The 204,734-nt window shown below is 37.7% G+C and overlaps 1 protein-coding gene across 3 annotated transcripts; it reads left to right on the top strand.

Moving 5' to 3' along the window:
• Window positions 1–42,158: 42,158 nt before the first annotated feature.
• Window positions 42,159–199,319, top strand: st8sia5 (ST8 alpha-N-acetyl-neuraminide alpha-2,8-sialyltransferase 5). 3 transcript variants are annotated; one of them, XM_039750624.1, is made up of 9 exons: window positions 42,159–42,850; window positions 96,339–96,446; window positions 135,236–135,328; window positions 142,185–142,271; window positions 145,415–145,559; window positions 146,631–146,743; window positions 147,533–147,625; window positions 159,056–159,514; window positions 172,286–183,586. In XM_039750624.1, the coding sequence occupies exons 1-9, from the start codon at window positions 42,708–42,710 to the stop codon at window positions 172,494–172,496; spliced, it is 1,452 nt and encodes a 483-aa protein (XP_039606558.1). In that variant the 5' UTR covers window positions 42,159–42,707; the 3' UTR covers window positions 172,497–183,586. The 3 variants fall into 3 exon arrangements, with proteins under 3 accessions (XP_039606558.1, XP_039606560.1, XP_039606559.1); XM_039750626.1 differs by lacking the exon at window positions 172,286–183,586 and adding an exon at window positions 199,283–199,319 and having other exon boundaries at window positions 42,160–42,850; XM_039750625.1 differs by lacking the exon at window positions 96,339–96,446 and having other exon boundaries at window positions 42,160–42,850.
• Window positions 199,320–204,734: the final 5,415 nt, after the last annotated feature.

The raw sequence follows: 204,734 nt of genomic DNA, 5'->3' as shown, positions 1-204,734 counted from the left end.
TAGAAATTTTTGCTTAGTTGTAGTTCTAGCCATAATTATGCATCCAAATTAAACGCTACGTCACCCGCATAGGTCACGTGTTCATAGTTCTACATGAGATAAAAAAGTAAGCGCGCGGTCTTGTGTTTGAGTTTATGACTACGGTGAGCTGAGACGCAGGAAAGCCCCTCGAGTCTAATATTCCAAGAGACATGATGTCAGGAGAGACTTTGTGCGAATAAAGTAAGAAAATGCTAGCTTTGGAGCAACGTTCAGAGGTACAATTTCTGTCAAAAGAAAGTAAAAAGCCAAAGGATATCCATGAATGCATGACTGCAGTTTGTGGTGAGTCTATCCCATCATCGCAAAAAGTAAAAATTTGGAGCAAGCAGTTTAAGTGTGGTAGAGAGTCCATTGAAGTTGACCCTCACACTGGACAGGCTGCAGAAACAGCTAACAACAGAAATGTGCAGGAAAGTCGAGGATGATTTATTTTGTCAGGCAGACGGATTGAAGAAACAGCAGATACAGTTTGGAAATTAATTAATTTAAGAAAAATTAGGAATGTCAGAGGTCAGTGAAATATGGGTTTCAAGAATGCTGACAACATGTCAGAAGGCCACAAGGTTCCAGTGCTGTTAGGAGAATTTGGAGATGCTCCATGAAGACCAAGTGAATTTTATTTTCATTGTTTGGTGACTGAAGATGAGACTTGGGTCTATCACACAGATTTTGAGTACAAAATGGAGTCAATGCAGTGGAGTCACAAGTCAACCCCCACTCCAAAAAAGTTGAGAAGTGTCCAGTTGCAGTCAGGACAGTTTTAGGCCTCTGACAGATCCAAGCACTTCAGACACTATACAGCCTGGAACCTGTTTGTATTAATCTGAGAAACATGACAATGTTTATTTTTACCTCTTGTATAAGTGTACAGTGAAATAATTTACTAATTGGATTCAATAGATACTTTTAATGCGATTGTGTTGCTTTACCTAGAAAATTGATTGATTTTATTTTTTCACACAAAAAAAAGTTACTTTGACTTCTGAAAACACACACACACAAATATCTCTCTATTATAAAAAAAAATCTTGGGGAGACAGACTAGGGAGACGAAACGTGATCTTCTCAGAAGACAATTTGAAGTCCCACAAGAGACATTTTAACCAGCTCCCAGCTCTTAAAACAATGACAGGCGACAAGCAAAACACACAGCTCGCAGCAGATGATCCGACCACTTCTTCTTGTGTGCGTTCAGCCAACCAACCTCCCCTTTTCACAATGCGCGCAGCAGAGACACAAAGTGGCAAAAAGGACAGCGGCTGTACAGGCTCTAAAATGATCGACAGGCAGTGCGACAGTAGCTGCCCCCCCTTTCACAATGCGAGCAGCATTATATGTCCTGCGAGAAAGAGATTTAACCACACCCGGGGCCGGAAATAAAGGACAAGTATTGTTTTTACAATGTCATGCGAAACAAGGCAGTGAGCCATCATTTAAAACAAGTCCACGGACATCTAACCTAGCAGTTGTTGGATTGCTTTTGGCGGCCACACATCATGTGTTCCCAGCTCTTAAAACAATGACATGCGACAAGCAGAACAGGCAGCTCACCACCAGCAGAAAGACAGCAGATGATCTGATGGCATCTCCTTAGTGTGCGTTCAGCCACCCCCTTCACAACGCGAGCAGCGTTATACTCCTGCGAGAAGGAAATGTGACCACGCCTGGGGCCGGAAATAAAGGACAAGTATTGTTTTTACAAAAATTTTTAAAGTAAAGGTGAAAATAATGCATATGTAACAATTCCCATGAAAATAACAATCTCTTTAAATTGTATATCCGGTAAACTAAACACGGGGGTGGGCGAGCAAAGCAAGCATGGGCGGAGCCCCTTAGTGTGTGTATATATATATATATATATATATATATATATAATGTATGTGTGTGTATATGTATATATATATGTGTGTGCATGTGTGTATATATATATATATATATATATATATATATATATATATATATAAAATGTATGCATATAAAAATCAATAACAAAAGAGTCATCAATTCTGTGGTTTTGCTTCAGGATGTAGAACTGGAAGACCTCACTAGTTTAGAAGTTAAATAAATGATGAATACAAAGGCCTCAAAACTAACGAGTCCATGTAGTGAATGTAATGTAGGCAAAATGGGAGTGGCTCCTGAAAAGTGGGTGGAGTCAAAAGAGATGCCACTGACAGGGGCGTCATCTTATGGGACTCAGAATGTCTCAGGTCACTGAATCTATCCGAGGCTTCACACTGTCTCACCTGCAGCTGGACTCTATTGAAAAAGTTCAAGACAGAAAAATCTGCAGGAAAAGTTATATCAGCTGTTTTCTGGGATATTGAAGGACTTTTGCTTCTGGAGTTCATGCCACACAAGACAACCATAACTGGAGAGAGTTATGTTAACACAATGCTTTGCAGGAGTCAATCAAGGAGAAAAGACAAGGAAAACTCACAACAAATCTTCACGATGTGCCAATCACAGGTTGCCATCCAAAAATTTGGGTTCCAGTAGCTGAACCATCCAGCCTACAGTCCTGACCTGGCTCTCTCAGATTATTTCCAGTTCTGAGTTTTGAAGAAATCTTTCTGTGGACAGCGGTTTTCAAGTGATTTTCAAGGCAGCTGTGATGTCCTGGTTTGAATGTGAAACAGAAGATTTTTTTCAAAGGGGTTAAAGTTATTGCAGAAAAAGTGGATGAAGTGTATGGAGCTATCAGGAGACTATATTGAAAAATAATTTTTTTTTTAAAAGTCTTTTCTTTCCTACTGAGGTAGATAGATTGTTGAACGCCCCTCGTACTTCTGTTCATGGCTTCATAATGCATATGGAGACTTCTGCGAGGCCAATTGTTCTGTTAGGCAATAGGCGAAACACTTTATAAAGACGTGAACACTGACATGACCAATCAATCCCCAGTAAACTCCTGTTAACAGACTCTCTGAGAGCAACACCTCAATATTGAAATATTTAGCTTGATTTGAAAACAGCCATTTGTAAAACAACTTGAAATGGTTTGACAGTAGGTTTTTTACCTAGATATTACACAACCAATGTGAAAAACAAAATAATTAAAATTTTTATTACTTTCAATATGTTTTATTATAAAGCGGTGTTTCACTAGGAAGAAAGGAATCTCTGGAAAGTTTGTGTGGTCTTCATCGTGACTATCCGCCCTTATTTATCGAAGGCCAGTTCTTGTGTAATTGGTAACCTGTCAACAGCTAAGATGATTTCCAGTTTCTTCAAGCCTGCTTCCTGATAAACATTTATTAAAGCATCCACATCTGCTCCAACAATTTTGATGTATGTTTGATTCTCTGCTGGAGCTTTTTTTAATTTTAATTTCTCGGACCACTAAACCAGGCAATGAAGCTGAAAGTGATGACAGACTGGATCACCCTGTGATGAAAGGACACCATGAGATCCCTTATTCACTTTAGTCTTTGAGTTTATGGAGGAGAAATATGCACTGACTGCAGAATAGCTATTTATTCATGAACTGTTTCTACCTTCTCCCCCAGAACAACAAGGGGTGAACTCAGTATTGTTTATTCTTTGTTTATTTAACCTTGTTCTGATATTATTTTTTACATAAATTCTGTTTTTGTTTTTGTTCTGTCTGTAGTGCATTTGTGGGATATTAAGTTGTTTACTAATTACTTTGCTGTCTTAAATTATGTTATAAATGTTGTATATTTATTTTGTATTGTCTTGTTTATGTAGAGCCTAAGGGGAAGGGCTACCCAATGATGCAGCTGGAGGTCTGTCCCAACAGTATAAATGGAGAAGCTGCAGTGACATTTGGCTCGTATATTTTGGTTTGTGATTCCTTCTGATTGAATTCCTGGTTTTGACCCCTACAGTTATTTAGGGTGCTGTTTTTGGTTTGCAATTTGGATTTGTTTGCTGTGCTCCCGCCTATGTATTCTTGTCAGTCAGTCAGTCATTATCCAACCCGCTATATCCTAACACAGGGTCAAGGGGCGCAAGGCAGGAACAAACTCCGGGCAGGGCACACAAACACATATACAACCACACACCAAGCACAATTTAGGATCGCCAATGCACCTAACCTGCATGTCTTTGGACTGTGGGAGGAAACCAGAGCACCCGTAGGAAAATCACATTGACACAGGGAGAACATGCAAACTCCACGCAGGGAGGACCCAGGAAGCGAACCCAGGTCTCCTTATTGCGAGGCAGCAGCGCTACCACTACGCCACCCTCCTTTTGAATCGTTGTTCAATAAATAATTAAATACTAAAATAAGTTTGTTTTGTATTTGGACAAGAACTTTTCATTCTTTTCCTCTTCTCCTTTTGGGAGAAATTTTTGAAATTTTTAAATTTAAAAGCCTTTAAGTCATCTTTGAGCCAGCAGAGTTTAAAACTAGGTTTCCAGAGGTTAGGCCTATTCAGTGTATTCAGAGAGCAGTTCAGACTTTTTCTGTTTTCTATTGTTTTTCAAGCCTGCATCCCCTTTTTGGAAATTTTGAAGTGGTAGGATCACAATATTAGTGAACATTGCGTAGTGTAGTGTAGTGTAGTATAAGTTGTTATGATGTAGTGCTCGTTAAGCAGTGGTGACCCATCTGCTTTTACCTCAAGGATTCCAAGGCTTTCTGTTAGTGCATCTTAAATTGTAGTCCAGAAAGATTTAAACAAAAGGCATAATCAGATTGTGAAAGAGAGAGATGGGAGTCAAAGTGAACTAAATTAAACTGGTTACCACAGATTTAAAAACAATGTACACCTTATAACAAGGACATGGGATTTATCACTTTCCGCAATCCGTCAGTCTACAGAAGCAATTAAGAAGGCTAATAGGATGTTTGATTACACAGCATCTTGTGTCAAGTACAAGTCAAGGGAGGATATGCTTAATCTGTACAACACACGTTTGTGGCTTTGTCTGAAATATGGTGTGTGTGACATATTGGCACAAGACTAACCTATGAAGATAGACAGAAGGAGCTGAAACTTTTCTGTGAAGATAAAGTAGTTACATTATAGAAGTGTTTTAAACTGTGAAGGGAATTACTTTCATAGATGCCAGTTGTTAATTTAAAATAAGTTGTACAAGATCATAGAAACACAGATGGAGGCTGGCTAAGGGAAGTTTGAAATAAGTTACTATGAAGTGTAAGTGTAAGAGTAGTATTCAATTTTATATCTCAGTTTTCTTTTAAGAGGTAGAAGGTTAGTTTCACTAAGTCTTTGTAATATATTTCATTTTTCAAATGCATTTAAAATAACTCAAATGAAAATTTTGACTAGTATAGATGTGCATAAAAAAACCCCAGTATTTTCTATGCAAAATACAATTATGGATATCTCTAATTAAAGTTTTGGCAAGCCAAAATATAACTGTAGGAGAATAGGAATTGACACAAATGAAATAGAAATTTGTGCAAGATTTTATTCATTTGAAGAACTGGGTTTAGGTTTTATTAAAGGATGCTTTGCACCTTAGCATTATATGTTGTGAATTTTATGGTGCAAGCCTTGACCTACTCACTGTCTGCCAGAAAATTGAATGTTATCCCTGCGAATACTTGGATTCTCTCCATGTACTCCTGTTTTCCTTCCACATCCTAATGATATGAAGGCTAGACTGGTGACTATAAATTGACTGAATATGTGTATTGGTGTATGCTTGTAAGCATTGATAGACTGGTGCCCTGTTCAGAGTTTGATCATGTGTTATGTCTAGTACTGTTGCAATTGATGCAATGTGATCCTGAATTGAATTAAATGGTTTCTGGAAAATGATGGATCAACCCTTTTTAAGTGTAGAGAACAGATAATGTAAGTGACTTGCCCCATTTAGTAAAATGAGTCCTGAATTGAATAAATAGGCCTATTAAATCCGCCTATCACTGCCTTGTTGGGACTTTGACATGTGACATATAAAAATCCAAATTCTTTATTTTATTCTTTTATTTTATAACTATTTCTTGGGTTCTGCCTGATTTTTTCTGATAATTAAAGTGTTCATTATTATATGGCCTATATCTAATCTTGTTGTTTCATTATATCAGTAGCTGATCAATCTTGGCACTAGGAGGCAGATAGCAGACATCATAATTTTAAGCCTCTGAAATATCTTCACTAAGATCTGGCTCATGTCTCTTCTAAAGTAGCCTCATTTTTAAATGTTCTCAGGCTGTGGAATTTGAAACTCTGTCAGCTGCCATATACTTTGTGGATACAGATTTGGCTTTCATACTGTTCAGCTCTGAAAAATCCTACAAAAAAAATCTCACTTCATACATCAGCTAATGACAAAATGTTTGCTGACTCTTCTGAAAAAACAGCATGCTCTATTAAAATGCCACTTTTGCATACAAAGGTGGCATCTAGCGACCTCTGTTTAAATAACAGTAAACTACTGAAGGGCAAATTAAAGAAATCTCATAAATCAGCTAAATACACGCACGCACACACACACACACACACACCTATATACAGTGCCTATAAAAAAAAATTCTCCCTTGTGAGTTTTCACATTTTATTGTTATAAAACATTGAATTAGTGAATTTAATTTGGTTGCTTTGACACTGATCGACAGAAAAAGACTTTTTAATATCAAAGTCAGGTTTCTGTCAGCTTTAGACATCTGGACACTGTAGCTTTCTCCAGTTCTTCTTTGCCAAGTTGTCCAGTGAGGACAACTGAATCTGCCCATTCCGGTGTTTGGACTGTAAGAGCAGGGCAGTCCTGGAAGGAGGCGTCTAACTTGCGTACAAGCATCCCCTCAAATGGAGCGTGGCTTGGGAGTCATCCCAAAAAATGAGTCTCAGTACTTTAGCAAAACCAACTTTATTCAACTTGAAACAGGAATAGCAGGGTTAGTTATTGCAGCGGGAGCTACCACTCTGCTATACACAGACACAGCAAACAGACATAGTCGAGGCCAGGTCAGTGAACATGTTATATGGGTCCCTGCCTTTATAACATACCTTGCATCACCCATTGGCGACAGGCACATATAGCGCGATTTCAATCGGCTCATAGTTGTTTACGCGGCACTCTTCTGCTGAGCTACGAAGCTTGTGGTTGCCTCAGCAACAGACCAGCAGGCTTCCACATTGTAGGCAGGCTTCAGTGTGCCATCCCGTTTGAGTTGTCCTAAAAGAGTTCAGAAACCTCACAATATACTGTTGCCTGTACAACACACACAGGGAGACTGCTGTGTATCAGGGGTTCTCAGCCGGGGGCTCACTAACTCGGGGGGTAAATTTGCTCAAAAAATCTGAAGCAGAGAAAAAAATTTGAAGCAGGCCTATTTTGTGAAATAGCATTAATAAGTGCTTTTTTTGTTATTGTTATTTGAACATAAATAAAAATTTCAAAAACAGTATCTTATACTCTCCCCTTTGTCAAGTACTTTATTATTGTAGAAGTATAAACTTAACTTGCTGAACAAAACAGGATGGAGGTTAATTTATTTTCAATAAGTTGCCACTGGGTAAATGGAGTAAAAATGTTTGGGAACCCCTTATGTAGATAATGCCAGTCCATCTGAAGAAATGCATATGCCCAGATCCACATTCAGTTATAGTTAGACAATTTAGAGTTTCTGGTTAGAAAAGGTACCTGGATGGGGGGAGTTATTAGGACAGCAACTGGCCCCTGTCCTAGGTGTGCCTGTCTTGCGCCCAATAGTGCCAGTGTATGCTATGACCAACCTTGGCCATTAATGAAGGTTATTTAGCAATACCTTTACCCAACATGACTTCCAACTGTAAAGAGATTGATCAGGCATCTTTCACCTCACCATGTGTAGAACTCCTAATCCTGTAGCCCAGGGCTGCTTCCAGATGTTCTATGACAGTTATTGTGGCCACAAAGTGGTGAATTCTAAGTTATCAAGGGTCTGCCAGAAGAGGTGCTTAATATTATAAAACAGTCATCAAGGTTTATGGTAATAAAACAAAACAACTAAAGAAATTCCCAAAATGGAACAATAATAGCATCATTAAAAAGTTTATGTTTATAAAAAAGTTTTAAAAAAAAAAGGCAAATAATTGTGATTTAGAGGAATACCAGACACTACAGTAAGAGATCAAAAAAGCATTCAAACAGGTCAAAACAGAAACTGAAAAAAAGTTCTTGTGAAGTGAGAACAAACAGCAATTTTTGAGTTACAGGAAAAATACAGTAAAAAAGAATTTAAAAAATCTCAGAAATGCACAAGGAGAAAAAGTTGAAAACGAGAAGGAATTAGCAAATGAGCTAAATACATATCTCACTCAAGTATTTGTAAAAGTAGAAACAAATTGAATGATTTAGAAGTAAAAACAAGCTCCTGGTTAACAAAGTTTAAAATAGGAGAGTTTGATGTGCTTCAAGCCCTTAGGAAAATGCATACTTTATAAACCTTTGATAGGCATATTTGAGCAATCACTTCAGAGAGGAAAATTGCAAATGTAACTCCATTATACAAGAAGGCTGACAAAATTTTGATCCAAGTAATTAAAGACCAGTGCATCTCACTTCTATATTATGCAGATGTATTGAAAAAATAATAAGTAATAAGCTAGAAAAGAACATGTATAAAAATATCATACTAAATAAAAGACAGCATGGATTCTGAGAGGAAGATCCACTCCATAACACTTTGCTGATATAAATATGTTAAAGAGTATAGTTTACCATATGTGGTGTGTTGAGCGACTAGGGGTTGTACCCAGCTGGGACGCCTGGAAGGACCGGGAGAGGGACTACGCCTCCTCCAGACCATGAGAGGGCAGCCGCCCTGGTTGGTATGGGGACCATGGGAACGGAGCATGGAAGCTCAACTCTATAGGGGCCCGTGGTCACCCCCAGGGGGCGCCCAAACGCCTTAGAAGCCTTTGACGTCAGCACTTCCGCCACACCTGGAGGTGCTGGCAGAAGGATTACCAGGGACACCCGGAGTGCTTCCGGGTGCTCATGCAGCACTTCCGCCACACCAGGAAGTGTCGCAGGAAACTTGTCAGGAGGTACCTGGAGCACATCCGGGTGAACATAAAAGGGGCCACCTCCCTCCATTCAGTAGCTGGAGTCGGGTGGAAGAGGACAAAGCTTGGAGGAGAGGAGTGGAAGCGGTGAAGTGAGGACTAGTGAGAGACCCAGACTTGATGGTGTGTGGTGCAGGGGCACCGGGTTGTGTGCATTCATGTATAAATTGTAAATAAACGTGTGGTGGTGTTTTAAACCATTGGTGTCTGCCTGTCTGTATCTAAGGCTGGCTTCCACAGTGGCAAGTTTCCTGGCAAGGGATTGCCTGGTGCACAACAATCCATCCATCCATCCATTTTCCAACCCGCTGAATCCAAACACAGGGTCACGGGGGTCTGCTGGAGCCAATCCCAGCCAACACAGGGCACAAGGCAGGAACCAATCCCGGGCAGGGTGCCAACCCATCGCAGGACACACACAAACACACCCACACACCAAGCACACACTAGGGCCAATTTAGAATCGGCAATCCACCTAACCTGCATGTCTTTGGATTGTGGGAGGAAACCGGAGCGCCCGGAGGAAACCCACGCAGACACGGGGAGAACATGCAAACTCCACGCAGGGAGGACCCGGGAAGCGAACCCAGGTCTCCTAACTGCGAGGCAGCAGCGCTACCACTGCGCCACCGTGCCGCCCGGTGCACAACAAAGCATGTTCAATTACAAACACACACTCATATTGGATCAGTTAATACATAATTGTGATGTGGGAGGAAAGCCAACACTAACACAGGGAGATTGTGCAGTCTCAACAAGGTCAATGATATTGTACAGAATTTGAACAGAGGATTTTGAGTCTATGAATCAACAGCACTATTCACAGCATCACCATACAATAAGTATAAGGTAATTAAGATGGTAGGAAAACAAAACAGAGAAGCCTTGTGCCCTCTGTTTTGAGAGGATTACCTTTATGGATACTGTAAGCCTGTACTCATCTGTTGCTTTTCAGTGAATGGTAAGGTATGCGGGGAATAGAATGGATTTGATGGGTTTTAGAATTTTATGTTATTTTCAATTAAACTCATTTAGTAACCTTCATCCCTTTTTTTGAACAGTGTGACACAAACAGCATAGTTGTTGACATTACTCTCACATCTGCTAAGTCCAAGGTTTGAATTTTACTCTAAGCACTATTTGTGCATTCTCTGTACATCGGTTTGGATTTTTCCACATCCTACAGACATGTGCATTGCATTAAATGGCCATATATAAGTGATTGTGAAGTTATCTTGTTCTGGACTGACTTTTTAGATGTAGTGGTTCTGCATGTTTATGTTCTGGATTCAATTTTTAAGTTCTTCTTTGTCTGCAAAATCAATGGTTTAGATTTTTTTGAGCAAACTACTAGAATAGTTGACAAAAGCAAAGCATTCAACATAATTTACCTAGACTTAAAAATCCCTTTATTCAGTCCTAAACTGAAGATTAATTTTGAGGCTAGAAACTGTAGGCATCAGAGGTAACTTGAAAAACTGGAAATTAAGTTGGTTAATTGGCAGAAGACAAAGAGTACAGATAAGAGGAGAATTTAGGGTTTTGCTGTTTACTTTGATATAACATTTAATTGCAGAAGCAATTAAAAATGCAAATAAAATGTCTGGGTGTATCATAAAAACTGTTCTGTATAAATCGAGGAGCATAAATTATAATGCACTGTTGAGACCATACCCAGGTCATTGTTTTGAAAACTTTGAGTGCATTCAAGTGTGAAAATATGTAAAGTATGTCAAAACAAAATCAGATTGGTAAAACCTGGCATATGTACATTTCTCTGCAATTTACTGTTTATAAATTATAATCACCTTGTAAATATAAGTACAGGAATGCACATTGAATGCTTCTCTGAAACATCCATCTATGGAGCATGCTAACCTAGCTCATATATATTCAGTCATAGTGCTGCAGAACATCATTAACCGGTACAGCAGCCTCCCACATCATTCATCGAGACACCAGCACCTGCATTAAAGAATATCTGAGTGTGCTCTGTAATTGAGAGTGCAAGATAATACATGACATTATAGCGCCTGTCCTCTGCACTCTTGGAGTCTGAGAAAGACATAAGGTGCCATCATCTGAGATGGTAGCCAATGAATAGTAAAGGCCATGTGAAAAACTGAATCTTCAGCCAGTAACCTTACCAACAAACCATTTACCATGTACAGTAACGTCACATCTGCCAAAACTATTTTGCCTCAAAATAAATGAATCAGGGGTTGACACAGGCCACTGAAACACGATGTTTGCCAGTGACATCATGGCATCACAGATGACTTGGTATTAATAGAATGTAACTACTTGTACTTACAGTTAACAAAAGCTGTTTTGTTCTCAGTAAGTGCCCTTATTGCAATATGAATGCAATTATGTTAGGATAACCGTGCACTGCTGCAAATTGCTTTTTTATGTTGACAAAAACATGTTATGTTTTATGTATGTGCACCTTTTAAAGGCGGTGATCAGCATGAGCTCAAGCGCGTGCAGAAGGAACTCCGTGTCCAGCTCAGGGTGGTGAAGGAGCAGTACAGGAGAAAGCTGGAGCAGAAGTTGCAAAATAACAGCATGAAGGAAGTGTGGGATGGGATGCAGATCATCACTGGCTCCAGCTTGAAGCGGGGTGCCACCATTGAGAGAGATGTGGAGAGCAGGAAGCACTTCTTTACTCAAAGAGTTTTGGTAATCTGAAACAAAGTACCAAGCCATGTATGGTAGTTGACAACCTTTAATGAAAATCTGGATGAGATATTGGAACAGCTTAGTTATTAGTTAATCAAACAAGCTTTGGTGGGCTTAATGGTCTCCTCTCGTTTGTCAGATTTCTCATATTCTTATGTAAGGTAGTAATGCTCACTGATCATGGTGTTGGGGAATGGCAATGATCTATATGTTAATTAACAGTAAGAATGTCACTGTACTCTAAAACATAAGTCATTTCACAAATAAGAATATACTATTTGATCCATCAAGTAAGTTCGTACTACTTAAAAATTCAGGGTTTTTGCAACAACTTCATGACTTGATAGTTAGCTTTCAGATATTTATCACCCTCTGTGGGAAGAAGTGCCTCCTATCTTTAGTCTTAAAAACACTTTCCTTAATTTCTACCATTGTTATTAAGTGTATTTGATTTTTGTTTTGATATTCTTTGACTATACTAAGACTACAGTTTGCCATTGAACATATAGGCAAAAACAAGGACTTCTGGAACGATGTGTGCTGGACAGATGAACCTAAGATATAGCTGATTGGCCATAGTAACAGTAGACATGTTTGGTGCAATCCAAAGACAGCATTTTAGGAGAAGAACTTCATACCAACTGAGAATTTTGCATCATATGAAAATGTGCTTAAGTAGAATGTAAGGCTATTTGTCTGAAAGTCAAAGTTGAATCGGAAATGGAACTTTGAACCTGACAATGATTTAAATCACAGTAGTAAATCCACAGAGGAATTCCAGAGAAAGAAGAAATGGGGGATTATCGACTGGCCTAGTCAAAGTGGGAGAATTTGAAACAGGCAATACATGCAAGAAAATCCACAAACTTATCGAGTGAAGAAATGTTGCATGGAAGAGTTGTCAAAAATTTTACCAAGTCAATGTCAGAGACTGGTGGGCAGTTATACGAAATAACTACAAGAAGTAATTTCTGCTAAAGGAAGCAATACCACCTTCTGAGGCCAAGGGTGTACTTACTTTCTTCCTAGCAGACCGATAAATCTATTGGTATTTTATGGAATACATGATTGAAAGTGCAAATGTTTTTATTCAAGTACATCATCTTTATGTATAGGCACTGTATGAATGAAGATATATTGTTTGTCTGTTCAAATATGTTAAAAAAGTCAATAACTTCCATGAGTGTAACATTTTATATGCCTTTCTGATTGCTTCTGCACACTGCTTGAATAATAAAAATGTATCAATTTAAAGCCTGTAAAGCATGGGCCACATATAAAGAAAATTCATGTTAATGATCAAACCTTCTAAATGCCTTTGTTAGTAGGCTGGGACTTAAATCTTTTGTTACACTCATCCCAGGTGTGGATACTGTGAGTTTAACAGGCATACCACTTGCCCTTCAGAATAGGTCATCCACCTGAAGCTAATCATGTTCAGGCCCAGCATTTAGTTGGATGGGACACCATCTAGGAAAAGCTTAGTTTGCTGCTGAGTGCTTACCCTGTGGTCCTAATGTAGATCCCAATGCCCCAGTGTAGGTATGAGGACACTGTGATGTAAAATTGCCATTGTCCTTTGGATGAGACATAAAATTACTGAAGTCCTGTACTCTGTGGTCAGAAAAGATCCCTGGACTTCCTTCGTAAAGAGCATTGTGTATTCCAATGTCCAGGCTAAATTGCCCTCTGTGGCCTAGTTATCCTAGACTCCTAACCATCCACTATCTCTAATTGGATATCTCTCTTACCACTTCACCACCTAATAGCTAATGTGTAGTGAGCATATTGGTGCAAAAATGGATGCCATTGCATCATCCATGTGGATATTACACATTAGTGGTGGTTGAAGTGGCTCCATGCTCACTACATGTAAAGTGTTTTTAGTAGTAAGAAAAGCGCTATAAAAATGGAAAGAGTTCTTCTTCTTTTTAGCGTTATAAATAATAAAATGAGAGGAAAACCAATGACATCTAACACAAAACTGGAGGAGTCACTCCAAACCAGTAGAGATGGGACAACTGAGATTGTACTGCTCAGTGCAGAGGGTAGATTTCAGCTGTATTGTGTTAAAGGTCAACTTGACCTGTCAGTTCTGGAAATGTATAGTGGTAACTGTTATCCCTGAAGCATTTCCATAGACAGCTCAAAAGTAAGTGTAGTGTGGTATTTAAAAAAACAAGTCAAAACATTTGAACTCATGAGGCAGGAAGAAGCAAAGGCTGGAATGGCAGAAGGACCAACTGTTTTGGTGAGAGGGCTAGAAAGCAGAAAGTGAAAAGTTAGATTTTATTACAGTGTTCACTTGTACTGCATTTCCTTTAGATACAGGAATTAGGTCAATATGTTGTATTGGCTGTACCATCTGTTGTACAGATTTTGTTAACATATGCACAGGGCTTAATGTGTCATTTCCCACTGTTCTGGCTAATCAAATGTAGGCTACCCTACTAGGCTACTACATTTAGATTAATCTCTTCCTACACCTGCCTTGTTGTGGAAGCCAAGGTTGCTCAAATGTTTTGTGTCAGTGTATCCCAAAAGTATTAAACACAAAGCACAATTACATTGGATAATTTTCTCATCTATTGCTTTTATAATTAGAAAATTACCCAGAAAATTGATAATGTTATCCATCTGTTTCCATCCATTGATTTCTTGAAACTGTTTAATACAATATATGCTCATGGGGAACAACAGCCAGTCCAAAATGGGTGCCAGCCTATCATAGGCATACTAAAACACTCTAAACCAACTCAAATTATGTAACATAAACTGCATGTCTTTGAGATATGGAAGGAAAGCTGGAGTATTTAGAGTTGTCCCCAAGGGAAATTTGGCAAATCCCATAGGAATGAAAAATCAAAAAAGAGATCTCCTTAATATATTTTTGGTTTCTCCTTAACAACAATATAGATCAGAAAGAAATAAACTGGAGACATTTTCTTTTGTCTCATACTTCCCAGGTTTTTCTAAAGAGAAAAAAAAAATACCACTGGCATTCTCATCTTCTGTTACAGCAGAGATCTCAGCAAAGTCACACAATGGGTGCAGAGTTTCCAAGTAGTGTCTTGAGATTTTTTTTTTGTAATTTGAAAGTATGTGCATTGTGTGCTCAGTAATATATATGGTGAAATGGGGCAGTTGTTTGTGGTAATAAAACACATTACTATGATTACAAAGCTGTAGTCCTTGCTTCTGAATAATATTATCAGTTGCTCTAATTTATATTGTTGTGATTCAATTACTGTAGTTCTTACTTATTCTGGAAGAAATTGCAGGCAATGTGGTTGAAATCCCACTACTGACACTATGTCACCATGAGCAAGTCACTTCATCTGCCTGTGCTTCAATTGGGAAAACAAACAAATGTAATTGATTAAAGGTATCAGTTGGTATCTGTTGGATAAAAGTATCTGAACAATAAGAAGTAAAATATATGAAAGTCACAAAATACAGCATGTTTTCAAAACCAAATTCTCAATTTTGACACCTTTTACCTCAGTTGTAGTTTTTTACCTAAAACTATACTTCTCCTAAAGAATTTAAGAGAAACACCTTTAGCAAAGTTGATTCTTAAATTAACATAAATGAGAATCTATTTTTCAGTCACATAAACCATCATAAATTAATGTTTGAGCTGTAAAATTTTCTTATGGGATACCACACTGATAGTTACCAGGAATGGGATTGAAATCGAAGCTCTTCAGGAATGAGGCTGCAGACCTAACCTTTGTGCACAATGCTACCTAACCATATATACAGTGAAAAAAATAAGCCAAAACCTACAGTTTATTTCATTTTAAATGGTAATACAATATAAAAAAGTCTCTTCTCTGCCTTATTAATCAAAAGCCATACTATATGTTGTGGACTTGTCTTGAATCATGAAGCACATTGTCCATTGCCACTCACTCATTAGAACAGAAGGTCACAGGCAGTGCTTGAAGTAAGCCAGCACTCACCGGTACGTAATAACGGCATCACTTTCAACTTCAACATAGAATATCGGCACCTTTCCTTAGCATACCAGTGAGCATTCGCTTCAATTGAATGTTGAACCCTAAACCCCCTCTCAACTCTCACTGTATCATGTTGACAAAAGTTTCACAGTGACAGCATCTTTTCCTCCTCTCTTTGACCAAATGTTGACATATCCTGACGTTTCAAGCATTTGGTTCTCCTTCAAGTACTAGTCACATGTAAAAAAAAAAAAACAATCTTTCTTCAAAGACCTTAAATAGAGGAAACAAGACTCTACATACTTTTCAGTTTTTTTAATGGATACTGAACAATTATACTTTGACACTTGGGAAGGAATCTGGTTGCACTGCACCCATATTTTCTTATCTGTTTGGAGATCCTGTACTACTACTTTTTTATAAGCTCTACTCTCTGTGCCATCAACTCAATATTGCTGTAAACACAATGAAAAGTCAATGATTTGACATTCAGTGACAATCGGGTGGCTGCGCAGGTAAATTTGATGGCAGAGATGTTAACATCAATTGTAACTTTACAAACTAAATATATTTCCCTGCTTCCTGGAGCTGTGAGAAAACTGAAATATTACATGCTCTTGTCCCAGTGTCAATACTTGATTAACCCACTATGGTCTGAGTAACAGAATTGGAAATCCCAAAATAAGTTGGGGTGCCAATTGGCTCAAATTATTTTTAAGTGTTTTTTCTTCATGGTTGAGACTTTGATTTCTGTTAATGTTATTTTTGTTTATTATTTACTTTATTCCTTATTCTTGTGTCGTATGCCTTGTGTTTTGTTTGTGATTCCCTAAGAAGTGGTGCCACCTGTCTATCACTGCAAGGGACTGCCCCTATAAAGCCCTATAAAGCTGTGGCCAACTACAGTCCCCTGTGGTTCATTTTAATGCACTTGGGAGTTGGTGAGTGTTAATTGTGGTTTTAACTGTGCTCTAAAGATTTGTAGTTTATTGGATTTTTTTATTCTTTTGCTGTGTTCTTGCCCACTTTTTGCATTTCGTATTGGGGCTTTGTTCATCTTTTATTGCCCTTGTCGTTTCAGGCAATTCATTTTTGCCTTTTGTACTCTGTGGAGCTTCTGGTTATTACAAAGCATTTTTGTTAAAAACAAATCTTTTTTATTATAAAGATTTTGTGTTTGCTCTTGTTACTTGCCAGGCTTAACGGTTTCTCTCTCTAGTGGGCATCTTTGGAGTTTTTTTTGTGACTTTGTGCTTGTGAAGTCTTAAGATTTATAAAACATGCAAATTACACACACACATGACTTGAACAAACTAGCATTTATTTATATAGCACATTTTCATTCATGAAAGTATCTCATAGTGCTTTACAATACTACAGGCTAAACATAGTTAGAAAAAGTAAGTAAAAACTGCAGAACAGTTATTCTCAAGATGCTGGGGCTGTCTTGTAGCAGCACTGAGCATTATGATTTTCTACAGACCTCTTCCTTTAGCACCAGAACTCTGCACTTCTTTTAAGTAAGGGCATGATACAGCTTGTAATTTTCTTACAAAGGGAAAAGAGCACACGATTTGTTGTCAGGCAGTTCTTTTCTGCTCCATGCAAAATGTCTACTGCTTGATGCATTAGTGGCACTGATCTTTCTTTTTTAATTATAGTGACTGTACCCTTAATGGGACAAATGGTATTGGACTTTTTGAGTTTCCTCACTGACTTGTGCCACATAGAAATCACTGGGAAAAGGCTAAGAAGTGTAAATTCATGATTAACATAAAAATGATGGTGTTCATTTTAATGCTGAAAACAAGGGGCTGGGGCTGAAGCCTTCAAACCCAAATGGACAGATTAGGATGCACATGTACACACACCTAAGGGGAATACTGCGGGGACAATAGTAGCCCTGTGAGCTGGAAACAAGTCTGCATCACTGAGCACCAAGACAACTTCAAATACTGCAAAAATAGTATTTTTCTTTACTTAACCCTATACTTAACACAATCTATTAGATGGTACATTACACAGATTTAAAAGATGCAGATTTTGCAGTTTGAAAGATAAATAAGTTATTATTGAAAGCAGAACTTCACCTACCAAAACCCCAAAGTTGCAATGTACTGTTGGTCTCAGCATTTAAATTCAGACTAGAAACCCTTTTTTTCAGCATCAACTGTAAATAAAAGTACACCCCATGAAATGTTTTTTTTTTTACTATACAGACATATTAAGATTTGATCTTTATTTAAACACTACCTTTATAAAACATTGATGTAATTGAAAATAAACAATGAACATTTCATTTTGCTATAATGTATTCAATGAAAAATGAATAGATATGCCACTCCTGTCTTTGGAAAAATTAAGTACACCCTTGGCTCTAATAGCTGGTATTTCATAAGAAGGCATTTTCTGTAACTCTCTACCAGTCTCTGACATTGACTGGGAGAAAGTTTTTCTATCTCCTCAATGTTTGAGGGGTGTCTTGAGTATACAGCCAATTTCAAATCATCCCAAAGCATCTTGAAGGGATTCAGATCTGAGCTTTGACCAGAACGCTCCATTTTCTTATATTTACCCATGCCTTGAAGGAAATACTGTATGTTTAGGATTAATACCATGTTGTAAAATTTACTTTCAGTTGAATTTCAATATATTGACAAATGGCCTCACACGATCCTCAAGCACCTTCTGGTACAATGACAAATTAAATGTGGATTCTATGATGTTGAGCTGCCCAAGCCCTGAAGCAGCAAAGCAGCCCCAAACCATAAATTTCCACCACCAAGCTTGACAATTGTTATCAGGTTCTTCTAGTCAAATGCTGTTTTTGATTTTCCCCAAACATCTTCTGGTACAGTAGCCAAAAAACTCTTTACCTTTTCTGTCCAGAGTACATTGTTCCCGAAGTCCTTGTCTTTGCTTAGGTGTTCTTGCTCAAACTTTAGTCTTGTTCTCATGTTCTTTTCTGGATACCAAAGTTTCCTCCTGGTACCCATGACATGTAGATCTAATTTTTGCAGCCACTTTCTAATGGTGGACTCATACTCTTTGACATCAACAGAAGCAAGAGTTATCTATAAGTCTTCAGATGAAAATATGAGATTCTTAAGAGTCTTCTTTCAGCATCCTTTGTTCTGCTGTCAGGATGAACTTGTTTGCTTGAACTGACTTGGATAAGTTGACAGTTGTTTGAAATCTTCTCAAGTTGAAGATGCTCTTCTATACAGTGGAATGGTTGATTTCCAGTTATTTGGAGATCTATTTAAATCCCATCCGAGACTTGTAGACATCTATATCCTTTTTTTCTCAATGTCTGAGAGAGCTTATTTGATCTTGGCATGACAATAACATGCACTTCAACAACAAAGAGCAAACCAAACTAAACGACTGAGGATTAAATAAGGCAAAATCCTCCAAGATCCTGTCTAATGATATTCTAATCATTTACCGGATCTGGTGCATCTGAGGGTAGAGATAAATGGAATGATATACTTAAGTTCTCCACATGTGAAATTTGTATTTATGTATATTTAAATTATACAGTGGACTATGGAAGGTCACTTTTTCAAGTGACTGTATACTAATATAATTATGCAATTTTACAATATATACTATTGAATTTAATACTATTATATATACAGCATTACTAGGGGGTTCACCCCCTTCTTGCTTCACTTGCCAAACACCTGTGCTACACACCAGCCAAAATGAGGTCAAAATGAAACCTCAGAAAAAAGACAAAGTCACTTAGCTGCTCAGTACATAAGTGAGCCAAGCATGTTGGCAAAACAAAACTGCCGATTTCAATAGTTTCTAGGACCCCGGGCTTTTTACAGCATGGGTTTACACAGCTAGTATTGTAAGAAGAGGAGACCAGAGACGTAGAAAGGTTTGGGGCAGCCACCCGTTTAATGCGGTTTCCCGGCTGCAAAAGTCTTTGAGGCATAATTAAACAGTTGTTACACAACAGAGTCCAAAACAGAACTGCCTGCCTAAGCAAAGGCAGTGAGCTTTATAGCACAGAGGGCGGAAATGATGTCGTCCTCTGGACCGGAACTGGAAGTGACATCATCCTTGGGGCCGGAACCGGAAGTGACCTCATTCTTGGGGGCCGGAACCGGAAGTGATGTGTCCTTCCTGGAAATGGCGGCTCCTGGTGGGATTTCCCGGGTAAGACCTGCAGAGAACTCAGAAAGAGCGTCAGTGCACCCGCCCCCCCCTGGGCAGATGTATAAACAGTATTTCCTAAGCCCTTCAGCTGCTTCCCATGCACACGTGTGTGACAAGACTCCCCCCTCAGCCCAGACCCGTCGGGTCGGGCGACCTGCACCGAGAGGTCGTGGGCCCGGGAGAGGGCATCGGCGTTGGCATGAAGAGACCCCTGTCGATGAACGAGCGTATACTTGTACTGCTGCAGGTCAAGAAACCACCTGCGTGACCCGTGGATTCGACTCCTGTGAAGGGCCATCCACTTCAGAGGTGCATGATCCGTCACCAGAGTGAACACGCGACCCAAGAGGTAGTACCGCAGCTGAGTTACCGCCCATTTGATCGCCAGAGCCTCTTTCTCCACCGCCGCGTACCTGGTCTCCCTGTCCAACAGTTTCCGGCTCAGGTACATAACGGGTGTTCAACACCGTCGGCGCTTTGGCTCAACACGGCACCCAAGCCTGTGTCCGAAGCGTCCGTCTGGAGGATAAAAGGGAGAGAGAAGTTAGGGGAGATCAAGATAGGTGCTGAAGTCAGAGCCCTTTTTAAGTCACTGAATGCAGCCCCCGCTTTATCAGACCATACCACCGTATTAGGAGCTCTTTTCTTTGTCAAATCGGTCAAGGCGCGCTCTCGGAGAAGCGAGGCACAAACCGGCGGTAGTACCCGCCAAACCGAGAAAGGATTGGACTTGCCGCTTGGTTTTGGACGGGCCAGGCCATTATGGCTTGCAACTTGGAACACTGTGGCCTCACAGTACCCCGCCCACTAGGTAGCCCAAATATTTGGCTTCCTCAATCCAAAGAAACATTTCTTGGGGTTGATTCGAGCCCGCCTCTCCCAGTGTCCGTAATACTGCTGTGACCTGCTGTATGTGTTCCTTCCAGGTGCTGGAATAATGACACGTCATCCAGATAGGCAGCACAGAACGAGTTATGGGGCGGAGCACTTTGTCCACCAGGCGCTGAAAAGTCGCAGGCCCGTGTAACCGAATGGAAGGACACGATACTGCCAGTGTCCGCTAGGAGTGCTAAACGCGGTTTTTTCCTTCGCGGACTCCGTTAAAGGAACCTGCCAGTACCCCTTTGTCATGTCAAGTGTAGTCAAGAATTTGGCTGGTCCCAGTCTCGAGGAGGTCATCCACGCGAGGCATGGGATAAGCATCGAATTGGAAACTTGGTTAAGCCGACGGAAGTCATTGCAAAACCTCCAACTGCCGTCAGGCTTAGCAATCAAGACGATGGGACTGGACCAGGGACTACTACTTTCCTCGATTACTCCTAGTGCCAGCATTCGCTTGATTTCCAGTTCCACTTCTACTTTCTTTGCCTCCGGGAGTCTGTAGGGTCGCTCACGGACGATCACCCCCGGGTCAGTCAATATGTCATGCGCAATCAGAGAGGTCCGACCGGGTTTTTCACTTACCACCTCTGGGACAGAGCGGATAGCTGCTTGAGCTCTTGTTTCTGCCTGGGGATAGCTGCTCGCCGAAATTAAGGGAACTTACTTCAGCGAGAGAGAGCAGGGCTGTCGGAGGAGGGATCGGGATCCCTCTCCTTCCACGGTTTCAGCAGGTTTACATGATATATTCGCTCAGCTGGTCGGCGATTGGGCTGTTTCACCAAATAGTCAACCAATCCCTTCCTTTCCTTAATTTCGTAGGGGCCTAGCCAATGGGCGAGCAGTTTAGAGTGAGAAGTTGGTACCAATACCATGACCGATCCCCGGTTGGAACTCCCGGAGAGTCGTGCCACGGTCATAAAGGCGGGCCTGTGCTGATTGCGCCTCCTCTATATGACTTTTTAGAATCGGTCTTATTGCATCAAATCTACGCGCAATTGGGCGATATATTCCAAAATATTAGTGGAGGGCTGTGCCTCCCTTCCCAGCCCTCTTTTAAAATATCCAATAAACCCCGGGTTGTCTTCCGTACAGTAATTCAAATGGAGAGAACCCGTAGAGGCTTGAGGAACTTCCGATATGCAAAGAGGACAAGGGGGAGGAGTTGGTCCCAATCCCTCCCATCCTTGCTGACTACCTTACGTAGCATTTGCTTGAGAGTTTGATTAAATCTCTCCACTAGGCCATCGGTTTGAGGATGATACACGAGGTCTTTAAATGCTTTATTTTCAGTAACTTGGCAGTCTCCTTGAGCGTTTCCGAGGTAAAAGGCGTTCCTTGGTCCGTCAGGACTTCTCTAGGAATGCCTACTGAAAAGACTCCTACTAGTTCCGTGCAATATTTTTGTGGTAGCCGAGCAACGGAACGGCTTCAGGGAATCGGGTAGCATAATCCACGAGGACAGTATATATTTATATCCTCGGCTGAGGGTTCTAGGGTCCTACTATGTCAACCCCAATCCTATCAAAGGAACGTCAATAAGGGGAAGGGGAACCAGAGGAGCACGGTCCTCCTAGGAATTTGCCGCAGTTGACATTCCGGACAGGAAAGCAAAAGCGCTAACCTCCTCATTAATCCCGGCCAGAAAAACGGAGCTTAATTCGCTCTAATGTTTTATCGGAGCGAGATGGCCTCCAAGAAGGTGGGAGTGTGCTAACTTCGCAAACCTGCCGCCGGTAGGTCCGCGGGATTAGCAACAACTTCGGACCTTCCCTCATGTTCAGCGACCCGATACAACAAATCATTATCAACGACAAAGTGAGGTCCCTGTGGCATGGGCAAATGCGCGTTGGCGTTAACGAGAACCACTGCATTCTTTATGTGTTTCAGAGAGTCGTCATTCCACTGTTCTCTCTTGAAAGAAGCGGTCGCTCTAAACTGAAAGTGCAACTCAGAGAGCGGGTCGGTCTGACCTCAAGGGGCGGAGATTCCTCCCTCGCTGCGGGCGCTAGTGGATGGCGTAGTAGCCCGCGACGGTCCGGGAGTGTCTTCGTCACTCTCTTGGCCTACCGCCCCACTCCCTGTCGGCTGATTACACGGTGTGGAAGCAACTTGAGATGAATCGTTGTCATCTATAACGAGGCCATAAGTTTTCGGGAATGCTTTCTAAACTACGCCGTTACTATCAGACCAGTCTCGCCCGAGGATTACGGAAGCGGAGGATCCGGATGCACCGCCACGGTAAGCTGTCGAAGGGTTCCTCCGAGACATACGTAACACCGGGCGGTATTGTATGTGCGGATATCTCCGTGTATACATTTTAGACTGGTCTTCTTTTTAATCCACTGTTGCGGTAGAATAAAACGGCGAGCAACGACAGACACGTTACTGCGGAATCGAACAGCGCTGTTATTTATGTCCATTAATAAGAAGCTCCCCGTATGTTTATCCGCCAGGGATTGCTAAGGGCACACAAACAACCCGCCATTGTCCCCTACGGTCCGCCTTGTTCCCGACAGGTCGCAAGCCAGGCGGCCCGCGACTTCGAACAGGCTCTGGATTGCGTGGAAGGGACTGCTTTAGTAGGACATAGCTCCGGGTAGTCCACAGAGCGGCTGTTCTGCCTCCCAGGTTTCACAGCCGGCCTCTGGGTTTGCAAGGTGTAGCAGCTCGTCCATAGAATGGAATTCGCCCCAGGCGGGCTGGGCAAAATCCTGGGGTAGCTTTTTTAGCAGCAAAAAACAGGCCACTTGCTGCACTATCTGTAGGGGTCAACTCAATGGCGTAGCCACTCACCCACCTGTTGCCAGAGAGCCATAGCCTGCTCTGACAGCCCTTTGTTTGGGTTAAACTCCCAGTTTATTATTTCCTTCACCTGCCAGCCTGGGGACAACCCATCGTTAACAGGGACCTTGGTCCCGATGGGCAGCTCGGCTTTCCTGCCAAGGAGAGCATACTGAGCCACTCGAGTGTGTTCCCCAGAAGCCAGCCCACGCCTGTGGGTCCCCTCTACCTTCTCCACGAGATGGGTGGTCAACCCCGGGTTATGCTCATGGAGCAGAGCCTGCACCGCGTCCTTCCTGACCCTCCGCGCACTCCCTGCCCTGAAACTCGGCCCGGTACTCACCCACCTGGTTCCATGAAGTTCGTGTCCCGGGTTCATCGGGACACCATCCTGCCGACTACGCCACTGTAAGAAGAGGAGACCAGAGACGTAGAAAGGATTGGGGCAGCCACCCGTTTAATGCGGTTTCCGGCTGCAAAAGTCTTTGAGGCATAATTAAACAGTTGTTACACAACAGAGTCCAAAACAGAACTGCCTGCCTAAGCAAAGGCAGTGAGCTTTATAGCACAGAGGGCGGAAATGATGTCGTCCTCTGGACCGGAACTGGAAGTGACATCATCCTTGGGGCCGGAACCGGAAGTGACCTCATTCTTGGGGCCGGAACCGGAAGTGATGTGTCCTTCCTGGAAATGGCGGATCCTGGGGGGATTTCCGGGTAAGACCTGCAGAGAACTCAGAAAGAGCGTCAGTGCACCCCGCCCCCCCCTGGGCAGATGTATAAACAGTATTTCCTAAGCCCTTCAGCTGCTTCCCATGCACACGTGTGTGACAGTATGTATATATCCTTCTGAAATGGTTGTGTTAGTAATAAACAGTATTATCTTGTCTTTTAAAATAAGTTAGTGGAAGTCGTAGAGTACAACCATGGTCTTAGAATTGGATGCCAAGCTCATTGCAAGAGAGGAAAAGTTAAGGGAAAATAATGCAGAGAACTTTTTCAGAGAAATGTTAAAGACTTTACTATAACTTTTAAAAACACAACTTCAATTCCAAAAAAGTTGGAACAGTATAGAAAATGCTGATAAAACCAAAAAGGAGTGATCTGTAAATTGAATTTACACAGCACCAAAAGCACCACAACAACACATTATTTGATGTTTTACCTAGTACATTTTTTAATATATACTCATATTGAATATGATGACTGCAATATGCTTAAAAAAAGTTGGGACAGTCAAGTGTTTCCCACTGTGAAACTTAACTATTTCTGATAACACAGTGTTTGGGTACTGAAGAAACAAGTTCCCTGATTTAACCATTATGCAGGTCCTCAGCTGCACAGTTGTAAGGGGCCTTAGTTACCTTATTTTGCACTTCATAATGTGCCACACATTCTCAATCATTTTTAGGATGTCAGGCAGCCAATCAAGTATCTGCACTCTCTCCCTGGAAAAGACGTTGTCTGGGTAGTAACATATGCTGCTCCAAAATGTGTACATTTCTTGCTGCAGTAATGGCGCCCCAACAGTTGTGCAAGTTACCCATGCCATGTGCACTGACAAACTCCCATACCATTAAAGACGCTGGCTTTTGGATGTGATGCTGATAATATCTTTAATGGCCTCTTTTCTTTATGGCTGTGCTTTCTGAAAAATATTTTAAATGTTGACTCATTGGACCACAAAACACAATTCTACTGTGCTACGTTCCATTTCAGATGAAACCAGGATTGAAGAAGTCAGCCATAGGAAAGCCTTCAGCTTGCATCTGTAAATGTGGCCCAAATGGTATTGACTGACAAATGTTTACTGAAGTATACTTGAGTACATGACATGGCATATGTTGACAGTCTGAGGAATTGGAAATCATGCACATTCAGAAGTGCTTTTTGGCATTGCCCTTTATGCACCAAGATTTGGAAAGATTCTTTGAATCATTTAATTATATTTTGCACTGTAAATTTCCAAAATCCTACCAATTTGTCTTTGGAGAACGTTGTTCTCAACGTGCTGAACTATTTTCTGAAGCATCCATTGGCAGAATGGGGACATCAATCCATCCTAGACCTTGAAGGACTTGGCCTTTTTTGGAGGCTTCTTATATACTAGACCACAATTGCATCACTTGTTTCATATCACATGTCATATTGTTATTAGCCCATCGCTATCCTGTCGCAACTTTTTAGAATATTTTACAGGCATCAATTTCAGAATTAACATATATCTTTAAACAAGAATATAGTTGATTAGGCAAAACATTAAATATTTAGTTCTTATACAATTTTTGTTTCAATATAAATCAAATTAAGTTTAGAAATCACTCCTTTTTGTTTTTATTAGCATTTTCTATTCTGTATCAAGTATTGGGGTTTTATGAAGAGCAAGGACAAAAAGATCAATAAAATAATAATACTATTATGTAAAGTGGTTTGTAGGCAGACATTAAAATAATAAAGAGAATAAAATAAACCATAGTTTGTCAATAAATTCAGTGTATTTCTTATTTAGTTCAAGAAGGGAGTACAGCTAGAGATAAATAAATGATGAACAACTGACACTTCCAGTTTTACCTTTTATTCATTTTTTTAATTGCAATTTTTTAATGTATGTAAAGTGTTTCAAAATGTGGTATATAAATGAATGTACTGTTGTAGGATGGAGAGAGCAGTGAAGCTGGACATGGTGTATTAGCAGAATACACTTGGGGATAAACATAACATGAAAATGAGAACAAGTGTAAAATGAAGAAAGACAGAATAGACCAAGCAGTCAGTTGAGAGGAGAGAGCATGGAGAGAGCAGAGGAGAGGAGAGAGCATGGAGAGAGCAGAGGGGTTAGAGAGCCAGGAGCAAGTGGAGAAGATTGAGAAAGCGAAGAAAGACAGGCAGGAGAGCAGAGCTTGCTGAATTTAATGAAATTGCCTCAAAATGCAGCACTGTTAAAAATTAAAACCTTCGGATCGGAGAAATATCACTGTGTAGTGCATCATTTTTTAAGAAAAACACAGTAACTGTGATTTAAGAGCCAGTAGTTTCAACTCGCCATTTTTCATTATCTTTTTTCCCTCCCATTTTGAATATCTATATGAAGTATGAATTTCCACGAAATAAACAGTGATTGCTTAGTTGGTCAAAATATTGGCATGGCAGCATTCCTAAATTAAAAAAAAAACTTCTAAGCCTTTTGTGTCATTTCATGTGCAATTCCTAATTGTAAGTGAACAAAAATTAAAAACTTTACTAATAGAAACCTAAAGTTTGTGAAATCATTTGATTAAAACCTCTTCAGTTAGCACATAACTCCCCTCTGTTAAATGTGATGCTTACATCACTTTTGCATTATTTTTTATCAAATGTATGTTAAAAGATATAGATAAAAAGCCACCATCTTAAACAAGTAGTAATGTTTACATGTGCTAAAATATCAACCCTATGCTCATTGCCCACATCAAAATAACCCCAAACCTGCCCTGCAGAGTACAAGGTTCCAAATGACAACCAAAGAAAAGCATGTGTGGAACGACACGTTAGGAGAGGCACTGTGCCAGCCTTGTCAAGGAGATAAAAAGCTAATGATCAAGACTGAGGGACACCCAAGCACAGACTAATTGTAGCATACCTGAATATTTATTGAAGTAGGGACCAGCTGCTGTTGATTCTAACCTCCCAGATTTCCAAAAGGTTCAACATAAAAAGTAAGATTTCCATATGGCGAGAGAGAGAGAGAGAGAAAGAGTATTGGTAGATTTCCAGACACAATAGCAACTTTTGCAGCGATTGTCCCTTTGTTCTAGCTCTTTTAAAACCACAGGTGAATAAAAGAAAGATGGAGTGACGAAACCTAGAAATAGAAACATGTGAGAAAGAAGCATAATCTTAATTGAGAAGCTGAATGCAAGAAAATTAGGCACGGCAGACCAAAAACTAAACACTGAATTAAACCCCCAAATGTGCATAAAGGTACCTGGTATGTTCAAAGAACAGGCCTGTAATGGTTGGGAGATTCGCTCTTTGACATATCACTTAAGTGGAGTGGAATATAAATGAAAAACAAACTTGAATTGGGTGTGTTGATAATTTGGATTTTTGACTCCAACTTCAAATCTTTAAAAACTAAACTCAATGATGGGATAAAGGGGTGTACTACTGCCATACTGACTTCATTAATAACAAGAAATTAATCTTCTTACACTTAATTGAAAATGAGTAATGACATTTTTTATATAGCATTATGCATAAAGTCAACACTAGTTTCCGGCTAGGTGAATATTTATAAAGGGGATGGGAAGTGACTGCAGATTAGACTGGCACCCCATTTGCTTTCAAAACAGATTGAAGTTGTGGATAAAAGAAAAAAGAGGTAGACGTTACGGAGAATTACCATTATAGTGACTGAAGTGTTATATTGGTACAAGTGTTTTATTTGAATGAGTTGAAGAGTGTAGGATGTCGGTGCAAGTAATCCAGCCATATGTATTAGAGTATTCTGAAGATGCATCCCATTGGCAAGAGGTAATCAGGTGCAAGTTTACTGTTAGTTTCATACAGTACAGGGTGAAGCAACATACATTGTCTCACTGGTAACTTGTCAAGACTGTGTTGGAACACGGGGTTAGTTAGTAGGGGCTAAAACACTGTCAGGCATGGCACTCAAGAAATGCAAAAAGAGAGCAGTGGCCTTAATGGAAATATATGTTACCAAGTATTGTGGTAGACAGTGCTTAGTGGAAGGCCAATGTTATGAAGTATAAAACCTGTACATTTTGGTTTCCATTATATCTTGCTCGAGACAAAACAACAGATGAATTACATTTAAGACAAATCAAAGCAGGTAAGGGAAGACCCTTACACCTCACTTCTAAAACAGCTGTTTCAACATTGAAAAGAAGACATGCTAGTGGCTCAATTACTTTATAACCTGGGAAAGGAAGTCTGAGCCATGCCTCAGGCTATTGATTGCTTTATGGATGGACACCTGTGACAACAATTTGGTTTACAGCATGGGAAAGGAGGACATGAGGTAATATCAAAGAACTTTATTATCTGGGAAGAGTTTGAGCAAAATTCATCTATCACATTAACAGCCAGCCAATCAGGTGCATTGTGACGATGCAGGCTTGGCTCCGCGCTCCCATCACTGTTTGGAAGCACTTGAACCCAACACCGTCAATAGATATAACCAAGGTGAGCTAGTCAGTGAGACAACATTTGAGCAAGGGGATGGTATAAATGTGCCATGTGCTTTTATTAAAAACAGTCAACAAAAACAGTGTTCAAATAAAGTGGAGTGCTTTCAAATTGTTCGTTAAATAAGATTCATTAAATAAATAATCCCATAAAAGAAAAACGTGGAGGTTAAAAATACACAAAAACAATCCTTTAAAACCAGAGGTTAAAATGTTCAACAGGAAGCAATCTTTAAAAACAACAACAACAAGCCCGGTGCTTCTTCTATGCTAGCGTCTCACCTGCTTCTCCCAGTTGGGCTTTGCAGCAGGCAAGACTGGAGACCTCCCGATCCCTGGCTTCAGTCTGGCACTCATCCCAGTCCCGAGACTTGGTTCCCACCAACGGCCAGGTCGCTCACGTTGGGGACCTCACCAACAAGCCTCCCGACTCCCGATGCCTTTCCGGCCTTCCGCGGCCAGTCGCCTTTCCTTGGTCACTCCCGCTACCTGTTCAATCAGCGGGAGTGACGTCAACTACGACTCCTGGGCGTCGGCCTAACACCCAGCTTCCTCGCAGCTGCCCACGAGAGCTCTTTCGCTCGCCCACACGTTCCTTGTCTCTCTCACCGACTTGCTTCCTCGCTCCCTGTAACCTCCGTTGTCTTTTTTTCATTCTCTCCTTCTTTATTGATCTTCTCCCAACCGACTCACGCTTCTTTTATACAGCGAGGGGCCATAGCAGCTGCAGCACATTAGCCACGGGAACAATCACGGATGTGGGCAGTCCCTCACCTGTGCACTCTGTGAGAAACGCCCACACCGCAGATCGCCCTGCGGCTTGCTACAACCACTACACCCCCTCACTAAGCCGCGAGCACGGTGATTATTTATTTAAAAACCGGCCTTTGCTCAGCGAGCTGTGGACCCATAACACCACATGCATGTGTTGTGAAACCAAGGCATGACATTTCATAATAAACATGCCTTGGTTTGAAAGAAGCAGAAGAAGGAGAAAGTAGGGAAGGAGAAGATGAAGAAGAAGAGAAACGGACGAAGATGGCACTGGTCGTCAGAAAAGCGTCATGAACATCGATTGCTAAATCAAATGTCACCCTGGGACATTCATCCTTGTCATCTCTACCTTTTTTCGTAAACTTTTTCTAAAGACTATATATATTCAGGCTTTCCTATCAGTACCTATTTTCGTTGTTCCAGTGGTATTATTATTATTCTTGTAATAAATACCATGCTGCTTTTAATTTCTATGCTTTGTCTTAATGTCTAGAGCGATTGAAGTAATAAGTTAGATTTCTTTTAGCACCTGCTGACAGCCGGATTTTTGCCATTATATCTGTGCTGCGAAGTTTATAAGGCTGAGAGTGAGGAGTGCCACTCAATAGTTTGAACAGTACGAAAAGAAGGTATTCTTGGCTGATAAATGGCCTATAGTCAAGAGTGCTGAGTCTTTGTATGTTTAAATGTATTTTTGTAGACCAATAGTAATATTTAGGTCTGAGATATCACTAAAACATTGTATGTTGTTCGTGCCGATAATAAGTATATCTCTTGAAGTGCTGAGTGACAGGCTATGTTATTTCTAAAGCACTTGCGTGGTTTAAAGTGCTAGAGGTTAATCAGTGTGTGCGTGTCATTCATGGGGCACTGTTGTGGTTAGGGTCTGTGTGTATGCGTATAGCTATGTATGTGTGTGTTCATCTTAAAGTGCAACAGTAGACCAATCCGATAATAAATTTGACGAGAACACTTACCCTTGAAAAGGGCAAGTAGAGGGAAATACAACGATAATACAGCCAAAAATAAGCTTGATGTTTTTTTGGAAAAATTACGTGAATAGGGTTGACAAGCTTTGTTAGGGTGAAAGGCCTGTTCTCGTAAAAAATGTTTCAATGGTATAATGTTCTGACCTGCCAATCATTAAACCATAAAAAAACTACCAGGAGCATTTAGTTTGTCTCAACACAGTCAACATTTATAATTTTTACCATCATTAACATTAAATTGAACTGTTACGTTCTGCTTTTAAATTACATTTTACAATTAAACAAATCATATCAAATCAAACAACTCAAGCTAAATAGTTCAGTTATATAATTTTTAACTTATAACGTGCCAACAAAACTTGTACAAAACAACAGCACTTTGACGCACGGTGTGCTACAGTTTCACCAGTATATTGAAAATAACTGCATAAGTCAGCTTCCATAACCACAAAAAACATTCAGAACACACTGATAAACAATTTTGCTAGCTGTCATTATTTTTTTGTTTCTCAGAGTGCAAAAATATGAGGGTTAACAGGAAGAATGTACAGCTTTGTAACAAAGGGGACGTTGCCTTATGCATATATTCTACCTTTATGCAAATACAGAATCTGTATCATTGTGAGTTTACATCAATGAAACAATTACTCATAAAATAGTCTTCCGTTCCTGGGAGTCTTCTGTTCCTGGTGGTTATTGAATATGTTTGGGAGTTATTGAATATATCTAAGCGTCATTGAATCATTGGATTTCTGGATTCTTGAAACTTGTTGCTCTTTTTCGACAGTGTTTCTGGATATTTGGATTTCGATTAGTTTGCTTTAGATTGCCTTAGTGCTTTTGGGCAAATCCTTGGCTTATTGTGATCCGTGGAGCATCTTTGTTATTGAAGAGCATTTTGAGAAAACATTTTTCTTTTATAAAGATTTGGTACTTTCCCTTATTACAAACTGGGGTGTGAGGGTAATACTCTCCTCTTGTGGCTATTTTTGGAATTGTTTTTTGGAACTTAGGGTTTTGTACCGTGTTAGCCATTATGGATGTGGTGAGAGGTTAAGCAAAATGACAAAGACATTTCTAAGCTTGTATAGGCATAAATATTATCAGCCAGAGAACATATAATCAACCTATAGACCATAGAAAGTAAGAAACTTAAGGTAAAACAGCATATTACCTGATCAAATCTACTCCTTCTTTTTGTGAGGCTGGAAGAAATCCTTTGTTTTATAACAGCAATATATACAGTTATAATAATAATAATTTATTACATTTATATAGCGCTTTTCAAGGCACTCAAAGCGCTTTACATACAAGGGGGGGATCTCCTCAACCACCACCAGTGTGCAGCATCCACCTGGATGATGCGACGGCAGCCATAGTGCACCAGAACGCCCACCACACACCAGCTTACTGGTGGAGAGGAGACAGAGTGATGAAGCCAATCAGTGTATGGGGATGATTAGGAGGCCATGACGGTCAGAGGCCAATGGGCAAATCTGACCAGGATGCCGGGGTAACACCCCTACTCTTTCCGAAAGACATCCTGGGATTTTTAATGACCACAGAGAGTCAGGACCTCGGTTTAACATCTCATCCGAAGGCGGTGCTTTTTACAGTATAGCGTCCCCATCACTATACTGGGGCATTAGGACCCACACAGACCACAGGGTGAGCACCCCCTGCTGGCCTCACTAACACCTCTTCCAGCAGCAACCTAGTTTTTCCCAGAAGGTCTCCCATTCAGGTACTGACCAGGCTCAACCCTGCTTAGCTTCCGTGGGCAACCAGTCTAGGGCTACAGGGTGATATGGCTGCTGGCCTTCAGTTGTGCTTGAAAGTTTGGGAACCCTAGAATTTTCTATATTTCTGCACAAATATGACCTAAAACAGCATCAGATTTTCACTCAAGTCCTAAAAGTAGATAAAGAGAAACCAACAAATGAGACAAAAATATTATTCAGGAAAATGATCGAATATTACATATTTGTGAGTGGCAAAAGTATGTGAACCTCTAGGATTAGCAGTTAGTTTAAAGGTGAAATTAGAGTCAGGTTTTTTCAATCAATGGGATAACAATCAGGTATGAGTGGGCACTCTGTGTTATTTAAACAGGGATCTATCAAAGTGTGCTCTTCACAACACATTTGTGGAAGTGTATCATGGCACGAACAAAGGAGATTTCTGAGGACCTCAGAAAAAGAGTTGTTGATGCTCATCAGGCTGGAAAAGGTTACAAAACAATCTCTAAAGAGTTTGGACTCCACCAATCCACAGTCAGACAGATTGTGTACAAATGGAGGAAATTCAAGGCCATTGTTACCCTACCCAGGAATGGTCGACCAACAAAGATCACTCCAAGAGCAAGGCGTGTAATAGTCGGTGAGGTCACAAAGGACCCCAGGGTAACTTCTAAGCAACTGAAGGCCTCTCTCACATTGGCTAATGTTCATGTTCATGAGTCCACCATCAGGAGAACACTGAAAAACAATGGTGTGCATGGCAGGGTTGCAAGGAGAACGCCACTGCTCTCCAAAAACAACATTGCTGCTCATCTGCAGTTTGCTAAAGATCACGTGGACATCCCAGAAGGCTATTGGAAGAATGTTTTGTGGACAGATGAGACCAAAATAGAACCTTTTGGTTTAAATGAAAAGCATTATGTTTTGAGAAAGGAAAACACTGCATTCCAGCATAAGAATCTTATCCCATCTGTGAAACATCGTGGTGGTAGTATCATGGTTTGGGCCTGTTTTGCTGCATCTGGGTCAGGACGGCTTGTCTTCATTGATGGAACAATGAATTCTGAATTATATCAGGGAATTCTAAAGGAATATGTCAGGACATCTGTCCATGAACTGAATCCCAAGAGAAGGTGGGTCATGCAGCAATACAACGACCCTAAGAACACAAGTCGTTCAACCAAAGAATGGTTAAAGAAGAATAAAGTTAATGTTATGGAATGGCCAAGTCAAAGTACTGACCTTAATCCAATCGAAATGTTGTGGAAGGACCTGAAACGAGCAGTTCATGTGAGGAAACCCACCAACATCCCAGAGTTGAAGCTGTTCTGTACGGAGGAATGGGCTAAAATTCCTCCAAGCCGGTGTGCAGGAATGATCAAAAGTTACTGGAAACGTTTAATTGCAGTTATTGCAGCAAAGAGGGGTCACACCAGATACTGAAAGCAAAGGTTCACATACTTTTGGCACTCACAAATATGTAATATTTGATCATTTTCCTTAATAAATAGATGGTCAAGTATAATATTTTTGTCTCATTTGTTTAACTGGTTTCTCTTTATCTACTTTTAGGACATGAGTGAAAATCTGATGATGTTTTAGGTCATATTTATGCAGAAATATAGAAAATTCTAAAGGGTTCACAAACTTTCAAACACAACTGTATGAGTATAGAGTACATACTGTATATATAAAACTGGTTTTATATTGTAAGACAAACACAAATAGGAAATTGCTACAAGGCTACAGTAGAGGTGATACCACTCGTGAGCGGGAGGCGGTGCTGTTGGTAACCATTTCTGCTCTGTTACCTCCAGGATTGATCCAGCCCGGGACTAGCAATGTCACTTCCTCTGCCTTCCTGCAGGAAGTCCTGCACCTTCTGCTTCTTCAAAGTTTGTTTGCTGAGTTGCAACCTGAACTTGGAGTTGGCAAAGCTGTTCTCCCAAACTCTGTGTCAAGGCTGCAAGGTATGTTGGTTCAGTCATGTCTCTAGCAAAAAATCCTGATGACTAATCTGCTGCATGCTAGATTTATTGCTCTTTACTTGTGGTGATCCACTTTTGTAACCTGCCCTGCTACACTTGATCAAAATAGTCCCTAGATATATTATTCAGTTATGTTGACCTCCTTTGTAAGTCGTTTTGGATAAAAGTATCTTCTAAGCAAATAACTTTAAATATAAATGTAAGGAAAAGGCAGAATTCAGATAAAGGGTTGAGGTACCATGAGGGTTAACCCCATATATATGTGAAAAAACAGCTGGTTAAACAATTCAAATGATAAGACGTTGGCCACATAGGCCAATGCAAAGAAATAAGTGCTTTGTCACTCGCATGCAGATTTCACAAATAAATAAACGCAGACTTCTGGAGAGAGTGTGTCTTATAACCTGTATGAAGCAGAAGGGGCAAGTCTTCCTACAGGAGGGCAGAGGAAGTAAAATACCATGGCTGAATCTGTCCTGGAGGTGAAAGAGGAGAAAAGGTTACCAAAAGTGCCCTAAAAGTAATTTCCTTAACCACAAGGGCAAGTATAAAGTCAAATGAATTTCTGGCCACCTGGTTGCAGGTATTTGGGAACTAAGGAAATGCAGGGATTATGGGATTTTAGCTGGAGGCCAAAGTTTTCCAGGCCACTAGAGGATAATGTGGTTCTTTGAATGGCTGTAAGGTTGCCTTGGAGGTGTTATGATAGCTATTTTTGTTTACTGCAATACTATATTTCTCTTAATGTGGTTCTCTACTGTGGTAGAGTGATATTTTGTATATAACTTGATTCTAATAAAGTCTACAAAATAAAGAGTACAAGGGGAATGTAGAGTCACAGAGGACACTACCAAGCTAAAACAGTTACTATTTTGTGTTATTCATCTCTTCTGTATCCATGGGAACATCTCATCATTCAGTGGGAGACACAGTGCTGATGATGTCTGAATTGGTGATAGGTTTAAAGGTTGTACAAAATGATGCTGTGGTATCTGACTTTAGGATCCCAAAACTCCTTCTGTGCCTATTTTCTTTGAACTACACTCGCCTATTCACTCATTTTCCTCTTTCCAGTTTCCCAGTTCCTCAGAAATCTCAGATCTCATTTGCAAATCTAAGCCATCTACTTGTCAGCTGGACCCCCTCCCTACAGTTTTGGTTCAAGCCTGCCTCCCCTCTTTGGACCCTCTCGTTTCTGCTATAATTCACTATTCTCTCACTACTGGCACTCTTCCTTCACTCTAACTGCCGCAATAACCTAAATACTGAAAAAACCTGGTGCCGACCCTACTAACTTCAATAATTTTCACCCTATTTCTAATTTGCCCTTTATCTTGAAAAAATAGTAGCTATCCAACTTCACTCCCACTTATCTTATAATAATCTATATGTAAAGTTCCGGTCTGGTTTTCGCCCCCTTCACAGTACAGAAATGGCACTTGATAAAATTACCAACAACCTTCTTATGGCTGCTGACTCTGGTTTAATTACTATTCTTATTTTCCTTGATCTGAGTGTGGCCTTTGATACTATTTGTCATACCACTCTCCTTAATAGATTATCTATGATTGGAATTACCCACACTCCACTTGATTGGTTCAGATCCTACCTCTCAGGCCACACTCAGAACATTCAGCTTAAAACTTTCACATCCCAACCCACCGCTGTTACTTCAGGTGTACCCCAGGGCTCTGTCCTTCTGCCTCTTCTTTTTATTATTTACCTTCTTCCCCTTGGCAATATCTTTCATAAATATAACATTAATTTTCACTGTTATGCTGATGACACCCAGCTCCACCTTGTTAATAAACCCACCTCTTCTTTTCCACCATCTTTGTTTATTGACTGCATTTCTGAAATTAAATCCTGGTTTTCTGCAAATTTTCTTAAATTAAACAGTGACAAAACTGAGGTTCTCCTCTTTGGCTCAAAATCATCATTATCCAAAGCCGATAATCTTTCACTTGTCATTGATAACTCTGTTGTTTTCCCATCACCTCAGGTCAAGAGTCTGAGTGTCATCCTTAACAGTAATCTATCTTTCCAATCTCATATTAATAACATCACCTGCTTACTTCCACCTATGTAATATTATTCGCATCTGCCCCTCCGTCACTCCCCATACCACTGCTATTCTTGTTCATAGTCTTGTTAGTTCTCGTCTGGACTATTGCAATTCACTCCTCTTTGGTTTCTCTAATAAATCTCTCCATTAGCTTCAGCTAGTCCAGAATTCTGCAGCTCGCATCATTACTCGAACTCCATCTATTCACCATATTACTTCGGTCTTGCAGCAGCTTTATTGGCTCCCGATTAAGTTTCTAATTGATTTTAAAATTCTGCTGTTAACATTTAAGGCCATTCATAACCTCGCCCCTCCATATCTGTCTGATCTTCTTCATGTTGTCATTCCCTCCCATAACTTTAGACCCTCTTCCTCCATCCATCTGACTGTCCCTCTCGCCCTAACCACCATGGGGAGCAAAGCACTCAGCCGTTCTGCTCCCAAGCTCTGGAACTCACTACCTACTGAGCTTAGAAATATCAAATCATTTTCAACCTTCAAATGTAAACTTAAAACCCATCTTTTTAAAATGGGTTTTTCTCTAGGATTACAGAGGCTTTTTTGGTTTTAATTTTTATATTTTCTGATGTTTTGAGTTGTTTATAATGTGCTTTTTATTTAATTATAGTGTGCTCAGTGTCCTTGAGTTCTTAGAAAGGCACCTTGTATAAATACAATTTATTATTATTATTATTATTATTATTATTATTATTATTATTATTATTTTTGACCTCCCAATATCTGACTTTATGTTTTTGTTTTATGGTTTCCGATTCCCACCTTGCGCTCTGTATTTTATCTGTTTGGTTGACTTGATCTTATGATTTTGACCTCTGACTTTTTTTGACGGCAAGTTTCTCCTGGTCACTTTCTTTCTCTGTACCCTTGATGAATGGACAAGATGTCCAACCCTGTAAGAGCTATATAGGGATCAGGTGTGCAGGAGCCGAAAAAGGACTTTCTCTGATACTAAAAGTGATTCTAGAATTTGGGTGTTTTTTAAAGCTACTACATTCAAGAGACATAACTAAGTCTGGACGTCAGGGGAGAGTCTGGAGCAGAGGCCAGGGTTGAAAGACAGACACAAGAGATAAGAAGAGAGTGCTTTTGATAGTATTTTAGAAGTGAACAATTGAATAAGTCTCCAAATATAGAGGCAGGGAATTAGGTTTGTACAGCTAGGTCCAAAGAACTGGTAAGGCTGAATTTCCTTTTATTTTCTGCTGCATTTTTGTGCTCTCTCATTGAGTGACCCTTCCTTTTGTGTTTAAAGAATAAATAAAGAATTATAACATACTTCTGTGTTAGTTAGTGTTATGTCGGATGTTGTGAGAGACCATCTGTTCTTTTATAAAATTTGAGAATCTTGTAATGTTAAAGTGTCTTCATGTCAGCCACTGTCTTAATGGTCACCATCTTTACTGTATATTTAAACCACTGAAGGATGTGTGTCTCCTTTTTCTTTACACTACTGATGCAAGAGAATAACTGTATATCTCACATACACCTCAACAGATATAAAATTCTTCTTATATAGGGGGAAAGCGGAGTGGCTATTAGCACTAAGAGCTACAAGGACGAAAGTTCTGTTCTCAGCTATGTCACTATTTGTGTGGTACTCAGAGGGTTCTCAATGTATACAGAATGTTTTTTCTCAGGTTCTCTTCACCACAAAGAGGGAGTTTTAAGGCAAGTGGCAACTCTAAAATATTTTTTGTGGGGGTAAGAAGAACTGCTCCTGTGATAAACTGCTGAATTGGTTCAAGCCTCGTGCCCAATGATGTTAAGATACTGTAGATTCCAGTTCCCTGGTTACTTTTAATTAAAAAAGGAGGCTCTGGACATAGAAAGATTACATTTATAAGATTATAGTCGACCTTAGAATAACCAAATAGAACCAAATTAGTAATAGTTATTACAACTTTATTACAAATGTAGACCGTGCATTTCTTTTTTCTGGCGTGTCTTTTTTAAATATATTAGCACTGCATTTTGCATGCCTTGTCACCAATAGTCTCAGATGACTAAATGGATATACATTTTCTGAATGTACTGTCTCCATTACAGAGTAACTGGCTAAACAGATAATCCAGCTTACTTTAAGCACTAGCATTTATGGATAATGCCCATAAGATGGCAGCAGTTCACATGAAGTCAAGCCCAAATTGTGCATTGTTAAACTTATAAGGTATACTGTGTCTATTTTTGTGGCTGGGCAATAATTGCAGCACTAAGGATCAATAATAAGTAAAAAAAAAAAGTAGTTACTCCAAAACTAGTTCAGGTGGGCTATGACTAAAGTACAGTAAGTGGGGTGTAAAAATGGAAAATCTATAAAATACTTATAATGCTGTAAATAAAAGTTTGTTTTATATAATATCATTAACAGAATCAACCAAACAAGAATCTGAAAATAAACAATGCAACCATTTTCAATAACATGTTACATCCATAAATTAAAGTTCTGCAAGTTTTACATTTTTATTCTAATAGTTATGAGAATAACCAATATTTACTAGCAGGTTCTGCATCACTGCTGCAGTATTTATATGAGGGAAGTTATTTCAGGTTCAGAACATCTTCCCTATTGGTATTTTAAAGTGATGCTTACTAAATAAAATAACATTTTCTATGCCTTCATGGAGCTTTCATGCAGTTGTTATTGTCGTATTGAATTTACCACTGTCTCTGTTTCCTTTTTTTGTGTTTTTCCCTTTCTCTTTTGCACATTTTCTGGTCCTGACTAACGCCATTTTATCCCACTGTATTTTAGATATGGCTGGAATGACAAATAAATTTGAACTTGAACTGATGTGCAGCTCTGACAAAATCTGAATTTGCATTATTAACTCTGGATTGGCTCAGTGTGACTATACCTGACTGGCCTCTCATCCAGGATTGATTCATTTTCCCAAGACAGTGCTCCTTCCATAGTTATCAAACACAGCTCTAACATCATCATTGAATTTGCTAATGACACCATCATAGCACTGATCACCAGCAATGATAACACAGCTTACAGAGAAAAGGGTTTACCTACTGACAAAGTGGTGCCTGGACGACAATCTCATTCTTAATAGGTGCTTTCCCATTGGAGGATTTTTTTCAGGAGCCAGGGACATTTTACAAACTCAGGGACTTTTGCAGCATTCCCACTGCATGACTTCAGGCCATTTGTAGTTCCAGGTACTTTTTTTACCTCCTACTCCAAAGTATGTACTTTTTGTTTAACCCGGAACTATTATGGGTGAGACTCGGTTGATGAATAGTGCTGATTGGTTGACCACAAGCACTAGATCCATTTTACAAATCTGCTAGTAGTTTGGATTTTGGAGAGTTATTGATGAAGACGGAGCACTGCACTTTGCATTACATCAGCCATCTCCCTTATGCCTTGCCTTATGCCTTATGCTATGCCATGCACCACATCGAATCACTAATCGTAACTATTAAGTAACAACTAGGTGGAGGTGTCCACAGTGATCACTCTTCATTTCTGCCTTCCTGGTGCAGCACACCTTGTACAGCATAGTGGAAATAAATGTGGCGATAATGGACCTGGGGTCCCTGTGAACTCCCAAACGTGCTTCACTTCGCACAACATCACTCTTCTTTGTATATTTTACATAAAGGTTACAGTTCCTGTTGGCATTTGGAATGCAACATATGAAACAAGCCAGGGGCCACAAGAAAACCAGGGCCTACATCGTACAGGTACTTATTGGTTTGTGAAAACAAAGTTCTTGAGGTGGCAAGATGCCTAATGTTAGCAAACCAAAGGAACTGATCACAGACCATAGCAAGCACAAAGCTGACCACCACACTCCCATCTGTATTGGAGGGGACACTGTTGAGATAGTGAGCAGATTTAATTCTTTTGGAGTGACAATCTCAAATAAACTGAAATAGGCACAACACCTTTTGGTTATTGTCAAGAAAGCTCAGCCACTCTTTTAATTCCTCAAATGTCTGAGGAAAGCTTGGATTTCTCCATCTTTTCTCACCAACTTCCACAGGTGCACAGTGGGTTCCATCCACATTGGCTCTCCAAAATCCTGGTATGGCACCTGCTCTGCTCAGTATTGTAAAGTGGGTGGTGAAGGCAACTTAGAGCAGTAATGGCAGCCATACCTATGTTATATAACACTTGCCGTCTTAGAAGTTCTCAGATAACTCCTCCATCATATATTGTATTAATAAATGAGAGAAGTCGGAATATAGGTGGTTGTTGGAGGACTTTATCTTGTGGTACAGGGAGAACCACCTGCAGATCAACATCAACAAGACAAAAGAGCTGGAGGTGGACCTACAACTTGTTATGGAACTCCTAAGACCAGTCATCATTCAGATGGAGGTAGTGTAGAGATACAAGTACTTGGGAGTCCCCTATAAGCAGCAAACTGGCCTGGTCTGACAAATCAATGGCACTGGACAAGATGGGCCAGAGCAGACTGCATTTCCTGAGGTGACTCATGTCTTTTGATGAGTGCAATCTGCTGCTGGAAATGTTTTTACCAATCCTTTGTAGCCAGTTGGCTTTTCTACCTGATGGGCTGTGGAAGCAACCTTATGCTCAGCTGATGCAAAATGCCTGAACAAACCTATCAGTAACATCAGCTCCATTACAAGACTGACTGTGGACACTCTGCAGGCTGTTGTGGAAAAGAGAATGGTGGCAAAATTGAATGTCATCATGAACAATTCTGTCATCCCTTCCAGGGTGCACTTTCTTTCGGTACTTTTAGCCACAGGCTCTTGTCTGTATGGTGTAATAAGGAATGTTTCTGGAGATCTTTTCTGCCTGCTGGCATTTGGCACATCATTAGACACATCAATGCTTTCTTCCTTCAAACTACAGAGTACAAACTTCAATTTACTAGTTATTTTGTTAGCATAATAGTGATTATATTATGTTTTTATTCTATTGTCTTATATTGCACTTTGAGTCGGTATCTGTGGTATTTTATATTTTTGCTTTGTTTCAGTATGCAGTTGAATTTCTTCTTGGGGATTAATAAAGCATATCTAATCTAATCTAACCTAATCAAATCTAGAAAGGCAAACAGTAAATAAGACCTGAGCCATCCTTCACTGCCACGTTTCTCAATCCTCCGTTCTGAAAATTCTTAAGAGGTGTATTCACTTCCCACCATTACATTTGGAGACTATCCACACAGTACTTTTGTCCACAGATCATATAGTTACTGAACAGCCTGTCACTAATAACAAATACTTCACGTGTGCTTCAGTGAATATACTGTATGCATGTTTTCATGTGTGTGTTTGAATGGTTATTTTGTCGAGCCCAACCCATGAGGTTCACGTGCTGCAAACCTATAATACCCTCAGTTGCCACACAGAGTCAAGCTATTTTATTGAATCATGGCAGTACTGCGCTAGATGAAATTTAATGTATTACATATAGAACCACTCTGTCAAATAAGATAATGTTTATTGAGCATATCTGCTAGACCTTACGGGGTGCCGTTCCCTCGACTACGCAGAGACCGTCCGATTTCTAGTGTCCATGTGCAGTCCGAGATGAATCTGTCATGACTGTAAAGAGACGCACTTGCCTTGAGCCCGTCGCTACATACATATGTTACGGGCACCTACCCGATAATGAGCAGGTATTAGAAATGGACTGGCACGTTACTCCTAGTTCAGTAACATCTTGAATATATTTGGTAAATCATGTCATTGGATTTTCACGATGTCACACAGCTGATTCATTCGCAGCTGTCAAGTTTTTTTTCAGCATCACATCGTAGTCAAATGACTGAAGGTGCAAGCTAGTTGTCCTTCGCAGGTGGCTGGTTAGCGTCACCGCCCAAAATGAAAGACACCGTCGGCGGTGGTCTCCTTTGTGGTGTGCGGGTGGCTAAGTGGTTGCGAGCGCGTCACGCCCGTTTCTCCACATATCGAGTCGACAGGAGGAGCCACCGCAGCCGTCCTTGAAGGGATGCGGCGGTGACCTTGTGCAGACAGATGGCCAGAGGGAGAAGCAGACCGGGAGGGGGACTGAGTGCGAGAGAAGCTGCCGGTTCCCTCGTGAGCCCATTACTGTCCACAAGCTCCACTGCAAACCTGTGAGAAGACTGGCAGAGAGGACAAATATACAGTGAGGGTGTCAATCAAGAGCGGGTGCGGACCCCCCGAGTGATAAAGACTGAAGAAGACGTAGGGTCGTGAGCAGCAAACGTCTCTGCCGCATTTCCTTTCCGTCGCTCAGACGCGCGCTTCGCGCGTGTGCACGTGTTTGAGAGCGCGCGGGCGCGAACGTTTTTGAGTGAGTGAGGGTCTGTCCTTAGACGCCGAAGAGCAGCAGCTGTCGGAAGCTCGCAGTAATGTTGGCCGAGCATAGAGGGGAAGCGACGAGACGCCCCCCAAAGACTGGAATGAGTGGCAGCTACTACACGTTCACCGCGGCGTGAGCCCCTGGACCCTCATGGTGAATGACAGCACGCAAGATGGGCTACTCCGACCCGTCGGGCAGAGATCTGCTGGGAAACAGGTCGCTTTGCTTCATTTTTATTTGCGCCTTTGGACTCGTAACCTTATTGCAGCAGATCCTCTACGGGAAAAACTACATCAAGAGGTCAGTGGACAAGCGGCGTTGCGCAACTTACTTTGTATCCGTGCTGTCCGGGGCTCTTCGGCGGCAGCTGGAGGGCTGGCTGGTTGCCTTAATAGACAAGAGCGCATTTCTGTATCGATTCACGGGCTTGGGAATTAATTCGGCAGATCGCTTCTCAGCAAAACCGTTTACTTTACTGCTAGACAGAAATTAAAAGCCTCCGAAGAGTCTACATTTACCAGTTAGCACATTTTAAATCGCACCAGGCTTATTAGGAAGAATACCTTTGCCCGATGCATTTACGCGCTGTTTTCCACGCAACCTCCAATGCAATATTTTAACAAAATGAAAGAATCTCGACAGAGGTCGGATCTTTATGAAGAGAAAAAGTGAACAGAAAAGGACACCTTAGGAATGCAACGCTTTTACACACTTTTTTCAATTCCTGCTCATGTAAATCTTACAGTCACCTTCACACATTTTATAGATATGTGTATATATGTTTATGTATAGGGACCTTACACGTGATAGTGCTGCTTGTAAGAATGTGTTTCATTCACCGTTTTAACTTGTTAGGTATCTACAATGTTTTACATTGCATACACATTATGAAATGAAAATTAAATAATGAACTATACACTTACAAATATAAGTTCAGTTGCAACATATGTCATATTATAATATTGTAATAGATTTTAATAAGTATTATCTTAATTTTTTTTCAGCCTCCAAAAAGTGACATAATAAAAAAATACACGTAGACACGATGTGAAGTCATGTAGAAGTTCTTATAATTTCTAGACCCAAATAAGTTGCCTAAGAAGGAACAGCTAGAGTTGAATGAAAATAATATCTTTTGAATATTAGTGAAAAAATATATATATAGTACAGTATATATAAAAATAAAACTGCCCTGTAATGGACTTGCTAATCCATTCACTTATTGACACTGGCTCGCTTAAATGGATGAGTGTTAGAAAATGAATGGTTCTCTGAAGTGAAAAAAGGGATGCATGAATGTGTTTATATATATATATATATATATATATATATATATATATATATATATATATATATATATATATATGTATATATATGTATATATATATATATGTATATATATATGTTTATATATATGTTTATATATATATATATATAAAAACACAAACACCGGCCACTTTATTAGGTACACCTGTTCAACTGTTTTTTAATGCAATATCTAATCAGCCAATCACATGGCAGCAACTCAATGCATTTAGGCATATAGACATTGTCAAGACGACCTGCTGAAGTTCAAACCAAGCATCAGAGAGGGCAAGAAAGGTGATTGAAATGGCTTTGAACATTGCATGGTTGTTGTGCCAGACGGGCTGGTTTGAGTATTTCAGTAACTGCTGATCTACTGGGATTTTCACTCCACTCACAGCCATCTCTAGGATTTACAGAGAATGGTCCAAGAAATGGAAAATATCCAGTTAATGGCAGTCCTCCAGGCGAAAATGCATTGATGATGCCAGAGGTCGGAGGAGAATGGCCAGATTAGTTTAAGCTGAAAGAAAGGCGACAGTAACTCAAATAACGACTTGTTACAACTGAGGTATGTAGACGAGCATCTCTGAATGCACAACACGTCAAAGTTTGAAGCAGATGGATCACAGCAGCAGGAGATCACACCGGGTGCCACTCGTGTCCACTAAGAACAGGCAACTGAGGTTACAGTTTGAACAGACTCACCAAAATTGGACAATAGAAAACTGGAAAAACATTGCCTGGTCTGATAAGTCTCGATTTCTATTGCGGCATTCAGATGGTAGGATCAGAATTTGGCGTCAAAAACATGTAAGCATGGAGCCATCCTGCCTTTTATCAACTTTTCATGCTGCTCTTGGTGGAATGGTGTGGGGGATATTTTCTTGATATACTTTGGGTCCCTTAGTACCAAGTGAGCATCGTTTAAATGCCACAGCCTACCTGAGTATTGTTGCTGACCATGTCCATCCCTTTATGACTGCAGTGTACCCATCTTCTGATGGCTACTTTCAGCAGGATAACACGCCATGTCGCAAAGCTCTAATCATCTGAAACTGGTTTCTTGAACATGACAATGAGTTCAATGTACTCAAATGGCTTCCACAATCACCTGGGGCCTCATGCATAACGCAGTGCATAGAATTCACACTCTAACATGGCATACAGACAAAAGCGGAAATGTGTTTATGCACAAAAAAGTCCAGATGCATAAATCTGTGCGTTCGCCAACTTCCACGTTCATCCGCTACATAAATCCCGGTCAGTGTGAAAAGTAATGCATGTGCATGCGCCTACTGTTCCACCCTGTCTCCTCCCAGAATTATGCCTCTTTGAATATTCAAATCAATATAAAAGCCTTTAAGCTCTGTGTTCTGTGAAAAGTCAATTGCAAAAGCACGGGGTGAAATAGAAGAATTTCAACGAATACCAAGTGGAGCCAAGGAAAAAACATACTATTTGTTGGTTTAAACAGTGGTATAAACAACAAAAGGAAGTTGATCAAATGACAGAGTGTCGGAGAAACTCGAAAGCTCAAGTTCACAAAGTCTCACAATGCCCGAAATAATAAAAGAAGTTGTCAGATATCAAAGTCGTAGCCCATCGTCTGAGTGTCATATGAAAGTTTATTAGGGTACAGAGAAGAAAAAAGGCACACAGTGGGAAAAAAAGCACGAAATGTCAACTTTAATCTCTAAATTTCCACTTTAATCACTTAGTTTATTTTGTCATTAATGTAGAACGTCATAAACTTCATCTTAAAATCGTTTAATTTACTAGTTTCTCAAATCTCATCGTAACAAAAGTAGCACGTTAAATGCTTTGTTTTGTATTTAATCTTCTGTATGCTCTATGTGTGTGAATCACTACGTGCTTCTTAAACAGGCTTTCTCTTCCTCCGACAGGACACAGAATCCATTACATTCGTTATATTACAGCTCTCTGAATAATTAAAATACTGAGTTGTATACTTGATATCATTTTCATGATGATAGAAGTTAAATCAAGTTATTAAACATGGGAACACGGTGGCGCAGTGATTGTTTATGCCTCACGCAAGATGTTTGCTGCGCCACATGCTACCTTCGATAAAATAATTTATTGCAGCAGTACTGTCTCTTTCAAACATACTAAACCCCAATTCCTGTCCTTTCTTTTCTTTCTCCAAATACCCAATCGCCACACAATCAGCTCTGTAATAGATGTTAAGCCATCTGTAAGCTTACAACGATGATTCTTCAAGATTTTTAAGGAACATTGAAATATTTTCGTAGTACATGTTAAATTATTCTATCCATCCAGTGTCACGCCAGTCCCAGCAAGAATACAGCGCAAGGCAGGAACAATCGTTGAAGGGATCGCCAGCTCCTTGCTAGCGCTGCAACACTGTGTCCTCACATGTTTATTTATTAACAATGTAGATTATTTAAATTAAGTTAAAGTTTTATTTTGCTGCATTTCATCTTAAAAATTATATCGTCATCATTTGTAAATATGCTCTTTATAAAGTGGCTCAGGTTGTGCAATATTATAACTATCGCAAGTTTACAGTGAGGTAATTGTACTTACGAAGTACAAACAGTTCTACAGGGAGCACTTGATGGATTGATTGAGTGCTTTTATAGTTCTTAGGATGAAACTGTTTCTGAACTACGAGGAAAGGTTCTGAAGCGTTTGCCGTATGAGAGCAGTTCAATAGACAGAATGGCTGAGGCAGCGTGTGCTTGATGCTGTATACCGATAATTATCTTTCTGATCAGATGCTGTAGATCTGTGATTCCGCACTTACATACAGTGATATAAATACTCCGAGTGGTTTAGTGAGAGTAATATGGAAAAAGATGATCTGCTGTGGCAACCCCTAATGGGAGCAGCTGAAAGAAGAAGATGCAGTGATAATAACAACGCTAAAGCAGCTATTGTATTTAGAATAGTTTGACCATTCTGTGGACCATTATATTGTTACAGGTTATTTACAATCAGATGCATTAAACTAATAAACAATATGTAGTTAATTTCAGTGTATTTATAAAGCTTTGTCAGGGATGTGGATCTAAAAAAGAAAGGAAAACCACAATGGAACAGTAGCACTGCTTTGACGCTGGGTGCCGCCAGTCTGCAAAACCGAGCGCAGAACTTGCGTATGCCAGGGTATGAGCTACCATGGAAATGTGTGTGGCTTTACGCCAAGTTTAGGTTTATACATTGCGATTTGAGCGTGGCAACGTTCATATATAACATTTTTGTGCGTACGCACCATTTATACATGAGGCCCCAGATCTTAATCCGGTAGAGCACCTTTGAGATGTGGTAGAATAGGAGATTCATATCATCAGTGTTTAGTTGACAGATGTGCTGCAAATGCATGATGCTATCATGTCAATATGGACCAAAATCACTGAGGAACATAAATATATATATATATATATATATATATATATATATATATATATATATATATATGGGTCTGTATCGAACGAGTGACACTTCATAGTAGTGACATAACAAAGGAGTGACATGAATGCCGTATTAAAGGAGTGACATTTTATTGGAGCGACATAACAAGTCAGCTACCACACACAACTGAAAGAACGCTCGCCAAAAAAATTGTTGTTGCCTCACCTACCACACTCAACTGAAAGAGCGCTTGCCAAAAAAATCGTTGTCGCCTCACCTACTACTTGGATGGTTGGTTGGATAGTTGTCACTCCTTTGAAATTTATATCTAGGTTTTCACTCCTTTGTTATGCCACTCCTATGACACGTCACTCCTTTGAATAGGGCCGATATATATATATATATATATATATATATATATATATATATATATATAAAGTATATATATATATATATATATATATATATATATATATATATAAAGTATATATATATATATATATATATATATATATATATAAAGTATATATATATATATATATATATATATATATATAAAGTATATATACTTTATATGTATATACACACAAGGCATAATACCAAAGGTCAGGTATCAAAAGCAGTGCTGTAATGCATTATGTTGATTAGTGTTGGGTGTGCTTTTAAAATAACATTAGCATATGCATTTAATTCTTAACACAAAACAAATGATTTACACCAAAGTATGCACATGTTGAACAATAATACAGAAGTTTTTGTAATTTCCTAAGACAAACAGGTTACTTGAGGCGGAATTGTCAAATTAGCATGAAAATTAACACTGTAGAGTTACTTCACACTTTCCATGCCATGTTAAAACTAAAGTACACTAAACATGTATATTCTGAACCAGCAGTCCTTTTTTTAACCCATTTATCCACTTGGGGGGAGTTGGTGCCTTCACATGAGGCATGAAACAACTGGGTGCAAGAATCATTGCAAGGCACAGTCATGCTCACAAAGTTAGATAAGAGTTGCCAATCAGCCTAACTTGAGTGTCTGTTTGTTGTGGGAATAAACTCTGCACCACCATGCCACATGCTATCTTGATTGCAATTTATATAAAGTACTGAAACGTTAAAGTCAAGATTCAGTTCTAGTGTGCTAATACATTTTGCTACTTGGTAATAGGTATGATTTTGAAACAACGTATTTCTTTTGGGCATATACATTTTAGAGGGAACCCGCTCCTTAAAGTCAGAGGGCACAGGGCATGATTTTGCTAAAACCCTGATTAGCAAAATCGTGACACGAGTAATTGTGAAAAATATGAAATATGCCATAAAAGTAAGACAGTTTTCGGCAAAGTGATAATGGATTGTGCCATATGCTTTCCTTTATATTCTTAATTTTGCAGTCAGTTGGTTTATAGAGAAATTTAACTTCCAAATGCACTACTATATATGCACAGAACTGAAGTAACAGCACGCATCACAACTGTATTAACTGCGCCTTACTTCATGCCATAGACAAAATTCTTAGGTGTACTTTTCAACAATGTTTTGCATATTTTTCTTGAGTACTTAGCTCAAACAAAGTAATGTCTTTAAACACTGCAAATGAAAATCAAATTCATAACTGTAAGTATCCAACACTGCATTAAGTGATGCATAAAAGTAAAATAAGATTTCATATATTTGTATAGAATTTAAAGGGGTACTGTGTTTCTTACCTTAAATAAACAAATTGGCTCATATTATTTCATGAATGTTAGTTGTGCTATAAAGCGTTATGTTTACCTTTCCTCACTCTTTGAAGCTAAATGCAAGTACAGTATATGATTTCAGAGAAAGTACAGTGTAATTTTTAAAGTATCAAGATGGTGGAAGTCTGTTTATTGCTCTTTACTTACAACTTTATGCTTTAATTAATTTTTTTATGATCACATTAGTCAAACTATTCATTTTGTAGACTGTTGTTTCCTGTTCAGGGCCACAAGGAGCCAGAGACTATTCTATTTTGTTGATAATCAGATAATTGTTAAAGCTGTGCATTCTTTGTATGCTGTGTTGAAAATACCAGTGGTCTTTACATTGAAAATAATATTATATTTAAAATAGATAAAGTGGTTGTGGCAGATCTGATTCTACATGTGTAATGTTACCTTGAGGAGTGCAGTAAGAGAACTTTCTCTGTTTACTTGATTCTGTGTCTAATATTAATGCACTGTAAACATGTCTGTTGACACTGTGTGGAAAGGACCGAGAGTATAGAAAATACACCATATGAATACATTTACCTAGAGAGATTTGAACAAAGGGATTATGTACAGAGTTTACTGTGTTGTGTTCCAGTTTTAAATGGAAAAAACGGTAATAAAGACAAATACATTAGTTTTTGGTAATGGCATGTTTTTTCTAGCAACATGATAGTATTTTATGGATAAATGCAGAACAGGTTTATTTGGGGAAACAACAATTTATTCTCTTTTGCTCAGTGTACAAATATAGTAAAACAAAAATAAATATAATTTTTGCTGACTTTAAACAGTTTTAATCAATTTCCTAAACAATTTTAAAAGCAGATGAGGCTGTTGGACTGGTCACTGTTTTGTGTCCAGTTGTCAGTGTGTGATGAAAAAAAAGAAATTTTATATTAGCAGCTTGTTGTCGTCTGTTATTCAGAAGTGTGAAGAGTGTATATTTATTTTAAATAAATATAATTATTTGAAAACATTCCTACAGTCCTATAATGTTAGAATGAAGAACAGAGAAACAAAATGCTGACATTTCAGCAGAATGTGCGGCAGGTTAGATTGTTACAGAACATGGCTTCTTTAACTGAACTGGCTCTTGTTTACTGAGGCATTTTATTTCAGAATTAGATCACTGCTTGATGTGTGATGTACTGTATATCAGGAAAGTATACTTGCTGGAATGTAATAAAAAATGTTAGCTAATTTCTTTGAGCTTTCCTGCCTAAATAGCATCTAGAAAATATACTTTACAACAGCTGGAAATTTTAAGAATTAGAGGGAATGATAAAATAATGCATTATGTGTATTGCAAGTCCTTATAAAGGATGTTTTAAACATCATCAAAACCCCAGCTTTTCACTTAAGCCTAATGTATTCATTTATACAGCCATTCATTACTTGTACCTTAACTCATTTCAGTTTCACCGGCCCCTTTCAGCAATTTTTTTCCAAATTCAATTTTTATTTATTGCAGTCCTTTATATATAATCTGATATCTTTCCCTGCTGCAATGAAAGTTTTTTCGGCCAGTATAAAAATTCAGACATGCCTTCCATATTCTATCTATATTCAACTAGCAAAATACCCGCGCTTCGCAGCAATGTCGTGTGTTAAAGAAGTTATGAAAAAGAAAAGGAAACATTTTAAAAATAACGTAACATGATTGTCAAAGTAATTGTTTTGTGTATTTGGCGGCAGCGTCACAAAGTTGTTTTCGTCTAGCTGCATCAGAAAATGTACCACAACGTCTGACACGCCTCCTTTTTACTGTTTTCTCACAGCTTGGATTGCTGCTGTCATAATGGGTTTGAGTCTACATATATATATATATATATATATATATATATATATATATATATACATACATACATATATACATATACAGTGGTGTGAAAAACTATTTGCCCCCTTCCTGATTTCTTATTCTTCTGCATGTTTGTCACACAAAATGTTTCTGATCATCAAACACATTTAACCATTAGTCAAATATAACACAAGTAAACACAAAATGCAGTTTTTAAATGATGGTTTTTATTATTTAGGGAGAAAAAATCCAAACGTACATGGCCCTGTGTGAAAAAGTAATTGCCCCTTGTTAAAAATAACCTAACTGTGGTGTATCACACCTGAGTTCAATTTCTGTAGCCACCCCAGGCCTGATTACTGCCACACCTGTTTCAATCAAGAAATCACTTAAATAGGAGCTGCCTGACACAGAGAAGTAGACCAAAAGCACCTCAAAAGCTAGACATCATGCCACGATCCAAAGAAATTCAGGAACAAATGAGAACAGAAGTAATTGAGATCTATCAGTCTGGTAAAGGTTATAAAGCCATTTCTAAAGCTTTGGGACTCCAGCGAACCACAGTGAGAGCCATTATCCACAAATGGCAAAAACATGGAACAGTGGTGACCAAAATTACCCCAAGAGCGCAGAGACGACTCATCCGAGAGGTCACAAAAGACCCCAGGACAACGTCTAAGAACTGCAGGCCTCACTTGCCTCAATTAAGGTCAGTGTTCACGACTCCACCATAAGAAAGAGACTGGGCAAAAACGGCCTGCATGGCAGATTTCCAAGACGCAAACCACTGTTAAGCAAAAAGAACATTAGGGCTCGTCTCAATTTTGCTAAGAAACATCTCAATGATTGCCAAGACTTTTGGGAAAGTACCTTGTGGACTGATGAGACAAAAGTTGAACTTTTTGGAAGGCAAATGTCCCGTTACATCTGGCGTAAAAGGAACACAGCATTTCAGAAAAGAACATCATACCAACAGTAAAATATGGTGATGGTAGTGTGATGGTCTGGGGTTGTTTTGCTGCTTCAGGACCTGGAAGGCTTGCTGTGATAGATGGAACCATGAATTCTACTGTCTACCAAAAAATCCTGAAGGAGAATGTCCGTCCATCTGTTCGTCAACTCACGCTGAAGCGATCTTGGGTGCTGCAACAGGACAATGACCCAAAACACACCAGCAAATCCACCTCTGAATGGCTGAAGAAAAACAAAATGAAGACTTTGGAGTGGCCTAGTCAAAGTCCTGATCTGAATCCAATTGAGATGCTATGGCATGACCTTAAAAAGGTGGTTCATGCTAGAAAACCCTCAAATAAAGCTGAATTACAACAATTCTGCAAAGATGAGTGGGCCAAAATTCCTCCAGACGCTGTAAAAGACTCATTGCAAGTTTTCGCAAACGCTTGATTGCAGTTATTGCTGCTAGTTTTTCACACCACTGTATATACACATACATATCTTCATATCTATATACATATATACATATCTATATACATATCTACATATACACATATATATATATATACATACATATCTACATCATATATACACACACATACATACATACATACACACACACACAAATTATATATATGTATGTATGTATGTATGTATTTATGTATGTGTGTGTGTGTGTGTGTGTGTGTGTGTATATATATATATACAACGTAGATAGGTGTGTGTGTGTGTATATATATATATATACATGCATACATACATACAAACATGCACACAGGTATATGTAAGTGTATATATATGTATGTGTCTATATGTGTGTATATAGCTTTGGTCACTGAGTGCAAGGGAAAAATAATAAAATGTAGTCTATAAGTTATTAAACAGTAAAACATTAACGTTTTAAGAAGTACAGGTACATTGAGCACTACTGGAGTGGTTGCGGGTAAACTACATTTTAAAGACGGTATAACAGAACAGGTAAGTAGTACTAACAGCAGCTAAAATGTATATGGATCATGTCTCGGTAGTTGATCCCTTTTGAAAGACGCTACACGACAGCTGTGGTATAGAAATTACATTTTCTATGTGAACGTCCAAATTTCTGCCTCTGGTAATGTGCCTTACCGGCATTACCAGCAGTTAAAGAAAATTAGTTTTGTGTCCTCTGCAGGAAAGGCTTTGGTTTGGGATAAAAGTAAAAAAGGTGTAAAGAAAGGAAACTTGCCTTTTTCTTTTATATAGTATAGAGAGATGTGTTCGCTGACGATATGAGCGCCTTTTAGGGACAGTCGCGGTGGGTCTTGTGTAGACTGGTGAGACGTCCCCGCCATTAATCGGCTGTGATGGCACTGTCAGTCCTCCACTCCTGTGCGTGTCTTCATAATCCGAGCTGACGACCTCATAATCGTATACGTGCAAAAGAAAGTGTGAATCGCCTTAATATTATTTTGCCGTGGTGTAGAAAAGGGGTCCGTGTTTGCACTTGTCTGGGCTATAGCCAGGGGAGGATGAAAAAAATTAAAAGTGCTCACTTTGACTTAAGGCAGAAGCGCAGTCAGCGTCTGAAAGGCCAGCACAGCTATGCACGCGCGCCGGCTGCTCGACTTTCGCTGGGCAGGAGACCCCAAGTTTTGCAGACACGTTCACGTGATCAAAAGTCTCAGTGCTCTTTGGAGGTCATTCATATATATATATATATATATATATATATCAAAATACCCGCCTCATAGCGGAGAAGTGTGTGTTAAAGAAGTAATGAAAAAGAAAAGGAAACATTTTAATAATAACATAACATGATTGACATTGTCATGAGTGTTGCTGTCATATAATATGCCTGCCTGAATAAGTCACCCTCGCTTCGCTCTTACTTTTTTACCGTTCATTTAATCATGGCTAGTGGCGGAAAAATTATAAAATGGAAGGAGGATTACACTGAGTATGGCTTTACCAAAACAATTATTGATGGCGAATTGATTATTCATAAAGCTTGAATTGGTGATCTGTTTTTCTGTGTTAACCTCATATTTTTTCATACTTCTTCTCAAACCAAGGGGGTGCGAGGGTAAAATGAATCGAGAAGCGCTGATCAATGTAATCGGTGTACCAGGAAATCATGCATTGACAAAAGTTCCACTTTGCTTGTAATGCAAAGTGTGATTAAATGCATTATTTTTTAACTTGTTATGGAGCACATGCATCGAAGCTTCTCAGCTGTGCTTGTGCTAAGAAAAGGAAACATTTTAAAAATAACGTAACACGATTGTCAATGTAACCTTTTGTAAGTAGTGCCTGGAGGATTCAGTGTAGAGAAACTCTAGAGACAGCGAGTATATTAACTTGTGGTTTTTTCTGTGAGTATTTGGTGGCAGTGTGACGAAGTTGCTTCGGAAGACGGCGTTGGCCGCGGAGCTCAGCTCAGAGTGAAATGAAGTGAATGTTCTATCTTGGTCTCATCAGACCAGAGAATCTTATTTCTCACCATCTCAGTGTCCTTCAGGTGTCTTTTAGCAAACTCCATGCGGGCTGTCATGTGTCTTGCCTCTCCTCAGTGTGTGGAGACAACCAGGCACTGCTCATCACTTGTCCAATACAGTCCCTACAGTGAAGCATGGCGGTGGCAGCATCATGCTGTGGGGGGTGTTTTTCAGCTGCAGGGACAGGACGACTGTTTGCAGTCGAGGGAAAGATGAATGCGGCCAAGTACAGGGATATCCTGGACAAAAACCTTCTCCAGAGTGCTAAGGACCTCAAACTGGGCCGAAGGTTTACCTTCCAACAAGACAATGACCCTAAGCACACAGCTAAAGTAACGGAGTGGCTTCACAACAGCTCTGTGACTGTTCTTGAATGGCCCAGCCAGAGCCCTGACTTAAACCCAATTGAGCATTTCTGGAGAGACCTAAAAATGGCTGTCCACCAATGTTTACCATCCAACCTGACAGAACTGGAGAGGATCTGCAAGGAGGAATGGCAGAGGAGATCCCCAGATCCAGGTGTGAAAAACTTGTTGCATCTTTCCCAAGAAGACTCATGGCTGTATTAGCTCAAAAAGGTGCTTTTACTAAATACTGACCAAAGGGTCTGAATACTTAAATCTGCAACAATTTCAAAAATTCTTTTTTTTGTCTGTCAATATGGGGTGCTGTGTGTACATTAATGATGAAAAAAATTAATTAAAATGATTTTAGCAAATGGCTGCAATATAACAAAGAGTGAAAAATTGAAGGGGGTATGAATACTTTCGGTACCCACCGTACATGACAAAAATTGCATGAACATATAAAAATAACAATTCAAAAATAAAGCAGCACTAAACCAGAAAATAAACATAAGCCCAGGCTGACATACAAGAAAGCCCCCTCTTAAGTGGTGACTTTATGGCCATTGTGATGTGCCTGTTGATGAGGATTCATATTAAAAATTACTTTTCAAAATATTTTTTTTGGTAGGAAAGCAATAGGCTGCATTGACTAGAATGTTAGTCAGAAAATATGATTGAAAAAATGAAGCCCAAGCTATAAAAACCTAAATCAGCAGCTGACATTACTCCTATTTGGGAACACTGTGGTTTCTTTGTTAATAACAATGACAGCAAAGGTCAATAAAAAATATATTGTATCATGAACCCAACAGCAAAACATATATTGCAGGATTTGTATATTCTTTCCCTGGCTTTTCTTTACAAGTGAACATTTCAGAAGAATACTAATTAAGAACATTTGCTATTTCCCTTTCTGTATATTTCAGTTCTCCTTATTGTTCTTAAAGTACTTCTTCTTCACTTTCACCTTAAACTTACTATTAAGGCATTAAAAGAACCTATTAGGGTTGACTGTACTGTTTTCAAGAGTGTTTATTCCTAACTGCAATTTCTAATATCCATTACAGTAATGAGAAGACTAGTATGTATACACTGTACTCCTAAATGTGATGACATGGTTCTGTTAAATATCTTTCTAGCATAACTTTTGACAGTTTAATTCAGTAATGATTTGAGTTATGACCTTGTTGATTGTATATTCTTACAAATGCAATAGACTTCTTTAAAGATAATGGCTCTACTCAGAATGTTTCATGAGTATTTCTGTGGCAGTCTTTCAGGGCATGCCTGAGAAACCTGGTAATTCTATACTTTCTGCATAAGGAGAAGTTCTGCCCTCTTAATAGATCATTATCTGTTTATTATAACATATAATTTACCACTGTTTCAGCAACCCGGGATTGTATCATCTGTTGGTGTAATAAAGAACTTTAACAGACTTGAATGCATTTACCTATTTGCCACACCATATAAGGCTGGGTTTGGCACAAACATTTTTACTTTAAGTCATTTTACAAGCAAAGGCTATGCTCTTTCACATCTTTTTGCTGTTGCTACTTAAACAGTCTCTGCTTGATTTCTAGTTAAATCAGCCCAATTAAAGGGATAATTAGAGCCAGTTGATTGAACAGAATGACAAGAAGACAAGCCATCTTGGCAAATTTTGTTCAGAATTTGCTTATAAAAGCCAGAGGATTGTTGAATAGGCAATCCTGTTTTAAAGACATGATAAGAATGTAATCTCTGCAATAGTGCCATATAATGTTAGACATATTTTCTTGATCACTTATACTTTAACTATATTATAGACACTTTTTATTAGACAGGAAAAAGGTATTTTTTTCTGTTGTCTGTTTTTTTCTGATTTGTTTTTTGCTTGAACGTGCAAACTGTTAACATTAATTTTTGCCTAGAATCCACCACCAAATATTAAAACCAAAAGTCTGGAACTGGGAGTTGAACTTTAAGGGCCATAAGGTCACCATTGCTCCCAGGTGTTAATGGAAAAAACTGGCAATAATGCATAATGCTTTATTACTTAACATTTCAAACCAATTCATAAAACTGCAGTAAGCCAATATTACTAAACTTTATATCATAAAACATACATAATTTAAACAAATTTTAGTTAAGCAAAACCTTAAGTGCATACAGTATGTCAAGCTTAAGCTTAAGCATCCTGCAGTTTTTTATAATGACACAGTATCTCATACAGTTGTATAAGACATAATGATGCCAAGAAAATCCACCACTGCCTGACGATTGTGAGACACATGTTGTCTGCTGAGGAATTGCTCATAATGCCATGTCCACCTCTCTGAGGTGCTGTGAATTACACAGACAGCTGCTGATCCATTTGCTAAACTATGATGGAACTTATTGTGTGGCTGCAACTTCCACCAGTTAAATTTGGTGACATGTGTATACGAAAACACAAAATGATCAAGAATGGTGACATAGTACACTGTACTATACCGTGCTTTAATGTTATTGATGACTGATAACTATTCATCCATTTAAAAAACTAGTTTGCCTAAGTAAAACACAGAAGTTGCTAGATGAAAATGAATTAGAATTCACTTGAAAGAAAAATTTAGTTGGTTATTATACTCATTTGTACATGCAGAATTGCTGTAAGTCAAGTCCACTGTAACCCAAGACCTGTTTGTATCCAGTTATCTATCTGTGAGGTAAAGCTAAATTGCAGGAAGATAATGATCCAAAATAGAAAAAAACAGGTCTACTTTAGAGTGGCTAAAAAGCAAAATTAAATTATTTGACTGACTTTGTCAAAGTCTAAGCCTAAACCTAAAAGAATTGTTGGGGCAGGACCTGAATTGAGCAATTCATGCTCAGAAATCTTGTTTCTGAATTAAATCAGTTGTGCAAGGGAGAATGGGCTAAAATTCCTCCACAGCAGTATGAAAGACTGCATTGAATTATAGGAAGTATATAATTACAGCTTAAGGTGGTACAATCAATTATTAAATGTAAGTGAAAATTTGCCTTTTTACAGAGGGCCATTTAGTGTTGAAATTTTTTCTTCATAAAATAAATGATATAATATAACGTGTTACTTGTCCACTCAGGTGCCCTTTATCTAATACTAGATTTGGGTTAAAGACCTTAAAACATTCAGTGGCAAATCCTTCTATATAAAAGCGGTCGGGATTGTCCTTCCGTCCCGTGAGTGCTACGCAGGCGCGGAGTTTCACACACGCCCGTCCATTTTGCAATGCGATGGGATTTGTAGTTTCGTTTTTCCAGGTAAAAGATGATTTTCTACTCCAGACTGTGCGATATCTTCTTCTTCTTTCTTACTATATAAAAGCGGTCGGGATTGTCCTTCCGTCCCGTGAGTGGAAAGCGTAGCGGTATTCCGCTTATCACAGATTTACTACTTGCAGCTTGCGGTACGAAGCGACATGATGTGAGCAGAGTTCTGGTGCTCCCATCGTTCCCTTGCTTTTGTGTGCGATGCGCTGGAAAAATAGACAAAATTATGTCTCTGGAAATAATTAATGTTGATGGAGTACAAATGCCTCACCGCGTAGTAAATATCAGGGGTTCAAAAGGGCGACCTCAATATAGAAAAAAAGTTTAAATTTCATCACAAAAATAACAAACTATGAGTATTAAAGTAATATCGCTCAAATGCAATATAACCAAATTAATGAGTTTGTATGAAATATCAAATTGATCTACATATTGAATTGCCTTAAGAAGTGGTCAACTTAGAAGTTGGTCACCTTAAAAGGCGGGTCAGCCTAGTGTTTACAATAATGCAGAAAATCAGGAAGGGGACAAATACTTCCTTACAGCAGAGTACCTTTTCTGGTGGGAAAAAAGAAACCAAAATGCTTTTCAATACCAAATCTCACACAACTCTACTGTAGGTGTGAACAACTTGCTTTGTTTTTCGCTGCCGTATAACAATTATGGTAGTTTTCTTTACTCATGCAACATTTTTGATCTAATGCATAATGTTGCTGGTTTCCTGTTTTTCTGTGCAGTCAATAAAATTAGTGGAACTTGTTTCTGTAGTCAGCAGTTAATGTGGAATACAGCAGGCATTTGGTTGACTTTAAAATCTAATGGATGTATCAACCTTTATTATGACCAGATTTTTTGTAAGCTGCACACTGTCTGAAGTCAAACGTTTATAAAAAAAACAATTAGCATTAGCAATGAAGAAAATGACTAGCTATTATGTCAATACTTCAAGGTTTTTGTCCCTTTTTTAATATTTATAATTATAGTTTTATACCGTAAAAATAAACTGAAATAAAAAAAGACAATATTAAATTAATGCATTGTCAAGACATTGTTACGTAACTTTTAAAGCAATGAATCCATTGTACTTGTAGTGGCGTGATTTTTTGAGTGAGCAATGGATAAATGTGTACATTGTTTGTATCTGTTTTTACTTTTATAATTTATATTTTAGTCAGGGAAAGCTTTTATAAAATTTTAAGTAATCATTGAGGATGATACACCTATGGGTAACCATTAAATATTACCTTCTCCCACTATACCATATTGTACTCTCTGTGCATATTTGCTATTTAGTAATATATGTTTGTGATGCCAGGCAGTGGTGTGAGGTCATTGTTCATCCATTATTTTTTCAGAAACAATATGTCCGTTACAGGGTTGTGGGAAGATGCATAACCCATTACAGAGTATAATTGCAATCACATATTCACAGTCATCACACTGAACCAAGAGAATAATGACTATTTTCCAAGGTTTACAGCAGATGAAACAGTGCTAAAATCTGGGTCATTGTGCCCTTCTAAGTCCATTATTGGGTATTTTTAAATTAACTGGATTCAGGCATCATGCTGAAAATTTCATCTTGGGAGTTGTCCATTTTTTACGTTATGTCAGTGGCTGTATTGGCAGCAGGCATTTGTTCCTGCAGATAATTGAAAATAGTCTTTTCTGGACTAATATTAGTACATTGAGTTCCTTTTTTCTGTTACTGTTGTTTCTGTAACTCTTAAATAGCTGCATTTTTAGTGTTTAATTTCTTCTTTTTCACTTATCCACCTGTCAGTTAACAGTGGGATGTGAATAACAAGTGATAAAAAATCTAACCAACTAATTTGATGGGGCAGCATGGTGGCGCAGTGATAGCGTTGCTGCCTTGCAGTTAGGAGACCTGGGTTTGCTTCCCGGGTCCTCCCTGCGTGGAGTTTGCATGTTCTCCCCGTGTCTGCGTGGGTTTCCTCCCACAGTCCAAAGACATGCAGGTTAGATGGATTGGCGATTATAAATTGGCCCTAGTGTGTGCTTGGTGTGTAGGTGTGTTTGTGTGTGACCTGAGGTGGGTTGGCACCCTGCCCGGGATTGGTTCCTGCCCTGTGTTCAGATTCAGCGGGTTGGAAGATGGATGGATGGATGAATAATTTGATTCTGCTGTTCTAAGCATTCCACTGTATTAAGTATTTATTTAGAAATAAGACATAAAAAATTGTAGGATGTAATGTACTTACACAGTATTTGTAAAAAAATGAAAAGACTAAATATACAGTTCTTACCAACTTATGTAAATAAATGATTTTTATGATATTTTCAGAAAAGGAAAATCTACAATATTATTTTTTTTGTCAGGAAGTGCAAGTGTGTTAGCAGTCCATGTAATTAATATGCATCATTAACAACAGAAATAGGGTTCTTATTTAGAAAATGTACCAAAACCATCTGTCCTTTGCCACACTTCATGAGCTCAGCTGATCAACACTGTTCTGTTTCTTTGATCCTATCATCCAACCATCTATGCAGGCTATGCAGGTACAGCTAGGTCCATAAATATTTGGACAGAGACAACTTTTTTCTAATTTTGGTTCTGTACATTACCACTATGAATTTTAAATGAAGCAACTCAGATGCAGTTGGGGTGTAGACTTTCAGCTTTAATTCAGTGGGTTAAACAAAAAGATTGCATAAAAATGTGAGGCAACTAAAGCATTTTTTTTAACACAAGGGGTGCAAAAGTAATTGTATAATTGACTCAAAGGCTATTTCATGGGCAGGTGTGCGCAAGTCCGTTATGTCATTATCAATTAAGCAGATAAAAGGCCAGAAGTTGATCTGAGGTGTGGTGCTTGCATGTGGAAGATTTTGCTGTGAACAGACAACATGCGGTCAAAGGAGCTCTCTATGCAGGTGAAAGAAGCCATCCTTAAGCTGCGAAAACAGAAAAAACCCATCCGAGAAATTGCTACAATATTATGAGTGGCACAATCTACAGTTTGGTACATCCTGAGTATGAAAGCAAGCACTGGTGAACTCAGCAACGCAAAAAGACCTGGACGTCCATGGAAGACAACAGTGGTGGATGATCGCAGAATCATTTCCATGGTGAAGAGAGACGCCTTCACAACAGCCAACCAAGTGAACAACATTCTCCAGGGGGTAGGTGTAGCGATATCCAAGTCTACCATAAAGAGAAGACTGCATGAAAGTAAATACAGAGGGTGCACTGCAAGGTGCAAGCCACTCATAAGCCTCAAGAATAGAAAGGCTAGATTGGACTTTGCTAAAGAACATCTAAAAAAGCCAGCACAGTTCTGGAAAAACATTATTTGGACAGATGAAACCAAGATCAACCTCTACCAGAATGATGGCAAGAAAAAAGTATGGCGAAGGTGAGGAACAGCTCATTAGCCAAAGCATACCGCATCATCTGTAAAACACGGTGTAGGCAGTGTGATGCCTTGGGCGTGCATGGCTGCCAGTGGCACTGGGCCACTAGTGTTAATTGATGATGTGACACAGGATAGAAGCAGCCGAATGAATTTTGAGGTGTTCAGAGGCATACTGTCTGCTCAAATCCAGTTAAATGCAGTCAAATTGATTGGGGGCGTTTCATGATACAGATGGACAATGACCCAAAACATACAGCCAAAGCAACCCAGGAGTTTATTAAAGCAAAGAAGTGGAAAATTCTTGAACGGCCAAGTCAGTCACCTGATCTTAACCCAATTGAGCATGCATTTAACTTGTTGAAGACAAAACTTCGGACAGAAAGGCCCACAGACAAACAGCAACTGAAAGCCGCTGCAGTAAAGGCCTGGCAGAGCATTAAAAAGGAGGAAACCCAGCATCTTGTGATGTCCATGAGTTCAAGACTTAAGGCTGTCATTGCCAGCAAAGGGTTTTCAACCAAATATTAGAAATGAACATTTTATTTCTAGTTATTTAATTTGTCCAATTACTTTTGAGCCCCTGAAATAAAGGGATTGTGTTAAAAAAATGTTTTAGTTTCCTCACATTTTTATGCAATCTTTTTGTTCAGCCCACTGAATTAAAGCTGAAAGTCTATACTTCAACTGCATCAAAGTTGTTTTATTTAAAATTCATTGTGGTAATGTACAGAACCAAAATTAGAAAAAAGTTGTCTCTGTCCAAATATTTATGGACCTAATTGTATGGATAGAGCTTGTTATATTGATAGAGCTGATTGAGAAACTAATTTTATAGTTTTTTTGTTTAACTAGACTTTGTGCTCTAGTTTCTAGGTTGAGATTGACGGCAGTGAATTAGCTCATTATTGTTTTTTGTGAATAAAATTTAATGAGCTTAGAATTTTTTGAGGTATAGTGAATCCTCAAAACCAAACTGTTTTCTGATTTTGATTATGTTCTCTGTCTAAAAAATAAGTGTGGTGTAGTCTTGATCTAAATAAGAACTAGAAAGTGCTAAGAATACTGTATGTTGTAATGCTCTTGTTTTGTTACATTTTTCTTACTTTTTCTCTGTGTTTTATTTTCATTATTTTGTGCATTTTGTAAGGTTTAAGATATTTACAGAACTAATTCACTGTTAGTGACTTTTATGTGATATTGGTGCAATATTTTTAATGTCTTTCTTGTAATTTCAAATTGTAGGTGTTGCTGTAGTGATACTGCGATAGATTAGCTGGAGGTGCATTGTGGTTGATATCAGTTGTATGCTGGTTGGTGCCACATATTTCCTCATCACCTGAGACTACAGATTTCAAAGCAAACACTGTTTTGTGCTATTTGTTTTTTTTTTTTTTTTAAGTATTCTGGTATGTTCTTTTTCTTTGTTTATTGACTTTAATTTTGGATATTGTTTTGGTTTCAGATGCAAGTAGTACTGCCTTCCCAGTGTTGAACTTTTGCTTGATTACATATTACATCTATGCCAAGCATTAAACTGCTCTTCTTCCTTTTGATGGCATTATGCATGCTACATTTCTGTGTTACACAGGCACCATTATTCACTTTTATCAATTGATTTTTATTAGTATTATTTAGTACTTGAAGAATTAACTGTGACATTACAAAGAAACACAATTCAGATTAAGTGGTGTATATTGCTGCTTTTACAGCTGGTAAGAGGATACTAGCAGAAAGGTCACCACCAATATAATGCATGGCAAGATAAAATCCTCAAGTAAACCTCCAAATAATAGAGAGAGAGAGACACCCATTCTAACAATAAGTGTACACTTCTTGGGAAGACAGGGGCCAATACATGCTGGCACATCGAGAGCTCCAGAAAAGAAACCTTAAAGGTTACCAGAAGAAGGCACTAAGGGAAGGAAGCTTGCAAAACGTCCCATTAATGCTATAGGGCAGACAACCTCAAAGTGCCTTTGGTAATGAGATGGCTTAAACCTCCTGTTGGGGTCAAAGCTTTGGACCTTACGTCTAACAGCTTCTAGTCCACCTTTAAGCCTTCAGTTACTCTTGAAAGGCAAGGTCCCACAATCATCCTCTTAGCTGCACATTCCCTCAAATCAATATTTTCCAATGGGTGGATGTAGCTAGGAGGCGGCACAGTGGCGCAGTGGTAGCGCTGCTGCTTCGCAGTTAGGAGACCTGGGTTTGCTTCCCGGGTCCCCCCTGCGTGGAGTTTGCATGTTCTCCCCGTGTCTGTGTGGGCTTCCTCCGGGTGCTCCGGTTGCCTCCTACAGTCCAAACACATGCAGGTTAGGTGGATTGGCAATTCTAAATTGGCCCTAGTGTGTGCTTGCTGTGTCGTTGTGTTTGTGTGTGTCCTGCGGTGGGTTGGCACCCTGCCCAGGATTGGTTCCTGTCTTGTGCCCTGTGTTGGCTGGGATTGGCTCCAGCAGACCCCTGTGACAATGGATGGATGGATGTAGCTAGTAATTGGATTCCTAATTTAATGTTATTTTCTTGTTTGTAAATATAATGCACCAATATACAAATTCTTCATTATTTTATTGTAATGATTATTTCTTCAGGCTGTATTCTTATTCTGTTCACAATGTGAATTGTAAAACAACTGCCCGATTAGCACACAGGTATCCATAGATGTTATCTATCTATGTCTCACATATTGAAGTCTTTACTGCTTATCTGGGGACATTTAGAACACATTCATGGCTTGCTGCCCCCTTGTGTACATTGCATTTATACCCAGCCATTTAACACTAGAATTACCAGAGCCTACGAAAAACCTCGTAAATCCGTCCCACCTTAAATCGCTTCTTAAAATCGTTCACAGCTCTCCACCAGCATCTTTTGTCATCTAAATGTGCTGATAAAGTCAGGCTTCAAGCAGCCGGCTATTCCATCCCTCCACCGACTTAGAACGTGCACAGACTTCTCCCAGCTCATGCCTTGATTGATTTTCTGGGAGTGAAGTGGAGTTTTAGAGTGGAAATAATAGATCCTTATTTGGAACACACGCATTTCATGTTCCTTTTCTACAGTAATCTGTGTAAACACATTTTTAAAACAGAAACGTTTTTCATATTCTAGTAGTAAATGACAAAATGTAGACATAAACTGTATAATGTATGAAGCCTGAAGTGCAAATATCAAAGAAACACTTTCACAAAAGGTACAAATATAACAGAACAAATGCACTATTTTTTCTAAAGTGTAACTGCAGAAAAAAAAGCCACCTTAGCAAGCCATACTGACGCATACTGCTGCTGGCTGTGAATCGAAAGGTCATGAGTTCGATCCCTCACGACTCCATTTTGAGAAGTCAACTGATCTTATTCTTAATCTTTTAGCCTGAAGTCCAAACATTAAATAAATACTTTCACAAAAGGTACAAATCTAACACAACAATTGCACTTTTATTCAAAAATATAACTGCAGAAACAAAAAGCCGCCTTAACATGTGACATTAGCCAAGTTTCCATCCAGTTTTTTGCGATGTTTTGTTATCGACAAGCAGAATATACGTAAAAAAAATGTGCGAAATTTGCTGTCTCCAGCCTGTTTCCATCCAACTGGCTTTTTATCGATAAAATGGTGTGCGTGATGACGTCATCCCCTCCAAAACGAACTGTCACATAAGTTTTGTTGTATCGCGAAAAGAAATCTGCCCTTGAGCCTTTTCCATACATAATTTTGTGTATGTCGCAAATTATCTACCTTTTGTTTTCCACGTTACACCCCCTCCACTAAACAAAGAAACAAAGAAATTGAGAGATTATTCAGACAGTTTTTTTTTTTATTTGCCAGCTTACCGTTATTTCAGTTTCACAAATAATTGGAATTGTACATAATATCCGGAGATGACAGCAGAATGAAGCAGTTGCTTGTCTGATAGCCCTAGAGCTCGAAGAAAGTACCCCAGTGCGGGTATGGGAGAGATGACGGAATAAGACCTTCTGGAAGGAGGTGGTGGGGAGACACTTCACAGAAAATCTCTGGCTGCAATATTTTAGAATGACACGGCCGATGTTTGAGATATTGTGTGGATTCATCAGTCCTGTCACGACCACGGTTCCAACCCAAAGCGGATTGCCATCGCCCTTTACAAGCTGGCAACCTGCGCCGAGTATAGAGTAGTTGGAGAAACTTTTGGGGTTAGTAAAACTACCGTCCATCGATGTGTATATGCTGTGTGCACCGCTATTAAATAAAAATTAATGCGGCGTTATATCAGACTTCCGACTGTAGCGGAGGCCAATGAAATTGCATATCTCAATTCCTTGGTGCATCTTGTGCCACAGATTTACGGTGCGCTGGATGGCACGCATGTGCCTATTCTTCCCCCGACAGAAGGCTACCGCGATTACATTAATCGCAAAGGGTGGCCATCTATTGTTCTCCAGGCCCTTGTTGATGACAGGTGCGAAACGAGACATTTGCGTTGGCACTCCTGGAAGTGCCCATGATGCAGCTGTGTTTGCAGCATCGGATCTGTACAGGTGAGCCTACCTTTCAACATCCCTTCTCAGTGCGATAACAACTGAATTAGTACTGTAACCTGCTTCCCTTAAGGTTTTTAATTAAAACTGAAATTTGAATTAATACAAAATAACGACGTTTAATCAAAAAAAACTAAAGTTAATATTAATGAGAGAATTTCTCATATATGCTAAAACATCTGCCATTTAATAATAAGAAAAAAATGTTTAGATAATGAAACACACGGTTTATTAAATATTTTGACTGGCACAGTAAATTACCTTTGCGGTTTTTGTATTATTTAGACATCCTGAGAAACACCCCCAGGCTACAGTTGATGTGGAGGGAGTTCAGGTACCCCTTTTAGTAGAAGGAGACCCAGCCTATCCGCTACTGCATTGTCTCATCACGAGATATAACGAGTCTCTTCATCAGACCATGCGAACCGCTCCGCTATTCTTGTTTTGATTGCACGTGATGAAAATGTATCATGTGACACATTTATTTGCGTTAAAACCCTTTTTTTCCGACAAAAAGTGTTTCCAATGTAGTTTTTGCGACATCTGAAGTATCGATATGGAATTTATGTGCTGAAGTTAAACGGAAAAATATTATGTCGACACGTACAACATTTTATCGATCATTAGCATTTCCATCAGCTAAAATTTGAAGCGCTAAATATTTTTTCGCAAAAACTCCTGGAAACCTGGTTATTGACACCCTGTTTATTAATTATCCTGTACCACTCCATTTTGAGAAGTAAACTGCTCTTGGTCTTACTATTTTAGAATAAAAACATGCATTTGATTTCAGTCTGTAACAGCCGGTGTAATTTATGATACTTGTAAAGATTAGCTTTGGTTTTTTTTATTCACTTTTCATTCTCTCAGTCGCGTTCAGGATCCTTCCCTAAGCCCTTCATTTCGCTACCATTGGTAAGAGAATGTATCGTGATACACTGCAGATCTAGCATCGGAGCAACTTTTGCCATCGCTGTACTTTGTATATGTATATGAGAAGCTCTGCATTTTACATGTGCCTTTACGCTGTAGGAAGTGATTAAATAAATAAAGGTAACTAAAGGTAAATAAAGAAATGAAGCTTGTTGATGCTGCATCATCTTTTCTTTTTCCATCGCCTTTTCCTGTAAGAAGTGTTGTACATACTTCTGTCTATGCTGTGGTTTCTATTACACACCTGAAAGAAAGAGACAATATATGTGAAAACATCATCGCACAAATGCAATATTATTTGAAAACGAACAGCGTCCGATCAGCTGTAAAAGTATGGCATTTCTAAATGTTTGCTTTTTTTCAGTCTGATTCTCTCAGTCAGACTGTATAATTGTCTCTTATTCAGTGCGCGCAAGAACATGCAGGTGGCCAGATGCTATGTGCTACAACATGCTGGCGGTGATCAACGCACATTTTAAAAAAAGAAAGAGATAAATATATGTGACGTTTTGAAGAAATCATTTTATGACACGATTTACCTTTATTTATTTACTTACTTCCTAAAGCCTAAAGTCACAAGTAGTGTGCAGAGGGCATGCGCAAAAATGTGTGTAATGCCACGGAAAATGCCTGCTGACACTTTAGTATACAAGCAATGGTATGTGCATTCTTGCTCCGATGTAGAAGGGAGCTGAGTTTACCTCTGTTATAGCGTGTCTATGTGAAAACAGCAGTGTCAGATGCGGGGGTGGGGTGTGTTTGGGCTCGTGAACGCGGCTGAGATAATAAAACTGACTAAAAAAAAAAAAAAAAAACCAAAACTAACCTTTACAAGTATCATAAATTACACCGGCTGTTACAGACTGAAATCAAATGTATGTTTTTATTCTAAAATAGTAAGACCAAGAGCAGTTTACTTCTCAAAATGGAGTGGTGCAGGATCAAACTCGCGACCTTTTGATTCCCAGTCGGCCGCTGATTCTATTGCGCCACGGGGGCAGTCTTAATAAACAGGGTGTCAATGTCACATGTTAAGGCGGCTTTTTGTTTCTGCAGTTATATTTTTGAATAAAAGTGCAATTGATCTGTTAGATTTGTACCTTTTGTGAAAGTATTTATTTAATGTTTGGACTTCAGGCTTCATACATTATATAGTTTATGCCTACATTTTGTCATCTACTACTAGAATATAAAAAAGTTTCTGTTTTAACAATGTGTTTACACAGATTATTGTAGAAAAGGAACATACATGAAATGTGTGTGTTCCAAACAATGATCTATTATTTCCACTCTAAAACTCCACTTCACTCCCAGAAAATCAATCAAGGCATGAGCTGAGAGAAGTTTGTGCACGTTCTAAGTCGGTGGGAGGATGGAATAGCCGGCTGCTTGCAGCCTGATTTTATCAGCACTTTTAGATGACAAAAGACGCTGGTGGAGAGCTGTGAACGATTTTAAGAAGCAATTTAAGGTGGGACGGATTTTCGTAGGCTCTGGTAATTCTAGTGTTAAAGAACCTTTCCTAGTACCAGTATGAATTTTCTCTTTCCTGTAGGTCTTGTGTGGATCTTCCTCCTCTAATGTGGTAACTCTGCGCGTGATAACCTCTTGTCTTTTAGAGGCCCTTTGGCTATATTAATTAAAGTGATGTATACTGAGCGAACACAATGTCCAGAAAAAGAAATGTTATAGAGTCCAAAAATAAAGAAGACTTCATGGTGCGAATAATTACAAGGAACACAAAAGTAAAGCAAAAAAAAGCAAGGCTCATGGTAGTTTAATGATCTATAGAGTGGTTAGTATTTGGGCAAGAGCTCCATTCTGCGGTGTGCTCTCTTTTGAATGAGACAACCCCTGTCTGGAATGCCTTGGCTTTATAGCGTCTGAACCATTAGGAGCAGAATTAGTTGCCTTAATTGGGTGGTTTCTCAGGGCTGTGGAGCAAAAAAGAGATGATACTATTAGTACCGGCACTCCCAGGTGTCCCGGAGTGGTAGTGCTTATCTATGATGAACCCAAAGGGGTCTCAAGTGTGCTAGCTTGACAATACCCAAACACATACTGTATATAGTGAATATTTTTCAACTCTAGTAATTTCCTAAAAGCAGTTTATTAACACTAACCTAAAAATTCCACAGAGTATATCAAGGTGTGTAAAAAACATAAAATGGTAAATTCAATGAAAGCTTCTTCTGATTGAAAGGCACTAGATCTCTTTTGGTTGACTGTTTCTTCTTTGTCAGATATTGTATCCATAATGCATACAAGCTATAGATTGTACTTGTACTAGATAACATGGAAATTAAGTGGTTTGAAATGTGAGAAAAACATTCATGTATATACTATATACCGTAAGTCATTTATAAACTTCTTTATATAACAGATCTTTTTCATTCAAAAGTATGTATTAAATTATACATGTAGAAACATCTGCTGCTGCTTTTAATTCCAAATAATAATAATAAATGCTGGTCAAAGGATTGGTGCTAGATGTGTACACAGTTAAAATCTGTTTAGACCTTTATTATAATGGACATCTATTTATCTTCTGAACTGTCTTTTCCATAACAGGGTAATGGGGAACCAAACATCTTCTTGGCAGTTTTCTCCGCATATCATAATCTAATCAAGAATGGGATACCAGTTTATCATAGTGCTCACACACAAATGCTCTCATTTATACCGAGCCACATTAGAGTCACATATTGTAAAACTATGCATGTCTTTGTCATGAGGGAGGAAAGCGCATTATGGAAATATAGGCCTTGGAAACAGTTGTAGTGGATGCAAACTGACAGTGCCATTACAGGGAATCAAACCTAGGTCTGTGGAGATGTGAGGAACGAGTAAAACCTGATCTAGTCACTTTAAGTGTATTATTTAAACTTGACTAGTGTCAACATTTCTGCTGGAGTTAAGTTTACAATTTAATTTCAATCAAATGGCTTTTCTGTCCTGAAAAAGGTGTTAGATTGTGTCTACACACTTTATTTATGTGTAATTTTGACTCTGCTAGACAGAAAACAATGTATGTCTTGATTGGCTTTTCTCCAAGGATCTCAGCAGTGTTAAGGGTTATTAATATGATAATTCTTATTATTTTAGTGTGACTATAATGTTTAGTGTGACTGTGTTACTGAAATATTTGTTTGCTATAATGTATATTTTCAAATTTACAGCCAAAAAAAAATTATTATCGATTGATTAGGAATATGGCTGTTTTGTGTTAGTTTTGGGGTTTATCTGACAATTTTAATTGCACTAATATAAAAAAGACCAATGGTATTTCTTTGAAATGTCCTGCGTAAAAGGGTTTATTTGATAATTTGGAGGCCAAAAAATATGCTTTTTTAATAAGGTATAAATAGAATAATATTTACTATTATGACATAGAATATATAGTAAATAAAAACCTCTCCGTAGAAGCTAATGCTCCCTCTGACACACTCTAATATTGCAATCTGTGTTTCTCATATTCCATTCACATCAAAGTAATATTTTTTGCTGTTTGCAAATTAGTAAAAGCTTGTACTTTTTTGATCATAATGTGCAATTTTGTCATGTAAAAGTCAGCATGTTACTAAAAACTGAAATTAGCAAATATTGTGTATCAGTCTGGGTGTTTACTGTGGCTTATATTTATTTGTTTTATGTTTATGCAAGTCATTATTTTTCATATTTTTATGTAATTTCTGTTACATTTCTTTTTGATTTATTAATTATGTAGCATCACTTTAAATGTGCATGCAATCTGTGGGTGAAAGAGATGAGGCTATCCTGATATCGTCTCTCCTGAGATCTCCTTCTGGCTGTTTAAGAGCCAAAGAAAATGATATCAGGCAGTGGTGCCACGGAGTCATAGTGGAGGAATCTTTTCAAAGTATTTTTTTTCTGTTATTTGTGAATTTTTTGTTCTGTCTTGTATTCTGCTCATCTGATTGTGCTTTTTGGATTTGTTTACTTTAGTTTACCTTTCAGTCAAATCCTTTATGCTCTTTTGAGCATTTTTGTGCAGTTTATTATGTTGTTAATATTTTAATTTAATAAAGAATTTTGGTAAGCTTGCCTCTATAATCCAGAGTTTGACAGTTCTCTCCCTTACAAGACGTTCTGATATATCTTTGAAATACTTTTTGTATTGTAACCAGCTTCCCTTTTTGTACTTGTAGACCAGAGACAGCAGGTAGTAGGTAGGGGTTGGGATGTCACAAGACCAGAATTCTTATATTACGACATCCATACCAGTGAAATTTCATGATACTCTATACCTTTTCGACTCCATGGCAAAAATGGAGGTCTCTTTCACTGGCTTTTTAATTAAAAAAAACTCCATTATTCAAGTGGACAATATTGTACCTTGTGACACTAGAGGGCGCTGTCACTCCTCAAACCCCACAGACAAACGTCCAAGACAACAAGTAAAACCACCAGAAATATTTTAACTCCTGGTCCCTCCTGCTGAGTCTTCACCAGTCCTTTAAATAGTCCTTGACCCGGAAGTGCTCCTGTCCTTCTGTCCATGTGATTCAATAGCACTTCCAGGTCAGATGAAGATTTGTATTTTTCTTTATCCCTGAAGTACTTCTGTTCTACCGTCCCCGTGACTTGGGAGTACTTCTGGGCTATAGGGAAAATAAAAATCCCTGCGTCTCCCTGCAGCGTCACACATTGGCACCCACGGTACCCAGCAGGGTTGTGAAATCAAACTCCATCTCCCATGATGCCCTGTGGGAATCCGGGGCACCTCTATGCTGCCGGGAAGACACGATTTAGCGGCCTGGATGTGTCAGCCGGGATGAGCTGCCGGCCGTCCATCACAACCTTTTTCTGTGACGGAGATCATTGTCTGGGATATGAACGCACAACCCAACTGTACTCTTGTCCTCCTTGTACTTCATAACTGAGAATGCTCTGGTGGTGAGTGGAAGGCACAATGTTCATATTGTCCAAAAGTGCAAAGTGCATATTTATTAAATCAAAAAATGCCAAAGGTACAGTTCCATAAATATTCAGTAAATAAATGTTCATAAAACACAAAGAGCATTAAAAACAGGAAAAATAAATATTATAGTTAAAATCAGTCAAATCCCTTTGTCAATATTTCTAAAAATGTCCCCCTTTACTCTATCCTCCAAAGAATCATACATATGCACTTGATCCATAAACAGTGACCACATCAATTCAATCACCACCTTCTCGATGATAACCACGTGAGGACCCATTTGCCCCATTTACTTTATCCTAGTACTGTACCTTCTATGGCTATGTTGGCTGTAGGTCTTCACCTGGCTACTTCATCCATCTTTGCTGCTTTGTTTCAACAGCTTTCACGCCTTTCGTCCTGAACTTCCTGTGCTTCCATGCTTCTTTACTGCAACCCTTCTTAGGTCTGCAGTGAGCTCACTGTGCCACCTTTGATTGGTACACACAAAGCACAATATGATTTCACTGCCTTGCCTGCTTCCACGATCCCATTATAGGTTGTATCCTTAAACACGCCTAAGGAAACGTCCTGCTCCTTCTGGAACTGTCCTTAGCACTCATCGCCAAATCTAACTCCATTCCTTTTGTTCCCTTGCTCTATTTATCCTTTGCCATGCAGGCATTGACTCAATTAACTACACTCACAGCTAACGAGGAGCAGATATGCTGATCTTTCAATTGCATGTGCCCCTTTTTAAGCCTACTCCCCTATCCCCCCTTGTGTTTCTATCTGCACCACCTCTGTGTGCCAGGAACCACCGTATTTCAAGCTACACATAGACATTTTTTTAAAATCAGTATCAGAATATAAGTAAATACATAGTTATTACAATAGTAGCTTTAAAATAATAGGTATATTAAACAAGTATTTCCCCAACTATCACTTAAATAAACTATCAATGGCATTCATAATTATCAAAATGCAATGCAGGATTTAAATTTAATTTGTGATAGACATTGGGATGTTGTAAACTGGAGGATGTTATAATCTTGTGATAACGTCAGCATAGGTCATATGAAGACTAAGTGATGTATTTTATGTGAACATTTTAATTTTATTCTCTCGACATTTTCTTTCCTCAGACTGAAAAATACTACTTCAAATCAATCCTAAAAATAAAAATTCAAACACTATTATATCTGTACTGTTGAATTAGTACATTCCAAACGGTATTTTCATTTAAATAAATTGTTTAAAGCTGGGTTTTTTTAACAACATACTTCTAAAGTCTGATTTGTAAGAAAAAACCTTTGTTATTTTAAGACTTATATTTGCACCATCAGTTTGTAAAAAACTTACTAATGAGTAGTATTTAACAGATGAGTCAAATTGATTCAAATTTCAAATGTCTCGGTTTACTCCTGGGGCTTTAATTGTCCAAATCTTTCCCCTGTTTATATTTCTCCCACCTTCAAGGCCTCCTGTGTGAAATCAGGCTTGTCAATATTACATTAATCAGTTAATTAAGAACTCTTTCTAAAAACAGCCTTTGTGGTTCTCATTTTAAAGTATCTTGCAGGTGTGATCAGACTTTGTTATTGTCTAGAAATTGTACAAATGCAATATTAGAAAATTAATGTACTGATGTTACTTGTTGTCAATTAATTGAAACTGAGAGATTACATTACATTTACCAATGTACTGTTCAAAAACCAAATGACTGACACAAATTTGACACTTTTTCCTATTCCGTATGCTGTTTTGCCTGTATTACTGTAACTTCATGTTTCAGTGATACATTTCGTGATCTCCATATTCCTGCACTGACTGTTAGCTCTCATTTCTTTTCTGAGCTTGTACCCATATTTCTTTTATCCTATATTACTAACCTAAAATGCATTGCTGCAACCCCTCTGTAAATGTTGGATGTCGCTGTTGAATCATGGTTGCTTATTAGAAAATATAGGGATTGCTTTCATAGCTACACAGCCTTCTAGTCATTTTTGATGAGTATGGCTGTGACAGATGCATACTTATACATATCTGCTGAAGAATCTGCAAACGTGTCTCAATTTACTGAATCAGAACAATCCTGCAGTTTCTACTTTCACTCTTTAGTCCGGTACTGGGCCACTTTTTGTGCTACTGTGGCTCCCCATGCTTTAGTTTCTGCTTGTAACCTGTATACAGGAGTACTGAGAACTGAGAAGTGACATGACTGTTCAAGGTGAAGATGGATTAGTATCTTTAAATAGTGTGGAACAATGATCAAGAGTGTTTAGTACCCCCGAGGGTACTAAATGTTGATGATTTTTAGGGTAAACATTTAAATTTGATTTGTTGAATTTCCCAGAAACAATAAGTTTTCCTTTAGGATGTAAACTTTTGAATTCCGTAATGATGTTGTATATTGTATAGATTGCTTGTTTCAGTGGTGTTCTTGACTTGAGAGGGGTGAATAAAATAGTCAGAAAACTCTTTTGTAAGGTAAAATAGATTGAAATTGTTTAATACTCATGATTAAGTGAAGAGTTTTTTGAGACAATATTGACATCCACATGCCATGCATTGCTCACCATGAAAACAACACTAACACCATTGCTTTTACTGATATTGCCCAAATACTCCAGAATGAATTGTGCATTGGGGTCCACAAACCACAGTATTACTATAACATCAGATCACAGAGCTTGTCTATAAAGCAGACATTTTTTTCAACTCATTAGCAAATATAGTTATATATTAGGGGACCCTGGTGGTGAGTGTTGCTGGCAGAAATCACAAAGTTGCCAAAAAGTAGTTCTGTACATGGGAAATTCAAATGCTTGTTTATATCAGAGTGAGTTCCATTTTTGTTCACAAGAGTGTTTTCCAGGGGTGGTTTATTTAAGAATATTTTAGTAAAGATACATTTGTTTGGACATTGTGAGCATACATGACATAACATCATGGATTATTCAGTACAAGTAAGATTTTTCATGAAAGATTTTGATATTTTTTACTGTTGTCCAGCATTGGTCCTCATAGACACCTTTTTATCTGAAATTTTGTTTTCTCAATCTGGAAAGAACACAGGAGATACCACATTTAGTTTGCAGTGATGGCTGAGAAAAAAAATGTAAGTATCATATCTAAAATAGCATTTTTGGGTGGAATATTCTGTTAAAGTCACAATTAAACACTGGAAAGCTTTGTGAGTGGATTTTTATTTTACTGTACATGGAGCATAAATAACATTTTCCATGCTGCTTTGTGTGACATCATAATGTTTGCAACTATTTAAAATGCTGATGCTGAGACACTAGTGTCTGAGTTTTGGATTAAAAATAAACTTATGTGTGTGGTAGTAATTTCAACAAACTATTTATTGGTAGCCAGATTGGATGTTTTTTTTACTCTTAATTTTTGCCTAAGGTTTAAACTTAGACAACTGATATTCTGTTTCTTTCCTGGGTTTGTCCTCGCCCTGTTTTTGACGTCCTTTGGTTTTGTGATTAAAGGCTCCATTTCCTGCTTAAAATCAGAATAATTGTCTGTTTTTTCCCGATATGCTGTCCATGTGTTCACAACAATGAGCTGAGTTTTGAAGTTATGATGTGCTGGAAGTGAAGAGAATATACTGTTTCAGTGGCCATCACATTTTCTATCACCTGTTTCACTTTCTTAAATTTCACATTTGCACCTAAAGTGGTCACACATTTGCTGATTGTTTTTGTAAATTTCAAAGAACCAAATTAACTCCAGTAATTTAATCTTAAAAGCACATGAACAGAAAAAAAAATCATAAATTCCAACATCACTAGTGGAAAGTATGACATTACTGTAAGTGCACAAATTGATTAAGATTCCTCACATAAGGACAATGCTAAGTGTAGTGGTTTTGAAAATACAGTAAATGTTATATTTGAGGATTAACACATTTGTTTATATACAGTACATACTTTTACAATTGGAAGAAACATAGGCCATAGCGTTAAGAGAGTTTGTCAGGGTCACAGAGTGAGTGGTTGAGCTTAATTTTGTGGTCTTGCATTTTACATTCCAATTCCTCATTAATAGTCTGGGATGGGGCGTATTGACCCTGGAGTACTGTAGATTTTAATTGCAGCCACTCAAATAGTTAGCAGCTGGTTTTCGTCTGTAGGGAAACATCTTGACTAATTGTACTCTTTTGTTACCTATTCCTGCACTTAAAAGATCCTGGCAGAATGAACAGCGGAATGTCATCTGAGATTTGTTTTTGAAATCACAAAACTGTGTCTGTCCTCCTCAGTTTAAACCAAATGATTTACATGCTAAAAGGCAGGTTGCTTCTGATGAGCAGATACAGAGGTGAATGCCAGGTACTAATTAATGCTTTGTGTTTCATGCAGGTGTCTTCTCATTTCAGTATGCTGTTTTATAGGCCTGTCTAAAATTGAAGAGACTAAAAATAGAATCCATGGTATACATGTGCTAATCTTGTTCTTATACCATAGTGGGAACACAAATCACAGTAAACCAGTGGTCCAATTAAGCCCCTTTGCAGGAGCTGTTTAGTTTCTGATCATTAGGCCAGCTGGGACAAAAACCTGAACGCAAGACTGAGTTTGCCCATCTCTGTGCTAGACCATCCTGATTGCTGGAGGGTCAATGGTGATCTTTCAGATGTATTGACAATGAAGTTGAAATACCAACATCTGTACATGTATTTACTAATATTGTAAGCCTTCTTATGCTAATATAGGGTAATTGGGTGACAACAAATTAATCTGGCAGAATCAAGTGTAAATCAGGAGGCATCTCTGATCAGGATACCTTCCATCACAGGGCACTCTAATGTGCAATTCCAGGCTTACTGAAATACCTAAACAAATTACTGAAATTGGAACAGCACAAAATGGACACTGAATGGTAGTGTTTTATTGCTTGATGTCTGTTTTTGACTAGATTTGGTTCTTTAAAAGAAAACTCCACCCAAAAATGATATTTTTTAATATGTTACATACCCAATATAGTTTGTAGTGATGGCCAAGAAAAAATGTAATGTCATGATTTTGTGGAGAATGGACATAACTATCTTTCTGATAGAATGCAAGCCAGTTGTGAACAGTGCTAGACAACAGCAAACAGTATCAAAAACGTCCAAGAAAAAAATCTCGCATTACTCATGTCATCCGGTGGTATGCTGACAAAATGCAAAATGCGTATATTTTTTCCTGAAATATTGTTATATAAATAACACAGAAAGTAAAAGTAGCTCACAGCCAGGAAGCCCCTTGACACAGGATCACACTTTTGAATTGACAACCCCTTTGTTCAGAGGCCAAGAGTCAAGAACTCACTGTTATCAAAATTATGTGACAGGTGTCTGGTCACACTTACAGGTAATTTAACTTAGACACCATTAAAATATCCAACTACGCCACCCAGTTTTATTAAGAGACTGGGAACTCTTGAAATTTACTGATAATAGCACACAGGTTTCTTTAAATTGGGCGGTGAGTAAACACACAATGAATGAAACAACAGTAATTTCAGGAAAAGCAACAGTATCTTCTATTACACAAGACAGTATAAAGTACATTAAAAAGATAAATGAACATAAAAAAACTAACAATATCAGGAACAAAATTCCTTTTTTAAAAAGGAAAGCACACAGTCCACACTCTAAAAGTCCATTAAAAACAAGGATTGGAGAATACAACCTTTAGTGGGGTAGAGTCCAGTTTGCGCACTGTGTTACCCCAACAACTAATCGTCCAATTGTCCACGGATGCACTCTGTTCACCGGACATTCGTTTCCCAACAGAAGTTTTGTCAAAATCATGGAATCCCTGTCAGCGTCTCTTCGTCGTTCCTTTTTTTCTACTCTGGGCTCCTTGTGTTGCTGTGATCTAAGTACGCCTCATTTCTCATCTGCCAGCTTTGCTTGGTCCTTTCATGCAGCTTCCCTCTCTTGCTGGACCCACAACCAGTGTCTCCTTGTGAAGATGTCTCTTCCTCACTGGAAGTAAGTGTTGCCGTCCTTGTGCCTCATGTTGTGCCAGCCACGTACCCTCGTCTGCCTGCAAGCCCCTGTGCTCTGTGCTTAGGACTTCTCTATTCAACTTCCAGGTTGCAGTTAAGAAAGCTAAACACGATTTCTTTGCTGATTTAGTATCCCGTCATTTTAAGAATCCTAGGGTCTTATTTAATTCAATTAATGCGGCCATTCACCCTCATTCTGGGATGGGATTAAATAGCACTGTTCTTTCATGTGAGCAGTTTCTTTCATTCTTTGTCAGTAAAATTGATAAAATTTGCTGTGGTATTGTTCTAACTGGCTATGAACTTCCAACTGTTAATCATGGTATTGTCTTGGAATATTTTGATCTTGTCTCACTTTCACAGTTAAAAAGAACTATTGACACCCTTAACACTAGAATTACCAGAGCCTATGAGAAAACTCGGAAATCTGGCCCACTTTAAATCCGTGCGCACCTCTCCATCAGCTTCTTTTGTCAAAATGTGCCGATTAAGACAAGCAGCCTGCTATTCCCCCCCCAACGCAGACTGTTCACAAAGTTCTCCCAGGTCATACCTTGTTTGATTATCCCTCCAGATCAGAGAATGTCCAGTTCCATTGCCTCAAAACACTACTCACATCTCTAGTTATTCCCAGTTTCAAATGAAAACTAACAGCGTCAGATCCCTAGGGCGGAAGTATGTATCGTGACTGAGAGAATAAAAGTGAAAAAAAAGGGTAACTTTTACAAATACAGTACTATAAATGTACAAGGTCTGTTACAGACGCAAACCAAATGTATGTATGCACTGTATAATATTAACAATAATACTCACTACTGAAAATGGCAAATATAGGAGGCAGTCGGGATCGAACCAGGGACTCTTGATTATAAGTCAGCAAATCTTACCACTACACCATGGAAGCTGTTGTAATGTGCTTGAACCTTTTGTGAAAGTGTTTATTTGATCTTTGGACTTCAGGCTTCACACATTCTATAGTTTCTGCCTACATTTTGTAACATTTATTACTAAAATATGAAAAACTTTCTGTTTTAACAATGTGTTTACACAGATTACTGTAGAAACGAAACACACATGAAATGCATGTGTTCCAAATAACAATCTATTATTTCCACTCTAAAACTCCAGCAGTTCACTCCCAGATAATCAAACAAGGCATGCGCTGGGAGAACTTTTTGAACAGTCTGTGACGGTGGGAGGATGGAATAGCATGCTGCTTACTGCTTGTCTTAATCGGCACATTTACAGGACAAAAGATGCTGACGGAGAGGTGCGAACGGATTTAAGGTGGGCCGGATTTACGAGTTTTCTTGTAGGCTCTGGTAATTCTAGTGTTAAACTAGCTCTCAGTCCTCTTGATATTGTACCACCATGCCTTGTATTGGAAGCCTTCGATGTTTTGGGTCCATCTTTACTAGCCATTATCAATGGTTCTATTAGTGAGGGAATTATGCCCTCATTTTTTAAATATGCTGCGGTATGTCCCTGTCTAAAAAAGGCAGAATTAGATCCTGGAGTTTTAGCCAATTTTCGCCCGATTTCCCAATTGCCATTTCTGATTAAAATATTAGAAAGAATTATTTATAATCAATTGGTTGATCACCTTAACTCCAATAATTTATTTGAGATCTACCAATCTGGCTTTAGGCGTTATCATGGTGTTGAGACGGCCCTCCTTAAAGTATTCATTAACATCTGTATTATTACTGACTCAGGTGGCGCTGCAGTCCTTGTCCTCCTGGACCTGTCCGCTGCCTTTGATACTATTGACCATGAGGTATTGCTGTTGCGGCTTGAACATCTTGTTGGGCTTAAAGGGCTGCTCTTAACTGGTTCAGGTGATATCTAACTGGTAGACACTTTTCAGTGACTTTAAATTCCTCTTTTTCTTCTACTGCTCCTCTTAAATATGGTATTCCTTAGGGATACATTTTGGGTCCTATTTTGTTCTCTATATACCTTCACCCTATTGGAGCAATTTTTAGGAAATTTAACATTTCTTTTCACTGCTGTGCTGATGATACACAGGTTTAAATTCCTGTCTGCAACTCTGCAATGAATCAAGTGCACAACTGTCTTTTTGAACTAAGATACTGGATGGCTAATAATTCTATTGATCTGAATCAAAATAAAACGGAGGTGCTTATAGTGGGTCCATCAGCTAAAGCCCAAATTGGTCTTGGACTTCTCGGCTCTTTCTCTGTCTTTTCAAACCTCAAGTCCGCAATCTTGCTGTTATCTTTGACAGTAACCTCTCTTTTGAGAAACAGGTTAATTCTGTAGTCAAGAGTTTCCAGCTTTGTCTATTAGGTAAGATCAAGCCTTTTTTTATCTTATAGAGATCTTGAGAAAGCTACTCGTGCTTTTATCTTTTCTCACCTTGATTACTGCAACTCAATGTTTTCTGGTATTAGCAAATCCCTGATTTGCAGGTTACAGTTAGTCTAGAATGCTGCCGGTTGCTTTCTGGTTGGGGCAAGAAAGTCTGATTCTATTTCTCCAATATTAGCTTCTTTAAACTGGCTGCCTGTCAGTTTTCAAATTGATTTTAAAATCTTGTTGCTAGTTTTTAAATCTTTACATAGGCTTGCTCCTGCCTATTTATCTGAATTGTGTGTTTTACACCAGGCATCTAGAGTGCTTAGATCTTTTGGTCAGTTGTCTCTTGTTGTCCCTCATACCAAGTGTAAAACTAAGGGGGGCAGGGCTTTTGCAGCTGCTGCTCCTCGCCTGTGGAACTCTTTACCTCATCACATAAAGGAGTCATCTACAATTGAACTGTTCAAAACAAGATTAAAGGCTAAGTTCTATTCACTTGCAAGCCATGACCTTCAGTAATACTGATGGTTTCCTCATTGTGATTATTTAACATTACTTCTATTTTTTATTTTATTTATGTTAATTTATTTTATTTCTATTTATGTTATTCATGTTAATTGTATGTTTTTCTTTTATTGTATTACTAGCAGAATACCAGCTTCAGAATGAGAAGTAGTGTGTTAAAGAAAGTACGAAAAAGAAAAGGAAAAATTTAAAAAATAACGTAACATGATTGTTAATGTAATTGTTTTGTCATTGATATGAGTGTTTTTCTCATATCTATATATATATGTTGTTCTCATATCTATCTATCTATCTATATATATATATATATATATCTCTACCTATCTATCTATATATATATATATATCTATCTATATATATATATATATCTCTATCTATCTATCTATCTATCTATCTATATATATATAGCAAAATACCCGCGCTTGGCAGCGGAGCAGTAGTGTGTTAAAGAAAGGAAGAAAAGGAAACATTTTGAAAATAATGTAACATGATTGTCAATGTAATTGTTTTGTCACTGTTATGAGTGTCGCTGTGATATATATAAACTGCTCACAAAAATTAAAGGAACACTTTGAAAACACATCAGATCTCAATGGGAAAAAGAAATCCTCCTGGATATCTATACTGATATAGACTGGGTAATGTGTTAGGAACGAAAGGATGCCACATCGCTTAATGGAAATGAAAATGATCAACCTACAGAGCCCTGAATTCAAAGACGCCCCAAAAATCAGAGTGAAAAATTATGTGGCAGGCTAGCCCATTTTGCCAAAATTTAATTGCAGCAACTCAAAATTGTACGCAGCACTTTGTATGGCCCCTGTGTTCTTGTATACATGCCTGACAACATCGGTGCATGCTTCTAATGAGATGACAGATGGTGTTGTGGGGGATCTCCTCCCAGATCTGGACCAGGGCATCACTGAGCTCCTGGACAGTCTGAGGTGCAACCTGGTGGCATTGGATGGACCAAAACATAATGTCCCAGAGGTGTTCTATTGGATTTAGGTCAGGAAAGTGTGGTGGCCAGTCAATGGTATCAATTCCTTCATCCTCCAGGAACTGCCTGCATACTCTCACCACATGAGGCCAGGAATTGTCGTGCACCAGGAGCCACTGTACCAGCATAGGGTCTGACAATGGGTCCAAGGATTTCATCCTGATACCTAATGGCAGCCAAGGTGCCTTTGTCAAGCCTGTAGAGGTCTGTGTGACCCTCCATGGATATGCCTCCCCAGACAATCATTAACCCACCACCAAACTGCTCATGCTGAATGATGTTACAGGAAGCATAATGTTCTCCATGGCTTCTCCAGACCCTTTCACTTCTGTCACATGCTCAGGGTGAACCTGCTCTCATCTGTAAAAAGCACAGGGCACCAGTGGTGCATCTGCCAATTCTGGTATTCTATGGCTTAATGCCAATCGAGCTGCATGCTGCTGGGCAGTGAGCTCAGGGCCCATTAGAGGACATGGGGCCCTTGGGTCACCCTCATGAAGTCTTTCTGGTTGTTTGGTCAGAGACATTCACACCAGTGGCCTGCTGGAGGTCATTTTGTAGGGCTCTGGCAGTGCTCATCCTGTACCTCCTGCCCAAAGGAGCAGATACTGGTCCTGCTGATGGGTTATGGACCTTCTATGGCCCTCTCCAGCTCTCCTAGAGTAACTGCTTGTCTCCTAGAATCTCCTCCATGCCCTTGAGACTGTGCAGGGAGACACAGCAAACCTTCTGGCAATGACACGTATTGATGTGCCATCCTGGAGAAGTTGGACTACCTGTGCAACCTCTGTAGGGTCCAGGTATCGCCTCATGCTACCAGTAGTGACCCTGACTGTAGCCAAATACAAAACTAGTGAAGAAACAGTCAGAAAAGATGAGGAAGGAAAAATGTCAGTGGCCTCCACCTGTTAAACCATTCCTGTTTTGGGGTCATCTCATTGTTGCCCCTCTAGTGCATCTGTTGTTAATTTCATTAACACCACAGCAGCTGAAACTGATTAACAACCCCCTCTGCTACTTAACTGACCAAATTAATATCCCATAAGTTTCATTGACTTTATGCTATACTCTGATTAAAAAGTGTTCCTTTAATTCTTTTGAGCAGTATATATAGCAAAATACCCGCGCTTCGCAGCGATGTCATGTGTTAAAGAAGTTATGAAAAAGAAAAGGAAACATTTTAAAAATAATGTAACATGATTGTCAAAGTAATTGTTTTGTGTATTTGGCGGCAGCGTCATGAAGTTGTTTTCGGTAGCTGCATCAGAAAATGTACCACGACGCCTGACACGCCTCCTTTTACTGTTTTCTCACAGCTTGGATTGCTTCTGTCATATATACACACACACACACACACACACACACACACACACACACACACACACATACATACATACATACATACATACATACATACATACATACATATATATATATATACACATACATATCTTCATATCTACATATCTATATACATACCTACATATACACATATATATATATATATATATATACATGCCTATCTACATCATATATACACACACATACATACATACACACACACAAATTATATATATGTATGTGTGTGTGTGTATATATGTATATATATATATATATATATATATATATATATATATATATATATATATATATATATATATACACACATACATACACACAATATGTGTATATATATATATGTATGTTTGTATGTGTCTATATGTGTGTGTATAGCTTTGGTCACTGAGTGCAAGGGAAAAATAATAAAATATAGTCTATAAGTTATTAAACAGTAAAACATTAACGCTTTAAGAAGTACAGGTACATTGAGCACTACTGGAGTGGTTTGGGTAAACTACATTTTAAAGACTGTGTAACACAACAGGTAAGTAACTAACAGCAGCTAAAATGTATATGGATCATCTCTCGGTAGTAGATCCCTTTTGAAAGGCGCTACACGACGGCTGTGGTATAGAAATTACATTTTCTATGTGAACGCTCAAATTTGTGCCTCTGGTAATGTGCCTTACCGCAATTAAAGAAAATTAGTTTTGTGTCCTCTGCACTGTTAAGAGAGAAAGGCTTTGGTTTGGGATAAAAGGAGTAAAGAAAGGAAAGTTGCCTTTTCTTTTATATAGTATAGAGAGATGTGTTCGCTGACGCTATGATCGCCTTTTGGGACAGTCGCGTGGGTCTTGTGTAGACTGGTGAGACGTCCCCGCCATTAATCGGCTGTGATGGCACTGTCAGTCCTCCACTCGTGTGTGTCTTCATAATCCGAGCTGAGGACCTCATAATCGTATACGTGCAAAAGAAAGTGTGAATCGCCTTAATATTATTTTGCCGTGGTGTAGAAAAGGGGTCCCGTGTTTGCACTTGTCTGGGCTATAGCGCAGGGGGAGGATGAAAAAAATTAAAAGTGCTCACTTTGACTTAAGGCAGAAGCGCAGTCAGCGCCTCAAAGGCCGGCACAGCTATGCACGCGCTGGCTGCTCGACTTTTGCTGGGCAGGAGACCCCTTTTGTACACACGCTCATGATATCAAAAGTCTCAGCGCTCTTTGGAGGTAATTCATATATTATATATATAGCAAAATACCCGCTACAGAGCGAGAAGTAGTGTGTTAAAGAAGTAATGAAAAGAAAAGGAAACATTTTAATAATAACGTAACATGATTGACATTGTCATGAGTGTTGCTGTCATATATATCCTGCCTAAATAAGTCACCCTCGCTCTTACTTTTTACCGCTCATTTAATCATGGCTAGTGGCGGAAAAATTATAAAATGGAAGGAGGATGGCTTTACCAAAACAATTATTGATGGCTTAATCGATTATTCATAAAGCTTGAATTGGTGATCTGTTTTTCTGTGTTAACCTCATATTTTTCATACTTCTTCTCAAACTAAGGTGGTGCGAGGGTAAAATGAATCGGGATGCGCTTGATCAATGTAATCGTGTACCAGGAAATCATGCATTGACAAAAGCTCCCTTTGCTTGTAATGCAAAGTGTGATTAAATGCATTATTTTTAACGCGTTATGGAGCACATGCATCAAGCTTCTCAGCTGTGCTTGTGCTAAGAAAAGGAAAGATTTTAAAAATAACGTAACACGATTGTCAATGTGACCTTTTGTAAGTAGTGCCTGGAGGATTCAGTGTGGAGAAACTCTAGAGACAGTGTGTGTATTAACTTGTGGATTTTTCTGTGAGTATTTGGTGGCAGTGTGATGAAGTTGCTTCGGAAGACGGCGTTAGCATGAGCTCAGCTCAGAGCGAAATAGGTAAATGGGAGGGAGATGATGACGACTCCCCACCGCCTTTAACTGTCAATCCCCACAAACACAGTCTCGGAATTTGCATAAGCACACCCCTTCACCTACAATTTTAACTTAGTTACAAAGTGATCAAAACTCTCGCTTATATCCCGCGCCCTCTCATTAAACTTGTATCCCGCATTACCTGTGGGCATGTGAAACGCCAGCGTAGCCTGTCTATGAACTTAATTTAAAGTTTAGGTTTACACCTTGCTTTCTTTCCGAAGTAGCAGAACTCATGAATATGGTAGAATATATCACTCGCTCGCTTCTTATTGTTTCGCTGCCTTCTCAATTATATAATGCATGTTTTCTTAAGCGCTTTTTGGAGGTCTTCCTGGTTTTCTACGTAGTGCGTTGACAGTCAGTTCACGTGATTACGTGGGAGGCGTGATGATGTCACACTAAACTCCCCACGCCTTTCCAGCTCAACTCCATTACAGTTAATGGAGAAAAATACCTTCCAGTTATGACCATTAGGCGTAGAATTTCGAAATGAAACCTGCCCAACTTTTGTAAGTAAGCTGTAAGGAATGAGCCTGCAAAATTTCAGCCTTCTACCTACACGGGAAGTTGGAGAATTAGTAGTGAGTGAGTGAATGAGTGAGTGAATGAGTGAGTGAGTGAGTGAGTGAGTGAGTGAGTGAATGAGTGAGTGAGTGAGTGAGTGAGGGCTTTGCCTTTTATTAGTATAGATTGTAAAGCACTTTGGCCACAGCATTCCTATGTTGTTTTAAATGTGTTATATAAATAAAATTGACATTGACATTAACATTAACATTGTCCGAGAGTCTTGGCAGCGTTCTCAGTGGACTGTCCCTCCTCTTGCCTTCTCCTGCCCTGAAATTTAAATCTTCTTCAGTCCCTGCCATTGTCAGTCCTGGACAATCGGTTTAAACAATGGCACATCTAAATTTCCTGGGTTTAACAATTAATGAAAACACAAGTTAACAAAATGTATTGTTACCAATCATAAATGAGTACAGATATGCTGATTAGAAACCAATATTGTCAGACATGTAATTTCCAAGTCAGGTAAATAAAAACATCCTCCAAGGAAGGAGCAGTTCTGTTATCACAATGTTGTGTTGTTTGCAAGACAGCAAATACCTACATCCTGCAGACAGCCATGACAACAATCAGGAAATCAAAAAAATGTCCCCCTCTGACATCCCCCCTTACTTAACCATTGTCAGTCCCGGACAATCGGTTTAATCTCCTTATTCTCTGAAACGGGCTGGGGGTCTCCCCAAATTTTCCCACCTCGATCTGAGCAACACACTGCACTGCACTTCCTCTCTCTGGGACGTCACCATTTTCTCTAGAGGCTGAGTTTCTCATTGTCCAAAACCCATATATGGGAAGTCCAGGTGGAGATAGTTTGGCTGTTGGTGTAGCTGAAGCACTTTGAGGAGACAAACAACAAGGCTTTAAAGCATTACAGTGCACATTTTTCTCTCTACCACCCCCTTCTGGCCTCAATTGTCTGTCTCTAGTAGCACTCAGTATTGCAGAGCACGGGTGAAAGGAAATTATAGCTCAGCGTTTCCATTTTGTATAGTTGCTCACATTTGAAAAATTGGTTGTAATATGCAAAGGCCGTTGATCTCATTGAGTAAGGTAATTTTTAATGAATCAGTTCTTTTATTTTATGAAATACTAGAAAGACAGTGTTCACTGGCAGAATGAATTAATTGATGATATAGTAATGGCTCTCTCTCCAAAGGTGGTAGTAATAATAGCATGTACTAGCTGCTTATTTTAAAATTTTATTGTGTATTATGTAAAGGATTTCAACATGACATGTGAACAAATTAACAACATTACCATATTCAACATGGAACATGACATTTACTTAGTGTACCAGAATCATGGAAAATGTATCATTTGTCAATTACTGATGTAAGAATTGCATCTGAGCCTTGTCTCTTAGGGTGCTGTTTGCATTATTTTTCTTCAGGTAGTCCAAAATTGTCTAACTGAAAAGAAACATTTCCCAGTCCTTCATTAGAATAGATTAGATTACATTAGATTAGATAAACTTTATTAATCCCATGGGGAAATTCATAACCCCATCCTTGAACTCTCAGCCATTTAGCTGCATAGTAGGATCTGAAGTGGTGGGCAGCTGATGATCATGCTCTGTGTTATAATCTGTAGTAGTTTAAAGAATTTTTGGTTTGTTTTGTGCATTTTTTTCTGTTCTGTTTTGTTGTGGTCATATTTGCTTTTTATATTTCTGCATGTTGTACTTAATCTTATTTAAGAATGCTGTGTAGTGGTTTCTTGTGTGAACTTTACAATGAAGCATTACAGACTTGCAAGTGTTCCATACTGCCTCTGCAAGCGACAGCAACACAAGAAGTTTTTGTTGGGAGATTCATGAAATTAATTTCCAGTGGTCATGCAGCTGCACACAAGCCTACGATCACTATGCACAGTACCAAGCGTCAGCTGGAGTCATGTAAAGCTCAATGCAATTAGACTCTGGAGCAGTAGAAATGTGTTCTCTGCAGTGATGTAATGCCTTTGGTGCCACCAGCTTGGGATCACCCATTTCCCATCCTCAGCCAAGGGCCCCATTGCCACAATGCCATTCCCAGGCAGATATCCCAGAAACTTTCCTCTCTTTCTGACTCTAACACTCCATTTCTGCATTGCCTTGCAGCCCCTTTCTTCCATCAACAGGACCAAAACTACCCTTCCTGCTCTCCTGTTAAGTCCTTGCACTTAACTGAAAAACCAGATTGACCAATTCTCCAACTTTTTCAATTCTCACACCTGGTTGATTATTTTTTTCTTTCGATTTCAGTTCACCCCTTCTCTATCCTACTCAATCTCTTTATACTTTGTCGGTGCCCATTGCTTTCACTAACGACCCATGTAGTGTCTATTAGGAAACTGGCCTGGAAACAGTTTGGGTAAGGCCCTTTTCTGTTCTATCATGACTGTGCCCCTATGCACAAAGCCAGGTCCATAAAGACTTTTGGCCTGTGGAGAGCCCTGACTTCAACCCCATTGAACAACTTTGGGATTAATTGGAATGCTGATGATGAGCCAGGTGTTTTTGTATAGCATTGGTACCCGGCCTCACAAATGCTGTTTTTGGAGATTGGGCACACATTACCAGAGACACACTCCAAGTGCTTATGGAAAGTCTTCCCAGAAGAGTGGATGATGTTATATCTGCAAAGAAGAGGCAAACTCATTATTAATTCTAATAGTTTTGGAATTGTCCAACCAGCTCTTATGGGTGTGATGGCCAGGTGTTTACAAACTTTTTGTCTATATGAAGTAGATTTTCAGCAAAGAGGTTGCAAAACTAGTTGCATTATCTTGCTGACATTATTGTTACATGTCCAAAATGTGAGAGATAAAGTTCTGAAATTTGTATCACTGTGTATCTTCATTTAAATCAGTGCGAGAAAAGATAATTAGATATTAATTTTAACAAATTCTGACAAAAAAAATAAATGACACACAATCTCCACTAGTATGGACATACTTGTTTTTTAACTGTTGTCTGTTCTTGGTATTGTGTTCATAGATAATACCTCCTGGGTGTGGCATTTAGTTTCATGGATTTTTTAGGTGCATTTACCATCTATCTTTAAATTCCTTAAATGAAAAATGTTAAAGGCTGTTAAACACAATTTTGAACATGCAAAATGTAGAAACTGAAAAGCTGAAGGTAATACGATCGTGCGTTATTGATCAGTTTTCTTTAACCAAGTACAATTATGTTCAGCTACGTTCAAACAAACCATTTCAGCTATATCAGAAAACTTCTAAATTCAGTTAGCTTATGTATATTTGTTGAGACTGCCTTTTATTTGTATGCTAGATAATGAGTGTTTTTCCTACTGTTTTTGCTAGTAAACATCAGTGTGTGTTACAGTGACCAGTTAAATACCACAAATGGTTCAACTGTTTGATTACATTATAATATTCACATGTGACACCTAGATTTCTATTCAGAAGAGACCTTTCATTTTTACTTAAGTCATTGTATTTCATTTGTCGATGACCAATTTTTATTTGCTGAATTCCGCATTTTTTTTAAAACTGTTTAACACTAAGCACATTTGTTTTTCTAGCTTGTGTAATTAAATTTGTTATTATGACTTGATTACATTACATAACTGGCCAATGAAAGTCCTTTTTGTTATTAGCACTGTCATAGTAGCATAACATGCAAAGCAGGAACCAAATGTGAATGGGAAATTAATTCATCACAAGTTTGACCTGTGCACATACATTTACATATACATGCCAACATCTCATTGGTTTAGAGTCACCAGTCAGCCTCCTATATCTGTATATCTCTTGGACTTCAGAGGAGACAGATAAAAATCGCAAAATTTGTACAGTGACCTTTATAAGAATCCAACTGATGTCTGTGGAACTGTAAGGCAGCAATGTTAACTGCAATAAATGACTATAAAATATTTTGACAGACACGGGAATGTAAAACTGTCAAACTCTTAGTACAAGTATTAATCCAGTTAATGACAAAGTAAATCAATTAGTTTCACAGTTTCTTTAGTACATAGTTTTTAAGATATTTAATAAAACAGAAATGTTGACGTTAGGGTTATTAAGTTAATCTCCTAAATAAGGATGGAAACACGTCACACAGTAATTCAAGTTTATCTCAAAATAAGGGTGTTTGTAGCTTTGCACTTTTATTGAGTCAATACTTTTTTGCGGTTATCATTACATAGGTAGAGAATGTTCCACTTCCAGATTAAACTGACATTTTTATCGACCTAGGAACATGCTTAATAAGGAGCACTTCCACAATGAACATAAAGTATACAGTATTTGTCACATATTTTTGTTAATTGCATTTGTTTTGTCACATGCGTTTTTTAACTCAAATAGTAGCTGCAGTATGTATATCATGTTAAGATGGATTGCTCTGTTCAATATCTACAAGCTTTTTTTATTCTATATTATAATGGATTATTCCATTTGATATTATCTACAGACTTTGTATACTCCATGTTATGATGGACTATACCAGGGGTCCTCAATCCCAGTCCTGGAGAGCCGCAGTGGCTGCAGGTTTTTGTTCTGACCTGGTTGCTTAATTAGAAAGCAATTCTTGCCAATAAAGCACTAACAAGCTATGAAATTAAATTAACTTTGCTATGTCAGGTCATTCTCATATCCAAGATTTTCTTTCCCTTTCTATCATGCAAATGATTTGAAGGCTAAAATGGACGAGTAATTCTCGTCCTTCACTTTTTTCTCTTCATTTTTCTTTCAAGTATTTAATTAAACCCAATAGTGCAGATAAATACACACAGGTGTAAATGTAAATAAGCTAAATGGAGAAATGCTGCTCTCTCTTGTCATTTGCATGTTATTGATAATAAGAAGCAATTAAAATAGCTGTTTAAGACAAAATTAAGCAATAAGGGCTCAAAATCACTAAAGTGAAGCAGAAGTGTTACTTTAGCAATAAGTGCTTTTTATTAAGCAACTGGGTTGGAGCAAAAACCTGCAGCCACTGCGGCTCTCCAGGACCGTGATTGAGGACCCCTGGACTATACTGTTCTGAGGCTGTTGTTTTTTCTAGTTTCTGTAATTATCCAAACCTTACTGTTAAGTGAACCATTTTTTTGTCTTTTGTCATAAATCCTTTATTGTATTACTTACCTATTCCTACTACTGCCATCATTCCATTACAAAGAAACATAATCCGTTTTCACCTTAATGCAGACTGCATTTTAATCACCTTCCCAGTCTAAATGTAAAAACCATTAAAACTTTTTGGATTGCTTGAAATAAATTTGAAAGTTATGGTTTTAAATGAGCAATAAAATATTTAATTTCTACAGATATGTTGAAAATGCAAATTGTGAATGAAGCCATCAAAAGGTTAAAAAGTTTATGTCACTCAGATTTTGCCACATTGGCAGTATAATGAGAAAAAGGAAGGTATAGATACAGTATGTAAAATACTGAAAGAAAAAATAATTGAAATAATTACAGGCAGATATCACTAGGTACGTGATATTCTCCAAATACTCTTATAAATCACACCGATCATTACCTAGGAAAATAATTGTACAAACCATTTATGTACCCCATTTAAAGTCTAAAATACATGGACAATATTATAATCTCAGGTAGTTTTTTTCCTGTTCTTATATCTTGATCTAATGTAATGGCTTATTAAAGCATTACTTTGGTTGTGTCCACTTTATAGAGAAGAGAACTAAAATGAAAGACTCCTTTTTATGTTTTGCAGCTGTAAAGTATCAAATCCTGTAAAATGTTTTATGTAAGCTTTTTGTTTACTTCACAATAAGAAACTCTTAGAAAAAACAGATGAGTATCGGCAAAAAATAGATAATAAAAATCTAAATCCCAAGACCTTCCAATCACATGGTAACCAACAAGAAGAATGAGGACTGTACAGCGAACTTATCAAAAACCCATCAGTCACTCCAACCTACTACTTCAGTGATGATGGAGACTATGAATAATTAAGGAAATAAATGGAAAATAGAAACGATAAAAAGGTTACAGATACATGTTTAGAGAAAAAAGAACATTTATACAAATTTACATTAATATCTGCCATTTATAGTCATATTCTGTAAAGGTTCAGAATGTTGTGCGAGTGAGATTTATGAATGAAATCCTTTACTGTAACCACAGCCTTCACCAGGAGGCTGATGTTATTGCAGGATGCATTAATAATGTGTGCTAAAAACAGCTGCAAGTGTGTTAAACTGAAAAAAAAAATGGTGGGGTTTCACCACATCAGCTGATTTTCACCTGCAAGCTAACAGAGTCTTACAGAGTCTTGGTAGCAGTCATACTTATAAATGATGTTTTTCATTAAATGGAAGTACTGTATATAAGTAGAGTAACTAGCAAAATAAATATTTAGGGGGTATCTTGAAATTGAAAAGATGGCTAACGATTGTTTTTATATTACACAACATCTAGAATCATGACTCAGTGGTCAAATTACAATTAAGCTGGCTCATCTATATCAGATATTTTGGATCATCTAATAAAAAATCTATAAACTTACAAAGCTGTCAGATCGATCGATTTGTATCAGCTATTCATACAACAAAAACTTTTTGACAATGTTTTTGCCAATCCAGAGTTTTGTTACAGAACCTTTGGCGAATGTTCTTTTACATTTCTGCTTTGTAGAACTCTTTACAGATGTCTACTTGAAAGGTTCTATAAATTATAACTTTTATATACCAAGTCTTTCTTTCTGGACCTGTTATGCTAGCATTCACGTCACTGTTCCTTACTGTTTCCTCTTAGCATTGTATTATTTTTTGACTTGTAATATATTTTTTATTTTTATTCAAATCATGCATTGTTCAGTCCAATGCTGTAGTAGTCTCATTTTCTCTGTAGGCCATCTTATGATGGTTCATACTTTTAGTGGTACATTATTATATAAATACTTATTCTTTTTTGTTATTAATCTGATATAGACAACAAAAACTACAGTGTCAAGGTTACATGCATTTATCAGTTGTAAATAAAAAAACAGATGATAATTCATTCACCATCCCAAATCTCTGGGCAATTTTAGTAAGGGCACCTTGCCAGAAACCTATGAGACTGTTATGGATAAGTGTCAGCTGGCTTCATACATCTGAACAAATTTTCATTTTTGGCCATTTTTTCCTGGCAAATTGCACAATTTGACCACATTTAGTGAAAAGGGTTTATTTTGGTCTCATCAGACCATAGTAACAGTTTTCTAGGAGGTCTCAGAGTTTTTTACACGCCTTTTGTAAAATGGTTCTTAAGTTCTGACCGTTTTCACCATTGGTCATTGTTTGTCACTCCTCCATGAAACATATTTGTGAAGAACCTGGGTAGTTGCAGTCTTACACTCAATTGTTCCATGCTTTTAGTTTATTTTCTTAACATTTACTATATAACTCTTGGTGTCCTCTATGACAGGGGTTTTTCTCATTCAGTTGCTTAATTACTAAACTCTTTTATACACAGATTCAAAGCTGTGCCACAAGTTCTCAAATTTTTTGAAAACTTTTGCTTTACCTAATCTTCTTGCTTTGGAAGTTTTCTTATACTCTTTTTCTAAATCACAGAAGAAGGTGTCAGCTCCATACAGATGAATGACTCCTGGGTTTTCAACTCTGTCTCCTTAAGCTGTGGGGCAGCAATGCTAGCTACTGCACCTCACACCACAAAAATGTAATTATGTATATGTGCATGAGTTTACCATGTGAGGGACTGGTGCCCCATATGGGGTTGATTCTTGTGTTGTAATTGATTCGGCATTAGATGGAGCCCCAAATTGGATGATGTAAATAATGAGAATGAATCAGTGGAATGGTTGATTTTTCTCTGAAAGGTGCTTTTCTTTAACAGTATCCTGAAAGTCTTTTAAATGTTCATTTTTACTTGTGATGTACTTTATGCTGGGGGCTATTCTAATCAGTTTTGGAACTTCCAAGAGAGTGATGTATTTATCTAGAACTTAAATGAAACATATACATTGCACACAGATTGACTATTATTAAACCAATGATGAGACTTTCAAAGAGAGCTGGCTTACTAATATGTATTATTCACCACATAGCAAAATAAGTGAATGGAATGAGGGATTTTTTCAATTGTAGTGATTTTTTTTTACGTTATAGTTTTGTGTTAGTTAATGGGAAATAAATCCCAGTTAGGTATATTCAGCTTTCATTTTGTAATGCAATGTAATGTGAAGAAACAAATCAATCTAATATTTGCATAGTCCCACTTTTCATTGTGTATTCAGCACTACTATTAAAATATTTCCCATTACAAATGACAAGAACAATACAGTTGCATTAGGAAAGACATTCATCCTACTGGCACATGCTGATCAGCATCTTTTAATGTGCTGTAGTGTAGATTTTATGATTTAGTCTTTTAATCATTTAATTACAGTTTGGCCACAGAGCAGAGTTTTGTTTGTGGTATCTGTATGAGGTGACACTGGAAGTCGTCTGTTCTCATTCATCCATGAATCACGGGATTGAGAGGCTGACTTTGGCCAATGGTAGCTTGTTAAAAGGGCACCGTATCAATTCAATTCAGTGATTAATTGAAACACGCTAAAAGTCACGCTAAGTTAATTTATTTTTATTGAAATAAGTATGTCTGAAAAAAAATGTTATGGTGTCTGTTCATAAGTGCTGTAGTATAGCCTTACATTTTAATTTGTGAAGAGACTATGTTTTTGCCATTGTTTTGAGCTGTAACTGTGATTTCTTTGTCCTTGACAAAATATACCATGAATAGGAAGACGTGGTACTTAATTGACAGAGCTTTGATATCTTGGTGTGCTATATCCTGAATAGTGCACTCCAAAATGCACTCTGCCAAACTAATAATTTTGTACTTCCTAAAATAGAAGTTATTCAGTATTTCATATCAATTTGCTAGGCTTTATTTTATATACAGTAGATCCTTTGATAATACTACAAGTATGAAGCAGATTTTATTTATAGACTGCAACCAGAGAGAGACCTCCTGGCATCTATTCACATTTGCAGTAATACCCAGGAGTCAAAATATATAATTGTGGGTTTATTTATTTTGTATTTAAACATACAATGGGAGGCTTGCACAAAGGGAAAAGACAAGGAAATTATAAAACAAGTCTTCTTCTTTTTTGTCTTCTTCTCTGTCACTTACTTCAGAATTCTAATTCTGTCTGGAGTGTTTATCCTAGGGATTTGAATACAAAATATTTAAATGGTTAGCTAATTTGAGTTTGAAAACCATTTGGCAAAGTTAAAAAAAATGGGTAGCACCTAGACCCCATCCCATCCTACCCCCTACCCTGAATCACAGTGCACTTTAACAGGGAAAACAAGATTTCAACCTAGCCCCCTTGAAAAACTGCAGGTGGATTCTATAAATCAATTTGGCACACCTAAATTAAATCAAGCATTATAAAAAGCGACCATTGACCGTCCAAGGTAAAATGGGTTTTGGGTTTTTATACTGGTCATCGTCAAACTTTGCACACTCTAATGATGTGCACGATCAGAACTTACAAATGCAAGTCAGAAGCAACAGTGAGGTACAGTTTAAGCAGTAAGTAAACGTAGCATAGAGAAAGTGTACTTTACTGAAGATTGAGATACTGGAGTGTAAGTATGGGCACACTAAGAAAGGAAATGTCAAAACTTTTATGGATTCAAGCTATAATATGTACTATAAGAAATGTTTATTGTCATATATACCATCTGTAGATGTGAGTGAGCACTTTCTGCTTTAACCATCCTGTGTGGAGTTTACCTCTTTTTTTTCTATTGATTTACCCTTAGGATTTACATTACTTTAAGCAGTTACCTTAGTTGCTCTGGCATGTATTCTTCAGTACCCTGGTGATTCATCTGAAACACATCACTGCTTTGTGACTGCTGCTGATGGCTTAAGCTCCGTCTCCATTTAATCCTGAAGTGCTTTGTGCAGATATTGAAAATAACTTGACAAATAAATATATAAAGTACAGTGTGCATATAACAATATATTTAAGTCATCCTACATTTTTTATCTTAAAAATCATGCAGCATTTATGTTAACCCATAAAAAAGTGTCATGCTGATTATCATGTCTTTGGAATCTATTAAGAAACTGAAGTATCAGTAGAAAACAAACATAGGCAAGCTTCACACAGACAATGAATTGGATAGAAATAGAATCCAGGTTGAGAAGTAGCAACGTTTATCACTATGTGAGTAGGCGGCTCCAAAAATAACTGAAAACAATTATTTTTAAATAAATTTCAAACTTTTATTAATATTTGACAATATATACATAATTATATTTTACAATGTATCGACAATATGATATGAGAACTTTTCATTGCATAGTCACAGTGAAATTTAATTTTGTTCATGGTTCTCACAGTGCTTTAATATTATGTTGCAACAAGATTAACACGGAATTCACCTATGTTAGGTCAGTATTATTTTGTACAGTAGTTTTGATGATGCATACAAAATTATATGGAAATGTGTGTGATTTTGTTTTAACAGGTTTATCTGAAACCTCTGCATGGATATGAATAGGTAACTGCTTGAGACTGACAAATAACCTAATGCTTGTTGATTTCTGAATGTCATGTTTTACTGGAGGCACTAACATTTTCTTAAATGACCCTTACATTTAGACATTCTCCTGCCACAAAGATATTGGTTCCAGGTTTCTCTCAGTGAATTGGAAAGCAAAATTTACATATCAAATGATGCATTCAAAGGTAAAATATACACCTTGTGGAGTGATTGATTTGAATAAAACAAAATTGTATAAATGTATAAGGTAATTTATAATTCTGAACCATTTCTACTTTCTACAGTACAGGAATACAGATTTCTCAATACTACAGTGCTAAGCTGATCCACAGTTACACTGTGAACCATAAAATACAGCCACATTTCAGAAAAAAAGCAAGCTTGACTTATCTAAATTCAAATGCAAAACACTGCAAACGAGATGTTTTGTGTTGTATGCATTTTGTGAAGAGTAAAGGTGAATTAATCAAATACCAACTGACTCGTTTTCTCATTAGTGGACTACAGTTTAGCTGGCAGAGTGGAGACGAATCGGAAAATTGGACCGGGACCTTTAATTTCACGGATGGTGGAGCACAGAAGCCTGCCAGTGATGGGAACAGCAGGTACATTTCCAGCCTAAATGGCAGTGCAGGGAAGAGTGAGTTGAGGTGGTTAATTTTAATTTTCAAAACAGTTAAAAATGCTATGCAATATGCAATATTTCTTTTTGCATTCGTTTAGTTGTTTTGATACTGGAATTTGTACTCAGTTTAGCATTCAGTTTACGGTGGTAAAGATTAAAGATAGTGTAATACTACTATACACTTTTTATAACAGAAATAGGACTTTTGGTGTGATACATTAGGTGCAGTATTCATAGGGATTTAATTTTTGTATGTACTGTATATTTTTGTATTGCTAAATGCCAATTGATATTTGTAACAATTTTTACTTTGTTGTTTAAATTGATCTTTTCAAAATTATGTGTTTTTATTGTTATTCATTTAACTTATCATCTTCATAAATTTGTCAAAAACTGTTTCTCAATTAAGGGGTAACTAATACTTCTTTATGTAGTCCAGAATCCCAAAACACCTTAGGGCAGTTTAGAAGAAAGAAATCTTATAATATTCAGTATTCATAGCTACTAAAAAATAGGTCATTGTGGATAATTTTTAGTTGATCTTTTTTCTGAAACTTTATTTTTCTTATAATATCATTTTGCCAATAGACAATTCAGTCCTTAAAGGCAACTGTATAAAAAATAAATAAATAAATAAATGTGTGACCTCCAAATGTAAATTGCTGTGGGAATAATTAAATAAACCATGAACGATGTAGAAAAATACTAAAGTACTATCCTAAGGATATTTTTTAAGCTGTTCTTTGGAAGCAAATAAAAAACACTAGGTATTAAGGAAATTTTATCATCTGACACAAAACAGAAATGATTTTAAGTTGAATCAATTTATTGTACACTGGCATAATGCAGGACAACATTAATATACAAGTTTTCATCATTATACAGTACCGTAGGTTTCCGTTAAATTAGAAATAAAAGCATATATACATGATAATATAAGCCTAATTTGTCATGTGCTGCTCATTCATGCTCTTTGAATGGTAAATCTGTTTTGATAACCAGTCTGTTTGAGGATCTGTAATTTGCCTTGTTAACAGCATATGGTATGAGATTGAGAAAGAGAGAGAGAGAAGTTAGGAGCATTGCTGCACCCACCACATGACAAACCAACTCAGGATCCCAGATTAGGACCCAAGGTGACAGGTGACACCTCAGTACCACACTAGTTCAGATGGAATGGAACCAGTTTGAGGTTTTTATGTTCTGCCACCAACCCCCAGGTTTTTCCCTGCAGGTTGGAGGACCTACATGCAGGGCTGGTTGCAGGTTAACGTCATACCCAGGATGGAGCAATTGCAGGTTAAAGGCCTTGCTCAAGGGCCCAATGAAGTAGAGTCACTTTTAGCGTTTACAGGATTTGAACTGGCAGCCTTCCGATTGACAGTGCAAATCCCTAGCCTCAGAGCCACCACTCAGCCCCCAGGTATGAGATTAAGAGATAAATTTATTTTCTAGTTTGTAGCTCAAAAAATTGGGAGTTTGCTCCCCTTGATTTTCTCGTATACTGAGATAGAGGAAACGGTTATCAGAACCATTTCCAGTTGCGCAATATTTCTCAAATTTCATATCTTTTTTTTCCTCATCATAACTAATTGATAATATCAATATACAATCATTTATCTCTATTTATAATAAATGTTTATATTAAAATTATATTTTCACAATTGGGAGGTCGAAAACGGTGATGGAATTTTTTCATGATTACATATGCATTACCTAGATTGCGTGCAAAGTAAAACGAGTTATAGTCACCTAAAAACATAGAAAAAGTGTTAGTTTTATACAATATTTGTTGCAATAAATTGCTATATGTAAAACTGCATTTGGCTACATTTAATTATAATAATGATGGCGGAGATAAAAAAAAAGAAAAATCATAAAATTAAATGTATTACCAGGAACATGACGGGAACGTAGCAGCTTATTGTTCCAATTACATCTTTATATTTACATGGCATGTTCAATGTTTACATGTTATTGTTAAACTGATTATGTATAAATTAAAACAAAATTAACAATACAGTGATCCCTCGCTATATCGTGCTTCGACTTTCGCAGCTTCACTCCATCGCGGATTTTAAATGTAAGCATATCTAAATATATATAACGGATTGTTCGCTGGTTCGCGAATTTCTGCGGACAGTGGGTCTTTTAATTTATGATACATGCTTTCTCAGTTTGTTTGCCCAGTTGATTTCATACAAGGGATGCTATTGGCAGATGGCGTAGAAGCTACCCAATCAGAGCACGTATTAAATAAAACTCCTCAATGATATACGATATGCTTCCCACGCGGTGCTTGATTGTTTGCTTTTCTCTGTCTCTCTCACCCTCTTTGACATTCTCTGCGCCTGACGGAGGGGGTGTGAGCAGAGGAGCTGTTTGCACAGAGGCTGTTTGCCTAAAGGATACGCATACTTAAAAGCCCAAAAGCAAGTATTGATTTTTTGATTGTTTGCTTTTCTCTCGCGCGCTCTTTCTCTCTCTCTCTGACATTCTCTGCTCCTGACACGCATTCTTTGAAAAGGAAGATATGTTTGCATTCTTTTAATTGTCAGAAAGAACTGTCATCTCTGTCTTGTCATGGAACACAGTTTAAACTTTTGACTAAAGGGTGTTATTTCATGTCTAGACAGCTCTAATAATGTTAACAGTGTGGGAGAGTTTATAAGGGCTTAAAATATATAAAAATAACCATACAAACATATGGTTTCTACTTTGCGGATTTTCATCTATCGCAGGGGGTTCTGGAACGCAACCCCTGCGATCGAGGAGGGATTACTGTAGTTATTGAAAGAATATGCATTGTATTGAATACAGTTTTTAATATCGTTTACATATTTATATTTCCATGATACAAAAAATTCAGATGGTTGTTTTTCTCAAAATTCATATCGGTTTGCTTTTTATCATTGTAAATATCTATACAAAATTTGAATCATCTATCTGTAATTATAACTGTAGTTTAATTAAAAATTCTCGAAGTATTCAGTTAAAGTACCACTTCCGGTTGCCTGAAGTGACACAAAAGCTGATAGGATTCCTTCTTTTTCATATAAAGCAGGTGTACAAAAATCTCCATGACCTAGGCCAAAGCGTTTTTGAGTTATCGTGTTTACACACAGACAGACATACAGTAATTTCAAAAATAGTAATTTTGGATTTAGGAAGGTCGAAAGTGTCAAGATTCATTAAAATCTCGAGGTCGAATTTTTTCATGATTCCTATACTTTCTCAATACATGGTATTTTCAAACTCAGGAAGGTCTAAAATGTCAAGTTTCACCAAAATCTCTAGATCAATTTTTTCCCCCGATTCCTATTCTTTTTCTATAATATGTATACAAGAAGATAAAAAAAAAAAAAATTTTTAAAAATCAAGCATAACATTCCACTTTCATGACTAGGTTTCCGTTTTTATGCACTAGGTGATATAAATATATTAGGTTATCTTGGTTTCCTTCCAACTTACTTGTGATTTAAGGTACAGACTGTTACATGCCTCTGTCCAAAGTCACATAGAATATCTCACTTCTGAGGTGCATATTTATATATGACTGTTCTAGGAATGTTCTTGCTTGAATCCAGACTTTGAGCACATTTCTTCAAATGTCCTTCAGTCAATGTCTCATTCCCTGGCTATGTTGCAGACCTTTTGAAAAAGTGTTGTGACATCAATTTCTCATATTGTACAAGGCATACCTGTAGCGTAAGCAATAGTACTGAAGTAAGCCTACTTAGATCACTTTACAAATACAGCATCATACTGTAGTAAGTTTTAAAAGAAAGGACTTTAGGCATGTACAAGTTATTTTCACTGTGCACACTAGTATGTGCACAGTATGCCTTTTACTCATCAGTATTTCCGGTACCATATATCTGTTATCATTTTTCCCAGTTTGGTATCTGGTGTCTGGTCTGACTCACTGTGTAACATTTGAGCAAGATTCTAAGTGCATTGCTTCTGAGGGATTAATATCTATCTATCTATCTATCTATCTATCTATCTATCTATCTATCTATCTATCTATCTATCTATCTATCTCCATCCATCCATCCATCCATCCATCCATCCATCCATCCATCCATCCATCCATCCATAACCTAACCTAACCTAACCTAACCTAACCTGGTTCTGCTCCCATTAAAAAATATGGATAAGCACAACTGGATGATATCCATTATAGGCAGTTCTTGTATAACTGGCTGCTAGTGTATAAAACCAGAGGTAAACTATATATTTATGTTTATGCTTTGCATGTGCCATAAGTGGCTAGTTACACAATATAAATGTCTTTCCAATGTTGTATATTAATTGGAGCATCATATGATGTCCTGGTACATTTACAGTAAAGCACATACTAACATTCCTTGAACATTTATAAACAAGCTCTTTCCATGTAGGATAAAAAAGTACCAACCATCTGTAACTAAACCGTCTTAATCCATTTAAGGATATACAGTAGAGGCTAGAGCAAATTTAAGCAACATTGGGCACAAGGCAGGAACAACCCTCCATGGGGCATAAATCAATTGCATATAAAATAGTTTGCAAGCAGGCTTATAATAACAAATGATCCAGACACCTCCAGCCCCATGTGAGCACACCAGTACAAAGGATTTGTGTATTTGATACTGCATATTATTTATTTGCATGGATATGTTACATGCTTGCATGATGTCGCACAATTATCAGTAACACAACCATTACTACTTAATGTGTCAGAGTCACTTAAACTAACTAGAAGTCAAACATTTTTGCAGCATATAAAAAACTAATTCCACATTTGATATCATTTTTGGATTTATTTAATCAATTTCTTTAATACAACATTAATTAATTGTATCCCTTTTAAAGTATTGCTAATAATTCTTTGTGTTCGTCTTTAAAATGCAATAGTAAACCAGATGTCATCATGGTAAGTTCCTTTAGCTTTTCTGACTTAGTCGTCTACTGTTCTAATATATATTTTACCGTCAATGTGTGAAATTAGGCAATGTGTAGAGTGCCTAGGAAATCTATAGAATGCCAAAAATGGAATATTAAAGTATGAAACAATTAACATTTCAAACATTTCCTTGGCATTCTATGCAAAGACAAAAGTCAAGTTGTTCTGTACTGTATAATGCCTATGTATTGTATGCAATGCCTGAGGAACGTAATTAGCATATTAAAATAACACAGACATTTCATGCTTTGTCTAAAAATGTCATACATTCTGTAGATTTCATAGGCATTCTGTACAACACCTGCTTTTCACACAGTGCCACTAACATATAAATATATTAGGACAATACCTGGCTGATTATGTATTTAGTACACTTAGATTTATTAGAATTGACTAGTACTAATTATTGACAATAATAATAAATATACACTAAATCACAAAAATAATGTAGAATCAACACAAAGGAATTTAAAAAAAATTAATGGCATAATTTAACCTTAAACATTGACCTGAAACCTGACCTTTTAACAAAATGCTACTTGAGCAAGTACAACTTGAATTTAAATGCGTTCTCAAAAGGCAAGTTAAAAAGAAGGCAATAAGAAAATGATGCCAATGAATTAATTCTCAGATTGGCATAGCATATGAGACACAGATGTGTCAAAGTAAAATTAAAAGATCAAAATGTCTGTAGAGTTTGAATGCACTGCTAAAGACTGACTTAATTGAAATAAGCATCTCTTAAATGAACATATATTAAAACTCATGTTAAAACTCCTCAAATGCCATCCCCAATTGTTCATCATCATCAACAACTTTATAATTATACACTACACAAGTGTTTTTCAACTGGTGCACAATGAGAGTTACACAGGTATACCTTATAGAACCACCAGTATGAGTGGGAATGACGAAGCAGCTGGGCAAATGTGTCCAAAGTGCTAACTAAGTTCTGTGTCTATGAACAGCAACCTCTGGGCTGCTTTTTTTTTGCCAGTGTCTCTGATAGTCCCACCCCTTTGGACTGTTTAGAACATGTATACAGTTAGGTCCATAAATATTTGGACAGAGACTACTTTTTTCTAATTTTGGTTTGTGACATTACCACAATGAATTTTAAATGAAACAACTCAGATGGAATTGAGGTGCAGACTTTCAGCTTTAATTCAGTGGGTTGAACAAAAAGATTGCATAAAAATGTGAGGCAACTAAAGCATTTTTTTAACACAATCCCTTCATTTCAGGGGCTCAAATGGACAATTGACTGAAAAGACTATTTCATGGGCAGGTGTGGGCAAGTCCGTCGTTATGTCATTATCAATTAAGCAGATAAAAGGCCTGGAGTTGATTTGAGGTCTGGTGCTTGCATGTGGAAGATTTTGCTGTGAACAGACAATATGTTGTCGAAAGAGCTCTCCATGCAGGTGACAGCCAACCAAGTGAACAACACTCCAGGGGGTAGGCGTATCGATATCCAAGTCTAAGATAAAGAGAAGACTGCATGAAAGTAAATACAGAGGGTGCACTGCAAGGTGCAAGCCACTCATAAGCCTCAAGAATAGAAAGGCTAGATTGGACTTTGCTAAAGAATATCTAAAAATGCCAGCACAGTTCTGGAAAAACATTATTTGGACAGATGAAACCAAGATCAACCTCTACCAGAATGATGGCAAGAAAAAAGTATGGCAAAGGTGAGGAAGAGCTCATTATCCAAAGCATACCACATCATCTGTAAAACACGGTGGAGGTAGTGTGATGGCTTGGGCGTGCATGGCTGCCAGGGGCACTGGGACACTAGTGGTTATTGATGATGTGACACAGGACAGAAGCAGCCAAATGAATTCTGAGGTGTTCAGAGGCTGCTCAAATCCAGCTAAATGCAGTCAAATTGATTGGGTGGTGTTTCATGATACAGATGGACAATGACCCAAAACATACAGCCAAAGCAACCCAGGAGTTTATTAAAGCAAAGAAGTGGAAAATTCTTGAATGGCCAAGTCAGTCATCTGATCTTAACCCAATTGAGCATGCATTTCACTTGTTGAACGCTAAACTTTGGACAGAAAGGCCCACAAACAAACAGCAACTGAAAGCCGCTGCAGTAAATGCCTGGCAGAGCATTAAAAAGGAGGAAACCCAGCATCTGGTGATGTCCATGAGTTCAAGACTTCAGGCTGTCATTGCCAGCAAAGGGTTTTTAACCAAGTATTAGAAATGAACATTTTATTTCCAGTTATTTAATTTGTCCAATTACTTTTGAAGCCCTGAAATAAAGGGATTGTGTTAAAAAAATGCTTTAGTTGCCTCACATTTTTATGCAATCTTTTTGTTGAACCCACTGAATTAAAGCTGAAAGTCTGCACTTTAACTGCATCTGAGTTGTTTCATTTAAAATCCATTGTGGTAATGTACAGAACCAAAATTAGAAAAAAGTTGTCTCTGTCCAAATATTTATGTAGATTTAATGCTTTTGTGGTTGGTGGAATCGTGGTGTGCCTTTGGATTTTTTGGGTTACAAGTAGTGTGCTACAACTGAAAAACGGTTGGAAAACACTGCTGTACTGTCACCTTTGCTTATGGCACAATAAAAAAGTTCTCCGTAGTAGCTGTCTCACTTAAAAACTGATATTATACATTGCTTGGATGATTATTTTGAGTTTTTTGCATAGATTAACAAAGATACTGCAAACTGGAGTAATGGGTAGGGATAATCATTACACTTCTGTTTCACAGAATTTTGTCATTATATTAGGGCAGTAAGCACCGTGAGCTACCTGGCAGACTGGCAAGTTAAATACAGAGGTACCAGAGCCTTATTTTGGTTTTAGTGCCCCTCAAAGAAAACACATTTTACATGTATTTATTATGACATTGATTCGAGCTTCTAACAGTTACAAGACATGAAAAAAGAAAAGAGAGTGTAACTTTTCTTTAGTATTGCTCCTGGACTACCATAACCCCGCCCCCCCTTCCTTTCACACCCCTGCACTTATGTTGGTATGTATAAATCAAGGAAAAGAATATCAGTACAACATATTGACATGTAGCAAGGCGTTGTGAAACATGTAATTAGAATCTTTTAAATAACATTTTTTAAAGGTAGTATATAAATATGGTATTGAATGTGTATGCAATTCTTTAGGTTCACACTTAACCTTTTTGTATTATTGTTCTGTAATGTAAAACCCAGCCACCAGGGATGCACAAACCAATTTGTTTCTTTGTGCTGGTCCCAAGCCCAGATAAATGGGGAGGGTTATGTCAGGAAGGGCATCCGTTTAAAATTTTTCCAGATGAATATGCGGACAACAGTACATATTTCCATACCGGATTGGTTGAGTCCTGGGTTAACAACGACCACCTCCAGTACTGTTAGCCAACAGGGTGCTGGCAGAAACTGGGCTACTGTTGGCTAAAGAAAGAGAAAAAAAACAGGGAGATGTGTCCAGAGGCAGGAGGAGAGGAGGAAGGTAAAGAGAGTGTAACTGAAGGTTGGAACTTTGAATGTTGGCAGTATGACTGGTAAGGGGAGAGAGTTAGCCAATATGATGGAGAGAAGGAAGGTTGATGTATTGTGAGTGCAAGAGACTAAATGGAAGGGTAGTAAAACAGGTGGATTGGAGGTGGATTCAAATTGTTCTATCATGGTGTAGATGGGAGGAGAAATGGGGTGGGGTTTTTTCTGAAGGAACAGTATGTCAGGAATGTTTTGGAAGTGAAAAGAGTGTCAGACAGAGTAATGATTATGAAGCTGGAAAGTGGAGGTGTGATGATGAATGTTGTCCGTGTAAATGCCCCACAAGTTGGGTGTGAGATGGATGAGAAGGAAGATTTCTGGAGTGAGTTGGATGAAGTGATGGACAGTGTGCCCAAGGGACAGAAAGTTGTGATTGGAGTGGATTTCAATGGACATGTTGGGGAAGGGAACAAAGGAGATGAGGAGGTGATGGGTAAGTATGGTGTTAAGTAGAGGAATGAAGAAGGTCAGATGATAGTGGATTTTGCAAGAAGGATGGGCATGGCTGTGGTGAATACATATTTTAAGAAGAGGGAGGAACATAGGGTATCATACAAGAGTGGAGGAATATGCACACAGTCAGTCTGAAGGAGATTGAAGACTGTGAAGTGGTAGCAGGGGAAAGTGTAGTTAGGCTACATAGGATGGTGGTCTGTAGGATGATGGAGATCAAGAAGAGGAGGAGAGTGAGGGCAGAACCAAGGATCAAATGATGGAAGTTGAAGAAGGAAGACTTCAAGGCTGAGTTTAGGGCGGAGGTAAGACTGGTACTGGCTGGCAATAAAGAGTTACAAGACAGTTGGGCAATTACAGCAGAAGTAGTAAAGTTGACAGCAAGAAGGGTGCTTGGTGTGACATCTGGACAGAGGAAGGAGTAAAAGGAAACCTGGTGGTGAAATAGGGACGTGCAGAAGAGTATACAGTGGAAGAGGATGGTGAAGAGGAAGTGGGATAGTCAGAGAGATGCAGAAAGTAGACAAGAGTACAAGGAGCTAAGGCACAAGATGAAGAGAGGTGGTGAAGCCTAAAGAAAAGGCATATGATGAGTTGTATGAGAGGTTGAACATTAAGGAGGGAGAAAAGGACTTGTACCGATTGGCTAGACTGAGGGACTGAGCTGGGAAAGATGTGCTGCAAGTTTGGTTCATAAAGGATAAAAATGGAGGCACAAGCGAGGAGAGTGTGTTGACAAGATGGGAAGCGTACTTCGATTGTGAATAAGGAATCGCAACAAATTAGCAAGGAAGAAGTAAGGACAGCTATGAAGATGAAGAATGGAAAGGTCCAGATGACATAACTGTGGAAGCATGGAGGTGTTTAGAAGAGATGGCAGTGGAGTTTTTAACCAGATTATTTAACACTAGAATCCCTGAAGCCTACAAAAGAGCTTGTAATCCCGGCCTACCTTAAATTCATTCGCACCTCTCCTTCAGTGTCTTTTGTTTTGTAAATGTGTCGATCAGCACAAGCAGTAAGCAGCCTGCTATCCTAGCCTCCTATGACGAGCTCTGTAAGCCCTGCTGTTTCGAATAGGGCCACGTGTGGGGCAGACTGAATGGGTGTATGACACCCGATCTCTTGCTACATCCAAATGGTGCCGTCTTTTGCCTTTACGCCTGGTGTAGCTGCCTTGTTGTTATGTGGGAGTGGACGTTTCTTGAGTTTCTTTTCTGTTTTTCCGATGTAAAGCGCTCATCCAAATCTGAGTTCACCTCTGTTATAGCACATCATTATTTGTAAACAGCAGTGTCAGATTGGGGGGAGGGTGAACGTGACTGAGAGAATAAAACTGATTATAAAAAAACAACACATGCTAACCCTTACAAGTGCTATAAATTTACACCGGCTGTTACAGACTCAAATCAAATGTAGGTTTTAATTGTATAGTGGTAACAATAAGAGCAGCTCACAACTCAAAACATTAATTTTGGGAAGGGGCCAGCATCAAACCTGCAACCTGTTGATTATGAGTCAGCAGTTCTTACCGCTGCACCATCCAAGCTGTACTCTAACCTAATTTCTTTTTCTTTGGTTATATTCTTCAATAAAAGCGCATTTGTTTTGTTATATGTGTACTTTTTGTGAAAGTGTTTATTTGATATTTGGACTTCAGTCTTCACACATTATACACTTAATGTCAAAATTTTGTCATTAGTAGTATAACTTGAAAAAAGTTTGTGTTCTAGGTATGTGTTCAACTTTTCTTGCATTTCTCACATTTCCTGTCATTCTCCACTTACACAGATTGTTGTAGACACGGAACACACATGAAATGCATGTGTTCCAAATAATGATATATTATTTACCCTGTACAACTCCAGGGAACTCGCACGCATACTTGAGCTGGGAGAACTTTTTCCCTGAGTTGAGCTGCGGCAGATTGGGGGAAGGGACAGCAGGCTGCTTGTGCTGATCAACACAGTTATGAAACAAAAGACGCTGATGGAGAGTTGCAAATGAATTTAAGGTAGGCTGGGATTACAAGTTTTTTTGTAGGCTTCAGGGATTCCAGTGTTAATGGAATCTTGGAAAGTGAGAGGATGCCTGAGGAGTGGAGAAAAAGTATACAGGTACTGATTTTTAAAAATAAGGGGTTGTGCAGAGCTGTAGTAACTACGGGGGTGAAAATTCACAAGCCACAGCTTGAAGTTATGGGAATGAGTAATGAAAGCTCGGTTAAGAAGGAAGGTGATGATTAGTGAGCAGCAGTATGGTTTCATGCCAAGAAAGAGCACAACAGATGCAATGCTCATGGCTTCTGGCCTTGAAGGAGGTTGCAGAGGAAGGCAAAGGTGTTAGTCTGTGGCACACAACCGGTCTCCTTTTAAAATGGCTGAATTTCACAACAATGGTTGGCTTATTGCTTTTTTCCTTTCTTAAATGACATGGATGCACTGTTTTGCAGTATGTATATAATCACAGAAAGAGCACCACAGATGCAATGTTTGCTCTGAAGGTGTTGATGAAGAAGTATAGAGAAATCCAGGAGTTGCATTCTATCTTTGTGGAACTGGAGAAATCCTATGACAGGGTGCCTTGAGAGGTGTTGTGATATTTTATGAGGAAGTCAGGAGTGGCAGAGAAGTATGTAAGATTTGTAGAGGATACTGTATGTATGAGGGAGGTGTGACAATGGTGAAAACTGTGGTAGGAGTGACAGTTGCATGCAACGTGGAGGTGGGATTACATCAGGGATCGGCTCCGAGCCCTTTCTTATTTGCAGTGATGATGGACAGGTTGACAGATGAGATTAGACAGAAATACCTTTGGGCTATGATGTATGAATGTTGCTGATGACATTGTGATCTGTAGCGATAGTAGGGAGCAGGTCAAGGACACCCTGGAGAGGTGGAGATATGCTGTAGAGAGGAGAGGAATGAAGGTCAGTAGGAACAAGACAGAATACATGTGTATAAATGAGAGGGAGGTCAGTGAAATGGTGAGGATGCAAGGAGTAGAGTTGGCAAAGGTGGATGAGTTTGAATACTTCGGATCAACAGTATAGAGTAATGGGGATTGTGGAAGAGAGGTGAAAAACAGAGTGCAGGCAGGGTGGAATGGGTGAAGGAGTGTGTCAGGAGTAATTTGTGACAGACAGTTATCAGCAAGAGTGAAAGGGAAGATCTACAGGACGGTAGTGAGACCAGCTTTGTTATATGGCTTGGAGATGGTGGCACTGAGCAGAAAGCAGGAGACAGAGCTGGAGGTGGCAGAGTTAAAGATGTTAAGATTTGCATTGGGTGTGACAAGGAAGGACAGAATTAGAAATAAGTACATTAGAGGGTCAGCTCAGGTTGGAAGGTTGGGGGACAAAGTCAGAGAGGCAAAATTGTGTTGGTTTGGACATGTGCAGAGAAGAGATACTGGGCATATTGGGAAAAGGATGTTAAAGACAGAGCTGCCAGGCAAGAGGAAAAGAGGAAGGCCTAATAGAAGGCTTATGGATGTGGTGAGAGAGGACATGCAGGTGATAGTTGTGACAGAGCAAGGTGCAGAGGAGAGGAAGATATGGAACAAGATGATCTGCTGTGGCAACCCCTAACGGGAGCAGCCAAAAGAAGAAGATGAAGAATGTAAAAAAAAAATACATGAAAATGCCACCCTGACCAAAGCACTGCCTGACTCGATCGCCTTGTTGCCTGCCTTGTTGTTGACAATACTTTTTAAAGCGTTAAACAGACCACATTAATTGCACAAATTTCCTAGTCTCAATATATATATAAAAAGTACTCTGATGATGCACCATTGAAGAGCATCGCAAAACAATTCAATGCAGGTTCTGACATGTCCATCCTAGAGCCTACTTTGTGACAAGTTTCAACTTTTCTGATACTGTCAGTCGTTTGTGAGGCACTGTTGAGTTCAAGTGTGTTTTTCAAGTTTGTCTTTAATAATGAATATCGATCAATGCATTAACATAAAATTTAGTTTCAAACTGCAAAAAGCTTAGAAAACCCATCAAATGTTAAAACCGGATTATGGTGACACTGCACCAACGTTAAGACTGTTTAGAAGTGGTTTGGTTGATTTCATAATGGATCTGACTCGGTTGAAGACGAGAAAAGATCTGGACTTCTTCATCATCAACAACCGAGGAAAATGTTGAAACGGTTTCATTCTTCATCATGACAATGCTACTTGTCACACATCCCTTCCAGTACGACAATTTCTGTCGATTAAAAACATTATGCTGTTCTTAATTCTACTTTTTGTAAAAATTTATTGATTTGTATGGAATAATTGCAATTGATAACATTAAAAAAAAAAAAAATGCTGTGTCTGCATCCACCTTATTCACCGGATCTGGCACCGTGCAACTGCTGGCTGTTCCCTGAATTGAAAATGACCATGAAAGACAAACAATTTCAATCCATTGAGGACATTCAGGTAGCCATGACAGCCCAACTAAAGACACTCTCAAAATAAAACTTCTAGAACTGCTTCGCAATGTGGCAGGAGCGTTGGGATAAGTGCATTCGAAGTAGAGGAGAATATTTTGAGGGTGACTAGCAGTTGTAAATCTTTTACTGCAATAAACATTTCTTTTTTAAAACATTCACATATTTTTTTTTTTATCCCACCTTATATATATCTAGAACTGGGTAACTCCTCACATCACCATCAACCAACAGTAATAAATTCATAACTCTAACATGTATTAGATTTAGATTTAGTGTTATAAAGAATAAAAAAAATTATTTGATTTCTTATTCAACACCAGTTTCTGAGAATAATGCATCATCATTTTGGTTTTAACTATGAAAACTCCTAGCAAACTAGTTATTCTGAGTAAATTTCCAAATTAAAATATTATAAATGCTGTCAATAGTAAACCTGTAAAATCCTCAGGGATATTTATACTTGTTTTGAAAGCAGAGTTATGCATCATGAGTTATTTTGAAGGTATAAATATAGGTCACAAGTGTTCATTTCATTACTCCCTAGTGCTGTGCTCAGAAAGAGATAGATTTTTTTCTCAGAGTATTTAAGTTAATTTTTTCTAAATTTGACACACCTAATATCACACAGATCAATACATTTTACTATGTACAGTCTTCCATTACTTGTATTCTTATATGATTTATTTATTGTCTACTGTACATCATCCAGTCTGATAAAATACAATACAAGGGAATACATTATTGAAATAAATATGTCAGTTGCATGAAATTTAATTGAGTGATACTTGCACAAATACAACATCAATACAAACCTACAGTATAATCATTCCCTAGCTAATAATAAACTGCATTCTCCCACATCTTTTCTGGTTCCTACAACAGCATAGTACCCTAAAGAGCTAAAGTAATATCTCTCAAGCTCCGGAAGTGGTCTCAGATGTGTTTTAAATTATTTGGCTGCTGATATAATATTATTTTAACATCTTTGGATGCCTTTACAAAAATACTGACTACTCTTGAGTTGTGAGTCAGTGTAATATTACAAATGTCACTGAGAATCAACTCCTGAAATCACTTACAAGTTAATATATGCAAAGATTAAAAAAGGTTATTTTTGTTTTCATAGTTACATCATTTAATTGAAAACACAGTACTTCAGAGTAAGTAGGGTATAAATATACTGTATTTGAAAAGTTATAGCTTCTTACTATAATATTTGCAACTATTGAGTTAAAGACCAAAAATAAACTAGCTGATACACTATGAGATCATCAGTAGTTGACCTTACATAACTGGCAAATACTGTGAATGTGTCTTTTGCATGGTGTGCTATGTTTACAGAGTATGAGCTGGTGTAATTGAACTTGCTGTCATGCTGCCAAACATACTGAATATACATGATCAAGAGCTACAGTACTGAACTATAATGAAGAAGACTTGTGTTCACTGGATATCACAACACCAAAGGCTCAGGAAAATATTAGGCTTATAAAAGTGTTGCCAGGGATCAAAAATATAGAATGTTTACTTGTTAGGCACCACAGTGTTTGGAATAGTCTACCTGAATATTGATTATCAAATAAAATAAATAAGTCTTATTTTTAGACTTGTAAAGTGAAATATGAACTGGAATGGTGACATTCAGATTAAAACACAAGGTAACCACTAAAAGTAATTATGGCACATTATCTGTAGCACATCTGACAAGCATAGATCTACACTGTACATTCTGTTACATTTTCATGATTTTTTCATGTACTCCATATCTCAGCCCATATTTGGACATGATTTTTTTATATCTTTCAGCATTTTGAGGACCAGTCAGAACCCCACCTTAAACAGAACAAGTCTATTGAGGATATACTCATTTACATGTGTGTACACATAATGGGTCAATTGTGTTTACCTTTCAGGTGAGAGAGGACACAGGAGTACCTTGTGTACTATCCCATCATTTTATTTTACTATAGCATTCATGTAACTCAGGAGCTTCGTGTCCTGTGTACTGAATATTGTGACATTGATGTAAAGGACTGGATTACATTATCATGTGTATACAATAGAAGAAATAAGATTGGAACAGTTCCATAATGAAAAATAAACTATGAATTGGAGAAATTAGCCAAGGCCTTTCTAGTCTAGACAAAAAAAGATTTCACACTAGTAGTGACTTGTTATTAAAGGGACCATATTTTTTATATATATATATATATATATATATATATATATATATATATATATATATATATATACATATATATATATACACACACAGTATATATACATATACACTCACCTAAAGGATTATTAGGAACACCATACTAATACGGTGTTTATCCCCCTTTCGCCTTCAGAACTGCCTTAATTCTATGTGACATTGATTCAACAAGGTGCTGAAAGCATTCTTTAGAAATGTTGGCCCATATTGATAGGATAGCATCTTGCAGTTGATGGAGATTTGTAGGATGCACATCCAGGGCACGAAGCTCCCGTTCCACCACATCCCAAAGATGCTCTATTGGGTTGAGATCTGGTGACTGTGGGGGCATTTTAGTACAGTGAACTCATTGTCATGTTCAAGAAACCAATTTGAAATGATTCGAGCTTTGTGACATGGTGCATTATCCTGCTGGAAGTAGCCATCAGAGGATGGGTACATGGTGGTCATGAAGGGATGGACATGGTCAGAAACAATGCTCAGGGAGCCCGTGGCATTTAAACGATGCCCAATTGGCACTAAGGGGCCTTAAGTGTGCCAAGAAAACATCCCCCACACCATTACACCACCACCACCAGCCTGCACAGTGGTAACAAGGCATGATGGATCCATGTTCTCATTCTGTTTACGCCAAATTCTGACTCTACCATTTGAATGTCTCAACAGAAATCGAGACTCATCAGACCAGGCAACATTTTTCCAGTCTTCAACTGTCCAATTTTGGTGAGCTGGTGCAAATTGTAGCGTTTTTTTCCTATTTGTAGTGGAGATGAGTGGTACCCGGTGGGGTCGTCTGCTGTTGTAGCCCATCCGCCTCAAGGTTGTGCGTGTTGTGGCTTCACAAATGCTTTGCTGCATACCTCAGTTGTAACAAGTGGTTATTTCAGTCAAAGTTGCTCTTCTATCAGCTTGAATCAGTCGGCCCATTCTCCTCTGACCTCTAGCATCAACAAGGCATTTTCGCCCACAGGACTGCCGCATACTGGATGTTTTTCCCTTTTCACACCATTCTTTGTAAACCCTAGAAATGGTTGTGCGTGAAAATCCCAGTAACTGAGCAGATTGTGAAATACTCAGACCGGCCCGTCTGGCACCAACAACCATGCCACGCTCAAAATTGCTTAAATCACCTTTCTTTCCCATTCTGACATTCAGTTTGGAGTTCAGGAGATTGTCTTGACCAGGACCACACCCCTAAATGCATTAAATCAACTGCCATGTGAATGGTTGATTAGATAATTGCATTAATGAGAAATTGAACAGGTGTTCCTAATAATCCTTTAGGTGAGTGTATATATATGTATATATATATATATATATATATATATATATATATATATATATATATATATATATATATATATATATATATATATATAATATATACATACAGTCTGAGGTCAAGAGCGCTCTGGAGCAGGTGTTCATCCAGGATGTCTCTGTACATTGCTGCAGTCATCTTTCCCTTTATCCTGACTAGTCTCCCAGTTCCTGCCGCTGAAAAACATCCCACAGCATGATGCTGCCACCACCATGCTTCACTGTAGGGATGGTATTGACCTGGTGATGAGCGGTGCCTGGTTTTCTCCAAACATGACGCCTGGTATTCACGCCAAAGTGTTCAATCTTTGTCTCATCAGACCAGAGAATTTTGTTTCGCATGGTCTGAGAGGGGGCGGCATGGTGGCGCAGTGGTACCGCTGCTGCCTCGCAGTTAGGAGACCCGGCTTCGCTTCCCGGGTCCTCCCTGCGTGGAGTTTGCATGTTCTCCCGTGTCTCGCGTGGGTTTCCTCCGGCGCTCGGTTTCCTCCCACAATCCAAAGACATGCAGGTTAGGTGGATTGGTGATTCTAAATTGGCCCTAGTGTGTGCTTGGTGTGTGGGTGTGTTTGTGTGTGTCCTGCGGTGGGTTGGCACCCTGCCCAGGATTGGTTCCTGCCTTGTGCCCTGTGTTGGCTGGGATTGGCTCCAGCAGACCCCCGTGACCCTGTATTCGGATTCAGCGGGTTGAAAATGGATGGTCTGAGAGTCAGGTGCCTTTTGGCAAACTCCAGGCGGGCTGCCATGTGCCTTTTACTTGGAAGTGGCTTCCGTCTGGCCACTCTACCATACAGGCCTGATTGGTGGATTGCTGCAGAGATGGTTGGCCTTCTGGAAGGTTCTCCTCTCTCCACAGAGGACCTCTGGAGCTCTGACAGAGTGACCATCGGGTTCTTGGTCACCTCCCTGACTTCTCCCCCGATCGCTCAGTTTAGATGACCGGTCAGCTCTAGGAAGAGTCCTGGGGCCTCATGTATAACACCATGCGTAGAACTCGCACTATAACATGCTTACGCACAGAAAAATCCAGATGCAGGAATCTGTGCGTACTCCAACTTCCACGTTCTTCCGCTACATAAATCCCGATCAGCGTGAAAACTAACACTCGTGCACGCGCATTATGTAACGCCCCAAATCCTCCCAGAATTACGCCTATTTGAATATGCAAATCAATATAAATCGCCCTTAAGCGCAGCCTTCTGTGAAAAGACAATGGGAAAAGCACGGGGGGAAACATAAGAATTTCAGCGAATACCAAGTGGAGGCAAAGGAAAAACATACTATTTGTTCAAATAAGCCGTGGTATAATCAACAAAAGGAAGTTGATCGAGTGGCATAGCGTGTTGGAGAAACATGAAAGCTCACATCCACAAAATCGCACAGTGCCGGAAATAAAAAAGAAGTCACATATCAAAGTCGCCGTGGAAAGCCGAGTTGTAAGCCCACTGTCTGAGTGTCATATGAAAGCTTATTAGGGTACAGAGAAAAAAGGCACACGGTGGGGAAAAAGCACGAAATGTCCACTTCAATCTCGACATTTCCACTTTAATCACGTAGTTTATTTTGTCATTAAAGTAGAACATCATAAAATTCATCTTAAAATTGTTTAATTAACCAGTTTCTAAAATCACATCGTAATTAAAGTAGCACGTTAAATGCTTTGTTTTGTATTTGATTTTCTATGTGCTGTATGTGTGTGAATCACTACTTGCTTCTTAAACCGGCTCTCTTTCTCCAACTGGACACAGAGTCCATTACATTCGTGATATTACAGCTCTCTGAATAACTAAAATACTGAGATGTATACGTGATGTCATTTTCATGATGATAGGAGTTAAAGCACGTTATTAAACATGTTTCACTTCGATGAAATAATTTATTGCAGCAGTACTCAGGGGTGGCTCTAAGCTTGTGGTGGCACTGGGCAGAGGAAGAATCGGTGGCTCCTTCGCCCGCCAGTGTCATGCACGGTGGATGGCCACGTATGTTGCAGACACTAGCCGCCTCGTGCTCATGACACAAGCATTTAACTTTTGCCGAAATTTGTCGCTGCGTTTTTAGCTGTGTTGTTATTTTATCTTTCTGTTTTATATTCAATATATATTGGCGTAGCCGTCACTGCAGTCAGTGCTTTTCTTTCCCCAAGTAACCGATCGCCATACAATCAGCTCTGTAATAGAGGCGTTAAGCCATCTGTAAGCTTAGCCGATTCTTCAAAACGTTTAAAGAACATTGAAATATCTTCGTAGTACATGTTTAATTATTCTATCCTTAAAGACACTCCCAGTGAAGAATATAGATTATTTAAATGAAGTTAAAGTTTTATCTGTATAATTTAACAAACATATTTTGCTGCATTTCACCTTAAAAATGATATCGTCATCATATGTAAATACGCGCTTTATAAAGTGGCTCAGGTTGTGCGATATTATAACTATAGTGCAAGTTTACAGTGGGGTGATTGTACTTATAAGTACAAACAGTTCTACAAGGAGCACTTGATTGGCTGCATTTAAAGTTCTTGGGATTAAACTGTTTTGAACCGCGAGGTCCGTACAGGAAAGGCTTTGAAACGTTTTGCCGTGGCAGAGACAGCGTGTGCTTAATGCCATATACCGATAATTCTTTTCCGATCAGCTGCTGCTGTGATTCACACTCAGATACAGTGATATAAATACTCCGAGTGGTGCAGTGAGAGAAATATGGAAAAAGATGATCCGCTGTGGCAACTCCTAACGGGAGGAGCTGAAAGAAGAAGAAGGAGAAGTGAGAGTAACAACGCTAAAACAGTTATGGCATTTGGAATACTATGGCTGTTCCCTGGACCATTATATTGTTACGAATTAATTACAATCAGATGCATTACACTAATAAACAATATGCGGTTAGTTTCTGTGTATTTATAAAGCCGCATCATGAAAATAATGAGTAATCACACAAGAACAGTACCATTGCTTTGACGCTGGGTGCCGCCAGTTTGCAAAACCGAGTGGAGAACTTGTGTACGACAAGGCATGAGGTACCGTGGAAAAGTGCGTGGCTTTACGCCAAGTGTAGGTTTTATACATCGCGATTTGAACGTGGAAAAGTTCTTACGCAACATTTCTGTGCGTACGCACCGTTTATACATGAGGCCCCTGGTGATTTCGAACTTCTTCCACTTACAGATGACGGAGGTCACTGTGTTCATTGGGACCTTCAAAGCAGCAGAATTAGATTAGATTAGATTAGATTTGTGCCTCAAGACAATCCTGTCTCGGAGGTCTACAAACAATTTCTCTGACTTCATGCTTGGTTTGTGCTCTGACATGAACTGTCAACTGTGGGACCTTATATAGACAGGTGTGTGCCTTTCCAAATCATGTCCAATCAACTGAATTTACCACAGGTGGACTCCAATTAAGCTGCAGAAACATCTCGAGGATGATCAGGGGAAACAGGATGCACCTGAGCTCAATTTTGAGCTTCATGGCAAAGGCTGTGAATACTTATGTACATGTGCTCTCTCAATTTTTTTATTTTTAATAAATTTGCAAAAATCTCAATTAAACTTTTTTCATGTTGTCATTGTGGGGTGTTGTGTGTAGAATTCTGAGGAAAAAATGAATTTAATCCATTTTGGAAAAAGACTGTCACATAACAAAATGTGGAAACAGTGATGCGCTGTGAATACTTTCCGGATGCACTGTGTATATATATATATATATATATATATATATATAAATATACACATATACTGAGTATGCTTTATACATAAAATATATGTTGTCGTACCTTGCATAACTGAATAACCTTTATGACACAATAACAATTCAATACATTTATGGTCATTACAGTGTTTGGATTTAATAATCTTCATGTGGGAAAAGGCTGACTCACATAAATAAGTAGATCAGAATAATGCAGTCAAGGAGGTAGCACATTTCCTCATGTTTGGGTGCTTTTCCTCTGTGAGTCCAAGAGCCCCAGACTTCAGCTGAATGTCATCCTGTAGTGTCAAAATCTCATCCTCCACTGTAGAGAAGTTTTAAGTGAAACAGTGTTACAATTTATGATGAGGGTGAATCAACCTCAACATCTTCCTTAAATGGATGGCACTTAAATGTAACGATTGCCTCAAGTAAAGCTGAGTCATGAATCCATCTGTCAAAGTCTGACAGGCAATTTTCAATCTGCTCTGTGTAGCGGAAGCTGTCAAGTTGCGCACACACCTTCCATTGCGTCTCCAGCTCTGACGCAAAGTTTTGGATGTTCCCCAAATCAAGGCGCTGCAGCTTTGAGGACAGATGTTGCTCAAATTTTTCATTTGAAAGCATTAACTGAGCTAATCATATTGACAATTGAGTTCTCTTTTACTTGCAGCTGTAAATTAAGCTCATTCAACATGTTGGTCAGATCGGAAAAAAAAGCCAAGTCTAGCGGCCATTGATCGTTATTAGGTTGCTTGTATTCTGCATGTTTAATGACAAGGAGAAACTCCTTTTTCTCCGGCCAGTGGTCTTGAAATCTTAGCAGGAATTTCTCCCTAGCCATCTGTCTCAACGAAGGCCTCTTTTATCATCTCTCCATCTTGGAAGGACTTCTTATGCATAGTGATCGAGTGACTCACCCGGAACGATGCTTCGGTCTGTCTGCCTTTGCTTTTGAATTCAGCCAATTGAAAAATGACAGCTGTCCGATTAACTGCAATTTTAGTTCCCTCTCCTTTCTCTTTCTCAGATCACTTTTCAGAAAGGAAGTCAGTTTCGTAGTTTTTATGAACAGTTCGAAAGTGCCTTTCCACATTTTCCTTCTTTGGAATAGCAATGATAGATTGACAGATCAGACAAACGCACTTCGATTGTGACATTGTGAGAAAAAAAATCCTCTTTCAATTCCAGATCCAGCCCATACCCTCCCCAAACAATTTTTTTTTTAAATCCCTTCTTTAGTTGATATGAATTGGAAGGCTAACTAGATCACAGCCAGAGTTTTGCAGTAGCTTGCGCAGCACTTCTTGCATTCTGGAATGGGTTTTTTTCATGCCTAACTTTGACCCAGAGGTTCACTGATGATTTCAGTGATAGCCTGCATGTTTAGTGCAGGACTTACGTATAAGCTACACAAGCTATAGCTTAGGGCCCCCGCCTTCTTGGGGGCCCCCAAAACAAATTGTCCGAGTGAGCAATTGTCATACAGTATATACTTAAATATACTACAGCATTATTTGTCCCAATGCCGCACATCCGGGACGTCCAATATTCTTCACCCAATTTTTTTGCGCGTCTTTTCTAAGAACAGAGCGCTATTGTGCCTAGGGTTTGCATTACCGATAACCGGTTAACCAATATTATCGGTAATTATGACTACCGAAATTACTGATAAATTTCGACAGTAAATGCCGGTAATTTCAGTAATTTTTAAAATTATTTCACTATTATTTCTCAATAGAAATGGAACGTTTAGACTCTAAACTTTAGAGTATATAATTTCTTTTACAATAAACACGGGGATTCCCCTGTGTTCCTCTGCTATACTCGAGCATGCGCTGATCTTTTGTAGTTCGAGTGAGCCGGCAGACGATACACTATTCTGACCTTTTTTTGCAGTGTATGTTTCTTTGATAATTTGATTGTTGACATTATTTTGGAAAGTAGTTTTTTGTGTCCTTACTGGAGTTACATTTCAGGTAAGTACATTTTACACAAGTACGCATATAACGTAACTAACGCAAGAATATTTTCTACCGCATTTAATTATTTTTTTTACAATATTTTGATAAATCTTGTTGGATAGTTGTGCATAATTAACATGGTTAGTACAGGTGTTGCATGCAATTATTTTTTCTGCGATCGTATTGAAATTAAAAAAAATACAGAAAATAGAGAACCATGTTTTCTATATTTTAAAGTCAAAATAACAGTAGACTTTGCATGATAACAATTTTTTTTTAAATAAAAATTGGTAAATCATATTGAAATTAATGACATATTTCCTAAATAGGTTTTAGGTGATAAAACATTAGATATGATATTTAAAATTTATAGATAGGTCAATTCTATGCGGACACCTGTAGTTGTAATTATAGCATATATTTTTTTAATCAAATTGTAAGTTTAATATAGAAACTTAATATATAAACTTAAAACTTAAAAATACATATTATTTTGTTTTGATTGTATTAAATTAAGTATTAATGTATATGTTTTTTGTTTTTTCTTCTTTAATTTAATTAATTAAACTTATATTAAAACTTGAGAAGATATTGTAAATTTTCTCTTTGCATGCATTATTTATTATAAAAATATCGCTTGCTGGTAAGTAGTGGTAATATCACAGGAAATTTTCAATTAAAAAAAACGTTGTGCATTATATTACTTTTAAATGTATGTTTATAGTTATATTAAATATTCTGCCCACAGTTTGCAAGATGTCAACCAGAAGTTATAAAAGTGGAGCTCAAAAGAGGAAAAAGAAGCAGAGAGCTGAAGAAGAGCGTAGCAAGTTACCAAAATTAGAAAGTTTCTTAACAAAGATAGATAAGGGGCCTGATGAACCAAAAGCCTCTACCACAGTGAGTCAGTCACAGGATATTCATCCTATTCCTGATACAGAACCTGGTACATCTAGTTGTATAGAATCTACTTCAACGAATGAAGCAACAAATATTAAGATTTATAAACCAGAGAGTAGTACAAGCACAGAAGATTCAGTATCAAAAAACAAACAGAATGATGTTGGGCTATGAGGTGATTTAAGTAAAGATGAGATTTTACACTGGGTAGAAAAAGGTCTGTCAGAATGTCAGCACTCAAATGGCTCATTTACAAAATCAAAGAAGCTTTTCGCAAACCAAGACAGATATTGCTCAAAAGGCTTGTTCTATCCCAAACGGGCTAATGGTGAAAAATATTGCAGAGAATGGTTAATATATTCGGCAGCAACTGGTCGTGTATATTGTTTCATGTGTAAACTCTTTTCCAATTCTTCTACACCATTATCATCCGATAGATTTTGTGATTGGCGTAACACCTATTTTGTTCAAAGTCATGAAAACTCTGTAGACCATAGAACAGCTTCGGTAACATATCTTACAAGAAGACGTGGCTCAACAATTGACTGCTAACTAGCAGAACAGATAAATAATAAACGGCAGTACTGGAAAAATGTTCTTGAACGAGTTGTGGCCGTCATAATTACTATGGCAGAGCGTGGTTTACCTTTCAGAGGACATAAAGAAACATTTGGTTCTCCTCACAATGGCAATTTCCTTGGATTACTCAAACTTATAGCAAAATTTTATCCTTTTCTAGCAACCCATATAAAAAACTTTGGGAATAAAGGATCAGGTGTCACATCTTATCTTTCTAAAACAATATGTGATGAATTTATCCAAATTATGGCACATAAAGTAAGAGACTCAATCTTGGATGATTTAAGAACTGCAGGATATTTCAGTTTATCTGTCGATTACACTCCAGACCGGTCCCATATTAATCAGCTCACTGTTATTGTGAGGTATGTTTCACCAGATGTTGGGCTCCCTATCGAACGTTTTCTAACTTTCCTAGAGATGGGTAGCCACACAAGGGAAAGTATGGCTAAGATGGTGCACAACTACCTTACAAATGAGTGCAAAATAGATTTTAGTAAGTGTCGAGGCCAGTCATATGATAATGCTGCCAATATGTCTGGCAAATACAAGGGTATGCAAGAAATAATATTGAAGATTAACAAGTATGCTATGTATATTCCATGTGCTGGTCATTCCCTGAATCTTGTTGGTAGAGCAGCAGTTGACTGTTGTTTAGATGCAGTAAACTTTTTTGGAATTGTTCAATAAATATATAATTTCTTTTCATCATCTACACATAGATGGGCAGTACTGTTGTCATTCTTCAAAGATGATTCAAAAGTTCCAAAGTCTTTGTCAAAGACTAGATGGGAAGCACATTCAATGGCCACAAGTGCAATACTTGATAGCTATGATGGAATAATTTCTGCATTGCATCAGCTGCATATTGATACTACAGAGAAAGGCGAAACAAGAAATCAAGCCATAAACATTTTGAATAAAATGGAAGAGTTAGATTTTATGGTTATGTTATATTTATGGAGTTATTTGATGGATGAATTTCACAAGACTAGTCAATCACTGCAAGACCCCCAAATTAGTCTAGATGTATGTAGGAAATTGTATGCTTCACTTTTGGATTTTGTTAAAGGTTCTAGGGATATGTCCGATCATTTTGAAGAAAAAGCAAAGGAAAAATTGCCTAATGTTGATTACAAGAAAAGCAGTTATAGAAGAAGGCATATCAATAATGATGAAGATGATGCTTTAGAGAACCTTGGGCCAAGAGACAAGTTCAGATTTAAAACATTTATACCTGTGATGGATGCATTAGAGTCAAGTCTGGCACAGAGGGCCTCAATATACAATGATGCTGCAAAAATTTTTCATTCCTAACAAAATTAGAAGCTACAGAAGAAGAGATTCGTGAAGGAGTTAGTGCTTTATGCCAAACATATCCTGAAGATGTGGACATGAATCTTGTAGGAGAAGTCAATCATTTTCACCAATATGTTAGACATAGTCTAGCCCATGGTTCAGCGGAACATGATAGTCTGACACATCAGGATCTGTATAGGGTAATATTTAACGATCGTGTCCAAACAGCATTCCCTAATGTAGAAGCAATTTTGAGATTGTCTCTATGTATGATGGTTGCAAATTGCTCTGGAGAAAGATCTTTTTCTCAGCTGAAGAGAATAAAAAATGAATTTAGAACAATGACACAAGATAAATTATGTTCCCTCAGTCTCATGTGCATAGAAAGTGACAAACTACGCAGTTTATCATTTGATGATGTCATCAGTCACTTTGCTCTGGCAAAGGCAAGAAAGAAAATATTTTAGTTTAATATAATTCCTTAAACCTTATACCATGTTTCAAGATATTAGATAATAAACCTTTGTACATTGTGCCTTTTAAAAGAACTTTTGTTTCTTTTTACCAGAGTTTGCATTTTTAAGTTTATTATGAATAAAAATTATTTTAAGTTAAGCATTTATTATTTCACTATCTATATACTTCTTAATTGTATTTCAGTTTAAACCTCTAGGTATCGGAAATCATATCGGATCATATTTGGCACTTACATAGAATATCTGGACTTATAAAGGGCCCCATGTCTCAAGTTATCAAGTCTAAATCCGGCCCTGTGCATGTTTGAAAGAACCCATGCTGTTTATATCCCCATAATGCTTAATGCTGTTAGTAAGGACACAGTTTTTATACTTTCAGGCATCATTGGTATAAACAAGGGTGTGAAGTGTCTCTGTGAGAGTCATTCACTCAGTCATGTTCCAACCCGCTATATCCTAACACAGGGTCCGCTGGAGCCAATCCCAGCCAGCACAGGGCACAAGGCAGGAACAAATCCCCGGCAGGGCACCAGCCCACCTCAGGACATACACTAGGGACAATTTAGGATCGCAAGTGCACCTAACCTGCATGTCTTTGGACTGTGGGAGGAAACCCACGCAGACACGGGAAGAACATGCTAACTCCTCACAGGGAGAACCTGGAAAGCGAACCCAGGTCTCCTTACTGCGAGGCAGCAGCGCTACCACTGTGCCACCATGCTGCCCCACTATGAGAGTGCCACTCAAATATGCCAAACTGTGATTCTGGGCCAAACCTGAGTTCACACAGTGTGGCAAATAATCTCCTTTACTCATATCAAATGCATTTTCTGCATCCAGAGGTAATAAAAAACGTATGTGGATCATCACAAATGAAGTATACAGTATATTAAAACAAAAATACTGCATTAAAAATGAGTTTTCTCTCTTAATGAATCTGGTCCTGTCATATGAAATATTAGAAATCAATACTTTTTCTAAATAGGTGACATGTGCATTTACAAAAACCTTGAATCAATGTTTTTGCAGCAACATTTATCTGAGATACACAGTTTTTATTAGAGGCCAGCAACAATGTTTAGCAATATATAATTTGTCAAGACTCCTCAAATGTCAGTAGCTTTAATGCTGATAATTTTGATGTTGTTTTTGTTTACAAAATGAGCTGGGTATTGGTTACAGCCCAGTGATTTTTCCAGCCTGCATTTATTTTAAAAGCTTCATCCCTTTCTTATGTTAACGATTGATACAATGTCATTTAGATATAAAAATTGACTTTCTTTACTTTTTTAAACATGATACAACATTCTCAAACCAGCTTAAAACAATTCAGGAAAGGTTAGAGCCATTTAGAATTATTAGTCAGCCTAATACGCGTTCTTGGCGATGGGGGAGGAAAATCAGACAAATACTCAAGGAATGTTTGTTCCTCACGTAGAAGGTGACTTAGTTTGTTTCAGACTCGGGAAACCTGTTGAGTGGAACAATGGCACTAACCACTGTGCCACTGATTTTCACTTCTTAAAAGCAGTAAGTTCCTTGAAATGAATTGTTCTTATAATGAATGTGTACTTTTATGTCATGCCTTTTTCTAACCTGCTCAATCAAGACCAGAGTTGTGGGGGAGGGCTGGTGCCTATCCCAGCTAGCCTAGGGTACAAGTCAGGAGGAAGCCCTAGACAACATGCCAACCCATCACAGTGAACTTTTATGTATTTTTATTAAGTCCCTTTATTTTGATTTTAGTGCCCCATTAATGACCAATAAATGAAAACAGCCATAAATGGGTGCTGATTATTAAGAAATTGCTGACTTCTTAATCAGATGGGGAAGGGTATAGTTAGAATTCATTACCTAAAAATATAGAAAAGAATCATCTTTGATTGTCACAGGTCATTAAATTAAAGCATCCTTATATTCTGCAGTCTGAAATTCAGGACATTGCCTTTGACTGTGTATTATTTCTATGAATAACCAGTTAGTTCTGCCTTTTTAAAAAAACGGGAATCTGTAATTCTTTGCCATGCTTTAAACTGATGTGCTTTAATTGCTGCCTTAATGTGTTTGACAAAGCTATGGAAACAGAGTAATATGTGACAAAAATGAGTGCATTGATTCACTTTTTTCCCTTCTTGTATAGATAGCCCTTTAGTGATGTTAAGGTGGTTTGTCTTTGTATATTTCCTAATATTTCCTTAAACAAAATTCTTATTTTTTCGTTGAATGAAGTAATCTGAAGTTTCCTCTGACATATAGAAAATTGTTATATCTTAGTTCTGCATTGGGAGACTTTCAAGTGCATATTTTCCTAGCCACAGTGAAGTATACTGTATGTTTATTCATACTGACATGGTCCAGTTTTTGAAAATAGCACTGAATTGAGAGTCTTGAACATTCAGCGAGGAACTGTCAATGTGGTGATTAAATGCAGTGTAAACCACTAAAAACTTTGTCACATTAGTCTGATGTGTCATAGTTGATGCAACTTGTCTTCTGCCTAGACATACTTTGTTGCAGAGACTCATTTTCAAAAACAACATTCAAAATGAAATTCATCTGTCTCACATACACCTACACTGACATTCACACAAAGCTGTGGATGTGGAAGAAATAGCAGAGTACTCAAAAGACAATTCACACAGGCATAAGCAAGCTGTGCAGATCTACACAGACAATGGCTGGGAATGAGATCGGAACCTAGATGCCGAATCCTTGAGGCAGTAGTGAAAACATGAAATAGTTTTGTGATACAGAAATTACAGTTGAATTTTTTATGTTTTTATGTTTCTGCCAGAACTAAGTAATAAATCACTGACATAGTGATATTCTGGTTTTAAAATAAGTTCCTTGATATCTAGTTTACTGGTCTCCAATATTTTGCCAGAAATTCCCAGCAGAGACATAATTGTACAGTAACACTGCCAGCAGAGTTTCAGCCCAGCAGGTGATGTTGTTGCTTCACAGCACTTAAGACTTACAGTTCACTTTCTGGAGTGCCTGCTGTGTGGAATTTGCATATTCACAGAGGTTTCCACTGAGGACTTTCCATTCCTTGGTTCGGGTTGATAGGCAATGCTACATGTGCAACTGTATGCCTTGTGATGTATACTAGCATTTCACCTAAGGCTGATTTCCATTGCTTCTTGGTAACCTTTAGCTACCTGTTAACATTTTGTTCAGAACAAAACAGCTGCTATACTGGTACCTTGAATGCTTTATTACGTGGCATACACATTAAAAATGCTAGAAAAACTTTGATGAATGCAGTCCTATCTAGCTCTATATAAAGTGGATGCAGAAAGTATTCAGACCCCTTCATTTTCTGCAGAATTTATTGTGTTGTAACTTTAATATTAAATGGATAAAATTGCCATTTTTGCCCATCAATCTGTAATGACAAAGTGAATACATGTTTTCAGAAAAGGTTGCAAATGTATTCAAATTCAGAAGCTGAAATAAATCATTCATATAAGTATTCAGACCCTTAATTTGGTACTTTGTAGAGAGCAATTACAGCTTCGAGTCTTATTGGCTAAGTGTCTACAAACTTTGTGCACCTGAATTTAGGCAGTTTATCCCATTTTTCCTGGCAGATCCTCTCACACTATGATAGACTGGATAAGAAATGTCTGTAGGCGAACTTGTGAAGGTCGTCAGATGTTAAGAGCAAACGTTGCTAGTAATGCAAAAACAATATAAATTGATATAATAGGATTGATGGTCAGTTGTGCTGAGTCCAAATGTTTGTAAGTTAGGGTCTTTGTTCAAAAAAATGACGCTCCCCTGGTTTTGCCTCCCTAGGTGACTGTCTGGTTTATGTAAATGGCAGAGCCAGCCCTGTTTCTGCTTTTGAGACATAAGCCATATTGTGTAGCGGTGTTGAGTTACTGGTATCAGAGAGAATGAAATGATTCTTACTGTCTGTTAAGTTTATTTTTAGCATTTGTAGATCAGAAAGATATTGTGCTAAACATTATTGGCAGGCCTGGGAGTCCTTAGACTAAACAACTCTTTATCTGTGATAGGAAAATAAAGTAGCAAGCAAAGACTTTATAATCCATTTGTTTTTGTTACTGAAGCATCAATTACAGCTACTAGTATGATCTGTACATAAATGTTTATTAAATTTATTATAATTGGTGGTTTCACAATGAGTATCTAAGTTTAGGTGAATAATGCAGGCACTTGCATAAATGTATGTATCTTAATTTCAATTATTGCAGAAGAAGCAGGAAGGCAGCCGTTATTGATGTGACATTTTGATTTTCAGATTATTTAGCCTTTGACCATTTTGCATTGTGTTTTACCCCACACACCTGGCTGGCCCACAAAACCTATAAATAAATCAGTTTCATACGTAATTCTGTGGGTAACCATGATTTTCTTTAAATGGGTTACTTTCTTCCCACATCAAAAACATGGTCATGTTCATATTTGAGATAAAAAGACATGCATATTAAATGTGTACATCCCTAGAAAATTAGAATCTGTACTTTTACTGAAGTTGCATTAAAAACATTATTCGTTTTAGTGTTTTAAATCTAAATATTTCATTAGGTTTCTAAAACAACAAGCCTTGCAGATGAGTCAAATCACATATCATGAGTGTGTGCTGGGAAGTGGGGCCCAGTCCTCTAAAATGTCTCTGTGTCCAGTTCAGTTGAGAATGTTGTTTAATTGTTAGGGCACATTATCATAGACATGAGAAACGAGGCAAATTATTAAAATGACATCTTACCCATTCAGATGGTTTATTTTGAAATACTATTATTTTTTGAAAATACAGAACAAATAGAAGAATACAAACTTCTATTATATTGTACTTCTTTTCTTATACATAATTTGTATATTCTATATTTCTTAGCTCATGTAAAAACTCATGTGCTCTTAAATTGCAGAACCACTTGTCAGCTGTGCATGTTTACCGTTTTGTATTAAAATTGTCATACTGCACTGTCTTGGTCAGAGTGCATTTTAGTGTTAGCAATTATTTGTTAGTGTTAGAGATTAAGTGTATATGAACATACAACAGGTGCACGTAGTACTACTAACTTCCATTATACATGATTACCTTTGGTAAATAGGTAAGATATGCACCACCTTCAAGTATCCCCTGGTGTTCCTCACTGTTGCCATTTGTCACTTTATTAACCAGGTGTGAAGGGAAAATACTAAAAGTGCAGGAGGTGGTTATAGGCCGGCTGCTGAATATGTCATTGGTATGAAAATATGTTTCTTACTGTTTTTCAGGCTGGAGCAAATTGGGTTGTAGAAAAAGCTTAGTATGCACTTCAAGGAGGGTAATACTTCCTGAAAAATTGTTACATTTTCAGAAATCCCTATTAGTTCAGTTAATTTGTTTTAATTTTTTGTGCCATTTGGTACAGTTAATTTCTAAACTTTATGGGTTTATGGTTAGCCAAGTGTAAGAAGATATCACTGTCCAAGTGTTAGCCAATAAAAGGTGTCATTTCACCCTACTTTCTCCTGGGTTTATGGTTTTTTTAGTTGTATTCTTTTGCATTGTTGCTGTGTTTATAAACCGTTATTCTTGAAAATAGTAAAGCTGTAAGTGCTTTCATAGTGTGTGACAGATTTGATTTGTTAAATTAATGGTTCAAATACATTTAGTTTTTTTTCCCCCAAAGGGCAGCATATTTGTTTTGGCCTGAAAATAATTTATGACTATAAGTTTTCATCTTAAGAAATGCAGGAAATGCAGTGAGGTTATGATACCTAGAGCTAGTAGTGCTGGGAAACATGTGTCTCGAGTACAGAGCTCTTTACTAGCATTTTGAGTTAAAACTTTACATTACCTTTGAACACTTTAAAGGGTTTGACAGGGTTGAAGAATTATGAGGATGGTAGAGGACTGATAAAAGGAAAACCAGAGAGATATTTCTCTGTGTACCACAATCAAGGAGAATTTGAGAGCAACGGAGAGGAAGCCAACAGCAGGCAGTAAATGAAGTTTGCCTTCTGCTTAGAAACAAAGTTAGGTAGACTAGAAGTCTATTAAGATATATGGTGATTTAAATCTCGTTAAGAGCCCAGGGGTGCAGCGGTTTCAGGGTGCAACCATAGGGCCATTTAGTCTGGTGGTGGTTCCCCAAAGCCCAGGTCACATTAGGCAACTTTTTCACAGATGTTCTGTCATAGCCTTCATTTGTATAATCTTAGTTAGTCAGAGGCAATCAACAGCACAGTCCTGTGAAGATGATGACCTAAAGTGACATGCCTAACTACATAGACCAATGAGTCTATGACTGGCTAGTATAAAATCAAACCATGTCAGAGGACGGGGCTGTATATGTAGAAGTGCAGACAACCAATGAATGCTTATCCAGAAGTACAATGCATAGAATTAAGTGACAAGAAATAAATATTGTGGGTGGTTTGGAACTTGAAAACAAAATAAAAGCTCCTCTGTGATGTTTTGTTTTTTATGTGCTAAAAAAGAATGGAGAGAAGAAAAATGGGCCGAGATATGACATCAGCTCAATGCATTGTAGCCACATCCGTGATCCTGCGGTTAACAAATTGAGTCCAGCCCTGAAAGATGCATTATGATGAAAGCTCAATTTTTAGGGAGGAATTGTGACAATATATTTCCTTAGAAGGCTGGCGTCCTTCAACATCTGCAATAAGATGCTGCAGATGTTCTACCAGACAGTTGTGGCGAGTGCCCTCTTCTACGCGGTGGTGTGCTGGGGAGGCAGCATAAAGAAGGACGCCTCACATTTGGACAAACTTGTGAGGAAGGCAGGCTCTATTGTAGGAATGAAGCTGGACAGTTTAACATCCGTGGCAGAGCAACGGGCGCTGAGCAGGCTTCTGTCAATCATGAAGAATCCACTGCATCAACTGAACAGTGTCATCTCCAGGCAGAGGAGCAGCTTCAGCGACAGACTGCTGTCAAAGTCCTGCTCCACTGACAGACTGAGGAGATCGTTCCTCCCCCACACTATGCGACTGTTCAGTTCCACCTGGGGGGGTAAACGTTAACATTATTCAAAGTTATCGTCTGTTTTAACCTGTATTTTTATTACTCTTTAGTTTAATATTGTTTTTTTTTTTGTATCAGTATGCTGCTGCTGGATTATGTGAATTTCCCCTTGAGATTAATAAAGTATCTATCTATCTATCTAGAAAGTGAGGGAGAAACAGGGAAAGAATAAAGAAAATAGAAGATGGAGCATGTTGCTTGTGTTTTGGGGATGGGCTAGAGGAGAAGCTTTCTTACAGTATAATTTAGGGACTTGCAAATGGTATAGCAAACACCATTATAGCAGGCAGATTTTTTTGTGTTTTATTTTTAATTGTTGTTTTCTATTTATTTATCTCTGTTTTATTTTCTTATGAAATAAATTATAATTGTATTTTAATTTTGTAATTCATTAAATTAAATTTTGTAATTTAATTTTCCTGCTTTTTTATTAGCAGAACCACAGGACATACTGCTATTATATACTGTATTAGTAAATATTATTTGATAAAAGTGACCTTAATTAGCATATTTAGAAAATGGTCAAAATTGTACTGATCTATTAACATTCATCCTTCCACATTTTCTAAAAACTTTATTTCATTTTCCTCTGCTACATTTCTACCTGAGGAACAAGAGCATCATCAGTTTACGTTGTACCTATTATACTTTTAGCATAGTACCAACAAGCCTTATTATATTTGAAAATTCTTTTCAGCTAAGCTCCTGTACAAATTGAAAAACATTTATTTTAATATTGAGCAGCATGTAGCTACAGCAGACGTGTGGTGTAAATTAGCAGCTTGAAACGTCACATGTTTCCTGAGAAGTACTCTTTCTTGGCAGATGAACTAAAAATGTTTCACAGCATTTCACATTACTGATTCAAATTTATAATCCTTGTGTGCAGTAGCATCTATTGGATCATTTTTCATCTTGCAGTGCAGCTTCCTTTTTTCTTCATTTTTAGCTAGGTGTATTTTTGTGCTGTTTTTACAAGAATCAATTAAAATAAACATTGTTTAGTTACACCAAATATAGAATATATTGTAGTCCATATCAATGTGTATAACATGACATTCTTAGACCTACCAAATCCATTTAAGGGTCACAGAGGTCCAAGGCTTATGCAGGCAGTACTGAACACGACAGGGCACTAGTCAAAAAAAATGCTGGTTTAGAATGACCACATAGCCTAACCTGCACATCTTTGAGAACCAAGGAGGAAAGCCACAATCCCTGGAGAAAAACCTACACAGATATAGGGAGAATGTGGAGATTCTACAAGGACACTAACTGGGGCATTGGTTTCTAACGCAGATGCTGGAAAACTGAGGCAACAGTGCTAATCACTGTGACCTTTTTCAGTCCTAAAAAAGTTATACTAATTTATTCAAATTAAATGTTGTATATAATGAATTCCAGAAATTGGCCATCAATTATTTGATGTTTGTAAACCTCACTTTTTATTAATGACATTATTTCTCATTCATTCCATTGTTCTTTAAATATTAAAGTGTAATTCATACATCATTCACTGAACTATGTTTCAGTTTGACTTTTTTATTCTTCTTCTGTCTTTGAACTAGACTCCATGAAAATGCAATGGCATTTGTTTCCAAAAATGGGTAGACATTTGCAGTTTTGTGTATGCTATTAATTTCTTTCTTATCAGGCAGTGTTCTCCTTGTGTGTTGGCAATGAAGTATGGTATAATTTTACCATTGTGCGTAATATTGCTGTCATGCCATTTGTATTTAGTAAAAGCATTCATTTTAGTGATCAATATGCTATATTCCCTTAAAAATATACCAAATAAGCTTTTGGGTCAGTTTTTTTTATTCCTATCCAGGATATCTAAAAAAAAAAACAGTTTGATGTTGCGTTTATTGCCTTTGTTTGTCTTACCTTTGCATGTCATCCACTGCATGGAAGAATTGTGGTTTCAGAATTTTTTATGTTTTGAATTTGAGACCATGGAAGTCTAAATGTTTCTTGACTGCATGAAATGTGGTGATAATCATATATCTTTAAGCATGGTTTCTATGTTGTTTATTTATCAGTTGGAAATTCAAAGTTTGTTTATATTGTGATTGCAACAAGAAATGTAGACATAAATACATGGAAAGTTAACAGTATTTACTCATTCAAACATTGAATTAAAATATTATTTTATTGTTTGTTTTAGCATAGTTTAAAACCAGACATTTAAATTACTTCTTGTTATGACATACACTGGGGAATAGAGTCCAGCTGACTACACTGCGCAAATACGTCATTTACAACTGAGACTGGCTGAGTAAGGCAGAGGTTATATTGATGATAGTCTTGTGTTAATACATCTTGTTGACCTTATTTTTTCACATTTACCTTTGGTGTCTTCAAATGAAGATTTAAGGCAATGTTTGGACAGACAAGTTTTAAAAATCCTTCACTCTCACTGGGCTATTTGGGGTTTTTAATTGACCTAGAAGCACAGTTTTAGATTGAGTGCACTTTTGAATTGCCAGAGAAAATCCACACTAACCACAGATTTAGCCTAAATGGTAAATGTTATGTGCAGCAGTCTTTTTATTAGCAGAAGTCTTAAAATAGTTTAAAGAGGGAACATTGGTACAGTAGTTTGCACTGTCACTCCAAGCCCTAGACATTAGTTTCATTTCTGACTTAGTGATTGTGTTTAAAGTTTGCACATTCCCTCAGTGGTGGCATTAGTTGTGACTTAATACTTCTTACTTGCTTTCCTCTATCAACCCATTGAGGTGTGTTAAGTTATTTGCCAACTGTTAACCGCCACAGTTGGTGGATGTGCATGTGAATGTGTTTTGCAGTAGTTTACAGTCTGTTCATAATTTTTATGGACAGAATTTATAGGCACAGATAAGTGGAGGATGTCTCAGGATCTCATCTCTGCTTTATGGATGATATGGTCCTGTTGGCTTCATCAGACTGTGATCTTAGACCTAAGACATGCACTGGGGTGGATTGAAGACCAAGGTCATCGTCCTCAGCTGGAAAATGTTGGACTGCTTACTCCAGGTTGATGATGGGGTGCCTCCTCAAGTGGAAGAGTTTAAGTATTTCAGGATCTTGTTCATAGGTGAGGGGATGAAGGGAGTGGGATATCAACAGGGTGATTGGAGCAGCATCCTCATTTATGCGAACGTTGTACTGGTCTGTCGTATTGAAGAGAGAACTGAGCTGAAAGGCAGAGTTCTTAATTTACCAGTCAATCTACGTTCCTACCCTCACCTGTGTTCACAAGCTTTGGGGAATGACAGAAAAAACTAGAATGCGGATACAAGCAGTAGAAATTAGTTATCTTTATAGAGTGTCTGGACTCAGCCTTAGAGATTCGGGAGTAGCTCAAAACAGAACCACTGCCCCTCCACATTGAAAAGAGTCAGTTGAAGTGGTTTCGGCATCTGATTAGGATGCTGCCTGGACGTCTGTGTTTCGGCCATGTCCAACTAGGAAGAGACCTGGGGCAGACTGAAAACACTGTTGAAAGATTATAACTCTACTCAACTCAACTCTAACTCAGCTTGCTGGCCTGGTATCCTTCAGAATGGGATGGGGGGAAAGGGATCTCTGAGCATCATTGCATAGACTGCTACACCTGCAACCTGGACCTGGATAAGTGACAGAAAATGTATCATTGATGGAAGGAGTAGCCTGCAGTCCTGTCAATGGTTGCTCCTTGCCTTGAACCTTAAGCTACTAGGTTACAGTACCTCCAATCCTGTAATGAGCAAAGAGGTTTAGAAAATGGATATGCGTTAACCGTTATGCTGTATTTTCAAGCTGTACACTTGTTTTAATCCATGATGTCAGGCCAATCATTGAGCTTGGTACAGTTAGTAAATTCATTATTTATTATTTTTTGTTTTGGTTGCTTTACTGTAGTATTATTAAACATGAAGAAAAGAATGTACTGAACCAGTAATTAGCTGATAATTTTATTAAGAGTTTTATAGAGCCATATTTTAAGGACTTGTCCTGATGTGGTCAATGTACCTGTTATAGTTTAGCCTGGGGTCCTTCCCTGACTTGTGTTCAGATGTTTATTTTATATCTTATTTGTTCATGTTTGATTCTTTTGCTTATGTTAATATTGTGAATTATATTAGAATGTTGATATTATTTATGTAATTTATTAGTTTAGGGTATTGTTTGATTTATTTGTGTATAAGCTGCATTGTTATGTGACTTGTGTTTTGTAGGTGGACTGCACTAGGGACTGATGAGTTGACTTGTGTGTTTTGGCGAGTTTATGCTAGTTACGATTTTCTGGATTTGTGACCTTCTGCTCTGTTTTTTGACCTAAGATTAATATATTGTGACATTGTCCACCTTGAATTATGCATGTTGGCAACTCCTTTTTGCCTTTTGTGCTGTTTGGAGCATTATACTGTAACAGCATTTTGTGAAAATAAACTTTTTTATTTTATAAAGATCCTGCTTTTGGCCTATATCTAGCCAGGGTTAGCAGTGGACATTTTTGGAAGTGTTTTTGGAACTATTTAGAGCTTTGAACTCAAGTTCATAACGGTATCATTCATGATAAGTGACTGTTTGAATTAAGCCCACTCTTATCTCAACTTCAGCTTTTCCTTTTTTCAATATGTAATTGTTGTGGTAGCAGTATTGTCACTTGTATAAAATACAGTGAAATTCTTACTTGCATGTTCAACCAACATGCAGTAAACAGCTATCCTTCAGGTTAAGAAAAATAAGACAAGAACTTCATTTTAATTAATGAAAAATACAAAAGAAGTTTACTTTCTATCTTTCTGTTACCTGTGTTTTGATTCTTACCACAACAAAATTCAAAATGGAGCTCAGACCTCAAAATTAACAAAAAACAGAACTACTTCTTTACAAATCTGGATGCACTGAAAAGGTCTCACTCTAGGCAGCCATATAAAAACCTTTGATCCCTGAACAACAAAAACAAAGTTAATTAATGTTTAAAAAATTCATTAACAAATTCCAAGAAAGGATCACAAAAGGTAGGGCAAGAAATCTAAACTAAACTAAAACAAGCAAATCCTGGAAAACATTAACCAGAAAACAGTACGGCTTAAATCTACACAAAAGAGAATCAGCAACTGAAATCAAGGGAAGCACTAGCTCAGACAGTCCTGACGCAGCATAAGAACTACCATTTCACTGTAAATACAAGCTGGAGCCATTACAACTGCATTATTGGGTGATCCTGCCTCTGTAGGCTCCAGATAAAGGAGGCAGGGCAAATCGCATTTATAATTTCTGCATGCTTTATATTACAAAATAATTAGTACATAAATATATCAGTGAGAATTAAAAGCAGAATTCATAACATAACATGAAAATTTGTATTTTAAAAACGACAGGAACTTATTTGAGCCTGGATAGAGACTCTGACTAAAACATAACAATTTAAAACTTACTGGAAAAAACCCTGCCAAGAAGTCATATACAGTATATCCTAAAGAAATAACTTCTCTTAAAACATACTTTTTATGGATGACATGTCTCCTAGGTGTAGAGGCTTCATCTTGTCACAGTTACTTTATTGTGGGGTTTACATTTTCAAACTGTCTGCTTTTTATTTTGTATCAGTGGGTCTTCTTCTTTTCTCTCATTAAAATAATATGCATGTTAAGTTTACTAGTAACTCTAAATTTGCCAAATATATTTAAGTAAGTGGTATTTATGCATGAGTGGGTCCTGCAGTGGACTGTTCCTTTTTTCTCACCAAGCTGGCAAGATAGGTTTTTGTGTTCCATGGTCCTGTATTGGATTAAATGAGTCTGAGGATGAATTATTGGGTGTTTTTATTATTTGAAGTGATACTACACTGTTTTATTACCTTCTAAATTAATTTGTGGACTGAATATTATACTTGTAAGTAGTATATAGATTTTGGGATTGGGGTTATTCTTTTATGCTAAAAGACTGCTCTCACTCTGGGTTTTTGCTGTTTTTTAGGTACTTTGAGTTCTATGAAGGTCCCTATAACTTCAACTCAACAATATGCAAAGACCTAAGACAGGAGATTATGGATGTGAAGGTCCTTTCCATGTAAGTACTGATTACAGTATATACGGTAACTGTTTAATTAAAAGGTAAAATTACTTTATATTCATCAAAATGTCACAGTCAGAAAAATGTCATTACTTCCTGCGTACATTCTCAAACTTACCTGATCAAATGGAGATGATGCATGAGGCAGGACCTTGTTGCTCCACCACTTGGCAGAGCCTGTGGGTAGGGTCCCAGTCCTCTATATAGGACACACCAGGACTAATTTAGAGTTCTCAATCGGCCAAAATTGCATGTGGAAGTTTGGAAGAAAATGAGGGTGAAAATCCCTTATAGACATGAGCAGAATATGTACACTCCACACAGACGGTGACTAGGCAAAAGATTTGAACCAAGAACACTCATTTATTGTGTAACATTTCTCGATTAGTTGATAGATTCCTTATACAGAAGCTCATTGCTAAAAAAGTGAAGTACTGTAAATCGTGAAATTGTCAATACATACCGGTATATAAGAGAAACAAAAAAAAACTGCATGAATTTGAAATCATGAATTCAAAACTGTAAAAAATTATTATTTTGCAGATTTCAATGATGAGTTAAAAGTAGACATGTGAATCTGTTTCATAAAGCAGTGTTGATCTTCAACATTCAAAAAGCAAACATGTTTATGAGGAAGCTGTTCTGCCCCATGTCAAAAGAAAGTAGATTCACAAGGAAAATAGCAACAGGGTTTATTTAGTGCTTGTCTACAACCCTCTTTTTCATAACCTTACAATAGGTGTATTACCTAATGATGTTCTTAGAAATAGGTATTAAAAAATCACCTACTGTAGCATTGTGCTTGTTTACTTAAGAATGACTTAATAGATTTACAGGTGTTATTAAGCAGTTGATTTTTGGAACCTTCTTTTTGGATTTAAGGATGGGGTAGCAGAGCTGGAGCCAACCACTGCAGTGTCAGGAACAAGGAAGGAGCTAAATGTGGATAGAATGTCAGTCCTTCACAGGGCACACTTACTCATAAGGAACTAATGCCAGTGTATGAGTTAATGTAGCATACATATTCTTGAGATTATTTTAGGAGATTAGAATACAGTACTTGCAGAAAAACATAAATACTATAAGTACTACACTAATCATACAATAACAAAAACATTTTTTTCACCATGCTACACTAGCACTGAAGCAACATGAATCCTATAGTTTGGCATAAGCAATATATTAAAACTAATATACCTCATATATACTCTCACATAATCGGAAATAAAAATAATATGCCTATTGTTTTTGCACATTCCTTAACAAGTAACTTTTTTGTACATGTTACATGTTTGAAGCTTTGCTTCAAAGTTTACAAAGAGAAGTTGTTCTCTGAAAATGTGTGGAGCTATTGATGCAATATGACATCCTTTTATTGGAATTTTCACATTTGGGAGAAAGGAGAAAAGTTCAGGAAGGCCAGGCTGGAAAGTTTGTGACAAAATCTGAATACAGAAGATTGCTTGTCTGCTGGGAGCCTCCTAGAATAGTGTTGACTCATTAATATGATGGAAATATCTTCTTCTTATCCACTTCTTATTTTGTATCACAAAAACTGTCAAACATCATGACAATGTGAACTTTTTATGTAAGTTTTTGAAGTAAAAATTATATATTTTGTTTTTAGATTTCAAAAATACTCATAAATGTTTAATTGTTCAACAAAATAAAGATCATGTCGAGCTTACACAGTATGTGGGTCATATTTCATGGCTAGACTTGTTACCATCTCTACAAAGTACAATTAATACTGCATTTTGAATCCCAATTAACTGCATTAATTTGCAAATCAAACTGGGACTGGCCCTTCTGCTTCTTGTCTTCAAAAAGCTGATAGCGAATGCATCCAAAGGTAATTTTAAGGCCTGTGTAATTACCCTGAATGTCATCAATTGGCATTTAAAAAAGAAATGTTTCAAAAATAGTTTTAATATTACCACCTGTTTTAATTAAGTGAAAAAATAGGTCTGAGTAGAAATTAAAGAGATGAATAAACTGCTTATTATCAGCACAAATTAGACCAAGAAAAAATTGGCACACATTTATGAAAGCTCCCAGCCACACGTGGATGTGTGTTTGAATGTATCCCTCAGTGAAGTGACATTTCATCTAGTAATGGATCTTGTATAAAAGTGTTCATTTGGGGTTAACATTTCTGTTAATTTAATGCTTAGATGCCCCTGTGAGCTTCTGTGGCACTTTTCAGTCCGTTTCTGTGCTGTAATAGTACAGTAGGCCTACTTGAAAACACTTGCAAAATAATAGCAAATTGTGTAGTCCCTGTAGTAATGGCAGTGCAGCCATTATTTAGGAGTAGTGTACCACTGCTTAGGTGTTTTATGTTATCCCTGCTCCTAGAAAATCTACTACACAAAAATGCTACAAATTGAATTACAGTGGTTTAGAATCTAGTGGTTATCAAAACACATTTACCTACGGTCAGCAAAACCAGGTCATGTACTTACACCATACTGATTGTTATTATTTTAATCATACATTAGGTCTCCAACAGTTGCCTCTACAATAGCAAGAACCTTTAGAAGGTTAAATTAAGGTAAATGTCAGACTTTAATATGCCCATTAACAAGATTTAAATACTATTTTGTGTTATTTTCTTTGTGTATGCATGTTGAACAGTGTATATATATATATATATATTGACCATTGTACGGCTTTGTTTACATTTTGCACAAATGTGATAACACACACTGTTGATGTTAATGGGAACTTATGTAACATCCTAAGAAAGTTTGCATTTTGTTAGGCTGTTTATGCTGTTGCCTTACTCTTGCTTTGCATGTTTGTGACTGACATGACAGCAGCCATTTTGTATGAAGGTAGAGATGCTAGGTGAATCTTTTGTCTACATTTTCTTTATACAACTGAAAAGTGAAAAACTACAAATTTAGTAAGTGAAAAATCTTTTTGGTAAGAAACAGTATTGTTATGGACATTGACTTTGGTATTTCCTTTTGATTTCAGGATTTTGATTATTTACTGTTCCTGGAAGGCATCCTCTGCTTGCTTGCAGAGTTGTGATTAGATATACTGATTCAAATATGTATTTCTACCTCAAAAAAAATGACAAGGGTTTAATGATTATTTTTTATGAATCTGTCTGTTAGACCATGGCATCTGCATGCATACACATTGTATAAGAAGCTCTCAAAACATTCATCATTACTCTGATCAAGACCAAGACATTTAGGAGATAAAAAGATTAATTTTGACAGAGTTCAATCACTTACTAAACAATTCAATTTTCCTTTTTTTATTAATTCTATATTTACACTTATTTATTTATTTATTTATCTATCTTATTTGTTACATTAGTGTTTGGCATGGTGGTGCAGTGGTTAGTGTGTATACCTTGCAACCCCAGAGTCCTGGGTTAAAATTTGAGTCCAAATACTATCTGTGTGCAGTCTGCACATTCCCCCTGGATTGATGCACATTCTTTCCACATCCATGAATGCCACATTTGCTGACAAGTCTAAACTGCCTAGGGTCAGAGTGGTTCTTAATGTGTGGAAACGCGCTATGATGTGTGACATCCAGGACTGGTTCTGCATTGGGTCCAGGGATTCCAGGATAAGCTCCCAATTTTTACAGCCCTGTATTGGAAAAAGCAACATTTTGAAAATGTGAATAGGTGAATATATTAACAGTGTGCATGAAGTTCAAATCACTTTTTAAATGAAGGTGTTATTTTGGATAGTATTCTAGCTTGAATGGCATTCATCTGCACTTTGTTCACTTAATCACATATCCTTTTTACAAAATTTTAATTATGTTACATGTCTGTGTTATTGTAGTCTTTCTAGTTGCACTGGCCAATTTATTTCTTTCAGCTTTGTTTTATTTCCTGTGTCATACAGTAATGCATTATAACATGTTATAAACCTATGCTTCTTTATGCCATGCACTGTTTCTGTCAGTAAAGTCTCTACATCTTCTTTTAATGTTGACAGGAAATTTTCTTTACACAGGTAATGTTTAGACACAGCATTGTCCTCTGCTAGCGCCTTTTTCAGAAAGGCTTTGTCTGTAAGCCAGTAGGTTGCAGTAGTTTTTCAGAGTGGTTTCTGAATAAATCTGTACATGATTGATACTGTAAATATGGCTATTGGTCCTGATGTAAAGAGTAGAGAGTGTGTCATTTTTAAAAAAAGTAAATGTCATGTTTAAAGAGATTGTTCATCATGGTGTATATATATATATATATATATATATATATATATATATATATATATATATATATATATATATATATATATATATATATACCCAAAACATCATTTAATCTAATATATAAAGCAGAGTCTATGTGTGTATGTATGTTTGTTTGTCCGCCATACAAATCTGCACCGGGCGTCTGCTCGGCACCAAACTGGGGATGGGGCTCCTTTGTGACCAGGAGAAGGTCGTGGGGTATGTTTGGTTGGGAAAAATGTTCGTGTTGAACCGCAAGGCACCTTTTCAATGACACAACGTTCAGCACACGTCCCCGTACTTATCATCGACAAGATGGCCACACGTTGAAACAGACGTTCAGCGCGGCGCCATCTAGCGGCAGCTTTGGTCTCTGTGCGTCGCTCTTTACCCGTGTTTCTTTAAATTGCCAAGAGATGGCGGAAGTGTCCAAGTATGAGAAGGCCAACTGCTTTGATCGGGTGAAGGAGAACTGCCATTTGGATGTAAAATGTGAATGACCCAGTGCGCGTGACCGACTGACACACCCGCGTTTCCGCACATCACACTCCCACACGCACTGATAGTGCTGTATTTCATTCGCCAACGTCTGTTATATGCAAGCACATTTGAACAGAGACTCGCCTTAAAAAGACAGCATCCTTCCCCCACCATTTTCCCCAAATGCAGCAATGGTTGTATGCCACTTCTCTCTGTAGTTACCATCGCTAACATCCGTTAGATGGCATCACGGTTCAACACAGACGCTCCTTAGAAACACAGCACTCCTCCCAGCTATTTTTCCCAGTACGGTTTCAGTGCTACTCTTTCTCACTGGCTTTCCGTATTTGTGGTGCTATTTGCTCGCTTTCCGACTCACAGTATGATTTCACTGTTGCTCTTTCTGACTAACTGGTGCTATTTGTTTGCTTTCCGATGTATTGTAAATAACGTAAATTCATCTCACTGTGGTGCTTAATCTGTACGTAATACCATGTAACACATTATAATTGTCCTGCTTTTCGCTAATATACCCATGCCACCAAAAAAAAGACGTAGAATTGGAATGTCCACTTCAGATGCCACAAGAAAGTCTATTTCAAAGGTGTCTGAAACGTCACAGCAGACAGAATCCAGAGTGGAGGAACTTACAATAAAATGTGAATCAGAAAACGGTTTATTTCATTTCTGTGTTTTGTTTCTTTCATTTGGGAAATTCACCGGTTATAGATTCCCGGGCAACACTGAGTACTCCTGCTAGTCTATTTTATATTTGTCAGTATCGTGCAAGAGTCTAACCATGCTAGGAGTACAGACTTTGCTGAACCCCATGTCATATTTTTTGCTAGTCAGTCACACTGTACACTGCTTTGCCCATCAGGTCAATTTAAGTATGTGTTTGAACAGTGGGTTTTAAGCAGTGAAAACTGAAGCATTCAAGTTAAGAATATATGTATTTCACATTTTCCTTTTGACTTGTATCTCTTAAAACATGGAACACTTCACAACGCATTACTTGCTGACCTTATTTATCAAAACATTGATTAGCAACAAGTCATATTTACAGTATAGTATTATGCCTTTTGAGTCAATCAGTTTTGCATGATGTATATCATGGTTTTCATAAAATGCATATATAGGAAAAAAAGTAGCCTTTTTTAGAAATATCAGTAACAATAATATAGTATCTTCCTAAAATAAGTTATTCCATGAAATGATGACATTTTAATAAGGATTAAAGAAATACTCATTACATAGAATGTTACATCACTGCAGTTATTTATAATAAAGGAGAGGTGAGTAAGTAAAACAGTAAGTTTGTGATACAGTCACTTCAGTTAAATGTATGGAACACTATCTGGCTGATTACATTTTAATAGCTGCATCATAACTCACATAGATATCATTTGTTAATAAATATGTTTTAATGACATTGTATTTGTATAATTAGATTAAATGTATTGTACTTAAGGGGCATGCAGCAATTGATTCATTGTTGATGATTAAACCTGTATGATTATAATTATTTGTCCAATACTTTAGCCATTAGGCTATACTAGCCAGTACTATTAACAGAAGAGCAGTACTGTTTCTGTTTTCCTAGTGATGGCATCTTTGTAGCAACTTGTAATATGGAGGCACAAGACAATACTGACACTAAATTGGAAAAAAAAATATTTTCTGTTTCTCATCTTGTCTCTGGTCTTTATGTACAATGTTTTTATGTCTCTCATCTCTAGATGAAACAGTAAAAGTAATACTGGGCATTAAAATGGGGCAGTGGCTAGTGCTGCAGCCTCGCAGCTCCAAAGTGCAGAGTTTGAATTCTGGCCAGGGCACATTTTTCCCATGTCATGTCATTTGTTTTTTTTATCCTGGCATTTTGGCCTGAGTAGATGCGTACATGAGTTTACCCTTTGATGGGATGGTGCCCTGTTCACGATTAGAAGTCAAAATAAATTAAGCAGGTTAGAGAATGTTATATTACACTAAGATACAGGCCCATTTGTGCCAACCCTATGAAGGACTTGCTTCTTTTTCACAGCTGGCCCTGATTTTTTTTTATATATTACTGTATGCTAAAGGTCCTTCTTTATCAAAAAAGTATACATTTTCCTATATTTTTATTTTAATAACCAATGTTTTGTTCATTGTTGATCAGGGTGAAACAATCAGAGCTTTTCGACAGATGGAAGAGTCTACAAGTCTGCAAATGGGAAATGAACAAAGTGGAAGCAAATGCTTTCAAGTAAGGATAGCGGGTCATTTGGTAGTTTAAACAAAATTAAGTGTAAATTAAATATGGTGGTTTCTGTTTAGTATTGCTCAACATAGCTCATAAAACATGTAAAAGGATAACAGGGAAATAAACATTCAACTATTCAGTGCATTTAAAGTTTGGATGTTATATGCAACAGCATTTTCAATAACGTAAGTCACAAAAGTCCTGCTTACTTCTTCCAGTATATTACTGTATATTTATTAATAGAGGGCTGTTAAGTTTTTATTTTTTGTGTATTTTATTTATATTTGTTTACTTAGCTGACATGTTCTCTCAAAATTCTTAAAAAATCAAAAGAAAACAGTATGAATCTGTCTATATTTCTACAATTGGAAACCTGACAATATAAAGGACTTAGTAAAGATAACACAGTTGGAAATTGGAAAAGAAACTGAGGAGCAGACGAAATGTTTTTCCTGCATAGTGCTGGTGGGTCTCATTCTGCCTGACAGGGCGAGGAAGTCAGTGTGATACAGGAAGACCTTGGAGTAGAACCACAGCTTCTGCATTTCAACAGGAGGTGTTTTGGGCATGTAGTTAGAATGCCTCTCACTTGTATTGTACAAAATAAAGCCTACTAGGGAAAGACCCAGAACATTTTGGAGGCATTATATCTCTGATCTGGGGATGTCTAGTAATTCCCCAAGAGGACGTGGAAAAAAATGCTAGGAATCAGGTGGCCTTCTCTATCTATTTTGGAATGTTGCCACCACAAATCTTATTTTTTTCTACTTTTATGTGACTGAAAATTAGTAAGTTCTGATAAAATCAATACAGCCATACAGACCATGATATGGTTCCACTAAATGCTGTACAAAGAAGACACAGCCTATATTATGAAATCTGAATTTTTTCAGCAGCATATGTTTCTTACATATATGTACACATGTGAGGGAGAGAAAAAGATGGACAGCTTAAAAGTGCTGAAGCTTTATGGCCATGTTTTGTCTCTTGTATATAAAACAGTCTACGTAACTATTTTACTGTGTTCTCCCTACTTATCCCAGTTCCACAAAGGCCATGTGCTGACAGGTAAATACAAGTAGTGATTGGCCAAGTTTTGTTTCCTGCATTATGAGCAAATGTTTAATCATATGAAGCATATGTACCTTTGGTCTGAGGTAGTCTTTTTAAAGGCTAGGGGGCTCTGCCCCCTGCTCGCTTCGCTCACCCACCCTCAGGTTTGGTTTACTGGATATACAATTTAAAGAAATTGTTATTTTCATGGGAATTGTTACGTATGCATTATTTTCACTTTTACTTTAAAGCTTTTGTAAAAACAATACTTGTCCTTTATTTCCGGCCCCAGGCGTGGTTAAATCTTTCTTGCAGGACGTATAACTCTGCTAATGTTGTGAAGGGGGGGCGGCTGAACACACACTAAGGAGATGCTGTCAGATCATCTGCTGGCTTTCTGCTGCTATTCTTTTTGTCGCGCTGAACGTCGATCATTTAAAAGCTTGTACAGCAGCTGTCCTTTTGCCACTTCGTGTCTTTGCCGCTCGCATTGTGAAGGGGGGGGCTGAATGCATGCTAAGGAGTTGCAGTCGGATCATCTGCTGGCTTGTGGCTGCTGGCGAGCTGCGTTTACTGCTTGTCGCACTTTGCGTCGATCATTTCAAAGCCTGTACAGCAGCTGGGGAAATTTGGCATTTTACAGAAGCTTTACAAACAAATAAACAAACAAAAAATAAGTAAATGCACACTGTAGTCTGAACACACACCAGAATAGCTAAAAACTTTACAGTGAGGCATTATGCTGGCATATTGCTGTTGGCAAAAGAGCCCCAGCAACATTTTCTGACACGCTTCTGTTGTTTGATTTTCTGTCTGGTCAGCAGTATTCAGAATGATTCGTCATTAAGACATTGGTAAGTTAGCCAGGATGATGTAACTTAAGGCTGATTATAATTCTGATTATAGTTGGCATTGAACCAATGGCATAGGTACGCCGTAGTCCACGTCACCTGCAACATATTTATTGCATAGCCTGATGGCGACTTCTCAAAAATGTGACTGCAAGTCACATCCACATGAACCCAATGCAGACCACTAAGCACTAAACACTGTTTGTCTTCTAATTTAAAAGTCGGTGAATGTATGAAAAAGTGGAAAAATATGAGGGACAAGTATGTTTGCTTATAGAAGAAAATATGTAGCAATAGCTTTTTTTGCATGGCACAAACACCGCCAACTAATGATCAGACATGTGCCTACAGTGTGGTGCGACACATAAGTCCAACTGCTTTCAGTGGTGTAGCCTGCATGCATAGCTATGGTGTAGGTTCGACACAGAGCCATAAATCAGCCTTTACTGTATCCCCCTGGGCAGTAACGTTTTAGTTATATTGTACTCTCTTTTTTGTCACCACTTATTCACATAAATCCCCAGTCCCCCTTGCTTTTCCCACTGTGTTTGATGATACCTGTCCAGCATTAAAATAGCATCTGAAATAAGAGGTTTAAGTCAGATTTCCACAGTACTCAAAATGTCACAATAACTGAACTCGCTGTATCACGCTATGAGTTGTAAAGCTTTTATTTAATGGTAAAAATCAGTTTTCCCCTAACTCATACTTTTCCAGTTAAAGTAATATTCACATTTTTGGTTATGAAATCCTTCTCCCCTTGGGTAGCTTTTAATTATTAATGTTAATAATTTTAAAATTAAAGATAAAATTAAATTGATGATGCAACAATTGTGAATTAAAAATTTCAAATAATAATACCATTACTTGTTTGAGATTTCCAGCTGTTTAACCTGCAGAATGTCTGACGTTATCTCAGCAGTATTGGGTAAAAAGGCATGGACCAGCCTAGCAGTGGTTGCCAGTCCAGTGTGGGGCTATTCATGCATACCCACACACATACAATTACACATGGCCTGTTGAGAATCACTAGTTAAAGTAACAAATACATCTTTAGAAATCTGGGTGGAAAGTCTGCACTGACTCAATTTGTGAGCACTGATAAATTGTGAATGTTGAAAAAATGCCAGTGCACATGTCTTAGATTATTTCTACAGTTATAATTAAATGGATACATTTTTCAAAATGTTAATGTATTGTGTTACATTGTGTACTATTCTGTCTTCTGTTTTTTTCTTTCAGAACTTCTCTCTCACGATGTTGCAATGCCCCTACCTTTCTTTTTACTACCAAGAAAAATACACCTGCAGGAACAAAGCTAAGATATGAAGTGGACAGCAGTGGTATTCTTCACATCAGTGCTGAGATTTTCAAAATGTTCCCAGATGTATGTACACATGTGTTATGGAATGTAGCAAATTGTTATTTCCATATGCATTATTTTTCTTGTTGTTAGCTCTGAGAAGATCTTCTAAGCATGTTATTTAATTGTGAAGTGACTTGTCCACACCCTAAATTATCAGATCCTAAACAAGCTGACTGAAACCTTGACATAGTTTATTTGAAGACAGTCAATATGAAATACTTTCAGTATATTCCTTTAGTTATAAATGGTAATAGTCATTTCCTAAATGTGATGGGCATTCTGTCCTTCTGCACAGATCAGATGTTGCTAATAGGTGGCAAGTAGTGCTGTAGATGTTTCAAGCTGCATACCTGTAGAGAAACTGTATCTGTTGGTTTTGATTAAAACCAAGCTTTATATTAAAATTCTTTTACTGAATCGAATTACACTTAATACTTCTTGTGTGGCTGTTTTGCAGGTTCCTGTTTGGATATTATTAGCTGGTCTGAGTAATTTTATTTTTTCCCAGTTTTTCAAAATATGTTACATCCCCAAGCATTGCAAAACAGAGGGTGGCACAGGGTTATTGTAGCTGAGTAAAACTGACATATTGACACGGTCATTATCAGTGATTTTTGAAGTCTCATGTATGAATTGGTCACTGTGTGTATGGATTTTGTACATTTGTTTATGTTCAGTTTTCTTGTGTCCTTCGCTTTACCTTGCTGTTTGCCAAAGATGTGCATTTTAGGATAATTGTGAGAGATTATGTGTGGAAATGCCAGTGTCCATTGCAGTGGATTGGTGCCTTGTACATTTTGCTTCCTGCCTTGTACCTTGAATTGAATAAGCTCCTAGGGACTCTGAACTGGAAAGTGGTTTTGTAAATTGATAGATGGATACATGGACATTATAATGGTCATTGAGGTTAGACATTTCTTTCAAGATGAATCTAAAAATGGTTGTAGGAGAATGAAGAATATTGGTCTGTTGGACAAAGCCCCAGAATCATTGTACATGGCATCGATGGCATTGAAGTTAATAGGTTAGGTGTTCTTGTTTGAAGCAAGGTGTAGCTGGATGTTAAATGTTTTCTTTTCTGACAATTTTAAGGATATGCCATTTTCCCGATCCCAGTTCAGGAAATGTGCAGTAATTGGAAATGGTGGAATCTTGAAGAACAGCAAATGTGGGAAGGAGATTGATTCAGCTAATTTCGTCTTTAGGTAAGTGCCTTGTTTCTTGCTAATGAATTTAAAACAGGATTAGTAAGTGTCAAACCTTAGCCTTTCATTTAAGTTTTCTTAACTTTTTGCTTAATGAAATGAAAACTAATGTTTGGCCAGGAATTTATTGGGCAATCTCGTTTATTTTCTCCTGTTGACTTTTGCTGTGTCAAAAAGCCTCTATGTCCAGTCACACTTCAGGGAGTGGGTATAGAAATGCTGCACTCTTACAAGTACTTGGAGGTCCATATCAATGACAGGTTGTACTGGTTTTATAACACAGAGGAACTATAGTCTAAAGGGCAGAGCAGGAACTTTGTTCTTAGACTGTGTTTATTTAACGTGGGTAGTAATATTCTTCACATCTTTTACAACTCTCTGATGGCCAGTGCTGGTTGTACAGTAAAACACATGGCATGAGCATCATCTCTAGGGAAATGTACAGCGGAAAATATAATTTATTCTATTTAATTCTGACTGGTGCTTTTGCTGCCCAACAACCTACTACAATAGTGAACACATAAACATCAACACTGAGCAAATATGGAATAAAAAAATGAGTCTACACTAATAGCATGACATCGGCTATGTGCAGAAATTATCCTTACTACTACTTCTTAACAAGGTTCGATTTAAAATCTTTTTTGCTAACCAGATTTGGTTGCAGTGAACTGTTAATTGACTGGATTTTCCATGGTTGAAATTTGATGAAAGTTTTTTGTGCCTTACTTCAAGCACCTCATAGTATTCGTGCCTAACAGTAAATAACTTTCTTTCATTCTCTTACAGGTGCAACTTACCTCCTATCTCTGACAAGTATGCAGTAGATGTTGGATACAAAACTGATATAGTGACAATCAATCCAAGTATAATCACTGAAAGGTACTGTAAGAAGATGTTTTGTACATGTTTTGATGCTGTATCAGACATAATAGTGAGTTACATAGAGTATCTCTTAGTTTGACCTATCTATACATTAGATTAAATCTGGTGTATTTTTACACTTAATTTAATTAAATGCATAGATTTATATATTTTCATACTGGGCAAGCATAGGATCCTGTACATATTTTCAAATTTACACAGGTTACCAATATTATGTATACAAATATTATATAAAGACAGAAAGGGAGAACACATCATGTATTAAGTTACTATAAGTAGAATATTAGCAAGGTTGTAAAAAAGGTGTGTTTATGAAAAATAATCTACACAAGAAGGATTATACAAAAAGGAGAACACTAATTACAAATTAAACAGGAAACAAAACAAAACAAATGTGGGCCTATCTCCACAGGTTTTAAGCCCCACCTTTCTGATGCAGTGGTTTACCTGCTTGCTCACCTCCAAACTACCAGCAAGCACAATTTTGCATTTGCCATTCCAGTCTGTTTCCGTAGTAAGAGATATTACAACTTCTGGAGATACTGAAATAACTGTTGATATTGTTAATAAAATGAACTAAACATCTGTGAAGTGGAAAATTTTATAAAAGTATGGAAAATCATTAAGCCAGAAAATGATGCTGCATTCACATGCTATTGGGCAGATGGTATAAACACATTTCTAAGTCAGAAATTGCATGTGAATGCCTTATGAACTCAAAGCTACAAATCCCAGGTAATTTGGAGAAAATAAAGCTACCCAACTTAATGTCATTAATCTGATTGAATTGCAAGAGAAAAAAAAACAATGTTTTGATTTTTATTTCCATGAAAAATACAGTTTATCAATAACTGCTTTTTTGCAGACCAAATAATAAATCAACACTGACCTCATATTTCTCCAAATAGTCCAACCACAAGCCCACATGAATGTATTGAACTGGGAAGGTGAAACATCACAGCTGGTAGCTCCAAATAGTTGAAGAGCATGTGAACACAGTACTTAATCATTTAATCATAAGATGAAATAAATTTAAATTAATATTAAAAAAATAATACACTAAAAAAGGAAAAATAAAACACTTAACTATTAAATATAACTCCAGGGCTAAAAGTAGTATTTTAAATATGAACTCTAGACACTATAGCTAATATAAATTAGAATCTAACTTCAGATGATATCGTTGATCTTAATGACTTAAAGTTGGTCAAAAACTCAGGAAATTAAAAGCCCTTAGGACAGAACAGAGCAGTAGTCTGTGGACATTAACAGGAGTCAGTAATCATCGGAATAACATGTAAAATAAACAAGCAACAATGCAAAAAATGAACCAGAACACATAAGGAGATCCTAATAGTAAGTGATCTTGGATTTGTTGGCTTTATCCAAAGCTTAGACATGAAAAGTAGCACGCTTCTATCTTCAGTAGTGTCACAAAAGAAGCAAACACAAAATTGTGTCACAATAAATTAAATTAAAATACACAATAATAACAAAAAAAGTTGAAAATATTATAGAATTAATCAAGTAGTCCCAAACATAAGTTATAATTGATACAATACAAAACTTAAGAACCAGAGGAGCTAATCACAAAAGAAAAGGAATAGCAAATTTGTACTGTGCTTGAAAAGAGGACAACTGGCAAGGGGGAAATTTAAAGATCCCTCCACACTAAATGAGTTTTCTGTCAATAACAGACTTTATTTAGATAAAGCTAGCTGTTGGAGTCTGTGTGTGCCTTTAGATAGATAGATAGATAGATAGATAGATAGATAGATAGATAGATAGATAGATAGATAGATAGATAGATAGATAGATAGATAGATAGATAGATAGATAGATAGATAGATAGATAGATAGATAGATACTTTATTAATCCCAAGGGGAAATTCACAAATTTAACAGCTGGTTTTGTAGTTTGGTGTCCCCAGTGACTCAGTCAAATCTGTCTACGGCACACCCTCATTTGATTTAGTCTTAAGTCATAGGGGACGGCTCATAATAGTGGAACAACACACAACAACACAACCAATGTGGTCTTACCCGAAAGTACAATGCATACAACGCAGCCCTAACTAAAAAGAAAACAAGGGTGTTTTACACTTCGTAAACAGAAATAGGGCAATTCTCTGTGGTGCTCATGGTTGTCATGCCATAATAGAATTGAAAAAAAAGAGAAGGGCAGACATTGTGACTGAATTCACCATAGCTGGAAAAACTTCATAATAGCATCATGTTTTTTGCTATCAGAATATGGCAAGATTGCGATACTTTGGTAAAGTGATGAAATGTCTGCATGGAGTTGTGTAATTTGCCATCCCCTGTGATTCAGGGTTGTGTAATCTGGTATCCTCAAGGCAATGTGATCCAGCAACTACAGTTGTTAAGTCTGACACCCCCTTCAATGAGAAAGCATGTAATGCCAGTGCTGGTTCTTTTATTAGGCCTCAGGTGGCTGTCATATTCATTAGAACACCCTGTTAAATGGTCATAGTTAGAAGTTGTGAAGCCTTGGGCTCAATTCTTAGAGTGAAAAAAGTAAAGTAATTCACAATTAAAAGAAATGAAAAACTTACAAAATGAGAAGTTTAGGTCCAGGGTAGAGGTCCTGCTAAACCGTGACAGTCAGTGAAGAGAAATCCAGCAACCAGACAGTCAAAACTACTCTCCTGGAAACACTGCACTAATATTCCATGTTTTGTTCCTCAAGTAATCACAATGCATAATCAATCACCCACTTTTAATAATATTATAGTTATTATTAATAGTATTAATACTGTAACACTCTTAAGTTAATATCCTAGGAATGTGGAGCCTATACCAGAAGTTCCAGACAGGAGCTGAACTAGACATGTTCTTCATGGCTACTTTTATAATTTTGAAATTTCTTCTCATTCAAATTAAAGTATTTGGGAACATTTAGCTCTGTCTCAACGTTTGTGTTTTTTATTTATATATATACTAGCAAAATACCCGCGCTTCGCAGCAGCGCAGTACTTCCTTAAAATTTTTATTAAGAAGAAAATTAAACCTTTTTAAACTGAGGGAAAATATACCAATAATTATTTGTTAAGGATCTCTTTGTATACCACATTGTCAGTTCAACCCTCCGGTTGTAATATGACCAAGCTGTGCGCTGAGCTTACTCTTGAGCATGCAATGTACAGTTGGCCATGTGAAAAGTAATCTTGTCCAAAATCTCACAGCTTGGATTGCTGCTGTCATAATCGGTTTGAGTCTCATGGTTTGTTTCAATTATGGCAGTATTTGCAGGACTTGTGTTGAAGTGACATTCGCATAAGCATACAACCGGTTTCATCGATAACTTCACATCCAGCTTTTGAGAGTTTAAGCATTCATAAACATCAAAGTGTCCACTACTGAAATCGTCACCTGTGAACATAAGATGTTTAAGAGGCATTGGTGGTTGTCGAAAGGTGTAAAATATTTGGCCATTTTGGTACACCTGAAAGCGACAACCGAACAATTCAGCGGCAGCCATTAACTCATATGCAGAACCATAGGTGAAGGGCTTAAGCATTTCACTCTTCTAGTGCTTGTGTGTAGTATAATTATCTCCTGTACCGTCATCAGTCCACACCTTGAACCTGTCCCAGTCATTCAATACATAAGACACAATGTTCCTCCGGATATCAAGATTGAGCCTGATATGTCAGTGCAATATGTAACACAGAGAATGGAAAAGGCACGTGCCATCTCCGGGCATGGAAACCACTCGGTAAGTGACAGTTATTTGATCGATGGTGATCACCTCGATAGCCATGTTAATGGGGGTACGGTTGGAACGATAAAGGAAATGGGTACCTGAACAATGTAAAGTAAGTCTAAAATACCTACACAATAACTATAATCGTCATAAATGAACAATAAAACAGCGGAGAAGCCGTGGATTAAATGAAATGGCTGCAGTTATCAGCAGGGGGACGTGAATCCCGTGGCGAAGCAAGGAAGGGAATGAAGAGACCAGAGCGACGGACGGCCTTATATAGGCAGGCAGCCAACAACATGGGAGGCGCTGGGATGGGGGACTCAACGCTGCCTCACACGGTGACCGAGCTGTAGGCTATGGACGTGTATATTTACGTAAGTAGAATTCAGTTAGCGTTGGGAACCCACGTACCAAATTTCTTGAAGATGGGCCCATAAGTAACAAAGACCATTGGAAAGTTCAATATGGCGACCGACAGTGGCATCACACCACCGAAATAAGTATGTACATTGGTTTTGGTTAGTGCAGGGAAGCCGTCTACCAAATTTCGTGAAGATGAAGCCATAAATAAGAAACTTCAATATGGCGGACGTTGTTGACAGTTATGACCGTTACGTGTAGAATTTCGAAATGAAACCTGCTTAACTTTTGTAAGTAAGCTGTAAGGAATGAGCCTGCCAAATTTCAGCCTTCTACCTACATGGGAAGTTGGAGAATTAGTGATGTTGGAAAGTTCAATATGGCGGCCGAAAGTGGCGTCATACCACCTAAATAAGTAAGTACATTGGTTTCGCGTAGTGCAGGGAAGCCGTCTACCAAATTTCGTGAAGATGGGGTAGGCCTTCTACCTACGAAGTTGGAGAATTAGTGACGTTGGAAAGTTCAATATGGCGGCCGACAGTGGCGTCATACCACCGAAATAAGTATGTACATCGGTTTCGGTTAGTGCAGGGAAGCCGCCTACCAAATTACGTGAAGATGGGGCCATAAATAAGAAAGTTCAATATGGTGGACGTTGTTGACTGTTATGACCGTTACATGTAGAATTTCGAAATGAAACCTGCTTAACTTTTCTAAGTAAGCTGTAAGGAATGAGCCTGCCAAATTTCAGCCTTCTACCTAAACGGGAAGTTGGAGAATTAGTGACGTTGGAAAGTTCAATTTGGCGGCCGACAGTGGCGTCATAACACCGAAATAAGTATGTACATCAGTTTCGGTTAGTGCAGAGAAGCCGCCTACCAAATTATAAGAAGATGGGGTCAGCCTTCTACCTACACGGGAAGTTGGAGAATTAGTGACGTTGTAAAGTTCAATATGGCGGCCGACAGTGGCGTCATACTACCGAAATAAGTACGTACATCGGTTTCGGTTAGTGCAGGGAAGCCGCCTACCAAATTTCGTGAAGATGGGGCCATAAATAAGAAAGTTCAATATGGCGGACGTTGTTGACCGTTATGACCGCTACGTGTAGAATTTCGAAATGACACCTGCTTAACTTTTGTAAGTAAGCTGTAAGGAATAAGCCTGCCAAATTTCAGCCTTCTACCTACACGGGAAGTTGGAGAATTAGTGATGAGTGAGTGAGTGAGGGCTTTCCCATTTATTAGTATACATTTTTGAAACATCATGCATTAGTGTCTATACTCTAATGGAATGTATCTGGAACTAAAAGGGTAAATTATATTTAAAGAAAAACAAATGAGCAGTGAACTGTGTTTGCAAAAACTATAGACTTGTGTGATAAAAAAGGCAAAAAGTACAAGAAGAGCTTATGTTAAGAAATGTGGCAATCCTGTCACTTTTTCTCTTTATCTTAAAGCAAAGACTATAGTTTTTATGACTCCAGTGAAAATACTCTTGTTTAAGAACCATTATACTGTATATTAAGAAGGTGTAAATAAACATAAAATGGACAATATAAAATGATAATAAAACTGAATCATATATGCTGAATGTTCCCTTTTAGACATCGGTATAGTAAAGTACATTTGTAGAACTAATAGGTGCCCATTTTGGACTACTAAAAATAAATAATTTAAAAAGAAAACCAAGCAATACTGATCAAGCAAAATTAGTATGAAAGGGTAAAGAATGTTCAGGACACTCTAAATCAGTAAGTTGTCTAATCAGAGTTTCCCAACTGCCTGTGGGATAGTTGAAGTAGGCTTCTTTGAGCATGCGGTCTCCTGGTAGTAGACAAACCAAAATTGACAGCCTTGTATGCGTCAGTGCATGATGCCAGATGGTCGGTCTGCATGCTTCAGCTGTTACAAGAAAATAGTTTATTTTGCCACAGTATGAGGTTAATGTGATCATCCTTACAGCTCCTACCACTGTGTTGGATGTGCCTGGACAAACCTTTGAGTTCAAAATCACTCTGAATTTTTGGGAGCCCTGAAAGCCAGTTAATGGAAGAATAAAAAGAGTTCAGTCTAATCGCCACACAGGAATTAGGTGGTATTTGAGGATCTTGGTATAGTTGTATCAGGAATACATTGATGCTTCCAGATAATAAAGACAAAATGTAGTGCAAGAGTGTAAAGATAACATAAAAACTGTTATAAATAAAACTGGTAACACCTAAGGTGTCTTACTTCAGGTTTCTTCTCCTCCCACACAAAAGCTTTTTATAGAAACAGTTTCTGAAGCAGTATAACATTTTCAACCCTATTTAATCCATTTAACGGTCATGGCCAGAGCCTGGTCAGGGTGTCAGTCCCTCATATTACCTTCTAACATAAACACACACATAGCTTCACACTCGCACATTGACAATATCAAATCTCTGGTTAACATAAGATGGACATCTTTGGGATATGGGAGTAAAACCACAGTACTGAAAGACATAAAGATAGCAGCAACCCATGGATTTCAAACCTGGGACACTGGATCTGTGAGGTTTTACCTACTACAATACTGTGTTCCCACATTTTTTTTTAAATGTGAAGTGCATAGAGACCAAAAAATGTAGTAGATTCTTTTAAATAACATTATAGAAAGTCAAGTGAACACTAATATAAGCACTCTAACAATGGATTGGTGACACTAAGGATGTACTGTAGCACACTTTGTGGGTGTATAAAAAAAGTAAGATATGATTTGTTAAATTACATATGTAAGTAATTTGCTGTGTTAGCCCTTGTGAATTGTAAGTACTGGTTATTGATTTTAGATGCTTTTACAGTAGAATCTTTTATTGTAGTACTGTTTTCCTTTGTGTCATTCATATAGTTTGCAGAATTAAAATTCACTATTTAAAAAAAAGTTTTGCAACAAATGTCTGATATGTCTAATATGATAAAATATGTAGATATATTTCTTCCATATTCCTTATAGTTTTAAATAAAGTTTATTACAGTGTTTATTGAAATCAAATCAAGTCAAATTTTATTTGTCACATACAATTTTACTTACAGTACAATATGTAGTGAAATGCTTAGTTGCTCAGCTTCAATGACTGTGTTTTTTAAAAAGGATGTAAAAGGACAGCAATAATACAATTGTATGTGACTTTATAATGAATAAATAGAATTATAAATATGAGATAAATAATAAATAATAGCTAAATGAATAACTTAATAACTTAATGTAAAGGAGCTAACAATAGGTCATCATGCATTCCTAGACAGTTTTTTATTCAAGATGTGGTTGGATTGCTGTCAGAAGCTCCTCCTCAGTCTCTCTGAAATGGCCTTAAGGCCACGGTTGCGCTTAGCTGACCACAACACAGAAAAGAGGCCGTTGTTGGAATAGCTGATGTTGCATATAATTTTCTTTGTCCTGGCCTGACATCACTTGGTGTAGATGTCCTTTAAGCTAAAGTGTTCACACCAAGTGATGCATTCAGCTGACTGCATCACTCACTGCAGAGCTTTGTGTCCTGCTGTGTGTTGTTCAAAAACCAGGAAATAGCACTTCATGTAAGGATACTTTCAATGGTGAATTTATAGACGTTCTGTAGTAATTGGGAGGGAAGCTTGAAATCCTTGAGATGTTTATGTGCCTTCTTTACCAAGGTGTCATGTTTGGACCATGTCAGGTCTACTTTGATGTGGATAGCTACTGTAGATATCTGAAAATGTCTGCCCTCACTAACTGGGAGTTATTAGTACTGAGGGGGGTGGCAGTGCCTCTGCTGTTTTCTCCTAAAGTCCACAATCTGCTCCTTTGTCTTCCTGACATTCAGGAGTAGACTGTTGTCCTGACACCAGTGTGACAGACTCGGCACTACATCCAGGTAAGCCTGCTCATTGTTGTTAAATATCAAACCTAGCATAGCTGTGTCATAAATTGATGCTAGAGTCATGTGCAGCTGTGCAGTCATATGTGCAGAAGGAGTAGAGCAGTGGACTTGGTATCCAGCCTTATGGAGCACCAATGTTTAGGGTGAGCAATAATGAAATGTCATCTATCATTCAAACCGCCTAGAGTACCTGTCAGGAAGTTAAAAATCCACCTGCACAATAGAGTGCTTAGACACAGGTCCCTGAGCTTGGTGATTTAGTTTTAGAGGATATTATCAAAAAACATCTTAGCTCAGTTGCTCCCGTAAATCCCATAATCTAAGATTAATTATATAATGTATAATAATATAACTAATTTGTCAGCCTTACCAAAAGTAAAAGTGTAAAATAACTGCATCATGATGATCCATGGAAAGAACTGGTGTGCCTTCAAAGTTACCAGTTGAGGTGTAGGCTCATAATCTAAGAAATCAAAAATTTAGAAATAAGCTTTATTCTGATTTTTTTCTTCTAATGTAACTTACCTACTTGTTTTAAAATCCCAGGGGTTGTACAATTTAGAAGCTGACTGAAAATATGAGTAACTCATAAATGAGTTCCAAGCTAGAGGATCATCGCTGCACGAAGTCTATACCATCTGGTACAAATACATTATCAGCACAGATGCTTCTTTTAGCATGCAGCACATTTAATGAACCAGCAACTCTATGCTAGGCATATTATACCAACACTCTTACCCAGACTCTATATACATCAGGTTATACTATAGTGTAAACACAACTTTTATGATCTGGCATCCAACCATAGTGTAAACTCGCCTTATGTTTTTGGAATTTGTTTTGATGAAGACAAGTATCTACACTGGGACCTTTTGTGAAAGGTGGCTAGAAAAGCTCTAGTTTGCAGTCACATTCAGAAAATGCATATAGTATGTGTTTATTTATATGAAGAATGCAAATTATGTTGTTTAAACATTTATTTATTGCCATTAGAGTTCCCTTTTATAGTTTTCCATTTTTCAGTCATTGTCCTACGCTAGCTAATACCTCTTTGCATATTCATGTATTTCCTTTAGCTATTTGTCTTGCTCAGTCTTTATTTAAAATAAGCAAACATTATATGGTGACAATAGAAAAACTTTATGTCTCTGAATCCATGTGTGTTTAAAACAAAGCACCTGTTACAACTGTTGGAAGTCTGTGTGGCCATGTGAATGTTAAGTATTGTAATATTGAAATTCCTGTATACTGTATGCTTAGGAGTTAAGCCGCTGTCACATTACATGACTTCTACATGGAAAGGATAGCGACTGTAGTTACTGATCTTCTCACCTCAACATATCATATTACACAACTAGAAATCATACTTGCAAGCATAGTTTCACATTTTTAAAGTACCGTGACATGACAGACAATAATGTGCTGACCATGCACAGGCTGTATAGGTGCAAAGAATTCAGCTGCAATCTCTGTTCTTCATTTTTCTTTTTTTTTCTATTCTGTCTTGGTACATAAAACAAGTCTATGATCTGTTTCCATCCATCCATTATCCAACCTACTATATCCTAACTACAGGGTCACGGGGGTCTGCTGGAGCCAATCCCAGCCAACATAGGGCACAAGGCAGGAAACAAACCCCGGGCAGGGCACCAGCCCACCACAGGGCACACACACACTCCAAGCACATACTAAGGACAATTTAGGATCACCAATGTACCTAACCTGTGGACTGTGGGAGGAAACCGAAGCACCCAGAGGAAAACCACGCAGACACGGGGAGAACATGCAACCTCCACGCAGGGAGGACCCAGGAAGCGAACCCGGTTCTCCTAACTGCGAAGCAGCAGCACTAACCACTGCACCACCGTGCCACCCAATGATATGTTTGGCAGATCCAAAATGCATTTCTTATTTCTAATCACTGCATGGGTACTCGTTGGTTGTCAGCACACACACAAACAGCAAGCCCACCCCTGCGACTTAAAGCAAAATCAGACCTGTTTGATTTTTTTCAGGACAAGTAGCAGACTAGATGGCCTGTGTCATTGGAAGTCATGGGAGTGTGCTGAGACTGCTATCAACGCACTACAAATATTTAAATGAAGACTCAGAATTGCTTGAAAAGCCATGCAATGTGACAAGGCCCTTACAGAAAATAGACATTATGACAACCCTCTTGGCTATCTACTAGGTGCTCTGGCTAATGGATGTCTCTGATATCACAATGTATTCTGAATTGATAGGATGCTGGGCATCCTTCCTGATAATGTGTAGCAATTAGTAGTATAAAATGGTTTCATAATCTGAAAATTATTGTGCAAATTAAGCTCTTGTGGATATTATAGGTTTCAAAGACAACCTTCAAAGAAACACAGAAAAAGCTAATCTAATTTTTAAACTTTACCGAAATTGTAAATAATGGACTGAACTTTTAGTCTCTCTATCTTCTCTGTAATGGTTGCCTTTTACACCCACTCCGTTATTCCTTTCATGTTCCATATCTTTGTTCCCCCTTTCATACCCTTCTTCACCAGCTATTCTTTTCTAGACACATACCTGATGAGGACAGCTGCAATGTTGTACCTCTGACTTAATTTGTCAGGGTTGAAAATAACACTTTTCCATCTTTTCCCCTTATCTCTTCAGTACATCCAGTACTTGGTTTCATGCTCTGATTTGATGTTTGGGCACTGCAGGCTCTTCTGAGTGCCTCATTATTCTGTTTGAAGTATCTTGAAATCTACCTTAATGTCTTGGGCTGCTGTAATTTTGCCTTGTTGTTGGCTGTGTATAGCAAGGTACCTTATGTAAAAAACAGATACTGTATATACAGAAATGACTATTGATTTTAAACAATATTTTATTCCAAATTGCAAACTTATTTCTATTATTGCAAACATTATTTTCATTTAAAGAAAAAAAGGATATAAGCACGAATATAAGATGATATGGCTATTGATTTTATTCCCAAATTAAGTGGTGATTTTATTTTGCAGTTGAGATCTCACAGCAGTTTAGTTTGTAGTTTCCATTCTTATATTCCTCAGCACACATAAACAATTAAGGTGCTCAAGGAGTTTTATTTACATGGCAGTGCAGTAATAAATGAAAGCAGGACTTAAATGTTTTGTACTAAATATACTAACATGAGGTGAAATCTCTTTTTATTGTTAATGCAATGTAGTGTTTAGTGAAGCTAATAAAAACGTCACCTCAGATAGTCATATTAATTTTAATTAACTGCCAGTAAATCACGTTTTCTAGTCAGCATCATTAGACATTTTATAGTAAACAATATAAAGATCAGTTAATTAAATTGAGTATAGTAAGCTGTTGTTTCTTTTATGGCTATTTATAGCCTAATATTAAGGTGGCTTCTTTTTTACCGGTTTTCCTTCACTTGTTTTGTGATAATACATGCCTGTAATGTGGTTACTGTTTTTTTTTTCTTCAGGTTCCAAAAGCTAGAAAAATGGAGGAAGCCTTTTTATGAAGTCCTTCAGACATATGAAAATGCGTCTGTGGTTCTTCCTGCCTTCTACAATACACGCAACACAGAGGTTTCATTCAGGGTTAAGTATGTGCTGGATGACTTTGATTCTCCACAGTCTGTATTTTACTTCCATCCACAGTACCTGCTTAACGTGCAGCGTTTCTGGATGATGCAAGGTGTGAGAGCCAAGCGACTAAGCAGTGGACTGATGCTGGTCACTGCAGCTATGGAGCTCTGTGAAGAAGTGCATCTCTATGGCTTCTGGGCTTTCCCTATGAACCCCTCAGGAATCTTCATCACGCACCATTACTATGACAATGTCAAGCCTCGGCCTGGCTTTCATGCTATGCCCAATGAGATTTTTAACTTCCTGCACCTGCACAGCAGGGGGATATTGCAGGTCCATACTGGAGTCTGCAGGTGATGTTAATTTTTTGTCTTTTTTTTAAATCACATTTAAATGTTTTCTTGTGAAGTTTTTTAAGTTAACAATTTCAGAAATACAGTATATTATGTTTCCACAAGCAGTGCTCTGGGGATCTATTTAACTTTGTTTGCAAAAAAAAAAAAAAAATGTATTTAATATATTGAGAATATGTATATATATATATTTTATCTAAAATTATTTTACTAATTAGCTGATGCTTCTCTCTGAAGCAACTTAGACACACAATTTCATAATCTAGTAGTTTCAGTATACCTGCAGTGTGAGACTCAGTATCACACAGAATTGAATCAACAACCTCATATTTTACAATCTAAAGTCATTTATGACAATTTAAACCAATTAGCACTTGTTTTACAAATTCATCGTCTAATGCAGTATGGTTTAGAACAATCCACTCAAAACATGCGCTTGGGGCAAGCTTTGTTTATTATTTTTTTAGTGTGGCTACTAATTTTTTAATCACTGGTCAATTCCTGCTTTCATAAATCCATTCATCCACTTTCTGAGCCTTCAATTTCCACTGCAGGTTTGCAGGAAGATCCATCCATCCATCCATTTTCCAACCCGCTGAATCCGAATACAGGGTCACAGGGGTCCGCTGGAAGGAAGATTATAAATTTTACTTTTTTTACTATGTAAATTATTTTAACACAGCCCAAGGTAACAGATAGATAGAAGCATTTTCTTGTTTCCTAGTTTTAGACCTCTGTAAGGAAATACATTTGTGATTCATATATAAAAATTGAATTGGTGGATTAGTTTTGCTAAGATTACAATATTAGAATCTGTCATCTTCCATATTTTCTTTCACGGTTTGCATTTTTAAATGGACTGCTTGCAGTGCACTTTTGAACAGCGGAAAACTTAAACTGAATGAGCTATTGCTGTTCATATATGATTACTAAAGTTCATCAATTTGTCCATCTTTTTCATCCAATCATTCTTTTTTCTCACAGCAGAAACATTTAGGAGACATCACTTATATATTCTGTTTATTATAGCTTGTTATTTGCAACAGTTATTAATAGTCTATAATTATTGCTGATAGAGAAAACTATATGACAACTATTACATCCATCATTCAACCCGCTGTATCCGAATTACAGGGTCACGGGGGTCTGCTGGAGCCAATCCCAGCCAACAAAGGGCTTAAGGCAGGAAACAAACCCCGGGCAGGGTGCCAGCCCACCGCAGGACGCGCACACAAACACCAAGCACACACTAGGGACAATTTAGAATCACCAATGCACCTAACTTGCATGTCTTTGGACTGTGGGAGGAAACAGGAGCACCCGGAGGAAACCCACGCAGACACGGGTAGAACATGCAAACTGCACGCAGGGAGGACCCGGGAAGTGAACCCAGATCTCCTTACTGCGAGACAGCAGCGCTACCCACTGCGCCATCATGCCGCCCCCAATTACATATTAATTACATTTAAACAGTTGTAGCAAAAGACAAAAATGTTATTTATTAAAATGGACATGAAAAGTGATTAAATTCTTGTGTTCTAATAGATTTATAAGAAGTCACACCTACCTTTTGAAACGAATACTTGAGAACATACATACAATGGGCAAAGACAAGCCCATTTAAAGCAAGGAATTAACCCCTGGTTAGGAAATTTCAAGCTGCTACAGGTAGGCCCCAGAGAGTGTTTGGGAGTCCATATCTTAAACTACTGACGAACATTCTCGGGAAGAAACCTGGACTAAGCAAAAAAATAAATAAATAATTTCAGGTTGTAATTTAAATGATACAAAGTGCATTTGCATTTAGTAAAATGGGAATGTGTAAATACAAAGCTCATTATTGTTTTGCTGTTTATAGGACAATTTTGGCAGTATTACTAGTGATTGTTCATCAGGAACTGCAGAGGAATTAAAAAATATATGTTTCATTAAACTATTCAGAACTGGCAACTTCATACTTATTTTTTTAATATATACTACCTTTGTAAAAAATGAAAAAACATACAAAAATTAACTAATAACCAGCGGTTTTTACATGTAAAGCCAATTATATATTGCTGTTTTATTAATGGACTTTATTTATAACACTTGATCACCTTATTTTAAACTGGGCTTCATCCAAATGACTGGAAGACACTAAGACTATTCTCTAAGACTTTTAGACTTTTCAGAATCTATTAAGCAGCAGCGTTGAAGTAAAAAGGTATAACAGTGACAGACACGAAAACAAATTACTAAGATTTGGTCAAATGACCATCAATATGATTCTTCAAGTCGACCATTTACTCTTCTCTCCCCATTTTCAGTCTACCCTCTTAAAGCATGGCACTTCAAAACATAAAAGGCATTATTAGCAGGCCAAAAATAGGTTGACTATTCAATAATTTGTATATTTTTTGGAGTAAGCTCCATATTAATATAAATATAGCTTACTTTGCCTGGACCTTTATATGAAGTTCTCCACTGTTGCCTTTGTGTGTGTTTAAATATACTCTCGATGTCTAATAGGGAGTTGTCTGATAGAATTTATCGTTTTTTATTTTTCTGCAGTCTGAAGACGTGTTGTTCTATTTATATTTAAATATATATTATATTTTTAATTGTATGAAGGTAAATTCTAGATATTCTATGCTCATTTAAGAACTGTAAAAAACATAGTGGATATTTAAAAAAATAGTCAGTTCTTGAAACATTAAAAAAACATTCTATGCCTCAGCCCAGTTGAAGTAGTCTTACATAATGAGCCTTTTTGGTTATTTTAGTTTAAGCTTTTTATTGACCCCTTGTACCCGTGCAGCTCCCTCATTGAGTCACTTGTTAAGGAGCAAAGCTATATTTAAGGAACTATATAAAACTATTGTAATGAATGCATCTTAAATATTGTATGCAGTATTGGGTTAGAAGGATATAAAAATTGTTAGAAAAAAATCCAAAGAATAGACATTTTACAGTTAAATTAAAAGTGGCAAGTGTCAGAAGCATTAATAACTGTGTAGAAAATAAGTTAAAATGATGTTATCAGCTTATTATTTAAACTTAACTCTGCTTTTCAAAAAGTATTAATCCTACATTCTCACAAAAAATTATGAATGCACAATGTGGAACAAGTGGCTCGAGAGGAGTGCTCTATGTATTAAATCTAAATTATTTTACAAAAGCTATTTTTACTAATTCACTTTAATCAGCCAAAAGACCTATTATATTACACCATTTTTCTTTTATTAATTTTCCTCTTTGTGTATCAGGGTATTCTCAGTGAAAGAATAATGTTCTGCCTAGGGCATAGAGCTTATCTGAGTCATTGTCATACAGCCAAGCTGTTATATCACTGCATCCTGGAGCATTTGCATGGATTTTCTGTAGTAATTTATAGCCATTGTTTCAAGCTTGCTTCAGTATTTGTGGCTTTCAATAATATTTAAATGAAAATGACTAAATAGTGAATCAGGCATCTCCTTGGCATTCTAGGTGGTTGTTATTCAGTTTGTTTATTTATTCCTACGATAACACAAGCAAAGGATAAACGCGGGCCTGTGTATTTTCAAAGATATATTTTTAATCTGCTATAAGGGCATGTTTATCTTGATGTTTTCTCTGGTAGAAGTTGTACCTGGGTGGCAGAGAATATAGCAGTATTTAGACAGGGACCAGAGAGAAGGGCACTTAGACAATCATAAGGCTCACAAAATGCTAGTGTGGGAAAGCAGGTTATGTGAGAAGTAGAAAGCTCTATCTCTACCATTCTTATTCCAGGTGAATTATTTGATTACAAAAGAATGAAACAGAGATGCCTTGAATATGCTAGCCAGGACTGAGAGTAAAGGGCAGACTGGAAGCTAACTTATATAGCCTGTTTTTTTATTATATTTTCATTATATATACAGTGATTTCAAGAAGATATTGTGACCTGGTCATTATGATATTTCATAGACCTACCCTGTACGCTGGAATTATGTAAACCCCTGGTGGAGTTTAAATACCACTTAACTGTGGGAGAATAAGTGAGACTGAATTCAGGAAAAGCCCCATTGTCAGGGAGGAAGTGAGAAAAGAATGAGAAGGCAAGTGAAAATCTAATGTGCTGGTATTTGGTGATAACAAAGTAGGGAAGAAGCACAGGGCAAAAGACATCTATATAACAAAGTAAATTTTACAAATGAGAAGAGACCCTTCAACAGGATTTGCTTATTTTGTCTTTATATTTTATGTTCTTCCCCTTGTTTTCCTTGTGTTTTGGTTTGGAATAATTCAAGTATTTTGATACATTTAAGCTCTTTTTGGCCATAGTCTCTATTTGGAGAGACATCTGAGAGTTGTGCTCCCATCACATTTGATTCTTATACATTAGAATAGTTAGATTTGTTTCTGTCTTTGTTAAATAATGTCAGGTAACATGTATATAATTACATTGTATTTAGTTAATAAACATAATAAACAAATATAGTGGAACCTCGGGTCACGACCATAACTCGTTCCAAAACTCTGGTCATAACCAGTAATTTCCCCCATAGGATTGTATGTAAATACAATTAATCCGTTCCAGACCGTACGAACTGTATATATATATTTTTTCTTTAAAGATTTTTAAGCACAAAAATGGTTAATTATACCATAGAATGCACAGTGTAATAGTAAACTAAATGTAAAAACATTGAATAACACTGAAACAAACACCCAGGCTCCCTGCTCAGCTGCACGCGAGCCTGCACTCTGTCTCTTTTGCTCTCAGCTGCACGCGAGCCTGCGCTCTCTCTCTCACTCTCAGCTGCACTGTGCTCTCTCTCTCGCTGTCTCCCTCTCTCTGAAACAAACACGCAGGCTCCCTGCTCAGCTGCACGTGAGCCTGCCCTCTCTGTCTCTCACTCTCAGCTGCACGCGAGCCTGCACTCTCTCTCTCACTCTAAGCTGCACGCGAGCCTGCGCTCTCTCTCTCTCTTTCTCTCTTTCTCTCTGACACAAACACTCAGGCTCCCTGCTCAGCTGCACGCGAGCCTGCGCTCTCTCTGTCTCGCTACTCAGCTGCACGCGAGCCTGTGCTCTCTCTTTCTCTCGCTACTCAGTTGCATGCGAGCCTGCGCTCTCTCTCTCGCTCTCAGCTGCACTGTGCTCTCTCTCTCGCTGTCTCCCTCTCTCTGAAACAAACACCCAGGCTCCCTGCTCAGCTGCACGTGAGCCTGCACTCTCTCTCTCTCTCTCTCACTCACTCCTCAGCTGCACGCGAGCCTGCGCTCTCTCTCTCACTCTCAGCTGCACGCGAGCCTGCGCTCTCTCTCTGTCTCTCTTTTTCTCTCTGAAACAAACACTCAGGCTCCCTGCTCAGCTGCTTGCTCTCTCTCAGCTGCACGTGAGCATGCGCTCTCTCTCTCGCTCTCAGCTGCATGCGAGCCTGCGCTCTCTCTCTCTCTCGCTCTCAGCTACACGCAAGTCTGCACGCTCTCTCTCTCTCGCTCTCAGCTACACGCAAGTCTGCGCGCTCTCTCTGAAACAAACACGCAGGCTCCCTGCTCAACATCACGCGAGCCTGCGCTCTCTCTCTCTCTCTCTCTCTCTCGCTCGCACTCAGCTACACGCGAGCCTGCGCGCTCTCTCTCTTGCTCTCTCTCTTTCTGAAACAAACACCCAGCCTCCCTGCTCAGCTGCATGCGAGCCTGCACTCTCTCTGTCTCGCTCTCAGTTGCACGCGAGCCTGCACTCTCTCTCTCGCTCTCAGCTGTTCGTCAACCGAGTGTGTGGTCATGAACAGATGCAAAAGTTTGGCAAACTTTTTGGTCGTAACCCGATTTGTACGTGCTCTGAGACTTTTTGTGAACCGAGGTTCCACTGTACATAGAAATTGTAAACTTCTGGTATAACACGTATGATCTTTAAAAACTACATACAATACATATGGTCCCCTATACCTTAGTATATTTAGACAAAAGTATTAAAAGCCATCTTGTTTAAGCTTCCAACACCAAAAATGTGTTTTACTGTTATCATCACTGTAACTACCTAATAAGGTAGAATTGAAATGAAAATGGAATGTTTATTGTAATTTAAATTGGTCTCACTCATATCACACCATATTCAATGTCAGGTTCATTTACTTCATTCTGCATTTTTTTTTATTTTACATGTATAAAAATTCCAGTTTACTACTGTTAACCTGTTATCTGTTAATTATTTTCAATAAAACTTGAGTGCATTAATGAGAAGTTATCAAATCAACAGCAAGTTATGAAAATACATAATAGACATTAAATACTGCTGCCCCTGTGATGCAGGAAAAATGGATGTTAAAATGAAAAAAAAGAAATTCTCGTACCCAATTTCTTTTTGGCTTCATATGCACATATGTTGCTGTTTTATCTATTGAATTTCACACAAAATTCACACTAGAAAAATATCTGAGGAGAAAAAAGTGTAAAAGTGTTGTAGCAGCTTGGCTTATTTCTTATAATTTTGGTTACACCATTGAATTGTAAACTTCTGTAAATGAGACATCAATTTTAACAATTTTAATGATCAATAAATTAATTCATTATATCGAAATAACAAATAATATTTTGCCATTTTTATCTTTAAAATGTAACCCATCACATCAATCAACATAACTGATGCTTACTGTCCTTCCCTCTTTCCATCAAATGCTTCTTGCCAAACTGACTACAGCAGCAGTTGATCACAACAGGTTCCACTCCAGGTCAGTTAGGGACAAACCCAAACTACTGTTGTTGAATGCATGTCCCTTTATGTCCATGGTATACCTATTTTCACATGAATGCTTTCAGCAAGAATAACACACCATGACACAAAGCATGCATCATCTGAAGCTGGTTCTATGAACATTACACTAACTTCATTTTTGTTATGATTTGGTTTATTTTTAATTTTTTCATGACTATGCACCTTTTTGGTGAGGTCGGGGTCTGTTTATGGTTTATAACATTGCAGAACCTAAATTTAACTTTTATATTTGTTAATGGTGTGACTTTACAAGGATGCTGGGAGTGCATGACACCTAACATCATTAATATGACTACATAAAGGTCAGCGCTGTGCAATTCCTGGTTATCTGAGATTGCAGATAGAGCTTGTAAACCTCAGCTGTTTCTCTGATTTCAAACTTTGTTAGGCTTCCGACTAAATTTCATTGTCTGGTTCCTTATTCTGTTCATTCTTTTTCACATGATACAAGGCAGTACAGTTTAACTACAATGGTGTGTACAGTTTTCAGTTTAAATTCAGTAGAGGACCTTTTGGAAACGTGACACTTGAGATTTACAGCATGAAAGTGTGGCTGAAAAAGTTTGGTAATGCATGGACCAAATTCTGTTAGCATTGTTCCCAGCATGTGGCTGTATTCTTGCCCCAGTTAATTAAGGCTGTTCTTGAAACATGAGCACAACCTGTTACTGGAAATGTGTATGCAATAAAATTGCCACTCACTGCATGATGATCACAAGTGCAGACATTGACATAATTAGGCAATTAACCTGTTCTAATGTTTAATATCACATTTAAAAATGCTAGGCAGAAGAAGTTGCTAATTATGGTTGCTACAGTGGTTTAAAGATGAGGTCTTAGTCTCTTTGATAGAGACCTGATTGTTAAGATATTTGATATGGGTTTCAGTGATGAAAGTTGCCTGCTTTATTGATGTTTTGTGATGTTAACATGGAAACATGCTTCATCAGATGATAAAAGTGTTGACTAAAGGGGAAACTCTTGACTTTGGTATCAGTACATTGATTTTTAGAAAAATCTAATTTGGGGAAAGTAAATGTAATCAGTTATTCACTGCCTAGAAGTTCAGATTAGGGGATACTGATAATTGGGGTATGCTGCATAAACCCCCATTTTCAAGTAATTAAACATTTGCTGGTAACATAGTACATGGTAGATAAGCATTGAAATTATGACCTAGGCAATAAAAGCAAATTATAAAGTAAACATATTATAATGCTGAAAAAGATGAAGTTCAAGCCAAGCCACACAAGAGACTTTCTTTGTATAAGAAGTATAGCACAAATACTCAATTTTTAATTTATGCCACTTAGCTTATGTTTAAAATTGACTATTTTAAAACTGAGCTTAGATCTGCAGGTACAGTAGCACTGTCTAAAGACAGCATCAGCAGTTGGGAGATAAAGTAAAAACGTGAAGTGGGTGCATATTTTTTAATGTCCAATTTCTGTGTTGTAAAACTTTGTGCTGGTCGAGTCAATGCAAAAAAATGTACTTAGTTGCCACTTGAACAGACATTTTATATGAAAACTGCCAGTAAAATACAAAAATCAAACTTCCTAAATTCATTCACTAAGTAATTTTGACATGATACTAGATAGCTGTTTTGGGGGGCGTTTTTCAAAAACAAAACAAGAAATAAAAGTAAAAAAAAAAAAAAAAAAGTAATTTTATTAATAATTTAATTCATGGAAATTTCTAAGCTTCTCAAGAAAATGTGTCATTTTTTAAAAACTGATTTTTAGTGCACTGAGTGAGTTTGGAAATGTGTTCATCTGTAACAGATCACATGATTAAGATGTTATGTATTCCAAAGAGATATCCTATAAAAAGCACATGAAGCAGAGCCATGTTCTCGTGATTCCCTAAGCAGAGTTTATGTTGTCACCATGTTCATTATTTTGGATTCATTTAAAAGGTCATTGTTTGCTTATGCATGTACAGTTTGTTGAAAAAGTAATCAGCCCTAAAGATATTTTCACATTTTTCAAGCTGATCTACAAAATGGTGTACATCTTGCCAAATCAAAAGAAACAAATTGAAAATCTTAATTTCCTAAAAAAGAAAAAGCAAACATTAAAAGTACACATGCCAGTTTCTTCATAGACGAAAAGGTTTGATAATGGACCAGGAAATTCAAGGAGAATTGGCCAAATCAAAATCAGAAGTAATGGCAAAGTCTAGGTACAAAAAAAAATTAAAGAGAAACAAACTACTAGTCTTTTTGATTTTACCCATAAACTCAGATAATAAATAGAGTGACACTGGTTTAAATACTGATGCAAAATATCACGACTTTCAGGGATTACCTCCTCATGTCACAGTAAAGGTCAACCAAAATGGTGGCGCCTATTAAACAAATAGGTGTTGCAGAAGAATAATTATATTAAAACAGTCAATGTAATAAAGTCTAATAAAAAGAGGTTTATTAAAAACAATAATACACTGAATGTCCAATGGTTTGTGAATGGCTAGGAGTCCTAAAGCATGTAAGTCTCAAAAACACTTCCAAAAATGCCCATTATAAGGGGATTTGCCATCAAACCCCAGCTAGTAATGAGGGCAAACACAGGATCTTAATAAATACAAAGTGTATTTTCATAAAAAAATGGTCTGTCACACAATGAAGCTCTGAAGTGCACAATCAGCATAACAGTCAAACAAAAGTCCTAATACAAAATTCCAAGAATAGTCAAAATACAGAGCAAGGTCAAAAATCCAATAGATCACTAAGCACACAGAATTTCACAAAAAACACAATAATTCATTTCTCAGCATATTTGAAATGAACATCCAGGAACTATGGAAAAACCTTTGGATTTATAGGGTAGAGAGCAGATCTTAGCAGTGATGAGCAGGTTGCCAGTGCTTCTTGTGGGGACCCACACAAAACACATGGCACATAGCAAAGGCATGGAAAACAAAACAGACAAAAAACAAGAATAACATTAACTTACCTCAATTACTCAAAGTGGAACAAAAAGACATAAAACAAGTCCTTGAATCCCAGCCAGTGGAGGAACCCTGGTTGAAATATAACAGTAATCACCTAAACATCACCCCTATTTGAGCTTGTTGGACACCCAATTCTAAAATGGAAAACATTAATGTGGATTTGCCCCTCCCTGTGCAGATATAACAGCCTCCATTCTTCTGGTAAGGCTTTCTGCAAGATTTTGGTGTGCATTCAGCCAAAATAGGATTTGCAAAATACAGTTGTTGAATGGGAAGACTTGACTCACAATTGGTGTTCCAGTTCAGTTATTGGTGTTCAATGAAGTTGAGATAAGGGTTCAGTGCAGGACATTCGAATTCCTCCTTGTCTTTAAGGGGCACAGTCAACCTAGAACAGAAAAGGGTCTGCCCTAGACTGTTACCATAAAATTGGAAGTGCACAGTTGTGTAAAATTCCTTTGTATGCAATAACATTAGCAGTAGCCTTCCCTGAAAAACAAGGGGCCTAGCCCAAACCCCAAAAAATAGCCCAACACCATTATCCCTCCTCCACCAAACTTTGCATTAGGCACTGTGTAGTCCAGAAAGTAGTGTTCCCCTGGTATCTGCCAAAGTGATCAGACAGTGAAGTGTGATTTATCACTCCTGAGAACATGTCCTCACTGATCCAGAGTCTCATAGTGGTAAGCTTTATATCATAATAGCCGATGCTTGACATCTAGCATAGTGATCTTAGCCATGTGTACAGCTGCTCGGCTATGGAAACTCATTTCATGAAGCTCCCGATGCATAGTTCTTGTGCTGATGCAGTTTCTAGAGACAGTTTGGATTTCCGTTGTGGGTGATAAAACAGAGGATAGGCAATTTTTTTGTGATATGTGCTTCGGTATTTGGATGGCCCATTTTTGAGAGTTTGCGTGGTTTAGCACTTTGTGGCTCAGCTGTTGTTGTTCCAAGATCTTTCCACTTCACAACAGTAGCACTTACAGTTGACTGGGGTGAATCTGGAAGACCAGAAATATCATGTACTGACTCGTGTCAAATTTGGCATTCTATGACTTTGCCATGTTTAAAGTCACTGAGCTCTTCAGTATGGCCTACTCAACTGTCAATGTTTGTCAATGGAGGCTGCATGTCTATGTGCTTTATTTTACGCACCTCTTAACAATGGGTGCGACTGAAACACCTAAACTCAATAATTTGGAGATGTATGCATACTTTTGGATATACTTCGTGTTTCAAAATATAGAATACATCTATGGCACGCATATACAAAAAATGTATTACACTCAGGAAAATTTAATAAGGATACACAATTATAACAATGTCCTTTGTAAATAAAAGGCTAACTTTGTGTAGTGTATTACATTACCAACCTTGGTGGGGATGATAGTAGGTAGATCAGATTTTCTTAATTAATTTTTGAGAATAAGTAAGCCCTCCATCACTACAGTCTAACAATATAGTAGAGATTTTGCTCAAAGCAAACCAAAATGAAGGCAAGCAAAGAGAATTCAAAGTAAGTCAGAGATGTAATTATAGAGATGAACAGATCTGCCGAAGAGTTCAAGACCATCTCAAAGTTAGAAGGATTACTGTGATACTGTTTGTCATTTTTACTTTTACTGTGATTGAAGAAGATGTCAGGACTCAACAGCCTTCAATGGCCTTTATGGAAAACTACCAAAGTTGATGCCCTGGATGAACAAAAAAAATAATAACATGTCCTTGCCTGTTAAGAATTTGCAAAATGTCACTTTGAAAATACAGTAAGAATTTGGTAGAAGTTCTTGAGGTCAAATGAGACTAAAGTAGAACTTTTGGGCTTGAACACTAAGTGCTATTTGTGGTGAAAATATAATGATGAACATCAGCCAGGTAACACTATCCGCACTGTAAAATGTGGCAGTGGCAGCATCATATTATGGAGATATGTTTCAGCAGCTGAAAATGGCAATCTGGACAGGATTGATGGTTTCTGGAAGAGAACCTGCTTCCTTCTGCCAGAAATGTTAATATTGTAGGAAGTTTGTTTTTCAACAGAACAAACACCCAAAGTATACTGGTAGTCCAACAATGGAGTGGCTTAAAATGAAAAAAAATGATGTCCTTGAGTGGCCAGTCAAAGTTATGACCTTAGGCCCATTAAATATCTATGGTGAGGCCTAGAAATTATTGTCATCCGCCACTTCCCAACTGACATGGAACAGCCAACACAATTTTGCAAGGAGGAACAGATGAACCTTGGTCCATCGTATTGTGTAAAATTAAAAGAGACCTATCCGAAAAGACTACTTGCTATAATAGCTGCAGGAAGTTTTTCAACTAAGCACTGAACCTTAGATGGAGATTTAAATAATTACAAAATTGTTGACACTCCAGTTTTTGCAATTATATTTTTCTTGTGATTTATATATTTTTTTTGTCACTACTGTGAAAAATACTGGCCATTCCCAGTCAAATTGATCAAAATTCCACAGTGTGACAATCATTTTTATGAAAAAAGTGTTGGGGGCTGAGTACTTTTCAAGGTGCACTGTAAGGGTTCAGTGGTTTTGTACTTTCCCATTCTGTTTTATATTCAAAGCACATGTAAGCAGCACTCTGAGAACGTCTTCGGTAAAGAGTTACATGTACAAAAAAAAAAAATTGCAGTAAAAGTACAAGATTTTATAATATCCTAATAGAATTGCTAAAAAATGTAAAACATAAGAGTAAGTTGCATTTAATTAGAAGCTCCTGCCTATTCAGACTCAGCCCATATAACACACTTAACTTACTGCATGCTTTTGTTAGTTTCATAGAAGTCGCCAGATATTTAAATGTGTTTATGCAGAATTCAGTTCAACTGAGCTCTCGAGTGTTTCTTTTTTAGCATGTTTTCTAGAAATGAGAGAATGAGTCCATATACTAGATTGCTCAAAAAACAATTGATCATGTTGGAATAACAAAAAAGTACAGTTCTTACTTATTTTCAAAACATTTTTTTTTTGTTTGTTATCACTGGTACCATCTATAAACTTGAATGAGGTAGGATCTCAGTTTGCCCTAAATAAGGAAAATTAATCCTTTTATCTATCCATTTTTTAGCTCTACTTATGGGGGCCAAAGCCTATTCCAGCAGACTCAGGTGGCAAGCAGGAACCAATCCTGGACAGGTTGGCTGATTAGTTTGTTTAATTTCAGCACAATACATTATTGTTATAGCATTAAATCACTGGAATTTACTTTTGTGACTCTTATAATAAAAACTGCACAAATATATGTAACACAAATGTTACACCAGCGCAAATTCACATAAAAGCACAGGGCAACATCTCACAATCATATGCCACAGTCATCCATCCATTTCTCATATCTACTTAGTTCACTGGAGTCAATCCTGGTAGCATCAGGTGCAAGGCAAGACCCAGTCCTGTACATACAGTAAACTTACTGCAGGACTCAAGATAAACATATATATTTTTTAAACATACTGCTAATATAGTACATTAAAAAACAGCAATTTCTTTATCGTAAACTAAAAAGTTCAAATCTTATACAATCTTTTGGTATGTTCTGTGAAGAGGTGAATCTGTTCAGGTTTTTCACCTCAATGACTGAATGGAAGGGGTCAGTTGACACCTTATGAATTTTATTTTGGAGCAGATAATGGCAACAAAAGAAGAGTCACAGCCAAAGACCTCAGATGCTGTCCTCTTGCCTGTTGTTTTCTGCTGAATCTGGAATGCCATATTAAACTTAAGTTTTGTTCTTCTGTAGCTCTTTTCTAAACACTCTGTCACTGTGTGTATTATATAGTTTTCTTTTTAGCGATTCCCCAGAAAATTGTTTGTGTTTTATGAGATTAAATTTATTGCCACAGTTTATTTTTTCTAAATATTTGTATATATTTTTATGCACTCAATGAGGCCTACCATGAACAAGCATGGCTTGAGCTACGCCGTATGTTCTATACTGTAAATACTTCTAGAGATACAAGCCATTACAGGAGAAGCCTTCATCATTTTTCTGAGGTAGAATCAAGTTGCGTTGTGTATATCAGAATTACTGTAGATCTCTATGCAGTAGGTTGCCATTAACTGTGCTTCAAACATTTTGATCTTTCTTTCCCAACAAGGATAGTATTGAGCAAGGCATCCATTTTGCCATATAAATCTGCCTGCCAGGAGGAAACTAGGACTTTAAAAAGCACACTCCCAAATCTTTTTAATAATTGTGAAGCACAGTTGTTTTACCTTTTTCCATTTTAAGCACTCAGATTTAGTTTTAAAATGAATCTTGTATAATTTGATACTAAGAAAATGTTTGTGTACACTTTGTATGTATTCTAGCAACGGTAGCAGATAAGCAAGAACTGTAAATGTCAAAAGCTCATCTCCAACAGAGTGGAATTAGCAACTCCACCTTTGCATTTTATTGCTGTAGCTCTGATCAGGAAGGATTCCAGAGGAATGAGAGAGTCTGCCCCTCACTCAGTATACTTGTAAAATGTCAGAAGAGATTCAGAAGCTACACATTTTATAAACGGATTATACCATATATCATCACTTGACAGAGTATTTTTTTTGCAGTCGCCTGGGTGGCAGTTTATTTAGTCTGGCAGCAGTGAGGGTTAGAAAAGCTTAGGGAAATGTGACTGCAATCTGTAAACTATAAACAATAGCCAGTAAACTTTTTATTCAGTTCTTTAAAGTGTATACACAAATTTGAAGCTAATTTTATGGCTTTAAATTGTACAACTGTGCTTTTGTAGGAATATATTTTTTATTTGGAAAGTGCATATCATCTTGGAATTTGTGGATTGCTGTAGCTGGCTCTTATATAAATGCTAAAGAATATCAGTAAGACTTTAACATCATATAAAGCTATGTCTGGATGAGTCTTAAAATATCTGATTTCAGTTTTCATGGACTGAATTAATCAAAATGTTTTCATTTTTAATAGTCAGTTGTGTGCTTCAAGTATTTTTTCGCTGTAATGTATACAAGTGAGAAAGACAATCTTCAAAATATCAGTATGACTTCAAAATCTGTGCACTCCTCAAAAGAAATTTCACCACCCGTTCAAGAATTCAGCTGACAGACCACTTTCAAGGAACAAGAATGTCTGACTGGAATGGAGAGCCTGTAAGAAAGGTCATTTAAGTGTAAACATCATCCTGTCTGTCATCAGCATTTGTAATTCTAATAAATGACGTGATATTTGAAAGTTATGGAGTTAAAAATGAGATTACCTTTATATGGCAAAAGGTAAAGTATGCTGAGCAGAAACCATCCACACAGCCCACTGATAAAAACAGATATGCATTTGTACATTTTACTGTTAAGAATCTATGGATCAGTTGATCCATAACAGTGTTGTGTAAATAACAAAATAGAGTATGAATGTCTAGCTTTCAATTTTATGATGTTTGCATAAATCACTGCACAGAACACAAAATCCAGAGGAGAAATGTGCAGTTTTATTAGTGAAATAGCTTACTGGGTGGTCACTTCTGTACGTCATCGACAGTGTCGTGATGTAATGGTTGATGTGTTCTTGCTGTATTAAGAACATTCAAAAAAGATGGATTTTCTGTCTTTGTAATCCTGAAATATATGTAAGAGCTTCTGATGTGTTGTCACAATATTGTGTCCCTGTTTCTTCACATGTTGTGTCATGTCACACCATTTTCTTTCAGAACTTATCCTTTTCAAATTTCCTGTCAGGTTTTCCCCAATATCTCACAAAAAATCTGTTGCTGCAAGATATCAGAATCTGCACAGTCGTGTCCCCTCTTCTCCAATGGGGATCTTATGCATTCTGAGGACTAACACGTCAAAAAAGACTGGTGGTTCTGACTTCCTTATATGAAATTGTGGATTGTTTTGATACTGAGGATGTGTTCTAGAGTTTGTTTGATGTGCCAATAGTGTGTTTCATGTCTAATTAATATAACATTGCTGATAATCTTATAAAAAGTCAAGTCTGTGTGGATGGGTAGATTGAGGCTTTTTGTATCAAACTCATGATTTGCTGAGTTTTCATGGGTGTTCTTTTTTCCTTTTCATTTGTTTTACTTTTTACACTGTTTCCTTTATCTGTTATACTGTTTCTACTAATGTTAAAATATTGCTAGCTTTATTTATATATTGTAATGAATTTCTTTTTGAGGATCAATTGTGCTTGTCTATTTAATCATTCTTTTCAATTTGCAAAATATTGCACTGTGCTATTCTATACTAATTTTACATTTTCTTTAACTACTTAAAACATTTTTCTCCATGCAGTGCCAATGACATCACATGCTATTTCAGTACCGCACAAAAACTTTAATATAATATCTTACAGATATATCTGATTACATGTGAAAAGCACTTAGCATATCTGTTCATTAAATCAAGGAAGCCTAAATTAATATTTTGTTTGGGTTGCAAAGAAGGTACATGAGAGAAGGTGATCATCAGTTGGCTTTACACCATAGGAACCACGTTATGTGAACTATTCCATAACATACGTAATTATTTGCTGCTCTGATGCTGATCTGTTAGGTCATAAAATAGGTCATTACGATAGCAATTGACGAGGAGAAGATTATGGTGGGATAGGGTGCAAAGCAAAAAAGGAATTAGCTTTTGATTAAATGAGCCATTCATTCCATACCTGTGTAGGGAATGGAGCTGTGAACTACCAAAGAGTACATACAAATCTGGTATTTAGTGGTGGAAAGAAATTTTGACTTTAAAATAATATAATTCCAGTAGTACTTTACTCAGCTTAATGGTGAATGTTAAAATCTTTCTAAGTTACACTAATGTTTTTTCAGGCATGAATTTAACTCTTTTTCTCATCCAGCTATCTATTTTAAACCCATTTAATCCAGAAATCAAGAAGCCAGGGCCTTTACTGGCAGCATTCAATACAAGTCAAGAACCAAACTTGAATAGACTGCCAATCTATTGTATGGCACACTGACGCATACATCCACTCTACGCATACAGGAATAAAATATGTTTTATGTCGGAAAATAAATTAAAGAATAATAAATGTTCTACTTACATAAATATGCAGACCACTTAGTGAAGGCACCAGTAACTTCAGTGACAGCTTTACTGTAAATATCTTTGGCACATACAGTATCTAGTCTTTGCCCCCTGTTTGAGGTGACTTTGGTCTCTTCTTCTTGGCACCTTTTCTCTAGCTCTCAATTTCTTGTCCTTCACTTTGAATTCCAAGTTGTGCCACAGAATCTTGGCTAGGACTTCGGTCAGAACTTACAAAGGTTTTCTCAAAGAGATTTGCTGTTTTATTTATAGGTATGTATATTTAAAGGTTCAGTTTCTGGGCCACTGTAATTTAGTTTTGATCCTCTGCATCTTTCTTTCTTTCTTTCTTTCTTTCCAAACCAACACAGGTTGCACTAAAGTTCACACACATGCCACGGCCCAATTTCAAATTAACAATTGACAAGATATGGATCTGCTTGTGATGAAATAGAAGAAGATGCTTGAGAGCCCAAAATAATTTCATGCAGACACATGTTATGATAATGTATACTGAATGTGGGTCCCTTGAGCTTTGAAGCAGCAGTGATAAATGGTTCATAACCACATTGATTACTGATGTGTATTTTAGTTTTAATTTACATGTGTATAACATCTTTATCTGGTTAAGTACATTCTGAAGGCACATTAGTGTACAGCTTGGCCATCATTTTCATGATTTCAAAAACAAGCATAATGTAAGCTTGGGATAATTCCCCACCATTTTGTAATGTATCCTTAGCACTTTTGCAAAATCACTATGTTGCCAGTAGTAATTAACATCAAGTTATCATTCTGAAATTTCCTAATGGGGTAGTAGCAGCCACATGAGTCATACTTCAAGCATTACAAATGGCATGCAGACCCCCGAAAACTCTATGCCAACATCCCCTCAACATTTAAGATCAAAGTATCATCCCTGGTTTCAGTTGTACAGTTGTTAGTCCACTGGGACAATAGCAGTTCACAACTTTCAAGATTAGAGTTCTCACTTATGTTTTTGAAGTTTTATCTAACATTTTTTAGAGCCCCATGTCTAACAAGGCTAGGTATATTCAGTGTAAAACATAAAGACGAAAATGCTGTGTATGTGTAAAGTTAGATAAGACAAAGAACTCATTAAATTCTTGCAACATAAATAATACAATCCATCCATCTTCAAAACATGTTTATCATAATCAAATATAATGTTTTGTAGCATCCAGTAAATAAAGAAGTTTTTACCAGGTCTATTTTTAAACTGTAAAACCTATTTTTCTTTACATATGAAATGAATATTATTTAACAATCAAGTGGGAGGCTTACTAAGGCTGCATCCATTTTTCCTGTCAAGACAAGCAGGATATCTTCTTTTTCAGCTACTGAAAAATAGCAGCTGCAATTCCTGGAGAGTTGCTCTGTGCAATTATACTGATAACACAGCAGAGGAGAAAAAAGGCTGATAATGTGGCCTTCTGGCATTCATGGTTTGAATCTCAGCATGCAGGTTTGCCTTAAAGCAGTCCTGCTGTTATGTACCAAGCCAAGAACAAAAAAAGACATTTTTCACTGAAATCACTAAGACTAGCACTCTTTCCTTCTACTAATGTATGGCATGACTCAAAGACTTGCAACTTTAGTTTGAAATCACATGAATCCAAGATGCCTAATACTAAGTGATAATGTATATTTAACATTTTTTGTTATTTGGTTTAAGTATTTCAGTCTGTAAATGAAGTCGCCAGTTATTTCATATAGCTCTGTCTAAAATATTAACCTTTTCAAGGCACTGTAAACAGTAAACATGATCTAAATACATTATAAGTTATAATAGATATTACATATAATAAATATTATATTCTATAATATAATGTATTACAATGTATTATTTTCTCTTTCTTTGTTAAAGTTGTAATTATATCCGAATTGTCAAAAATATGTCAGTCTACTTGTCGTACACTTAATAAGTAAATCCTTTGACTTAGTTCCTCCCACTTAAATCTTTTTTTAATGTTGACATGGATTTCATGTATTTTAGGGTTTATAGGTTATTAGTGTTGTGCCATGATCAGTGAGTATTACTACCTACCTAAAAAGCTGCTGCCTTGTGGGATTTCCACAGCAAAACAGGGAATATTCAGTTGTGGTGTGTAAAACCCACCTGGATACACTGAACAGCTCCAACTGATACTTCACAAGGTGAGTCCTTTTGTTTGTAGTTGGGCTGTGAACCAATTATTGAGATTAGAATTTAAATCTATTAATTGCTTATTTACATATCAGCATTAATAATTCCTGGTGACTACTTTGTTGCCGTAAGTTACAAGTATACCTTTAACATATTATTTTCACAATAAATAATTACATTTTCATACACTATTATGTTCTCAAATATTGCTAAGTTCAGTTTTAATTAACCACTGGAAAATATCCTGTAATGGTTTGTGGCCCCTTAATTTTATATTTTAAAGAGAATTGACTTTTTCTTTCTTTTGTTCATGGAGCTTTCCTGTAGATCAGGTCAGATATACATTTCACATCATATTTTAACTGGTGCCACTTGATGATTGATCATTTTATTGTATAAGTGGCTACATTCCAATGGGGCCCTGTTAAGAGTACTGAGACATATAGCAGATATTGAGAGAGTCTGGCAGATAATTTTTAAGACAAGGACTTGTGTCCCAAAGCATAGCAAAATGGTTAATATCAGTTTGTCCAACAGCAGCTACGATGAATAAGGAACACAGGTGTTTTGGTCCTTGCAAACATCTTTCTGATGTCTCATGCTTTACATACCACAAAAGACTAGAAAAAAGGAATTGCAGCTGAACTCGCCATACCTGTAAAGCCTTCACACAGATACCAGCTCCTTAGACAGCACATTCAGCAAAAGGGCAAAGCTTGCCATACTTTGGAGATGTGAAATTGACTTGGAAAGTCATCTGATTTGACATGCACTGTGACGGGTCAGCAACCGTAGCCATCAAGTTTGACATCCCCTTTAACTATAAATCGTGTAATGTGACATCAGCTTTAATAACAGTTGCAATCAGCTTTATTGTATACAATGCCTTCATATAGTAAAACTTGACTAGTGTTGAACTGCAATATAGTTGTTTCTGCATATGTTTTTGCAACTGACAGATACTGTAGGTATCTTGACGAAGCAAGTCGGAGATAGCAGATGAATTGCCAGCACCCTCAGAATTTATTTGCATATTTTCCTTGAGTACACTCTCACAGATATCAGTTCAAGTCAGTTTGTGATTCAGTGGAATGTGCCTTGCATCTAGTGCTGCCAGCTTGACAAAAGACTGCAATGAACAGGAAAATGCAGCTATGAAAATGGATAGCAAATTCTCAGAGATCCAGTAAACCAATGCCATAGAAACCATTAGACATATATAAGCAAAAGACCTCTGTGTGTGTGTGTGTGTGTGTGTGTGTGTGTGTGTGTGTGGAGCAGTCCGCTTTGCTCACGCTTAACCACAGTTAGTAGATGGCTCATGCATATACTTTAAATACATTTTTTCAGCACATGCATGTAACTCGCTTCTCACTACGAAAGACCTGTGTGCACAAACGCCACTGCGCAACAACGACATTGTGCTAATGACACAGATGAAGAGACACAACATCAAAATGAAGCAATCGCTGCAGCTCAACAACATGCAAGTTAAACACCTCAGCAATAGAGGGCAAGGCTTGAAGTTTTCACTAAAAACATTATCTATCTGAAAGTTATTTTCTCAAGACAAAATTTTACAGGACGCGTATGCCAGTGATACGGCCATGATATGGTATCGCTAGTGTCTTCTTACAAAAGTGGGTCCACGTGCTCTGCACGGGGTAATTCTTAAGAGTTAGCTAACACTTCTCCTAGTTATAGTAAAACTGCTAGAGAGTGTTTGGGTTGTTTTTTGTCCCAAAGATCACACATAGCTAGTCTAGAATATAATGTACAGTATGCTAATATGTTAGAAAACCTTCAAGCATACATTAATGTTTAGAAAACTCTTTTTGCATGTTTTATGAGACCCTTTGGCAAACAGTAAATTAATTATTCAGCCAGCTGCAGTACTCTTCATAATTTGCTGTACAAAAAGTCCTTCCATTAAGCCTGCTTTTAATCCATTTCAGCAGAAGCTGCAAGGTAGGAGCCGGTACTAGACAGAGCTCACATTCATGCACACACCTGCTATCCCTCACACCAGATAAATTTAGAGTTATATTGATATTCTTCATGATAACAGGAGATCATCCAAACAAAGCTTGATAAATCCTATTAACCTGGATTCCAGAAAATGACACTGAGTTGAGATTTGACGGACCCTAAAGTTCTATTGTCCACTACACTACTTGGTGAATTATGCCATGTTTATGTAAGTTGTGGTTTCATACAGTATCCTACCAATAGCCTGTAGTGCTTGTATGAACCTGCAGAATACTAAATGTGATTTTGTGAATATCAGTAAACGTCATTTTAAACGTGGTGTTTATTCAAGCCGGCATTAAAGATACTTTTTGTAAGCTTCTGTTTCAGCGGAGCTCCCAACTGAGCCAATTAGTTATTAACAAGTAATAGACACAGCCCCATGCGGTTTAAGCTCCACGTGGCCTTTTTAAAGTCAGCCTCTGTTTTGTTTTTCTTTTTTTTTGTAACTGACGCTCAATTACTTTCTCACCTGACTGCTACTGCTCGGTGGTAATAATTGGTGAGAATCAGTCGGAGTTTATTTTTAAAAAACATATTGGTACTGCATAAGATGTTTGCCACATTTCATTTTGTGCTATATGCAATGCTATGTGTATTAAGAAGGCACACCTTTACTTTTCAGACCTAAATAAGTCACTGGAATTTTGTTTTTCGTTCCAGCTGCTTTCCATTATTCAGTTGTGCACTTGATCAACAGTGAAAATTAGCATTTAAACAAGATGGATGAAAGATAGATGGCCCCTGAATTTTTTCTTTGGCATTCCCAACTTTTAACATTTTTCCTTTCCAGTCATACTTCTTACAGAGATTCATCCGTTCTTGTTTACATCTGCTTAATCTAGTTATGGGTTACAGGAGACTACAGTAGATGAGAGGCGAGTCTTAAATCATAGGTGACGTTTCAGTGGTGTTTATGATTTATTCTTAAGATAAACATTTTGCTCAATTTTGTTGCTGCAGTAAGAAGACCTAAGTGGATACTTTAGGTTTGCTTGTTATAAGACAGTGACAGTTAAAGAGGGTAGGATTCTGATGAACCTTTGGCATTCAATAAACCATAAACATTTAATAAAAATGCCCCACCCAACATTTGAAGCACCTTCCAACACTAAGCAAGAGAGAAAGAATGGAAGAAAGATAGCAGTAATGGCCATTAGGTGAGCCAAAGATGATAATAAAGATCAGCAGCCAAATACTAAAAGTGTGTTTGAATTGTTCATTGCAATACAAATGTAGTTTTCTCAGTTTCCATTTGTACAGCAGTAGAGTAGGTGAACAAAATAACACAACAAGCAAGTATTGTTTTTTTGAAACTGTGGTGTTTGAAACCCTTTGACATTCACCTATGTCACTGTGACCCCACAAATCAATTTGATCTCATCTCTCATCAGGTCCACTTAAATAGATAAGCTTGGTACTTAGCAACTTCTTCTTCCTGTCACTGAGGAGATACGGCGGGATTCTTTTAAACACAATTCTGGAAGGTTTCTGGTTTCACAGCAGTGGTCATCCGGAGCACTTCTGAGTCATACAGAAACCAGGGCAGTCTTCCTTGACAGCACCCTCTTGTAGCACCCATGGACCCTGGCAGGGCTGTTCTTCTAAACTCCAATTCCCATGCAAACCTGTGGGAGTCCTAACAGGGACCAGCATGGAGGGACACTGCCACCCATTGTTTGGGGTTTATTTGCCCAGTCCATCCACTAGCTTTTTACCCTGACTGGGATAAGGCTTTCTAGCCATCATAGCCAGGTTGCCGCTCCTTCCGTGCTTCCGTACCCAGCTGGGTATGGGATTTCCCTTCATTCCAGTCAGGGTGCCAGTTCATCATTAGGGCAGAGGTTCCCAAACTCAATCCTGGGGATCCACAGTGGCTTCAGATTTTTATTCCACCCAGTTTCGCAATTAGTGGGTAATTTTTACCTCTCATTTAATTACCTGGTTTGTTTGTGTTTTGTTTTTCTCTTCTCTTACTCTGTATTCAGAAAAGCATAGCAGTGTGATTTTTACATTTATAAGACATTCAGAAATATTCATATTTTTGCTGTAGCTTTAAATGCTTAACAGTCTATTGCCGCTTTCCGATCTAATTTGCCCTTTATCTCTGAAGTTTGCTGCGTTAATTATATCCTTAAAATGACAATAACGAAAAAGGAGGACATCTGGGCAAACAGCACTGTTTGCCAACAGACTACAACTACTTCTGCATCAGGTCCTCTACTGCATTCATTGGTTTATTTTGGGTTAAATAATCAGAATGCCTGGTAAAGCAAAATGAAAATCATCATGAGGATCAAAGTATTAAAAACCAACTTTAAAAAAAAAAACAAAACAAAACACTAGATTACGTAACATACATAAATTCTTGGTACACAAATTTTTATGTTCATCCCAAAACATAGAAACTGGGCAATAATTGCTTACGTAATTAGGCTAGGAGTCCAATTAAAATCAGAAATCGGTTGGTACAAAACCTGCAGCCACAGGGGATCCCCATGACTGAGATTGGGAACCACTGCCTTATGGCATTTACAATGTAAGTACTGCCTTTGAGTTATTAGCCATATATTATGCTATATGTTACATTTTTGGCAGATTCACATGAGTTTTCTCCTTATATTTTACTATTAAATATGGATAAGCTTAACTCCACTTAAAAGCGAAGTTTTTCAAATATGTTCTTGATGATGTCCTGTATCCTTCATACTCTACATGTAATCCAAAAGCACATAGGGTCTGGACACATATTACATCGTCAGATTAGCATGGAGACAACATTTAATATGTATATGCGCTCTTTATATTTGTTTAACAGTTGATAACTTTTGCCTCCATGCATTTACAGAACAATACTTATTTAGAATATGAAAACATTTTATCATTGATTTTTCAAAACTTAAAACCAGTGGTGATTATTTTGGTACAAAAAGCCTTGATTATTTCTTCAGATCTACCCAACAGTACATTTACTTTTTATTTTCAGCAGTGTGTACTGTGTGTTCTGTTATTTCAATAAATAATGTGTGTAGAGTGTGTCTGTCTGTAAGTATCTAACATTGTAACATCTTTGTACTGATATTTATGTAGGAGAGGTAATCATGTACTTTCTCTATGTAAATATCACATGGTGTAATATTTAAAGCAATAAATAGAGATCATTGAAGAAATTCAGTGTCAATCTTTTTTATTTGTGTATTTTACACACTACAGTATATGATGAATAAAAGTTTGTGATGTTAAGTATTTAACATTTGTCTATTTCTGGTTAGAACATTAAGGGAAAATATGCACATTGCAAACATAATTGTGTAAAAATAATATTCATTGTTTATACATTCATTTATTTTTTATTTATCATTTTCATTTTCAAATCACTGACAGGTAAAGTGAATATCATTGATTATCTTGTTACAATGGCACCTGTCAAGGGGTGGGATATGTTAGGCATCAAGTTAATAGTCAGTTCTTGAAGGTGATGTTTTGGATGCAGGAAAAAACTTTTGCTGGAAGAATTAACATTATTAAAATGAATATCCTCCCTAAGCTTCTCATTTTATTCCAAAATATCCCAATATACATCAATAAATCATTTTTTAAGAAATTAGATTCAGCCATAACCACATTTATTTGGAATTCAAGACATCCACGTAGCCAAAGAGCGACCCTACAAAGGCCGAAGATGGCATGGCTCTACCTAACTTTCAGTTTTACTACTGGGCAGCAAACATACAACAAATTAAAACCTGGACATTGACACAAATAGATGAATATATACAGGCTTGGTCTTCAATAGAAATAAAATCCTGCAGTACTTCTTTATATTCCCTTCTCTGTGCCCCTATAAATGCAAATTATCACCAATATACTAATAACCCAATAGTGCTTCGCTCACTCAGAATATGGAACCGATGTAGGAAGCATTTTAAGATGGAGAATCTTTTATCAGTGGCACCACTGGACGAGAACCACCTTTTTCAACCCTTGCAAACATATACAGTTTTTAATGTCTGGAAAACATTTGGGATTAAATCACTTAGAGATCTGTACATAGACAACGTCTTTGCATCCTATGAACAATTACATTCTAAATTTAACTTTCCAGCAACACATTTCTTTCACTATCTTGAAATTAGAAACTTTGTTAAACAGAACATGCCCAATTTTCCTCATCTCCCACCTCCCTTTATGCTGGAAAAAATATTGACCAGTTTCAAGGACTTGGACAACATCTATGCAATATATAAAATCATTTTACAGTCCCTCCCTTTCAAAGATCCAAGAGGACAATGGGAAAAGGATCTCTCACTCAACATCTCAGAAAAGGAATGGAAGGTAGCAATGCAGAGAATTCACTCAAGCTATGCAAAGCATACAATTATTCAACTCAAAATTATGTATCAAGCACATCTGTCGCCCTTAAAATTGTCCAAAATGTTTCTAGGGCAAGATCCAACCTGTGAACTGGCCTCACTGGGCCACATGTTTTGGGTCTGCACTAAATCTGAACCAAAATCTTTAAATGCCTTTCAGACAACCTTGGTGTCTCAATCCCATCTAACCCATTAACAGCTGTGTTTGGTGTACTCCCAGATTGGCTTAAAGTGGAGAAGGACAAACAAACTGTGATTGCCTTTACTACACTATTGGCACGCAGACTTATCCTGCTAAACTGGAAGAATCTTAACTGTCCTTTTTTAAGTCAGTGGGTAACTGATCTTATATATTATTTGAAATTGAAAAAAATAAAATTCTCACTTAGAGGATCTGTGCAGAAATGTTTCAAAACCTGGCAGAATCTACTCAATAACATTCTAAAATACGCTGAGGAAGCTGATTCTCTCCCCATTTTTTTTCTTCTCTATTTATCTATATTCACTTATTAATTTATCTACAGTATTTACTTATTTTCACAAGGTTTAAATTTTATTCTGCTGCCCATGTTGTCTTTCTCAGGGGTGGGGGTTGATTTGTTTTCAGTCCTATTCTTGTAAAATTGATCTATTTTTATGGAATGTTGTGTGATTTCAATAAATTAAAAAAGAAAGAAAAAATAGGCAAGTGTAAGGATCTGAGTGACTTTGTCAAGGGCCAGATTGTGATTGCTAGACCACTGGGTCAAGGAAGGACAACTAGTGAACTGGTGACTGGGTCTTGGGCAGCCAGTGCTCATTGATGCATGTGATGAGTGAAGGCTAGCCTGTCTGGTCTGATCCCACAGAACTGCTACTATAGCACAAATTGCTGAAACATTTAATGCTGCCTTTGAAAGAAATGTATCAGAGCACACAGTGAAATGCAGCTTGCTGTGTATGGGGCAGCATAGCTGCAGACCAGTCAGAGTGCACATGCTGACCCCTGTCCACCACTGAAAGTGTTTACAATGGGCATGTGAACATCAGAACTAGACCATAGAGCAATGGTAGAATGTAGCCTGGTCTGATGAATCACGTTTTCTTTTAGATCATATGGATGGGTGGTTGAGTGTGTGTCAGATAGCAGTGGATTGCACTATGGGAAGAAGACAAGCTGGCTGAGGCAGTTTGATGCTCTGGGGAATATTCTGCTGGGAAACCTTGGGTTCTGACATTCATATGGCTGTTATTTTGACACAAACCACATACTTAAAGATTGTTGCAGACCACGTACACCCCTTCATAGCAACGTTATTTCCTGATGGCAGTGGCCTCTTCCAGAAGAATAATACGCACTGCCCCACTTCAAAAATTGTTCAGGAATGTTTTGAGGAACACGGCAATGAGATCAAGATGTTGACCTAGGCGCAAAATTCTCCAGGTCTCAATCCGATCGAACACCTTTAGGATGTGCTAGAAAAACAAGTCTGATCCATGGTAGCCCCACCTCTCAACTTACAGACCTGCTGCTAACATCTTTTTTCCATACACCAAAGGACATCTTCAGAGGTCTTGTGGAGTCCATGTCTCAAAAAGTCTTGGTGGCGCTGGGGGATCCTACACAATATTAGGCAGGTGGTTTTAAGGTTGTGGATGATCAGTCAATACCTCTCTATATAAGTAAATATCCCTGATTGGCTCACTGACTGACAAAAAGTGCTTGGTTGTTTGCAGACAACCAAAGGAAAACTGTTTTCCGTAATTAATCAAACTCATGGAAAAATGAAATCTGAACAAAATTTTAACGAAACTTTGAACAAATGGAGGAAAAATAGTCATGATATTGACTGTAGAACAGAACAGATATTAGCATGTCCAAATGTAAGTTAGCATCATCATAGTTGAAACCCATCTTAATCTCCTATTTTGTATACAAAAATATATGCCAAAGAATACTTATTGTATATTCTATACTCTGTAACTGGTATCAAAAATCAAAAAGGCATTGTTTATTTTATAACTATAAAATAATCTCTTACCATAGGAAAAGTATTGTCCCATGTTGATCTAAAAATGTCAGATATTCACACTTTTCAATCTGTACTGCTCTCTATTTCTTATTTATATTACTTTATTGTCTAGAAGCCCAATAAAATTTTTGATTTCTTTTCAACTTTCCATTGCTGCATTTTGGATTATGTAATTTAAACTAATTACATGATCAATGGCCCTTAAGAAACTAGAACTGTTGCTCTTTCTAGCCTGCATTTTTTATTATTAATTTAAATGTTTCACTTGCTCCTCAGCAATTATTTAGCTGGGTCTTTAAAACAATCACAAATACATCATTGGTATTCTTTACATTTCGCTGCTATACTATCATGATAAATGGGTTATCCAGCCCATGAAATAAAAGAAACACTAATATCTATACATGAATACAGTGTGTATGTATTCATTTATACATATACATATTATTATGGAGCATATAATCATCATATTTCGGACTGCAGGTAATATATTTAAAATCAAGATGCACTCTGCCCTGTCTACTGGGTGTTCAGACGTGCTGCAATGAACTTTATATGAACTTGAACTTTTACTTTACTTTTCATTCTCACAGAATGCTGTACTCATTAAGCACAGTATAGCATCTGTGTAGATTTATGCATGTTAATGTGTCTTAAGAATTCTGTGTCAAACTAACCAGTTTTGTCTATAATTATGGAAGGGAGAGGATTTACCTGAAAGGATAAACAGATTTTGTGACTAATGTAAGAAAAAAGTTATCAATCATTATCACTGAAGAATGTCATGGAGCCCAAAATGCCACATGAGTGGAGACTCAATTCAGATGGACCCAAGAGACACCGTCCATGCATCAGCTTGACTTCTGATTTTCAACAAACCATCTTCAAGCACACTTTATTGTACAGATGCTATGCCTAGTGCAGTTCTTCAGTTTTCATGTCCTTACTAATAGTATCTTCCTTTTTGTTTTCCCAGTGCAAAACGTTTGGATGCTAATAGAGGCTTTATATCCAGATTGTGCTACCCATTTACTATTATGTATTTATATTTCTTTATTGTTAATTGATTTTTACTATTTTTCATACATCTTAGTAAATACTGCTTTGCTTTACAGCTACTATACTTTGTCTGTTCATCTTGAGTAATTGAGGTAATAAAATAAACATTGATGTTGGTAGGTTCTCCTTTTCCACAGGATTAGCGGCTGAAAAGGGACCCCTTCAATAGTAACCAGTACAGGGAGGAGTAACATGTCTTAGTAAGTGGCCACAGGTAAGGTGTGTTAGTCTCCAGTGTTTACGGGACACCTGTCTGTTCTGCTCAAGCCAAAGCTAGTGTGTCCCTGTATGGACCACTGAGGAGCGATAGGTAAGGGCAGCCATCACTCATAATCGGTGATTAAACGGGTGGTAGGAGAATGTGTTAAGAGAGTAGGCTATTTCATGACAAATGTGGTAAGTCTCATTAACTCTGTTATAAAACACACACACACAGATACACATAAATATATATAGTAAAGTATAATATATACATATAGTAAAAACATAGCAAAGAGACAGATAAAGGTTTGGGTTAGCCACCCGGTATACTGGAAGCAAATGCAAATAACAACGAGTCTTGTCTAGACTGCAATACAAATGAGACAGGCTGTGAATTCAGAAGGTGGGTGAATGCAGTTCTTGGCTTAGGCTTACTGATGTTGAAGAATTAGAAAATGACGAGAATGGAGAAGATTAAGACAAATGAGCTGTGAACACAGAAACCAGAGGAGGACTTCACTAACAATGAAATATTAGTCAGTGAAAACCCCAATCTGTGCACCTCAATTATTCCTTTGTGATTGTTCATTGCTCTTTGTAATCAACTGCACTCCACGTGCAGTGATGACATCTGCTGTGTTGTCCATTTTTTATCTTTGTTTATAACAGTCATGTCATATTTAGCAAGGATGGAGCAAATCTGCACACAGGTTTTCCTTAAAGTCATCATACATTTCTTTTGACTTGGACAATTAAGGATGTGAATTACCCTTGAATACAGTAAGTCAATAGTAAGAGAAACTGGGGGGAATTTTTTTAACCTGTAAGGGTTTCCAGATGATAAGAAATTCCAGATAGTTTCTTTTAATAAAATGCAGTGCAGAATGGAATTAGTGTGAAAACTTTTAGGTAATCCTTAGCCTGCGTAATTAAATGCAACCATTCCATTTTTGTACCAGCTTAATTCATTTTAGGGTCACGTGATGCCACAGCAGCATCAGGAGTAAGGCAGGAAGCAAAGAGGCTTCAGACTGAGCCAAAAAATTTCAATTTTTCTATTTACTCAGCAGTTGAGTAATGGGTTATTAAACAAGGGTTGACAAGGTGAACAGAGAAGAAGGAGCTAGTGAGGTGTTGCACTTTGAGCTGCATTATTTGTATGAAAATGTGCTATATAAATAAATGTTGTTGTTGCTGTTGTTGTGAACAAGTCTGCTGACAAATGAGACCGTCTGTACATCCTCATGTCCACCATGGGCTGATAGCTGTTTGAAACTATGTGTTATGGACCACCAAGGGACGTACAGCTCCCCAACCCCAACACAGACAGACGCAGATCCCAGTCTTATCACGCAGCACACCTTTATTTAAGCGGGGAACTGTTTTTCTTTTGCTCCCTCCAACACTGCACAGTACAAGCACCAAATAACACAGCACCTTCTTTTCTTCTGGCTCCTTCCTCTCTCTGTCTCTGTCTCTACTCCGCTTCCATCAAGCTTTGTCCAACTCCTCCCGACTCAGGATCCTTGGCTGGAGTGTGGTGGCTCCTTTTATAGTGCACCTGGAAGTTCTCCAGGTGTTTCTTGACCTTTTTCCGGGTGTGATGGAGGCGGTGCCACAAAGGGCTCAGTCGTACCTGCGGCACCCCCTGGCTGCGCCCATGGAACCCAACAAGGCTCCTCCAAACTCCAACTCTGGGTGTGCCCTGTGAGGATCTGTGGTGCTGTAGCAACCCTGGGGGGCTGCCCTCTAGCATCCCTGGGAAGATTATGCCCCAAATGTGCTCTCTCCCTCGGGTAATGGACCAGGCCATCCATCACAGTGTTTACAATCTGATCTCAAAATAGAGCAGGAGAGCTAACCCCAATCGCCAGGGAGTCACTCTCCTCAGTTAGTCTCCTTGGAAAGCCAGTGATGCAATGCTGGGAAGGAGACTCCAGCTTTAGTTGAACCTCAGATCCAGAAGGAGCAATGTACATTCCTCCCTGTACATATTGCTCATGCACAGATATCTTTAGGGGTTGTGAGAGTTTTTAATTCCATCTAAATGTTTTGGGGACTTGGGCCACCATTGCCGGCCAGGCAGGCCTTGTGTTTAGACTGTGATTTTCAAGTTTGCATGTGACTCTGCCATTGGCGTGTCTTGTCTCTTCTTGTCTCATCTCATCATGTTGCCTATGCTTTTTTTTTTGGATACGGAGCACAGGATTGCAACTCTGCTTATTGCAAATGATTGTATCGTCTTATCCTCATTGGACTTTCATCTCCATCTTACTGGAGCACTGAGAGTGGAATGTCAAGACCTACAAATGTGAGGCTATGGTCTTTGCTCTGAAGAACTATCTTACAATGTACGGGTGAGAGGACAGCAGATGCTCCAAGTGGAGGAGTCCAAGTAGCTTAGTGCTTGGCTCCCTTGTCAGGACAGAAGTGTTCAGTTTGTAATAGCTGTGTTTTGGTGCAATGGCTTTAGAATTCAGGCATTAGATTTGTTCTTGTCTCTTTCATTTACTGGTCTTATTCCTCTCTTTAATTTTCCAAGATTAGCGCTGAAAAATTATTTATTGACTGTAAAAAATCCTTCAATTTATTGATCCGTCTTTTTGCTACTCTTCTCCTATGAAGACAAACCCTAAGAAGTTAAAGGAAGAATTAAGCTGTGGTTGCAGGTTGCACAGATTTCCACCCACACTTTCTGAGGAGTTTGGCAATTTGGCAGGACCTACAAGGAGAACCAGTCCTTCTCTGTATTGCAAGGAGCCTTTGGGCCTATAGGGAGGATGTTCCCTTGGCACCTCTCTTAGGAGTTTATCAGAGTTGGCCTGCTGGGAGGAGACCCAGGGAGTATCCAGGTCATGCTAGAGGGATGACATCTCTGTTAGCTTGAGAGAGTTTGAGAATTTTCCAGAAGGACACTGTTATTCAGGTTAGGTCTGGACTGATCTGCTCAGTCTGTTATTCCTTGTGAGGGAAAAGTCAACAAGGTAATGAAATGAAATGTTCTGAATTCTGTTTCCTTTTCTTCTTTGTTTAAGAAAATGTGTGGCTGTCTTATTTTTGGTTTACTTTCTCAAACACAAAAGCGTGATTATAGGCAGATAGGCACGTGTGGATGTGTAAATCTATTTGCCATTGTGTGTGCCTGACTATAAACATGTCCAAATGTGTTAAAAACGAAAGGGCAGTCCACTTGGATACTGGTGAAATGCCACTGTGTACTGCACTTAAGAATTTTTAATTTCTCTAACTTATTTTATTAAATAAAAATCTAAAATTTTGGGAGGATTTGTGAACCCTCCAATATTAGAACTTATTTTTCAATTTTTTATTTTTTTTGAATAAACAGGCCATTCAGCTCAACAAGCTTATCTTACTGTATATATAAATGTCTACATGTGGAAGTGTTTATGTCTGTCCCAGAAGTAAGAAGTGGAGTTGGGGTAAGGGCTCCACCTCCAAGGATATGCAATTGAGGCGAGCACATCGGCAAAACGAAACCTCCGAAGAAAGAGTCACTCGCTTAGCCACTAATACAGAAGCGAGGCGAGCTCATCAGCAAAATGGTATCCATTTTACTTTTCCTCCCACTGCTGGCAGACAAGCGTGGCAAACACATCTGCATCACGAAACCTCCCAAGACAGTCACTTAGCCACTATTGCACAAATGATGCAAGCACGTCAGCAAAACGAAACCTCCGAGGAGTGAGATGCCCAGAGTAGTTCCTTTCAATTACCCGACATCTCTACATTTCAATCTTTTTTTCTGATGATTTCAATAGTTTGTAGGACCCGCACAGGCATACACAGCTAGTCCATTATATTCACTTAGATTATGCAAAATAACACCAAGTTGAAATCTGAAGGTCAATAAAGTCCTCCTCTCCACCACTCTACTTGGTAATTTATTCCTTGTGTCTATGGTTATATGTGTGAAAAAAAACAACTTTCTAGCATTTGTGTGAACTCTGTCCTTAACACATTTCCAACTGTATTCCCGTGTTCTTGTTGTAGAGTTATTTTTAAGTAACATGTAAGATCCACTGTGCTAATTCCTTTCATAATTTAAACACTTCAGTCACGTCCCCTTTTAATCTTGTCAAAGAATAGACAAAGAGCCAAAAGAAAGGTTTGGGTCAGCCTCCTGTATACTTGAACCTGGTTGCAAAAATGATAAATCGATTGCACAACAGTGTACAGATTGGAGTCCAAAACAGAAATGATTTGGCTTAGGCAAAGTTGGCAGTTTTAAAGGAAGGCTGAAGAATTGACGTTGTCGGGGCTGGAAGTAATGTCGGAGGGGCCAGGCAGGATTTGCTGTAACTGGTCTGCAGTGGAAAGAGAGAAAGGATTGCACACTCCACCACCCACTAGTCTGGTGTGGAATTACCTTCATTTTAGCCCTTTACAGTTGTTCTTGAAAGTTTGTGAACCCTTTAGAATTTTCTGCATAAATAACTCAAGTCCTAAAAGTAGATAAAGAGAAACCAGTTAAACAAATGACACAAAAATATTATACTTAGTCATTTATTCATTGAGAAAAATGATTAAATATTACATATTTGTGAGTGGCAAAAGTATGTGAACCTCTAGGATTAGCAGTTAGTTTGAAGGTGAAATTAGAGTCAGGTGTTTTCAATCAATGGGATGACAATCAGGTGTGAGTGGGCACTCTGTGTTTTTTAAAGAACAGGAATCTATCAAAGTCTGCTCTTCACAATACATGTTTGTGGAAGTGTATCATGGCACGAACAAAGGAGATTTCTGAGGACCTCAGAAAAAGAGTTGTTGATGCTCATCAGGCTGGAAAAGGTTACAAAACCATCTCTAAAGAGTTTGGACTCCACCAATCCACAGTCAGACAGACTGTGTACAAATGGAGGAAATTCAAGACCATTGTTACTCTCCCCAGGAGTGGTCGACCAACAAAGATCACTCCAAGAACATGGCGTGTAATAGTCGGTGAGGTCACAAAGGACCCCGGGGTAACTTCTAAGCAACTGAAGGCCTCTCTCACATTGGCTAATGTTCATGTTCATGAGTCCACCATCAGGAGAACACTGAACAACAATGGTGTGCATGGCAGGGTTGCAAGGAGAAAGCCACTGCTCTTCAAAAAAAGCATTGCTGCTCATCAGCAGTTTGCTAAAGATCATGTGGACAAACCAGAAGACTATTGGAGGAATGTTTTGTGGACGGATGAGACCGAAGTAGAACTTTTTGGTTTAAATGAAAAGTGTTATGTTTGGAGAAAGGAAAACGCTGCATTCCAGCATAAGAATCTTATCCCATCTGTGAAACATGGTGGTGGTAGTATCATGGTTTGGGCCTGTTCTGCTGCCTCTGGGCCAGGACGGCTTGCCTTAATTGATGCAACAATGAATTCTGAATTATATCAGAGAATTCTAAAGGAAAATGTCAGGACATCTGTCCATGAACTGAATCTCAAGAGAAGGTGGGTCATGCAGCAAGACAACGACCCTAAGCACACAAGTCGTTCTACCAAAGAATGGTTAAAGAAGAATAAAGTCAATGTTTTGGAATGGCCAAGTCAAAGTCCTGACCTTAATCCAATCGAAATGTTTATTTGCAGTTATTGCTGCAAAAGGGGGTCACACCAGATACTGAAAGCAAAGGTTCACATACTTTTGCCACTCACAAATATGTAATATTTGATCATTTTCCTTAATAAATAAATAACCAAGTATAATATTTTTGTCTCATTTGTTTAACTGGTTTCTCTTTATCTACTTTTAGGACTTGAGTGAAAATCTGATGATGTTTTAGGTCATATTTATGCAGAAATATAGAAAATTCTAAAGGGTTCACAAGCTTTTAAGCACAACTGTAGCTGCCTCCCATGTGCATGCGTGTCACAATCCCTGTTTGCTTAAAGTTTCAACTTCTTCTGTCTCATCTCATAGCTCTTACCTCTTAGTGCAGGAATAAGTCTAGTTGTTCTCCTCTAGACTTTTTGTAGCTCTGCTATGTCTTTGAAATATGAAGACCAAAACTGAACACAGTCCTCCAAGTGAGGCTTCACTAGTGTGTTATGTGACCTCCCTTGATTTGTACTCCACTCATCATGCTATATAAGCTAACATTATATTAGCTTTCCTGATCGCTTCTGTAAACTGTCTGCATGTAGATAGTGACAAATCCACTATGACTGCTAGGTCCTTCTCATAAGGGTTACTTTGAAACCTCCCATTGTGTATTTAATTCTAACATTTTTATATTTACTTACATTGAATTTCATCTGCCACAAATCTGCCCAAGACTCCCTCTTTACCAGTTTACCTGATTCTTCTTTATCTGCCCTTCCACCTAGTTTGGTACCATCTGAAAACTTAACTTAACTTAGCTTATCTTATTGATTATGTTCTTGTCCAGATTGTTTATATACTGTATATTAAAAGGAGCACAGGCCCTAGCACTGATCCCTGAGGGGACCACTCTTAACATCACTCAATCCTGATGAGGTTCCTTGCACCATAACCCTCTGCTTCCTGTGGTTTAGCCAGATTTATGCATATCTACACACTATGCCCTGAATTCCCACTTATTTTAATTTTTATACCCAAACGTCTTATGTGAGATCTTATCAAATGCCTTCTGAAAATCAAGACAAATAATATCGTATGTCCCTCACTAAGCATGTGCCTTTGTTGCTTCTTCATAGAATTTTGGATGTGACTGAAAAAAGAATAGAATTTTTGATCCTGGACTTGAATTTCACCTTTATTCCTATGATAACAATACTGCCTCATCATGGTGCCCTAGAAAGCTAAACCCCATTTATAATTACTATCATATCATGCTGATAATCATTCATTGGTACCCTCATCCATCTTGTCTAAACTCCCACTTGAAGCCAAGTTCTGCATCACCAGGCTTAGTACAGTTCAGTTCCTCGAGCATTCATTTTCTATGGATTGGAATGCTAACATAGTACAGTATTAAGTAACATTCTCAAAACCGCCTAATCCGACTCAAGATTGTGGGGGGCTGAAGCCAACTCTGGAAGCTCTGGGTGCAAGGAATGAAACAGCATTGAACTAATGGACTGGTCCATCACATCTTTTACTTTGTATGAGTGACTATTAAATCCTCCTACTCCTGCTCTGGTTTTCAATTGGACAGTCTGGATTTTAGCCTCTGTGTCTGGGTGTCTGGTTTTGTCCCATTCTCCTGAAGTATTAAAAAAAAAAACATAAAATGCTGGTATGTTTTATAGTTGCAGCTTTCTCACACTCTTCTTACTTCTCTCCCACTGGCTGTTTTAGGTAAACTATGTCACTTGGGAGCCTATCAACACTTAACAATTTAGCCATTTCAATGAAATATCCAGTTATATAAAAATAGCTGAAGTCCTGAAAAATGAATGCTGCTGCTCATTTCTGTTAGCGCATTGCTACACCCACCACATGACGAACCAACTCAGGATCCTAGATTGGGACCCGAGTGTAGCCATGCGATGGGTGACACCTCAGCACCACACAAGTTCAGATGGAATGGAACAATGTGAGGTTTTTATGGTGGCTGGAGTGCCAATTCTGCCACCAAGCCCCAGGTTCCAATTACCAGTGTAGATCCCTAGCCTCAGAGTCACCACTCCACCTTATTTTAAGAGGAACTCCTAGAACATGAAGAATTCCAGACATACGCTACCAAAAATCGTGTTATAATATTCATTAAATATGTGTTTTTATTTATTATTTGTAATCTTTTTGCTTTGTTTATGTGACGCAGTAGATGTGTCATGTGTGTGAAGTTGCTAGACTTCTGGTATATAAACATGACGCTGATGCTGGTTGAATTCTTTCTGTGGAATTACAAAAAAAACTTTAGAGACAGTAAGCTTTGTTTTAAGTAGGTCTAGCACTAGATTTTCTTTCAGTTCCGATATCTTTTTTTGGGTTTTGACTCTTGAGATTTCATTCTCCCCTGTGCTTTATTTACTCGTATTAGATTTTGATTCTCCAGTTTTGACCTTACCTGATAATAATTGATGATTTTTGTCCTGCGTTTTTTTTATCTCCAGATCTTTTTATTCACTCAATAATCCCCAAATTCTCTTGTATCTCAAGAGCTGCAAGATGCTACAAGATGTTACTTTTCCCTCTCTATTAAACGCAACATTATTCTTACTGTAAGAGCCCATCATACTTAGGAATGGAGTAAACTGGACTTGCCTTATGAACAAGATGGTCAATGTCTATCCAAATTCATGCTTAGAAAGACACTGATGAAGAGGATTGCATCACCACTGCCAAATTGATACTAGTGTAGTATGACTGTATCCGGCGGGTGATGCAAGCTTCTTGGGAACGTGTTGTTTTAAAAATTGGAGTCATACTTGAATCAATATAACCCTAACCTTTAACCATGGCAGATATTTTAAAATAAGAAAATGATGGCATAAAAGAAAGGATGTATTTAACTTAATTTAAATGCCACATTTACTCTTAAAAACAAACAACTGAGGAAGCATATAGAATAATAGAATCACTATTCAAAATGTTTCAAAATTTTAGTGGGGTCTATTGACAGAGAAGTCACAGGCACTTCCGTAGGCATGGCCAACTGTCATTGATCCTGTCCAAATCAAAGCACATAAAGGGCAACAGGCTTACAGCAAAGCACATAAAAAGCTAGACCTGTCCTCTTTATAGGCCTGAGCCAATGGGATAGGTCTCACCCTGGCAGCCTAGCTCCAAATCCACCTACACAGCTCCAAAAATTGCACTCAGGCTTTTTAATATCAAACAATTTCAAAATGTCCATAAAGAAGGAGGAGGGATACTGTGAACCTCTGGTTCAAAAGAAAACAGAAATAAAGTTCCTTTATATTTAAAGAATTATTAATTACAAAGATTCAAAAAGGAAGAATGGAAGAAGGAAAATGCAAAACCTAAAGCAAATTAATCCATACAATTCAAACCATTAACATTACTTTAAGCCAAAAAGGGGCCAAAAACAAGAAAATCCAAAGGCAAAGGGATACAAACTGGGAAGCACAAGGCCAAAGCTAATTACAGTTTCCCCTCAAGGAAATATTTCATCCAAAAATTGTATTTGTCTCTGTTACTTATGCAATGTATTTTGTAGTGGTGGCCAAGAAAAAAAAGTAACTTTATGTTTTCATGGAAAAGGACATACTGAAGATTCAATTTGAATGGGATCCAACAGTGACCAACTCCGGAAAACAGAGAAAAATTCTAATTGAAGAAAGAAAAAATCCTCATATAACTTGTGACATATAATTCACATGCCTATTATCCAGAAGGGTGCTTAAATACTTACTTCTGAAAAGGTTGGTGTACAATATAAACAGGAAAGGTGCATTTCCATAATATGATCCACCTCTTCCCCATCATTAATTGGTCAAGAATAATATCTTCAGTTCAAAAGTGCTTTATTAGGGGAATGCCTTCCCTGTTTAAATTTTATGCTAAATATTTAGAAGTTTTCGTGTTTAAGCACAAACAGCATGCATTTTGCATATTCTGAGCATACAAAGGACATGAGTATTATGTAATACGAGTTACATGGCATTTTTACATTTTTTTCTATGAATGTTTTTCACATTGTTTGCTATTGACCAATGCTGGTATCCATTGGGTTATGTTCTACTAGTGCTCTGCATCGATACAAACTGAATTTAGTAAGCAACAGATGCATTTTTGAGAGAGGTACCCCTTTAAATATGAGCTCAGGCAATACTCCAGCTGCCTAATCAGGTGGGCCTAGTCTGTGGCTCAACATAAAGGAGACGGGGCAGATAAACTTATAATAATTCAAAAATGAGGAATACATAAACAACATAACATTAAATTATTAAAACACAGAAAGAACAAAAACAGAATTAATACTATAATGCACAAAATTATATTTAAAAAAACAATAAGATTAAATAAGCAAGAATTCATTGTAAACCAGAGCAGTAGCAGGTGGCGTCTTCAATCTGCCCATTGGTAAAGCTTCCGGGAAATTGAATATATAATGCCACGTTATACCTTTTCTGTTTCGAAATGAAACAGTTAAATAAGAATACAGCTTTACATCACTGTGCTTGGTAGCTCTCATTAACTATTTACAGCTTTCACAACATACAGTACATCCCCTTTAGCCATCTATTGACCATCCATTAACTCCAATTAACATTTAAAACACACTTTTACTCTGCACCGTTTAGTGAAACCTTTTATTAGCCTTTTTAAAGTCCTTCATACTTACAATCTCCTGTTTACTACCTATGTAATTAAATTAGTCAATCTTTATTTATTATGTTAATGTGTCATTTTGGATGTAAACTGAACCTGTGTGCATTAAAAACAATTAGGCTCACAGAAAACAATGATATCTGCTTGTTTTAGCCTTTAGCCTCACTTTGGGTTCCTTACCAGATTACCAGATATTTTTTATACCTACAACTACACTGTAAAAAATAAATCTTGCATGTGTGAAAAATAATCATTACCTTAATTAATAAAAATGGGTTTTACCCTTTTTATTGATTATTCAATTCTAATTCAATAAAAAAAATTAAGAATAATGTTAACTTATTATTTTACTTAAAATGTAAACATTTTTTATAACTTATTCTAAGTAAAAAAACTATACTGTGAATTGAACACATTTAAATTAAGTTAAATTTAATGACAGGGCACTTCCTCTCACATCGATTTCTTGGTCTTTACAATAACGCATTCAGCTGTAATGCTTATCCATAATAAGAGCCATTTTACTACGAATGGTAAGTATAAAGCATATTAATTCCCTAATGAATAATAACTAATATTTCATTTCAAATAGTTACAGACGTAAGCATTTGTTGTTTTCACGAAACCTTTCCCTTCATGTGGGAAACATGGCGGGCAAGGTAGCGTCTTTCTAACAACTTACCTCGTGGGTTTGCTTTAAAAAGCAAGCACATTTCTCGGATAGTTACGTATGCGGATATGTTTTTTTTTTTATCTTTTAAAACTTTTATTTTACACAGAAAAAGAAAATGACTCTTTGAGATAAGTTTGAGAACGATATGGCGTTTGTCCTAAACTACGTCCTGTAAACAACATAAAAAGCTGTTTGCCTAACCGTCACAGTATTGTTTGACCTCTTATTTAATTAGTGTTCTACAGAGGCCATGTATTTTCTGGTCAGTTTTCAACACTGTGATTTATTTAGCAATGTTTGATTTCCTACGTCCTATTTTATTTCAGGATTTTCGCTATCGCATACTGAAAAGTAGTGAAAAGGAGGCCATTCATTTAAAGAGGATATGCAGGAAGTGTTTGAAGAGCGGCACCTGGGCAGGATTTCACTCTTTCACTCTTTGTTTCCTTCCCATTTACCATTCATTCCTGGGACGTCATTTGATTGAGATATACTTTTTGAAGAAAGTTTAAAAAAAGAATATCAGTAACTCAGTAAAAATTATCCTCAGACATTTGATTTAATTTTCCTTTGAAAATATAACTCCGTTGTTGTGACTATCTGTGTATGTTCAAATAAATAAAGATATGTGGAATTTTTAGCATGTATTTGTTATACAGTCATTACTGTCCAGCATTGCATACTCACTTTTTTGAGTACTGTAATTCAAATGAAAATCGGAGTAAAATGAAACCATTTTTGCCACTACTTATATTTAATCAAACTCATTTATTTTAGGTAAATTTAAATAAATTAATAAATTAAGTTTACTCAATAGTGCAGTATATTAAATCTACTCAAAAATATTGCTTGTAATTTGTTGCCTTATTTTTTTCAGTAATTTTAACGCATTATTTTTTACAGTGTACCAATAATGATCTTATAAACAATGACATTAAGCAAAACCTCAGCTTTTTCTTTCAAATACAAAATATATTCATTATATTCATTTTCACAGCCAGTTCTCACTTATTTTGTTGGCTAGCATGGACTACCAACTGTTATTAATCAGTTCTGCTAGCAACTGAGCATGTAAGCTAGTGATGGTGAAACTAACAACTAGAAACAGTTTTGCAGGCTACTAACTGGTAGGACTAGGCTGGATATAAAAAAGAGCTGAGTATTTTTTAATACTGATTTTCTTTAGACATACTAGGGGGCTTTGCAACTGCTTGCTTCGCTTGCCAACCCCCCAACTGCCTGCGCTAAAGGCCAGCCACTTCGCATCCCTGCTGCTCACGTTGCGAATAGAGGGGCTGAACTCACCATAAGGAGACGTGGTTGCTCCTCCGAAATCCCCTCTTAAACAGTAATACAATGGTAACAAAGTTTTTTTTTTATTTACCTCCTCTTTGCTCAGTCAGCTGCTGGCTTGCTGCTGCTGCCATGCTGCGTGATCTGCATCTCATACAGCACTTCGAACATTTCAAAGCCCGTATAGAAGCTGTCCTTTTGTCTCACTGCCTTGTCTCTCTTCTCCCCCAGACATCCTCTGCTCCTGTTGGGGGTCCCATTCCCGAGGCACACCCCTATGTAGAGGAAGATTTTCTATTCTTTTAATTGAGAGACAGAACTGTCCCCTCCTGACAACACAAATTAGACAATCTACAAGTCTCCGATTTAAAGTTTAAATCCAAACAATATATTCAATCCCTTTTTGCTGTTCCGTTATTTCACCGAGTAATAATTTCCATTTGTTTGTGCTAATGTGATCTTTACTATCATTTTTTTGAGACTTTCGAATATTCCTACTTCCATTATCCTTAACCTGCTCTGCATGTGTATCACACCAACGTTTTTGAATTCTTTCATTTACTCTGTCTTTTTCCAGCCCCGGGTGTGGTTAAACTTCTTGGCACAAAGTCTTGTCTCACGGGACGTGAAAGTGTCTTTATGAGAAAGTCACGTCTTATCTCTCTGAACAGGTCTAGTCTCGTCACAAGAAACTGCAGCCGTCTGTGCCAGTCCCTCACATCGTGTGTCACGCATGACCCAAGAGCGACTGAATGGTTTGGCATTAATATCAGTTGAGCAAGATGTTGGCCAAACCCTTGATTATTCGGAAGTGATCAAAGTAAAAAAGGAGATTTCTTACGTTAATTAAAGTCTTCAGGAAATTCAGTTTAGTGCATCTCTTAGTCTTAACAATGGTAATTTATTATTCAAATTGCAATCTTCACCTAAAACCCTAATAATATTGTCACGCCATTGTAACTTTGCCAAATGCACTATAGCAAACGTTAATTTTACAGATTCGTTTCGGATTCATTCAGAGAGAGCCCCATAAAATCATGAAATATCCCTATATTATGTAGGCCTACTGGTCATCTAAGGCCTTTTCCGGATGTTTTATTAGAACACCTTCCGGAGCTCCAGGCCCCCTCCCCATCCAGGGCCTGCACATTTCTGAACCGCGTACGGCCCCCAAACTGCTAAGAACAGCCCTGGCAGCAGCTTCTTTGGCTCCCAATTAAGTTTCTAATTGATTTTAAAATTCTGCTGTTAACATTTAAGGCCATTCATAACCTCGCCCCTCCATATCTGTCTGACCTTCTTCATGTTGCCATTCCCTCTCGTAACCTTAGATCCTCTTCCTCCATCCATCTGACTGTCCCTCTCGCCTCTAACCACCATGGGGAGCAAAGCACTCAGCCGTTCTGCTCCCAAGCTCTGGAACTCACTACCTACTGAGCTTAGAAATATTGAATCATTTTCAACCTTCACATTTAAACTTAAAACCCATCTGTTAAAAATGCCTTTTCTTTATGATTACAGTGTTTTTGTTTTATTTAAATTTTTATATTTTCTGATGTTTTAAGTTTAGTTTATAATGTGCTTTTTTAATTGTTGCTTGTTCGGTGTCCTTGAGTGCTTAGAAAGGCGCCTTGTATAAATAAAATGTATTATTATTATTATTATTATTATTATTATTATTATTTCTGTTCCAGTAGTAAACAAAGCAGGTATTGACAAGGATAGAAACAGCCTTTCGACTTCTGAGTTTTTGTCTGTCCAAATTGGCATTTTCACTTCATCTTTTGAATTTAGCTTTATCTTCTTAGTGAGTAGACAGTTCATTATAAATGTTGTTCCTTTCCTTAATTGTTTGTAATTCTAGTTCACCGTAAGTCAGTGAATTTATTCAAAATCGAAATTGCAATATCATGTTTTCTATGTAAGATCTAATTTTCTTCTTTCTTCTTTCAGCAGCTTGGTTAAACAAGAAATTTCATACATCCAGGTATAGTCTGTTCATATTTAAATGTCAGTATGTACTGCTTTGTAATATTTTAATTGAAAATATTGCTATTACCACCCATTCTTCCAAAATGGATTTATAATTGTAAATTAATGAGTCGACTATTAAAATTTCAGTTAACATAAAAAAAAAATCACACGTTTATTCTGTCATATAAATGCAATACCTTTTTAGTTATCAGTTGATCAAGTAATAAGTCGCTTCTTCAAATAATTTAATAATATTTTCATCATTCTTTCATTGAGATAAATTCAGGAATACCCATTATACCGAAAAGAAAGTGCAAGTTCACAGACTACTTGAACAACAAATACCCTTGTTTTATCAGATTATTTCAGATTTACTGAGAAAAATAACTTCAGTGGAAAAATATGAAAGAATATAGATAAATGGAAATAAACTAAATTGAAAACAGTAAAATTATTTTTTCATTTTACTAGAAGTGAATCATTTGTGTATCATTTTCAACAGGTTTTCAACAGTTAAGATATTCAAATAAGAATGGAAGGAATGAAGTCTGTTAATTTAAGAGGCTTGGCATACTCAAAATATCCATCCATCCATCCATTTTCCAACCTGCTGAATCCGAACACAGGATCACGGGGGTCTGCTGGAGCCAATCCCAGCCAACACAGGGCACAAGGCAGGAACCAACCCACCGCAGGACACACACTAACACACCAAGGCCAATTTAGAATCGCCAATCCACCTAGCCTGCATGTCTTTGGGAGGAAACCGGAGCGCCTGGAGGAAACCCACGCAGACACGGGGAAAACATGCAAACTCCACGCAGGGAGGACCTGGGAAGCGAACCCGGGTCTCCTAACTGCGAGGCAGCAGCGGTACCACTGCACCACCATGCCGCCCTCTACTCAAAATATAGAATGGGTTATTAGTTTGCCAGTGACTGTGATTGTGGCCATCATATCATAATTATAGTGATAAACTGTTACTAAAGGTTTATATCATTTTTAAACACCATAAGACAGTATAAGGGGGTATTATGACATCATTGGAGAAGGCGTCCTCAAAAGTCCTCATTTTTCGACCCAAATGTCCTCATTTCAGAAGAAAGAGGGTTGGCTGCCCAACACATGATTGGCTGATTAGATAATAAGTACATGCAAAAGCAGATGTAAAGCTCTAAATAATTTGTTCCGCGAGTATATAGCTGGGATTTTAGACAACTCATACATATGAACTAATATGCTACAACATTGATTGCTTAAAGAACTAACCAGTGCTGAAATTAGCAACATACTACTGTATATTAAATACTGCTGGAAGAAACCGTGGGGTGAAATTTGATTGACTATCATGGAGTGGAAGGGGCGTTAGTACCCCTCTTTGTACTATTGAAAAGGAGGCAGCCCTATCCACCCCTCTGGTGACACTCCATCGTATTCTCATAATAGGCGGATCCCCAGTGGTCCTTAAAGCCCACCTGTCAACTGAGGTAACAGTGCCCCCTGTAAAACACTGAGTCGCCATCAGTGCCCTTCCGGTGCGTGAAAGTGTCGCCTCCTTCGTGCGAACTTTTACTGCCTTAGTATTTGTAGTCTCCAAGGCGAGAGGCCGTCGTCATGTCGCTCCACAAACACCCGGCTTTCACAACAGATTGACAAGCAGCGAGGCGTCTGCAATTTTCTACAGTGAAAGGAGAACTGGGGAGCCCACGCCCATTTTGTTAGGCGTGCTTAGCAACCAAAGTCGCTACAGCTGAATGGGAGTAGAACGCGGGCGACACGTCAGTCTGTCCAGCCGGCTGGAGAAGCTCGTCTCGCTCATCCACGGTGCACCTGCGCCTGGCAGGTAAGGGGGAGCCGCCCCGCGCGGCGCGTTTACCGGTATTCGTTCTTAACGGCACCGATCATTTTTATTGATCCACCACGTTATAACAAGTATAGCGGCACGGATTAGAGAATCAACTAAGTTAGCCGCAATTGATGTTTATCGATATGGACAGGCCACGTGTATCAAACCTTCAGGATCCTCTTGTTTTATTAGCATTTGCGACCTCCTGTTCTTGAGAATTTCAATTTCATTTCACTGTTTGCGACACGCGCCCTTCCAGACTAATACCAAACACACACCGGCTTTTCGTCAACATTTTAAATTCTTAGTCAGCAGCCGTCAGCTTTTAAAACGCAGAGAGGCTTGTCAGTTCACTTCACCAGGTGTACACGTGCGTATTCCCTGTGTTTTCGCTGAATACTTTTGACTTTTGGAGCCTGTATATATCCAGTAATTGTTTTTCTTACTTTGTATTTTATCATATGTGGATATGTACAGTATATGCCCTGATATGGACTGGCACCCCACCCATTGTGCTGGCCAGATAGGCTCCGGCTCCTTGCATTCATGCAACTGAATTAAGCCTTAAAGGTAAATGAAGGCAGCAGTGGTGAACACTACTACCTTACAGCAGCTTCAGGGACTTGAGTTCAAATCCGAAACCAGACCTCCTCAACCTTTCCCAA

The sequence above is a fragment of the Polypterus senegalus genome, chromosome 4 (genome assembly GCF_016835505.1).
Source record: "Polypterus senegalus isolate Bchr_013 chromosome 4, ASM1683550v1, whole genome shotgun sequence".
In the NCBI taxonomy this organism is placed as follows: Eukaryota; Metazoa; Chordata; class Cladistia; order Polypteriformes; family Polypteridae; genus Polypterus; species Polypterus senegalus.
Note: the sequence above shows the minus strand (reverse complement) of the source record. Positions and strands in the feature narration are given on the sequence as shown.

Excerpts from the sequence above, each read along its gene's own strand:
- st8sia5 (XM_039750624.1), top strand. The coding sequence starts at position 42,708 with ATGACAGCACGCAAGATGGGCTACTCCGACCCGTCGGGCAGAGATCTG. Across the intron at positions 142,272-145,414 it reads GTGGAAGCAAATGCTTTCAA|AACTTCTCTCTCACGATGTT; the intron begins GTAAGGATAGCG and ends TTTTTCTTTCAG. Across the intron at positions 159,515-172,285 it reads GTCCATACTGGAGTCTGCAG|CTCTACTTATGGGGGCCAAA; the intron begins GTGATGTTAATT and ends TCCATTTTTTAG.